Below are 287,225 nucleotides of genomic sequence, written 5' to 3'. Positions count from 1 at the left end.
GACAGATGCTATTGGGAACTTAATCTTAAGAAATGAGATAAATCTAATAAACAAAGCTTACTTACCGCTAGATTGTTCTCCAAAAGTGAAGGTCATATCTGTGCACAGCCACCATGGAGAGACAAATGCATCACTGAAGTCTATATAAACCCTCCAAACAGGGGAATTTCACCCCAAATATTTTCCTCTGAAGAGCCACAAGCATGAGTCTTGTGGCAGGGTATGTCTGGGGATCTGCATAGGCCATATCATGTAGAAGTTGAGGAGCATTGGGGATACGGTGACCACAGTATTATGGGATTTTTAGAAGATGACAAGTGCCAGAGAAAGCAAAATGAGTGTTTCTGACTTGCGGAAAGTTGGCTTGGAGAGAATATGAAATACCCTAAGGAAATAGGGAATTCTATAATGTCTGGGAAATCTGCTTTAGAAAGTTGGAAAATATTTGAGAAAGAAATTAGAGAGGCTGCAACTGAAATTCCTCCAGTTAAGACTAAAGCAAGGAACCACAGAGTCCAAAGTGTATTGAAAGGGTAGGACAGAGAGAAGACATTTACGGCCACTTAACTGACACTGCATTTAAAATCTCATAAATTACAGGAAGAGTTTAAAGGCTTTTGGCTAATTGGAAAAGACCAATCTTTGAGATGATGTAACAGAACGTTTCAAAAATCTGAGGTCAGGACTTTGCCCAAGGAATAAGTGCTAAAATTCAGGGCCATCCTTAGGCATACGCAGCATAGGCAGCTGCATAGGGCACTGGAAATTTGGGGCACCACTGGGTCTTAGTGTCCACCCTCACGCCTCTTCCTATCCCGCCTGTTCTGACCCTTCTGGCAGGCTCCCTCCACAGCTGGCTGCTGCAGCCTGGTGAGTCTTCCTCTGGAGGGGATCTAGTACTTAAAAGTGAAAAAGCCTCCAGCCTGCCAGCCCTACTAGCACAACACTGAAACTGTTAAAGAGCCATTCAGGTGATAATGAAGCCATTTAGCAGGCATTTAACAGGTATCTACTGTCAATTTCTGAATTTACTGACAAAAATAGTTGTGCATGACTGTAATATTTACCCAGAACATGTTAGTCTACAGGACCTTAGTTTAAAATTTGCTTTAAAAAGATTTCATTAGTGAGTTGCTGAAGATTATAAAATCACATCTCTATAAACCCTTGCATAGATTTTAAGATGCACAAGCTGAGTCTTCATCTTTAGCCTTAAATGCTTGGATCTTCAGACATACAGTTTTTTAAATAAATCCTTCAAAAGACCATCCTTATACACATGCGAGCCCAGGCTGCTGTCGGGCATAGGGACACCAGTTTAGTAATACTGCACAGGGCCCCATAAATCCTAAGGACAGCCCTGCTAAAATTTTCAAATGTGGCTACAGGTGCCTCTACTTTTGGGTGCCCGGCTTAAGACACCTTAGAGGGAGGGGCCTGATTCTCAGGAGAAGACACTCAGTACTTTCTGAATATCAGGCTTCATTATAATGTCTTGAGTTGAGCACCTACAGATCAGGATAGCAAAAAATCACTAGACACTTTGGAAAGTCTGAGGCAAGGAAATGCTGGCAGAACAACTTACTACAAAGGAACATACGGACACAGCACATAACTGGTTACCAGGGGAGTTCACAGTAGCTAAAAGTCAGCATGTCCATGGATTTATTTCTGGGTCAGGAGGGGAGTCCGGCATCTGGTGCCACAGCAAGAAGGTGGGAGGACAATAAACTGAGAAAGGGCAGGCACGTTAGGCTAGACAGCCTTTTCTGGTTCTAAGATGCCATGTTCTTAAAAGGAAGCTGCTGTCTCCAACAGACTCAGCCCTGAAGCTCCAAGATACAAATAAAGGGGAGGAATCTTATTTTTAGTCTGCATGAGACCAAAGTCCTGGTGCAAAAGGTCATCAAGAACAAGTACTTCCTGTTTTCTGTTATGAAGGGAGAACCTGCCAAGATGCAGAGGTTATGGGATGGGATCCTGCCACAGATTAGAGCTCTGGGACCCTGCACGGGGAACAGTGAGGGGCTCACACGCTACAAACTATCTCCATAGTCTAGAGCAGCGTTTCTCAACTTTTTGATACCAGGGATATCAAAGGCTTGCTGCCTTCCTAAACTGCATCAAGGAGATCTCATGGACTGGTCATTGAGAAACACTGGTCTAGAGAACCAAAAACATTGGTAGCACTGTCTGGGTTTATCTGTGCTGTTGCCACTGAGAAGGAAACCACTGGAGGACTCACGTAGAGCCAGAAATTCTGATTGGGAGAAGAGCAGAATTTTGAAGTCAGAATTTTCAAAGCAATCTAAGTGACTTAGACACACAACTCCCATTGGATTTCAGTGAGATTTGGGTGCCTAACTGCTTTCATCTTCTTTGAAAATCCAGACCTAAATTAATAACTCTGAGCTTTCAAAAATGAATTGCATTACAGAGGTAGGCAATGACAACAGAAGCAATGAGCAATAGGAAGGCATCCACAAGCCATCGCATGGGAAGACGTGTCCACAGTAACTTGAACAGGTTGAATAAATAGAACGAGATGGGGTGATTTTCTGTTCATGCTCAGTTTCTTGTCATAGTCTTAATAATAAGCATAAAAATGCGTTGATAGCACTTAGCTCTGTTCTGATATTTCATCAGGGTCACGTGGTTAAAGTGAATAAAATACCTTACAAAGCTACCATTAAGTGACACATATAGCACTGCATCCAGTGGTTCAGGCACTAGCCTAGGACTTCAGAGATCTGGGTTTAATTCCCTGCTCTGCTCCAGACTCCCTGTATGACCTTGGGCATGTCACTTAGGCCCAGATTCCCAAAGGTGTTGAGGCTCCTAACTCCCATTACTTTCAAGGTTCGGTGCTCAAATACCTTTGAGAATCTGTGCCTAAGTTTCCCATCTGTAACACAGGGATAATAGCACTTCTCTGCCACACCAGGTGTTTTGAGGATAGACACATAAAAGATTGTGAGGTGCCAGATAACATGGTAATGAGGAACTGATAAATACTCCATGTCTAATGACAAGGTGCTGTAAAGAAAGCTGTCCATACAAACCTTGCTCACCCCCACTAATAACCAGGATGTTCACTGCAAGTTAGTGAATCTTGTAAATTAGCAGGTATGCAAGAAATACATGCATCACCTAAAGCGTTTTGCTCATTTATTTGATGTGTTGAATTTTAATCATGTGTGATAAAGCTCCAAAGCCTCCCAGCAAATGCTCCATAGTGCACTTTGTAGAAGTACTATGCTGAAGGATTAGTACTGGGAGACCTCGCTACAGTACTCACTATTAAAGCTTTCCGGAGAAGCGTGAGAGTACTGCCTTTTCTGTACAAGTTTTAGTGTGTGCTGGTTAGCAAGACTCTATTGTCTTTGTATTTCATTGCATCTGGCAGATGAAACCTTTATCTGGCTAAGACCTTTATGAAACTATGCACTTCATTGTTTTGTTCTTGACAGCGGAGGAAGGTTGCAAGATCTTCTGAGGTTTAAAATTTGACTATTTCCTTTTGTGCCTTATTTCAGACTCCGCCAATTCTTCTGCTCTTCTCTAGCATATAAGGGTGAGATACTCAGTTGCAAACTGGAACAATGGGCCCAGATGTATCCCATTAAAGTCCACGAGAATTTTTCCAGAAACTTCAGTGGGAACAAGATTGTGTTCTAAAGATGTGAGTGGAGTTACTTTATACGCTGGCATAAATCAGGAGTGAAAAGAGTTGCACCAAATATAAAGCTGGAGTAAGATCAGGATCAGCCCCAATGAAATTCACATTTTTCTTAAAAAAAATAGAGTATAAAAATTCAATAAAATATCACAAGGCCAAGTCCAGCCCTCCAACCCCCACACCCATTGCTCAATTTCACCTGACTCCTCTCTTGCTTACACCAGTGTAACTGTTGATGTCTGTGGAATCACTCCAGATTTACATCATTATGGGAAGTGTATCCGGGCTGTTGATTTCAATGGGAGTTGTGCCTGAATTTGGTCCATACTTTTTGTCTGATTCCCGATTTTAATTTAAATGCTTTTATTTTAATTTTATTTGATTTTTGGCAGTTTAAAGGAAAACTTGATGCATTATCAGGTGACTTAAAAGCAAATATAATGTCATTTTTTCAGATGGGAACCTTGGGAAACATTTTCAAAAGCATCTAAGTGATTTAGGAGCCTCAGCACAATGTTCAAAGTGATTTGAGTGATTTCAAAGTGGTTGGATTTTTAAAAGGTATTTAGGCCTCAAAAAGAGGTAGACAGGAGCCTACTGGGATTGTCAAAAGAACATAGGTGCTTAATACCTATTTAAATAATTGTTTTCAATGAGAGTTTGGTGCCTAACATTCTTAGGTGCTTTTGAAAATCTCACAAGGCACCTCTCAGTGTCTTTAAATGCATAAATGCCGTTGAAAATTGGAAGTCAATGGAAATTAGCTCCTGAGTCACTTAGGACCTTTTGAAAATGTTACCCCTACACTAGTAAAGTGCCTACTATTGTGCATATGATAGCACTCTTCAGCGCTGAAAAGCCTAGTGATCCTCAAGCACCTATAATTAGGGTATCTCACCTATTTAAGCAGGATTATATAGAATTCTAGACAGGGAAGATAGTTTTTTAAAGTCTGGTTACTCGAGTAGATGAACGGTACACATTGGGAAGGTTCCTAGGATTCACAATAATTTGTAAAAACAATGAGGAGTCCTTGTGGCACCTTAGAGACTAACAAATTTATTTGGGCATGAGCTTTTGTGGGATAAATTTGTTAGTCTTTAAGGTGCCACAAGGACTCCTCATTGTTTTTACTGATACAGTCTAACATGGCTACCCCTCTAAAACCTGTCACGATAATTTTTGTTTATCCTGTTGCATGCCTAAAAATACATCAATATCAACACCTAATTACTCTAATTGCCGAGTATTTTTAGTTTTACTTCTGCTTTTTTTCCCACTAGCGAGAAACAAAGGCGAGAGACCCTGCAATTTTAGATTTCTAAAATTACAGGTTGAGATGACAGGAATAATTCCCACTATGGAGTGGTATTTCTCTCAGTGTCAAACAGCACCCTTTCAGATAGTCTCTGCACATTCTATGAATAAGTATAGCCACCAATGGGGTGGGGTGGGGGGAGTCTCCCAACACACAGTCTCACACAGAAAGTGATCATTTAATTCCTATTAGTGCATCCTGTAATACATGAAAATATAACCCCATATTATTAAAACTCTGTAGTGCCACCAAGGAAACCCCTTCCATATATGCTTTCATTAATCAGTGCAGGAGCAGCTTCAGGGCTATATTGGCCTATGTGTACCCCACCAGCCTAAGAGTGTTGGGGAAGGTCTTACGCATCCCCATGCACTTCTCCTGATCAATGAACAGGGAGTTGGCTTTGACAGCCAGGTCATGCTCCAGATTAGATTTGGTGTGGACCAACATCTGCAAGGTGTCTTCTGCATCCCTCAACCTCTGCTGAAGGCTCTGGATGGTGTCATCAATTTCATGGACTTCATTAACCAGGCTAGAAGACAACAACAGAAAAAAAGAGTTAGTAGATTCTAGGATGGAAATAGTCCTATAACTGGGCATGTTCCTGGCAAGGCATTATTTACAGGGCTTTTGGTGCCGTTAAATACCATCTTGGTTACATTCTGAACGTATTACATGCACATGTTTCTGACTTAAGACTGATCCTGGATCCCACTGAAGACAATGGCAGAACTCCTTTTGCCTTCAGTGGGGGTGGGGGGGGGTTAACAAACGAACAAACTGCTCTCAAACTCTAGCGATACATGGAAACAACTCACGCAACAGACAGCGCCATTTAGAAAAGTGATGGAAAGCTGTGGTTTCCTGTTCTCATTTTGTTTTTCTGAGTTTTTCCTTGCTTGCGTGCGTGCACATGCATGCACACACACACACACACACACACACACACACACACACACACACAGTGTAAAGAATGAAAAACAGCAGAATTTAAAAATTAAAGAGCAGAATATGAATGATGGATGAATAAAGACATTCAGGATGCCAAGAGAACAGTCAGGTGAAATAATTTTAGATACAATGACTAAATAGAGTTTACAATTGTCTTGCAGATATTTACATTGACTCACTGCAAAGATGCACTATTGTTAGTTATCTCAGCACACTGGCTGTGTTGTGATGTATTGGGTGACTGGTGTGATGGGTTGGAACGGTCTAGCATTTAGGGTGTCTTAGTCTGTGATTTGGGAGACCCACATTCTATTTGAAAGGGGACTCTTGTCCCCTTACTAAAACTGAGTGGGGGTCTTTTGGTTGGCTAACTCCCCGTGCCAAAAGAAAGTGGAAGGGTCAATGGGAAATCAGGACCCTGAGACTGACAGTCCCCAGGAACAATGGGGAGAGGCCAATGCCCCAGGTCAGCCTGACTGACAGGGCAGGCAGGTTAATCAGGGAGTCAGAAGGCCCAGGGCAGGGGCCGGGAGTCCCATCCTCTGTGTGAGCTGGAATTGCCTGGCTCAGACAGAGTGGGGCTGAGCTAAGGAGAAAGCAGGGGTCTGAGCTGAGCTGGGGAGCAGAGCCCTGCCAGCTCCAGAGGGGCCAGAAAAGCAGACCCTGTGCTGGGAGCAGGGCTGCAGCCACAGAGCCAGAGGGGCCAGCAAAGCAGCCCAGGGGGCTGGAAGCAGAGCAGGAGCATCAGTGCTGAGGCAGAGTGGAGCCAGAGATAGAACAGTGCAGCTGGGGCTGGAGCTGGAGCAGTCTGGAGCCGGGTGCGGTGAGCAACTGGGGCCAACCAAGGGGGGACCCTGAGCAAAGGGCCCAGCGCAGAAAGACACCCCCAGCAAAGGGTCCTTGCAGGCCAGACTGGGAGGGGCATCTTAACCCGACGGGGGGCTGATGCTGGGAAGAAGGGTCCCACTACCCAAAGCCCGGAGGTGTGTGGCCACCACCAGAGCAAGTGTCCAACCCACAGCATCCCTGCAGCACAGCCAGGGCCTGAGAAGGAGGCCTGGGACCTACAAGGAACAGACATCCGACGAAGTGGGTATTCACCCACGAAACCTCATGCTCCAATACGTCTGTTAGTCTATAAGGTGCCACAGGACTCTTTGCTGCTTTTACAGATCCAGACTAACACGGCTACCCCTCTGATAAGGAACAGACTGTGAACTGGCTGACATTCCAGAGACACTGTTTGTAATGTTCCCTGCCACACAGCAGGGTGATGTGTTTTCCTTTAACCTTTCTCATTTTTCCTTATTCTTTTTTTTAAGTAATTGCTGATTAAATAAATTGTATTTGCTTTAAATTGTAAGTAATGATCAGTGGGTCAGGGAAGTGTCCAGTGCAGAGAGAGCACCCCAGAGTGGGGACACCCTAGCCCCTGTCCTAGGTGACCACAGCAAGGTTGGGGGTTGAGCCCCTCAGGAATCCTGGGCCCAGCCTTGTTGGGGTTATGAGGACTCTGCCAGACAGGAGAGTGGAAGGGGAGTCTGTGAGGACAGGGAGGCCTCTGGGTAAAGGAAGTGGGAGCGAGGACTCAGATCCTTCCGCTAGCCCATGTCACTGGGGTAGTGCAGAAGCCAGGAAAGTTCACCACAACAGTGGGACCATTCCCTCGCTTACATATTCCCTGCTCTGTCACAGGCTTACTATGTGAGCTTGAGCAAGTCACTTAGTTTCTCTGGGACTCTGTTTTACATCTGTACAACAGAGATAACAGCATTTCTCTAACTCACATTGTCAGGCATTAGGGAGGCTCTTTGGTTAAGTCTAAGCAGCACTATTACATGAAGGCCCAGATTGTGCATGATCCTTGCACAGATGGACTGAGGAAGGGTGTTTTTGTGCACAGAACTCAGGATGGACTCTGCTCTCCTGTGGTAACTGGCCAGAGCAGACACTCACTGGAGTACAGTTATACGGAATACAATGCAGTCTGGGGAGCCCCCGCTGCAAGGGGGGTGCAGCCCTGCCCGTGTCAGATATCTGATAAAGCCACTGAATCAAGACTGGGGGTGAAATTCTGGGCCTAGTGAAGTCAAATGGCAAAACTCCCATTGACCTCAGTGGGGTCAGCATTTCATCTGAGGTTGATATTAGGAACTGGGCTGTGGAAGCCAAAAAGCTTTAGCTGGAATATCAATGAAAAGAGATAGGTCAGGGAGGAAGTAACAGCCAAACCTCCTGCTGAAAGGACAGATCAGGCCCCAGCAGCACCTTTGGAGACAGACTCCAAAAGGAGGAAGACCCTAGATGCCCTCCCCAGCTCTCTTCTGGGCACTGGACTCCTTTGAAAGAGGAGGTTTAGTTTTGAAAAAGAAACAGCCAAAACACTTCCACGCTTAAAATACTGAGCATTGAAGGCCCTATCCTGTCAAGTACTGAGTGCTTCAGCTATTGCTGAAGTCAATGGGGATTAAGGATGCTCTGCATCTTAAAAATAGCAACATGGCCACTCAAGAATCTTCTTTAGTGTCTCTCTTACAAGGACGGAAACCATTAATGTTCTCCTTTGGAGGTGCAAAGGTTTGCATGAGGTTAGCACCACACCACACCACACAAAGCCTAGGAAATTAGCTCACTTGCAATTGACTTTACTAGTAACATCAGGTTTCAGGTAAGAACATAAAAACTGAGCTCTATTAACTTCTATTTGTCATCTTGCAAAACTGTGAATGCTACAGTGCTCTGACAGCACTGAAATATCGGTGGAATGGCTGGTGGCTTGTAACAACCACTCCATGGAATCATGTTGCCTTAAATATAGCAATAAACCTGAACTCCTGCCTTACCGTAACTGGGTGGAATCCCGGCACAGCTCCACGTTTGGCCGCCGTGTGCGCTCGTCCAGGCGGGTATGGGCCACCTTTAATGGCGGCCCTTTGTCTCTGATGGCTTTTCGAATAGCTGCTATCGTCATCTCTGTTTGGAAGATTTCTTGTAGCGTCTAAGATTAAACCAAACCAGCCCATACACAAATGAACGTTGCTATTTAGAGAATATATTTTTGTGTTTTCTCTTTCCCCCTCAAAATTCCATCACTTAGCAGGAGATCCTAAATTCAACAAGCAGCCAACATTATACCCAATACAACCTCTGTATTTTACACTACAGCTGGCTGACAGGTTTACATTTTGATCCATATTCACAAGCAAGGAGAAAGAGAGGGAAATGGCTTGCCATGAGAATAATATTTACAAAGGTGGCATTGATATTGGGCTCTCTCCAATCCCACTGACCTCACTGGCTCCCCTGCTAATGGCCAGAATGGGAGCAAGATCAGGTGCACGCAAAACTGCCAACAGGGTGAGGATCTTTTTTTTAAGGCTTATCTTTAGAGAAGGTATCCGGTTAACACTGGTGACTGGACACTAAAAATCCGGTTACCACGGGAACCCATGCCAGCTGTGGGTGTAGTTTGAGCTGGCATTGTCCAGCCAGAACTATTGCCCCTCCCATGTACAGATGCTCCCCAACTTATGCAAGGTGTTCCGTAAATCGAATTTTGCGTAAGTTGGGAACGTATCTCCGACAATTACGCCCCCCCCCCCAAAAGCTTACGGAACTTTAAGTGCGGATTTCAGTAAGTCGGGTTTGCATAACCCAGGGAGCGTCTGTATAAGGAACGGATTCTCACATATTTGTAGGAAAAACAAAACAAAAGATCCCATTCTGGATATCAGTACTTTAACTTCTACAGTACCTTCCAGGGGCTTCAGATTTATGATGCACTGCGTTCAATACTGTATTGAACTGGGATGCACAGGCAACCAAGCTCTTTCCTCATGCTCAGCCTAGTTCCACAGGCAAACATATCTTTGTACTTTTAAGGGGTTGCAAAAGCACTAGAAGAAGCTCAACACACAATGTTGTAGGTTTCTCCCTCCCCTCTCCCTCAAGGATTTTAAATCCACTTCTTAGCAGGCTATGATAGAAAGACTGGCTAAATAGGCTAAAGGCAGGTTCTGTCCATTTGCTGGTTCTCTAACAGTTCAATCCACCATCAAAGTACCTCACATTTGATTTCTTTTGAGTTTCATTCCAAAAACTTAAAGCTAAATAAACCTGAAGTTAGTCCTCATTTTTCTGCCCCAACTCAAACTAACTTCTTTCCCAAGTGGAAAATCTTGGGTAAGCGAGGAATGTGATTTGAGAAGGGAATGAGAACACGGGCCAATTCCTGCTGACAGTTACACCTGTGTAGCCTTATTGACAGATTTTCACACAAGAATTGATGTTGGTCCGTTCTGCTTTTTCACACCTGGTATAAGCAGTATTTCAACAACAACAAAAGGCAACAAATAAATACATTCTATCCTATAGTATGATAGGATAACGGGCTTAGTCAATAGGTCAATTAAGTGCCACACTGGTAATTAGTACAATGGGTCAATGATAGGATATTGTTAGCCTTTTTTCAGAGGGTATGGCTGGAGAGTCTTGCCCGCATGCTCGGGGTTCAGCTGACCGCCATATTTGGGGTCGGGAAGGAATTTTCCTCCAGGGTAGATTGGCAGTGGCCCTGGAGGTTTTTTGCCTTCCTCCGAAGCATGGGGCAGTGTCACTGCTTGCATCCAAGGAGTGGGTGGATCGGCTTATGTGGCCTGCATCTTGCAGGAGGTCAGACTAGATTATCATAATGGTCCCTTCTGATCTTGAATTCTATGATTCTACATTCCCTCCTCCCCCCGCCCAATTTTTTGACCAGCTCTATTGTGAAGTTAAAGAATCTAATCTGTGGCTCTGATTTATAAGCAACAACCTCGAGGAAAACCTAGAAAGTTCAGATTTAGGTTAGATATTAGGAAAACAGCACTGACTATATAGCTAGTTAAGCACTGGAACAGGTTACTAGGGAGGTTGTGGAATCCCTGTCATCAAGAGTTTTTAAAGAACAAGTTAGACTAACACCTGTCAGGGATGGTGTAGGTTTACTTAATTCTCCCTCAACACAGAGGGGATGGTTTAGAGGAATTCTTAAAGTCCCTTCCAGCCCTACTGTTCTATGATTACCTTAGCCAGATGTGTCTGGATCTTATTTTTGGCATCCGCTGTCTCAGAGATGCGATTAGTGAACGCAACGTTCACTCTGTTGAACTGGTTCCACATCTCGTTTGCAGTCACAACCAGCAAGTTTTCAATATCATCCCTCAGTTTGGAGGAGGCAGCTCGTTCACTCTGGGAGCGGAGAATATTATCATCTGTAAACTTGGACCAGGACTCTGGCACAGAGATCCTGGGAAAACAAAACCAGAGGCATGCAATAGCATAATGTAGCTAAGGCTGACTACAGGCAACTGCATATTCTATTAGGGAGGAAGTTGGATTAAAATGATCCTTGCTGGAATCTGTGATCCTGACTCTGCCACATAAAAATTAGAATATCCGGATACAGTTCATTCATAATGCTGATCTTTATCATTCAGACAAATATAAAGTCTGCCGTATTCATGAAGACAGCTCCACATACATAGTCTTATGCAGGCTCCACAAACATAGTCTTAAATGGTGACTTTTGGATCATGTTAAAGATTTTAATAAAACCACATATTTCTAAACAGTTTCAGTATGTTCAAGCTCCAGGGGACACAAGTTACAATCAACTCACTTCAGCTGGTAAGATTTATAGCAACTTCACACTGAATAAATAGTACATGTAGTTCTTCCTAGTCATTTCTATTTATTCAGAGTGAAATCCATCCCTGTGCAAAGGGCCAGAACAAGGCCGATGCAACCCTTAAATCCCAGGTAAGCCCCATTTCAGACACGCCAGCCTGCTGCACATCTCATCCACCCTCTGTGAATTTGATCAGCTTTGGGCTTCATTCATTCTGGTTGTTATTCTGCTGCTCATTCAAATTCCTCTGGCCCCAGTAGGGAGGTAATTAATTGACATTTAAAGATTAAAAAAAATCTATTCCAGCCCACGAAGTACACATGTACTAGTGAACATTAATTTACTCCTTTAGCCCTCTGCCAGCTATGGTACAACCATCCATGTACTGATTTATATCCTCATTCATTCTAATAAAGAGCAGAACTGTATCTCAAGATCAATGCTCCTTCTTTCACTTTGTTCCCATTTTGTTTATATTATGCCCATTACCAGGTCTTCTTTAGGAAGCAATCAAACCCAACAGTCTTTGTCTAAGTGAAGATTGCAATTCAGATGTAGTGGGCTGTAGATCAATGCTGACTTATACAGATATAAAATATATATAAAAATATTTGAAAAATAAATGTGAAGTTTAACAACTCCATCACAGACCAATAGCTAATACATGCATGTTAAACCCAACGATGTCACTTTAAATGAAGGCTGAGATTTTTTCAAAGCCACCCAAGGGATGTGGACACAGAATCTCATTAATTTTACTCAGTCGAGTTTCTAAATCACTTAGGCAGCTTTGGAAATCTCAGCCTGAGTGTCTCAAATTAGGCTTTACATGAACTTTACTCTTCCTTTCTTCTTCTGCCTCCTGCCTCTGTTCTACCTCTCCCGTGCTCAAACCCGCAATCTCCCTTTTTTATCATACAGGAAGGCTTATATCCTGCCCACACTGTAATCTTTTGGCTACAGTGCACTCAACAGAGTCATTATATACTTAAGAGACTGTACAGTTTCCACTGATTGTTAAAACATGTGCGCTAAAATGACACGTGGCTGTGGTCTGTGTGTGTTGGGGGAGGGCACGTAGCAGCCCATAATAAAGGGAAAGCTGACCGCTCCTGCAAAAACCATCTCAGTAGTTTCAGCCAAAGGGCTGGATCATGCAGGTAGAACCTTTTCTATCCAGTCCCGTGTCCCAAACAGCTTGAACGTAATTCTCAAGATGTACTTACGTAGCATCAACCCGCTCCACTCCTCTGTAGTAACTGATGCCATCAGAAGTGTTCCTTAGATGGTGACACTTGTCATCGATCCGGTGAGCTGCTTGCTTATCACTGAGGTCTTTCTCCAGCTCGTGCTGGGCTGCCCTGTCAGATCTGTAACATGAGAAAAACCATTATTGCAGAGTAAATCATAATGAGTATAACAGGCCACATCTCCAGCTTTGGGCAGTCCCCTTCTGCACTACCCCAACAAGGCAAAGGAGACTTAAAGCTGCTCTAACGGGTCCGAGAGATGATGAGGGGGCAGAGCTCATGGAACAGACCCTAATGGACAAATCCATGGAGTAACCCTACAAGTACTTAGCACCAGAGGCCAGTTCAATTCCCAGGGAGCCCAAGAACTGGGGGGAAACAGAAGAGCGGTTCAGAGGTACCTTTACTTATCCCATCAGCCCAGCTGACATCAAGCACAAGATTGCTAGTATTTACTTAGCATAGGAATATAATTCAAAAGAAATGGGAAGAGTTTACTATTTCTGAATGACCCAAACAAGAAGAACATGCCTGTGAGAAGGGGATATAATGACACCTTCCACTTTATAGAACCTTTCATCTGCGCATCCCTAAGCACCATACAAACACGGATCAATTCAAGGTGCACGAGACCCCTGTGAGCAAGATAAATGCTATCCCTATCTTCAGATGAGGAAAACGAGGCATAAGATCACATAGCAACTCAATGGTAGAGCAAGGAGTAAGAACCAAGTCTCTTGACTCCTAGTAAAGTTCTTTAGTCATTAGATGATGATACTTCCTGCAACAGAATGTAATATATGAAGGAATGATCTGGTAGCTCCAAAATATCCCTGGCCTGTTTCATGTATCCCTTTAGAAGGGCACTTCAGGCCGGATTGTCTAAAGAGCACAGCTTCTATTTACGCACCAAAACAAACGGCCAGATTTCCAAGAGAGCTCAGCACTTTGGGTGAATGAGCTCTTTTGGCAACCCTGGCCTAGGTCCACAGCAAATATTTCTTACCCATGGTGGAGTATCTCTCTAAGTGAAGCTACTCTTATTAAAAAACAACACTGCATCATATCCTTTGGGTCTACACCAACCTGTTCAACAATTAGATCAAATTTAAACATGGGCTGAGCAACTGTTAAGTGTGCGAGACATTTCTCCCCCATAAGCTGTATTTTTGAGCGGGGAGGGGATTTGCTGAGGTGTTTACATTAGAAATTAGAATATAATGCTACTAAGAAAAGTTGAGGTGAAACTCTTCCTTACGCAAGCTGGGCTATCGCCTTATCCAGGTGGCGTTTCATCCTCTCCTGACACGACTTGATGACATCAACTTCCTGGTCAATTGACAAAAATCAAAATTCCGTCAACGTCCTTGCTTATGAATTCAGGTAACTTTCATTCTGAAACCCACCCTCATGCTCCTATGTGGCCTCCTTGAACTCGGGGTTTAGGCACACAGCAGTAACCCTGTGCTGTGTGCCTGCTACTCCTTATACCCCAAGTGAGCATGCAGGAAGTGTGGAAGGAGTAAGTAAAGCCTTGGCTTCATCCCTCCCATACTCTGGGCAGTGCAGCTGAGCCAGCACAATATGTGCACAGAGATGAGGAAGTAACTTGAGTCCTATTCTTGGCTCTGCCACTGACGTGCGGTGTGAATTTAGGCAGTCACTGCTTGGGCCCAGTAACATGCTGGAGCAAGCTGGGTCCAGGGAGGAACAGTTGCATCCTTGGGCAGCTCCTGGTATGGGGCAGCTATGCACTGCCCCTGATCCAGATCAGGTTGTTGTTTCACAATCAAGCCCTGCATGAAATGTTTTTGTTCACACACAATGAAACACACATTCTGCATGGACATAGCACCTTCCAGGGGATCTTAAAGGACTTTGCAGATGTTCCTAATGTATGTGGATTGTGGCTAGTCCTTATGTCCCCAGTTAGGGGACAATTCACTGAAAAGGGGGTAGATAAGTGCAGAGAGGGGAAGGGAGTAGATGGAACCATGGCTCCATCCCCCACTGTGTACAGGCCAATATGTTGCACTCCTCATGGGGTGTTGCAGTTACCCCCACCAGCATAATTGAGGGGCTCTGACCAGCATTGGTCTCCCGGTGGGCTTGTCTTTGTTACAGTTGTGTTAAAACATGACCGTGAGGAGTCGAACTAGCTAACACGATGCTAAGCGCGGCTTTGCGGTCAGTGTTGACAAGTTACGTTCAGCATCCTGCCAGCTAGTCCTGAGTATACCCTGATGAAGGCAAGGCCTAGACAGAATGTCTCCTAATGCTTCTCCTTTTAATCTACATGAGTTTACTCAGGCTGACCATTTATCTGATTACCCTCTACACACTGAGGTTCGAATTTCACATTAGTCCCATGGATTTCCAACCACTGTACCTTACTTGCTGTCTTTGGCAACTGATCTAATTTTAATCATTGTACTTGGGTGCATGGCATTTATGATGTACCTCCCTGCCATATGGCAGGGATAGCTAATTCTACGATGACAGAAGAAGCACACTCTCATGTTTCCAGCTGAACATGCCACAATGATACATAGCTATTCACAGTCAGAAATCAGGAAGGTATTTTCTTTGAAGTCACACAGTCAGTAGTACAAGAGTTATGGCATTAGCATTAGCTTTCACTGCCTGAAAACTGGATTGCAAAACATTTTTCCCGTGCAGACATCAGTGTGGAGTCCCAAGTATAGAGACAGATTCTTAGCCAGTGTAAATCTAGTTTGCTCCCATGTCAAGCAACTGAGCTACCTCTACATACACCATCTGAGAATCTGGCTTATTAGCTCTCAGAATGCCTTCTCCTCCTATTGTCAGAGGTGAAAGTAAGCCGATACGGCATACCAGCAAGAGCCAGTATGCTGTGCCGGACTGGACCGGCTTCCCCAGGCTGACGATGTAAAGGGCCCAGGGCTCTCTTCAGTGGCTGGAGCCATGGGCCCTTTAAATCACCCCTGAGGCCCAGGGCTCCCAGATGTCTCTGCAGCTGGTAGCTCTGGGAGTGATTTAAAGGGCCCAGGTATTTAAAGGCCTTGCCTCTTCCAGTCGAGGCCATGCCTCTTCCAGTTGAGGCCACACCCCCTGCTCAGAACTCCAGCATACCGGTAAGTCCTTTAAGTTACTTTCACTCCTGCCTATTGTCCAGAGATAAATCACATATTACTTCTGAGTGATTCTGCACCAAAATAATAAAAATTCTGCAAATTTTATTTCTCAAAATAATGCAGTATAGTCACACAAGTTTCAATTGTTTTGGTAAGTTATTTAAACTACAACACAGAAAAAAGTCACAATAACTATTCAGCATTTCCTAAACACATGAAAGTTAAGTTACAAACATTTGGTAACTAATACCCTGCATTCCAGTTATAAGCCTGGATTTTCATTTAAATTACATTACAGAAAACCAAGCAGAAAAAAAAAAGTAGAATGTAATTTTAAATTGCTCAGACTTTCTCACATGAAAGTCATACATTTTGCTAATCATTGTCCTGGATCTGGCTAGATACTTTGGGAAGTGCTTGGTTCTGATTGTCCTGACATTTTATTGACTGCTTAGAAAATGTTTTATTTGACCTCAAAGTCTTTTTTTTGTTAAAATGGGTAAGTAAAATAAATCCTGAGCTGTAATCGAACCCCACTGTGCCACTTTGGCACAGGAAAAAAGTGAGCGAGCACATAGTGCAGAAATCAGCTAGGAAGAGCTATCATTTATAAGGCTTTACATCACTCTGGCAATGTAGGGGCCTTAAAACTTGTACAGGTTTTATGCTCCTGAGGGAATTGACTGAGAATGGAAACAGTTAACTAATCATAGGAACATTAACAACATGACTATGCAGGCAGGCTGCTATATTTCTGCCTCAGGGAATGAGATCAATTAACCATCAACAGCAACATTAACAAAATGTATTATTGTTTTTTTACAAAAGCTATTTTCTTTAATTTAAAAACAAAACTTTCAGTAACATGATACTAATATTTAATTAAGGTTTTTTTCAATTCTCAAGAAGTTATAGACATGTTACTAGGCAGGCAGGCAGCTACATTTCTGCCTCAGAGAATGAGATCAGTTAACTAGTAGGAAGACTGCTACATTTCTGTCTTGGGAACAGAGCCTTCTTTGTGCATAAAAAAAGACCTACCCCCCCATCCCCTCTCCATGAGCCTCAGTAGCAAGTGAGAGGAAAGAGTCTCTCTCGCTTGTTGGCCAGCCCTGGCCCCTGATGGTGATCGTCTCCCCCACAGGAACGCACCCCCAGGCCCTCTCCTCCCCGGCAGTGATTTGCGTCTCTGAGGCTGCTTAGAACAGAAATATACGGGCCATATGAATTGGGAGCGCAGAATTCTGTCAGGAGTAACCCTTTTATTCTGGATCCATAGCACACGGCTGGATTTTTCTAACTTTGATTGATAGAAATCTCATTGTTTCCTTGTACTCCCCATATGTCTCTCTTGGCTTATACGTCGATTGTAAACCCCTTGGGGCAGGGACCATCTTGTTGTTCGATGTTTGTACAGCACCTAGCACAATGGGGTCGTGTACTAGGGCTCCTAGGTGCTAGTGCAATACAAACAATAGAAATTCTTTCTAACTATGCTATTGCCTTTAACTCAGTGAAAGGAGAAGGGCCTGTGTTACCAACTCTTGTGATTTTGCAGAAGACATGTGATATTTGCTATGTTTCTGAAAGCCTCAGCTCCTAGAAGCAGGTGATTAGGTTTGAATCTAAAATTTCATAGTTTTTCAAAACAAGTTCTGAGCCCTCATGGTAGTGGAGGGAAGCTGGAAAACATGCTCCAACTGCTCCGCAAGCCTCAAAACTCAGAAGATAAATGATAAAAAGAACTGAACCTCGATTTTTTTTTTAATACAACCTCATGACTTTTGGTGACTTGACTCATGAGGAAAAAAATTCTCTCAATGAGCAGTTTACTCGCAGTACCTGGGGCTGCAGTTTCAGTTTCATGAGGCCTCTGCAATCACTCCCTATTTCACTGAACTTTGGATTAGGATTCTACCTTCATTCGTAGAGTTGTTTGCTTTTTACATGACAAATATAATATAATGGAACCACACGGGCACAGTGAGGTGCACATAACCATGTTTAATAAACATCCATCAACATACAAAGCCTAGCCGTACACATACATTGCTGCTCTGGCAGGTGCTGATGGCTTCTGAAACCCGAAACACAGAGAGCACTGCTAGAGGACTCAAACTATTTAAAGAGCTACTTCCCAATTCTGATGCACTATAAGGGGACACAGCTATTCAGCAGTTAAATTTTCAATGTGACTCTCTCTGTTAGGAATGTGTTGTTTCCGTATGATGAAAGCATCCCCCAGAAACACTATGGCTGTGTGCTATTTGCCTATATAAGTTGACATTCGCCGAGGAACAAGCGACCAAGTGGTTTGGCCAATATTGCATGGTCTACAACAACATGCCTGGATTGGCTTCAGTGGGGACAGGATTTCACCCTAAAGTTTCAATTCAATTGCCATTATTAACATAAGTGGAAAAACTCCCATTGACATCAGTGTAAGCTGGACCAGGCCTAGTGACAGAGTCCATTTTGTGCTCTTTGTGGATTGGCAGGAGCTGGAAATACCATGAAAATGGACTCTCAGTCACTAGGCCTGGTCCAGCTTACACTGATGTCAATGGGAGTTTTTCCACTTATGTTAATAATGGCAGTTGAACTGAAACTTTAGGGTGAAATCCTGTCCCCACTGAAGCCAATGGCAAAACTTCCACTGATTTCAATGGGGACAAGAGCTCACCCTTAGGTTGGAATTTTCCACAGCACTCATTCATTCATCATTCATGCCCGTCACCCCCCAAGGTATGGGCCCCACACACAGATCTCATAGTCTTCTATATCCTGGCCATTCGCTCTAGCTGGTTCCAGGTATAGCCCATTTTTTGCTATCAACCTGAAGGTCGCCAGGGTATTTCTTGGCGGCTTCTCTTTTTTTTTTTTGCCTGGGGTTTCTCTCATGCTCTCTGCTCTGCTGCGCTTTCTCACTGGCATGCATCATCCTCCTCCATCCATGTGTGGTAATCCTCCTGGCAATCCTCTGCAGTGGCTTGGTTAGGTGCTTCCTTGCTTGCTTTCCAGCCACACCCATCTTCCATTCTTGAATTCTTTCTCCCTCTTTTTTCTCTCTCTAAACTATCTTGTCTATCTTTGTGTTTGTTGATTTTTCAGCACTGGCCTAAATGAAGATAATAGCAAGCCTCCAATTGACTTCAATGGGAGTAAAGTTAGGCCAACTCTAAGCTCTTTCTGAAAATCCTGCCAACAACAGGACATCCTATGGAGAGACAAGGGGGCTGAGGTATTATCTTATATAACTTCTGTTGGTGAGAGAGACAACAGAATTTAGTCCCATACAAGATATTACCTCACCCACCTTGTCTCTCTCTAATATCTTAGAGAGACATGGCTATAACTACACTACACAGGACCTCCTACAGGTATGCCATGGTGCAGCTACCTCAAATGTCTCTCCAGAAGCCAATTACTCACTTTTACTGTGTCAGACAGACCTTCTCTTCATGCTGGGTCCTGGCCTCTTGTGAGCTTCTTTATTTAATGGATGGTGCTGGGGAGGAGGTGTAGAACAAATGCACAAGCTTTCTAAAGAAGTTCCACTTGCAGGTAGAGACCAGCGCTGGAAGATTTCAACCCCAAAGATGAAAGTCTTTGAGTACTGGAGTAAGAGGGTTACAACAGGAACTTATGATGTTGCACTCCATAATGTTTTATGGAAATATGCTTATGAGTGTAAATATGATGTAACTGAAATATGCTTTATGCAAAAGGTCTCTTGTAAATTATCATTACAAAGTTTATAATCTACTGAGTGTGTTCATCCTTCTTGTATAAAGGTATCATTCTTGTATCTGAAACTAGGAATGTGAAGTATAACTCTGAGGTCCTATTGTAATTATGCAAAGTATGGGCCATTGTGGTTTAGAATCTTGATGGCTCCCATTGACTAGGAAAATTGACTGTAAATGGCTCTGTTTACCTGCAAGCCTGCCTGGGTAGGTAATGAAAAATGAGGTCTTACCGTCACATGTGACCATGTCACGTGATACTGGAATCCATCTTAAACCTGGTGCTTTTCCATTTAGAAGGAGGGGTGGGGACCCAGAAATACAAAGGATTCCCACCTTTTGCCAAAGCTACAAAAGGGGGTGGAGTAGGATAAGGGGGGTCCCAGTCACGAGAAAGACCCTGCTTTTCACCTAAGATGCCTGCTGGAACTAACAAGAACTGTACCATGGGAAAGGATTGGGCCCAGACTAGGAAGGAAGCTAGTCTGTGAAAGAAGCTTATTGGAATACCTCTGAGGGTGAGATATTATCTGTAATCAGTTTCTTAATGTATTAGGCTTAGACTTGCATGTTTTGTTTTATTTTGCTTGGTAACTTACTCTGGCTTTATCAATAAACAAAAGTGATTTTATTAAGTATAAAAAGGATTTAAGTGGTTCCAAGCAATAACAGACAGAACAAAGTAAGTGATTAATATCTGGGGGAGCAAACAGCTGTGCATATCTCTCTATCAGTCTTATAGAGGTCGGACAATTTATGAGTTTACCCTGTATAAGTGTTAGAGAGTAAAACAGATTTGGGGTTTGGATCCCATTGGGAACTAGGTGTCTTGGTGCTGGAGATAGGTGACCTGCTGAGCAGTTTTTGGTTAAAGTCTGCAGTTTTGGGGGCGTGGCCCAGACCTGGGTCTGTGTTGCAGCAGGCTAGTGTGTCTGTCTCAACAAGGCAGGGTTCTGGAGTCCCCAGCTGGCAGGGAAAACGGGCTCAGAGGTAATCTCAGCACAGCAGGTGACAGTCTCAAGGGGTTCTCTGTGACCGAACCTGTCACAGAACTAATTTGCAACCTTAAGTACAGCAGTTCTTAGTGGAGTATCTACTACGCTCATTATCGCACTGGTAGTTAGATGTATTTAGTCTCTCTTATGTTGTCTGAAGGAAAATGTCTTGTATAACTGACTTGGTATGTTAACTAAAAACAAGTAATATTATTGGTGGATGGGGGCCAACATAAAGAAGACTTGTCATCCAACCTTATCAGATATCTGTATTCAAATGGTTGGTTAAATGTTCTGGTGACCCAGTGTTAGCACTGAAGGTGCTCAGAAACTGTACAACAGGGTGGACAGATGGACGAACGGACAGAGGGGTGTGTAAAAGGAGAGATAGGATAGAGCATGCCTGATCTAAAGCCTACTGCAGTTGCAGTCAATGAGAGTTTATTGATTTCAGTGGCCTTTAGGCCAGGTCCTTAGTATGTTTTATGCTTTGCTTAACAGGTAGTTATTGCTGCTGGATCAGCCTCTCCCATGATAAAACCTTCAGGAAAGGAGCTGTCCTATTGTCATTCATGCTGGCATGTGCCTTGATGCCTGCCCTGAAACCTGGAAGATCCCCAGCACTCCGCAGGAGGTCAGACTATCCACATAAAGGCTCCATTCCTCTGAGCTGGCACTGCACCGCCAGTACAGCCACATTACCAGAGATTCCCTCTGGAAGTGCCTGGCCCCGGGAGGCCCCTTAAAGGACGATCATCATCAAGGAATGGGACTCAGGCTGAATCCTCTTTCCTTATATCAGCTCTGCACAGAGCTGATGTGTTTCCCGGCCCTGCCCCTTCTCTCTAGCCCAGCCCCTGAGTGGATCTCCTCCGTGGAGTTGGAGGAAAGGGTGGATGGTGCTGCAGAGGCAGCTGAACCCCACTACTGTATATGAGAAGGCTGATGACTGCATGGAGAGGGTCCCCTCCATGAGTGGATCTTGGGGATCTGGACCTTAGTAAGTATAAGGAGAAATGATGAGGACATTTGTTAAAGCTACAACACTGGGTACTGTTGGTCAGCACGGAGCTGTCTTTGCAGTAAAGTGCCCCATTCCCTAGTTAGGCTGTTACGAAAACTTACTGTCAACAGGTGTTTTTCCACATCATCATGGACTAGGTCGATTCCCATCCTCTTCTCTCGATGAAGTAAGCACTCTTGGGCTACCTGTTTGGTAAATAAATATAGCTGTCGACTATAAGGCGACCAATAAAATTACACCAGAGAGCTCTGGAAAAGTTCCAATTGCTTAACGTCAGTGCTGTTCAAAGGTAGATGTTTATCACACTGCAATATTCAGTAATGGCAGTAATCTTTGCACTTAGAAAGGGAATTTTTTCTTTGGAACACATCTTCCCTTGGGTTGAGAAAATCTTTTAAGACCCGCAAGCCATGCCAATACAAAAGTACCCATTTGCCATATGCCGGTGTGTCACTAATAATAAACAACCAAGCTAAAATAGCCAAGGGATCAAAACATAAAGGAGCACATACATCCCTGGTGTAGCACCAGTTGAACTCAGAGAAATGCCTCCAGGCATGAATTTGGCCTGATCTGAGCCTTGCAATAAGACATTGTAAATTGTGACCTTAATTAGGATTTTTGATGTAGCGCATGAGAAAATATTTAGCTAAGTAAATACTGTTCCTAACTGCTCAACAGGCATTGGATAGGAAATGTATCAGATGGCAAGGGCTTTGTTTATCTCCAGCTTGGCTAAGGGCTTCTTAATAAAAGACATTCAGACATAACGAGCTCAAATGAAACTTAATTAGATATTTGAATGGCTGCAGATGGGGAACTGATAGGCTATAACACATCACAGCATTTATCAATGAAACTGATACCTGGAGAGGACCTTCTGTTTCAGCCAAGGCCCTTTCCAATCGTTTCTTCATATCTGTAAGAGCATTGGTCTCCCCAATCATCTCGTCTATCTCATGGTTGAGCTCTGATTTCCAAAATACTATATCGTTGACCCTTTCTCCCAAATTTTTGGTAGTGTCCGTTTGGGTTTTCCTTGTTTGCTGATCTTTGTCCTGGATCATGCGGGATGTGTCCACTCTTAGCCTCTCTGCGCTGTGCCGGGACGTCTCTGACTCTTTATAATTGGTCAGGTTGGATCTGTACCAGTCATCAGGGGTATACCTGGTGAAAAGTGCTGTTCTATTGGAAACAAAGGGAAGCATCTTGCTTTGGGTTAACCCTTGGGAGCTTTTGGAGAAGGGAGCCAAAGTAGGAGTGATGGCTGCTACTTTATAATAAGTGCTGGGTCGCCATGGAAGGCTCAAGCTATGGGTCAAAGAGTAGTGAGGGAACCGGTTCTTATAGCTAGATGCCATGGTGCTGATAGCTGGTAGGAAGTTAGTAGGTGTTGGTCTTGGGTGGGCGTAAGTTGCCGTTAAAGTAGAGCCTACAAGCTCCATGATGGAAAACTGCTATTCACTTTTACTTCCTGCATAAAACAAACACAAAAAGACAACAGAGAATGATCCCATTTAGCAAGGTCCCACTTAGTCGTAACAACACCTCTTCCATAAACACATGCAACTCATAATAAAAACACAATATTTGAGTATCAAAAAGACAGGCCTAAAACTCTCGAAAGCAAAGGTCTATCTCACCGTGCCCCATATATTTGGATACAGGAGGATTGAAGTTTCCTAGCCTGATCTACAGTAAAAAGTAAGCTTCACCCAGCTACGCCACTCAGGGGTGTGAAAAATCCACACCCCTGAGTGATGTAGTTAAGCCAACTTAACCCCCAGTGTAGACAGCGCTAGGTCAGTAGAAGAATTCTTCCATCAGCCAGCCTAGCTATCACCACTTGGGGAAGTGGATTACCTACACTGAGGAAAACTGCTTCCACTGGCGTAGGTAGTGTTTACACTGAAGCACTACAGTAGCACAGCGTTTGAAGTGTAGACAAGCACTTAGGTATTGCTCAGTGTCACTTATTGAACTAAACCAAGGGCCATATTGTGCCATGACTTTTTAAGCAGAACTCCCTACTGAGTAGAATAGGAAGTCCTGCTTACAAACTGATGGCATTACACACTCCCAAACCTTTACTACTGTCCACAATGCAGAGTTAACAGAGGTGCAGAAGCAATGGCTGTATTTTATTCTGCCTCATTTATCATCAATAGATCCTGATTTTGCAAACCCCGCCTTACATATTATTATTATTGCCCTAGTATCTAGGAGCTGCAGTCATGGGACCGGGATCTGTAGTGCTGGGAGCTGTATAAAACACAGAACAAAAAGACAGTCCCTTCCCCAAAGAATTTACAATTTAATTATAAGAGAGGAGACAACTGGAGGATACAGATACAGATTGGGGAGCCAAGGAAACCATGTGTTTTATTTTACTTATCTGAGTAGCCCCATTCAAATCAACAGGGCTACTCAGATATTTTAAATTAAGCATGCACATAAGTGTTTGCAGGATTGAGGCCTCAGGGACAAACCCACAAGTTCCATGGTTTTCAGTAGGCGCAGTCTCTTCTTCATATCTACCCAGGATGTGCAGGACAGAAACTGCACTGAACTCCTAGTTCCAGCATCTGCAATAGTGAGCAACAATTTACCAAGCAGAAAGTGCACAAGCTCGACTTCCAGAACCTAAATGCAGGGTTGCTAAGGTGGAGCAAGGCAAGCAAACATCTTTTTTTGACTTGCAAGGAGAGAAAATTTGATGTCAAAGTCACCGACGTAGAATAAATATATTTGAAAAGAGAAAAAAGAGCAATGACCTGAAGGTCAGCCTTTTCACGTTTAAGCACTGTTACACTTCAAAAGTCATTTGCATAAACGTTCCCCCACTGTCACCCTGGAGTGAATGACCCCACAGGAGGGTTTTCAGGGGGGTAGGGGAAGGAAAAGGGGGAATTTTGTTTCAAGTAACTGCATATTGTACTATGTTTGCTATTGTTCTTTTCACTTTGAAGTCATTAACTAATTGTGAATCAGTAATATAATACTCGTGGCATTCAAAAGGTAAATATTTACTTGTGTACAATACCTATAATCCATTCACAAACACACTGAGGGGTATGTTGTGCTGATGGGGAATTCTCTTATGGTTACAAGAGTTGATTGCTGGTTTAAATAAAAGGGACTTTTGGCTGCCCTAGAGAGAAAGTAAAAGATCCTGTAGTTGGATCAACAATCTGCAGTAAGAGGATGGACAATACTGTCGACAAAGCTACAGTATTTGTAGGAGTTCAAGATAGAAAATGTGTTCATTTGTTCCTTACAGTTTAAATAAAAACCCTTCACATATTAAATCTTTCCAATATTAATATTGTACAAACAACATCAATAATATTTTTTTATGTATTCGTATTGGGTAACTCCTAGGAGCCCTGTAATGGCCCCTTGTGGGAGGTGCTGTATGAACACAAAACAAACGGACAGTCACTGTCCCAAGTAGGGTGACCAGACAGCAAATGTGAAAAATCAGGACAGGGGGTGGGGAGGTAATAGGAGCTTATATAAGAAAAAGACCCAAAAATCGGGATTGTCCCTATAAAATCGGGACATCTGGTCACCCTAGTCCCAAGGGATTTATAATCTAAGGGTACATCTTCACTACAGCTGCTACAGCGGCACAGCTACAGTGCCTATTAGACACATGGATCCTAAACCGCTGTACAAAGTGAATAGCCCTTTGTGCAAGCTACACACCAAACATGCATGCGCACACACACACACACACATATACACATGGATCTACCCACCAATGAAGTGGAGCCATCTCTAGGGAGTGAAGAGTAGTAGCTATTTAACAATGCATCACAATGGAGGGTTTGTCTACACAGAGAAATGACTTTATTCCTTAAAAAGTGGAGTGATACCAGAATAACGTCACTTTTATTTCAGAATAGAGTGTCCAGACAGGGAGTTATACTGACATAGCTATAGCAGTATAATTGTTCCACTACACCTACGCTGGCCAATTTCCCCATGAGAGAGACTGGTTTATATTTAAAGTTCTAAGCCTCTGAGGAGGGAGGGTTTGAGTTTTAGTCACCTCAGCAACAACAGAAGAAAACCTGTTCCTTCCCAGGAGGAAAACCAATAAATCCCGATGATTTATAACTGAAATTCATAAGAGGGAATAGACAGGAGACACACAACATGCTTGAAGCAGCAGACTAAGAAAAAATATCATATCTTAATATATTTAGCAAATGACAATGCACATCAGAAAAAAAATAGAGGAATGACGGGTTCAAAATGGGGTCCACTGAGTGCCACAAAACAGATAGCTTACAGACCTGATTCAGATCCAACATACACTGTTGTACATCAGGAGTAACACCATTGAATTCACTGAACCAGACACTCTGCTAGCCCATTGATTTCAATGGAGCTATGATGATTTTAAACCAGCTGAGGATCTGGCCCAGTGGAATTATGCAGATGTAAAAAGTGTGAGATCAAAATCACGCAACATGGAAGGAAAGCCACATGAAAGTCTAGGATGCTGCTATACTAACCAATAATAAACATCTCTAACTCATCTTTGGGGTGCTCAAATAAATGTTGCTTTAGCAGAGCAAAGTATTATTATTGCTAATGAATGCTTCCTAATATAAATGATATGGAACATAATACTGCAAATAATCATGCAAACCAGTGAAAACTAGTGAGGTCACGGAAGGCGAAAAGGACATTCTCTGAGGCCAGGAAACTATTAAACTTCAGAGTTGGGAACAGAACGTTTGGGCTGGAAGAGGAAGGCAGGAAGCCACACGCAGGTCTGGAAGCTGCTGTTGTCCCAGGTAAATGCTGTATTTGTTTGCAAATGTCTGGAAAGAGCGACTAGATGACCTAATAGGTCGTTTCCATCTCTAGCTTCTATGAGAATGTTTTGATGTGCTCAGTGAACAGTGCTTGAGAAGTGCAAAGTGTTATTAATAGCAATAATAAATAGCAGGTAACTTAGCAAATGCTAATACAAACCACAGAAAAAAAGATGAGTAAGAGGAGGGAAAGTACATTCCCTGCATCTGTGAAATGATTGAACTTACATGCCCACCCCTTTTGGCTGCCTTGGTGTGTGGATGCTCAACCTAAGACACCTACTACGTGATCTCAAGAGGTGCTGTTGAGTTGAGATCAACAGAAGCTGTGGGTGCTCAGCCTCTCTGAAGAATCAGGATCAAAGTGTCTCAAACTGGAAACCCAAAATTAGCAAAAACTTTTCAAAAAGTGGCCCTCTGAGCTGGCTGTTTTGGCAAGGATTAAATTCCATGGCCAACTCCCACTAATCAATTACTGCCACCGCTTTGTCCCCCTATTATGGACTCTCCCTGTCCCCACTGCACATATTTAGACCTTGGAAACAAATAGTTTTGGAGTCTGGGGGACAATTTTCATGACTTTTCCCTCCTAATAAATGCTTGTCCTTCCCCTGTCGACACAGACATTTAGAGAGGGAAAAGATGGTTTGGGGAGTAAAGAGAGCTACGTTGCCCTGGTTCCCCCACTAAAAGTAATTTCCTTCCCACATCCCTGTATGACCCACTCCCCAAAACTACTAACCCATCTACTCCCCTCCCCCACAGGTAAATGGCTGCAACCCCATAGCCCTCCAAACACATACATGGGGTGCAGAGCACTTTCTTGGGTTGGGGGAGATAAGTTTCCCTGGATTCCATTCCCACCACTAGCTTGTCTGTATGAACATTACCAGTATCTCCTTGTCCCCCACTTCACACATGCAGATTTAGTTTTGATGAAGGGAGATTTTTGGGGAGTGGCCAGGCTAAATTCCCCTGACTCCCTCCCCACTACATTATTGCCTCCCCTTCTCTCCCCCCCTTGAAGCTCACACAGGCTGGGCAGTGACAGGGGAGCTGGGTTCCTGTCCCCTGCGCTGCCCTGATGCTTGCTGGGTCCCTTTCAGTTTGTAGGTCCCCAGCAGCCCCTGCCAGGTGCTCCATCCTCACTGTCTCCCCGAGCCTCCTTGCAGCCACTGGCGGAAGGCGGTGGGAGGTGCAGGCACTCACCTGTCTGCTGGCTACTGCTGAGGAGGGAGGGAGCCTCCTGCATGCACAGGCTGCTTGCAGCTCACTCAGTGATCAGCAGCATCCACCCCCGCCCCCCCTTCTATGCCCACCCCCTTCTTTGTGACACACAGAATCCCAACCCCACCCATTGGCCAAGAGGGGATGGAAGGGGAGGGAGCGAGGAGGAGGGAGCGTTGCTAAGGACTCACAAGATGCTTAGTAACCAAATTCTCTTCAGGAGGCCTGGCTGGCCTGGGGATCTCCTTGAACTTGGGGCTGGGAAGATAGTGGGAGCACTGGGCGGCATCACTGTACAGCCCTGGCAAGACACCACGTCCTTCCCTGCTATCAGTGTAGATAGCATTTGAATAAAACATTCCCAGTTCTTAAAAGCACTCATTAAAAATCTGCTGAAACCACTTACAAGCAAAACACAGCCACAGCATAACTCCGGGGCGGGTCCTTGCTAACTTCTGTTTTCCCATCTTACCTCTGGCTTCTGCTCACACCAGCAAGTTCAATTTCCCATACTTCTCTACACTTAAGCTAACTTCTGGTCAAAGCCTAATTTCTATTTAACATAGTCTATAGGCTACAGCAGGCAGGAGGAATTAGATTTATTTTAGTTTATTGCTTCAGGTAAACTATCTGGCACTCTGATAGGGAACGGGGATGAATGTCAGATTAAATGTTTGTTTGCAGTGTTGTTGTAGCCATGTTGGTCCCAGGATATTAGAGAGACAAGGTGGGTGAGGTAATATCTTTTATTGGACCAGAGACAAGCTTTTGAGGTACACAGAGCTCTTCTACAAGTCTGTGTACCTCAAAAGCTTGTCTCTTTCACCAATTCAGGCTGTCACAACTAAGTGCAAAGTGGAACAATAACAGCTATGTGGGTGAAACAGGACAAACACTATGCTCTCAAATTAATTCACACAGAAAAATGATAAAATACAAAAACCATCATATCGCCTGTGGGTGAACACTTTTCACAAAACAGTCATTCCATATCTGTCCTCTCAGTCTTCATCCTGCACAACAGCATCAAAAGACAAGCCTGGGAGCTACTTTTCTAAAACTAAAATCATGGTCTTAATAAAGACACTGGATATATGGCTTATTACAACAATCTACCAACTCCCCTTTTTTGTCTTATGACTGGAGAGGTGTTATCGGGCCACTTCACCTTGAATTGGCTCTGAGAATGTGTGTTGACTAGACTACTTATGCTAAACAATCTGTTCCACCTTGTATTTAGTTGTGACACATCATCTGAGGGTTTTCCCCAGACCTGAAGAAGAGTTCTGGGTAGCTTGAAAACCTCTTTCTCGCCAACAAAAGTTAGGCCAGTAAAACATATTACCCCACCCACCTTGTCTCTGTTTAAATGGTTGATTTATTCAGCTCCTGCCTCCCTAACCCCACCATGCAGCAGCCCTGACCCCAGACCCTGCCAGGTGGGGCCAGACAGCAGGGCAGCACAGCCCTGAGCCCGGACCCTGGGGCAGGGTATCAGGGCAGCCCCGAGCCCAGACCCCGCCACGTAGGGCAGAGCAGCCAGGGCCAGCGGCCTTTAGCACACAGCTGGCCCTTAGCTGTGTGATAATTGGGCCACATGTGGCCTATGGGCCATGGGTTGAGTACCACTGCTCTAAGCCCTAGTTAAGCAAGTACTTATGCACTTGCCTAACTTTGAACACAGAAATAACCCTAGGGCTGACATGCTTGGAGTTAGGCACTTTCTTAATACCTTGCTGGACTGGGGAGTCTGATCGTGGTTTGGGGTAGCAGGGATTGTGCCTAGATTCTCAGTCTTGCTCCACTTCCATCACAGGGCCCTGTCAACTTAAAAATCACTTGAACATGCATCTCACCTGCTTTTTTACAAGCATTATCAAAGGCCTTGATGCTGCAAGCACTGGCACTCTTGTGTAACTAGCTCCGTGAGTCAATGTCCCACTGACTCAAGGATTGCTGGGAGACCAATGGAATTTGTCTCCTCCCCAGCTGAAAGAGCATAGCACCCTGGAAGCTCAGTTCTGCCACTGCTCCTCTGCTTCCAGGTGACAGCTTGTGCCCCATTTTACAGAGGGGGAATCAGAGACCCCCAGAAGGGAAAGGGCTTGCCTGGAGTCATCCAGTGGCATGGTGAGAACAAATAACCACCCCCAAGAATCCTGGCCCTGCCAGAGCCACGGCCTGGTGCAGTCGGCATGTTGTACTCAGCTGTAGCCCTGCTCCAGTGTCACACTGTGTGAAGTGTCTCACAAGTGTTAGTGCCTACTGCAGGGCAGACTGTCAGAAAACAGGGCAGATACCCCAAGCTGGTGGTATGTTCTCTAATTAGATTTCACCAAGCCAGTAACAAATGTGAACCCCTGGATCACTGTACCAGTCTTACCACAGTTATAGACAGTCCCCTTAGACCAGTGGTTCTCAACCTATTTATCATTGTGGGCCACATATGCGGCCCACAATGTGTTATCTGGGCCACAGGTTGAGAACTGGCTCTGAACTCCCATTGGCAGGGAACCGCGGCCAATGGCAGCTCGGGGGCGGTGCCTGCAGGCAAGAGCAGTGCGCAAAGCCTCCTGGACCTGCTGGCCACTTCTGGGGTGCAGCGCGAAGTCAGGACAATCAGGGAGCCTGCCTTACCCATCCCCGCCGCTGCGCCGCTGACCAGGAGCCGCCCAAAGTAAGCCTGCACCCCAAGCCTGACCCCCAGCCCTGAGCCCCCCAAACCCAGGAGCCCCCTCCTGCACCCCAAGTCCCTTATCCCTGGCCCCACCCCAGAGCCTGCACCCCCAGCAAGAGGCCACACCCTCACCACACCCCAACCCTCAGCTCCAGACCTGATCCCCCTCCTGCCCTCCAAACCTCTCGATCCCAGCCCAAAGCACCCTCCTGCACCCTAAAACCCTCATCCCCAGACCCACTCCAGAGCCTGCACCTGAAGCCCTCACCCCCCAGCACTCCAACTCCCTTCGCCAGCCCAGATCCCCATCCTCCACCCTGAACCTCTAACTTCTGGCCCCTCCCCAGAACCCACACCCCACGCCCAGAGCTCGTACCCTCTCCCACACCCCAATCCCCTGCCTCAGCCCAGAGCCCCCTCCCATACTCTGAACCCCTCGTCTCCATTCCCCATCCCCTAGCCCCATCCTGCACCCCACCCCGCTGAGCCAACCCGGTGAAAATGAGCAAGTGAGTGAGGGTGGGGAGAGCAAGCAACAGAGAGAGGGGGGATGGAGTGAGGTGGGGGTGGGGCCCCAGAGAAGGGGTGGGGCATGGGTGGGGCCTTGGAGGAGGGGCGGGGCATGCGTGTCCGGTTTTGTGCAAGTAGAAAGTTGGCAATCCTACGTGCCACGCCAGGCAGCAGAGCAGCCGGGACCCCGGACAGGCAGCCAGGATCCCAGACCCCACTGTGCAGGGTCAGGTAGTCTTTAGCACACAGCTGTGGCCCAGCTGTGTGCTAACTGGGCTGCATGTGGCCCATGGGCCACAGGTTGAGAACGACTGAGTTACTTACATCTGCTGTTGGCAGTCTTGTCAATTTGGAACTGTGAAATTTACAAGAAAGCCGGCTCCCCAGCCGGGCTGCTGCTGAGGCTCCACTCCAAGCCCCATTTATAGTATGGGCCCAAGACACTGACTTTTACAATAGCATTACATTGACTTAGTGTTGTATACCATTCCTGGAGATTACTGTCTCGGCCAAGGAAACAAATTCTGCTGGGTGGGATTAATGTTCTGCTTGACAGACATATTAAAACCCTCTCTCACGGACTGATTTAAGCTCCTCAAATAAGTAACATTTATATAGCACCGTTCTTCAGTAAATCTCCATGCACATCACCAACTTTACCATATTTAGCCTCCCAGTACCCCTGTGAGGTAGACAAGTGCTATTATCCCCATTTTACAGATGGGAACCTAGGCACAGAGAAGCTAAGTGACTTGCCCAAGGTCACACAGCAAGTGTGCGGCTAGCCCTAGGCTAGTGACCTAAACAGACCATCCTTCTTCTCCAAAGCTGATTGTGGGAATTAGTAGAATGAGACTAGGCTTGATCACATGACACCTTACTTAGTAATTAGAGGGAAAAGAAAGTTCATGTAATGAAGTTTTTTTTGGAGAGATTGTGAGAGGCTAAGTGTCATTTTTAACACTGTCCTTTTGTTGTCCTTGCTGCCTTGTCAATTGCCTCTAGTCTCTCTCCTCAGCTGGTTAGAAATGTGTGGCATGTCTCCTGCTGCCAAACAGGAGACCAGAAATCTATAGACACTGTGTGCTGTTCTCTATTCCAGGGCTTCTTTAAAATAAAAACAGGTTTCAGGATTTTATTTATGTTATTTACGGATGAAACCAAGGCTGGCTTTTAGGGGAGAGCTATACGTGCAGCCGCGGTCCAGAGACACAGTCCTGATCAAGAGTCAGGCGCTGTCTGGCTAGATTATCCAGGGTTTTACTAGGTTTCCTGTGCGTGAGTAAAATTTATTAGACAACTGTAAAACTTCTAAGACCTAGGGCACATCAGTATACATCAGCAGAAAAGGGCACTACCTATATTGTTAGATAAAGGCCATCCCAGACCCCCACACCCCAGCTCTGATTGAAAATCTAGTATCTTAAAGCAGACCCTCCTCCCCACTTAAATCTGATCCAATGGACTCCCATTTGTCAACATGCTGCCCTTCTGAGCAAAATCTCATGCAGGGCAACACATCCATGGCAAACTCCAGAGCAGTGTTGCCATTTTCATGATATTAGAAAGAACTTGGTGTTTTTCTTAATGCCCCAGCTCCTGGAGTCATGGGATTAAGTGAGACTCTCAGCTTTCATTTTTTTTTAAAAAGTAAGATAATAGCCCTCAAGGTTTCTGAGAAAAACCTGAGAATGTGAAGTGAGTGCATCTGAAAAGCTCAGAAGCCAGAAGGCAAATAAAATAGCCTAACATTTATTTAAAAAGACTCTCAGGAGTTTTAAGCCAGTCACATGATTTTGGATCTGATTGAGGATTTTTAAATGCTTGGGGTTGGCAATAGAGCTAGGGAAAGTTTTTCAGACAAAACTTCCTTTTGGTGGGGAGACGACGCAGATTCTGCAACACTGAAATGTTTTGCAAATTTGTATCAGTTTTGCTTAAATTTCGTGATGAAAAAATAAAAATCTGAAAAAAAGACAGAAGGTTTCATTTTGTTGTTTTTGAAATGAAACATTTTGGTTTTTATTCCAAAAGGCTTTTCATTTCAATATTTCTTACAATTTTATTTTTAAAACTTTTTTTAAAAAACCCTCTAAAAATCTAAATGTAGGTACTACAAGTACCTCCATGTAGGTACTTATAGATTGCAATCAAGTCACCCTTTAATCTTCTTTGTTAAGCTAAATATATTTGAGCTCCTTGAATCTATCATGGCAAGGCAGGTTTTCTAACCCTTTAACCATTCTCATGGCTCTTTTCTGAACCCTCTCCAACTTATCAACATCCTTCATGAATCGTGGACACCAGAACTGGACACAGTACACGAGCAGCGGTTGCACTGGTGCCAAATACAGAGGTAAAATAACCTCGCTACTCCTACTTGAGATTCCTCTATTCATGCATCCAAGGATTGCATTAGCCCTTTTGGCCACAACATCACACTGGGACTTTATGGTCAGCTGATTATCCACCATGACCCCAAACCTTTTTCACAGTGTCTTCCCCCCAGCACGGCCATCATTCTTCCAAACCATGAAGAAAATGCACTGTCTGCAAATTTGCAATTCCTCAAGGAGTCTCTGAGAATAACACCATAAAATAGGCTCTCTTCACAGCAACAGTCAAGCAACTAACATTTGCACAGCCAGCAAAGATGCTTCCTGTCTGCTATACCATGCAGTGGCCTTTGAAGGTCTTTTTGGGGCTTTGTGTTTAGTAAGCAGGGTGTGAAAAAGCTTCTGAACTACCCTGGTGTGCCCCACTTGTATATTAATGAGTCTGGAGGTCCTCAAAGCCAGCTCCCTGCATGACAGTGGGCCTGGCGGAGACTCAAGGCAACACAGTGACGTAAAAAAAAAAAAGTGAGGGTAATGTATTTGTCCTTGAGTCCCAGCGTGCCTAGTACAAAAATCATTGCACTGACGACTATTGCTATTTTCTTTCAAAAGTTTCCATCTTTACCAAGAAAAAATCAGTTAGAGAGAGGATGGCATTGTTGCTTTGGTTTTATCCAAGCAGGTGTGTAATACTGAGGCTAATGTAATACAGATTGCCTAAATAGGATGAAAGACAGGCAAGGAGCCAAGAGGGGAAAAATTAAAACTGACAAGGGACAAAGATGGAGTGGTGAGGGTGGGAGGCACCACCTCTGGCCAAGGCCACAGGCATTAGCTAAAGAACTAACAAACTAATAGCTGACAGCCAAAGCAGCTCACCTGTGCGGTAGTTTTTTTCAAAACAGGTATTAGTCTTATAAGAATGTTTTTTGTGTTTAGACTCTATGAAATGCTTGTCAATTGCTGCATGCATTAATCTCACTTGTAATGTCTGTATCCCATGCTATAAGATGGTATGTACGTTTTGCTTTATAACTTTAAAAATGCTCTGAGCTTGTGAACCCAGGCAAGGAAATTGACCTTCCCTTGCCCATTCAGTAAGGCTATAAAGATTACACAAGCCACTAAAAAATGTCACAATACAAAGGATTAGGGCAAGGCCCTATCACACCTTGCAAATGCTACATGCAAGGGAGCTCGTGCCACGGACTGGAAGGCCAAACGTAAAAGGAAGCAGGGTCACAAGAAAATGTTTCATCTCTCTGCTGTTTAAACTGCCAGGGCCAGAGACTCTAAAGTGACATGAGAGATTCCCCCAGGGTTATCCCTGGGTTTGCCTTGAATGACTTTTTGAATTCACTGATCACTACAACACTGTCACTCTTAGAATTTACAACTCATGTGCTACATGCTTGCTTGGACCTATAAATAACTCATTTCTTTTTCCTAGATAATAAACCTGGAGTTAGTTTATTATAGAATTGGCTACAGGCGTCGTCTTTGGTGTGAGATCTGGGATATCAATTGATCTGGGGTAAGAGGATAACCAATGAAAGTTTGCCAAAAAAAAGTGAGGAATTTCATGACAATCATCAAAATACCACAAAAGTGATGGTGGCTAAAAAATTTCAGCCAGCTGTAGGGACCCATGTACCCACCCACACCCAAAACAACAGAAAAAAAACCCAGTGTTTCTTGTCCCTCAATAGATACCAGATGTAACCAGCTCAGTAAAATGGTTTGTCCGATTGCCGACTCTACAAATTCAGCCTGGAATCATTCTGCTTCTGCAGGCCAAATTCTGCCCTCTGCTACTCCTATATAAGCCATTGTCTTCCAGTTATGCCCTATGTTACATCTTTCCAACACCAATTCTTTCCATGAGGTATAACAGAGCAGACTCTAGCCTCCAACTGGAACTTAATTAACAATTAATGGATGAGAAAGTTGGCTGCACTGGTAGTCAAGTGGCAAAGACTGATTTCTGCTACTGGCATAAGCAGACCTCACCCAGTACATGTACAAAAACTTGGTGAGAAGGTGCCACTTTTACATATTCAGTATTTAGAATAGAAAAAGACTGAGCCTTGTTATCTATGGCCCTGCAAAATGGTCATAAAATGCTACCAAATCAGGCCGCTAGCACCTGGCCCCCACCTCTCACAGGTGTCAAAGACAACAGAGGGTGAAAGACAGCAGGGCATTAGACTTCAGTCATTTCACTACATCCAGTCCCCATCTGATCTTAGATTCCAAACACAAAAGCCATAAACAGAAATGCTCTATTAGTGAGATGATGTTATGGAACTATCCCCCGCCCACCCCATCCCCTTAAATAGGAGGGAAAAACAACCTTCTATATTCCACTTGCTTGAATGGCACTAGTAGCCCTGCCAAATATTTTGCTCCAGTCTCGTAGCTACTTACTTATGTGGTTGCAGTGTTGTAGGGATTAGAGAGAGAGAGAGAGAGACAAGGTGGGTGAGGTAATCTCTTTGATTGGACTAACTTTTGTTGGTGGAAGAAGTTTGAGCTTACGCAGTGCTCTTCAGGCCTGAGAAACAGGGCCAGCTCTAGCTTTTTTGCTACCCCAAGCAAAAAAAAAAAGACATCCGCAGGGAGCGCGTGGAGGGCGGTCAAGGTGGCTCGCAGGGGGCTGAAGGGCAGCGCTGCAGCCCATTCGCAGCCCGGCGAGAGGGGCTCCCCCCTCCGGCCTTAGGGTGCTTCTCCTGGCCGGGCACGCAGAGCCCCTGGGGGCTGCAGTAGGTGCTGGCTCAGCCGCTCCTTTAAAGGCCACTCGGCCGGGCTGGGCTCAGAGCAGCATGGGAGGCGGAGTCCGGTACAGGTGGCAGGGAGTGGCACATCCTGGGGAGCCTGGCGGCATGGTGAGAAGCGGGGATTGCTAGTTCCTGACCCCCGGGCCGGGGTCCGTGCCCTGGCTGGGCTGGGACTGGCGGAGTGTGGGGAGCCGGCCGGGTGCTCCGGAGCTGCGGACCGGGCTGCCAAAGCACAAAAAAAAATCCACGGCAGAGCGGCTGGAATGTGCTGCCCCAAGGTTGGCCAGAATGCCGCCCCTTACAATGTGCCGCCCCAGGCACGTGCTCTCTCTTCTGGTGCCTGGAGACGGCCCTGCTGAGAAACGTACTCAGCATCACAGCTAGACACGTAGTGGAACAGATTAACTACTTACGCTAAAACAACCTGTTCCACCTGGTATACCTGTTCCACCTGTGACCCTCTGAGTATTTTTCCCAGACTTGAAAAGAGTTTTGAGTAAGCGCAAAAGCATTTTTCTTTCACCAACAAAAGTTAGTCCAATAAAAGATTACCTCACCTGCCTTGTCTCTCTCATTCCCTGTCTAGCCATATGTGTATATGTGAGTTTTTATTTTGCATGAGTGATTGTTTCTCCAGAAATCTGGGTTCCTTGCCAAAGTTCACATTCAAGTGGATTGCTTCATGGCCTCAGATGTCTTTGCAGCTCTGGAATTTTAATCATCTCACTATATGTATATTACCCCTCCTCTCCCCCAACCATCTGTTTTCCTGCACTGACAGGAGTGACTTTCAGCTTCAGATAAATATGACTTTGCGATCACTGTAGACAGAAGAGTGGTTCACAGAGAGCCAAATGCTGTGGTTCTTACTCAGGCAAAAGTCATATTCATTTCAAAGAGGCCTGAATGAATCCGGAGAACCAGATTGTGCCTTAGTCTTTGTCAAGGCTGAATCCCCACTCTGGCACTTCGAGTACAGAAGGTGGGGGCCTGCAAGGATTCTAAAAATTAATACTGGCCACTCCAGGCTTGTATTAAACTCCCAAGGTTACAGCTTTTCTCTGACCTTGGCTTGGTAAATGCTGCCACCACCTAAATGCAAAAAAGAAAAAAAAAACTTTGACCCAGGAAGGAGCACTTGGAAATTCCTCTCTGTGGAGTACTCTCAAGCCCTTTCACACATACTCTCCGGGAAAGAGCTGAGAAGAAAACAAAGGAAATTAGCTGTTGCTACCAGCTAATCAAACAGCATAGGCACAAACCTCCTAGGACACAACAATCCAAATCCTGTTCTTTAAAAAAAGGTAAATTTTATTAAAAACAAAAAGAAAGAAAATACATCTGGATTTTAGGCTTTTGCTATATTTTAAGAGTAATTCTAAAAATTACAAAATAGCTTTCTTGGGGGTTCATCTTAAAGGTTACAAGCAAACAAAAGCATCTGGGGTTAGCACAGAGGAGTCCACAAGCCTTAAAAATAAACAGAAATAAACCTAATCCCGTCTTTCTCTAATAGCTGAGGCCTCATCCACATGGGACAGTTGTACCAATTTAATTCGATGGGTTTAGAAACTGATTTAGTTACATCACTGTGATGCATTGTGTAGGCATTTGGCTTCAGTAGGTAAAGCTTGTCCACACACAAATCAGCACCAGAGAGAAGATCTTCAGCAACTACACAGCAAAGGCAGGTCTACACTACCACTGAAGTCCATCTAACTTACGTTGCTCTGGGGTGTGAGAAGGACATCCCTCTGAGCAATGCAACTTCACCACTGTCCTGTCAGCATAGAGTGTCTTCACCAGATGCTCTACAGCAGCGCAGCTGCAGTGACTCAGCTGCACTGATGTACACGTCTAGTGTAGACCTGCCCTGAGATACCTGGTTTAAGTCCAGCATCCATATAAGCCCAGCACCCATTTACACACCAAAATAAAGTGACCAGCACTGGGTGCTGAACACTTATGGAAAATATGGCTCCAAAGGAGATGCTTCCAAAGGTGCTGTGTTCTTGAAATCTGGTCCCAAGAGGGTATCAATTTCAAAAGGTGCTGAGCATCTGCAGTTTCCATTGAACTCAGATGGAGTTGTGGGCGCAGAGCACTTCTGAAAATGAGGTGATTATTAGATAGATAATTTGGTTTTTAGGAACTTAGTAGTATGCAACTGAGGGGTGGTTTTTTTTTTTTAAACCACACAAGAAATGTGACATGAGTAAATCATTTCAGATCCATCCTCTCATCGTGAGTCACCAAACCACAGCCTCTTATTTCTCTCAAAGACAAGTGTATTGCATTTTCACATAGTTAAAATGCAGTTATCTTGTGTGATCACAACATGTGTCAAGAATTGTACTTTTCTTTAAAAAAAGAATGTCTCCATTGGCCTTCAGTGGGATTTGTGGGACTTGTGCTTCTAAATCCTCTGGACATATTTCAAAATTCTCCTCTGGGACTTTTTTTAAAAGCCACTAAATAAATAATTTGAGTAGAAACTATTGCTCATTGTGATATATTTAATCACAATCTGTTACTATGAGAGACTCTTCCCTGTCTGATGCTATTTTGAGACCACAAGTCAAATCTTACCATCAATAAGCTCTACTCTGGTTAGAGTAGAAAATAGAAACAAATTAGTTGAATCAAAGTCTTCTTATAGCTTCTATAAACTACAACAGGCTCAAAGCAATGGAGTCTAGATCCTGTTCTGGGAATTAGATTATCTGATTGCAGTATCCAGTGTTGCAAGAAAGATGTGCTCAAAGTGCATCAAACTGGCAAATGGGCTGGTCACATGAAGTTGAGAACAGCATACATTGTATTAAGGGCATAAATCTAGAGAAACAAAAATAAATCAGCATTTGGAGTCACATACACCCACAGATTTATAGCCACATAAAAGGTTTATACTTCAGCATAGAAAGACATGAGAATATTAACAGAATAGGTCATTTAAAGCATGAGATTATTATATTGCGTATGTGGCTTCATATGGAACCAGACCATTGCAAAAAGCCATGGCATAAACTATGTTTCGGTTTTATAATAACTGGAATCATATGAGCAGGGATAGGAGGTATCATTTGGCTTAGATTCCCGACCGTAAATATCAGGAATATATATACTAACCCACACCGTATTTATGGCCTGATCTAAAGCCCAATAAAGTCCATAAAAAGCCTCCAGTTGAATTCATCGGCAGCTGGATCAGGCCCTTAGAGATCTGTCATTAGAATCACAAAGGGCATGGAGAGCCAAAGGTCCCAGCTTTCCAGAGCGGGGCACAATACCATTGGATTGCATGTTAGGGGCCCTCTTCACATTAGCTATTTCCTGCGAAGCTATGGTAGTGAAGTCACAACTGAGCCTGCCACTAGCTTTCCCTTGCAACCCCTGCCCTGTGTCAAAGGAGTAAGGTTCCAAGTGCCTTGTCTCCGGGGGTCAGGGCCAGCTCTAGGTTTTTTGCCGCCCCAAGCAAAAAAAAAAAAAAAAATTGCCGCGTCCCCTCCTTTTTTTTTTTTTTTTTGCACTTTGCAATGTTTTGTTTTTGACTGTTTAAAATTTAAAAAAAAATGAAAACAGAGAATTTGTAGTTAGTGAAATAAAACAATTGCCTACTAGTGACTCATTTACTCACTTAGTCGGCCAAGGAGTGAGCTGGGCTGTGTCTGCCTGGCCTTGGCATAGGCAGGACGTCGGCGCCAACCCCAGGGCTCATGTGGTCCGAGCGGGTCGGACCAAGTCACGCTGCTGGTGGGCTACCCAGCCTGGCTGTTGCTGCTGAGTAGCCAGAGGGGCCTGGAGCTGCGTGGGAGACACCTAACAGCTCTGCCTCCTGTCTCTCCTTCCCCGCAAAGCATGCCGGGGGTATGGCGCTGCCCTCTGGAGCTGGGCTTCGCAGCCCCATGCTGGCAGGAGCAAGCAGCGGGCGCTTCGGAGTGGGGGCTGCCCGGTCCCTCCAGCCAGGGCACAATCACCTCCGCTCCCCTGGCGCCAATCCCAGTCTGAAATGGCTGTAGCAGCCCTGCCCATGGTCCCACGTCTTGCTATGCAGCCAGGGGTGGCTCTAGCTTTTTTACCGCCCCAAGCACGACAGTCAGGCAGCCTTCGGCGGCTTGCCTGTGGGAGGTCCACCGGTCCCCCAGCTTCAGCGTACCCGCCACCGAATTGCCACTGAATCCGCAGGACCAGCGGACCTCCTGCAGGCAAGCTGCCAAAGGTGGCCTGACTGCCGCCCTTGCAGGGACTGGCAGGGCGCCCCCCGCGGCTTGCCACCCCAGGAAAGTGCTTGGAGCGCTGGTGCCTGGAGCTGCCGCTGTATGCAGCGCGGGGAGGAGGCTTTGAGAGCTGGGCTGCGGCCTGGCTCCCACACTGGCCTAGGGCCCCCGTGGCTGGAGGGGCAATGGACCCCGGGGAGCCTGGTTTGGGGTAGCCTCAGCAACACCCCAGAGTCCCGGGCGGTCACCCCGCGGCCTGGCCAGGGATAGAGCCAGCCGGGCAGGGGACACCGCCTGTAGCTCTCATGCATAGCGAGCTGGGGCGGCTGTGGGGTTCGGCTGATGGGGCCTAGGGCAGAGCAGCCGGCGGCTTGTGATTGCAGGGCAGCGTGCCCGGGCCTCCTGCTCCCCGGGACCCCTGCGAGCCGGCCGCAGGCTTGGCCTGCGCAGCAGCATGAGTTCGGCTCAGCCCGGGCTGCCGCTCCCCTCCCCGGGCAGTGGGGAGGAGAAGGCGGAGGTGAGGACAAGCTGAGGAGGAGCCCACTGCCGGCGCTGGAGGAGCTGCCCGCCTGGCTGCCATGTTCTGCTGCCACCCCCTGCGCTCCGCGACCAGGGCAGGGCCGCGCTACCAGCTCCTGTCTGAGGGGGATTGGCTGCTGCCCATGGGAGAGCGGCAGGGACACGCTCCCCACTGAGCAGCTCCCCCTGCCCCGACGCACAGCCCCGGCGGCACCCGGTCAGAGAACAACAGGGCGATCAGGATCCAGCCCAGGACACTGCCTCAGGTCAGAGCTGGGGCCCCAGCACTATGCTGCCCCTGGTAATTTGCCGCCCCAAGCACCTGCTTGGTTTGCTGGTGCCTAGAGCCGCCCCTGACGGGGGTGGAGGTCTGCCAAAGGAGGATTCCAGCAGAATGCATTGGTGAAATGCAACAGTTGGGGGGAAGGGAAGTTTCCTGATATTCTCTTGGAAATCTCCCACTTAAAGCATTTAAGCACATGCTTTACCTTCAGAGCACAAACAGCCCCATTTACTCCAGTGAGATTTTAACACAATTGTAGTACCATAGCCACCACCATCCACCTCTAGTTCCCTTTCACCAGGGAGCACCATTTTAGGAGCACACAGCTTCCAGTCCCCTTCTCAGCCCCAAATTCTTTATTTCACTCTTCACCAGGCTGACAACAAAGCATGTCAAAAACAAAGTTCCAAACCAAACATGGAGTCTTTTGGCAGTTCCAGCTCCATACAGCAGCCTGTTTCCTGGGATCCCCTGGCTTGCCAGCAGGCCTTCTACCCCCAGCAGCTTGCTGGCTTTGTCTTTTCCCAGCCACTCCTCCCCACAGCATCCTGCTGTCTTTTATTATATTTGAATTACCTGATTCCTCTCAGTTGGGCTCATCTTGCAAGCAGGGCTGGCTTAGCCCCAGGTTCTCCAAGGACAAGCCACCCTGTGACCATGAGCTTCGAGTTAAGCACATGCTTAAATGCTTTGCTCCACAGACATGGGATTAATCAGTGGATTCGTGTTACGCATGCGCTTGAGTGCTTAGGTGGACTGGGGCCTTGATGGCTTCATCAGGCTGCATCTACTTCTCATCAGTTCTGAGCCACAGGTGGAAGTAATTAGCACACCCTGATGACCATCTTGAAGTCTGCCAGTCTTTTGCTAGGTCAGTGTTTATTTTTGAGTTCACTTGCTTGCAGCGAATTTTGGCAGAGCAGCCAGGAACTGTTATGTTATGACTGGTTATTGTTAAATCTTTATCACCTTGGCAGGAGTTTTGGTTGGGGGGAGGGGATCGGGAACCTATCCCTCTCTCCTCCCTGCCCAACACATTCAGGCTACCGGACAACAAAGGATCATTTTTTCTACATCTCAGCTTTTGTCTCCTCGGCAAACACCCAGAGGTGAGTGGAGTGCCGTCATGGCAAGTACCCACAAAGCACATCTGGAAAAAAACAAAATAATAAAAGACAACCCTCCGTGGAAGTTGTTTTAAAAAAGAAAAGAAAATATCCCTCCTCATTTGTCAGCACTGAGCAGCATACACATGTCCAAGGTGATTTTTCCATAGGAACATAAACAGTATTCTCAATGGTATTAAACATTAATGACAGAGTGATGACTCTCTCGATCCACACACATGCACAGAACCCACCTTGTCTCTTCATTGCTGCCCTGAAAGAACGTGGCTTGCTGGACATTTTGGGAGCATGTTGTTATAAATTCCCTGATATTTTTAGTAGAATGTCTCTGTGCATTTTGTGTCATTATTATTTGTAGCATTTGGAGACCTTACCTGACCTGGGATTGGGACTCCCATTGTGCTGAGTGCTGTATAGACATTTAGTGAGAAATGGTACCTGCCCTACAGAGCTTACAATCTATGTAGACAAGACAGCTGCAGGGCAGGAGAGGAAGGAAAGGGAAACTGATTTGCACCAGGTCACACAGCACCTCGTGGCAAAACCGGGAACAGAACCCAACTATCATTTACATGCCTCTCTATAAACTAGGGAGTACATGATAACCACTCACGAATGCACTGCTGGATGGGTTGGGGGGCCATTAGGATACCCCCAACAATCCCAAAGAAGGTCTTCTCCACCATTAGCTGGATTTGCTCCATGGAGGCCCTGCCCCAGAGGCCTCATCTCTGGGTGTAATCAAGCCCACGAACAATTGAGATATGGTTCTATTTATCTGAACCACCCAGAATTTAGAAGGTCTTAGATAAATGGTCCATGCTGGCCTGTCACTAATACACATGCCTGAAACACATGTAGAGCTTATGACTATTATTTATTTTCAAATAGCAGCCAGTCTCTGCTTGGCACTGAACCCTGCCCCAAGGAGTTTACTAGCTAAAGAGTTATTCATAGAAAAGAGGAGCCAGTCATTCCACGTATTTCTCAAATAACATAGATAAGAGCAAGTTATTGTCTTAACTCCGTGTGTTGCAACATTTAGTAACTGCCTTGGTAAAGGGATGTAATCTGCATACAAATTGCATAAAAACCACCCTAATATGTGATGCTAGTAACAACTCCACTTATTAAGTAAAACCTCTATATGCTTTTGTTTACTTTTTGGATTTCATCCAAACTGGATGATGAAAATGGCCTGGCCAATCCCACCTTTTTTCTAGCATACCTAGGCCTGACCCAAACCCTAATTCTGAAAAGTCTTGACCTTTTGGAAAGTTTGGAGCCCGATCCAAACTTTGTCACTGGCCTTTTTTGTTGTAATGGGGCAACCTAGAAACCCACAAACACGCTTTGGGGAAATCTGGCTCCCAGTCGAACGGCAATCTACTCAGCTCATCTTTAATTCTTAGTCAGTTTCATGTTGGAGTTCTCATGAATGCTCAGCTGTTGTCTGGGTTGTAAAGATTACAGGCGGATGTTTACATTTTTTTAAAAGCCCAAAGTATTTTCATTTAAAATTAAATTAAATACTTAAAATATTTCCATTCTCATTAGATGTGGTAAAGCATATTGTTTTTATTTTTCAAATCTAAATACTAGATCTCAAATGCAGTAGATCCAATCCTCTAATTAAAAATACCTTCTCTTCTATCACTGTTAGTTCACTTCATCATATATACATCCAAGTTGTGATCAGCCAAAAGTCTGTAACATTTCTTTTCAGCATTGCCCTGCCTGCCACATCCCTTCAGCACTATCAGCAAGATTTCATCACAGAACTATTTTGCATAGTACTTAATCTCATATTACATGAAATGTTTATACTCAGTACATTGCGGTCCACTTAACCTCCTAGAATACATGGTGTCCGTAAAAGAAAAATGAAAAACAGAGCTGGATCAGCAGCTTTATTCCCTTGCAAATGACAAGACTTTGTCAAAGAGTTTAGCTGGAAGGTGTGTTCTGACTGGACGCTGAACTGTCTCCAGAGGAAGGTTAGTCCTGGCATGCCGTGGAGAGACGAAAGATTCTACAAAAACTGGCAAGATGACCAAAGTAATTCAGGGTGTTTAGAGCATGTAGCTTGGCAGCAAAGGATCTTTTGGCTCTGAGCACTCAACACCAAACAGGTTTCTCCTCCAAAAAGAGCTTTCAGGGCGAACTGCTGGCTGGAGTTTGAACCTATGATGGATTTTCACAGGAGCACTGTGCCCAACTCCCATTTAAATTCAATGACAGGAGGGTGCCAAACTCCCTTAGGTTCCCTTGCAAATCCCAGCCTACAGTATACTAGAGAAGCACCAACCAGAGTGCCAGGCATAAATGCTTCACTCTGGGTCCAGTTCTGGCACAAGGACAGGCCGTTCTGCAGATGCCTAGCAGTGGAGGCAGGGTAGGCTCCAGCAGCATGGTCTGTATGCTTTTACACACACATGCACCATGTCACAATGTACCTTCACCCCTGCAAGTGACTCTGGCTACCACCAGGAATAATCTGTTCAGTGGGGAGGGTGGAAACCATAGCTGACCCAGGTGGACAATTAACCTGGCCTAGCCTAAAGGGACACTATTGCCTCCCAAGCACCCCCTTGCAGTTGAGTGTGGCTCAGCTGGGATCCTGTCTCAGTTTCCCCTCCTTAAGGAGGTACCATTGAAGTCATTTAAGTAGCCCTGTCAAGGAGAAGCCAACACACTCTACTTTATAGCACCATATCGCCTTTAATAAACCCTTCCAAAAGGGGCACTTGGGTCAGACTGTAAAGTCTCTGGGCTCAGAGCCCAGATAACACTTAGAAGTCCCAAAACAAAAGTTTCTAGGTTCCAGCAGCAGCGTTGTCTGGGGCAAGGCCTGAGGATTCCCTGCTGCCCAGCAAGCTCAGCAACCCTTCCCCTCTGTACTACCCGCCCAGAGAGCTTTTCCTCAGTTCAGGCTCCCTAGGAGCTCCTTGTGACGGGTTGGATCACAGAAACCCCCTTTGGGACTTCCATCTGATGTGCTGAGACTACCCCTGAGCTGTTTTCCCTGCCAGCTTGGGACTCCAGAACCCTGCCTGCTTGAGCCAGACCAGCTAGCCTGCTACAAACCCAGACCCAGGTCTGAACAACATCCCCCAAAAGCTGCCGGCTTAACTGAAAACAGCTTAAGAAGTGTTCCTGTCGCCAGCACTCAGACGCCCAGCTCCCAGTGGGGGCCAAACTCCAAATAAATCTGTTTTACGCTGTATAAAGTTTATACCGGATAAACTCATAAATTGTTCACCCTCTATAACACTGAGAGAGAGAGATGCACAGCTGTTTCCCCCCGCCCCCAGTATTAATACTTACTCTGGGTTAATTAATAAGTAAAAAGTGATTTTATTAAATACAAAAAGTAGGATTTAAGTGGTTTTAAGTAATAACAGACAGAACAAAGTGAATTACCAAGCAAAATAAAATAAAACATCCAAGTCTAAACCTAATACAGTAAGAAAGTGATTACCGGTGAAATCTCACCCTCAGAGATGTTCCAGTAAGTTTCTTTTACGGAGTAGCCTCCTTCTAGTCTGGGTCCAGCAATCACTCATACCTCTGTGGTTACTGTCCTTGTTCCAGTTTCTTTCAGGTATCTTTTGGGGGTGGAGAGGCTATCTCTTGAGCCAGCTAAAGACCAAATGGAGGGGTTTCCAGGGGCTTAAATAGACTTTCTCTTGTGGGTGGTCCCTCTCCCTCCCCCTGTGTAGAATCCAAGCTACAAGATGGAGTTTTAGAGTCACATGGGCAAGTCACATTTCCATGCATGACTCAGAATTTACAGGTGGCAGCCATTGTTCACATTGAACATCCTCAGGTAGACTTCTTATGTGGAATGGAATCTTCCAAGATCCATTGTCTGTTAAGTGTTTCTTGATTGGAAACTTAACTTGCAAATTCCTTTCTAAAGAAGCTGACCAAACGCCTTACTAAGGTTACTTAAAATCAAACAAGTACACAGCCAATATTCATAACTTCAAATACAAAAATGATACATGCATACAAATAGGATGAATATATTCAGTAGATCATAACCTTTGCAGAAATATGTTACATGGCATACGTAGCATAAAACATATTCCAGTTATGTCATATTTACATTCATAAGCATATTTCCATAAAGTATTATGGGATGCAATGTCACACTCTCCTCCCCTGGTACTTCCTTTGTCCTCCAGAGCTCCCTCTCAACTGAGCTCTCCTCAGCCTTTTACTAGGCCCAGGTGTGCCTTACTTAACTGCCTTCCAGCTATCCAGGCAGTTACATATCCTCAGGTGGGCCTGGTTGGCTCATTCCCTTCAGTGGAGCCTGTCACAGATAGGCTGGGCATCTGACTCCCTTAAGGGCCAGCTCTGTGACACCTTGGCAGTGTTAATATACCACATGCCTGATTCTATCAGAGACCACAGGGTGCTGGAACCTGCCCAGCATCCCCTGATTATTTTACTGGTCCCCACTGCTCTTTTCTGGGACCACCCAGCAGGGACCTGTGCTCTCTGCCCTGCCTCTTTCCAGGTGTGGCTGCACATGGAGGCGGAGCACCATAATATTCGTTCACTCTTTCGGTGGAAGGCTGACACCTCTGTGTACAGGCCTCAGCCAGACTCAGCTGACTGGGGTTTCTTGGTACACCACTGTAATGAGCTATATAATGACACAAAAGCAGATCAAGCCAGGAAATAACCGAAGTTCCTCCAGGGATAGGAGAAATCATCCCCCGGAGCGCAATTATCAGCTTGTGCTTACTGCACACTCGTGCCTAGCTACTGGCTGAAGGATCAAGTAGTTACTTTAGTCTTGAGCCAGGGGCTCACCTTGCCCACCCTGGTTTATGTGGAAGGCCTGATTCTCAGAACTGGTGTCCTTCCAGTGCCTAGGCCAGGAGCACAGGCAGGCAGCCTGTGTCCCCCGAGCACTATAGAGGACACACACAGCACTCCCTGGATCCTAGCATGGGAGGGGGAGGTTTTGAGGGACAGGGTGGGAGAGGAGCAGTGTGCAGTTATATAACACAGCTGTGTTGCTTTCTAGTGTAAAGGCCAACAAGCACTGCTCATGTGAGTAAGGGCTACTTGTGTGAGTAACAGGGTTTGCAGCATCAAATCCAAAATCCAACACAAATGATTCATCCGTGCAAAGAACACGGCAGCCTTGCACGGCACTGACCCTGACTGCTAGTGTGGTTTTAATGGCAGTGCTTGTTGGCCTTTACACTAGAAAGCAACACAGCTGTGTTATATAAATAAGGGTACTGTAGCTCTTTACACCTTCCACTCACAGAGAGGAGAGAACAGAGGACTGTATCTCAGGTGTGGAGTCCCACCCACCCACAGTGTCATTTGGCTGATCTGTTTAAACACACAAGGGAAGTATCCTTGAAAGGAAGAGGCCCGGGGCAGAGTCATCAGTTCCATTGTCTGCAAGTCCCAGTCAGGAAAGCTCCAGAGAAGGTTTTTCACTCAAGTGTTTTTAGTGGGAACATCTGGGAGGCTACAGTAGCTTGAAGCAATCGGCAGTGATGCCTTATAAAGAGATGGTCAGGCTGGCACAAAGTAAATGTCGATTCAAAGCGAAGCGTCTATAAAAACGCACCACAAAATTCTACAGCCATGAGACAAACCTAGTGCTGAGTCCTTGGTTTCTTCATGTCTGCTTTTCAGGAGCCTGGATGCCTTTGTGAGAGGCACTATGGCAATTAGTAAATAATAGTAATAATATGCTACAGTTTATAATGTTCTTACAAGCAGCAAAGTGTCCTGTGGCACCTTATAGACTAACAGATGTATTGGAGCAGGAGCTTTTGCGGGTGAATACCCACTTTGTCGGATGCATTACAGCTCTGCCAGGTCAATCTGTGCAGGCCTTACACAGACAACACATTGACTTTAATGGGCGTGAACAAAGCCCTTGTCTAATCTAGATATAGATCTGAACCAGAGCCGCAGATCCAAAGGCCCCTATGCTTTGCTAAAGTGTGGCTTTTGTCACCTTTCTGCGATGTATTCCTTCTGCTTTCTTTGCATCAAGTTTTTACATCGCTTCTGTCAGCAGAGAGAAGCAGCCATTTTGAGTTCGGTTCGGTGCAGACAGTCAGCAGAGATACACTTTATGTCCTGTCTCAAAGAGCCTTTATTTTTGATCTTGCTTTATTATTCTCCTAAACTAAACTAAACTAAACTAAACTAAACGTCAATCAGATTATCCCCGGAGAGGTCGTTTGCTCTTGGTGTATGGAAAACATAACAGGGTCAGGGAGCATATCTATCTGAAACACAATTGACTATAAAAAAAACAGGAGTACTTGTGGCACCTTAAAGACTAACAAATTTATTGTAGCATGAGCTTTCGTGAGCATCCGAAGAAGTGAGCTTTAGCTCACTCTCTCATGCTAAATAAAATTCTTACTTCTTCAAGCCCTCCATCCTTTTTTTTTTTTAGACTAACACGGCTCTACTACTGCTACTCTGAACAATTGACTATGTTATACTGTACCAGGGAAAATATGTTTCCGGAGTCTATTGAAGCAGGTAAATTACTGATAAGATCCAGTATCATTGCATCAATGACCAAAAACTTAGATTCAGACTGAGAAGAAAATAATGAGGGATTTATTCGTTATTGTGTCAGGCACTCTGAGGTACCACCTGGCATTGTAACAGCAACCCCAACAGCTTCCTTATTGCACTATACCATTTCTGTTCCTGTTTCCTTTGCATGTGCACTCTGCATTTGGGAGTGTTATTATACCTTCTGGGTGGTCTGAATGCAAACAACGGTAGGTGAAATTACCCTGTCTCCTGGGGATTACTCCAGAAAATCAAAACCATGGAGCTGCTTTTCCAATGCACATTTTGACAGCTGGCTGTGAAAATAATGGAGCGAGTGTTTTATGGATCTTGCTGGCTTAAGAATTTCCTGTGCTGGTTAACAGCCAGAGCATTTTCTGGCTTGATCCTGGCAATGTCACTCTGACCAATGGTGGAAGGATCGTTTATATATCTGAAAATTAGGCCTTTATGCTCCTATATGGGAGAAAGCAGTAGCTGCAATGCATGGAACTTATCTACATGGCTGGACTTTATTTGCTGATACACACAAATCATTAATGTTTTTATGAGTGTTTGAAGTTGTAGATAGGGAAGAGTGTCATTTCCTCTCTTGTCATTAAAAGCTGTTTATTTTTCACCTGTATGCAAACAACCAGGGCAGACAATGGGCCAGATCTGACCTCACATGCCACTCCAGCAGTGCAAGGGAACCATAGAAACAGCTCAGGATCTGGCCCAACTTTTAAAACAAACCTCTGAGTGGTTTGAAGTTTTCAGCTTGATTGATCTTAACCTTTTTACCCATTGATCGGTCCCTCTTTCCAGAGCTTGACTGTCAACTTCTGTGGGTTTTGCAAAGCTGAATGCAAACTATTTTTCACTCTTTGCTTTGTGCGGCGTTGCTATCCCACCTCGAGTTTTACTAGAGTAAGCCTGAAAATATAAAGAGAAACTTGGCCCAAAACAGTGAGTTTTGCCTGGTGGTAGGCCAAAATCCTGCAAACACACCTGACCACAGAAATTGTCGAAGTTGTGCTATAAAAGCAGGAGACTCATTTTTCTTCTAACAAGCATTTAATACTGGCTGTTGCAGCAGGGCAGATAGAACCACTCTGCGAAGTAATTGACAGCTCTCTAGAGTTTTCTACACAACAGGAAGTCATAGTCTTGCCCCTGAGTCCTGCTGTCTGTTCTGCAAGAGTGCACCCATATACCCAGGGAGTCTAAGGGTACATTTACACAGCACAAAACAAACAAACAAAAAAAACCCCACAGCTGTGAGTCTCAGAGCTCAGCTCAACTGACTTGTGCTCATGGGGCTCGTGCTGTGGGGCTAAAAATAGCAGCGTAGCCGTTTGGACTCAGGCTGGCGCTCAAGCTCTGAGACCCTCCCTGCTTGCCAGGTTGGAGAGTTCAGGCTCCAGCCCGAGCCCGAATGCTATTTTTTCACCTTACAATGGAACCTAAGTCATTTGACCCGGGCTCTGAGACTTGCTGCTTGCAGGTCATTTTTGGCTATGAAGACATATGCTCAGCTATCAGAACTAGTGCCAACTCTCGTGATTTTATTGCGACTCTCATGATATTTGATGTTTTTCTTAACCCCCAGCTTCTTGATTCATGCAGTTTGGCTAGAATCTCAGCTTTCATTTGTTAAAAGAGTGCATTTCTTGTGGGGCTGCTGATTAATTGCAGTTAACCCAAAAAAATTAAAAGCAATTAAAAAAAAATCAATCATGATTAATCACACTGTTAAACAATAGAATACCAATTGAAATTTATAAAGTATTTTTGGATATTTTTCTACATTTTCAAATGTACTGATTTCTATTACAACACAGAATACAAAGTGTACAGTGCTGGCTATCATTTTTATTACAAATATTTACACTGTAAAAATGATAAAAGAAATAGTATTTTTCAATTCACCTCATACGAGTACTGTAGTGCAATCTCTTTATCGTGAAAGTGTAACTTACAAATGTAGATTTTTTTTGTTACATAACTGTACTCAAAAACAAAACAATGTAAAACTTTAGAGCCTACAAGTCCACTCAGCCCTACTTCTTGTTCAGCCAATCGCTAAGACAAACAAGTTTGTTCACATTTATGGGAGATAATGCTGACTGCTTCTTTTTTACAATGTCACCTGAAAAAGTGAGAACAAGTGTTCATGTGGCATTTTTGTAGCCGGCGTTGCAAGGTATTTACGTGCCAGATATGCCAAACATTCATATGCCCTGTAGCAGGGTGGCTACCCACTCCTGCCCTTTGGGGCTTTAAAACAGCCCTGGGAAGGGGCTTTTTGGCTGGGCTGATTGGGGAAGTGGCTGCAGCTGGAGGCCACGCCCCAAACTGAACAGGGCTTGTAAGAAGGCAGGGAAGCCAGGAGCAGTCAGTCTCTCTCTGCTTCCAGAGGGAGAGGGGCCTGGCTGCTTAGAGGTTGAAAAGGTACCTATGGTGAAGCAGGGCTGGGGAAGGGCTGAGGAGCTAGGGAAGCTCCAGCCAGGAAAGCCCCAGGCTGCGGCCTAGGAAAGGGCAAGAGGTACTGGGGGTTGCAAGGGACGACCCAGGAGTAGGTAAAGCAGCAGGTCCAAACCCCTTTTGCCTGTGATGAGTGGGCCGATGCTGCAGTCTGCTCCAGGGTGTGGAGCTAGACCATGACTGTCAGTGGCCACTACTGAGGCAAAGTGGGGATAGCAGGGTGGGGGCTCCCCTGGGAGGAGGAGACCCAGTTATAGTTAAAGGGGCACCGGGTCCAGGGAGGGGCACGGGGCTGAGAGCAAAACAGGTGGATCACCAGCCTGCAGGGGGCGCTCTGGACTGGAAGAAGAGCTAATTCCCAGAGTAACCAGTAGGAGGTGCTGCAGGGGTGAGTACCGCCCGGTTACATGCCCCTTCATGCTTCGGCCATTCCAGAGGACATGTTTCCATGCTGATGATGCTTGTAAAAAAAAAAAATAATAATGTGTCAATTAAATTTGTGACTGAAGTCCTTGGGCGAGAATTGTATGTCTCCTGTTCTGTTTTTCCCACATTCAGCCATATATTTCATGTTCTAGCAGTCTCGGATGATGACCCAGCATGTTTGTTTTAAGAACACTTTCACAGCAGATTTGACAAAACGCAAAGAAGGTACCAATGTGAGATTTCTAAGGATAGCAACACACTCGACCCAAAGCTTAAGAACCAGAAGTGCCGTCCAAAATCTGATCGGGATGGGGTGTGGAGCAAGTTTTCAGATGTCTTAAAAGACCAACACTCCGATGCGGAAACTATATAACCCGAACCACCAAAAAAGAAAATCTAGCTTCTGCTGGTGACATCTGACTCTGACGATGAAAATGAACATGCATCGGTCCGCTCTGCTTTGGATCGTCATCAAGCAGAACCCATCATCAGCATGGAGGCATGTCCTCTGGAATGGTGGTTGAAGCATGAAGGGACATGAACAAGGGACACAGCGCATCTGGCACATAAATATCTTGCGATGACGGCTACAACAGTGCCATGTGAATGCCTGTTTACAATGTAACTGGAAAGTGAGAACAAGAAGTGGTCAGCATTATCTCCTGCAGATTATAACCAAACTTGTTTGTCTGAGTGATTGGCTGAACAAGTAGTAGGACTGAGTGGACTTGTAGGCTCTAAAGTTTTGCATTGTTTTATTTCTGAATGCAGTTATTTTTTGTACATAATTTGTACATAAATACATAATGTACATTTGTAAGTTCAACTTTCATGATAAAAAGATTGCACTATAGTACTTGTATTAGGTAAATAGAAATATACTACTTGTTTTTTACAATGCAAATATTTGTAATAAAAATATAAAGTGAGCACTGTACACTTTGTATTCTGTGTTGTAATTGAAATCAATATATTTGAAAATGTAGAAAACATCCAAAAATACTTAAATAAATGGTATTCTATTATTGTTTAACAGAGCAATTAATCACAATTAATTTTTTAAAATCGCACAATTAATCACAATTAATTTTTTTAATCACTTGACAGTGATTCCTATGTTAACCTATGCTTGGGCAGGGCAAGGGTTAATAATGACCTAGTGATGGATTCTGCAAGGTGCCCAGGGCCTCTGAGAGATGTGGAGCTCCCTCAGCAACCTTGGTTTGAGGGAGTGCCTCTCTTTGTAAGAATGAAATTCTTACTGCCATTGTTTCAGAGTGGACTGAAAGAAAGATTAAATTTGCCAGTGGCGCCAGCGCATCACAATATTTGAGGTATTTCTGAAAGCCCCTGCTCCTGGTGTCCTGTGACTGCATGAGAAGAGTAGCTTTCCTTAAAAAGGACATTTCTAGACCTCACGGTTATAAAGAAAATCTTGAAAAAGTGACACACCCCCTACAGCCTCAAGTACTGGAAAGCAAATTACAAGGCCAAAAAAAAGTACTAAAAAAAGAAATCTCATGATTTTTAAACTGATCTCATGCTAGATGGGGAAGGTTCTGAGTTACTACAGATAATTCTTTCCCAGGTGTCTGGCTGGTGGGACTTGCTGACATGTTCAGGGTCTATTTGGGGTTGGGAAGGAATTTTCCCCCAAGTCAGAGCTGCAGAGACCCTGACTTTTTGTTGTTAGGTTTTTTGTTTTGTTTTGTGTTCCTCTGCAGTATGGGGCATGGGTCACTTGCAGGTTTAAACTAGAGTAAATGGTGGATTCTCTGTAACTTGAAGTCTTTAAACCATGATTGGAGGACTTCAGGAACTCAGCCAGAGGTTAGGGATCTATTACAGGAGCAGGTGGGTGAGGTTCTGTGGCCTGAATGTGCAGGTGTTCAGACTAGATGGTTGTGATGGTCCCTTCTAGCTTTTAAGTCTGAGTCTATTCTGGGGTCCGACTCGTGATTTTTGACCACTTGTGCTTAGCAATATTGTAATCTTGGATCCCAAATTCTTTAATACGCCAGCACAGAGGGCAGCAAGCCATGTGATCCCCATTTATGAGGATCCAGTGACCCTCCCACACCATGCAAGGGGTGATGAGGGATTGCAGCTGTGGAGCACTGGGCTCTGACCCCCCGCCCCAGCTCTTGGGGGGGGGGGGGAGTGATTTCACCCAGCAGTGAATATTTCTTGCTCAAGTGAGTTGAGCGAGCACCTCTGTGAATTTAGTCTTGTGACTATAGCACCTGATTAGGTTTACGCAGGGCTCATTAAACAGTCAAAACGTGTGTCCGACTCCTGGCCACCCCGTCGTGTTGACAGAAGTTACCATGGAAGCAGGAACACTTGGCTCTGACACAAAATGTGCTCTTGGACCAATTCTGGATAAAAACAATAAAAACCCTCTGTATTTTCAAGGGCACATGAGATCAATCTGTACCCTTGTCCCACTGGCTTCAGTAGGCATTTGGGGTGCTCCAGGAATGCAATTCATATACAGTAAAGGAAAGGATATGAATATCTCACAGTTATTGCAATGGACACACTTGATTAGGGGGCTGGAGCGTATGATTTATGAGGAGAGGCTGAGGGAATTAGGATTGTTTAGTCTGCCGAAGAGAAGAATGAGGGGGGATTTGATAGCTGCTTTCAACTACCTGAAAGGGGGTTCCAAAGAGGATGGATCTAGACTGTTTTCCATGGTACCAGATGACAGGACAAGGAGTAACGGTCTCAAGTTGCAGTGGGGGAAGTTTAGGTTAAATAATAGGAAAAACTTTCACTCAGAGAGTGGTGAAGCACTGGAATGGGTTACCTAGGGAGGTGGTGGAATCTCCTTCCTTAGAGGTTTTTAAGGTCAGGCTTGACAAAGCCCTAGCTGGGATGATTTGGGGATTGGTCCAGCTTTGAGCAGGGGGTTGGACTAAATGACCTCCTGAGGTCCCTTCTAAACCGGATATTCTATGATCTCCTCCTAAAAGAGGAAAATTGAGTTTGTAAAATTACATTCACTCTAGTCTAATGTATAAAGTTAAACCAGACTTCAGTGATGTAACTAGCAGAGGGAATAAAGTCTACAGTGGATTCTTCTATATACAGTATTTAAACTTTTCTGCCTGGTTTGAATGACTAGTAAATATTTCCCTTTTCATGCCTTAGCTCTGGGGTACAGATCAAATTAAGGATAGATCTTGTCATAGAGGTGCTGATCACTGACTGCCATAGGCTGGGACCCTGATACAGTTACGTAGTTAAAGTTGCTGGGTGGGAACCAGAATTTTAGTCTTTCAGGAAATTCCACAGTTTTCAACTTTTTTTGCCCCACTCAGAAATCAACTGAAAACAAAAAATTCTAAAAATTCCTGCAAAACAAAATTGGGGGGGGGGGGCGGGAAAAAAGGTCTTTGATCAAAACATTTCATTTCAACAAAGACAAAACAGTTTGCTCCAATTGAGACCTTTTAAAACTACATAAAAAACATATGCCATTTCAAAAAGTTGTTTCAAACTGGAAAATTGAAACATCTCATTCCAAAAACATCAAAAATATTTTTTAATACAATAAAAGTTAATTCTGACAAATATTTATTGGAAAAAACCCCAATTTTGGTAATGTTGAAACGTCTGGTTTCAATACTTTCAGAATGCAGTGTTTTGACCTTATTAAAACACTTGATTTCTTTTTTCCAAAATGAAAAATATTTTGATGAAAATGACATTTGTTGAAAAACTGTTTCAGTGAAAAATTTCTAACTAGCTCTAGTAACATGCTAAATGATAAACCCGTGAGAAGGCAAAGTGAATGGAATGGCTCACAGACTCGTCTCTCTCACCAACAGAAGTTGGTCCAATAAAAGATATTACCTCGCCCCTCCCACCTTGTCTCTCAGGCTTAAATTTAGGCACGTTCTTAATTATCTTCCTGACTCAGGGTCTGAGGTGGCCTCATCTCTGACTGACCCACCTAGTTACTCTAACGAAGCTTGAGTATGGTAGCCACAAACCACAAGGACACAGGGATGACTCACCATGTGTGTGGAGGTAAATATTTGCAGTTCCAAGAGGTGATCACACAATATTATCCCTGAGATCCAAGAAACCGCAGCCCTTCATCTAAGGCTTCATCATTTCCTCTGGCTGCAATCCAAAGGGAACCTTAGATAAGCCCGGTGCTACATTCCTGACCTGGGCCAGTCTGTTTACATCTGCTAAGGCAGGGGTGGCCAAAACGTGACCCATGATGGAGATGCAGCAGGGGAGGGGAACAGCTGCACCACCTACAGCATTGGATTGAGACCAGGGTCTGTATTCTCTTTGCACTGCCCTTTTGTAACAAAGGCAGGACATCGGACATATGCTCTGGGTTAGGCTAATTCATTACAGTTTAAGGGATTGTGGCAAGTTGCCAAAGAAGAATGTTTGGGCATCCCAGGAGAAGTACATTTCTGTGGGAGACCTCAGTTGAAGTGGGATCTCTTCCTGGTAAGGGTGTGTTTATATGCACTGGCTGGCAATGCATTGTGGCAGTATACTCACTCATCTAGGAAGACTCAGTGTCACAGGACATGGAAATACAGCTCTCCTGTATCCCTGCCTTAGAACAAAGAGAATGACTTTCATCCGGTCCCAAGGCCTGACCACTTCCACTCTCTGTGGAAAGTGTCCAATGGTCAGATTAGGAGCCAACACCCAGCAGAAGTATTGTTTGGGGTGTGCTTTCCTAGTAAGAGGGTGGGGCTCATAGTGAAAGTGGGGGGGAATTGATCCAGACTGGAGTCGTGGCTCACCCCAGCTCCCCTGTGCAGGAAGTTCTCCCCACTCCCTGGACTACCAGAACCACTCACCAAAGCCCTCAAAACCACCAGTTTTCAGGTATCATCCTGCTGGCACCTGGCCATTTTCTCACGGGTTAACTCTCCTCTTTCTGCCTGGCAGCACAGACAGTTTGTCTGGGACATTCCCAGGTACTTCTCAGCCTGCATATTTGTGCATGGATTATAATTACAGTTCTGCTACCCCAGCCCTTCCCTGTAATCAAATTAAGATGAACTGTGTGTCGAATGGGAGCCTGGCAGGCTACCTGAAATCTTTGCAATCAGTCTGGCTGATTTTTGCAGCTGATTTTTAATGAATAACATCTTAAATCCTAGACTTCAGGAAGGAACTTTGGTCACAGGTCAAACAGAGATGGTTTGGCAGCTTCGAGTGTGCAAAGGTCCAGATAACAAAGCAGCCACACCCATGTTCGCACAATAGCCTCCCTTGGCAAAGAGTCAGAATTGATTTGGATGCTTAGGGCGTGATCACCTGGGGTCAGAATTGAAACCCATTTCTTAACAATTAAACCTGGGCTATTTATGGAAAATACTTGCGGTTTCTCCAAACTCATTTTCCTCATGGCAATATCCTGAGCTGGGATATGGAAGGGCTATGTTTAGCAACAGATATTTAGGGGATTTGGTCGGAATGCTGGAATACTTTCCTTCCTTTAAAGGATGACGAAGAATGTTGAGAAACCCTCACCTTAGAGACCCCAGTTTGAAGGGCTTTTATGCTGACCATTGGATAAACCAAATTAATTTGTTAGCTCCATGTTTAGTAGATGGTTATGACATGCCTGGCATATTCTAGGACCCAACAGCAGGACAAGGTAATTAAACTCCGCTGCTAGGAATGACTGAAGTCGAGTAATATTTATGTTATTTGTTTTGATTAGCTGCCATAGGTTTTATTCATTCCCTCCCATTGGCAGCTTTGAAGGGAGCTAGTCGGAAATTTTCCATCAAAGCATTTTTTCAGTGGAAAGTGGCTTTTCAACTAAATCGATACTTTTTTCAGAAAAAAAATCTGTTTTCAGCTACATTTGGGGGAAAAGGTCATTGAGAAAACCAAAGCCCTCAAAAAAGATTTGGGAGGAGGCTTGGTTTATTTGATGAAAATTTTCAGAGAAAAAAATTGGTGAAAATTATTTTTGTTTTAATTTTTGTCAAGAAAAGTTGTTTCTGGACCAGTTCCAGTTTTGAAACTCTTGGAGCCTTGGATAGCCTCTGATGTTTAACTCACAACATTCCCTACATCGTGCAGCCATTCCTGGGTGACCCCCACTACCCCACTCACATTAGGAGGAGTCCAACCTTTCCAACGTGCAGGCTGAACAGATTATTTCAAAGGAGGTCAAGGATCCCCACAGCCATTAAAGCTCCCCCAGCCCAGCTGGCCATGGACGGGAGCAGCCAAATCTGCTCTACCCCCTCCCTTACACTATAGCAAGGGAACTACATAGCAGTTACAGTGGGAGGGGGCCAGCAGCTGGAGAGAATGATGGTCCAGTGGTGAGGGTGCAAGTCTGAAATTCTGGCAAACTGTGGTTCAATTCATTGCTTTACTGCATATGTTCTCTGGGACCTTAATAAAGTCACGTAGGGCTTGTCTTCACCATGCATTTAGCCATGATTCACTGAGGGCCTTTCCCACACCTGAAGCAGAGCTCTGTGTAGCTTGCAAACTTGTCTCTTGGACCAACAAAAGATATAACCTCACCCAGCTCCTCTCTCTAATAGTGGGTCAGGGATGGTGCCCAGAATAGAACCCATGTTTGCTTCCTTCCAGCCCAGCGCCCCCCAGACACTGCCCCATGCTGCTTCTGTACAGCACCTGGGTGTTTGCTGGCTTCATTAAATCATGTTTGTAAACCTTACATGAAAGATGCTGTAAGAATACCACTGTTCATCCAGTTGTGCGTACGCTACACTAGATCAAACAAACAATGAACTTCCAGCAGGTTTCAGAGGCAAATGCTCGACTCCCCTATGCCAGTGAATCTGTAATGGCCCATCTTATGCTCCCTGCTGAGCATGAGATGGAAAGGATGAGATGGTTTCTATGGAAAGGATGAGATGGTTTCTAATAATAACCTGCATATGTGCTACTGTATACATGGGGAACTATGTCATTTTCATCTTCTGTTCTACTGGGAGCCAAGAAACAACCAAATGCAGAAAGGTCATGACTAGTGAGAGATTTGGGCTTTTCGGTGCATCAGGAGGGTGATACTGTGTATGTGAACTGATGTACAATAATGAAGGGAACCGATGATTGGGACTACACTATGGATTTATTACTCCCAAGAATCCAGAATGGCTGTGTGCATTTCATTCATTCCTAAGGCAACAAGTGATTAGCAGTTATAGGTTCAAAAGTTTTTCCTTTGCTAACATCTTACCCAGAAACGCCCCAGCGATGAGAGGGATGGTTAGAGTCAGGCAGCTGAGCCTTTAGAGACAAAACCAGACACCGATTCTGGAATTCTAGCTTCCTCGGAACAGGGAGTTATTCACTGGAATTTGGGCATCTGGCAAATCTCACTTCGGCTCTAGCTGTCAGGCTGCATTGTTAATGGGTGGTAGAGTTATTTGCTGACTTGACTATAGCACCAAAACAGCATCTCCCCAATACAACTTGTCCTGTATGAGGGTAATGAGGTTGATATTTTATCTCCACGTCCACTCTGGACCTACATAGCCTAGATACTCAGGTGTAAATCAGCACAGCTCCAGTAAAGTCATCGGCGCTGGACTGATGGGCACCAGCTGACAGCATGGCCCATAATCAGCATGTCTAGGCTTTTTGCAACAGATGAGTGAACCATTTTGGATAAAGCCTGAGAAAGTTCCATTCTGGCTCTTTTATTGAGATGCCTAAAAAAAAAAAAATCTGATTAACTTTATTCTCTTCATTTTAAAAATCAATTATCTGGCCCCATCACCGTGGTAGCCATGCACCTCACAGGTTTTAATGTATTTCTCTTCCCAGCATCCTGTAAAATAGGGAAGTGCTATTATCAACAAGTTAGAGACGGGGAATGGAGACACTAATCAATTCAATGCCTCACCTGAGGTCAAAGGTAGGGCAGGGACTAGAACCAAGGTCTCTCGATCACAGGTGAGCCCCCCCGCCGCCAACCACTGGGCCATTCTCCCCTCCCTACTTGTTTTGTGCTGCCTCTACGCATACCTGGGGTGACCAGATGTCCCATTTTTAAATGGACAATCCCATATTTAAGCCGCCCTGCAGGTGTCCCGACTTTTTCTTAAAAATGGGCAAATTGTCCCATATCGTCTAACTCCCCCACATCACTACTGGTGGGTCCTGCTGCTGGCCAGATCCCTGCTTGCCGGCCAGATCCCTGCTTGCCGGCCGCCTGCCCACCAGCAGTGATTGGGGGGTCCAGTGGCCAACGATGGGGGTGGGTATGCAAGGCTGGGGGTGGGGTGAAGATGCAGCGCACGGGGCCAGCTGCTCCCCCTGCTGGTCCATCACTACAGTCCCCATTGCGTGCCGACTCTTGGCCAGTAGGGCCTTGCCCCCCCGTCCCATTTCTGGCCATCACTGGCTGCAGACTGCGAGTTGCAGTGGCTGGTGAGTGCACCAAGTCGCCAGGCAGAGGACAATTACGTGTCACCTCTGTTGCCCACCCATCAACCCTATATGTGCTCCCCATCTCGCTGTCCTCTCCCTGCTTTGCCCTTTTGCTCCTCCAGCCTACTGCTCCTCAAAATCCTCCCCCACCAGGCGCATCCCGCTCACACTCCTTTGAGCAGAACCAGCCTGAGGTCAGAGCAGTGAGCTCGCCAGCAGGCTCCTTCCTTCCCTGACTGCCTCTGGCTGGGCTGATGCCGTGGGGAAAGCCCAAGACTCTCCGGCCTGGGGCACTGGCCAGGAGATGCTGAGCCCTGCGTGTGCCAAATCCCTGCACAGCGCTGGCAGGGGGAAGACTCTCCATCCCTCAGCTAAGCTCTGGAGTGGCTGGTTGGGGTAGGGAGAGGGAAGATGGGGATGAAATTTCAAGTCTGTTCATGCCCCAAACCTGCAGGCTCAACAACAGCCGCCAGGGCAGGGGCTTAGCACCCTCTTCACCCCCCAACCGCCCCCCACCAGGTCCTTCCACCCATGAAGCATGGGGCTGCTCCATCCCATTGGCACCCTCCCCTACTGAGCCACCTCTCTGGCCGGGTTCACTGAAGCCCCTGCAGTCAGGTTCCCTGGGCCCTGGTGCACAATGCAGCCTTAGGGCTTAACCCCTTCCTGCCTGCACGGTAGCTGGGGGACAGGAGGTGGCTAGGTTATGTCGGTGGCCAGCAGCAGCCTGGAGGTGTTAGCTGCCTTTTGACACAGTGTGGGCAGGAAGGAACAAGCTGCTTCCAGCCACCTGGTGGTGGGGGCATGCAGAAGAGATGAGCTCTGCAAAGGTACACGCCAGGTCATCCCTTCCCACACGCTTCTCCCCGGAGGCTGGAAGCAGCTCCCATCCCTTCCTTCCTGCACAGTGCCGAAAGGCTGCTGCTGGCCAAATTCTGGTGTGAACCCTGGCAGAAATCTGGGGGGGGGGGGGGGGAAGGAGTATGTGGAGGGTGGAGAGTGCGAGGCAGAGAGGGTCAGGTCAGTTGGTCTGTCACCACCCCAGTGTGAGAGAGGTGTACAGGCGTGTGTGGGTCATCTCTCCCTATGTGTGTAAGGGGGGAAGGTAGGGGTGTGTGTCACCCCTCACTGTGTGAATCCGAAAGGCTTAAAGATAAGATTCTTATAAAGGTCACCTTAATAACAGGAGATGCTACCAGCCCCCTTTATAATAAAATGGGTAATCTCACTATTAAAGACTGCTTCATCCTATGGCTCAGAAAAGTACTTTGGAAGGACTAATTTTTCCCTCTGGAATGAATCAAGTGTCAGGTATTTAAAAAAAGCGGGGGGAGTAGAGGTGGCTGCTTCTGGACTTCTGTCAACAAGGTCTTCAGAGAGATTTAAGAGATGCAAGATGAACACCCTGCTGTCCGATTAGTATAAACTTTTCCATGCAGCGCACTTCATAGACACTTTGTTTGCCTCTTTGCTGGTTATGTTTTTGTTTAACCATGGAACCATACCAATAAATCATCTAGTTCCTCACTCCCCCACTCACAGAGAATACACACCCTGGGAGATAAGCTCAAGGGGAGATATTTATGCAAAATCCCCTTGTTAAAGTATTGGCAGCACATCATGTGGCAGAGGCAACTATTTTATTGCAATAGTGCCTCAGAGTCACGCTGTTAGATCAGGAGCCCATTGTGCAAGGGGCTGTACAAACACAAAACAAAAACATAGTCCCTGCCTCAAAGAGAGTACAGTCTAAGGGCAAGTCTACACTACAAAATTAAGTCCACCTAAGTTACGTTGATGTATAGCCACTGCAATAATTAAACTGCTTTTGCATGTCTGCACTACGCTTAGTGCTTAATTTGTGCCAAGGCTAAGCCCTGGCACCTCTAGGAGTGGCTCCTCTGGGCTTGTTGCCTCAGTTATGAATATAAAATAATTAATTATTTGTGCCCTGGTAATTTGAACTCAAGAGCATAATTTCCAGGGTGGGTTCTCCCACCCAACCACCACCCAACCACAGTCCATCCAGCCAGGACATGAAATGCTGTGGTTTTCCTGCTCTCTTTCTATGGGACATGGCCATTGTTTTGTCCCCATCTGCTCTTCAGCATACATAACCCTGTACAAGTAGCAGGTACAATGCTCCCTATTGTCCAGCTGGAAAAAGTGTTACATCACTGCCTACTCAAGAAGCAGCTAACCCCCAATGTCGAAGTGCTCTGAGTCCTTAGGTACAATTACATCTTCGGGAGTGATGCGTGTGTAAAGAGAAACCAGAATGTGCAGGGCGATCTCTTGATAATCCCACTGCTTACTGAAGGTGGAAAGAGGTCAGCAGAGACCATCCTGCTGATGTCATTGCTTGCAATACCAGAGAGAATGCCGCAGGAAAAAAATGCCTACAGTTTCAGAGTGGCAAGATAAGGTAAGAGAAATAATGACCAAGCATAAATAGCAAGAGCTAGTGCACACAGTAGTTTGGAAAACTTATGACGACACGTTAGCTGGATAGTTAGATCCTGAAGCTATATGAAAGAATAGGGTACCCAGCTTACATAAGATTGTTACAATAGATAGACAGAGAAGGTACATTAGCGCAGAACTGGTGGGAAATGGATTTCCCATCCCACGAAGCTATTGGAGATTTCCAATGTGCTCCCTTTCTGCATTGTGATGAAACCAAGTAAGACCTTCTGACGTTTTTCTGGGAGAGGGAAGGGGGGGGGAGGAAGAAGAAAGAGAGACACCCCAGAATAGCCAACAGATTGGTGACAAAGTGTGACAAAGCTCTGTCCTTGTCTCCATGGGTCCTGCATTTCCTGAGGGATTTCACTAGCCTCAGAGGCTCACTGTGACACTCCACTTAACCCTTCTCTCTCTAGAGATAAGGGTCACAGTCCACTGAGCCATTTTCATCATAAGCCAGCAAGGGAGGTGAGGAGAAACTACCCTCCCTTGCAAGTCTCTTGTCTCCCAGTCTCAGTGATTAATCAGGGGGGGGCAAAAAGGGGGGGAGCCTGAGCCCAGGCCCACCCTCTACTCCAGGCTCCAGCCCAGGTACCCTAATAGTATCAGCTATGGTAGCTGACTTTTTAGAAACAGGACACGTGCAATTCCCTGGGCTACTTCCCCACAGCAGCCCCCACTTCCTCAAGCTCCACTTCACTCTTACCTCAGGGCCTCCTTCCTTGTGCCTGATATGATGTATACAGCTCACTCTCTCCAACAGCACAACTTCTCACAGCTCCTGACGTGCACCCACCTGACTAACTGGGAAGCTTTTAACTAGTTTCCACCAGCCCCTGATGTGCTTAAGGTGTCCCAATCAACCTAGCATCCTCCCTGCCTTCTGGAAAGCTCTTAATTGGCCCCAGGTGTCTTAATTGACCTGGAGCAGCTGCCATTTTCTTATCCTGGTACCAGGGATTTGTTTAACCTGGGACTAATATATCTATCTCCCACTAATTTTCTATAGCCACCTGGCCTTGCCCCATCAGACTAAGGTATTCACCTAGCATGTGGGAGAATGGCAAATCAGGGACCTAAAAGTAGGCCTCCCATATCCCATCACTACCAGGCTCCTGGCTGTTCTAGAGTAGCCCACTCTTTCTCTCTCTGGTTTTGACCAGAAATTCCATCCTGGACCCGAGAAAACTTTCTCCTCAAACATTCCAGTGAAAAGCTTCAGTTTCAACCAAAAAAAAAAAAAAAAAGCTTCATCGGCAAATTCTCCACCAGCTCTACATTGAAGTGGCAGCAAATATTTCAGCTAGCTTCCCATTATAAATCCTGTTTTCAACCCACCTCCTGAATCTCCCCCAACAGAAATTAGTGCCCTTGAAATCTCACATGCTGTATTTCATGCCTGGATATGGGGAACTCCCTTTGAAGTCAACGGGAATTCACGTATTGAGGGCTTGCAGAATCAGTTGCTAATAGAATGTTACAAAATATAGATCTAGAGGCAGATCTTCAGCTGAGGATCTATTCCATAGCCATAGGGACAGGATCCACATTGGAAAGCTATCTATGCTTGAAGACAAGGGGAAAAAAACAGGGGATGGGAGGCTTCCCTTGACAGGTCCCTCTGCATCTATGCATGCCAAACAAACTGCCTTATAAACAGAGCAGAGCAAGAAAGGATAAGCCTAAGTCCTTTCCCAGCAAAAGTACATTACAAATGTGTGCAGAACACATGGTGGGAAACAATGGGAGTTTTCAGACAGTGGCTGTGAAGAATCAGCGCAGAAGAGCCATGTGGTCCGAAAGAAGCATAAGTAGCTTTTGTTCCAGGAGCAATTAGTGCATTCCATCAGAGCCATCAGCCAAGCTCAGAAGCCAAGAGGGCTCCCTTGTAACAGCCTCTGTCAGAAAGCTCCAGCAGAGAATTTCAGCCCAGTGGGAGTTTCTACAGACAGAGTCTAGAAAGCAGGCTGCTACAATGCGGCGTTCTGGATAGTTTCTATGCTGGCAAAAGGATGCTGAGATTATTGTTTATGGCTCAGATCCAGAAAAGCACTTACGCACTTGCTTAGCTGCAAGCAAGGGAGGAGACCATTGATTTCAGCAGGAGAACTCGCATTCTTAAAGTTAAGCCCATGTTGAAGGGTTTTGTTGGTTCAGAGCTTATCTGTACAGATTCCTTCAACTCCACAGCTCTGGGTTTTCTCTGGGCAAAATGGGGATAGTCATGAGGGGAGCACTGGGAGAATGAATGTTTGCAAAGCACATTGGGGTCTCAGCTTTGTAGAAATATACTGTGTTATTCCCATCGGAGTGGAAAATTGTATAATGCCTGAACTGTACATAGAAGTGAGTGGGCTCTGTTAAAGACACATATTTGGCTTCTGTTGTATCTAGACCACCTGGGAGAAAACATTTTTCTTTTCCAGGGAACTACAAACACTTTCTAACACTTCATCTGCCCCGTCAAATGGGGGTGAGATTTTCAGAAGTGCCCAGCATTGGCCTAACTCAGCTTCCTCTAAAATCAGCAATTACATCTAGTTCTTACACATTGCCTTTCACCCGTAGATTGCAAAGCACTTTGCAAAACAGGCCTGTACGGTTATCCCCATTGCGCATGTGGGGAAACAGAGGCACAGAGCATCTGAGGCGATATCTTCACAATGAGAAAAGCTGCGTTTTACCTGGAGATAGTTAATGTAAGACAGCTGTCTTGATGTAAAATCCTCGTGGAGACGAGGCACTGGTAGTATTTAACCTTGATGTAACTAACCCAGGAAATATCCAGGTGAGGGATATAGAGTTGACCTCTATACGCTGGGGTAAAAATATCCAGGTGAGGGATATAGAGTTGACCTGGCTACGCTGAGGTAAAAATTTCTTGTGCCTTGTCTCCTCCAGGATTTTACATCAAAACAGCTAATGCAAGGTGAAAAAAGCACAGCTCTTCTTGCAGTGAACGCAAAGTCTCACATGAAGAGCCTGTGGCTGTCTCCTGAGTATGGTGCTAGGACTGTCACCTCTAGACCACTCTGCTTCATCCGTTTGTTGCCTTGGGGCACCAGTGCAGGGCTCTAATTCGGCCACCTCGTCCGCTCCCCTGCCACTTGTGGGTTAGAGCTGAGCTGCTGCCCCTACCCCAGCTTATCTCATCTCTCCTTTGGTTTCCCAGCACATTTAATGTGCTGTTTGCCTGTGCTGGTAAGAAGGCAACAACTGAGAAAACAGAGACCATGCCAACACATTATGGTGACCGCTATGAAGCAAGAAAAACAATGGCTACTTTGCAGCCAAGATAAATACACCTGTGTGTTTGAGTCTCCGTACAAATCAGTCAGACCTTTATGGATACATTCCCTTCGATAATCTGCTAACGGTGCCTGGGAGCATGGAAATAATGGGTTAGCCCAATATTTCATGTGTCACAGACATATTATTTCAACACCTTCTAGGTCACTGGCTCATTTCAGACTCTGTGGGGTCCCATACACACTCATCCCCATGCTTGTATCTTATTGGGATAACGATTACAGCTGGGCGGAGAATGGTAATTCTGCATTGTGGAGGGTTTCAATATTTTGAAATTTTGTTTTCATTCCCCAAAGTTTTGAAGCTCTCCGTGAAACAGAAATCTGGGGAGAAAAAGCCATTCAGAAAAATCGCAACTTTTCCTTTTGATCATTTCAAAAAGTCATCCTGCCAGGAGGAGCCTGGAGGTGCTGGGGACCTTGGAGTTCCGTGGAGGTGAGCAAGCTGCCAGGAAATCAGGCAGGTTTCTGAGGTTCCATCAGAAGATTTCCAACTGGCTCCGGTAACAATATAGAATAATTAATTAATTAATTAATTGAATATAGTAATGCTAGCACCTCATGTCTCAATAGCACCTTCCATCAGAGGATCTCAAAACAACTTACAAATAGGAGGATGAAATACACCCCCACACAGAGGACAAAATATGCCCCCACATGCAGGACCAGCACAAGGCTCAGGCAACCTTTAAACCCATAAGGTGTCATTCTGGCCCTGTTGAAGTCAGTAGCAACACTGCCACTGGCTTCATAAGGCCTGAACTTAACCTATAAGGCTTAAGAGGTGGATAGCCCTTAAACTGGCACTCTGCACAGGGGTAAATATTTCCTGTTCATGAATTAGAAGCCTCAGACCAACTGTGCGAGGCTGCTAAGTATTCTTATCCCCAGCTGCAATTTGCATATGTGGGAATCTCAGTAACACACCCACAGCCTGCTTTTGGATGGTCGAATCAGCACGTGGGTGATTTATATGAGTAAGTGTGAGTTTGAGTATCCAAATATAGAATTGGACCTTCCCGTTAAGACATTTGAAAAGTGGATTTCCTACTTAAAATTATGGGGTGGGGAGGGGGGGAATCAAAACAGAACTACTTCTATAGAATGTAATAGAAATGATTACCCTTCTGTAGGTTTTCTGAATTAATTCAGAAATCTCTCTCTACCATGGGATTCTATACAGCGATTAAAAAAAATTCTATGGAAAGATGATTCTTCTATTTGAAATTCCATAGGTTTGTAGAGTAAGTTCTATAGAACACTCTTAAATCTCCATTAAAATAGTGCCTACAGATTTCATTCCTATAAAATTCTCTAGGAGAATCTGCCCCATAAGGGCAGAGCTGGACCCAAAAGCAAACCCTGGACCCAAACTGATTCGGGAGGACATTCAGATCCAAACTTTGTGTCTCTGGCCTAGTTCTAAAACAGACCAACTTGTGTGTATTTTACAGGAGAGTAGAAATTAGTGGCATGTTCCCAATTCAATGCCCTTTGAAGTCAATGGGAGCATTTCCACTTACTTCAATCGGAGTCAGATCAGGCCCTCACTCTTTTCAATTGCTTTTGCTGACCTAGAACAGATTACAGATTTACTCATCTGTGAGCTAGGTAGTTCCAAGCCTGTAAAGATGAAACTCCACTAATAAGCATAGCCTCAGAGCTGTAGGCTTTCATCCAAAACTGCATTCATGCAAAGCAGATCTAATTGTGTCATCTATTTTATTTAATTACATAACTGCCTTTCCTAATTCACTTACATTTCACTTTGCAATCCATCATGAGCCCACTGCAACTGGCACTGCCCTGGCAAGCAGTAACTTGAGTGCAGTTAGCATCTGAATTGATGCTGCATCAGGGTGGTTGTAGACAAAGGGAGATGGGTTTGTGTAGCTAATTAGCAGAGATTTGTGTTCTGAACCAAAAGCCCTCACCAGCTGCATCTGACTGAAACACAATCTGGGACACAGACAACTTTCAAGAGAGAGAGCCTGTGTGTCTGACATGTGTCTGAGTGGATAGCCGGCAAAGAACGGTCCATTTCAATCTGATCTGTTTGGTCCTCTCTGGAAAATCCAAGGGCTGAGATTTGCTCGCTAATTCTGCCGTCCCCACAAAAAACAGGGGAGTTGGATTAATGCTGTCAGGGCTTGATCCAAAGTCCATGGAAGTAAACATGTGTCATTCCATTTCAGATCAGGCCCCAAATGGCAATCTAAGTCACCTTGTTTTCTGGCCAGTGGAATGTTGTTCTAAAGGGAGATGGGATCAGTAGAACATTCTCAGTCCATTTCCAAAGCGACAGCTAAAATACCCCAGTACTAGTCTCAGTGCAGCCCAGAATCCCACCTTCCAGCACAGAAGATGACCTTTGCTCTCGTAGCCACACCCCACATTCGTACACAATGAGAGCTACTCTTCCTCTCCACACTCTCATGTTTCGGCCTACATTAAAGAGATGCTGGATGGCACGCAAGCGGACAAGGCTGCAATAACACTAGGTCAGAGTAGGCACAATTCTGCATCACTGAAATTAATTGGAGCTTGGCGTTAATTTCAATGGGTGTATGTACCACAGCGAAACACCTTAGAAAAACCTTGATAGACAGACAGAGAGAAAGAGGGATAATTTAGTAGGGCCAGTGTGACGTGTTTGGTCATAGAGACCCCCCTTGGGACTGTCACCTGATGTGCTGAATTTACTTCTGAGCCCATTTTCCCTGCCGGCTTGGGACTCCAGAACCCTGTCTTCTTGAGCCAGACACACTAGCCTGCTGCAACACAGACCCAGGTCTGGGCCACGCTCCCAAAGCTACAGATTTTAACCAAAAACTGCTCAACAGGTCACCTATCTCCAGCACCCAGATGCCCAGTTCCCAATGGGATCCAAACCCCAGATACATCCCTTTTACTCTCTATAAAGCTTATACAGGGTAAACTCATAAATTGTCCGCCCTCTATAACACTGATAGAGAGATATGCACAGTTGTTTGCTCCCCCAGGTATTAATCACTTACTCTGGGTTTATCAGTAAACAAACGTGATTTTATTAAGCATAAAAAGTAGGATTTAAGTGGTTCCAAGTAATAACAGAACAAAGTAAGTTACCAAGCAAAATAAAACAAAACACGCAAGTCTAAGCCGAATACATTTAGAAACTGAGTTCAGGTAAATCTCACCCTCAGAGATGTTCCAATAAGCTTCTTTCACAGACTAGACTCCTTCCTAGCCTGGGCCCAATCCTTTCCCTGGTACAATCCTTGTTCATTCCAGCAGGGATTTTAGGTGAAAACTAGGGGTTTTCTCATGACTGGAAGCTCCCTTTGTTCTGTTCCACCCCCTTTTATATTTTTGGCACAAGGCGGGGATCTTTTGTCTTTCTGGGTCCCCACTCCTCCTTCTAAATGGAAAAGCCAGGTTCAAGATGGATTCCAGTATCAGGTGACATGGTCACATGTCACTGTGAGACCCCCTCCATTCTTCCAGGGCTGGCTGGCACATATACAGGAAAGCTTGCGGGTAAATAAACCATTTACAACCAATTGTCCTAGTCAATGGGACCCATCAAGATTCCAAACCACCATTAATGGCCCATACTTTGCATACTTACAATAGGACCTCAGATTTATACTTCATATTTCTAGCTTCAGATACAAGGATGATACATGCATACAAATGAGAGGAATATATTCAGTAGGTTATAACCTTTGTAAAGAGACCTTTTGCATGAAGCATATTCCAGTTACATCATATTTATATTCATAAGCATATTTCCAGAAAATATGATGGAGTGCAATGTCATAGCCAGTTTTCAATTTTCCATTCAAGGGGGTTTTCAACTAACAAAATTTTCCATGCATAGTGTCCGATTTCCGCAGAAATGTTTGACTTTTCATTGAAAAACCAAAACAGCCGAAAACCAAAATATTTCAAATTTGGGGATCCCACCACAGTGCCTTATGGGAGATGTAGTTTGGTTTCTTTGTCTCCTCATTCTCCTCTATGAGCTTGGCTCCCCTAGCTGGAATACATTTCCCATGATGCACCATGGACAGAGCTTCCCATGATGCAACTCCCCTCACCATAAGAGGAGACTGTGGTGCATCACAGGAGATGTAGTCTGACCAAGGAGCCAAAGCCATACTCAACCTGGATTCACCCTAATCTCTACCAGCATAAACCTGAAGACAGGAGTTCCAGGAAGAAAGTCTAGCAGGCAAAGGGAAGGGCTGCAGTAGAGGAAACCAACCTTTCCACACATCTGGTGGGCTTCATGAAGCCCCAACAATATCTTAAAGCTACTCTCACTGCTTAGCCTCCTGTGGGGTGAGTTTCCCCTCTACATGGGGGTCAGGGTGGGTGCAGGGAACTGTAATATAGAGATCCTTGCACCAGCTGCAGTGAATTTGACCCATAGCTGAACGAGGTTAATACTTTTCGAGAGCTGGTTGAAATTTTTCCTATCAAAACTTTGTTCCAGAAGAAAATTAGCTTTTGACTCCAAGAAAATGTTTGTGGATGGTATTTTTAAGGCAAACAAGGTTAGAAAACTGAAACCCCAAAAATGAACGATTTTATGATAAAAAAAATAAAAAATATTTGTTTTTGGCAGTTTCATCTCCACCCCCCGAAAAAAACAAAACAAAAATAAAACCAAACAGGTTTTGATGAAAAGCTGGAATTTTTAGGAAAAAAATACCCATTTTACAACTAGCTGTAATTTTTTCCTTGTTAAAAACAAAGCTCACCATCCAATTTATACCCCAGATACTGTCCTGCAATGCCAGCATGAGGGTCATTTAAGGGGTCAATAAGCATGAAAGATGGAAAGTTCCAGGGTGGGAGCATGTTTGCCCAACCTCTCCACGTTGTCATGATAAACACTGGTTTATTGGGATAACTGAACCTGAGACCAAATTCCAGTCCCACATGTGTGTCATGCTGCATAAGGAAGCTGGCAATGGCCTAATGACTGGAGTTTGAGTCACATTGAGATGGAAAGTGGTAACCAAGGTGTGACTGTGAAAGGAAGGTCACATATTGACCTGCAATCATTCAGTATCTCTCAAGCTGCTGGTTTATTACCTGTGACATTAAGCGAAGACCCACCCAGATGCAACGGTTATAGGCACTGACGTGGTGATAATTCCGTTTACAGGCCTCAGTTCACCAGAAAAATGCCTAGTTGCCTGAGGCATTGTTTTGCCGTGAGCTAATCCACTAGATGGGTGGAAGTGAATAATGCACCTGTATTTTATCCCTGATTCAAAAAGAAATGAAAACGGCAGTGCTTAAAATATTGTACTGAGACATCAGTGAGGCAAGGAAAGTCATCTTAGTCATAGGGGCTTTGAGAGAGATTCTCACCTACAGACCAGTTTATAAGGAATCCACTTTGAGAATAGACATTCGCTTGTTCCAACAGGAGAGTTGTCTTCTTTACTTCCATGTCCTAAAGTGAAGTGTAGAGATGCAGTGGGCTGCTAAACAGTTGCTGCATTTACCCCAGAAGTGGTTGCATTTCAGAGGTGAGCAAAGTGAGCCTCCATGTCTTTGAGTCCCCACATGATGAAAGGTTCTGTATTAATGCGAGGTATTATTTTAATGTATTTTATTATTGCGTATAGGTGGACCAAAGTCCCAAGGGATGTGGCAAAAGCTGAACAAAAGACTTTTTTCTTTTATAGAACACAAAAAAATGCACATTTCAGAGTAGACTAGGTTTCTTTCTACCAGATACTGCTGTCCCTTTTAAGACAGCATATGCTTTGGGAAACACTAGTTCACACTAGTAGCAGAACCATGCTATCTGCAAACAAGTTTAAATGCAGGACTCTAAGACAAGAGTGAGGTGGACTTTTCTCTGAGAACCATGTTCTAAGCCCATTCAATTGGCCCTCTTCTGCCCTGCATATTAAGAGACAATAGTGACAGCAGATTAAAACCAGACTCCATGGGCTTTAGCAGATGACTAGAGAGTACCCTACTACCCAGAAGTCCCTCATTTTATTAAGTTCCTTCTACAACATCCTATGGTCCACTCTGGTAGGCAGAAGACCCATAATTCTATGTGTTCAACCCTACCCCACATCTCCCTTTATTTATATTTTTAAACCTTTTCCTACCTAAGAATATAAACCAATAAACAGCTTGTTATAAAACAAATCTTTTCAAATTATTTACATTCATCTCCTTAAATCTCTTTGTGACTTGCACTCAACTCTGCTAATACTTTTGTTTTGTGATCAACACTGAACTTTTATTTTTACTGAGTTTTTATTTCAGTGTCTTTCTTTTATTTGACTTTAATCTTTCCCTCTTCCTTGGTTTCAGGCTTAGTCTCTCTCTTTTCTTTGAGTTTTTGTTTATTTTTCTTTCTTTGGCTTTGTGCTTAACCTTGGCTGATATCCTAGGGACATGTATGGTTGTAACCTCCTAAAACAAATTCAGATGTAATCTTCTGTACATTCAAAAGCATGCCAAGCAGCTGCACTCCCAATGAGCTCTGGAGATTCACCTATGATGATGTTAGTCTGTTTAGACAACTGCCACTTACTTGGCGGACATTTCTCCTCTGTTTGGCTAGAACACTATAGGTCTTTTCTTCTCCCTCATACTCTGTTGGGCATGGGACGCCATGCTGTAACACAAGAATGCTGCATTATAACAAGAGCCAGGCTAAATTTTTCAGCTGAAACGTCTTTTGGACCCAAAATACCCAGATTTGGGTATTAACAAATTCATGTCAATTTCGTTGAATTTTTTTCAACTTGGGGGGGGAGGAACCTTAAAAATAAAATTCCACCAAAATTGAAATGCTTTGATTTTTTTTATTCTAAACAAGTTTTTTATTCCAAATTTACTTCAATCTTATTCATAAAAATATTTTTAAAAGCTCAAAAATATTTTTCCCTTTTTCTGTCAAATGAAACTAATTATTCTCCCTCCCCCCCTCCCCCCCGCTAATTTCGGTTTGGCAAACATTTTGAATTTTTTTAAAATTTTGGAACAAAAATGATGTGTTGGGATTAATTTTTCAGAAATGCCAATGAACTGAAAAATCAGCTCTAGTTGGGATACCATGTTGTTACACAACAGTGCTGTGTCTTATAACATCATACATTCTTGACAGCATGGATGGGACCACATTACAGATCCACTACATGGTAGCTGGATATTGAGCACTATAAAAAACAACAACCATGTACAATAATAATAATACTGAAGATGAATACTAATAAAAATTAGTAATTTTAACTCTAATACATAGAGAGGCCACATAGGCCAAGCAGGTTCTAAATTGGCCTTGGGCTTTAGAATGTCGTCTGCTGCTGCTTCTTTCTTGTCACTTCCCTGTTCAGGGTCAGTGACTTTTATAGCCTTTTGGAACTCATGATTGTAGGCTGTCATGCAAATTGATCTCTCTAAGGTCCCCTAATATTTGTTCCATGTACCAAGTCTTTGGTCTCCCCCAGGGCTTAAATTACCATAGAGTATTTCCTGGAGCCCCCCATATCCCCTCTCAACATGTTATAAAAAATCCAGGGGGGTTGAAAGTATTTTCTGGAGCTCTGCTCCAGACAGCTCCATCTGAATTTAAGCCCTGGTCTCTCCCTTGGTCCTCTTCCATCCATAATCAGTGCAAAGGCCATGCTATCTATATAACTCTCAGTTCTCCACTGGACATGTTCACATGAGCATATCAATTAGACAAGCTTTACAGGTCAGCTGTTCACATCCACATCCTGAGTTTGAAATTAGTGTTTCCCTTCTCTGAGGTGAGCTGCCTACTGAAGCTACTGAACTCCACCTGTCCCAAGGCAGCCTGTTTTCACCTCAGCTTTCTCATCATAAGGCCTACATAACATTTTATAGAGGCAGCCTTGCCATCAGCTATCCCACTATGCCCTGCTGAGAGATGCCACCAGTTGGCCCATGACTGCTTATTGGATATTCATAGCAGTCCCACAGCGGCAGGACGTTCCCCTATCTGCCACCTGGGGGCGCACCTGGTGGGAGTTAGTTATTCCTTCACAGGGCCCCAGGGCTTAGAAAATCTGTAAAATTGTTAGAAAAGGGTTTAATCCCATTCACACTGGCACCACCCAAACTTTGTCATATAATGGGTGTTATAATGTAGTGCCACCATATTGTAATATATGTGATGTCAAGGGAGCCGTAGGCTAATTAGCATGGTAAAAGCTATGCCACAGTTTGGCTAGTACATTTCATAGGAAAGAATTCCCTGCCTGCACTGGTAAGGGGAAATCAAACCAGAGCAGAAGTATCCATGCGATCATGGCTAGGAGAGGAGGTGGGCCACTCAGTCAGGTATGAGACAGGGGTGGTCTGTACAATCAAGAATGGTAGGGGATGTGTCCAACACAAGTTTTTGGGCTCAGTACCATGGTAACTGGGTGAAATTCTCTGGCCTCTCACACAGGAAGTCAGACTAGACAATGGTCTCTTCTGGCCTTAAATGCTATAAATCAATGGCTGAGCACAGAAGGGGAGATATTTTATGTGATGGAGAATGGGTGGGGAGGTGTTTCGTGAGCAGAGCTGGTCAGAAAATGATTAAACTTTTTCACACACAGAAAAAAAGAAAGAATACAATTTACCAGGGTTTGGATTTTTTTTCTTTTTGGAAACTTTGAGATTTTTGACCAGCCTAAAAGATGATTGAAAAGCAGCAAAACATTTTTTCCACAGCCTTTTTCAAAATAATGCCAAACTGTTCGCAGTTTGAAGATTTCCAACCAGTGCTGTTTATGAGACTCTCTGTTAAGATGTGGTCCATGCTATGAACAGTTTTGATAGCTCCTGCATTAATTACATTCTCTTCCTGACAACAGAGAGATGCTGTGTTTCTCACCAGAGAAGTGCTGAGAAATCGTGAGGTTTTCCTCATTCTCTACCATGAAAACATCCTATTAAAGCCTCCCCTGGGAGTGGAGATGTGGACACACCAAAAGAGCAGAGCCTGGTGCTTTGCTTGTTCTTAGCCTGCCCCTGTAACCACTATACCAGGAGAAAGGGTGTTCTTGTGGTTGAAGAGGTCTGAGTTCTGGTCTAGGCGCTGCCACAGACTTGCTTGGGTCAGTGATGTCAGGACAAGATCTGAGCAAACCACACATTCAGATTTTTGACCCACAGCTTTGGTTTCTCCATATGAAATACCTCATGGTATGTTGTGAAGCTGGATTTACAACATCCTGTGGGGTATTCAGCTCTGTAAGCTGTTTGAGAACTCAGGTATGGCCACGTCACAGTGTTATTTTTCAAACCCATTGGGGAAAGACAAAAAAAGAAAGTCCAAATCTTTTCACCAAATTTTGTTTCCATTTTTTCACTAAAATTTTGTTTCCATTGAAATTTTCCAACGAGATCTGATGATCCATCTCGATGTGTAGAATAGTAAATATGGCAGGCGACCAGCTTGGCTTAACAGTGAAATCCTTGCTGATCTTAAACACAAAAAGGAAGCTTACAAGAAGTGGAAGATTGGACAAATGACCAGGGAGGAGTATAAAAATATTGCTCAGGCATGCAGGAGTGAAATCAGGAAGGCCAAATTACACTTGGAGTTGCAACTAGCAAGGGATGTTAAGAGCAACAAGAAGGGTTTAGGGTTTCTACAGGTATGTTAGCAACAAGGTCAGGGAAAGCGTGGGCCCCTTACTGAATGAGGGAGGCAACCCTGTGAGAGAGGATGTAGAAAAAGCTAATGTACAATGCTTTTTTTGCCTTGGTCTTCATGAACAAGGTCAGCTCCCAGACTGCTGCACTGGGCAGCACAGTATGGGGAGGAGGTAACCAGCCCTCTGTGGAGAAAGAAGTGGTTCAGGAATATTTAGAAAAGCTGGACAAGCCCAAGTCCATGGGGCCGGATGCGCTGCATCCGAGGGTGGTAAAGGAGTTGGCGGATGTGATTGCAGAGCCATTGGCCATTATCTTTGAAAACTCATGGCGATTCGGGGAGGTCCCGGATGACTAGAAAAAGGCTAATGTAGTGCCCCTCTTTAAAAAAGGGAAGGAGGAGGATCTGGGGAACTACAGGCCAGTCAGCTCATCTCAGTCCCTGGAAAAATCATGGAACAGGTCCTCAAGGAATCAATTTTGAAGCACTTCAAGGGGCTGAAAGTGATCAGGAACACTCAGCATGGATTCACCAAGGGCAAGTCATGCCTGACTAACCTAATTGCCTTCTATGTTGAGATAACCAGCTCTGTGGATGAGGGGAAAGCAGTGGACATGTTATTCCTTGACTTTAGCAAAGCATTTGACACGGTCTCCCACAGTATTCTTGCCAGCAAGTTAAAGTAGTATGGGCTGGATGAATGGACTATAAGGTAGACTGAAAGCTGGCTAGATCATCTGGCTCAATGGGTAGTGATCAATGGCTCCAGTCTAGTTGGCAGCCGGCATCAAGTGGAATGCCCCAAGGGTTGGTCCTGGGGCCAGTTTTGTTCAATATCTTCATTAATGATCTGGAGGATGGCGTGGGTTGCACCCTCAGCAAGTTTGCAGATGACACTAAACTGGGAGGTGTGGTAAATACACTGGAGGGTAGGGATAGGACACAGAGGGACCTAGACAAATTAGAGGATTGGGCCAAAAGAAATCTGATGAGGTTCAACAAGGACAAGTGCAGAGTCCTGAACTTAGGATGGAAGAATCCAGTGCACTGCTACAGACTAGGGACTGAATGGCTGGGCAGCAGTTCTGCAGAAAAGGACCTAGGGGTTACAATGGATGAGAAGATGGATATGAGTGAACAGTGTGCCCTTTTGCCAAGGCAGCTAACAACATTTTGGGCTGTATAAGTAGGAGCATTGCCAGCAGATCGAGGGATGTGATCATTCCCCTCTATTCAGCATTGGTGAGGCCTCATCTGGAGTACTGTGTCCAATTTTGGGCCCCACACTACAAGAAGGACGTGGAAAAACTGGAAAGAGTCTAGCGGAGGGCAACAAAAATGATTAGGAGGTTGGAGCACATGACTTATGAGGAGAGGCTGAGGGAACTGGGCTTATTTAATCTGCAGAAGAGAAGAATGAGGGGGGATTTGATAGCTGCTTTCAATTACCTGAAAGGGGTTTCCAAGAGGATGAATCTAGGCTGTTCTCAGTGGTAGCAGATGACAGAACAAGGAGTAATGGTCTCAAGTTGCAGTGGGGAAGGTCTAGGTTGGATATTAGGAAAAACTATATCACTAGGAGGGTGGTGAAGCACTGGAATGGGTTACCTAGGGAGGTGGTGGAATCTTCTTCCTTAGAGGTTTTAAGGTCAGGCTTGACAAAGCCCTGGCTGGGATGATTTAGTTGGGGATTGGTCCTGCTTTGAGCAGGGGGTTGGACCAGATGACCCCCTGAGGTCGCTTCCAACCCTGATATTCTATGATTCTATGATCTGGTTTCACCTGAAACACAAAAAGCTCTTAAACCAACCTTGTTAATGGACAGCTGGACAAAGCCCCCCATGGTCTCTTAAATGATACATGCCCTGCCCTTGCTGTTTGCTGAATTTGTGCTGCAGTGAATCCCAGATTAGGAGTCAAAGTCTTGATTTGGCCTGAGAGATGTTTAAGAATCAGCTACTCCCAAATGCACTGATTACAGCCAGCCTCCCTGCTCCATGATCTTTACACTCGTTATACTTCTTGGCAGTGTGAAGGAATATTCTCCTGGCTTGGCATGGTTGCAGAGCACCAAAGAGCTGTTTCATTTGGTTGTTATTGTTCTGATGGGTGCTAACAACCTATTTGCTTTGCTCAGGTTAACGATCAGGGCCCTGTTGCCTCTTTGGATTGAGAAGTTCAACTTTTAGTACATCTGTGGAAAGGCTTAAATTACAAACAAGAGCCCACACCCACAAGTGACGGCCAAAACAAATGATTGTCTTAGTTAAACGGGCTCCCCACAGGAGACATGATTTGTGAAAGAAAATCAAAGCGAAGAAGCCTTGAGCATGGTGTTCTAGTCGTATGGTAAAAGGGAATCTCAAAGTAAACCCAAATAAAGGGATAAAAGCATCTTTAACCACACATGTACACCAAGAAAAATGTCCAAAGACACACGCACTCCCCAAATGAGGTCTCCTTGTATTTCCTCAAGAGTTTTATTAGGACAGCTGTAATACATTTGATTCTACAATGGACTCTACCGTGGAATTAGAGAGACAGGGTGGGGGTGGTGATATCTTTTATTGGACCAGCTTTGGTTGGTGAGAGAGAGAAGCTTTCGAATTTACATGGCGCTCTTCTTCAGGTCTCCCACGGAAGGTCATTTTTGTGTAAGTTAAAATGGAGCTGATCCAACCTCCACTGAAGTTCAATGGGAGCCTTTCCATTGACTTTAGTGGGCATTGTGTCACGTTGCACTGGGCATCAAGCATATCATGATTTTAATGGGAAAAAAATCCAGGACTGTTGACATTTGTGCTGCCAAGTTGAAGCACGGGCTAAGGAAACGTTACAGCGGCTGCAAATCTCCAGTTAAGAGACATTTCAGTTTTCAGCAGCTTGAGGAGCTGCCTGCATTTCACACATATAAGGGCCGGTTCTTTTATGTTTCGTACTGACATTTCATGGGCAGTTTGTGTTCATTGTTTTCCCCTCTTGCCCTCCTTTCACTGCAGCTGCTGTTGGTGGTGCTGTCTGTGTGGCTGTGACTAGCAGGGCACTGTGACGCGAAAGGGACAGATCTTACAATCCTAGGGCAAGAGGCGTGCTGTGCCATGGAATGCTCAGCCCAGGCAATCTAACCTACCCTTGCACCCTCCTGAGGCTGGACCACTTTGGAGAACCAGGGACCCACTGTTACTTAGACTGCCTTGAGGGCACTGTCTAAATTATCGCAGCCAGTCCTCACCTGCTTATGGGCAAAAGTGTGGCCTGGATTCTCCACGGCACCACAATCTACTTCTCTCCCCTAGACATAACTCTGCCATAACCAGCCAGGCCCCCGGCTATCTTCCTCAGTTCCTGCTGCGTGGATTCTCCCCAGACAGATTTTAGAACCCCTTTATGTCGTGCTGGCTCCTTTATTCAGCATAAAGGGGCCTACGCAGGAGAGAGAATCACACATATAGAATGTAGAGAGGGGAAATCCCCCGTTAATCATTCAGCCTGCCTCTTTGCAAACACAGGATTGCTCCCTGCAGTTCATTTCCCAGAGTTTGTGCCTTTCCTCCAAAAAAATGGCTTTGCAAACTACAGCTGTGCTACACAGCAATCACATGCCCCAGAAATAAAATGCAGACACCTCTGGGATGGAATGCAGCAGCTGTTTAACCATACACAGCAACCTTAGTTTGGAGCCAGAGGAGAGGACAGCAGAAAGTTAGCCAGTACAAAAAGGGAAAGTTAGCATTGGAATTTGGTCAGAAAACTGGGCTTAACAACTCTACTCTTCCAAAAAAGTGTGCTGGAATCTTTAATGTCCTCAAGTGGGCAGGACCCAGATTCTTTATCTCCTCTGAAAGATATACCTTTAATAGAATAGCACCCCCTAGCTCCTTGCTGAGGAATTGGTTCAATAAGGAGACAGAAAAACTGGTTTCAGAGTAGCAGCCGTGTTAATCTGTATCTGCAAAAAAGAACAGGAGTACTTGTGGCACCTTAGAGACTAACAAATTTATTTCAGCATGAGCTTTCGTGAGCTACAGCTCACTTCTTCAGGTGCCACAAGTACTCCTGTTCTTTTTTCAGAAAAACTGCTGGCTACAGCACTTCCGGAAGCATCCCAGGTTCTCTTTGGAAATGTCCCATGCAAGTATTAACCAGGCTCAGCCCTGCCTTGTGTAGGCAGCCGAGATCTGCTGAGATCCCACAGCCCAAGGCATTTTTAAAAATAAGATAAAAACCATGAGTGGGACACAATGGAACTCGTTCCACTGACAACAAAAGGGAAAAACTGGGAATTAAAAAATCTCTCTCTCTCTGCAGGTAGCCTAGTCAGGGGAAGCCAAAGCCAAGTCCCTTGAGCGCTAGAGCGCTTGTGGTTCAATTTCACAACCCTTTGGCTCTCCTTTCACCAACACGTCATATGACTATAAGCCTGTTGCTCAGTCAAGACCCAAACGGGAACAGCGTTTGGGGCTGAAACCCAGCGTGATGGACAGGAGGAGAATGCCTGAGACAGGAAGTATGAAATGGAGGTGGGATTTCTTTAGCATCAGTGATGGTTTACATGGCCTCAGAATCATGACTCTTCATTTCTGATGTTTTGACTGACAACTATCAAATATGAAACCAGACTGGTGGTCTCGATTCTCCCCTGCCCTGCACTTTGGGTCATCGTTTACACCACCGAGGGCAGAGTGGGTGCAAAATGCTGCCAAGTCAGAACCTTCCACTCACTTATTTGCATTCTACATGCTACCATTGCTCACCAGAGTATACCAGATGTTCCATGTGCTACATAGTATTCCAGATGTTACTATGTTACCAAGATAATCAGGTTACCAACGTATTCCAGGAGCTATCATTGCTATCAGGATATGCTAGACGTTACTATTGTTACTAAGGTATTCCAGGTGCTACCAGTACTTCCTGACAATTTAAAAAGATTCTGTCTGTAAGTATTGCACATGCTTAAGTTGCCTGAATATCTAGATACCATCTGCGTTATGTGAATATTTTCAGATGTATGGACTCTGTGCAGGAGCGCCGCCAGCTTTTTTGGCGCCCTAGGTGGCGGAAGGTCCCGCCCCTGAAATGGCGTCCCCAACAGATGCAGCGGTGGAAGATCCTGCCCCCGAAATACCGACGACGACCAGGGCGGCCAAAGATCCGGCCGCCACGTCGCCGCCCCCCTAAATGTTAGTGTCCTAGGCGACTGCCTAGGTCACCTAATGGGTTGCGCCGGCCCTGACTCTGTGCAGGTTCCTCTGTGCTGGAAGACATGATTCAAGAGTCGCCAGGTCAGTAATTCCCAGGCAGAGGGAGGTATTCACATGTCATGGGAAACACACAAGTATGTGTAGGTTAACAGGATGGTGAAAAACAAGGTCCATTTTAAGGCTTGCTTCCAGTCAGGGCACCCATAAGTGGCAGGGTCCATGCATATCCAGGGCCCGACTGGAGGGTAAATTACTGCCACAAAATATATAGTGTGGATTTCGTAATATTACCCAGGGCCGGCTTTATGAACTGCAGGGCCCGATTTGAATACCCGGCGGCGAGGGGAGGGGAGTTCTGTATGTGTCACCGGCCTTTACAGCAAGACTCAAGATATGCAGAGCTGGATTTCCCAGATGCAAGCTGGGGCGAAAGATTACAAAGCAGCGTGTCATTTGTCCTACTCACGGCAGGCAGATAAATCCTAGGCTGCCAGTCATGTGGTTTCACTTCATAGTGCAGTGACATAAACAGAGATGCCACAGGCAGGAACAGCCATCGAAAGTGCCAGGGAGGTTAAAGACAGTAAGCACTGTGTGTATCAAAACAGGCCTGTGTCCCCAGTTGTTCTCTACATGGCGAGCTCCCAGATCTTGGCCATGCTCCCGACCCCACTCCGGAAGGTCACATCTCTAGTGGCCCAAGTGGATGACAGTTACGTTCAAACCACACGATTAGCGGGCTGGTATTTTGTGAGGTTCTGACTGAGTGACCGTACTGGCAGGATGCAGCTGCAACAACAGCTGCCAGCAAAGTACAAATTGTGCTCCATGGCCATCCCCAGTAGATTACACTGTGACCACGGAGGGAGCAAAGAGGGCTTGCAATGGCGAAATGAGAAAATCTGATGCCCCAGCACTTCCATTTTCTGCCAGCCCAGGAAGGAGCGAGGGACAGGACCTTGGAATGATGCCGGGGTCTCCCTTCTGGCAGGGCACTAACCACAGGGCCACAAGGGGAGTTTCAGACTCAGGGAATCCCCTCCCACCTCTAGCACAATAGAAGACAGTATTGTGCAGTGGATAGATCACTGCATGGGGACTCGGAAGATCAGGACTCTACTCCTATCTGGGCCACTCATGTGCTGTGCAACCTTAAGCAACTTCTTTCACCTCCCCGTGCCTGTTTCCCCTCCCGCATTTCATCCATTTAGACCACAGGCTCTTTGAGACAGGGGCTCCCTCTTATCAAGCCAAGGTACAGCGCCAACACAATGGGGGCCCAAACTTGACCGGGCCTCTAGCTGTTCCTGTAATGCCAATATGCAGGAATTAATGATACTACAGTGTGGCACTTTCATTGCTCTTTGGAAGCCATAACTCAGGTTCCTGTATTCTCCGTCAGCAGCTGTAATACACAGAGACACCTCTCCCACTGGAGGGCATGCTTCCTTCTTAGGTGCCACCACCATCGCTGCTCCTGTATAGGCAGCAGATCATTGCCTCTAATCAAATGAACTCTAAAGCCCACTGGGGATTGCAGAATGCTGTTGGGACCAATGGGAGTTTGCAGGATGGTGTGATTCGAAGGGCTTCACGCTGTCCTCTCCTCCCTCACTGATTCCTTCCTTTAAATCTGCACATGCTCCCCAGGCTAGGCAAATATCAGCTGACAGTAGGAGGGAAAGACTTTAAAAGTTGTTTGGAAGCTGGTGGAAGAAAACATCTCCTGTAGGCACAGACCTCTTCTGCACAAGGCCAGGCCTCAAGCAGAGCTGCCAGGGGGGTACTGCGGGAAATGGCCACAGAGAAAGGTTGAGGGCCACGAATATATTGTACTTGAAGATTAGTTTTTAAAATGGTGCATACACAGTCACTCTCAAACACCCCCCCACACACACATCCTACCCTAGTCATTCCCTTTGACCCCCACACTTTGTCACCCTCCTGCAGCTCAAACCCACCCCAACATGTACATCAAACCCCCTACTTCTCCGCCCTGCATTTGTCAATTACATGAAACTTCCTTTTAATGAACTCCGAGAACTAAGCTGTGGTTTTAGTTGGTGTCAGGCTTTTTATAGTTTCCAGTGAGAACAGAATGGTGCCGGGGTGATGCAACCACAACGTCACAGGTTCAACTCAGCTTCAGTCAGCGGAAAAAAACATGTATATTTGCTGTGGTCAATCCTACAAGTGCAAACCTGCCATAGACAGGGGTTGGGTTAAGTATTTCCCTGTGGATGGGCCACAAAGACACACCCCGCATGACACAGAAGCCAAGCTTTGTGCTGTAACAGTGGAGCACTGATGGCATGTCGTGTTGCAGACGAGTGCACTCACCAGACATGTCCCCGATGGCTGGGCATGGCGTAACAGCTCTTTCCTCTCTAGTGCCTCCTGCTGACAGTCACTCTGGCCCTGCAGTGAACTCTCTCTTCCTGCGACTTGGCCCTCCAGCCAAGTCACATTTTAATTTCACCCCTTTTGGAGTAACACAGTTCAACACAATAATAGTCTCAATCCTTACGTCTGGTCTTCTGTCTTCAGCTCAAGGCCCTGTGGTCCTTATATCCCTCCACTAAGGGAGTTTCAGCTGTCCATATCCTTTTCTCAGGGGCGTCATGCCACCTTCCCAGCAGCTGGGAGGGGAACCCAGGCCCTTCCTCTGCACAGGGTTCCAGTCCAGAGACTCTGTAATGAGCAACCAAGATCTGCTCCCTCAGACTCCTTGCAACGGCCTCCCTGGACTTCCACCTACCAACCACAAGCCATCCCCCAGGGCTTTTGAAAGTGGCTCCCTGCACTGGTCCACTCCCTGAGGCCCCCTGCATGAGAGTCCTACCCTTGCAGAGCACCTCCAAAATCACCTTCCACTCTTAGGTTCAGCCTTCCCTGGTGGAGCTGTTTCTTCTCCTGGTCTCGGGGCCACCACAAAAGCCTTCTTTCTACCTGGCCAGTTCTGCCACAGCCTCTCTACATCCTGAGAGGGGTTGCAATGTTCCTTTCCCTCTCTTCCTGCTGCCCCCTTCTGCTTCAGACTTCCTGCCTTTATAGCACCACCCAGCTCCTGCCCAGCTGGACTTCTTCTTTAATTAGTCCTGGCCCGCCTTCCAGGTGCCATCGAGTGGCCTAACTGGGCTCTCTTGCTCCAATTCACTTTTTCCAAGTGAGGATGGGGTTACACTCCATCATCCATCTTTTATTTTAAGGTAATTTAAACCAACCTGTGGACACCATACTCCCATTGGTAAGCAATTGCTCACTCAGGTAGTTCCCCGTGGTCTACTCCAACCTTGAGTCGATATTTACCAGCCACTGGGATGACTGTGAGAATAACTCCTCACCAGTGCAAGTAATGGGCTCACAATAGGGCCCCTCACAGTAATACTGTATATTTTTAAGTAGTTGTTCTCTGCGTCATTCTTTATATTGGATTAATAGAGCATGTTCATGTTTGCTAAATCAACATGCATCAATTATTAAGAAAAATCAAGACAGACCTAATTCAGAACATAGGATCCAAACTCTGGTCCCTTCATTCTGGGGAACTTTGGATTTGAAACCAAATTTCCCAGCTTGGGTCCATCTCTGCTTTATCGGGGTTTGCAGTGGAAATCCTGGAGGCCTCAGGTCCAGTCCTGCCTGAGTGAAAAAACAAACTTGGTGGATCTTTATTTGCACACATCATAAAATGACCACACATCTGGCAATCTCTATTCATGAGCAAACCAGGACAGGAATAGCAGGATATGCTGTAGGTCAGGACCTTTTAAGATATGGTTCCTGGGTGGCAAGTTGGGTGTTTTAATTTGACTGAAAGACTAAACTGAGATATTTATTTTGAGTAAGATTTTTCAAAAAATACTTAAGTCACTTGGGAGGCTAGGTCCCATTTTCAAAAGTGATTTGGGCTCTCAGAAGCTTAAATCATATTGACTTTTCTGTGTTTAGAGTGAGTGGATGGGAGGTGCAAGTGATCACGGACCTGGCAAAAATATATAGGTTTTTAAAATTGAGCCAGGTCACCAAGGTGTGCACTTTAACGACTATTTTAGCAAAACTGCTACTCCCAGATTCTGATAGACCCCCACCCCCCCCCAGTACCGCCACTTTTTTCAGACTGCGTTAAGCACTGTGACTAACAATGACACTTAGGCTCCTAAGTGCCTATATCACTTTTGAAAATAGGATGCAAGTTCCTAAATCACATAGGCACTTTTGAAAATGGCATCCCTAGTGTACTATAGAAACATGTAATAGCTCCTCCTCTCTTTCTTCCATAAAGATCCCTCTAATTCCCTAGTATATATTGACCTGGTGTCAAAACCACATAGGCTTACGGGCTGAGATTTTCAAAGCTACCTAAGAGATTTAGACACACACTTCCATGTCTATATCCCAGCAACAAGGACCCCTATACCAGGCAAGGTCTGCTACTTTAGAGCTCCAGCTTCTTCCTTGGGCTTCCTTCCTCTTGTGGCCTGCTTCTAGGCTGTCTTCAGGCCTCAGAGGAACAGTAACTAAGGCCTGGTCTACACTAGGACCTTAAATCGAATTTAGCAGCGTTAATTCGAACTAATCGCTCAACCGTCCACACCAGGAAGCCATTTAATTCGAACTAGGGGGCTCCTTAGTTCGAATTTGGTACTCCACCCCGACAGGTGGAGTAACGCTAAATTCGCACTTGCTAGCTCGAATTAGGCTAGGTGTGGATGCAAATCGAACTTAGTAGCTCCGGGAGCTATCCCACACTGCACCACTCTGTTGACGCTCTGGACAGCAGTCCGAGCTTGGATTTTCTGAGCAGCCACACAGGAAATGACCCGGGAAAATTTGAATTCCTTTTCCTGTCTGGACAGTTAGAATCTCATTTCTTGCTTTGACATCGGGGCGAGCTCCGCGGCACCTGCAACGATGCAGAGCTCTCCAGCAGAGGAGTCAGCCCAATTGAAGAATAGAAAGAGATCCCCAGCATGGACAGACCGGGAAGTCCAGGATCTGATCGCTGTGTGGGGCGAGGAGTCTGTGCTGTCGGAGCTGCGCTCCAACAAGCGTAATGCAAAGACCTTCGAGAAGGTCTCCCAAGCCATGACACAGAAAGGATACAGCCGGGATGCGATGCAGTGCCGCGTGAAAGTCAAGGACCTGAGGCAAGGGTATCAAAAAGTCAGAGCGGCAAACGGACGCTCCGGAGCACAGCCCCAGACATGCCGCTTCTACGAGGCACTGCATGCCATTCTCGGTGGGTCTGCCACCACTGTCCCACCAGTGACCGTGGACTCAGTGGATGGCATAGTGAACCAGGACAGTTCCTCCTCGATGTTCGCTGATGGTGAAGATGACGAAGGGTCCGTGGAGGAAGGCGCAGGCGACAGCGAACACAATGCCGCTTTCCCTGACAGCCAGGATCTCTTCCTCACCCTCACAGAGATCCCCTACCAACCCTCCCCGGCCGTGAACCCGGACTCAGAGTCAGGGGAAGGATCAGGCGGTAAGTCGTATAAACAAGAAAACATTTATTTGTACGAAAACATGTATACAAAAAATAGAAATTCTATATCTAAATACTATATCTAAAAGTTTTTAATGGGAAACTATACGAACAGTAGGTCCACACAGATTGGGATGGAACAATAGTCCTCCATGGACAATTCCACAAATTCGTTAAAAAGTTCCTCAAATACCCTCCGCAGGAGGTTTCTAGGAAGAGGTGCCTTATTTGGTCCTCCGGTGAAGCACACTCTTCCACGCCACGACATCCGTAGATACAGGGGAACCATCGCCTCAACCAGCATGGCCGCGTAGGGTCCCGGTCGGTGAAGTGCTTCCCTTAACATCCTGTCTTTCTGTACTTGAGAGACCCGCCTCAGGGTAATCTCGTTCATGAAGTGCTGCATCTAATTAGGGCAATTAGCGAATAGTTACTGTTCTTAATGGTTTACTTATACTTTGCATAACAAAGCCCCTCGCTTAGCAGCCACGTGCTGTAGGCCACAGAGGAAAACCATACATTGATCTTTCCCCTGCAGTGTCGGGAGTGGCTGGAAAAGGGTCATAGTATCTGATTTCCAGATTGCCTTTAGCAGGAGGGCACAGCTATCCGTTAACTGATAAGCATAATGTACTGTAAGGCTTACCAGGACTGTCTGCTAGACGGATTCAGCTATCTCTCCCGACTTCTCCGCTCTCCTGTGCAATGCCGCAGCCAATCAGAGCGTAGCCCAAAATGTCGTGCTTCTCTTGAGACCATGTGAGACTTGTTGCCCGGTACGGTCTTGTTCATAGAAATTGACTAGACGGTGTTCACTGTTCGCAAAAATGTATCTGTTCAAGGAAATCACTAACTTTCCCCATCACACAGCTTCGGCTCTTTCCCGGACTGCCCCGGCATCCCCCTCGCAGAGACTGGCAATGATTAGACGGCGAAAGAAGAAGACTAGGGACGAGATGTTTGCTGAACTGATGGCCTGCTCCCGAGCAGAGGCTGCAGAGCAGAAACACTGGAGGGAGACCCTATGTGAGCAGCATCGCACACTCATGGAACGTGAGGATAGGTGGCGGCAGGAAGACCAGCAGACCACCCAAACGCTGCTTGGTCTCATGAAGGAACAAACGGACACGCTTCGTCGCCTTGTTGATGTCCTGCAGGACCGCAGGCTGGAGGACAGGGCCCCCCTGCAGTGTCTCTGCAATCGCCCTCTCCCGCCAAGAAGTCCTGGCCCCCGCTCACCCAAAAGTACAAGACGGAGGGGCGGTAGGGGCCGTGAGAACTGTCACTGAACCAGAGCAGAGCGACCGTGTACCCCGCACTTCTCATGTTAGAAATTTGTAGAAGTGCTTCCCTTATAGGCTCAGCCAGTCCCAAATCCAAGGTTCATCCCCCTACTGTTTATTAGATTAATAAAAGATGTTTGCTGTTAATCACTGTTTCGGTCATGTCTTTCCTGTGAGAGGATTTTTCGGTGTATGGGGTGGACAGGGGTTTCATACTTGCACGGTATAGCCTACAGTACCAGGGTACAGACTTGGGGAAAGGATCAACTGCGGGGCACACACACACTGCAGTCAGTAGGCACCAGGGTCATTCTGTGTTGTGTATGCTGCCCCTGGTTATTCCGTAATGTGTATGCTTGTCCCGGGTCCTAGCGCCTGCCACGCCATTAATGTAAAGGCAGGCTGCCCTTACCATGCACTTCCAACGGATCAACGAGCCTATCCGCTGCCCTGGGCCCCAACAAGAGCCTTCATCCACGGACAGATACTCACCCTTCTCCCACACCCATCACCCCTTCCTACGCACAAACCCGCAGCCCACTGCCGTCATCCAAACCCCTATGCAAAGAAGGCACCACTCGCCCCTTCCTGCAAACCCTCCCCTTCATGCAGAACCACTTTCAGCCGTCCCCCACCCCAGAGACCTATGTAGGAGCAGGAGGATGTCAGTCCTCTATGGAGAAAGCGGTCTGTACGTCAGTGCACACCGTGCCCAGCACAGTATGCGTCCATGTTTCAACACCAGAACAGAAATGCAAAGTAAAACAAAGATTTATTAATAATGAGTGTAACAATTACTTTGCTTTAAAACGTGCTTTGGAAGTGGGGGAAACTTGAAGAACGCGGCATGTAGCCGCAGATCGAAATCGACACAAACAGACACAGGCCCAGGGTCAGTTTCTCTTGAAAGCAAGTGGAGAGTCATAGGTTACCCTGCTCTCCGAGGAAACTTGCTTTCAAAGCCTCCCGGATACACAGCGCTTCCCGCTGGGATATTCTCTCGGCACGGGTGTCTGGCTGAGCATAAACTGCAGCCAGGCAATTTGCCTCAACCTCCCATCCGGACAAAAAGGCCTCGCCCTTGCTCTCACACAGATTGTGCAGCATACAGCAAGCAGCAATAACTACGGGGATATTCTTTTCGCTGATGTCCGAGCGAGTCAGTAAGGTCCGCCATCTCCCCTTGAGACGTCCGAAAGCACACTCCACCACCATTCTGCACTTGCTCAGCCGGTAGTTGAAGAGTTCCTTCTCTCTGTCCAGGGCGCCTGTATAGGGCTTCATGAGCCAGGGCATTAGCGGGTAGGCTGGGTCCCCGAGGATCACTGTAGGCATCTGCACATCCCCAACCGTTATTTTGTGGTCCGGGAAGAAAGTACCTGCCCGGAGGAGTCTAAAGAGACCAGAGCTCCTGAACACACGCGCGTCATGAACCTTGCCCGCCCACCCGACGTTGATGTTGGTAAAACGTCCCCTATGGTCCACCAGTCCTTGCAGCACCATGGAAAAGTAGCCCTTTCGGTTAATGTACTCGCTGGCCTGGTGGGCTGGTGCCAGGATAGGGATGTGAGTCCCATCTATAGCCCCACCGCAGTTTGGGAATCCCATCGCGGCGAAGCCGTCTATGATGACCTGAACGTTTCCCAGGTTCACTACCTTTGAGAGCAGTTGCTCAACGATTGTGTGGGCTACTTGAATCACAGCAACCCCCACGGTAGATTTGCCCACGCCAAAGTGGTTCGCTACTGACCGGTAGCTGTCTGGCGTGGCAAGTTTCCAGAGGGCTATGGCCACTCGCTTCTGCACACTCAGGGCTGCTCGCATCCGGGTGTCCTGGCACTTCAGGGCAGGGGCCAGCAAGTCACAGAGTTCAAGGAAAGTGCCCTTACGCATCCTGAAGTTTCGCAGCTACTCTGTTTCATCCCAGACCTGCAGCACTATGCGGTCCCACCAGTCCGTGCTTGTTTCCCAGGCCCAGAATCGCTGTTCCACACCATGAACGTGACCCATTGCCACCATGATCTCCACTGCCCGGCGTACCCTGGTTTCTGAGAGGTCTGTGCCACTCTCCTCACCGCGCTGCCGGAGCCTCCTCGCCCGGTTTCTCAGCATCTGACTGTGGAAGAGGTGGACGATAAGGTGCGAGGAGTTGACAACGGCCATAAGTGCAGCGATGATCGCAGCGGGCTCCATGCTCGCAGTGCTGTGGCGTCCGCGCTGTAACCGACCAGACAAGGGCGTGAACAGATTTCCCGCCGGCGCTTTCAAGGAAGAGAGGGAGGGCGTGATTGACGGTTCAATGACGACACTAACCCAAAACCACCCTCGACACATTTTTTCCCCCAGCAGGCATTGCGAGCTCTACCCAGCATTCCAATGGGCAGCGGGGACTGCGGGAACTGTGGGATAGCTTCCCACAGTGCACCGCTTCCAAAGTCGACGCTGGCCCCGTGAATGTGGACTCAGAAGTTCGAATTTGTGTATTTAGTATGGATACACAAATTCGACTTCATAAGGTCGAATCCACAAATTCGACTTAAGTAGATTTGAAATAGTCCTGTAGTGTAGACAAGGCCTAAGGAAAGGCACAACACAACACAAAAATAGTCCAAACACATCTCTGGGCTCCCTCCCTTCAGGGACTCCTGACAAGCCATAGTGGGCTCAGTGTCCTGACATGCAGGGTTCCCAGGAGCAATCTGTCAGCATCTTCCTCCACAATGCTCCTCCCTGGAAGCTAGTCTGGAGAGGTCTGACCCCCTCCCAGGTCTCACCCTTGTAAATTTGGCTTCTCCTTAGTCAGTATCCTTCTACAAGACCAGTATGCCTCGTAGATGCAGCGGGACAGGGCTGCCTGAGCCCAACACTGCTCTAAAACCCCTTCCTGCCTGGTGTGGGGTACGTATACCTCATCACAATGGTGCTTACATTCTATTCAAACCAGAATAAAGTAAGAAGATTTCTTAGGAAGAAAACAGAATAATAGGGGAAGGGTGGAGAGTAAATTATACACATTGCCTAGGTATTATGGGGATAGCAGCACGAGAGAACTAAAACAAGATTCAGTCCCACAAAAGACACAGTTGGATTTCATCTGCCAACAGCTGGATTGCTCCATTTCCAGCTTTTGCAACTAGGAACCCTAGTCAGGTTAACTTCACCCTGGTAAATTCCTCTTCCACTTCTAATGTTTCCACATTGCTCTGTTGTGCTATGAAAACAGGAAAATCCTCCCCTTATCTGATTCCTGCTTGGCTGCTGTTCTAAACCCACACAGAGGGGATCGGTTTCTCTCCGATGAGGCTATGGGATTTCTCTCGCTGAGCCTTCCCTCTCTGTGTGCTCTCTAATCTCCTCAAAGTTGCTTTTGGCTTGTTAGACACATTTTTCCTCTCACTGATTTTTAACCCTACATTTTGCATTTCCACCAGATTCTCCCTACTCCGCCTTCTTCAGTGAAGCAAAATCCCTTTACTGCTTGAAAGCAAGCAGCAGATCCAACCTACAGGGGGAGGGGAGGCTTATAAATAATTAAGTCTGCATCCCCAGCATGTCCCTTAACCCTTTGCCCCATCACCCACTGCAGCTCCAACCTAAATTCCCTGAACATTTACTTCTCCCACTCTTGTACCTGTGACTCCAAGACAGGATCAGAGCAGGATGAAGCCATTTTCATTGGCTTGAACGCAAGCCTGCTGCATTGCCTGTGTCCCCAAGGAAGTCCCTTTGCAGTAAAACAAATGCCGCCAGTTACAGGGTCAAAATAGCCATTGTAATCAAGGAGCTTAAACATCACTCCTGCAATCCAATCCACTGAGCAGATCTCTGCACCGCTGCAGAGCCTGACTGACTTCAGTGGGACGCCAGGAAGTCACCAGGGCCAGGCTGCAGTAGGAGCAAGGCCTTAATGTTCTAGCACATTTCCCTCAGAGGAGCAAGTCGTCCCTTAGGGACTATCAGACAGACTGCTGGGTGAAGCAAAAGGGGGCAGGACTTAAAGCCAAACTAAAAGAGGCAGCTGCTCATCCCCTGTTGTACCCTCCTGTAGAGACATTGAGTTTGCTCATTCATTAATGCTACTGCTGGAGTCCAAGGGCGAAGGGCCCAATTCTGATCACATTTATACTAGTAAGGGTCAGGAAACGCCACTGAAACCTACAAAATTACCCTGATGTCAATGAAAAAGGCTCCTGTTTCAGAGTAGCTTCATCTCCTGTGTTATTGTGGGTGTTGGCTGCAGAGGACAGGGCACACTGAGTTATAAATGAAAACTCCCCTCCTGCCTTGTTTGAATCCTGATGAACAATCCCTGCCACCCTGTTTGCTTCAATGGAAGCTGCCTAACCAACACCGTCTACTCAAACCATCTCCTGCCATCTGCCTGCTTATCCAAACCGCACGCATGCATCTGGTTGGGAGGTGTTTGCAAACAAGGAGAGATGGAAAGACTGATTCATCAATAAGGGGGAATAATATAATGAGGATGGGTTATTGATACCAGGGCAGATACAGGTATACTCCATCATTAATATAGCACTTCTCATCCCTACATCTCAAAACTCATAAGAACAGCCATATTGGGTCAGACCAAAGGTCCATCGCCTAGTATCCTGTCTTCCAACAGTGGCCAATGCCAGGTGTCCCCAAGGGAATGAACAGAACAGGTAATCATCAAGTGATCCATCCCCTGCTGCCCACTCCCAGCTTCTGCCAAACAGAGGCTAGGGACACCATCCCTGCCCATCCTGGCTAATAGCCATTAATGGACCTATCCTCCATGAACTTATCTAGTTCTTTTTCAAATGCTGTTATAGTCTTGGCCTTCACAATATCCTCTGACAAAGAGTTCCACAGGTTGACTATGCACAGTATAAAGAAATTCTATTTGTGACCCCTAGTTCTTGTGTTATGAGAAGGAGTAAACAACACTTCCTTATTTACTTTCTCCACACCAGGCATGATTTTATAGACCTCAATCATATTCCCCCTTAGTCGTCTCTTTTCAAGCCAAAAAGTCCCAGTCTGATTAATCTCTCCTCATACGGAAGCCATGCCATACCGCTAATCACTTTTGTTGCCCTTTTCTGAACCTTTTCCAATTCCAATATATCTTTTTTGAGATAGGGCGATGTAGACGAGTGGACTCACCCCTGTGGCACCTCCTGCTGGTGACTTCCGGGAATTAGCTCGTTCCAGCTCCGGAGCGCCCTCTGCAGGCCGGTGATCCACCTGTCCTCTGGCCCCGTGTCCCTCCCAGGACCCCGGTGCCCCTTTGTGACAAACTGGGATTGTTCTTACTGTGGTTTGTGAATGCTGAGTGGGGAGTGTTGGCCTGAGAGGACGATCTGCATTGAGGGATGGGAGACTGGCTGGAGGGAAGATGCCTGAGCATGTAACGTGAGAACCCAGGAGGGGGTTAGAGGCCAGGTGACACCTCTGCCCAGGAAGCTGAACAAAGGCTGGGGGAGAGGAGATGCTGGAGAGAGAGTTTCAGGAGCTGGCTGGGGATTAGAGAGAAAGACAGACAGGGCTCTGACCCCCCAAGGGGACTGTGGTGCTCCTGGGACCCCAAGATGGACCTAATTGGGAAGGATCCTGTTGTCTGTGCCTGCAAAACCTGTTTTGGACTGGGTTCCTGTCATCTAAATAAACCTTCTGCTTTACTGGCTGGCTGAGAGTCATGGTGAATCGCAGGAAACCGGAGGTGCAGGGCCCTGACTCCCCCACACTCCATGACACCCTTTCTCTGGGTGCTGCCCCCTGGCAGGAACCTCTCAGTCTTAGGGTCACCCCTCCCTGGGGAACCCCCACCCACTATTCCCACCTCGCCTCAGTTTAAGGCTACTGCCGGTCATCGTCTAGTCCCACGCCCTGGGGCAGACTGCAGTATCAGCCGACTCATCACTGGCAAGGGTGGATTTGGACCTGCTGCCTTGGCCTACTCCTGGGCTGCCCTCTGCAACCCCCAGTACCTGTTGGCCTTACGCTAGGCAGCAGCCTGGGGCTTTTCAGGCTAGAGCTCCCCAGCTCCTCAGCCTGTCCCCAGCCCTGCTCCACTCAGGTACCCTGTCTCTAGCTTCCTAGAGGGAGACTCTTGAGCTCCTGGCTCCCAGCCTCTTTATACAGGCCAGCTGTGGCCTGATTGGGGCATGGCCCAGCTGCAGCCATCTCCCAATCAGCCCAGCTTAGCTGCTCCCAGCCACAACCTTCCCCCAGGGCTGTTTTACGCCCTTCAGGGCAGGAGCAGGGTAACCATGCTACAGGTGACCATGTCTGCATGCAGTATTCATGTACATGTACCATGGATTTATATAGAGGCAATATGATATCTTCTATCTTATTATCGGTCCCTTTCTTAATGATTCTCAACATTCTGTTCACTTTTTTGACAGTCACTGCACATTGAGTGGATGTTTTCAGAGAACTATCCACAATGACTCCAAGATCTCTTTCTTGAGTGGTAACAGCTAATTTAGACTCTATCATATTATATGTATAGTTGGGATTATGTTTTCCAACGTGCATTACTTTGCATTTATCAACATTAAATTTCATCTGCCATTTTGTTGCCCAGTCACCCAGTTTTGTGAGATCCTTTTGTAGCTCTTCGCAGTTTGCCTGGGACTTAACTGTCTTGAGTAGTTTTGTATCATCTTCAAATTTTGCCACCTCACTGTTTACCCCTTTTTCCAGATCATTTATGAACATGTTGAATAGGACTGGGCCCAGGACAGACCCCTGGGGGACATCACTATTTACCTCTCTCCATTCTGAAAACTGAGCATTTATTCCTACCCTTTGTTTCCTATCTTTTAACCAGTTACCAATCCAAAAAAAGACCTTCCCTCTTATCCCATGACTGCTTATTTTGCTTAAGAGCCTTTGGTGAGGGAACTTGTCAAAGACTTTCTGAAAATCTAAGTACACTATATCCACTGGATCCCCCTTGTCCACATGCTTGTTGACCCCCTCAAAGAATTCTAGGAGATTGGTGAGGTATGCATCCGAAGAAGTGAGCTGTAGCTCACGAAAGCTCATGCTTAAATAAATTTGTTAGTCTTTAAGGTGCCACAAGTACTCCTGTGTTTTTTTGAAAACATTTAGGTTCTCATCGAAAGAAAGAAATTCGCAAATTAAAACATTTTCCATGACAAAAGCTAAACTAAACCAAACCTATTTGGGTTTTCTAATAAAAACTGAAATGTTTCTAAAGGGAAAAAAATCATTTCCTGACCAGCTCTACCCCTAAGTGAACGTTTCAACCTCTCCTGCGGAGCAGCAGATGGGGAAACCACAGGCTCATGTCTATATCCCAGCAACAAGGACAAAACCTTCTGTGATCCTATTGATAAAAGACTGGGACCCAGCAGCGGTGACTTGTGTGTGACCATGGCCAAGCCAGTGAACCTCTCTGCACCTCTGTTTTCCTCCCTTCCTCACAGGAGGTTGTGAAGATATGTGGATTACTATCTGCAAAAGACTTTCAGATACTTGCCTGTGATAAAGGCAGTGTGAGCTTAAAGGGGTCCCCCATCCCTGGGTCAGATGAGGTTTGGAGACTCAGTTCAGACTGAGAATCAAGCATCCAACAGAATATCTGATCCTATAAACATGTAGGCACTTGCTTAACTTCACCCAGGTAAGTTGTCCCATTGACTTCAATGGAAGCTTCATGCACGTAAAGTTAAACACATGGAGGGATTAAGGCCTTAGCCCCTTTTTATATCCCTGCCTAGAAATTGCAAGCACTAGATTTGTCTGAGTGGTGTTTACTTTGGTCAGAAGCCCAAGTCTCCAAAGCAAGAAAACATGAAAGAAGAATTAAATTTTGAGAAATTTGAAGTCTTTGAAAAACATTTTCATCATTTTCCAAAATGGTTGAAATGTATGTAAAACCTGCAAGATGTTATGGGTCTCCACTCAAAATTGTCCTACCATTAGCAATAAAACAAAACAAAAAAGACTCAGTTTTTAAAAATGCTTTTGGGATGTACATTAATTTGCACTGAAAACCTGGAACATCTGGATTTCGCTCCTTGGCATGCAAATGGATGTTTGATGAGAAACTAAATTTCTATATCCACACATGGCGCAGAACGAAGTGATGGCAATTGTTCACATGAAATGTACTGCACACTGTTTTTCATCCCCTTTGTGCAGCATATCATATCCCCGCAATGAATGGCATGAAACTGCAACAGTCTATGTACAGAGTGGCATTGGCGGAGTGGCTTTCTAGTGGAAGAGAAGTGTTTTCATTGCCTTTTTTCCCCTCACTCTCGTGTAGGGCTGAGATGATAGACTGGATGTAATGCTCCTGTTCTCTAGGGCCCAGATTCAATAAAGCACTTAAGAACATGCTTAATATTAAGCACATGCCTAAATACTGTAGACTTCAAAGAAACTACACACATGCCTAAAGCTAAGTATGCGCTTCAGTGCTTTGCTGAATTGGGGCTATTATAGTCATAAACACGGATGTTCAATATCGATCTAACCTTTCTCTCTCTTCCATGCTCAGCACCGTGACGTCGGAGTTTAGAGAAAAATCCGAACCACGGCCCTGAATTTGAACTCTCGCAAACTTGGGGAAAGTTCACATCAGGTCCTAGATCCAAACTTTGTGGCTTGGGCCTCTCTTTCACTTAGGGCCCCATCCTGCCCAGCGCTGAGTGCCTCTCGGGAGGTGCTGAAATCCATGGGAGTGAAGGTCACTCCAATGGCTGCCAGGCGGCCATCAACACCTCGGGAGGATCAAACTCTTATCCCGGAAGGGGGCTTTTTCCATACTGCACACAGGATAGCTGTTTGGCGAGGGACAGGATGGGGATGCATTTAGCTGATCTGTGGTGGAGTCTATTCAGAGCTGGCGTTGATCAGTGTGACGTTCATCTGACTTTTACACTATATAAACAAAACCAGAGTGAAATTTGCCCCTGTGCGGGAGGATGGTGGGGGGGTAGGCAACATTTAACCCTGTTCTGAGAGCTTGAATAGGATTGAAGTATTGTTGGCCTAACTGCACAAGGGAGAGTTTCACTCCCAGGGAATTCTTCTCTCTATAGGAAAATGTAAATCAAAGAGTAAATGAAACCAAACCTCTGCCTCCAATGCTGCTCAGGAACCTGGGATCAGCTCCTGGCTGGCAAAATTCCCATTGACATCAATGGGGCCAGAATTGTTGCCCAGGTGCAAATGGACAAATTGAGTCGATGACAGAGCCAGGACTAGAACCTAAGTGTTCAAGTTCCTCTGTAGCAGATGCTTTAACCACAGGGCCATAGTGTCTCTTTGGGGGACAAGGAAAGGGGTTCAGATAAAACCCAGAACTTACTCAGCATTTGAAATGCTGAGCTGAAACTGCAAAAATACCTTTGCAGAGAAGTTGAATTCAGGAAGGAAGCCAGTAGGTTTCTAAGGAAAAATGACTCTCAAAGCCTATAGAACTGAATAATATATGAGATCCTCTCAATGGGTTTTTGGGACCCTCCTGGAGAAGTCCACAGTAGGGATATATTTCTCCATTGTATTCTACAGCAACATTAAAAAAAAATCAACCTATAGAAAGGTGACCATCTTGTATTAAATCCTATAGGCCTTTTCCATAAGGGGTGGGCATCATATCCCAGTTCCCAAGGACAACTGTGGGGCTTTTCTCACTTATATTTGGAAAGCACTTTGAGATCTTCAGATTTAAGACGTGCAGAATGTTAGAATCACAATTATCCATAGAGTCAGGGCTTTTTAAGGCTGGAAGGGGCCACTACGATGCTTTAGGCTGACTTCCTGCACCACCCAGGCCATGGCCCCTCGCCCAGTCATTTCTGCACCGTTATATTGGACATCATTATAGTATCAGCTCCCCAAGCCAGGGGGCTTTCTAGTGGAAATGCTGCCAAACTTCTCCAGTGCAAGTCACCTGGCCTTTCCCAGCAACACCTCTCTACGCACGCCCTGCTCCGTCTAGATGCTTGAGTGTGGAGAGTGCTCCTATTTATCCATTAGGGTCTGAATCAGCAGTCGGTCGCTCTGCTCGCTATGGATTAGCTCTCCATTAGAAGTGAGAGCCCTCATTCTGCTCATTGTACTTTGCCATTAATCCATCCTAAGGAGGTTGGCTGGCAGCCCAGAATAGCTCCTGAGGCCACAGACAGAGTTTACGTGCTGGGGGCGTATTTCAGCCCAGCTGCTACATGCTCCCAGTGGCCCTAATAAGAGCATCGGCTAAGAGGAAGAGGCCACATCCATATGTAAGAGATCAATAGCAATTTGATACAAGACAGCTAGACTTTTCCAGGAACCAAGCTTGCAGAACCCTTTAACAGTCAGAAGCAAGACAGAAAGGACGGACCCAGTGAGGTGAGCATCGGAGATGGCCCTGGGCTCCGTAATTCACACCCAGGACCCCATTGAAACAGCTTCCCACTCAGGATGGCTGGAACTGAGGTTTGAGAGAAAGATTTTTGATTCGGGCCTAGGTTCTCAGCCACCAGCACCCCCAGAAGTCGGGGTCTTCAGAGCACAGCTTTTGGCTCAGACCTATGTCTAGATCCATTAAAATCAAGCATTAACCAAGTCCCCCCAAAATATAGAGCTCAGACACTGCAGCAGAGTAGCTGAGAGCAGCCCAGTACCCAGCTGGTTTGCCACTGACCCATTCTCCAACCCCTCTGCAGGGTGATGCAAAGATGCCCCTGCGTAGCTGGGCTGTGCAATAGGCAAGGTGCCTGTAACCCGATCCATACACTGGAAACCTGCATGGGTCAATTTCCCTGCACAGCTGACATCTGCTTGCATCCAGACAAATAACCCCCTGGGTTTCATTAACTAGGCTGATAGGAAATAAACAACAGTAGAAATAAGGCATTGAGCTTGCTGCTGCCATGTGTTGAGCACCCTCCTCTTCCCCTGCCTTCAGTGAGAGTGGCCAGCACCTTCTAGGAAGTGCCAGGTACCACTCAGGATAGCCCCTCTCCTTCATTTCCAAGAAGAATCATCTGTTTATTCTTTTAATAAATACACATTTTGGCGCTAGGGTGTAGTCTAAAGTGCGTGAAAGAAAAGAAAAAGAAAAGAAAACTGCCTCAGTTGCCAGCCTACTGGACCGGGAAGAAACAAAGCATCTTGCACAAATGTAATGTATTATGTTCCCTTTTCTGCTTTGCAGCAGCAAGTGTAGGATGCAGCAGCAGCCAGACACACAGCTCATTTACACACTACCCAGTCCTCCGGCTGTTTTTAGCTGACAGATCATTTCTGTGGGTGGCTGGAATGCCATCCATCTCCTGAGGTTGCAAAAGCAGGGCCCGGGGTGCCAATATGGAGGGTGGAATTCTTTTGATAGCTGCAGCAGCGTGGCATTCCATTCACTCTGCTAAAGGGCCAGTATGTGCCGATGGTAGGACTGGGTGACAAAGCCCAACATGGAGTTGGAGTCCCTAGAGAATCGTGATTGCAATTCAAAGGCGATTTTACTCTATGGCTCTGTTCAGTGCCATCACAGGTCACCCTGGACACCTGCTGATGTCAGGGGGTTGTTTATAGAAACCAATCTATGGGTATCAATAGCCACTTATGGAGCAATCCTAGCCCAGCAGAAAGAGCCATTGGGCCAGATGATCTAGTGGTTTTCTAGGCAGAAGGGCAGCTTCATGGTTTCCCTTCCTTTCTTGCATGGGGTTAATGTCCTTGATGGCATGACTGCCCTCCCCATCCCAGACCACATACAGCTAGAGAGGGGCCTGGCCAGATGCAGGACAAATATAGCCAAGACTGGGGGGAAAGTGAGGAGAGGGCATGTATCATACTGCTTCTATGATCAATAAGGAACAGGTCCACCATCTCTGTTGATAATGACTGAGAGGTCTGCTGGCATGTTCCTTCTCTCCCCTACTGTTTTAAACTCCAGATCTTGCTGGCACTTAGAGGTCCCAATAACACCTCCCCGTTTCTGATTCTGCAGGGAGCACAGGAATTCCTCCCCCGATGTAAATCAACCTGATGTCAATGGACCCGGGCTGTAGATCTAGGCCCGGGTAATATATCTCCGTCCCTTGCCCAGATTCCAGGCTTGGGCAAGGAACAGGGTATGGATGAAGGACAGAACAGCACGTGCATCTCCTACAACTTCCTCCGTTCAGGAGGCCAAAGAATGCCGAGCATCTGACAGCCTGTTCCCCTGCATGCTGCTGTGCCCGCTGTAATAGAAACCTTGACATTAGGGCTGTAATCTGCTTCCCTGAGGAATGCCAGGACTGCCTCTGGAGAGGTGCAGCTTGCTTTATTTGGATGTACAGTGCTGTGGGTGGCAGCGGTTTGACCTGGCAGCTGCCCCGAGAAGTTACACATCTTTTTACCAAATGAGTCTCATCTTCTCTCGCTTTGCTATGATCCTCCTTCCCCTCGTTCTGGGGGATCAGATGTTACAAGCATAGTAAACAGAAGGGATGCATCAGACAGGCAAGCCCTTTTTTAGCTCTGCCTTGGAAAGCAGCATTCCTCCAAACAAGGAAAGGCTTGCCTCAGCTCCTCGCCTGGGCTGTCTTGGCCATCGCACTCTGCTTCCCAAATACACATAGGTGCTGGAACTAGGTGTGGGAGGTACTGTCACACCCCCTGGCTTGAAGTGGTTTCCTTTATATCCAGGGTTTACATTTTGGTTCAATGGCTCTCAGCAACCTCACTGTACAATTTTTCCAGCACCCCTGCAAATACACTCCTTCTGCACTTTGCCTGCATGAGTCAGGGATTACAGCAACTTCAAAGACTGATTTCGCTCTACGAACCCTGACGACAACTGGACTCCTCTGGGACAATGAAGATCAGAGCACCCAGGACAAAGCACGGGAGAGCTGGAGACAAAGCCTTGTGTGTTGAGAGAACCCAGTAATGGGGCAAGCTTCCAGAGGAGATCAGGCCAGTCCAGAGTCTGACTGGTGTCAGGAAACATTGCAAAGTCTTCCTCTTTAAGAAAACCTTTCCACATACACGATGCTCATAATTCAAACACCCCTTTCATTCCCAATCTCCCCTCTTAAAAAATAAACACAAAAAAAACCCTCACACACCATCTACCCCAAGCAGAATTCTGAACCCATAAAGGGAGAAGTGCCAGAGACTCCATGAAATCCACCAGGGAGTTTGCTAATGAATTTACATGGCAGGCACTGAGACACTATAGTGATGTAGGTGGGTAGATCACAGTTCTTCATTTACCGATTAATATAAAATAATTGGCCATATTCCAATTCATACCAGCTGAAGCTCTGGTCGCATATGTACAGGCACTGAAGGATTTGAGATACATGGACGTGAGAAGAAGAAAGCTTTCACCACTGGGGCCTGAGCTGTCCTGGTCCTGTGCATGCAAAGAAAATGTCAGTCTGCAGAGATATCTGTTCATCCTCTTTCATCAGCACTGAATCCACATTAGGGTTCATCGTCCCCGCATAACCTCTGCAGCACTGAGATGAGGCATGACAGCTTCTGTATGGTTATTCGGCTTAGTGACCAAGAGTCACAAGTCACATCTTGTGGTCGCAATTAAAAAATCAACCCAAAGTATGTGGCTTTCCATTCAGATTGTTCTTCCTAATTAGATTGGGGTCACAGGGGCTGCATCTGCTTGTTTGGTACCATGTGCTCTCCAGAGATTGTCAAGATTCACAAAAGTGCCTCGTCACTTTTGGTACCTCCATATTTGGATGCCTCAAAAAGGGAAATGCAGGGCTGGTGCTCGGGACCTCATAGGGTCCAGCCCATAATGAAGCCGCTGATGTGATGTTTTTAAAAATGGAGTTTTATGGGTACTCAGAGCTCCAAAGAAGAAGCACCCTTTGCAAAGCAGTGCTGCCCAGTCTGCTTTGGGAAAAAGGACCTGCAAAGATTCCTACTCCCGGTGAGGAAAAATGGGCTCAAAGTAGGCCTTAGATGAGAAGTCAAGTATGTGATGGGATCACAGGATAATGTTCTGGCTGAGTGCTGTTCTGGAAAGACATGCACAATGCCATTGGTAGCGAACGCACAAAGAGAGCTTGTGTTTATGCACAGAACTATAAATATTCCCTTTCAAGCAGGCAGAGCTGGAAAAATGTCTGAACGTCTATTTTTGCCTCCTCTGCTTCACCCACTCGAAACATTGACATCATACCAAGCTCCTACTGAGGCAGACGCGGAACGGCATAGCAACACTCTGGCACAGTCTCAGGGGCTGGGAAAAAAGATGGCCACTGAGCATGAAAAGAGCCACCAACTCTTGTGTGGGAAGAATTCACGTGTGAAAATGGTGGGTTTGTTCCTGTGAAAAATGCCAGGTGAACCTGAAGAACAGGCATGGCGTGGCTTTTCGCAATCTCCCCATTCCTCTCCCAAAGCTGGAATTTTCACTGCCTTGGTCTGCACCGAAAGGTGTCCATGCAACACTAGGTTTAGGCTTCCCAATTAGAGAGCTGGGCATAAAGGGAAGACAACGCTTTTCAACCTTTCCCTCCATTTCATACCCAGGCAGGACCAGCTACACTCTTGCCCTTAAAGATAAAGACCTGGATTAGCTACAGAGACTAATTCAAAATCCCATGGCCTAGTTTGCTGGTGGAATTAGTTATTTTCAGTCTACCATGAGCCCATCACCAGCACAGAAATTCTCCTACTTCCTTATCCTCGTTCAGAGACCTCTTTCCTCAGAATTTCTCTAACCCAGAGTATGCTGAGCTACTCCCTTTGGGGACCGGTAATTCTTGGAGAAAATACTTATGCAGGCTATCACACCAGATACAACCAAATAGCAACAGTGCTTGCCTAGCTCAGTGTCTCCAGTTGCGTCAGTCAACATATATGGATTTCTAAGAGATGAGTCCGACTAACCATGGGTCATCTGGCTGAACTCCAGGCTGCTTAAAAGGTTTGTAGTTACATTGCCTGGTTTCAGCTAAGTGCAAGTCTTGGATCCATTCTCATCTCTTTTTCCATCTTGAATGACTCTGATTTCCACCTAGATGGTGAGAAAGCACCTTACTCAGTCTTCTCCAATGAACCCTGCTTCATGCCAAAATTAAGGTTCTTATCACTTGTAGTTAGCATAAAATGCACCTGATTTAACTAAATTAATAATGGTGAATCTATTCCTCCTTCACGTTGTAAGCTGAAACCTTAGACCTTCAAAGATGGCATAATCTCCCTTTATCTCTATGTGGCTGCATTTATTAACTCAAGATAAATATCCTAGTAAGGGTTTCATGCTTCTAGTCTCACCAGTAATTTCTCCAGTCTGGTATAGGAAAAATTGCACTGTACGTCATTTATCAGACAAGGCACAAGGACGCAGGCTTAGTCTATTTAGTTCTTTGGCTTCTTATACGGCCAATGAGGGAGTCACCTTTCCCAGCTGGAAATTTTACAGTTGTGCAGCTAAACTGAGATTCGTCTGGGAATGGCTACGCTTCAGAGATGCCCAAGATACCACCCCCACATGGCAAGACATTGAAGCATCTTATTGCTAACCCTTCAATCTTTCCAAGCTAATTAAAGAGCTGGCCCTTCCCTACCCACTGAAGGAGGCGCTCGAGGAGACATACTCATGCTAACTCTGACCGAGCTAGCGCTCTAAAAATAGCATAGCCATGGCAGCATGAGCAGCAGGGCTGGCTGCCCCAAGTACCACTGTGGTCTCAGACTAGTCTATACCTGGGGCAGCGAGCCCCTCCCGCCGCTCAGGCTGCTGTGGCTACACTCTGTATTATGCACAATCTAGATCACAGCGTGTGCAGGGACATCTCGGGGAGCTGGGAATCGCACCCCCAGCTCCAAGTGTAGACACATCCTAGGTCTTGCACCATCCAGTCATGATAACTATCTTCAAAATCTGGAAGCAAAGCACTGCATGCACAGCTCCAAAGCCCTCCCCTACACCGTCTCTTAAGCGATCTCCAGGATTTTCTCTGGGTCAGGACAACCACAGCTGAAAACATGAGGGGTTACAACACATGGCATGAGAAAACAACGGGGAACGTTCAGCATCTTAAATGATCAGTTCAGATTTCTCTCTAGAGATTTCTATTGGCAAGCGAGATATTTTCTGAGGTCTTTTTCCTAAGGTCTATTCAGAAACCTTTCGGCAAGCCAGTGAACCTGGGCTGAGTGTAATCTCTCCCCTGGTAGAGAAGAGACAAGACTCACTTGTAACGAATACAAATTGGGATTCTTTATGGGACTGATGGCCACAGACGGACCCTGGGGCTCCCTCTAGTCTTGTCCACACTAGGGACATTTGGCAGAAATATCCTTCCATGGTGACACGTATTCAGTTCTATTATTATTATTTGCATTATGGTAGGACCTAAGAGTCCCAATCATGGCCCAGGACCCCACTGTGCTAGGTGCTGTACAAACACAGAACAAAAAGACCATCCCTGCCCCCAAAGAGCTGGCAATCTACTGGTATGAGAAACACTGGGAGGCCTGGTGCAAGTGGGCTGTCACCATTGTACCAGTTAGATCATTCTCTGCACATAGATGACACAACCAGTTCTGGTGGGGAATCTTTCAGCAAAACTCCTCCCCACCCTCCAAAAAATGGCTTTTTCACAAAATGGGCATTTTTACAAGAAATGGTTTTCACCAAGCAAACTGAAAACCAAAGGTCTGTTGCCGTTTGCTTTTGGAGAGGAGGTTTTGGGGTTTTTTTCAGTGAAGCCCCCTCCCAAGTCAATTAAAACAAAAAAAAGTAGTATATTTTCTGCAGAATCATTTGAAAACATTTCCTGACCAGCTGTAGATGTGGTGTTTGAATCTGCCAGTGACCCAGGGACCCTAGGCTCCCAGGATTCACCAAGTGAATCAGGATTAGCCTAGAAGGAAATTTCCCTACTGTAGACAAGGCTGGGTTGTCATCTGTGACCTCACAGATTTCCTGTGCCGTTATGGTATGGATTGCTGACTACACTGCAGGCTGCTTTGTAGTTGAAGCCAGAAACCATGCCAAATTCAGAGATTCCACCTGACTTGTACCCCAAGCTAGTCTAAATGTGGCTTTTCTGACTGGCTGACGTTGAAATTTTGGATGGGTTGGAATAAAAACAAAGTGAAACCCAGGCCTACAAATCCCACCTGAACCCAAACTGACAATGCACTCTCCATATTCCCTGAGCACCACAACCACAGCACTCTAATAGTTTCCCTCATTAGACAGAGCTGCCGTCCATGGCTCCGCTATCCAGTTTGTGGGCAGCCCCGGAGAGTCTGCATGCACACAAGTGGGTCCCTTGTTTTTGCAAGGGCCTAACAAAGAAAGTGCAAGAGGTATGCTCAGTATCACAGTGTAATTACTTTTAGCTGAGAGCACAGCAAAGCTCCTGCCTCAGCTACTGCAGCCTAGAACCAGGAAGCTATAAACTGCTTTTCATCTGTGTCCAGCCCTCAGTGCCAACCAGCTCTCAAAGTAACATTAACAACCCACATTGAGTCCTAAATAAAAGCCAGTGGCCATCATTCCAAATCCCTGCTGTTTGCCTCTGGGGGTGCATAAGTGTCAATTTGATCACGCTCACCTTTCTGTGAAATCAGCCAATATTTCACTGAAACAAGGCAGGCGGCACCTGGCTTACATCTGTTTAATGAGATGAATGTCTGCTTTCAATATACCAGAGCCAGGAGCAGTCACAACATAATGAGGGTCATTTAGAGCAGCAATTAGCTTTGGGGCCCCTGATTTTATATTACAATAACTGACTGGTGCTGCCACATATATCAACAGCTTCAGGGACTTTTGATTTTTTTTTCATTAAACAGTAACTTTTCTTTTAAATTGCATATTCTGTCCACTCCCCATCCGGCACAGATGGAAAAGCTGGTAGATTGGTATGTCTCCTCTTCCTTTTGTCTAAGTCCAGATTTTCATTTGGCCTATATTTTATGTTATGCCCCAGGTTTTCACTTCAATTTCATCTTTCACCTGGGGATATCTAAGCACTTTACACACATGAATGAATTCGGATTTAATTCAGCACATGCTTAGCACGTGCCAAAGTCCCGTTGACTGCAGTGGGACTTAAGCCTATGAGTGAAGTGAGGCACATACTTAAGTGCTTTGATGAAGTGGGGCCTTCTTGAGATGCAGGTTAATTATTAATTATTGTTAGCACTCTTTCAAAGTTGGGGAAACTGAGGCACAGAGAGGCAAAATGATTTGCCTCTTTTCACCCAGAGAGGCTGTGGAAGAGCCAGGAATAAAACCCCTGAGTCCTGATTCTTAAGCCCCTGTGCTAACCAGTGGACTACACTTTACTATATACACACAGGCATATAGAATGAGTGAATTATAGACTGTGTGGATTAACATGGTGGCCTGGCTGGAACAGAGGAATGGTAACAGGAATATGGGACTTTTCACCTCTACATCATTAATTCAAAGCCAGCTCAGGCGGGTAGGAACTGGAAGTTGTTATCCGACAGCTGGTCTGTGGCCTTTGTGAAATAAGACTGAGATGTTCAAAGGAGCCTAAGGCATTTGGTTGCCCAACTCCAGGAGGATTTGGATACCGATGAAAAGCCTGGCCTACGTTCTCTGTTCGGTAGTTTTCTGTCAGTTCCTGGTGAACTGGTGTCCGCCCCACACAGACTGCCATGATAACTGGCTCCAATCAGCACTCTTACTTGCAATCTCAGCAGAGGTGCCAAGAAGTAAGGTAGTGAATTCCTCTCTCCTCTGGGAAAGGTGCCATCTGTCCAGGTCCAAATCTGAGGCAGGTTGGTGGTGGGGAGTGAGGAAGCTTTGCTTCTGTCAGGACTGAGTCTGGTCTGTAGAGCAAGAGTGAACTACAGCCTGCAGGCCTGTCCGTTTGGAGGTTTTCACCAGAACTAAAGTGTAACAGAGGAGCAGGCTGGCTCAGAGAATTGGTAGCTGAATCCAGAGCTCGTACCCAGCTTAGGATATGGCTGTAAGTTAACGGAAAGTTGTCACTATCTGATGGCAGTTCAGTGGCCTACATGAAAAATCATTAATAGGTCTCAGTCCAGTTGCCAGAGAGTAAGCGTCCACAGCACAAAACACACTAACTTAACGGGCCCTAATTGGCATCCTGGTTAACAATCACAACTGTAACCTATCCCCTGTCCACACTGATGATGGGGCAGCATGGAGGAACTTACACTGCTACTGCAGAGCCCTACCAACTCTGGATAACAAATAATACCTAGCCTTCTTGTAGCATGTTTAATTAAAAGATGGAAGGCCCCAATATAAAATCATTGCCATCAACGGGAGTCCTTCCATTGACTTCAAAAGGCTTTGGATCAGGCCTTCAAAGTATTTTAGCAATGCTAATGGATAGAGCTGGCTGAAACTCAGAAACTTCGTTCGATGAGACATTCCAACGTTTCCAAATTTCCCTTCGTCCCAACTCAGAATGAAAAGTCCAAGTTTCCAAATTTCCCGTGACATGAAGTTTCTGAAAAACTGAATTTAGGAAATAATGAAATAGCCTTATTGAAACGTTTCACTCCAACAAGGTTGAAGCACTTTGGTTCATATTTATCATTTTGACTTTAATATTATATTATATTTAGTTATTTATTTAGGGCTTCTGATTTTAGGTTTTAGCCAATAAACACAGATAAATCACCCTGGGCGCACACGCACACACATGCACACACACAAAGAAAGCAGTGTTGATCCAATAAACACTAGAAAAACCCCACAAACGGCTATTTTTATCTTGTCTGCACAGAGCAGTAATGCAGACTACAGGGGTGTCATTTCTAACGTGCCCTAATGTGCTGCACGTTAATTGGTCTGTGCAGACTCTGCTGGTGCGCACTGAACGTTCCCCAGTGTGGTTTAACGTAGTGCTGTTTGAAACGGTACCTTGTTAAAGCGCACTAGGGAACATTATTCATTGCACACAGCATATGCAAACAGAAAGCCCCAACACACACCGATTATTGGACAGCTACATAAAACTGAAAAATTGCTAAAAATAGCCCCCCCAAATGAAATTGATAAACCCAGAAAAACAAAAGCCCTATTATATTATAAAAACAAAATGCTTCCACCTTATCAAAACAAAAGTTTCAATAGATTTTTGTTGAAAATTTTCAACAAAGCCAATACATCCCATGAAACATTTTGATTTAAATGACTTAGTATTTTCCAATAGAAAACTTCTGTCCAAAAGTTTTCCATCAGTTCCACAACTTCCCAGTCAGGCAGTTAAATATTGTGATCCCCATTTTATAGACAGGGAAACTGAGGCATGGATAATTTAAGTGACCTGCAAATATAACAGAATCAACAGCAAAGCAGAGAACAGGTCCCAGACAATCCAGCACTCTAACTGCTAGACCATACTTCCTGTCTGAAGAGAACTCAATTGCCATGGATGCCTTGTTATGTCCATTCACCAGCACTAAATTCACACATACACATGTGTGTATGCACATGCACAAACGCACACTCATGCAAAAGGAAAACAAAAGTGTTTTTCAGTCACCTCAGCCACTATTTCTGGGATTTAGGGATGATTTTAGCCTTCTACTGTATTTTTTCTGCTTGCTGAGCTGATTATAAATAGCTCTGGTTTCCTGCATTTGCAGAATTAGCAGCCCATTCCTCCAGGGAAGAAAGATGATGGAGAAAGTGGTTTAAGTCAGTAGTTACAATGAGTCCCAGGCTGCAGGAAGAACTGGGAGGTAGATCTTTCATTTCCGCTACCACCACCCCAAAATAGGATTCAGTGCAAAATAACAAACTAGAACTGCGGGGGAGCATTTCAGAGATGTGTGATGGGTTGGATCATAGAAACCCCCTTGGGAACTGCCACCTGATGTTCTGAGACTACCTCTGAGCCCATTTTCCCTGGCAGCTTGGGACTTCAGTGCCCTGTCTGGCTGTGCCAGACACGTTAGCCTGCTACAAACACAGACCCAGGTCTGAACCATGTCCCCCAAAAGCTCCAGGCTTAACTGAAAACAGCTTAAGAAGTGCTCCTGCCTCCAACACTCAGATACCCAACTCCCAATAGGGTCCAAACCCCAAATAAATCCGTTTTACCCTGTATAAAGCTTATGCAGGGTAAACTCATAAATTGTTCGCCCTCCATAACACTGACAGAGAGATATGCACAACTGTTTGCCCCCCCCAGGTATTAATACATACTCTGGGTTAATTAATAAGTAAAAAGTAATTTTATTAAATATAACAAGTAAGATTTAAGTGGTTCCAAGTAATAACAGACAGAACAAAGTGATTTACCAAGCAAAATAATATAAAACACGCAAGTCTAAGCCTAATACAGTAAGAAAGTGATTACAGATGAAATCGCACCCTCGGAGATGTTCCAATAAGCTTCTTTTACAAACTAGCCTCCTTCTAGTCTGGGTCCAGCAATCAGTCACACCCCTCTGGTTATTGTCCTTTGTTCCAGTTTCTTTCAGGAATCCTTTGTGGGTGGAGAGGCTACCTCTTGAGACAGCTGAAGACAAAATGGAGGGGTCTCCCAAGACTTTATATATTTTTTCTCTTGTGGGCGGAAACCCCTCCCTCCCTCTGTGTAAAATCCCCTCTACAAGATGGAGTTTTGGAGTCACCTGGGCAAGTCACAGGAATGTTCCCAGGAAAGCTCAGATGTGGGTTGGCGTCTATCAAAGTCTATTGTCAGATTAAGTGTTTCTTGATTGGGCACTTACTGAGAATAGTCTTTTCTCAAGAAGCTGACCAAATGCTTCACGTACACAGCCAATATTCATAACTTCGAAAGCAAAAATGATACATGCATACAAATCGGATGAATATATTCAGTAGATCATAACCTTTTCAGAGATCTGTTACATGGCATATGTAGCATAAAACATATTCCAGTTATGGCATATTTACATTCATAAGCATATTTCTATAAAGCATTATGGGGTGCAACATCACAAGATGAACATCTGTTCTCGTGACACGGAATGTATACGGGCCTGATCAGCCATTGCCCTGCCCTGTGATAGTGATTTTCACCAGTGCAAAGGGACTGGGTTTGATTCTCGTTTGCACTAAGGCCACTCAACACCATTTGGGCAGTGTAACCAACCATCATGTTACGCTGCCCGAGTGATGTAAAGTGGCCTTAATGTAAATAAGAGTCAGGCTGTTCTGGTTAAGTAGCATCTTATATCCACTTTACTCTGGCATAAATGACCACACAAGCTACAGGGCAATGGAGAATCTTTGATTCTTTATAGGATGATATTCACATAAATATATAAATGGGCTGCTGGACTCACTCCATTTTGATGTGCTTTAATGGAGGCTTGCTGTATTTGCCTAAAGTCAATACTCTAAGAGCCAGTTTATTACCCTATTCATTATTCATTATTATGATCATTATAGTCTGATTCACTGTTACTTTGCCTAGTCGTGTCTACCAGTGAAAAGTCAGTTCCACCAGTCCACTGAGTGTAAAACATTGCTAAATTGGAATGGTAGCATCTTACGCTCACTTTGTGGGGATGCAAATGAAGACACGTGGTGCAAGGGAGCAAAGAATTAGGTCCAGAACGTGTAGATCTGTGTGCGCCCGTGTAAACATTTGTATGCTGTGTTCTACATTATACCCCGTTGTAGGGCGTTTCCTAAGACAGCATTCCGTATGCTGTGTAAGCATCATTCTACCCTTCATGCCATCATCCAAACGAGTTCAAGTGGGGCTTTTAAGGATATGATTAAAAACCAACCCAACCCCTGAACAGTCAGTTGCAGATGAACTTTAATGCAGTCCAGAGTGGTGAAGCAGAACACTTGAGATCTATTTTTCTAACTGCAGGCAGTTGATTTCTGCTTGGTGGGAGACATCTGGGAGCCATATGGTAGCACACGGAAGGGGGGTTTACTGGAGAATATAACCTTATTGCCTTTAATTGGGGGGCCCGCTGAGGATGAACTACTCTGGAAAACCAAGCCCTTGGTGTTTGCTGGAGAGCCCCTGGCAATCCGAAGGGGGCTGCTATCTTCATTTGGCCTTGACGACTCTTGGGTTGTCCCAGTAAAACCTGCTTCCTGAGACCCATCACTTGGCTTTCGTCCTGGCGTGTGGCCCCCGCTGCTCCTGCTGCTGCCCATTCCCTGTCTGCATTCCTCAGATGTTCCCTGGGACCCAGCCTTCCTCAGCTTGTCTTGCTCCACTAGCATTGTGACCATCGGAGACGTGAAAGTGGTGTAGGTTGGCCACTGGCGGCAGCGGCGGATCAAAAGGCTGGGGAGGCCGATATTCGCCGAGAACAAACTGTGTTCTGGAACCCAAGAGATAAGGACAAGTTTAGAATGCAGCACACACGGCCAGTTACGTTCTGCTTTGCTTTGACTGCCTTGGAGGCAGCAGAGAAAGGCCTGCATTCGCCACAGCACTCACAGAGGTGCAAGGAGGAAAGGCTTGGTTTCCAATATGGAAAGAAATCAGTGCGCTCATCTGCAGCACCCACACCTGCCAGAGCAAAGAGCCCACCGCTCCGACAAAACCAATCAGAGTGGGCAGAGCTTGGCGGGCAAACAGTGCAATGCCCAGCAGCTACTCTGCTGCAAGATTCCCATTGCTGGTGCTGCCATTGGCACCTGAGTTGCAGCAGGGTTGACCCTCGCCAGATAACAGGTCCCATGTAGGGTATGGAAGGTTTTTCCTTTGCACCTTTACAGAGGCAGATTCCTGTCTCAGTGGGAGCAGCAAAAGGCACACGATTTGCCAGAGCTGCCCAACATGAAGGGAGAGTGCTCCTGCCTGCAGCACCCCTTGGGGGGGGGTGTGAAAATTCCCCTTCATCATGGCCAGTTAACTCTGCCAAGGCCCTACCTCTTCCCCACTCTCTTTGGTTTGTCCAGCAACCTACCAGGCAGTATCAGAGAGCCGGGCGTGCACTCAGGAGAACCTAGGGACTATAGCTGTGCCCTAGGAAACAATTGAGCGGCTGGGGCCTATCACCTCTTGCTTAATTATGTTAAAAATAAGCTACCTATCTAAGGCACTTATCACTCTACCATCTAAGCAGCATGACCTAATGGCTAGAGCACTGGACTGGGTCTCAGAAGACCTGGATTCTATTCCTGGCTCTGCCACTGCCTTTCTAGATGACCTTGGGCAAGTCACTGCTCAGCTCTGTGCCTCAGTTTCCCCTTCTGTAAAAAGGGGATAATGACACTGACCTCCTTTGTAATGCTCTTTAAGATCTACTGATGACAAGTGTTACTGTGCACTGAAGGCATGGGTTGTTCTCACTGTTCCAAACAGCATTCTCTTGGGGGCAATATGGAACTGAGGTCAAGTTGGAACCCTCACATATCAATTAACAAAAAGAAGAAAGGCAAAGGAAACAAAATCGTAACAATACTTAGCTTTTCCCAGAGCTGTCCCATGACCGAGGTCAAACGGAGCATCAGTAGCAGGGCCCATCCCTGCATTAAAATCTCCCAACTCCCAAGTTTTCTGTTCTAACCATTAGACACAGTTTCTCCCCTGGTATCTCAACAAACGAAACAAAAAGCTTTAGAAGCTAGAGATATGGCTAGAGAGATGAGAGTCAGAGTGTATGTCTATTCTGCAGCTGGAATAGACAGACCGGTGCTAACTTTACCTACACTAGCATGGGGGCATGCACAGGAATAAAAATTTGGCTGCTTTTGGAGGGGCACTTTCTGTGCCCCCCGTGTCCAGAGGAGCTGCCTCTTCCCCCCACCCCCACCTCCACCTCTGTCCCCTGCACCTGGAGGAGCTGTCTCCCCCCGCGCCTAGTGGAGCTGACTCTCCCTCCCTCCCTCCCCCAACAGCCCCAGGGCTGGTGGAGCTCACGCTCCCCACCCGGGCCCCAGAGGAGTTCTGTGCCCCTGCCGACTGGGAGGGCTCATGCCCCTGCTTGCCCCACCCCCTGCACACGCCCCAAACATAGCTAAAGATAGCTGTGTAAATGCAGTGGCATGGGCTGTACCAGCACGCTGGGGACCCTTGGTACCTATTTGTGTTGCTGCAGCCCACAGTTCTTCATCTACTCTGCTGTTTTTAGCCATGGGTCAAGCCAGCCCAGGTATGCCTACCTATGCTGCAATCACAGCTCGGAGTGCAGAGGAGACAGATCTAGACTCTCCGGTGCACATGCAGCTTCATATAGGAGAGAAAATCCAAAGAAGAAAGAAAGTTGCTGAAAAGACCTGATGGCCCCATCAAACATGCCTTGAGAAATCAGACTTTTTGTTTCCTTTCCAGTGTTGAATTTAAAGCCTGTCACAAAAGCAACTCGTTCTTGCCTGGCAGCAATTATTCCTTTAAGAATTGCACAGCCCACGAGCAGCCATAGAATTTCCTGTAATTGCTTTTATCTTTACTAGCACTGCATAATAAATCACAACAATTATGTAATTAGCGATTAAATATTTACAGGCTAAAGCCTGCTCTTGGTTAAACAAGCAGGTCATTGAGGATGGAGAGCAGGGGAAAGGTCCCATTGACCAGGCCCACCTTGTGGTATAAACACTCTGCTGAAATGGGGGATGCTTCCACAGTAGCGATATTTAAAACTAGATTTGGCCTAAGCATTGGAGAACAGACTGTTGGCAAAATGAGTGCAGTGGGCAGGGGGACGGGCGAGGCAACCCAGACTAATGGGATTCTTTCCCCATCACTCCAGGATTGTATGATGCTCTTTTGGGGCCAGATTCAGCTCCCATTAAAGTCAATGCAGAGACTCCCGGTGTCTTCAAAAGAGCAAGGGAGAAATCAGCTGTAGTTCAATTTGCAGATGCAGGAAGCCCAGCCCATCAAGTGTCTGTCATTTCTACCCCGAGACACCTTATGAAATATTTTATACAGGAAGAATTAGCACCAGTAAATATCTGCTCCTCTATAGCTCCATCCATCTGAGAGGCTGAAAATGCTTCGCAGTCATTTGATCAACCTCTCAATGCCCCAAATGGCAGTGAGGCACAAAGAGGAAATATGGTTATGCAAGTGAGGAAGTGCACTGGAACTCAGCCGTTCTAGGCTTAGTTCCTCGTTCTGACACAGACTCTCTGCATGACCTCAGGCCTGTCACTTAGGGTGGAATTTTCAAAAGCACCTAAGTCCTTTAGGAGTGCAAGTCAATGGGACTTGTGCTCTTAAATCCCTTAGGTGTGCTCCTAAATCATATCCCATCTCTCTGTGTCTTGGTTTCCCATCTGTTAAGTGGGGATACCACTTCTTTTCTCCCGCTCTATTCAGCTAAAGAGTTCGTTGAGGCTAAGCTTTTACTATATATTTGTACAGTGCCATACTCAAAGGGCCCTTTGATCTCCGTTAGGGCCTTTACGCGCTACTGTAGTAGACACAATCCCTGCATCGGGTAGGGAGATATTCTTATCTCCATTTTAGAGACAGAGACTCTGAGAAATGTTACATGAATTTCCCATGGTCACTCAGCAAGTCATTAGCAGAAACAGGAACAGAACCCAGGAGACCTGACTCTCAGTCATCTATTCTAACCACTAAGCAACATTGCTATGCCTAATTATTAATGGAAACCATGCTCTGTTCAAGTTTATCTTCTGTTCACTTTGCTGGTGGAATAGCACTGTGCCAGAAAAAAACCACGTGTTTGTTTTCAGTGCTCTGCACCTACCCACGTTCTGTGCATTCCCAGCTCCAAGAATGTTAGAGAATCCAGCAGCAGTTGTACTGTATAATTATTCCTGCAGCCTGCTTGGCTCTGTTGCTCTGCAGCTCCTGGTGACATACTGTCTCATGCAGGGTGCACACAGTCTGGAATTTGCTCTTATGTATGTGGTACTCCTGCCCACCCTGGAGAGCATGGAAGTCACTGAGATAACTGGCTGCTGTTCTCTTTTATTTTCTGCTTCCCGCTGCTCCCTTCGGCTCTCTACACGCTTGTCAGCAATCCCATTCTGACCGGGATAATGCTGGCACTCATTTCAGTCACCTGATTAGAATCAGAAGAATCTTTCATTACATCCCAAGGGCACGTGTTGTAGGTTTTCTTCACTCCCCTGCATTACTAAGCTGTCCAAGGTCTGCTGCAGGCATTTTCCTTAATGCTTCTGCGTGGAATTCCCATGTAGTTACTGCACGAGCTGAGTTTACCTCTGATGTACAGATGTGGCTCTCGGTAGCACTAGTGAGGCTAATGTGAGTAGATCAACTAGAGGTGGGCAAAACAAAACACACACAAAAAAAGAGGAGCAAATAGCAAAGTAGCAGAAGAATACATTTTGCAGGCCACAGAAACTATTCACAAATTCAGATTGAATTTGGCACTGAGTTTTGGCTGAAAAAAAGATGGAATTTTTTCCTGAAAAGTCAAAACATTTCATTTCGACCATTTTGAAATGAAATGTTTTGACTTTTCATTTTAAAAAAACAGCATTTTGTTACAAAATTTAGCTAATTTAAAATAAGGGCAGGTATTCAAAAATGGCCCAAAACTAAATGACCCCCCCTCAAAAAATCACTTGGGGGTCAAACAAACTTTTCTGTTCATCCTGAAACAAAGGGGTTTTTTCAATTGTTTTGGTTTTGGTGAAAAAAAATCAGTTTTGGTTTGAACTGAACCACTTTTTCTTTCCAGTTTGGCCCTGAACCGAAAAATCAATTATTCGCTCAGCTCTGAGCTCGAGTAGTCTATACTTTATGCAATAGGAGGACTTGTAGAATAAATGTTGAGGTTGCTTTGGTCTCCCCAATTGCTCTCTTATTGTTCAGATGCCACAGTGATGGGCTACTAAATAGACAGACGGTGTGGAGACAGGCAAGCTCCTCCACCAATAAATAAGTAGAGGTGATGAAAATTTTTCTCACAACAAAATTCCTGTCAGAAAATGTGGTTTTTTGGAAATCAAAATTTTCCACAGCACAGTGTCAATTTTGATGAAAATGTTCAATTTTCTGATCAGGTGAATCAAAACAAAACCTGTTGTTTGAAATCACCTTTTTGAAACAAAGCGACATTTTCTATTCCAAAATAAATTTAAAAAAAAGTCAGGGTGATATATCACATTGTTTTCTATTGATGAAAAATATCAAAATTTTCCATTCTGATATTTGTGATTTGAAACTTTTCAGTTTGACATTTTGACTTTTTGTTCCTTTTCTGAGCAGAAAGTAATTTCAAAATGTTGAAATTTCCCATAAAAGGACAATCCCATTTCCCCCCTCCCCCCCCCCCAACAGCTCTATTTATGAGAGTTTTGGCCTGGTACGTAGCCAGGAAAACAACACCAAGCAACTCCATTCAGCCTTCATTTTGCAAACCAAAAGGCATCTGCTAGCAAGGAGCCTGGCTACTAATCAGTGGTTGCATGTGATACATTTGCACAACAGAAAATGTGTTTAAACTGTGTTTGTGTGCAAATATAGTGTTGCATTGACAGCCCTGCAGACTGAGGTCCACTGTGTAACAGAAGGATTGGCACCAAAGGCAACAACGATGATTCTGTGTTTGAAGGCTCAAGGAGTAAGGACCTGATCCAAAACACTTTGGAGTCCTTCCACTGACTTCAATAGGCTAGGGATCAGGTCTTGAAAAAGAAGAACTAACTCTCTAGCTGAAAGCCGTGCAACCAGCCACTTAGCAACACTGAGCTGTAAATTAAATACAATAATAACAAAGGCCATGGAAAAGAACTCCGTGCACCACACAGGCACATCCAAAACTTACAGTCTGTTCCCATACTGCAGGCTCTGCTATGAAACAGCTGTGAGCTGCATTCCGAGCATCTTGGAGAGAGAGCCACAAACGGTCAGCGCTATGTACAGTAGTACCAAAGCAAATCAAAACGTAACACTGTAGGTGTTGTCAAGAGACAGCTGACGGGCCCTTCGTTCAAAGCTCTCCGTGGGAGGGTGAAGTAAGGAGAGCAGATTATTTTTAATTTATATGTAGAGCCCCCTGAAAATGTGATAAAGGATTTGTAGAGTGAACAAAGAGACATGGTTTAGTTCCTGCCTCAGGGAATTTACAATGCAACAAATGAAGCAACGAGCCATAACAGGGGATGGAATAAGGAAGGATGAGAATTACAGCAACGAGACTTGGCTTTGGCATGTGCACATCTCAATTACATTTATATTGTTTTTTAAAGGAGTACTTATCTGAGCTGCACTAAACCAAAAACTGTATTGAGCCACATTCTCTTTTAATGTAAAGGGGATAGATAACTTTATGGTCATGGGTAAGAGTTAGGGATAGGAAGATATGTGCATTTACTAGTTTGGGATCTCATGACATTTAATTAGGGTTGCATGGAATTATTTTGATCAGAGGGAAAGCATTGCTGTTTGTATGATATTCATGTTGGCTGAGGTTTTCAAAAGAGCCTAGTGGTTGAATTGCTAAAATACCTTTTTGTGGAATTGCATATGCTTTGGATAGTTGCATAGACTTCACTCTGTGTGATGAACGAGCAAGGCATTTGCATTTTTGTGCACAGTTAGGAAAGAAAGTTATGTGATGGATGGATAGCGTTGGTTTAGATTTTTGTAGGTATTGGGAATGTTTTGCTACAAAGCAAAGTTAAGGCTATTTGGTGTTGGCCTCAGGGTCTGATTTCCAAACCTCCCCTCTGTCCTCTGTTATATCATTGGTGTTTCTCCCAGGTGTTTCTCCTCCGACCTTCACCTCCAGTCCTCGCTGCACTGGAACCCACCAAAATGATGCACAAGCTACATTCCAAGACTGGACAGCAGTGAGAACAAAACTGACTGCTTGGAACACCACACCCATTCCCAGTCTGACTCCTCAAGGCTTCCATAACTTTTCCTGGCAGTTGGTCTATGGTGACCACAGGGGCAGCATTGGCCAGGGAGGCTTGTGCGGGCGATAGCCACCCCAAAATTTGCCTTAGCCCCCACCCCTCCCAGCACAAAGGTCAAACATTACACAGAAGTAAGGGTGGTATGGTATGACATCACCACCCTTACTTCTGTGCTGCTGCTGGCGGCAGCGCTACCTTCAGAACTGGCTGCCTGGCCAGCAGCCGCTGCTGTCTGCTCTGCCTTCAGAGCTGGGCAGCTCATACCCTCCCAGAGTACATTCCACACCCCCTATTGTTAAAAAAAAGTATGTGTGCCCACAATCTGTATAACACAGCTCTCTCAATTTTCTGTCTAGCCCACCTCAGCACCCCACCGGGAAAAGGCTGAGTGACCCTGGGTGACCACATAGCAAGTGTGAAATATCAGGATACTTTCTTTTTCGAGGTTTGGCGGGGGTAATATTTGCCTATGTAAGACAAAGCCCCTAATATTGAGACATTCCAAATAATATCAGGATGTCTCATCACTCTAAGTTGGTCCCTCCATACATTTCCACCAGAGACACGAACCAGGGTGCTAGCTAAGGGATACATTGATGTGGGACACATTGAGGAGAAACAGGGTCATGGAAGGACTGGGGGCTAAGTAGGGGGGTTATGCTCAGGGTGGAGGGATTGCACCTAAGTGAGAAGTGAAGGAGGGTTCTGAAGAACTATCAGTTGGTAAGATCTTGGACTTGGCTACTAGCCTGGGCTGGATTTGAACCCCCAGCCTACAGAGAAAAGGCTCTGTGATCCACTACAAATCTTGAGATTTGTACTGTGCGAGTGGCTGTTACCAAGGGCTGCCTCTGCAGTGCATCTGGTGATGCACCCCAGAGCTCATTTAGGAGAAGAGTCCCTGTCTGCCACTGAAGTTGGAAAGTGGTTAGTAAACCCAGCCTGGGGTTTATCTGTAGCTACTCAAGAATTAAACAGTTCATGAACTACCCAAAGGGGCTGAGCAGCCTAACAGAGCTGTCTCCTGTCTCATGCTAATGCTGGCTAAAGCTGGCAGGAACTCTCCAGGTACATCCCAATGGGAATTTCACATTCCTTCCTCACAGCGGATTCTAGCAACACACCCTTGCCCTGCACGGCACACTCTGCTAATGCAAACTCAGGCTGGTTCAGTGCCGGGGGAATCCCAGTGGCTGCTTCCAGGATATTCATTTGGGTCACCCCCAAGATCCTCGCTGAGTCTCTCTGCCCACTCAGCTGGGGCAGGCTGCCCACAGGCTGGGTTTGGCCTGTGATCCACTGCACCACACCGCTGAAATAAGGCCCATGTTCTCATGTCCTGTCCTCAGAAACATTTCATTCAGCTGCCCGGCAATCGGCAAGAATCAAACCTCTTAAAAGCCTGGCTGTTGGGATAAACCACAGCCACTGAGTTCAGCTGTTCCTCCACAGCTAATGTCTCCATTGCCTCTTTCTCCATCCCACCCTTCTCTTTCTCTCCTCCAAGCCCCATCTTTCTTCCTCTCCTCCTTCCAACTCCATCCTACTTTCTCTGCTTCCAATTCACTTTCTTTGCCGGCAATCCTTGCCTTCAGCCTCCCCTTGCTTATACCATGCACATACTCGAGTATCCTAATCCCTCAGCCCGATGGGTCCCATGGCCACACCCAGTTCCCTCTCCTGGGTGATACCTGCAGTGTGGGAAGGTGAGGTGTGGTTCTGGGAATCTATCTGCAGGTGTCTGGCCAGTTCCTGTAATCAAATCTCACAGGTTAAGTGACATCCCCGAAAGCATTTATCCCATTTCCTATGTGACCCCAGGAAAGCCCCAGATTTAAAGACAGCAGCGGAACCTGGTTGAACCCACCGAGACCATGAAATGGATATACGCAAAGGCAGCAAGGCTTGTTAGCAAGCAGTAGGAGTTAGGCTTCTAAATCCCTTAAGCCCAGATGCTCAAAGGTATCTGGGTGTCTAACTCCCACTAAAATCAATGGGAGTCAGATCTCTAAATATTTTGAGGCTGGGAGCCTGAGGCACTATTGAAAATTTAGTTTGAAAACACAAGCCCTGGAAATCAAACCTGAAAACTCCTCCCCATGGGAAGGTTCCAGGGAAGGCTCAGGAGAATATCGTTCCCCAGTATTCACACAGAACGGGATTTCAGAAGCGCTCAGTGCTGGCCTAACTCTGTGCCCACTGCAGTCAAACTCGCAGGAGGCAAAGCTCTCATTGACTTCAGCGGGAGCAGAGTTAAGTGAAATGCTCTTCAATATCCCACCCAAACAGAGGGATCTATCCCTGAGGTTTATTATTTTCCTAGGAAGCTTCTCTCCCCCCCACTCCCATCCTCCCCTGTATTTAAACTGAATAATTTAAGAAACTGACTGAAAATCTATGAGCCAGAGCTCAGCACAAGGCCCCTCTCCTGCAGCACCCAGCCAATCTGGCAGATGGAGGATCGCCAGGAGTAACCTGTCAAAGAAGAATGTGGCATGGAAGGTTTGTGCCTCGCTCGCACGGAACAGCTCCTGTTAGTAATAGGCCTGGGGAGCATTGGCCTTCAGGGCAGGTAGAAACTCGCCAGACTTTTTAACTGGGGACGTGAAGTCCAGGCTTGCAACAAAAATTCAACCTCTGAGCAACCTAAACCTACCTAATTTCATACACACCCTGAAGGGCTTTAGCCAATCCTGGTCCCGCCAAAGTTTTGTCCCTGACCCAGTGGGAGCAGGACAATGTGTGTGCATGCATTTCGCAAGGATTTAGATTTTATACCCTAGCTGGTTTTCCTGGAAACACATCTCCTTATGGGCGCTGAAGATCCGTTCTCTGTTTAGAAAACAGTTTGCCTGAAGGGTTCCTCTTGCCCCATGAGTCCATTTTACACAGGCACTCAAATCCCAATCTTCTGATCTTTATTCTAGGGATGAGTCAGAGTTTGAAGGCAGGTTGGGGGATCTGCCGGGATTTGCCACTGCTCACAGACACTTGATTTTCAATTTGGAACTCTCACTTATTTGCTCCAACAAACAGAAACAGACGCTGTGTTCGAGTGTGCGACGTAAGGACAGCTCTTCCTGGTGCTTCATGGCACTCAAGGGGAGTGCACCTCCGGGAGGGCAGGGTAGGTGCTCCCCTCCTCAGCAGTGAGCTCTGCTGGCCAGGACAGAGGGGACCATGGAGCATCTTCCACACCCCTCGTGGGATGGCTTGTGTCACAGAGGGCGCTGGCAGAGAGCAGCCTCCGAACTTAGCATAGTGCAGGGATTGCAATTTGTCTCTAGCCTTGAATGTGGTGTGCAAAAGGAGGAAGGTTCCTTACGCAGTACACACCCACACACTACACACCCACAACTTGACCCTGAGTGTGCAACAGGCACAGACATAGCAGAGGAGCTTGTTGGAAGCATCCATACTTCTGCAGTCTTATCCAATGCAGATTCAAATTAGGAACCGCCTGTCACTCAACTACTCCTAGGAAGTTTGGATACAGTGTTACTAGGTTGGCCATTATTAGGCCAGTTTCACTGGTAAACCCCAATTGTTTTGCACTGCTTTAGTGATGCAAAACAACAAGCAGTCCAGTTGAATCCACTACCAAACCAGGTTTACAGCTGTTTTGTGTCACCTGAGAACCCAACATATGTCGGTGAATCTGGCCCATCATGATCATCTCCACAAAGATCCTCATCAAACCAGTGGCTCCATGAGCTAGCAAGAATAGAGGCTCTTTAGGAAGTTTAAAATCAAAGGCACTAAAAGCGAGGAGAAATATTCCCACCCCTTGGAATCTGAGCAGTCAATTTCAAGTCCAGATCAAACGCTTCCAGAGCTCACGGGTGCTCTGATTCAAGGCGTGAGATTCAGCGCTCCCTCTAATTTTGACAAAAAGAGATGAAAACAGTGGTAAAACCTTGTAAAACCAGCAATTGTTGCAGACAAACAGGGAGCCCCTTTTCACAAACAGCTGGAGAAATCTGCCAGCATCATTGGTGGAGAAATGTCTCTCAGTGGACAACGCTTTTCACTGCTAAAATTGTGCAGTTTCCATCCCGGACCAAAAAACAACAACTAATTTTTGGCCAATGCTGAAATTTCACTGAATAAAATGCAGCACTTGACTGCCTGTCCATATGTTGCTCTCCATGTTACAGTCCCTGTAGCCAGAAACACCACATTATGTATCATGTCCGTGTTGCTGATTTATTTTACAAGCTGCTTCAGGAGACTATTGGATGGGAATAAAGCCCAAGGAACAAAACTGCAGATAAAAAATCCTGGTCAATAAACATTTCCTCCGTAATCTAAAATCTGCACTGCTGGCAGCAGGAACCAGTGCAGTAACACCCATTGATTTGTTTTCCCAGGACATGTTGAGATAGTCAATGTACGCAAAGTGATAAGAGAAACAATTTCCCCCCAAAAAGAGGATTTTGCGTTTTATGAAAAACACAAAGCTACTGACACTTTTCTGCATGCTGCAACTGCTGCAAGTTATAATTCTAAGAGGAATTCCTGGCAGTGGGACAATTTTCACACTATTATATTTAGAGAGAGCTTGTATGAAAAATAGCCAAAGCTGTCAGTTATAAATCAGGCCGTTCTGACAGTGCCCAGAACATGTAGTAAAAGCAAACGAGGGGGAAATGAAATTACATGTTTCAGAGGGGAACGTTGCAAACTAATCAGCTTTTGTTTAAAAAAAAAACCCTTGGAATAATTAGAACTAGTTTTCTCTCACTCTTTTGTTGAAGTTACAGTTTTTCTCGCCGCTCCCTTCTGACAGACTGCTGGCTCCCAAATGCTGATCTCTTATTTATTTTACTTTTCACCATGTGGTTTCTATATTGACTTGGTTTGGGGCTGCTAATCAGAAAGAGCTCATGTCTCCAGAGACTGGGGCAGAGGAGGGAGAAATAGTTTAGTTTTGCTTTGGAATCAGGAATCAGACTAATGAAAAACATTTGCTTTTTGAGTGGCTTTAATGGATTGCACGAGAGACACACATTTACACTGCAAAAGTGCTCAGATATAGGGCTTGATCCCCTAAAGGCAGTGGGAAAAAATCTCATTGACTTCAGTGGGCTTTGGGTTGGGGACATAATGTCTTGCATTGACATTATATTTTAAATCCAATTGAAATCTATAATTCCTGTGAATTAATCCATATATGGTGCATACAAATACTGAAACATGCTAGGACATCTCCGGTTGCAATCTTTTCAAATCTGGAACATGCAGGTAATCCCCAGGTAATTGCCAGATCAAAGCAGCTCAGATAAGCACCCAACCCCCATCTGAACCCACTCAGGGACCCATTAATTTAATCAGTTTCTTTAGATCAGCCTCTAGGAAAGGAGTTGTTGTCATATCAAATATTGTAGGGAAGGAGAAATCACTGATGAGTCATGGCGGATATCATTCAGATCACAAATGTGATCAAACTTTGTGACAACTGTGGTTTTACTCCAGATCTTTCACGTCACTTCTTTCTTCCTGCCCTAGGTCCAACCGCTTGGTCCTCCTCAGGGATCCTGGAAACATCCCTTGTTTTCCTCAGTGCACCCCTAGGGTGAGAAATTGGGTGAGGCCTTGCAGCAGAACTGACAAAAGAGGCAAGAAAACCTGTGATTCTGTCAACGCTTTCAGTCCTGGAGAAAACCACTCTCAGAAGTGCAGATGCAGCTACCTTGATGATGAACATGGGATAGATAGGTTAGATTTTACAGAGGATATAATGGACTCATCTTCCCAGGAGCATTTCTTCATTCTAGATATGAGATTATATTTATTGGTTCTTAGTTTTTACAGCAATGTTTTAGCAGCTCATTTCCTCCCATCAAGGTTCCTGAACAAAATATATGAAACTCCAAGAACAAGGTGATGCATTTTCTGCCTCTGTAATTCAGCAATGTACAAAGGGATGTCAGTAATATTTTTCAGGAGATGAAGCCAACTTAAAATCTTACTGAGAAGAAATTCCCTATGCAGCTGATCCTGGTCCTATCGAAGTCAATGGTAGTTTGCTATTGACTTTAATGGGATAAGGCTTCCACCCTTAGTGCCAACCCAGATATAGCAGCAACTGTTAAAAGTATTGCTTGAAACTGAATAAAGCTGATGAAGGAATAAGAGCAACAAAAAACCCTTTATTCAAACATCTGATTTCACTGCTAGAAATTCTCCATAAACTGATTCACAGCCAAACTCCTGCCCATGAGTGTGAATTGGGAAGCTGTGTAACAAGGACTGAAAGAGATCTTCACAAAATCCGGTGGAGGAGTAGATGACAGACAAGGCAGCATGGGAGAACCTGTGTGTCTCTGCCCAGCATCACATCCCAGTGAAGAGAAAAATGCTGAACCTGGGGTCCGAGCTCACAGTGAGAAATTAATATAAGAAGAAAACAGCCTGGCAAATATTTTCTTTCTTCACCGGTTTCCTATTGGAAGGGCCTCAACACCCGCTCAATTCAGTGGGAACCCTTCTTCTCGTTGATTCCAGTGTGCTTTAGATCAGACCCATTAATGCAAATCAGCATCTGACTGGTGAAACAGAATCACCAGGCGGGCTTGTGGTGATATGAAACCAATTCGCTGAGATCCAGCATTAACCTGGCAGATGCGAGTCATGTCACTTAATGCACTACTGCAAGGTGTTCAGCTATTACCACGATGAAGGCGGGATAAGAATCGGAATACAATAGAGCCCTTCCACAGCTATGCCTCTTTAATTCCAGCATCTTTAGTGAGCACGACAGACTAGATAATCTGATGGTGGTTTCTGGCCTTAAACTCTATGAAACTATGTATTTCATAGAGTTTAAGGCCAGAAACCACCATCAGAAATATCCCATAGCAAAATATCCCATAGCAAAATATCCCATAGCAAAGTGCCATTAGGTTTACAAAATTAACACTGGAAAACATCAAGAAATGCAAAAGTTCTGACAGCAATGGCAATTTGGATGCACTTTATCCTCTGTGTTTGATGGGACATATTTTACAATCTACCCATTAATACATTAGAAGACAAAAAACATTTAAAAATGCACCTCTGCAATGCACCTGGATGAACAGTTGCCACTTGACTTTTGCATTTCATGACATCCATTAGTTTTGCTTTGCAGCCATGCCACTGCATTAACTTTGTGGGAGGGGGATTGTATCTAATTTCTTTGCTTTAAAAGAAAAGAGGGAGGAAAGAAATGGGGGCAGGCATCATGCATGGAAACCTTCCGGAACATTTCAGAAAGTTCTGAGCGGGTATAAATAGGAGCTACAACGGAAAGGGCAGGCCAGGAACTGGTGGAAATCAGTGTCGCTCCGTTGGCTTCCTACACTGATTTAAACCAGAGGAAGCTCTGACCCAGTTTTGTTTGGGAACCTTAGCTAGGGTGGGCTATCTGATGCCCAATGAATGGTCCAAAGAGATACTGGAGATCGGCAGGCATCAATTAGAGTAGCTCCCTTGACTTCACTGTAGCTGTGCTGATTCATACCAGCTGCATATAAAATGAGCATCAGTCCCTTGAATCAAGAAACAGGTGGTGACTGCAGTTCATGTCCCTTCAAACTGAGCTCCACTCTCACTCCTCCCTGTTTGCTACTAAGCCTTGTTCCCTGGCTGGACCTGTATCTTTCCATCTGAAACGTAGGGCAAAATCCTGGCCCTGCTGAAGTCAATGGGGAGTTTGCCACTGATTCCTATAGGGGCAGGACTTCACTCCTGATGTTTTAAAAACCGAATCAAATAACCCCAAAGGGCATGGCTCCAAAGCCCCCTGGAGCTGACGGGAGCCTTCCCACTGACTGTGATAAAGCGTATCACAGGCTTATCCTACTACTACAGCATGGGCCCTGCCAGCAACAGCTTTCCGATCCCCACTGGTGGTGAGCCAGTGCCCTCTAGGACAGAGTAAAGAGAAAAACTTTGGGGAGTGGCCGGGAGTGGTCAGAAATACCGGGGAAAGAGCTTGTTTATCTGAAAACACAAGGAGACAAATAGTTGACATTAAGATTTCAGGCAGGCTGTGGGATTGGACTATTTCTTTCAGTTCTCACACAAAGAGACCTTTTTTCCCCCTCACACTGTAAAAGAGAAGCAAAATAACAGCCACACACAGAACCCATATTGATGGCCAGGGAAGGGTCTTTGGAATTTCTGTGGATTTTCTCTCTCCCTGAGACACAATGTCCTGCGCTCCAAAGCGACAGACATAGTAGGACGCAAAGGCCAAGATGTTCGTATATGACTCTGTATCTGCCTCTTTTAGCTGCCACCCCCACCAGCCTCCACCCGAGCAAAGCCATTATTGCTCCAAAGCCCTGAGCTTCCTCTGGAGCTCCAGCGAGTTCGGCCGACAGTGGATTTGGGAGTCTAGACTTGTTTCAGGCAGTGGGGTGTGTTTGCTGAGCACTAACCCCGTGGCTAATGTAAAGTCTCAGCAAGGAAGAGAATGAATGCACTGGAGATATTCATTTAGGGGCCAGTCTTGCTCCTGACCCTGGAAGAGGTGCATGTGCAGAGCCCTATTCTCCAGGATCTCTTGCACAGCAGTGCACAAGGCTGGAGCAGGGGTGGGCCAAAGATCCAGTGGTTTATGGAATCACCAGTTGTCCCAGCCACCTGTCTGTTCTAATGGACCATCTAGTGTAAGCCAGACCAGATGGCTTCAGAGTTATAGGGTAGCATTTTTAAAAGCAACTACGTGATTTAGGAACCTACGTCCCATTTTCAAAAGTGAACTAGATGTGTAGGTGCCTAAGTCTCACGGAAAGTCAATGGGACTTTAACTCCTCAGTCAGTATGGCACTTTTGAAATCTTACCCCTCAACATTTTGTCATGTTGCATATGACATGGTCTAGTGGTCAGAACTGGCCTGGGAGCCAGGCCTTCCTGCATTTTCATCACCTCTCTGATTCATCCACTGGCCTTTGCCAAGTCACATGCACTCTTTGCCTCAGATTACTTCTCTATAGAGTGGGGCTTATTTTTCTACTCATTCCTATTGCATGTTGATCTATGCTATCTAGATCCATCTGATTCTATCCCATATCCTATTAGATCCTGCTCCTTAGAGTGCAGCCAGACAATCCCTCTCTTTTTCCCTTTGTTCAGTTGGTCTTCTGGAAGTGACGAAAAGTACACTAGGGTATGTGTGACTCAGGCTATCCCGTTAGGGCACTTACAATGGAGGTATAAAGAACAACACACACATTTGCTCTAAGGTAGTAAATATACAACCATCCATTGGCGTGGAACTGAGAGAACAAATGTGTTAAGCAAGGAAGCGGCACCCAGGAGAGGTGACTATAAATCACTCAGGACCCCCCACTTCACAGATCAGCTCAGATCAGTACGTGGCAGCCCTGTCCCTGGAGACCTGCGTGGTCTGGGGCAGGCAGACTGGAAAACCTGGCCTCTTCACCTTCTGCCCTCCCACCAGCTCTGGCTGAGTAGGCTGCTAGCAGGAAATCCTGCCAGCTCTCCTCCAGGATGCCATTCAAGAAGGAGCTGTGCAGGCTGCAGGAGAGGGCACATGCTAGGGGCCCAGCAGGCTGAGAGCCTGAGCTCTGGGCTGAGGGACAGGCCCAGGGAGCAGCCTGAGGGTGGGAATTCCTGCATGCAGGAATCAGCCACTGCCCAAAGAGAAGATGGTGCCTGAATCCACGGCCCAAAGAGAAGGCGGTGCCCGAATCCACTGCCCAAAGAGAAGGCGGTGCCTGAATCCGCTGCCCAAAGAGAAGGCGGTGCCCGAATCCACTGCCCAAAGAGAAGGAGGTGCCCGAATCCACTGCCCAAAGAGAAGGCGGTGCCCGAATCCGCTGCCCAAAGAGAAGGCGGTGCCCGAATCCACTGCCCAAAGAGAAGGCGGTGCCCGAATCCACTGCCCAAAGAGAAGGCGGTGCCTGAATCCAGGACTAAGAGGCTGAAGCTGGAGAGGCCATCAGGACTATTTGTGGCTGTTGGATTTATGCCGTGCTCCTGTTAACGGCCCTGTGCACCGGCACGGGGGTTCTGTCCACGCTGATAAGGGCACAGAGAGTTCTGTGTACTGGACCAATTCCTGGCTGAGTTCCTGCCTCCCTCAGGGTTGTAAGAGTTTGGAACAAGGTAGCAGCGGGGGGACCCCACCCTGACACTCATCCTGATGTCTCTTGGAGATTGTGATAGGGCGCTCGACTCACCACTGGATGGCACCGCATCCTGGTGGTTCTATTGCTTCCACGCTGGACACTTATAGCAAGGAAAGCTATTAGCAAACGAGGTCAGTTTAGGATAGTGTTTGTACATGAGGCTGGACACACTCAAAATAAATACACCATTCTTACAGTAAGGGCTCACTGTGACCCTAGTGCCAGTGAAAAGTTAGTAATTCAGTTTCAGCACGACACGAACGGGGACTACAGATGCCAAGGACAATGGAATGCATTGTGTTTGTAGCTGAGTGAATCACACGATACTGGAGTGATTGGCGCGTGGCCACACTATGACCTGACGTTTCACTGTCTCAGTTAAGCCTGGTAGAAGGCAGAAGGAATTAGCGGAATAATACTCTCCAGTCTAGCTGTGAGTCTGCATCTCTTTGAAACATGTGGTAATAGCTAGCACTTCTACAGAACTTTCCGTCCAAGGGCCTAGAATCAATTTACAAATATTAATTAAGCTAGTCACAGCCACATGTCAATTTTATAATCCCCATTTTACAGACAGGCAAACTGAGTCACTAGCCCAGGTCAAACAACAAGTCACACGGTCAAAGCTGGGAGGGGAATCTAGGTTTCATAGAATCATAGAAATGAAGGGCTGGAAGGCATCTTGATGGGCCATCTAGTCCATTCCCCTATGCTGAGAAAAGACCAAGTAAATTTAGTCCAAGTACACCTATCTAATCCTAGACTCTGACCGGCAGGCCATGCTGTCTCCTGGTTACTGAAGGGGTGTACCCCCTATGGAAAGCTAATGGCACAGTTTGTCGTAAGGGGACAGTCCAAGCAGCACAACAGAGGGAAATGATCACTGAGAGGTGAAAAGCTCCTTCTTCTCTCAGGAGATCAAGGGGCTCAGGAAGTGAGTCCTCCTTGGCTTATGACTGTTGGCACTCCACTGCCGTTTATATACCTAGGGGCTATTCTGCTGTGTTACAGAGCCACTAACCTCCCCATCCATCAGGCCGTGAGACCACAAAAAATATGCAACTGCACAATTTCTAATCAATCTGAAAGAGTAAATGCTGCTGCAGTCTGAACAATGGGTGCTTTGTAAGCCTGGGGAACAAGCAGGGAAAGTACAACAAGGCATTAAAAATTACATGCTAGGCGAGCATGGTGGTTCAAACCGATCAGCCTGTTCATCCTTCATTTCCCTGAGGCCCCAGTTAGAAATTCTGGCATTGCCACTTCAGATCAGAGCTTCATTTGAAGAAGTTGGGCTCTAAAGCCCTGAGAAAACTCTTATACTGGCTGGACGTGGTTCTTCCTCCTAATTCCCAGTTTGATTAGCTTTAATACATCCCAGATTTCCAAGCCTCTATAATACCGCTCCGATTCAGACTGTGATTAACCCTGTTTGTTCCGAAAGGAGCAGTCAATGTCTCTTATTTTTTTTCATAAATCCATTTTGGTGGTGAATTGCAAACTGGCGACAGGCGCTGGAGGCCATGGGCCTCATTCCCTACGTCCCATCGTTCCAGGTAGCCCCTCCACCACTGTAAAGGGGGTGTAATAAACCAATAGCTGTGCAGTACAGTTGGTTTTGCTCTCATTTGCTCTGGTGTAAATGATCATGGAAACACAGAGCAATGGAGAATTAGGCTGTGGGAGTCCCGGACTCGGGCCTTTGTCTGCTCTAACACCATTCCATAGAACAGCAGGGCTGCCCGGGGGGGGGGGGGGTGGAAAGTGGGGCAATTTGCCCCCACCCTGCAGGCCCCCACCACTTTCTTTGTTTTTCGGGGCCCTTGGGCAGTTCCTCACTGGGCCTCTGGGGCCAACTGCCCGGCATGGCCCGGTCCCCCGGGGTCCCTCCCGCTCTCGGTCCTTCCACTGGGGGTGGGGAGTCCTTCCCCGGAAGGACCCCGCCTCCCCGCCGCGAACCGCGCGGACCCGACTGAAGCTTCGCAGGGGCTGGGAGGCGGTCTGTTCTTCGTCTAGTGTGTCCGGGCTGTCCGGTGCGCGCCCAGCGGGAGCTGAGCGGTGCGGGGTGGCGCCACCGCCGGCGCGCGCCCGCGCGCGCCCCAGCGGTGGTCCCGCTCCCCGGTCCCCGGCGGTGGTGGGGGCTTGTCGCGGTTGGGGGGGTCGCGCGGCGGTGGGGTTGCACGCTGGCGAATTACCGCCAAAGCGCAAGCGGGGGCCGCCTGGCCCCCCCGCCCCCCAGGCCCCCCCCACTTGGGCGGCCCTGTAGAACAGGGGTCAGCAACGTTTCAGAAGTGGTGTGCTGAGTCTTCATTTAGTCCTTTGCGTTTTTAAAATTGAAGTTAAGTCTCTTCTTTTCTAAAAACAAATTAACCATTCTTAAAAGTCATACTAACTAAAAAAAAATAAATAATATGTAAATTAAGTAAGGTATATAATATAAAAAAATTATTGTTTTTATGTTTAGTAATCAGTTTTTTATAAAAATCTTGTGGCCCCAAACATTACATGCCATTAAAGTGCAGTGGCCCCACACGTGTGCTGACGTGAGTGCACTCTGCCATCGAATACTGGACCTTACTAACCAGAAAGTGGAGCCCGGAGAAATTTGTCATACAAAAATCACTTGGTCAAAAAATGGGCTTTTTTCGAAACCAAAACTATTTGTGAAAAATTATCCACATTATAAAAGTTTTCCTTTAAATTATTTTTCAAAAGTTTTGTTCTCATTACTATTGAAATTTTTCACCTTCTGAAAACTGCATCTTTTTACAGAAAACTAGGGGTTTTTTAAGGAAAGGAACTTTCTGGTAAAAGATATGGCAGAAATAGTTGTGAAAACACAGAAGATTGGTTAGTTTCAAACCTTGCAACCTAGGAACACCAGTGAAATTTCAGAAAGTTTTTTTTTTTTTTTTTTTTTTTGTTGTGCTACCTCTGTCTATGTTGTTCACACATTTTTATTCCTCTCTTGGATTCTCCCAGTGAGTTCTCAGGGGGGGGGTCAGAACTGTCTTGCCATCCCCCCAGTCCCCAGTTTCCCTTATGGGAAATCAACTGTGGGGGAGAGAAGTGGACGGGAGACAGCCACTCACTCACCGTGCAACAAGTGACATTTGACTCTATGAATCCCCCCCATCCCCCCATTCCATGCTTCTTCTTTCTTCAGATGGTTTCAGATGAGACAACCCAGATACAACAGAGAGATTGATGACCAATTGCTTGCTTGAGATCCTGTTGTTGTGTGTGTCATGTGTGTTTGTCTCTGGGCATCTTCTCACCCTCACTTATTATCTGGGGGGGACACTCTGGGGGATCTCTTCTCTTCTTCTCTCAGAGGAGGGGGCATAAATGGCCATATGTGCATCTCTGCAGGCAGAGAAAACTTCTCCCTTTCCTTCTCTCTCTCTCTTTCAATCTTAACCACAATTTATTTTTTACTTGGACTTCTTTTGGGCTGACTTACCTGGCCACTCAGACCACTCAGCAGAAGCAGAATGTGCCTCAGAAGCCTAACCTGCCACCCCCATGCGCCAGAATCTGCTGAAAACTCCTGGGCAAGGCAACACAACAAAACTTTAAATCAAAAAAAACAAAACTTCCTCATTAGACCTGAGAGAAGACTTAGCATGGCAGCATGGCCAAATTGCAGCAATGTAGCTGGAACTAGTCACATTACAGACTGGCTTCTTCTGCTAATCAGAGCCTCGAGTTCAGCAATATTTCTTCAAGAAGAATGTTTTAACTGCATGTGACAGCAGCAGCAAGCATAGTAAAGCAAAATGAGAATTATAAAAAGTATAATAAGAATAATCATTTCCACAGTAAAAAAAGCTGTATGACAAAGCAAGCCTCCACACAGCTCCACCTTCTCCACAGTAAGAACAGACATACTTCATAAGAACAGACAGACTACCACAGAATCCAAAGGTCCATCTACACAAATATCCTGTCTTGGCCAAATGGCCAATGCAGGGTGCAACAGACAGGAAAAGGAACAGATTCAGGTGATCCATCCCCGCTTCCCCATTCCCCCCAGACTAGGGCCATCTCTGCCCATCCTGGCTAATAGCCATTGATGGACCTATCCTCCACAAATGTATCTAGTTCTTTTTTGATCCCTGTTAGTGTCTTGGCCTTCACAACATCCTCTGGCGAAGAGTCCATAGGGTGACTGTGTGTTGTGTGAAGAAATACTTCCTTTTGTTTGTTTTAAACCTGCTGCCTATTAATTTCATTTGGTGACCTCGAGTTCTTGTGTTATGAGAAGGAGTAAATAACACTTCCTTATTTACTTTCTCCACACCAGGCATGATTTTATGGACCTCTATCATATCCCTCCTTAGTTGTCTCTTTTCTAAGCTGAAAAGCCCCAGTCTTATTAGAACCTCAGAGTTATGAACACCTTGGGAGTGGAGGTTGTTTGTAACTCTGAAATGTTTAACTCTGAACAACATTATGGTTTCAAGTATCAGAGGGGTAGCCATGTTAGTCTGGATCTGTAAAAGCAGCAAAGAGTCCTGTGGCACCTTATAGACTAACAGACGTATTGGAGCATGAGCTTTCATGGGTGAATACCCACTTCGTCGGATGCATGGACTACAAAAGTTTACAACTGAACATTGATTTAATACAGCTTTGAAACCTTACTATGCAGAAGAAAAATGCTGCTTTCCCTTTTTTTTAGTCATTTACGTTTAACACAGTACCATACTGTATTTATTTATGTATTCATTTATTTTTTTATTGTCTCTGCTGCTGCCTGATTGTGTACTTCCGGTTCCAAATAAGCTGTGCGGTTGACCGGTCAGTTCAGAAAAGAACAACCCGAATATTTTGTTCAGTATTACAAACATTTCAGAGTTACGAACAACTCCATTCCCGAGATGTTTGTAACCCTGAGGGTCTACTGTAACTGTGGCTGTGAGAAATTACCAAATCATTGTAAGTTCTTTGGGTTGTGAGTCACCATCTTTTTATGGTGTGTTTGTACAGTGCCTGGCGCAGTCAGCCACCGATCTCTGACTGAGGCCTCAGGTACTACCACAAACCAAATAATGAACACAAATACAAATCAGATAATCCATGTTACCTTTTCCTATGAACATAATTTTGCTCAGAAGCTGGCCCGTTTGTCCTTGAAATCAGGCTCATTTTTCACTGAAAATTGTCTTGTTTTAATACAATGTTTTCCACCTCCTCCAAAATAAAGACTCTTTAAAGTAAGTGTGAGGCGAATCTTGCCCACCAAGGCCATGTGGTATCCAGACTGAGAACTGAGTTTTTCCTGATTAATTAAAAGGATTATGCCTACTGAAGCGACTGCTCTTATATGGGGATGGATGCTACAGGAAAACCTCAAACAGATGGCTGTGCAATTACAAGGGACTGCAGCCATAACACAAGCAAGATCAAAGGAGAGCCTTATTGTGCACACAGTGAGACACATTCCTTACTTCCAGCAAGCTCCTGTTCTCAACGATGGACAAGTCAGACGGGAAGCATTATGATGCCCATTGTACAGACCAGTAACTAAGGCACAGACAGAGTAAATGACTCTTAGGAGAATCTAAGGTCACACCTGAAGCCTGTAGCAGAGCCAGAAATTGATCCCTGCTCTCTCCTATCCAAACAGGGCTGTGTAAACCATCAGTTTAGCAGTGTGGGTTTCTTCCAGTGCTCAGTGGCAGCAGAATGCCACAAAGCAGAATGTGAACATACAGCCCAGCCGCTGAGGTCTCCTACCTGCTGCCACAACATGTCGATGGGTGCTTCGGCATGTTCTGTGTGGAAATGATCCTACTGTGAGGCCCGGTACTGGGAACGAGGGTAAATCCCAAGGAAGGAGCAGAATTGTTTCAGGAATAATCAACAATCTTGTGAAACTTTGGAAGAAACGAGGCCAAGACACTTTGGGCTGAATATCATGAAGAACCTGAATGAGGTGGGAGGTTGTAATAGCCTCCTGGGGAAATCCTTTTGCAAGTGTCTTTTAACCAGGCTGGTTGATTACCTAAAAATATGGTCCTGCATTTGCAGGAAGGTAGCTAAGTCCTAAGAGGGGTTTTCCATTCAGATGTCTACGGGCTATATCACCCACTCCTTCTCCACGAGGGAGATACGTGCAGCTTTGCTTCTCCTTTCCCAGGGGTTCATGAAAGGACATTCATGGGAACATCTTTTGGTTCAGGCTGCAGGATACAGAAAGGGGAAGGGCTGTGGGATGTGTGGGGGATACCCAGAGTTGTTTTAATTATTATTTATTATTTGTATTGCAATAGCACCCAGGAGTAGTTCTGGTTGAGAATTTTCTGACGGTATTTTTTTTACAGGAAAATGCCGATTCTTTGGAAGTGAAACTGTTCACAGGAAAGGTTCGGTTTTGAAAATTTTCCCAATTTGGGGGAAAAGATAAAAATAACTTTTGGAATTGTCAAAATATCCCATTTCAATATTTTCAGAATGAAAACTTTCATTTTTCCTTGGAAATGACTTTCCTTTTTGAAATTTTAGTTAATTTATACCAACAAAAACCAAAACAAAATATGTATTTTTAAAGTTGCAATTGAAATGAAACGTTTTGGTTGACTCAACCCGAAATTCTTTTCGGATTAGCAGTTCATGCAAATTTGATTTTGGCATTTTGCCCTAATTCAAGACGGAAATTTTTTTAAAATCTCAAAAATTCTCTTAAGATAGGAGAATCTTTTCCGACTCTGCTCCACCTAGGAGCCCCAGTCCTGGAACAGGACCCAATTGTGTTCTGCACTGTACAAACACAAAACAAGAAGATATTCCCTGCCCCAAAGGGCTAAAAATCTAAGTACTAATCACAGTTTGCAGCATCGTCTGTGCCCCCAAAACCATCCTTCAGCAGCTTACCTCACTTACCAGCTTTCCCCTTCCCGATGGTGGAGCCCCACCCCCTATTTAAAAGGAGCATGGGCAGAGGTCACTGGGGAGTCCTGCCAGAAACCATAGTGCCAGGAGGCTGGATGGCGGGGTGGGGGATGAGAGAAGATAGGAACCAGTGCAGAAGCACAGGGCTTCCATACAGATGGCCCTATGCCTTCATGGATCCCCAGGAGCAGGAAGCAGTGAATTTCTCCTGGGGTGAGGGAGTAGGCCCTTGTGTTTCTATGGGGGCCCTGACACTGCTCTAGGTAGCTGCTAATGACCAGGTTACCTATGAGGCAGTGGCTAGAAGGCTGGTGGTTAGAAAGCACTACAATCATCATGCCATTGTCTCCCATTTGGTAAGGATCATACTTATTATCAGATGAGATCATGAAAATGAAGGAAAAAACAAACCAAGCTGGCAGTACAGACTGGGAGGGATAAGGCTTAAGTATTAGTCAGAAAGAGTCGAAAGTTCACTCTATTCCCACAGCCAAAAAGCTTTGTAAGTGCCGAGCTCAGGTTGAGAAGCACGAAAGAGACAGGAAATTCTCAGCGAGGGTTTCTCCATCACAATCTCCCCCTTGCTGGTCAGCATCACTTGGGGGCGATGGAAGCCCCAGTGCTCAAGAGATTTAAACTGGACAAAGTTAGACCCAAGCATATCTTGGCTCATCCCTTGAGTAGCACATGTTCCTTAACCTGTGGTTTGGTTAATTCCTCTCCTTTACCTTTTGGTGCTGGGATCCCAGTCAATTGCGGCCACCAAAGCACCGTACCAGGGCTTCTTTGGCTTTTGACATCCAGCAATATACACACAGGGCCAGATTCTGATAAATTAAGATACTCCAGATTTACACCAGTGTAAATGAGTCAGAGTCCATCCCAATGGGCTTGGGAAAGCGAAATACCACAGGTCCTAAGGCTTCTGCATTCTGGAGCCTGAGCACAAGACTGATACTGGGGTTGAAGGTCATGGAAAGTCCCCAAAGACTCCACTCCTATAAGGAGAGAACACAGAGAGCCTACTCCAGAAAGATGCTTGTGGGCATCAGACTTAATAAGATTCCCTTGAAGAGTGACGCTACAAAGGCAGGGAGGAGATACCCAGTAATAAAAGCAGGCACACGAAGTAGAGTCTTGCAACCTGACCCAACCCCAACTACAAGTATTGGCCTCAGGTCGGATCATCTCTGGTCACCTCCTCCTGCCAGGCAGTCAGCGCAGCGGCAGCCATGTGCCCTGCTCCTGCCGGCCATCACCACTTCACTGCGCTGCATGAGCTACCAACAAGTTGCTGTGTCTCTCACTCTGCAGCCCACACAGGGCAGCAAGGTGGCAGCAGCCAGCAGGAGTGGGATACGGAACCATCACTGCTCTGACCCCACGGGCAGGAGGCAGCCAGAGGTGGATCACAGGCATGAGAAGCAGGAAGCCCCCGCCAGGCTGAACCCTAAGGACGAGGCAGCGGCAGTGCTGACACAGGTAGGAGAGGAAGCATTGGGTCGGTTCTGAAAATGACTCAGCACTCTTGGGTTGGGTTCAGGTTGGTTGTGCTCAGCTCCAGCTTGGGCTTTTCAATTAGAGCTGAGCAGATCTCTAACCCAAGGGGCCCATGGAAGATCATATCATACCCTCGAGCTCTGATGGCTCCACAAGTCAGGAATACTGCATATGAACAAGGACACTGAGCGCCACGGGGGAGGGAGGGAGCCAGGCCGGAGATAGTAGTGCCCATGGGAGATATGCACCCCCCAGCTCTTCTGAAGGCACTTTCCTAGCCTCTGCCACAATGCTTCCTCCTCTGGGAGCTGCAACTATGGCAATGTCACAACCTTCATGTCCCACTGCAGGCTGCGTCTCCAAAGCCACTGAGCAGCCTGCTATGGGAATCCCCCTCCATTGCAATGATTGTGACATCGGGCCACTTCTGCATGTTAGAAATGGATTGGTCTGACGTGCTTTCTCCCCAGTCCAACATAGAGAAGGGCCCAGATCTAATCCCCTGGTGTGACTTGCTGGAACGCAGAGAAAGTCCAGCTCCAGATGTAGCTCTGAACGCAACAGCTCAGACCTGTCTGTAATATACTCACAGTAAAATACCATTTATGGGGTAGGCACCAGGATAAATAGAAAACACATTTCCTTGCTCCCTACAAAGAGGAAAAGAGAACCACATATCCCTGCTACAGGCCTCCCCTTGGCATGTTTACTATTTGGTTTCCATCAGACAGTATCTTTAGTGGATCCTTGAACAGTCTGATTACCATAACATGACCTGGAAATATGGGCCAGACCCTCAGCTGCTATAAATCAGCACCATTCTAATGGGGCAATGCTGATACACACTAGCTGGGGATCTGGCTCACACTTTGTGCATGTAAACAGTCACCATCAGGTTCATAGAGTCCAAGGGCAGAAGGGACCACTGTGATCAGCTAGTCTGACCTCCTGTGTGGCACATGTCAGAGAAGAGCTGTAGAATGTAGAATTTGGTCCTATCTGTCCAATTAAATGAGCAGCATCTTTCCTCTGAAAAGGCTCATACGTGTGATGCCTGTGAAATCTGCAGTGGCTGACAGAAAAGTTCTTTGTTGAGTTATTTCAAACCAATGGATGGTGGGGAAATGGGGTAGCGTCCGTTTGATTTTTGGTTGTGTCAAATATTTAACCAAAGAGGGGAAATCTGTGTGTACCTCACTGACTAAAGTGAAGGTGTGAATGAAAAACACCTGAAATTTGTAAAAAAAAAAAATATGTGGTTAAAGTATTCAGGGCCAGATCCACAATCAGTCTAAATCAACATTGCTTTGCTAGTTTCATTAGGGGAAGCCTGTTTACACCAGCTGAGGCTCTGGCCCTGTGGTTTTCCAACTGTACTGATGGTTTGTTATTCCTGATGCTCAAGTTCCAGTCATGTCAGAAGGCCACATTCTGCTCTCAGTTATACCATTGTCACCTGCAATCTTTTGGTCCTGTTGTTATTTTAGAGCCTAGTCTTGCCATTTTTACTCAGTTCTGATCCAGTTGATATTACGGCAAAATTCGCACTGAGATAGGGTGACCAGACAGGAAGTGTGAAAAAACGGGACGGGGGGGCAGGGGGGCGGTAATAGGCGCCTGTATAAGACACAGCCCCAAATATCAGGACTGTCCCTATAAAATCAGGACATCTGGTCACCCTACACTGAGATCAATGACTCTGAAGGGGACAGGCTGTCATTTGGGGAAGGGGAGACATGGGGCATAACCCTGCTCTTTTCCTCCCTGTGGGTGGGCAGCAGGGTTCCAGTGCGCTCCCCATTCTCTCAATTGGCAGAAGGAATGGTTGCGCCCTAGGAAACAATGTGGAAAATTGTGGAACAATATGGAATTCCAACAAAATTAATTAACATTATGAAGGCATTCTATGCCAAATCAAAATGCTGCATTGAAATGGAAAATGGATTGAGTAAGCCATTCACCATCAAGACAGGTGTAAGGCAGGGTTACATCCTGTCTCCTTTTTTGTTTATGCTAGTCATCAACTATGGATTAAAACAATGTGACAGTGATACATATGGCCTAAAATGGAACAATTCAAGGCTACTTGATCTAGACTTTGCTGACAACATTGCTCTTATCCGTAAAAGTAATGGAGAAGATAAGTTTGAGATACAATGCAAAGAAATGTAAAGTCCTGTTAATGGGGACTGCAGGGACAGAAATAAAAATTGAAGAAGAGAACTGGAGAAGGTGGACAATTTTACATATCTTGGAAGTACCATCAGCCAAGATGGTACTAGTTCCGAGGAAATAAGAAGAAGAATCAGGAAAGTAAATGCTGCATTTGGAAGACTCAAAAACATCTCCCTCAAGACAAAGCTGAATGTGTACAAAGCAATTGTTATCACCATCACAACATATAGCAGTGAGACATGGCAACTTACCAAGAAATGCAAAAGCTGGGTGCATTTCATCACAAATGTCTGAGAAGAATATTGGGAATAACATATATAGAGAGGAAGACGAATGAAGTCAGAAAAATTACTGGGCAAGGTACCCTCTCACAAATAATCTACAAACGAAGACATCAGTGGCTGGGATATGTGCTGAGAATGGAAAAAGAATGCTTGCCAAATACCGCCCTTGAATGGAAGCCAGAAAACACAAGAAGAAAGAGAGGAAGACCACGAATAACATGGAAACGAACATCAAACACCTCAACGTGAAATGGGAAGATTTGGAGAGAAGGGCAGTTGACAGGCAAGGATGGCAAATGTGGGTAGCCCAATGTGCAGCAATGCACGGGCTGGACTAAGGTCTATGGTAAGGAAAGAATAACGGTATTGGGTTCCTTCTGCAGAAAGGATAATGGGACTGATTCTCCTCCTAGTTATACCATAATGAATCAGCAATCACTGTGTCAATCTGGAATAACTTCACCAAAATCAGTGGAGTAACAGCAGTGTAAATCTGGTGTAAGGGAGAGAACTGGATTCTATGGCTAAGATTTAAAAAGCAGTCATGGGGATTTAGACACATAGCTCCCATTAATATTAATTTAGAGATATGTCTAAATGCCTCAGAGTGCTTTGAAAACCTCAACCCACAGTCCTAAATTCTTGACATGCCCATATAGGTAGGGCCACTTTGAGACAGTCTAGTCCAGTGGTTCTCAACTAGGGGTACACGTACCCCCTGGGGGTACGCAAAAGTCTTCCAGGGGGTACAGCAACTCATCTAGATATTTGCCCACTTTTACAACAGGCTACATAAAAAAGCACTAGCAAAGTCAGGACAAACTACAATTTCATACAGACAATGACTCATTTATACTGCTCTTTACACGATACACTGAAATGTAAGTACAATATTTATATCCCAATCTATGTACTTAATAATGATATGATAAAAATGAGAAAGAAAGCAATTTTTCAGTAATAGTGTGCTGTGACACTTCTGCTGCATGCTGTGACACTTTTCATTTCAACTCTCTCATATTGTTTCAGTAATGTCCAAATATTTCATTTTAATAAGGTGATGTTTGGACTTTCTCATTTAAATTCATTGGATATATTATATTTAATATTCTATATATTACATTCAATATTTATATAATATTATAATGTTTAGACATTAGTGAAGTGAAATATTTGTATCTTATGGAAACTAAATGATTCAACATTATCACAATGAAACATTTCAGTGGTCCTGAGTCAAAAATGTGGGGGAATTGTCATTTCATGGGAAACAGCAACATTTTGGCTTTCCATTCTGATTTAGAACAAAGTTTTCTCCCCAAAATATCAGAATTTCTTGTGAATGAAAATTCTGTTTTCCAGCCACTCTGACGAGGTACATAAGTTGGTGGATAAGCCTATGGAAGGACAGATCTATGGAAGGGCATTTTGGGTGACCCAGGGTGAATAAAATAATTAGTCTGCCCTTGCAAAATCATTTTACTGGGCGCTGATAAATGTTTAAATCACTTCAGAAGCACCCCCCACAGCTCTAGTTCCAGCACCTATGTGCCACTTACAAAACTACCCTGATATCTTTGACACTGTATTTTTTTTCATGGTATAATAGAACAATAATCTTGTTTTTAGTTGGCGGCTTTCTGACATGCTGAGGTTTTGTGTCGATGTGTTATCTATCATGGAGAAAACCAGATAAACAAATACTACTGCTTTTCCTTCCTGCCTAGGCTCCCCACAAGAACTAAGAGGATGTTTTGGAGTCTCTTTCTCTGGTTTGATGGCTCCAAACACCAATAATCACAGCACAACTCCCCACCCAAGTAAGTGCGTTATTCAGGAAAATGGCAAATTCTTTCTCAGATGAAGACAAACTACAACCTACCCCACCCATGCACTAGTAAAAATAAAGACAGCATGGGAGTTAGTCGCAGTCAGTGAATGAGCTTCAGACAGGATGATGTAGAATTCCCAGTGTTAATATGCAGTGGCTGGGACTCAAACTCAGCTTGATAACACTGTCTAAGCTTCCTGTTCTGGCTGAGTTCATTCAAATAGAACTTGCTTAGATGAGCTCAAATCTAGACATGTGCTGAATGGGTTGAGTGATAATTCAGACATTGCATCAGGAAACCTGAGCTAGCTGTCGCCTGCTTAGCAGCTGGAGAAATCCTTCCTAGCCTTCATTTTGTCTGATGTTCCCCTTTTCTGACCTTTCACGTTTTCTTGTTTCGCGTGCAAAGCTGGGAAGCCCGGGGCAGGAGTTCATACGCAGCGTGCCCAGCAATTCCCTTGCAAGTTTGGTCTGACCCAAACTTGATGGTGATGCCACAGCAACATGCGCATTGGGTATTTATATATTGATTAGACAGAGAAAGTGAAGTGGATGTGATTGGCAGGGCTAATTAGCAGCTTGCACTGGTTAGACTAGCACTGCAGACCACAACAGTGTGTGTGATTGTCCTTAACTTGGCCTCAGTCCCCAGCCTAAAGGGAATGTAGTTGCTGAGTTTCTTATTCTAGCTGGGAATCTTTTGATTTTTAGAGTCCCTGACTGTGCTAGGAGACTCTTCTCCTCTGCTTTGTCCTCCAGTCTCTGATAGTCCAACACAATGTACCCAGTGCACAGAGAAAGGGTTTTCCCAGAGTGGGAGCTAATGGCTCAGTCTCAGGATGGGCTGTCAGGTTGTGGCAGGGGTGTGTGGGGGGGAAATGTCCTTTAAATAACCCCGCCCGGCACATTGGGGTCAGCGATACAGTAGCTGGTGGGTGGTGGCTGTTTTGGATTTGTTGTCGGCCAATCAGAAGATGGCACAGAATGTTGCAGGAGAGCCCGTCAGCAACAGAGAGCCAACGGAGCTATGCAGAGTGCCCTGGGGCAAGGCGGGCAGCTGTTCCCAGAGACGCGCTGAGTACGTGCAATGTTCTGTTCTGGCACTTGGCTTGGGGTTGGATTCTGACCAGGCCTTACACTGATGCACTATGGGGCATGGGGGTGTGGGAGGGAGAGCCCAGGGTGCTGGCCGAATTGCAGACCCTGCACTCGGGGTCCAGCAAGGGCAGCACTCTGGTTGCCTGCGGGGTGCAAGAGATGGAGAACAGGCAGAGCTGGCTAGTCAAGCAGGCGGGAGCGTGCTGCCACCTCTCACATGAGGGCAGTTTGTGCCCTCCCCCATCCATCAGACAGCCCAGTGGAAGGCATTCTAAATATGTGTAATCCTGCCTCAGCACTTGGGATGGACGAGCTGACTGCTTGAGGTCCCTTCCAGCCTGACATTTCTGTGGTTCTCTCATTCTCCCCTGGCTGCGTGCCTCTCTTGTTCCTCCCCAACAGGGCTGTGCCCTCAGGGCACCACCTAGCCCTCAGAGAATGGTCTTGCTGCAAAGGATGGATCCAGAGCTGAGTGTCCCCACTGTTCTTGGCCCATCTCAAATTACACTATATTGTAGAGAAGGAGAATGGTCTGGTGGTTCAGGACTGGAGCTCCAGAGACCTGGGATAAAACCCTTGCTTTGCCAGGGACTTCCTGTGTGACACGGGCCAAGTCACCTAATCTCTCCCTGCCTCTGCTCCTACAATGGGGTTAATGAGACTTTCTTTCTCCCACTCTTTGACTGTCTCATCTCTACAGACTGAGGTCTTTGGGGGAGAGACTGTCTGTGCAACACCCAGCAAAATGGGCCCCTGATCTCAGAGAGACCCCTGTGTCCTGCCAGAAGACCAATTTTAATAAACGTATTACTGTTTTGCAAGTATGGTGGATGACATGTTTACAAGTCACTTTATCTCCCTTGATAGGCCAGGAGGATTTTCACTAAGGAAACAAGTTCCACTTTATCCTACAACTAATTCAAACCCTTGTATTCCCAGATATTCCACTTTAAATGTAGCTCTCTTCTTAGGTCAGACCCTAATCTTAAAAAATATGGCCTTATCTGTACTAAGTCTCTTGCTCTCTGAAAAGGAAAGACGTACACAGACCAAGTCGTGTCAAACTGTGATGCAGTTCATTACTCATCTAGTCATCAGCATTCAGTCATGTAATTCAGAATAGCAACTCCAGCCCCCATTTTCCCTTCCCTGCTCCAGAAAAAGGCTTGTCCAATCTTCAAATAGTTTTTTACTCTTCGCATGGACTAAGAATATCAGGATGAGGATGTGACACACCCAAACACTTCAATTTCCCTTGAAGCGCAATGGCTAGTGAAATACACACACGCACAGACACACTTGATCATGAGGATGTGCCTTGTGCTTCCAAAGTAGAGCGACAACTCTGAGTGAAATGAATACTTAACCAAAGAGACATCTCTTAGCCACTATTCATGACTTCAGTTGGAATGAACATTCCCCAGCAGCTCATGGAATGCACTCAGTATCAGGACCTATCCTAGGTGAATAATGCCAATGTGTAGGGCTGGTTAAAAATTTGTATTTGAAGGAAAACTTCAGGGTTTTGACTAAAGAAACATTTTCATGGAAAGTGTCTGGATTCCATGGAAACCGTCATCTTTTCATCAAAGAAATAACCCCCAACCTCCAAACTGGAAAAATTCAATTTTTCATCAGCAAAACAAAACCCCAAACCAAGAAATGTGAACTTTCCATTTTCATTTAATGTTTTCATTTTTTTGAAGGAAAAGTCAAAATTTTCCATGGAAAAAAGAAACCTTTTTCCAACTAGTTCTGCTGACGAGCAGTCCAAGCGTGCCGTGTCGGTTTCCATAGCCGGGGGCATGACACCACATGTGGCTTTTGTCACAAGTTGCTCCTGTTTGTGCCATGTCTGCCTGCATGAGTTCTAATGCTGTGAGAAATGCTAGCAACTAAATCAGAAAAAGAACATTTGTGGGTGTTTACATTTCTTTGTGACTGAACGTCAATGGTCTGAATTAAAAAATTCCTTGCAAAATGTGTCAGAGAGGAAAGATCGGCTTGGGGTTAAGTCACAGTGTGGGTCTCACGGGGCAGTGACTCTCAACCTTTCCAGAGTACTGTACCCCTTTCAGGAGTTGGATTCGTCTTGCGTACCCCAAGTTTCACCTCACCTACAACTACTTGCTTATAAAATCAGACATAAAAATGCAAAAGTGTCACAGCCCAGTATCATTGAACAATTGCTGATTTTCTCATTTTTACCATATCATTCTAAAATAAATCAATTGGAGTGTAAATATTGTACTTACATTTCAGTGTATAGTATAGAGAGCAGTATAAACAAGTCATTATGAAATTTTAGTTTGTACTGACTTAGCTAGTGCTTTTTATGTAGCCTGTTCTAAAACTAGGCAAATATCTAGATGAGTTGATGTACCCCCTGGGAGACCCCTGCACACCCCCAGAACTACTGTCACAGCGTATGTCTACAATGCAATACAACACTTGGGGCTAGCCTATATCAGCTGACTCCAGCTTGCGGGGCTCAGGCTGCAGAGCTATAAAATTGCAGTGTAGACATTTGGGCTCAAGCTGGAGTCCAGGTTCTGGGACCCTCGGCCATTGTGGAGTCTCAGAGCCCGGGCTCCAACCTGAGCACAAACATCTACACTGCAGTGTTAGAGCCCCGCAGCCCGAGTCCGCTGACATGTGCTAGCCATGGGTGTTTTACCGCACTGTAGGCCCACCCATAGAGTCTGAGGGCAGAAGGGACCAGCGGACCATCTAGTCTGCCTGCCTATCATAGACCACCAACATTGCTCAGTAGATCTTGGTTCTATTCCTGGCTCTTCTTGTATGACTTTGGGCACTGCCCCTAATTTCTCTGCATCTGGGTTCCCATTGAAGGCCAGATTGTGGTGCATCACTGTGCAGCGGTGAGAGGCCATGTTATGGGGCAGGTACTGGCCATCCTGCTCAATAGTGAGAACCAGGCAGAGGAGGCCAGGAACCAGAACTGGGGGACAAGGGTCAGAGCCAAAGTCGGAAACCAGAAACCACAGCCAAGGTTCAGAGCTGGAGTCAGGAGCCTGGAAGGGAATGCAGGGCTGATGCAGGAGAGGAACAAGGAGGGGTCAGGGCGGGAGAGAAAAGGTCACAGCTGTGGGCAGAAGCATTGACCAGCCAGCAACCAACTGCTGATGCTGAGCTTGAAAGCCACTGGCTCCCTCCAGCAAACCAGGTGATCCCACCACGACCACACTCAACTCAGTCAGGCCGCAGGCTGGCTTAGATAGCCCTCAGGCTCAGCTGAAGTTGCTCAAACCTGGCAGGCCACTGCTGCTCTGGCTAGCCGTGTAGAAGGGAAGTGGGCCAAAAGGGACAGGAAACAAGTGGAGCAGGAAACTTTCACTTCATTTATGTCTACACAGCAAAAGCTGTGCATGGATTAGCCTACCCAAGCTAGCTTGATCCAGCCGGCGCTGGTAACAATAGAGTGACAACAATGTAGCACTAGTGTCAGAGCAGGCTAGCAAGCTGAGCACGTACCCAGGGTCTGTGCAGGGCTTGTACAGCTATTCCACCCGTATTAGCTGGATTCAGACTCGCTTTACTGTGTAGACCTACCCTTAAGGCGTGTACACAATGTGGCTAGCACAATGAGGCCTTGATCTGCCTAGGGCGGTAATATGAATAATCATCATTTTTGCTCAGAAATAGGGGAATTTTGGATAAAACTCACGCTTCCTAAATCTGGACTTCCTAATTGTTGTTTAGGCAGAGATAAGTCTTCACCCTGTCCGTGAAATCTTGGCCCCATGAAAGCCAATGGCAAAGCTCGCATTGACATCAATGGAGCCAGGATTTCACCCTATGTTTCTAGGTGAAAACCCCAGTGTGTAAAGTTTCATGACAAAGCTTCATCCTGCAAGCCTGAAATCCCCGGCAATCGACATACAGAATGTCTTGTAAACATGTTGGCACAGTTTAAGGAGAGAGTCGATGGTGGAAATCACTGTATGCAGTGTAGTTGTAGCTATGTCGGTCCCAGGATATTAAACAGACAAGGTGGGGGAGGTAATATCTTTTATTGGACCATCTGTTGGTGAGTGAGAGACAAGTTTTGGAGTCGCACAGAGCTCTGCTTCAAGTCTCTAAAGGTTTCAGAAGAAATCATTGTCCATCAGGGGAGGTTTAGGTTGGATATTAGGAAAAACTTTTTCACTAGGAGGGTGGTGAAGCACTGGAATGGGTTACCTAGGGAGGTGGTGGAATCTCCTTCCTTAGAGGTGTTTAAGGTCAGGCTTGACAAAGCCCTGGCTGGGATGATCTAGTTGGAGATTGGTCTTGCTTTAAGCAGGAGGTTTGACTAGATGACCTCCTGAGGTCCCTTCCAACCCTGATATGATTCTATGATTCTGTGATAGGACAGCTGGGTAAGATCCCTGCCAGAGATTCCTGCTCTTTAAAGAGAGATGTACTTACAATGCCACCTCTTTCATTCTGCCTCTGCTCAGGCCCGGGAGCAGCATTCACTGGTGTTCTGACTCAGCTTTCCCAGCAGGAAGGGATTTTTACGGTGCCTCGCCCAGGCCGTTGGGCGAAGCAGGTGCACACCATACTGCAGTTTGAGCGCCAGAAATAGTTTTGCACAGGAAGTGAATTTTTTTCTGATTAGTTCCCAACCAAGACAAAAATCCCTCTTGCCAGCACTGTTTTGCTTGTTTTTTTCACCTGCTGCAACAGGGCTGCTTTTTAAACTACAGCTGTGCCCAGGAGACTGCTGGCAACGTTAACCTGTTAACATCTCGGGTGGATCATCAAAGGTAGGAATCAACCCCCAACTTCAACCTCTATATGTGCCCCCATAACCCCTTAGAGGCAGACAAACCACTGCACTCAGTGGTGCAGGTATCACACCCACCGGTCATTCACCACTGGGCCTTGAAGGTGGTTTTTTCATCTCCTGCTGTATCAGTGGAGGAAGAGCTGTGGTGAGGTCCTTCTGGTGAGATATTACAACGAAGCACCAAGAATGTCAGGATGTGGGTGTAACATTACCAAACACATCAATTTCTATTTCACTGAGGCAGCATCGCCAACTCTCTTAAACCCTTGTGTTAGTCTATAAAGTGCCACAGGATTCTTTGCTGTGTGAACACTCTCGTTCAGAATTAAAGTGGCCTTAATTTGATATTCACTTCCCAAATGAACTAAGATAAAATCAAATTAAAAACCACTTTAATGCTAAATACCAGCCTCTACTCAGGGATTTCATGAAGTTTAACTAATGCACTTCAAATTCGCATCTTTAGTTAATTCAGATTCATTTTCTTGGATGTTCCAATATGCAGACAAGCCCTCAGAGGCACCTTGCTTATGGAAAGCACTATTCTAGTTTTCACCCTTGGTTCTGCAATCATCATCTAATTTCCAAAAGAGCATGCATTATTCTAGCCTCCACCCTGCCTGGTGGCCATCAAGGTAATTTCAGAGGGCCCCAGATTCTGTTCCCTTACTCACACTGGGCAGTATCCATCTCTGAGAACTTGAAGTCAACAGGACTTTTTACAGACCAAGTTGCTATTCAGTAGGTGAAATCCTGGTGCCACTGAAGCCAGTGGAAATTTTGCCATTGACTTCACTGGATCCAGGATTTCACCCAATATGCACAAGAGTATCAGAAGTTGGCCCAGAGTTAGCAATGGAGGTTTCTGCCAGCTCATTGAAATGACCCACTGGTTAGCGGTTACATCGTTCCTTAGCTGCCCTTCTGATCACCGTCAACATACACCTAGGGAAAGTCCACCATACGTCACTGACATATTCCTCGTGAGCCCGAGAGGCGCATTTTTTAAAATCCGTGTGCGCGTGTTACTGTGTAAAACACTATAGCTGGACTGTAGTATGAAATGTGAGCCGTAGGGTTGCGTGTGAGTCTGTTTTTAGTAGGAAGATACTGGGAGGCCATGACACAGGCAAGCCATGCTAAACATGTGAAGCAGGAATGTTCAGTAGCCAGAAGAATTAGCCTTGAGAACAGGAATGTCAACTTCATACAATTAATCTTCCCAAGGGGAAAAGAACATTCCCCTGATCTCGCCTCTGGGAAACACGGTACAACCCAACAAGGAGCTCTCTCAGCTTCGTCGCTCTTCAGCAACAAACAAGAATAGAAAACAACAGCAAGGGCATAAAGGGAAACCATACATGCGCATGACCCCAAATATAGCTCGGGAAGGGATCTGTGCTGTCTACGTGTCACACATTTCAGGGCTGAGACACCTCCCTTAGGCTGAACGATTCCGTTCAGTTTATCCAGACGGATTGTCACATTTATTGACTCAAGGGGCTTTTGAAGCGGTTTAAGCTGCAAGGAATTCTTGCCTTTGTTTCCATTTTCCCATTTGCCTCTGCAGGTCCCTCCTTTTTCTCTCCATGCCATGCCATGACTCCAGTCAAGGAGCCAGTCTGTACAAGAGGATAAATGCTGTTTTAGATTCAGAAAAAGCCCCACAGTAGCTGCAGTTGTTGAGTTAGGCTGATGTTATTTTTTTTCAGGAGCCCAGCGATTGACCTGTGTGAAGGTGATTAGTTAAGGTAGCCTCTTAATTACCTTATTTTCCAGGGCTTTAGAGGCCCCTGGCCTAAACAGAGCATATGGAAGCAGCAGTGCATTTTGAAGTGGTGTGCAGGAAGCACAGGCTCCAATAACACGAGAGAGGTGCACCAAAAAAGAACTCTCCGCTATTATGTTTTAACAGCTGGTCCATAGCTAAATCCTTCCTTTGTATCCCAGGCTTGGGAGTTTGGTTTTGATGCCTTTGGGCATGAACAGCTTGGGTTGATGGGGGGAAGGGTCAGACCACAAAAACTAACTACTGCTTGGTCCCCTTAATAATTGCTGTCCCAGATTATCCTTGGTCAGACAATAATTTTGGCCCAAGCAGATAATTCTCTCCAACTCTGTGCCTGTCCATGTGAAGATAGGGCTAAGAAAGTTTTTCTTATTATTCCAGGAGATGACACTGAAGACTCAACAGTGCTTTTTCTCATATGCCCTGTGCTCTTCTTGACCTCAGCTGACTGATGATAAAATTTGGTAACTGAGCACCAAAAGCATTGATGGATTTACCATAAATTCATACAGAAACCACATGTTGTGAAATGGATCCAATATTCCCTTAGACACCAGAAGCTATGAATTGCTTTATTCCTATTTAGAGACTGGTCCAAACCAACAACCCAGAACTTTGGGTAAATTTGAATTCAGGACTCAGATTTGTGCATCAAGCCAATGGCTATTTCAAAGCTTTGATCATGACAGACAAATTCAGCAAAGCGCTTAGGGCCTGATCCTGGTGAAACTTCCATCAGCTTCGATGAATCAAGATCAAGCCTTTCAGTGGATGGTTAACTTCAAGCATGTGGGTAATCCCATCCCTACTCTGCACAGCCTTTAAACACAAACTGAACTTTAAGCACATACCCCACAGATCACTGAAGCATATTTAATGTTAAGCACATGCTTCAATGTTTTGCTGAATCAGGGCCCAAAATACCAGATTCAGGCTATCCCATTGTCCTCCCATCTGGATGGCTATGTGGAATTTAATAAGTGAAAGGAGAGTTAATCAGCTTTGCTCTTGGGAGTCACCAAACTTCCTAACTGGGGCCAGGAGGGACTTTTTCACTGATGGTGCATTTTCTCCAGGTTAGATTTTTGTGCATGTGCACTAAAAGTTTAAACATTTTAAAGACTGTAGAATGCTGATGGCAGAGATGCCACTGAACCACTACCAATATAAAGGGCCCATGGCCTGGTCTGGTGTATGAAACTTACAAAAGAAAAGTTTTTTACAGAATGCAAACTGAGCCTGTGGAACTCCCTGCCACAGTATATCACAGAGGACAAGAAATTAGAAAGGTTCAAAAATGGATAAGACATTTATATAAATAACAAGAACATCCACAGCTATGCTGACAAGAAAACATTTGATAAGGGGTATAAACCCTCCTAGATTGGGTCATGAGCCAATTACCAACTGCCAGGAAATAGAAAGAAACTTCCTCTATTCACAGGTTTCCCCTTAGTTATCCATGAAGTGGGAATTTCTTGCACCTTCCTCTGAAACAACTGTTAGACACAGGGTACTGAATTAGACAGAACCCTGGTCTGACCCAGGCTGGCAAACTCCTTTATGGGAATGCTATGTGAGAGTTGTGGTTTCATTTCCAAATATCATCTCTCAAGGCTGCACCTGAGCCCATCACTGATTTGATTGCAAATGGTTTGCAAGAGGCAACTTGTCTGATAAATTATGAGTTGTCGCTGGTTCACTGAAGTGAATCCAAAGATTTCTCTTGAAGAAAATGGGCTTTGGATCAGCCCTGGGTCTCTGAGGTAAAAGGATAGTCTCATACCACTCATCAGTGTCCCCTTCCGACTGTGCCACAGAGCTGTGCTGATGGGTTTTGAAAGATATGGTGTCGATTTCTTGCAGAGAAAGGCAGCGGCTAGGGCACAAGGATCTATCTACAGGCTTGGGGGAGTAAAGTGGGGAAGATGGGAGCATTCTTGTGACTCTGCAGAGTATCAGATCAGAAGGGAGGGAGGCTGGCTTTGTGGTTAAGACATGGAGCTGAGAGCAGTAACATTGGAAAAATGTGTATAGTGGGGGTGCTGAGAGCTACTGAACAAAATTGTAAACCCTGTATATGATGGAAACCACTTCAAGCCAGGGGCTGCTGTCACGCCCCCAGCACCCCTCATTCCAGCACCCTTAGCTGAGAGGTAGCCCCAGCTCTGCCACATATTTGCTGCAGGACCATGGGCTCTGTGCCTCAGTGTTCCCAACCAGTAAATTGGGGCTAATGTTACTTTCCTAGCGCACAATCAGATAGTGAGACTCCATTCATTAATGTCAGTGTACCCTCAGAAGGGAGTAACTCGAAAAGAAAAGAAAAGAAAAGAAAAGAAAAGAAGCCTCCAGAAAGGTGGAGCTTCTTTGGCTCTTTGCCAATGTCTGCCTTGCTGCCCACTTATGAGAAACCAATTTTATTGGGAAAGGGAGAGAGACAGAGAGAGAGAGAGAGAGGAAGATGGCTCATGAAAGAACCTAGCTTCCTAGAGAAGCTATTGAGAGCCACATTTCTACCCATCATCCTGTCTACTGGCCCCTGCCCACCTTCCATAATGCTTCAGGAAAAGCCCAGCTTTAAAGCAGCAGCCCTTGTCCAGGAAGTTACCAGGCAGCTGCCTGCACGCTTCTGTTACTGTATTTTTTCTAGCCTATAGGTGGCAGCAACTCTCTGAAACTTTCTGAATATGTGGATTGAACAAAAGATTTGCTTATACCGTGTAATCCCATGAAGGACCCAAGGCATCAAAAGTAGGTGACAAGGACACAAATCCCAGTGGAGAAAGGAGGGGACAGGAAGAAGCAAAGCACATACATAATGTACACACATGCACGCACGCGCACACACACACACACCTGGAAGGGCTATGGCTATAGTTTAGGACTACTCATAATAATTTATCAGGCAAATGTTGCCTCTTACAAACCATCTGCAATCAGATCAGTGATGGGCTCAGGTGCATTTGCCCTGTGGATACATACTCATTTCCTCAGATGATTCTAGGTCCATAGATTGTCCTGCAGCAATTTGTTGTGAGTATTCAATATTCTGAGTCATTCCGGCCAGACACAGAGGTCATATTTGAGCGGTTTTGATTGGACGTATAGATCACTTGCTATGTTTCTGTTGCATGACTGAATAAATGTGACTCTCAGATGGAAGCTTCCAGAGTGAATACTTCCCATTACAAATGCTAAATTAGCTTTCTGCAAATATCCTAAGACAGTCACTTAAAAATTTGCTGGGTCCACCAAACATTTCTGCTGGGAAACTTATTTGCCAGAACATTTGTGGGAAATGAACACAAAAGAGGCAGAGAGAGAGGTGAATTGAATTTGTTTACAAATTTGAACTGTTTTTATTATTATTATTATTTATTTATTTTCCCCCCAGTATTTGCCATTTTCCTGGCTGGACCAACAAAGTACCACTTTGCACTTCCCAGGGCCTTTCCTTAGAGATCTTCAGAGTCTTTTACATACATTTAATCCAGCCTCACATCATCCTCCATTGGGTACAGAAGTGTTACTATAATTATTCCCATTTTACAAATGGGGAAACTGAGGCCAAGCATGTTATGTGGTTTGCCCAAAGTCACACAGCAAGTCGAAGGAGAGCCAGAATCAGAATGCAGGAGTTTTTTCTGCAAGGGCCTTCCTCTAAGCACTAGCCTACACTTTCTCCCCTGTCGCTGGATGATAGGGTGTTTGGAATTAATATAAGTTCAGCACAATACAATACATTTTACAACAGCATTTTTATACACAGCACACAGATTGCTTCAGAAAAGAGGTGCTGACAAATGAAAATACTGGCTGACATTTCCAAAAGCGACGGGTGATTTTGGGTTGCTCAACTTGAGAGAGAGTGAGGGCTCAACACTCACTGAAAATGAGGTCCCTTTAAGGTGTCTGAAGTTGGGCTTCCAAAATCATTGATCACTTCTGGAAATCTTTGTTGATTCCCTCGCAAGGACCCAAACCTATGAAACATGGACTCAAGTCACAATATTTGCCTCTGGATTTCAGACCCCAAAAGTCTAGGGGCCACATTGAGGGGTTGGTTCCAGTGTATTTTCCTCTCCTCTGGAAAAGACAGATGTGGCTGAATGTAAAACGGAAGACATTAGAAACCACCTCCCAAATACTGCCTTTCGCTACACAAGAACAATCATTGTGAGCACCTCTGAGCTTTCTCTATCAATGAACTCTGCAATAGTGCTTTCTCTACAGGGATTTCTCCATCCTGTTTTCAGCTATGCACTTCCAATACTCCTTACAAATGTAATGGTAAATGGAGCCTGTGCACATAACAGAATTAAATGAATCCCTTCTCGATTGTGTTCCACTCAAAGAACCATCAGGGTGCAGTCAGCTGAGTAGCTCAAACAGAGACCTCCCTATTCTGCAGCAGAACGGTTTCCTTGCCACATCTGAGTTGCAGCACAGAGCCAGAAATCTGGAAGAATTTAACACCCGGTGGATTCAGACACAGGGAACAGTGTTCAAAGTAAACACTGGAACCCCTCACTCATCATCCAGGAATGCAGAGCCAGCACTACCCTGAGCTCAGCAACTTTTGCTGAGAGGGATCCAAGCTGTAATGCAATGGTGCCAGAGCCAATGTGAAGGAAATGGGGTCCCGGTGTGTTCCAGGATAACTTAACTTTAGTTACATTTTTAGGGGGAAAAGCTAGCTCACCGAAGTTTGTCTATGTGTCCTTCTGGCCATAGCCGGTGAAGTATATGGGCCCGTGGTGCCTGTGCACCACCAATACTTAGAAACATGGGCCCGGCTCCACCAATGTTTGGGCTTACCGCGCTTTGTGGGGGGCCCGTGCTTCAGGGGGATGCAGGATCCAGGGTGGCCCTGGAGGTTAGCGGGGGGCCTGGTGCTGGCATCAGCGAGTGACCTGGCCCCAGCCTACTCCGCCGGCTCCTGGTGTCGCTCAGGGGAGGGAGTGGAAGCTGGAAAGAGACGGGGTGGGTGCTTGGGGGAAGAGGTAGAATGGGGGTGAGGAGAGGGTGGAGCAGGGGCAGACTGGGGTGGGTCGCTCACTGCTGCTGGCGCCAGGTCCCCCGCTAATCCCCCAGTGTCTAGAAACCACCTCCAAAATACTGCCTTTCGCTACACAAGAACAATCATTGTGAGCACCTCTCACAATGAACACCTGGACCCTGTGTCCCCCTGAAACATGGGGCCCCCAAAGCACGGAGTCTGGGGTGGTTGCCCCAGTCCATCCTATGGACTGAATGGCTCTGCCTGGACCCTGAGTCCCCCTAAACCATGGGCCCCCCCAAAGCACAGGGTGGTTGTCCCAGTCTGTCCTATGGACAGGACGGCTCTGCTTTGGACCCATTCTGGGCACCAGCAAAAATTATACAAACCTGGCACCCATGCCTCTGGCCACTGACTGCAGTCTGTCCTGACCCTAAGTCTGGGTCTCTTTTAGCTTGTGGGACACTAGCTAGTATGTTTACAGAGTTCAGTGACTACTAGCAGCTCTTATTTTCATTTGCATGGGCTGATACGAAACAGCCTGTGAACTTTCAGGGCATCACGAAGAGCAAAAACAAGGGACTATTGTCACGTACGTGAGAATGCACACGTAGTATGACATGACCAAGAATGCTTTGTTAATATGAAACAAAGGGGAAGGAACTATATTGTGTCTTATGGAGAGCGATGTCTTCTACACCTCCTGAATGGCCCTTCATTAGGGCCCAGTTGTGCCATCCTTACCAGTCCCTTAGTGCACACAGTCCAAAGGTACGACTCAGCACGAGTAAAGGCAGGACAATGAGACCCTAACAATGAATAATAGATAGGCATTTGTGTTTGCAGAGTATGCATGTGTGTGTTCTGTGCCCCCTCTGGGCCAGGTTCTCCTCTCGGTAAAGCAGCACAGCTCTATTGACTGCAGCTGAGGCTCTGGCCTCTTTGTGTTTGACTTTGAGCCTGCGGTGCAAATGAACCTAAAAACTCAGCTCGAAGCACCAGTTTTGGTTTCCTGTCAAGGTGGAATCAGGAAAAACTGAAGAGGGGTTGAAAATGAAACTTGGATGAAACTGGTCAGAGTGTCCTGTTTTCTGATTCCAATGTAGATGTGCCTGGAAATAAGAGTTCTCACACGATTTTCACCCAAGATGGTGAGATTTTGTGAGACCAGCTGGTTTGGTGAAGTTTCTGCTTCTTGGGGCCAAAATCTCATGAGACTAGCTCCTAAGGTTTCAGCAGCATCAAATCCAGACACTGGACTAAACCTAACTCACCTACAACCAGCAGCTTCTCAGTCCATATCCCTTTGCAAAACACGGAATGTAAACGGTTTCCAGGCAGGACCACATGTGCTAAAATAAGCCTAAGGTTAACTCAAACTTCAGGCCAGGATCACCAAAAGTTTATGAAATTCATCAGTGAACCTGCTTCAAGTTCCCAGGCCTGGTTTTGTTACAAATCTTTTGTACATCTCCGATACACATACATTATTCATGTCTTCAAATGCACTTGTAATACAACACATTAATCAGAGACATTCATCAGACGTATTCTACGCTTACTGAAGATAATTTTGGGGAAGGGCTCATGAGATTTTTCTATATTGAACAGAAAGAAACCCAAGAGACAGTGGGGAAAGGTTAATTTGTTATTTGCGGGCAGTGTTGTTCCTCTTAACAAACCTGCCTGCCGTGCCATACGCACACAAACAAAGGATCAGCAGTCAGGACGTTACTTTACATTGATCTAGTGAACGTATTCTGGGCTACATGAGCCATTTGCTTTACAACTGTCATGAGGATAGGATAGTGGTGATGAAACACCAGTTCCGTGGGGCTTAATAGGTCATGACCATAATGGGCCTGGCTGGAAAGGAGACTGGGAAGACCAGTGAGATTGAGAAGACATGACCATTTTTGAGTTCTCGCGAACTATCTGAGGACATACCGCCCCACCCGTATCTGCTTAGCAACATTCCCACGCATGGAGAAGTTATGCATGAAGCCAGATCCTTCTGTACCTTGAGTGTCTTTGGCTAGTTGAGCTACCTGGCATGAAAGACTGAACATGAAAAGCAAGGGCAAAGTGTTTCCTGCACAGTCTTGAAATGGAATCATTGCTTAATGACTTTGTCAAATGTTCTGCCTTTGTAATGTACCAGGAAGACCATTTAAAAAAATAAAGTTTGGCTGCATCCTATTCCAGGGGCATCATTGGATATAGAGCAGGGGTAGGCAACCTATGGCACGTGTGCCGAAGGCGGCACGCGAGCTGATTTTCAGTGGCACTCACACTGCCCGGGTCCTGGCCACCGGTCTGGGGGGCTCTGCATTTTAATGTAATTTTAAATGAAGTTTCTTAAACATTTTAAAAATCTTATTTACTTTACATACAACCATAGTTTAGTTCTATATTATAGACTTATAGAAAGAGACCTTCTAAAAATGTTAAAATTTATTACTGGCACATGAAACCTTAAATTAGAGTGAATAAATGAAGACTTGGCACAGCACTTCTGAAAGGTTGCTGACCCCTGATATAGAGCAAGGGGGACAATTACCCCCCCAAGACTTTACATGGGTTTTGTGCCCCACTATGTCTTCCATTCCCATCACCTGACTTTGCAGGATAGAACATAACATATTACGTTGCATATACTGACACAACTGCCCTCCACAGAACTTTTCTGAAATGTGGCCAGTCCTACCCTTGATTTTGTGTTTCCCTGCTCCCCCATGCCTTATCTCCAAAGGGCTACTCTAAAGCTTTCTGAAGATGTGTTGCAAAGGATGACGTGTGTGGTCTGATGAAGCTGAAACACGCATGCTCACATCGCTACCGACATGTAATCAGTGGCTCTCAGCAATTACGAGGCAACTCTCCAATCTACCAAGTCTCCCCTCTCTGGCTCTTCCTCAGAAGACATGCAGCACTTCCCCAGGAAAGGCTTTTGAAGGGTGCAGCGTGGGTTCTGGTAATGGGACATAAAACCTTTGCCTGAATCCCATCCAGGTAAGTCGTGACTAAAAGTTCCTACTAAAACTGATCAAAATCTTTTGTCTCCCAAAAGAATGTTCTGCCGAAAAATGCAATTTTATCCTATAGATATATAATATATTTGCCAAAAAGGGCCATTTTTGACTAATATTTTCTATAGGAAATTTCTAAACAAAATCTTTGGTTTGGTTTCTAACTGCATTTTTCATTTCAGTTTGGTACTCAAAAAACAACAAGAAACAAAAATTTAAATTTGAATCAAAATGGAACAACAATTTTAGTTTTGTTTAGTTTCAAAAGATCCCCTGAAGAATCTCAAATGAAAATGTTTCATTCAACATGTTTCGCTGGGAAATAAAAGACATTTTTCCAGCCAGCTCTGTTTGCAACTGTCCGTTTGATGGCCCATGTGGAATAACGAATACAAGGGCCTGGTCCATTTTCAAACAGACAGATGTCCACCTTGCCAAACCCACCCTCCCATCTAGGTAGTCTCAGCAGTGAGACCAATGACTGAACAGTCATGAAGACTGAACTTTTCTCCTTGAGCGTCTTTCTCCAGTTCAGGGTTGAGGCAGATGGGCAGTAGTGTGTGGAGAACCTTGTACTGCTGTTGCCTCAAGCTTTACTTATTCTGTTGATAGAGAAATTCTGTCTCCAAGCTCCTCAATATATCACTTTCCAGCACCCACTTAGGATACATCTATGGAAGTGCGTAGAGTTCAGACACTGCACACCCAGCTAGCCCTGGTATAAATAGCTGTGTAGACGGAAGCATGGCTTAGGTGAGTTCAGTAGAAACTTTCCCCATTTAATCCAGCTCAGAGAAATCTTGACCCAATCCCAACAGGAAAACTTGATGAAATATCTATTCCACTGGGTGGTTCCAGCACCTTGCATTTTTGCAGAGTGTGTGCTTCAGACACTTAACAAGCACATTGTATGTTGGCCAGTGTTAGAGTCCCAAGGAAAATGTCAGTCATTTGTAATTGAATTCATGTACTCCGCTCCGCCCACTGAAGATAGATACTCAAGAAGCCAGTCGTGATCATATGAGTGACAATCATCCAGGCATTGTCACATTTCTGGCATCTGCACCACTTCCTGTAACAAATAAAATGTGAGTTCAAAGACCAGAAAAGATGCTACTGAACTCACAATGGACAGATGCCATTTCTATCTCTCTTTATGCTATTGTAGATGGTTGGAAATTGTGTGCTTAAATTGGGGCGAGGGGGTTGTATTTGTGTTTGTGGGGGGGAGGTTGATGAAAACTGGTTTGTCAACAAAATGGAAATGTACACAACTTTTTTAAATGGCTAAAATCTAACATTTTGGGGTTTTCTTTCAAACACCAACCCCTGAAAAAATGTCAGTTGCCAAAAAACTAGAAACTTTTCAGTTTTTCAAATAAACCTCCAAAAATGGAGATGGAAACATTTAGAAGAAAACGTAAAGGTTTCATTTTTGTCAGGATTTGGGGTTGGGGGGGATGCAGGGGGAAAATACAAGTCCCAGCCACCTGTAGGCAATATACCAAAGACATCATTCATTAATACAACACAAAATGGACACTCAACTAAAGGAACCAACAGCCTCCTCCCAAACAGCCATCTTTCCTAGACACACCTTTTGAAAAGGCCTGATTAGATAGGCCAACAAACTCAGAGTTTGGCTACCCCATGTCTTAGTGCAGACCAGCTGGGCTGTGAGTTCTAATGTACAGTTGCGTGCCGTGATCTAATTGCTGGTGCAGTAAATGTTCCCTAGTGTGCAGTGATATAGTACTGTGAAACGGGACTACGTCAGCACACGCTAGGGAACTTTTAGTGCACACCAGCAGGGTTTATACAGACAGTGGGCAACCTAGAACCTGCACCCCAGCTGGTGCACACTCATGCACCTCAGACTCTGCTCAAGCAGCTGTGGAAGCGAGTTCAAGAACGGAGGGTCCTTCACTGAGCATACTTCCTCATTGCAGCTCCTAACACAGGTGGGACAGGTGCAGAGAAGGGTTACTAGGATGGCCCGAGGAATGGAAAACCTCCCTTATGAGAGGAGACTCAAAGAGCTTGGCTTGTTTAGCCTAACAAAACAAAGACTATGGGGAAATATGACTGCTTTCTATAAATACATCAGGTGGATAAATTCCAGGGTGGGAGGGGGTTTATTTAAGTTAAGCACCAGTGTGGACACAAGAACGAATGGATATAAACTGGCCATCAACACATTTAGGCTTGAAATTAGATGAAGGTTTCTAACCATCAGAGGAGTGAAGTCCTGGAACAGCCTTCCAAGGGAGGCAGTGGGGGCAAAAAACCTAACTGGCTTCAGGACTGAGCTTGATAAGTTTCTGGAGGGGAGGTATGATGAGATTTCCTATAATGGCATGTGGCCCATTTGCGACTGCCAGCAGCAAATATCTCCAGTGGCTGGTGATGGGACACTAGAGGGGAAGGGCTCTGAGTTACTACAGAGAATTCTTTCCCAGGTGTCTGGCTGGTGGGTCTCACCCACATGCTCAGGGTCTAACTGATCGCCATATTTGGGGTCAGGAAGAAATTTTCCCCCGAGTCAGATTGGCAGAGCTACCCTGGGGTTTTTCGCCTTCCTCTGCAGCATGGGGCATGGGTCACCTACAGATTTAAATTAGTGTAAATGGTGGATTCTCTGTAACTTGAAGTCTTTAAACCATGATTTGAGGACTTCAGTAACACAGCCAGTGATTAGGGGTCTATTACAGGAGTGGATGAGTGAGGTTCTGTGGCCGGCAATATGCAGGAGGTCACACTAGATGATCATGATGGTCCCATGGTGTGTTGCGGTGGAATGTATGGAAGGTGACCAGAAGAGCACACTGCACTCCAACTGGTGTATGGTCCCCAGCTGGTATAATAGAGCAGCCCCCAGGCTATTGTGGCCTGCGGCAGGGCAGGGCAGAGAATGAGGGAGTATTAACCAGTTCCTTGATAGCACCTGGCTCTGCATGCAGCAGAGAACCTGGCCCAACAGTTCTGCTAGATGAGGCATAAACCTTTAGCTGAACCAACCGGAGCTGTGGTAAACGTGCCTCAATTTACTAGCTACAGCCTTGTGGCCTCTGTAACAGGCCGAGAGCCAGACTGCTTAGGCCCTCCCATGTAAGAAGGAAACTGATGTCAGGGGGCTGGCAGTGAAGGCCTATAGCTTAGCCGCAGGTCACAATACTAGCACCATCTGTTTTCTGTGTCCCCCTGGGCAGGACTCCAAGCTTATAACAACATATGCATATATCTGTCTACAGACAGTACACGTTATTTGCCTCCTACCAGCACTCTGACGGCCAGTGGTTGTCAGCAAGGCTTTGGAGATGGCCTCTCTGTTGTGTCCTGGCAACTATGCGCACCTCGCCTCTGGGGAGAAATTGCAAGCCGCATGGCAAGCAGACCCGCCAATGTTTTTGCCTGTCAAACGAAGCCATAAAGTTTGGCCGTGCTAAGTGAATGCCAATGGCTTTGCTGGCTTTATAAGCGCATCCTTTTCTCTAAGGCGGTGTTCCGCAGCCCACGGTCGCTGAGCCTGAGGGTTCAGACAGTGTTATTATAACCCCAACCACGTGGGTGGCAACAGAAACATCTGCAGGCTGATGGATGCATACAGTACGACGTGAGCTAAGAAAAATAGGTCAAAAAGAAACTTGCCCCACCCACCTCAAGATGTCCGGCGCGTGACTGCTCTGCTGCCAGCTGTTTGGAATTTGGAGACAGCCTGTCTTTCATGAGGGAAGAGGGCTGGGTTCTGTCTTCCTCGGCCAGCTGGTCCCACAGTTGTAAAGAGCCCAACTCCTGCTCCCTTCTGCAGCAGGAGAGGGGGAGCAAACCCTGCAGCTCTGCTGTGTCTGTGTGCGGCTAGATTGCAGGAACCGCCAGGGAAGCATGCTTCCTGTGTGCCACAGAGCCCAGCTCCAGGGAGCTCCTGGGGTGGCCATGCACAGTGGTTCTTTGGGGGCAGGAGTGGAGAACAGGCTATTATGTGGATTCCCCCCTCTTCTTTCTCCATGCTACGGAAAGGGGCTGCAGCAACTACTCCAGTTCTTTGGCCGAAGTACTTGCTGTAAAGTGGTGTGATGGCTGCTAGCTTGACCCACACACCAGGATTGAACCAGGAACCTCCATGGCTACACGCATGAGCTGCTACAGCTAATGAGCCAAGGCTCCACAGCTAGACTTGTACCCCCTGCAGATCGTGGACAGAGGGAGACATGTCACACATTCACCTCTGGGCTACTGCAGTGTGGCTTCCTGGGAGGAAAGATTCCTCCCCCCTGCAGTCCGCGAGCGTGCGGCCAAGGGACTTGGCCTTTGGGGAGAGGATTTAGACCAGGGTTTCTCAAACAGGGGTCACCTCTTGTATAGGGAAAGCCCCTGGCGGGCCAGGCTGGTGTATTTACCTGCCCCGTCCACAGGTCTGGCCAATCGCAGCTCCCACTGGCCGCGGGTCACTGCTCCAGGCCAATGGGAGCTGCTGGAAGTGATGACCAGTACGTCCCTTGGCCAGCAGCTCCCATTGGCCCGGAGCAGTGACCCGCGGCCAGTGGGAGCCACGATCAGCCGGACCAGCGGACGCGACAGGTAAGCACACTGGCCTGGCCCGCCTGGGGCTTTCCCTACACAAGCGGCGACCCCTGTTTGAGAAACCCTGATTTAGAGCAAAGTGCCTATGGGCAGTACAATGGCTGCGACCCTCTTTCTGGGTGTGACTACTAGATATACCTCTAGTAGTCGCTGAAGCTGGAGTTAATTGCTGCAGGGTGCACGCACACACGCACAACATCCAGGCACTGTTGCAATGTGCACTTGCTAAAAGAAAAGGCCACAGGTGGGGCTGCTTTAAATCATGTATGGAAATTAATGGGAAAGGGAACTGATTGGTACTGAAGCGAATCGCCTTGAGCAGCAGCCCCTGTTAGCCTGATGGCTCAGAATCACGTCTTGTGCTGTTAGTGGTCTCTGGAGTGAGAGTTCCTCCTTCTGTTTCAATTGTCCCTTCCTAGGGACCTCACGGGGCTCCCGACCTATCTATCCAATTTCTAAGGAGCATCTCTTGGAGAAAGTACTACACTCCTTCTCACCCTTCTTCCCTTTGCTCTTTGTTTCCCTCATCTCAGCTGCCCTCCTCGGAGTTTTCCTTGCATTCTAATTCCACCGACACAAACTGCACTAGGCTCTCCATTTTTTGAAGCTGTTGGTGAATCTAGGCTGGGCTTTGCCATGTAGCTAAATCTCATTAAAGGTCAGTGGGAGCTGGGCGCCAAACAGCCTTTGAAAAATCGCAGCCCCAGCACAGGAGACAGGTGTCATGCTAACAGTTCTGCAGGGTGCCCTTCTCCATCTGTCCACAGCACAGGTATTAGCAACCCCCACCTTACTGCCCGGTCTCCATTGGCACCAGGGCTGGCCAGTCACCACCAGCCCTTGCCCTCTGTGCTGAAACTAAGGGTATTAGTTAGTGCCAGTCATGGAAGTGAGCTCGATGATGCAGATACCCACACACCATGCAGGTCAAGTTCATCCCTGGTGTAACCCACACCCACTCTGCGTGGCGCTCGGGTCACAGAGAACAGCTGAGCTGGCTACAGCCTGGGCTAATGCAGCTGGCTCTTTCATTTGTGGCCATAGTGCCTCGTGCATTTAGATCTACAAATCCTGGGTTCAGTCCCCCCAGCTGACAGCCTGCTCTGGAGCATGCAGTAACGTTAGCAAGCGGGTGTAACTCCTGCTGATGATGACTTAGGTGAGGGTTGAATTTGTTGCACAGACTCATTTCACACTGAACAGAAACTACTTTTAGTCCCCAACAAGTAAGTGCATTCACCCTAGTGACCGAGAGCCTGACGGGTCTGCAGACCATTACTCAGCCCCCAGGCCATTTGGTCTCCTTCTAAGCCTCTCACAAGGGACTATTTTACACAGCATCTCTGCAGCACCCAGAGGCTGTCCCACCACGGGAGGAATTCTCAAGGGACCGTTACATTGGCTTTAGAGCTGCTATGAGCTTCCAGGGCTGACGTTCTGACCCTCTATCAGTCATTGACAGTATACTACCACCCACGCTCCATTTTGGATATCTAAGGGCCTGATACAGCCTCCATTCCTGTAGTGTCCGAGTGCCTCAGAATCTTTGATGAATTTGTCTTCCCAACACACAGGTGGAGAAATACTATGATCCCCATTTGAGAGATGGGAAACTGAGGCACAGAGAGGCTAAGGGCCATGCTCAGCCACCTCCCAAGTGTGTGGGGCAGCATGGGAGAAAGCAGAAAGGTGCTTGACTGAACACTGAACAAGCGGGCAGGGGAGGCTGGCATCATGACCGGGTGAGCAGAGGAGCCGACCTTGCAGTAACCAATGAGAGATGATAGGTAGGTGGAGATAGGTCTGATGCAATAGAGAAAAAGGAACCCGTTGAGGGACGCTAAGAGAGGGATGACATGGTCCAAGCGATGGGCAAGGAAAATGACTGTTGGAGCAGCCTTCTAAATGGATATGAGCAGCACACAACAGCCTTTGTCAAGGCCAAAAGAGAACGATGCTGCAATAATGAAAAAGCGAACTGAGAACTAGGAGGAGAGAGCGTTGGCTGTGTGGATGGACAGGAAAGGCCAGATCTTAGCTGTTCTGCTGAAAGAAGCTCCCACACACCTCACAGACAGCCTGGCTGTGAGGACCTAAAGAGAAGTCCGAGTCGAAGATGATACCCAGGTTACAAGCCTGAGTGACAAGTGGAATGGCAGTGTTATCCACAGTAGCAGGTAGTGGGGCGGCTTGGGGTAGGGAGAGAGAGCGCAGTCTTAGCCATTCTGAGCTCCAGCTGACAGCTAGACATCCACAAGGAGATGCCAGAGAGACAGGCTGAGGCTGTAGTTTGGACAGAAAACAGATCTGGAGTAGAGATGTCCAATCACCACCTAGATTGTATGGCTGTATTTGCACACATTTAAATTAAAACAAGAAGTCACAAACCCATATTTTGCTATATTGTGCTCTTCCACTTCTGGAATACCAGTACTCTCTGTGAAATATTACCTCTCTTTAGAGCTGATGACATTAATGGCCAAATACAACAGATTTCCCCTCTCCCCCCCCCACCCCCCCCCAGCCATTCCTCTAAAAGCTGCTATCAACAGCTGACTTCAAAATCCTGTGCCCAGCAGACTGTGCAGAGATGCTGCTGCTGTTTCTGAAGCGCAGGGCGACTTGGCAGCTCTGCAGAATAGTTTTGTCCACATTCGCAGAGGTATGTAACCACATAATGGCCGTACAAGGCCTTCGGTGGGAATGGAAGCCAGGCTGCATCTGTCCTTCCATGAAATCAATCCTAGCACATGGCAGTCATATAGTGGGTGACTTGCCAGCTCAATGCTTTGCTTTGAGATTCTGGCACCATCCCTACTTCCAATTTCATTGAGAGGCAACAGAGCAGATTCCCAGTAAAGAACAATTGCACCTCTTCTTACAGCATGCACTAAACAGATAACGTGTTGATATTTGACTCCCTGGACTGAATCAACTACAAAACAATGCACTTAGCTAGGGAGACAGTAACCCTGCCTAGTGAAAATAAGTTTAACCACTACTGTGTTCATACAAAACTTGCTTAGAGAGAGGACTAATCAATGTTAGACAACTTTGGGCTAGGTTCTCATTTAGCCATACTGATTTACACTGAGAATCATCTTCATGCCATCTGCTGGAAGTTACACACCTTGGATCCTAACTGGCAAGACCCTGTAGAATAAGCTAAATTCCTGGGCCCACTTTTCTCCACTCAGGTACAGTCACTCAGTGGGGACGTCAGATGGCAGAATTTACAGGTGGGCAAATGATTTGTGACAAGCAACTTATCTGATCAATTTCACCTCTTTCTGTTTAATTGTCCATGAACAAAATCCAATATTCTCCAGTATATTGGAAATGACTCACAAAGTTAATCAGTGAATAATGATAGGTCTGCGGATAATTTCCAAACAGCTTTTAGTGCATATTCAAACTTCCCGCTGAGTTCCATAAGTCAGATGGCATTGATTTAATTCCCTGATTGATTGAATGAACTAATCAACAAGAGCACAACTTTCAAATGGCATAGTCAAGGGAAAAGTTCACAGTCAACAATTCTCACTGTCCCTGGTTGGCTCTATATTTTGCAATTTGTTTTTGGTGAATATTTGAGCAGTTGATCTTAAGGGCTGCTCCGCCCCAGGACTTAACCCCCCTCCCCCCAAGCATAAACAGCACTAGGTCAACGGACGAATTCATCTCTTCACCGAGCTACCCTCAGGCCCTTGATCCTGTTATCTCAGATCTGCTTAAGCTTCATCAGGGGAAGTTTGAGTCACAAGACTGAGGTCTCCAGTTTCATTCTGGATAGCCTGGATATTGGACATTGGACTATGGATATATCCTATGGAACTGATTCTAGAACAGACTCTTTACAACTCTAAAGCTCACCATCTCTACTGTGAAACTGACCTAAGAACTCTATTCATATCTGTATGTAGAATGATCTTTTAACCAATACACTCTCTTTTCTTTTTAAATAAATTTTATAGTTAATAAGAATTAGTTGTAAGCATGTATTTGGGTAAGATCTGAAATATTCATTGACCTGGTGGGTCCTTTGGGATTGGTAGAACTTTTTATATGATGAACAAGATTTTCAGTAATCTTCATCATCTTTTACTTGGCTGCCTAGGTGGGAGCTCAACACTGGGATGCTTTAAGGGAACTGTATTTCTGGCTTCTGGGTAACCAGTAAGGTATTGTAGAAGCTGTTTTTTTGCTGGCTTGGTGAATCTGAGTATTAGAATAACCACCAGTTTGGGGGATTGTCTGCCCCATTCTTTGCAGTTTGAGTTAATTGAGCGATCTCAGCGTGTCCGCTCCCCCCACCCCCCGACCCCGATCATTGCTTAACATTCACATTCAGTGAGTATTCACACTAGTAAACTGTGAGCAGTAGAGTATCTGTGGAAAGCAAGCACACAAGGGGAGTGAGCACAGTCAGAGTGACTTTATTCAAGTTTGATTGCATTTTAGAGGCCTTGGTTTTTTCAATATTTGCCCAGCTGTAGATGAATTTAACCTTTGAGCTTGCATGGCCACTCCTGTTCCAACAGACCTCAAAGGGAGCTTTGCCATTGACTTCCATGGCAGCAGAATTGAACCGGGGAAGGTACAAGCTACATCACCCACAGTGCAGTCATCTTACCTTTCAATGAGTTCTTAAAGTTGCAAGCAGTGGCTGTTTCCATCTGTGTCAGGTGGTTGAACACATCCCTTTGAGAAGGCTCCAAGATTTCCTTTAAAAAAACATCCATTTCTGTCTCTCACTAAGCAGGAGGGGTGCAAAACATTGATCACAGACGGCTACCCAACCAAAAACATTTTCAGCTATTTTCCTCTCTCAGAGGCCTGCTAGCCGAGAGCAGATTGAAGGAAGTTGTACAAGCGCCAGTAAACAATTTGTGTTACTATAGGGACGTCACATTACTCCCATTCACAGGGAATTGTGGTAGTTACTTAGTACACCACCAGGCACAAAGCCTTAACAAACGCTCATAAGAGTCATTCCCCTTGGATCAGACCTTAAACACACACTATAAAAAGAGGGGGGGATCCACCATACCAACCCACCCCATTATTAATGTTGCAAAGTCAAGCACTCAAAAATTAGTAAATGCCAGAATGAAGATTGCCTGTGCAACTTTAATTCAGACCCCTTGTGTGTATGCATGATAGCCTTTAATTACATGATCACATCATATTTCTGCCACAGGACCCTGGCTTCATTCAGTGCTCTTCCATTGACCTAGCTACCACCTCTCGGGGAGGTGGTTCTACACAGCAACTGGAGAACCGCCCCCTTCGCAGCCATGTCTACACTGCAGCACTGCAGCTGTGCCGCTGTTGCATTTTAAATGTCGACCCGGCCTATGACTCATCACTATAGTATTCAAGTGCTTCACAAATATTGATTTTTTTCTGACAGCCTCCTGTGAGCTGTGGGGAGGGTATTGTTCCCATTTTACAGATGGAGAACTAAGGCACAGAAAGATTAAAGTCAAAACTATCCATAATGTTGGGTGCCTGGCTTGAGACAATTAGTATAGGATTTTTTCAGAGTACCTGGGAGAAGGTTTGGGGCTCCGGCAGATGGGGGGGCGGGTAGGAGCTGTAGGAGCAGGGCTGCATGGGGCTAACCTCCGCAAAGGGGGAACTCATGCACCGCCCATGATGTGAATGGTCATGCTTGGTGCTTAGAGCAGGAGTCATGAGTCAGGAATTGGAGCCCCGGGTCAGAGCCACATTCAGGGTATGGACCCTCTAATTAGACACCCACAGCTGGCCCATGTCAGCTGACTCAGGCTCCCGGGCTCAGGCTAAGGGGCTGATCAATTGCAGTGTAGACATTTGGGCTTGGGCTGCAGCCTGAGCTCTGAGGACCCTCCCACATCTCAGGACCTACTGCAGGCCTGCTGTGCTCGTTAGGCAGCCCAGAGACAGGCTCTGCTGCAGGCCCTGGTTCCTGGGAGCTTGGCACTTTTCCGATGCCGTTGCCTTGGATCCTCGCAGCTCCTGTGTGCACTTTGGTGACAGGGTGGGCACTGCTCTCCCTTTCCCAGACTCCCACGCGTGTGGCCAAACGCCCTCACAGCTGACGCTGGCGTTCCACGGAATCAGGCAGCGGTTACGCCCACTTGGAAGCGCTGTGCAGTGCATGTCAATGTTAGGGCCGCCAAGGCCCAGCCTTGCGAACAGTCCCACCGACCCATGAGCCGAAGGACCCGGTCCCAAGCAGTTCAGCAGAGACACAAATCCTACATGCTGTGAGTGACTCATTGCGAAGTCCTTGGGTAAGTCACACAAACTTCCCTGTGCCTGTTTCTCCATCTATAAAGTAGATATACTATGCGGTGTGTCTCAGTGGCTAGGGCACCGGATTAGAAGTCAGAGCAGGGGTTCCCAGCTATGCCACTGACTGGCTCTATGATGGTGTCCAAGACACGTCACCCGCTGCTCCTTTGTCTGTTTAGATTTCAAGCTTCTTGGGACAGAGGCTGTCTTTTCACTCACCTCGCACAGTGTGGCCTTCATATTGGTTGGGGCTGCTAGGTTCTACCCTAATACAAATAATTAGCAACCTACTTCACTGACAAGTTGTGAAACAATCCAGATTGGTAAAGGGCTTTAAGCTCCTCCAATCAGAGGAATCGTGTAATTCACACATTCAATTAAAAATATTTGGGGGGCGGGGAAGTGTGATCTTTCAGCCGAGTGTGCTTTGCACAAAGCCAGCAGTGTTGCTGAATTGCCTTGGCACTCAGGTCTCCCAGGACGCTGGCTGAACTTTTCCAAACATATTCAGCCCAAGACAGACACCCGGCATGGAAGATTTCAGCCCAGTGAGGCTGAAATCTTTGTTTGCCTCACATGGGGCTGTCACATGCATTTCTAAGGGATTTCCATTACAACCCAGCACTGATTCGTGTTTGCTTATTAGACACCAGAAGGGGGTGGGGGGAAATGGCTTAGATCCCTCAAGAATCCCAAGATGACGCAGTCAGGCTGGCTTGAGATTTTATGGCCTTTAATAAGAATAGAAAGGAAGAAAGAGTACAGATTTGTGGTTTTTTAAATCTTTGTTTGGCAGGGGATTAAAATCGCTGTTTGGCAGGGGAAGATGAGGAGACACTACTCTTAAATGGTGCTACAGTATCTAAAGACTCCCCATTTCTCTGGTCTGTTCTGTGCTGTGTGTAGGCTGGGATTCCCAGGGCAACACCACTTCCTGGCCAGCTGATCTAGGTTGGCAGGTTCTGCGCCCCGCAGCCTGTGTAGAATCCTAATGAGATTGCTACTCCATGGCTGCCCCACCAGTGCAAAATGGCCCTAGAATCACAGTTACCAGCCATGGGAGAATCCGACCAGCACGGGGGCAACCTGTGATGGTGAAGATCACCATATTGGCTCCTACTGCACCTCCTGCCCTGCTGCTGACAAACAGAGTGTGACCAGGTGTAGCCAGGGCTCCCTAATGGTCCAGTGAGCCCCAGCTCCTGTATCCCCTAGGTCAGCTGGCATAATTTAGAGCAGCCCTCAGGCTTCTCTAACTTTTTTTTTTTTTAAATAATTGGAGATATACCAATCTCCTAGAACTGGAAGGGACCTCGAAAGGTCATTGAGTCCAGCCCCTTGCCTTTGCTAGCAGGACCAATTTTTGCCCCAGATCCCTAAGTGGCCTCCTCAAGGACTGAACTCACAACCCTGGGGCCAATGCTTAAATGCTCAAACCACTGAGCTATCCCTGCCCCCCCACGGGACCCGAGTGGTGCACAGATGGCCCAAGATTGGGGGGAGGGAGTGCAAAAGGCACCTTTTTCCTGCCTCCTCCATGTGATCTGTGCTGAATGGTCTTTGAATGCAGCTGAAGATCTGGGCCCATGTTGCCAGATTGTGTCAACAGAGGTAAACAGAAGGGGAGGTGATCTTGCCTTTCTTTGGATGATTAGATTTCACTTCAGTGGACCCAGTTTTCAAACATGGGGACATTAATGGGAAGTCCAAGTCCTGGATGCTCAGGTGGAGCATAAGTGTCCATCCTACAGGCATAAGGGCCAGTTTGTGGCCCGAGAAGCAGGTTCCAGACATCCTGTTTTGGTGCCTGCATGTGAAAATTGGGCTGGTTTGTTTGACCGCCAAACAGAACGTGCTCCCCAAGAGGAGTTTTATGTGCATCAGCAGAAGGTTTCTGCACCAAGGCCAGTCAGATAGCGCTGGAGCAAGCTCATCCCTTAGCAACAGCCATCCCAGAATCAGTCTAGTGACAACCAGCCCCATGGTCTTAAAGGGACAGCAACTTCCAGTGCCAGTGCACAGCAAGCGGAACTACTGCCCCAACAAGGATGCTCTGTTATTTTCTCACATCCCTTTTTGCGGTCATTGACGGCTGTGTGCCAGATTATCTACTGGTGTCAATCAGCAGAGGTCCCCTAATGTCAGTGGCCTTAGTCCAGGACTAGGGCTCCGAGGCGATACAGGAAAACAAATAATAAAAATATGCCAGTTTCGAACAGCAGAGGCCATTGGGTCTAAAATAAAGTGAGCCTGTTTACCTTACCAATGGGTGGGTCTAAGTCAAAAACCATATTCAGCAGTGGCCTTGGGGGCTATGATATGCCATGCAGCATGATACACTGGTACATGCACTTATTCCTTTAACTCACTCCTATAGAGGGGTGGGCATGGTACCTTTGCTACTGTTGTAACCATCCACTTCTTTGCCCTGGCATTGGACAGAAGGCTAGTCCTATTCGAGTCCTAAATTCCTCCTTGCAAAATCTCTCCCAGGTGTTAGTCCCCTAGCTGGTATCGAATCCCAGGGTTTGGCATGGCTGGTGCTCTTCTGAAAGAAGTCCCAGCCTTGTCTATTCCATGCAGCACCTGCTGTTGTTCCTTCTACCCCGCTGCTTCACCCCAGGTGCCCTCCTGGACCACAGCTCCTGCCTCTGTCTGGATATTTCTCAAGAGGGGCAGCAGGTCACTGCTGGGAGCAGGCATTGTGACATAAGAGGTCACTTAGCCTGTTATGACATACTGCAGCAGCCTTTAATATATTTGCATTATGCCATCCTGCAAGCTAAACAACCTTAACAGTTTTAATGTATTAGTAACATGCGCTGAATGATCAGCAATGAAACAGTTAACAGAGTAAATTCTGGAGCTACAGGGGACACAGACAAGGGAATAATTTTGCTCTGGCAGTAGGGTGGAGTAGCTGACCTAACAGGTCTTTTCTAGATCTTAAATCTATTCACTTATGAGTCCTCCTGGAACTTCCATTTAGCAGCTCATGGTCAACTTCAGGTGAGGGCAAGGTATTTGTTAGGATCAGTGTCTGCCTGGGAGCAGCTTGGCCGGGAAACATGCTTTTACACTAAAATGGAGAGCGATTCTATCTGCAAAGAAATAATATTTCACCTGCAGTGAAATGCCCGAGGCTGGGTGTGGTTCAGTATATGACTACACATGGGAAAGATTCAACCACATGGTATGCCTGGATTAAGTAATAAATTTGGCAGGATCCCCCCCCAGCCCAGCTCAGGAACTGTGTGTGTAATGCTGCATCTGATGCCGCAAAAGGGCTGACAGCACATGAAGGGGGAGCGGTAGATTAAGAAACCACAATGGCACAGCTGTGTGCTCAATTCCCCAGCCCCCTCCCAGGCTGGGTTATGTTCCCTTGAAGTCCAACAGAGGCGCTGAATAAGCTTGATCATCACTAGGGTGGAACCTATCAGTGAACTCCTGCTTCCTGTTCTAGCACACAGGGCTATTTTCTCTCTTCCTGCGAGCCCCCTCCCTCAGCGAGTGACCCAATGTCCTCTGCTTTTTGAGGAAACTAAAAGGAAGGATAAACAAAAATAGATTTGAAAGTAGGATCCTTGATTTCAAACGGGCAACTTTAAAATATCAAGGGAATTAGACTAGACTGAAGAACTCACTGATCTGAATGTGGATGAGGCTTGGAATTACTTGAAGTCAAAGCTGCAGAATCTCTCTGAAGCCTGCATTCCAAGCAAAGGGAAGAAATTCATAGGGAAGGGTTACAGACCAAGCTGGATGAACAAGCATCTCAAAGAGGTTATTCAGAGAAAGCAAAACGCTTACAAGGAACGGAAGATGGGATGGATCAGCAAGGAAAGCTACCTCTGGGAGATCAGAGCGGGTAGGGCAAAAGTGAGACATGCCAAAAGCCAAACAGAGCTGGACCTTGCAGAGGAAATTAAAACCAATAGTGAAAGGTCCATTTGTTTGACCTCAGTTATATGCATGGTCTTAGAACAAGTTTTGAAAGAGAGAGTAGTTAACTTAAGGACATAGAGGTAACCAGTAATTGGGATAAAATACAACATGGTTTTACAAAAGGTAGATCGTGCCAGACCCTCCTGATTCCTTGCTTTGTGAAGATAACTGATTTTCTAGACAAAGGGACTGCTGGAGATCTAATCTACCTGGATTTCAGTAAGGAAGCAGTTCCACATGGTAAATTATTAAATTGGAGAAGATGGGGATTAATATGAGAATTGAAAGGTGAGTAAGTATAGCAGGGCCCACTCACTCCTGCCTCTGCTCAAGTCCACAAACTGCTCAGAGACTTCTGTGCTGGTAAAACACCCAGTGCAGTTTATTTACAATGTGGATTTCCATCACCCTTCTGCGGTCTACAGTCTTACTCCTACATGCCCGCCTCTCAGGCCTTTCTCAAGTGGGTCTTGCGGAAGGATGCTCCCTGCTCCCCCTTGCCCTTCAGACATTGCCATCAAGCCTCCGCCCCACAAACGTCCCCCTTCCCTCCCCAGCTACTTACTTTACAACACCTAAGTCGTCTGTGTGACTTGCAGCTGGGCCATCTCCAAACCACGCCTGGGTAACAACTGTACACACTCGTGCTGCATACCCTTCACTTCCTCACCCTTGTGTCCTGTCCTGACACCGAGTGAGGAGCCCCAGTGGGTCAGTTTGTATTCCACCCTAGTCCTGTGGCCTACCAGGGATATTAGTTGGCGCTCCTTCACTGAGTTGTGAGCATGGCCATGTACTCAGTGCAGTTCACCCCTCTCCCTGATATTCGCCCCTTTTGTGGCATGAGGGAAACCCTGGTGTACATCTATCTTGAGTACACCAGACTGCAGCCCCTTTATGCAAAGCTCTTTACAATACTTAGCTAATGGTACAAACAACATTTAAAAAGATCATTAAGTGGGCCACCGAGACCCTCACCAATTTTCAAGTGGTCTGCGAAAAAAAAGTTTGAGAACCACTGATCTAGTCCAACCCCCTGCTCAGAGCAGGACCAACCCAGCTAAATCATCCCAGCCAGGGCTTTGTTAAAAACCTCTATGGATGTAGATTCCACCACCTCCCTAGGTAACCCATTCTCCACCTAGGTAACACCATCCTCCTAGTGAAATCGTTTTTCCTAATATCCAACCTAGACCTCTCCCTCTGCAACTTGAGACCATTGCTCCTTGTTCTGTCATGTGCCACCACTGAGAACAGCCTAGCTCCATCCTCTTTGGAACCCCACTCAGGAAGTTGGTAAGGGTAGGGCAGAAGTAGGGGTGTGCGGTTGGGGGGCTTATGTTTCCATATTAAAGCAGGTTCTCTTGGGGTATTTGGGTGGCCCGTTCCATGATGCGATCTGCTTCTCTGGTGGAGTGTCCTTGTTTGGTGAAGGCAGTTTTAAGTGTGTTAAGGTGTATATCCCAGACATTCTCCTCGGAGCGTATCCTGTGGTAGCTGAGTGCCTGACTGTAGTTAGCAGATTTCCTGGTGTATTTGGGGTGGTTACTGCATCTGTGAAGCTAAGTGTGGTGATCCATAGTCTCAGGGAAACTCATTGTCACCAGAAACTACTGAGCTGCCAAGAGCTCTCTAGAGTTCAAATATTCCTGGGAGTGAGTCATCTCTTCCTCTCCCAGTTTCCCAGAATCTTAGAGAGACATTCCCTGCTTTGTTCAGGATTGACAAAAAGAAATGACAGGACAACACGTTGCCATTAAGCACCGGCCTTCAGTTAGGCAAGAAGTCAAGTATGTTTGTGAGCCGGGAGAGGTGAATGTTGCTGAGTGCTAGGCTCTTTGGCACAGATGTTGTATTCTTCTGATACACGATTGAATCATTTGTTCTGAGAACACCCCCTAAAGAGTCACTTTAACCTTTCAAGCAGACGTCAGACTTTGGCCAGTCTCTGAGCCTCCCATCCTGGGCAGGGTTCCCTTTCCGAATGTCTGTGTGATGTGTATGTTAGCAGTGACAGTTGCCTTCAGTAATTGTCATTAGTCAGTGACACTGATTATTTGCACAGTGACTGGGTTCCGTGTTCCTCCTGGGGAACGTCCTAGATATGGAGCATGGAGAGCGGGGGAGGGGAGAATGTTTCATGCACTTGTTACTCAGGCTAATTCCATGCCCTGAAATGATTTGCACTTGCCCATGTGATAAAATGCCAAGTGTTAAGGTGTAAAACATATTCCCAGCATTGCACAAACATTATCCCTTGAACACCCATGTGAGGCAGGTCACTTATTATCCCCATCTGATAATAGGGAAACTGAGGCAGACAGCTGAAGTGACTTGCTCAGGGCCACAGAAGGAGTCAGTATCAGAGCCAGAATTAGACTGCAGAACTTCCTAACTCTCCCAGATTACACTGTTTCCAATCAGACTAAACCCATGGCATTTATAGTTGCTGTCACTTTAAGAACCAGGGTGAAGGGTGAGCAATTTTGCAGCTATTAGAAAGCCCTGGGCCAAATTCTATGCTGGTGTAAACTGGTCCGGCTCCATTCAGCAGCGAATTTGGCTCCATGTTGAAAAGGATGGTGGCATTACATTTCATTTATATTGCAGCTGTACCCAGCATGTGTCAGGCGCTGTACAGACATGAGAAAACACGGTCCCTGCTCCCACAGCCTTACGGCTGAATTCCCAACTCGCCCATTGACTGGGACTGTGTGCAGTTCTTTAATCCAGTTGTGAGTAACCACAGTCCCAGGCCACTGTAACTGGAGATTGCCAAATAATATCTTGGTCTCTCTCTGCCAGTGCAGAGCCAGAGGTCTATTTTGGGGAACAATTTCTGTGCCCCCACCCAGTGCTGGGCTCCGCTCACCCCGCTACTGCGGGGCAAGCAAGAGATACCACAGAGAGAAGCCAGAAGGGACCATCATGATCAACTAGTCTCACCTCCTGCATGGCCCAGGCCAGAGAATTTTGCTCAGTTCTCTGCCTCCCATCCTCATGGAGCTGGGAATGCAGAGCAGGAGCTATTCACTGCCTCCTCCTATTCCTTTGCTTTGCACCTTGTCAGAATCAGGCAAGTTTCATTTCATGATTATACAAGGTTATTTGCTAACCAACCCATGCCAGTTTAAGGCAAGCTGTGTGCCCAAGAGCTATCACATCCTGGGCCTCCGGTGGTTGCCCACCCGGCATTCACACTCAGTATTTACCAAGATCCTTAGAACGGGAAGCATTTGAAAAATGTAAATAAGTCATAAATTAAAACACCAGTGGCAGCCAACCAAAAGCAACTAGTGGGGCGGCGGGGAAGGTGCATCTAATCAGCCCCGTGTTAGAGGTTCTGCAGAACCAGGAAAGAACCAGGTTCCCCGGAACATGCTTGTAGTGAGGTGGCCTGGCTCCCGACGGCCCCTGAGAGAGAGGAACCAGAACAGCCACCTCAGTGGGCGGAGCCACCGCCGCCTGTTCCCGCCCCCTGGAAGTCAAGGGGCGGGACAGGAAGTATAAAAGCCCGGCCTCAACACTCAGTTGGAGCCCAGTGGCCGGAGAGGACGGACACTCCTGTTCAGGCTCCTGCCGGACCGAGCCTGCCCAGAGCCAGGTACCCTGACGCGGACGGACCAAGCCTCCCTCGAGCCAGGTACCCTGACGCGGACGGACCGAGCCTCCCTCGAGCAAGGTACCCGGACGTGGACCGACCAAGCCTCCCTCGAGCCAGGTACCCCGAGGTGGACTGGCCGAGCCTGCCCCGAGCCCGGTACCCCGAGGAGCTGCCCGAGCGTTCCCGTGACCCGAGTCCGGAGGAGCAGCCCGACCTAGAGAGCCCTCAGCACGACGAGGAGCCCATGGTGTGGGACCCCGCTGCAGAGCCCAGCGAGGAGCAGGTACCCATGGAGGGGGAGATGGAGTGTAGCCCGGGGGTAGCCGACCCCTGTCCGGCTGAGGGCACTGACGTGCCCATGTCAGTGTGTTGCGGCCAGGATCCCCACTGACTGCAGCGGATCCACGCCGCTGTTAGGGCCCCGGGCTGGGACACAGTGGAGTGGGTGGGTCTGTGTCCCCCCTGCCACCCCACTCACGGGTGGCAGACTCCCCCTCCTACTAGCGGTCAGGCAGAGAAGCCTGCACTTACCTGCTGTGGCTCAGTGCCTAACACAAGGACCTGAGCCCCGGTATTGTTGTGACTGCTCGGCTCCTGCTACAAGGACCTGAGCCTTGAACTATAGTTTATTGCCCCACCCTGGGGCTTACTGACTATTGTTGCTCAGCTCCTGCTACAAGGACCTGAGCCTTGGACTATTGTTTATTGCCCCACCCTGGGGCTTACTGACTATTGTTGCTCAGCTCCTGAGACAAGGACCTGAGCCCCTGGGACTATTGTTTGTTGCCCCACCCTGACCTAGGGCTGGGGATTACTGACTATTGTTGCTAAGGACCTGAGCCCCTGGGACTATTGTTTGTTGCCCCACCCTGACCTAGGGCTGGGGCTTACTGACCATTATTGCTCAGCTCCTGATGCAAGGACCTGAGCCCTGAACTGTTATTGCTACTCAGCTCCTGATGCAAGGACCTGAGCCCTGAACTGTTGTTGCTACTCAGCTCCTGATGCAAGGACCTGAGCCTAGAACTGCTGTGTTTGGTGCCCCGCCCTGATTGAGGGCCTGGGCTTAGCTTGTTAACTTTCTTGCTGCTCAGCCTGCAGTGGGATCTGAGCTCCCTGGATTCTTGTGTGCTGCCCCGCCCTGAGCTAGGGCTTGGGGCTTACTGACTTTGTAACTGCTCAGCTCCGGCTGCCAGGACCGGAGCTTAGAACTGGTTCGCTGGCCCGCCCTGAATGAGGGTCGTGGCTTATTGACTTTGTGGGTGCTCAGCCTGCGGAAAGGGTCTGAGCCTAGACCTAGTGTCTGCTGTCCCGCCCTGACTGAGGGCTGGGACTCATTGCATTAACCGTGTGCCTTCTGTTCCGCCCCTGCTTGAGGGGCAGAACCCCAAAACCTTCAGAACCCGGAGACTGATTGGGACCGTGTAGTGAGGCGGCCTGGCTCCCGACGGCCCCTGAGAGGGCACGGCCCCAACCTCAGACTATTACAATGCTATTTGGGGTGGGGTTAGTATACTAATTAATAGGGCTCTTTGTAACAATGCCAGCTTGTGCTGTGAGATTACTCAAACATCTTCACTCTGAATTTCTGATCCACCATCTCCTAGGATTAAACCAACCTCCTCCCAGTTCTGGCTCCTACTTTCCTCCTCCTAGCTTCCTGCATCTGATCACCTGGTGAGTTCTTGGTGCCTGGACCTTCCAGACTCTTAACCCTTTCCTGCCTGGTCCCTGAATCCTGCCAAAAAGCATAGGAGAGAATGGAGTTTACGGGTAGAACTCTACACAGGCATCCCCCAGTCTAGCATCTGAAGTCCTTCCGAGATCCAGATGGATCACACATACCCTGTTGCAAATGGTAACAAAGATTCTGCAGTCGCAGACCATTTCTGTACTTAACAACACCTCCCCTCCCCGGCCCCAATCAGTAACGTCTGCCCTCCATGGGGATGCACAGGAATCACTGAGGGTGGAGTTTGATCCTGCTGTTGGAAAGTACATTTACTCCGATGTAACGCTGGAGTAGCTGATGCCAATGGATTCCTCTGTTTTATAGTGAGAGCAGAATTTAGGCCCTTTTAAATATTTCTGTTGAAGATGCATGAATCAGAACAGCATCCAGCTGTGTTGGCTTCATAGAGCTACCAGTAGTACAGAGTAGTCAAAGCTTATTTTTATCCCTAACAGGTCAGTCTATAAGGCTGAATACATATGAAGAGCCAATGTGTTATGCAAGCCTTTGGGGCAGGGACAGTCAATTATTATGTTTGTACAGCACCTAGCACAATGGGGCCTAATAGGGTTGTGGCCTTTACTATTTAACATGTACACTGTGGTAAAGCCTAATCATAATAAAAGAAGGTGCTGTTTTTACACAGTAACATCTCAGAGTAGAGCTGCATATTAAATGTCTTGGGCATGATACAAATGTCCTTTGTTTTTCTGAAAATAAAACTTCTGGGTAAGTTTCACAAGTCATTAAACAAACCAAGAACAATAAACGCCCGTCCAAACGCAAACCAGCTGTACAGAAAAGAGATGTGCAGTTAATACAGGCAAGGAGACATATTCAACAACTCTGATCTCTCCTATCATATTACTTCTTCCCTTGCCACAAAATTAAAGGAATCTTTTGGATCTAATAAATGGCCTTTTACATGTTTGCACTGTAGAATTTAATCACATATATTGCACTGCATGGCTAATGCTACTTTTGCTATTATTAATGGTTCAAACCATACTTACGGATAATGGGATTTCCTCTAATTCAGTGGTTCCCAAAGTTGGGATGCCGCTTGTGTAGGGAAAACCCCTAGTGGGCCTGGCCGGTTTGTTTACCTGCTGCATCCGCAGGTCCGGCCGATCGCAGTTCCCAGTGGCCATGGTTCGCCGCTCCAGGCCAATGGGGGCTGCTGGAAGCGGTGCAGGCCGAGGGACATACTGTCCACCACTTCCCGCAGCCTCCATTGGCCTGGAGCGGTGAACCACGGACAGTGGGAGCTGCGATCGGCCGGACCTGCGGACACGGCAGGTAAACAAACCGGCCAGGCCCACCAAGGGCTTTCCCTACACAAGCGGCGTCCCAAGTTTGGGAAACACTGCTCTAATGCATAGATATTAGCTTGAAGAGCACGGCAGATATTTTCTTGGGGTCTTTCTAGCTCACGTTCCTGAGTGTGGTAAGGAAGAAGCATCATCCCTTCTCAAATGAGGAATGTACAATATTCAAAGAATGAGAAAGTTGTGGCAGGATTCCAGATGGCAGGGAAAGCTGATGACTGATTGTACTAATAACCCAAATGTCACACTGGTCACATTACAAAGCAAGGAGAGAAACGAACAGGCCAGAAATAAAAGGCCACAAGGAGGAATGTGAAGTTCTGCCAGTTTTTGTTTTTTTTAAATATGGTGAGTGAATTTGATGTTTAGGAAAGTAGGGGAATAAGAGCCCTGGATGGTGCTCATGCACATCATGCCGGCAAGAGCTCTGTAAGCTTCCCGCACAGTCATCTGTCCATGAACCTCTCAGCTATGTCAATGCCCTCCAATCCTGACTTGCAGTAACCATTTCTGCTCCAGTTCTGAATTCATGCAGTTCTACCAATGCACCTCAAACCTGACCTGCAACACCACCTGCTGCACTGGTTCTTGATTATATACAGAGTTCTGCCATGGTACCTAAATCCTGACTTGCAACACTCCCTGCTGTTTCAACCTGGGGCCTCCACCTAGCTCTGCCAATACACCTCATTCTTGACTCCTATGTCAAATTATATACCCTATGACAGGGAAGCATTGTCTCCCATGTCGAAGTCAACTGAGAAGAACAACGATGGAGCAACACACCTGAAACTGCAAACGTTTTAAAATCAAGTCAGAGATGTTGGCAGTCAAATGACCAGTGTTAGGAGTTAGCCACAGTTAACATGGCAAATCATGCAATTTCACACAAGATGGGGAATTCCACCAGCTGCCTCCCATTCTGTGGTCATCAGAAAGTGATCATTAATAGTGGGATTAAATACTAAGTGCCTCTCTGGCATTTGGTGCCAATAGCTCAGTCCTGACCCCCCTAGTGGTTAGAAGTTTTGTCAGAAGGGGAATGTAAGGTGATGAATCACTCCTGTGCTAGACTCTAGCCAATCCACAAGCCCGGAACTGGTCACGTGACTACCAGGCCAGTTATATAAGATCCACAGGCAGAACAGCACTTCAGTCTGCTCAACATCACTCCAGGCCTTGTAACTCTCTCCTGCCTGATGGTCAGGGCTGTCCTTAGCCATTTTGGTGCCCTACGCAGCCCTAGGCCTCTGCAGGGGGCAGGAGGGAAACTGCCCCCCAGCACGAGCCGGCAGAGTGGAGCGGGTTGGGGCTGGGTCACTCCACTTCTTGCCGCCCTGTGACTGCAGGGCAGCCAGGCTTACCCTGTACTTACAGGGCGGTGGGAAGTGGAGTGACCCGGCCTCAGCCCGCTTGCTTGGCTCCCAGCCTTGGGGTTTGGGAGGGCAGGGGGGAACCGCCCCACAGCACTCACCGGTGATGTGGCTAGGAGCCAGGGGAGCAGAGCAGGCTAGGGCTGGGTCGCTGCACTTACCGCCGCTGGTGACTGCAGGGACCCAACCCCTGCTGCAGTCCTCAGGGGAGTAGAGGCAGGGCTGGGGCAGGGCGGGGACTTTGGGGAACGGGTGGAGTGGGGGTGGGGCTGGGGTGGAGCAGGGGCGGTATGGGCCATGAGGAAGAGGCGGAGCAGTGGCTGGAGCAGCATGTAGCTGCGTAGGGCACCAGGAAATTTGGTGCCCTATGCAGCTGCATACTTTGTGTATGGGTAGGGACGGCCCTGCTGATGGTGGCAACAGATGTCCCAAGCCTTAGCTTACTCCAGCCTTGCTCTTGCTCCAGCCCTGTTCCTAGGCCTGCTCCAGCCCTGCTCTTGCTGATGCCCTGCTCCTAGTCTGCTCCAGCCTCACTCCTCCCCTACCCTGGGTGCCTGATTCCGGCTCTGACTACTAGGCCTGACTGCTCCCGCTCCAACCACTAGGCATGACCATCTCCATCCCAGTTGTTGATAGGGAAGACTGTAACATTGCAATAGCAGCAAAGAGTCCTTGTGGCACCTTATAGGCTAACAGACGTATTGGAGCATGAGCTTTCATGGGTGCATGCATCCGACGAAGTGGGTATTCACCCACGAAAGCTCATGCACCAATATGTCTGTTAGTCTATAAGGTGCCACAGGACTGTTTGCTGCTTTTACAGATCCAGAGTAACATGGCTACCCCTCTGATACTTAACATTGCAATGCCGCACAAGAGGCAGGAGGCAGCAGGAGTGTGACAAGAAAGTGACAAGAAAGGCCTACCTAGGAGGATGTGACAGAGTGAGAGTAGCTTAAAACGGGCTCATCACTCCCTGCACTTTGCAAGTGTCCCCTTGTGGGCCAAACTGAGGAGATAATTGGATAAGCATCAGATGATTAACCAATTAGGAAAGAGATTCAGCTCCTCAGCTGAGGACAGTTAAAAGAGGCCGGAGGGGACGGCTGGAAGGAAGGGCTGGGGGAACTCAGGAAGGTCCTTTGGTGATGGGTAAAGACTTGGGGCGGGGGAACCTTGTGCTGTGGGGAACAAGCTTTTAGAATGCCCTTGTTACACTTGCCACTGGTGTGCATAAGGACTGTTTCCAGAGAGGGAACCCCTGCCCCATGACAGAGGACTACACAAGAGGCAGTGGTTTTTGGTAATTGTTCTACTTTGAGAGCAACTGAGGGGCAGCAAGTAGGGTGAATTTCATTTATCGCTCCACCTCTGCAACCACCAGAGACGGAAACTCACTAAGTTATGCTTGTATGCACAGGGAAGGCATATCCTTATCTTGGTTGCAAGGAAATTGCATTGGAATCCTGATTCCAATATTACCCAAATCAATTCTAGCTCAGATTTTGGTGACTGATTTATATAAAATTGATGTAATGTAGTATCAGTGAAAGATATCTGATTCAGTCTGTCTCTCTTTCTACAGAGCTAGTCATCACAGTGCCTGCCTCTAAAGACTGGAGGCCTGGGCCTGTCTCCTGACTAGGTACAGCATGGGCAGTAGCCGTGAAATGCCCTCGTCCCTCCAGCAGGAGAAGATGATAACCCCTGAGCTGGGAAGCTCACCTGTGGAGGCAAGAGGGCTGTTCACTCTCCAGTGCTCATTCCATCTTTTCTCTCTCTTCGGAGAACACCCATGAATGAGTTAACAGGCTAAGCAGTGGGTCTAGTGGAGAGAGCATTAGACGGGGGCTCAGGAGAGGTGTGTTCTCATTCTGGTTTTGCCACTGTCCTGCTGAGTGACCTGGGGCATATCACACTGTGTTGTGCCTCAGTTTCCACACCTGTCAAATGGGGATAATGACACTGTCCTCCTTTGTAAGGTGCTTTGAGATCTACTGACAGAAAAGCGCTATGTACGGTAAAAGCTAGATAGTAGAGTAGCAGTAGTAGGGTGAACATGGGAGCTAGGTTTAGTGCCTGGGGGGTCTAATCCTGGCTCTGCCCTTGGCTTGCTGCATGAACTCAGGCACGTTCCTTCACCCCTCCATGCCGTATTTTCCATCATTGACATGCAAAGACTTCTTTACCGAGTTATTATAAGAGCATCAGAAACCCTGCAGGCTTCAGAATCTGAGGGTGTGAGGCAATGAAAGACCAGGGAGCTAGAGCTCTCAGGAGAGATGGCAGGATAGTGTTGGTGGTGGTGGTCTCAATGTCAGCAGGAAAGAGCCAGTCAGCCCACAGCGCTTTTCCATATTAAAGTATTCGGGATCCAGATGAAATTTATTTGCTCCACACTTATGATGGATTCTCTGCTTTGAAACAAGAGGCAGCAGGCACTTTGAGAGATGCTCTGGCAAGGTGCCTGGCTTTATTGTAGTTTCTGTTATTGCCTGAGTATCCGCCCCTGAAATGCTCTTTTGTAACCTCTTACAGCAGCAAATCTCAGCAGAAAGCACTAGGCCTCCTAAATCAACAGCATGTGAGGAGACCAGGAGGCTGTCAACAACCCATGCTTCAGCCGGACATTTTGTATTGATCCCAACCCACCCTTCACTTTAAATGCAGGCCTAAATATAGCCCCCAGCACCACAGATTTCAAAGAGTAGCTGGGAAACGAGAAACCTGAGTTGCGCTAGCAAGATCTTGCCGCAACATGCATGCCATGAATGAAATTAGTGGGAGAGTCGGTTGGCCACAATGCATTTGCATCCCTTCCCAGACCAGCAGCGAGTCTTAGCCGCCAGCAAAATAACTTAAATCCCAGTACGACTATACAGGGCCTTTCAAGAGCAATAGCAGTCATGGCTGTGCAGAGTGCCAAGTGTAGCTAGCTCGAAAGCAAATAAGAGCCACCAGGTGAGCAGACGTTATTAGTCAAACGCATGTGCATCCATCAAAATCACTCTGCCGTAAAAGACAGCCCTAGAGCCCCACAGGAAGAGGCGTTTGCTTTGGTTGGATCCGTGTTCCAGAGGCACTAGACAGTGTCTGTTTACCTGATATATTTTACTGTCCTCCTCCCGCCCCCCAAAAGAGACCGTTAGAGATTGCTAGCCTGGTTAGCTCTCTGCATGGAATCAGAGGATTTAGACAGTAACATAACACACCACAGAGATGGAAAAATGACCTTCAGAACAATGCTCAGCTTGCATCCCTTACACCCCATCGTGCTCTGAAAAGTGACTGCCAAAAGGGCACCATCTAACTCAACGGACTGGGCCCTTTGCGGAGCCAGAGTCCTGCGAGCCAACCCTAGTGCCAAAATGACTCCAGTTAGCCCTGCAGAACCAATGCCGTTAAGGGTTAGGTAGCTGGGTTCCGTTCTATTCTGATCCACTGAGTCAAAAGAACAGGAGGAGAAGAACATTTTTGTGGCTCTCTTTCAAGTGGCTTCTTTGGGGCAAGGCCCATTCATTCTCACTGCACCGCTGCACTGCATGTTGTGGCTACAGCCCCTCCATCTCCAAGTCACATGCAGGACTTAAAGCCATCTGAATGCCAAGTATTTTGTAAATAATCATAGAAATATAGGACTGGAAGGGACCTCAAGGTGTCGTCTAATCCACCTACCATCCCTCTGACTCTCCAGCTCTAAATATATCTAACGGCTTATCTGGTCCTCATCAGTCCTATTTTCTCAACATGTCCAGATTTTTAAGCCTGTCCTCACAGGTCAGGTTTTCTAAACATTTTATCATTTTTATTGCTGTCCTGTGGACTCTCTCCAATTTGTCCACATCTTTCTTCAAGTGTGGCACCCAAAACTGGGCACAGTACTCCAGCTGAGGCCTCACCAGTGCCTAGTAGAATGGAACAGTTACCTCCCATGTCTTAAATACGACACTCCTGATAATACATCCCAGAATGATATTTGCCTTTTTTACAACGGCATCACCTTGACGATCAGCGCCGGTGCAAGGATGTTTCGTGCCCTAGGCGAAACTTCCACCTTGCACACCCCCTCCACCCTGAGGCGCTCCCCTTTGCGGCAGCTCTCCACCCTGAAGCACCCCCACCCGCTCCAGCTCACCCTTGCTCCGCGCACGAGCACGAGCACCCCGAGCATGCCATCGCTGCTTCACTTCTCCCGCCTCCCAGGCTTGTGGCGCCAATTAGCTTAGGCGCCACAAGACTGGGAGGCGGGAGAAGTGAAGCAGCCACGGGGTGCTCGGGGAGGAGGGTGGGCAGGGGTGAGCTGGGGCGGGGAGTTCCCCTGTGTGCCACCTCCTCCCCTTACTTGCTGCAGGCGGCCCTCCCTGCACCCCCCTGCCCCAGCTCCCTCCGCCTAAATGCTGGTGGCGGCCGAAGATCCGGCCGCTGCAGTCACTGCCGAAGAAAATTGCATCCCCCCAAATGCCAGGTCGCCTAGGTCACCTAAATGGTTGCACCGGCTCTGTTGACGATTCACGCAGTTGGTGATTCACTATAACCCCCAAATCCTTTTCTGCAGTACTACCACCTCGCCAGTTATTCCCCAGTTTGTATTTGTGCATTTAATATTTCCTCCCTCAGTAAAGTACTTTGCACTCATCTCGACTGAATTTCATCTTGCTGAATTCAGACCAATTTTCTAATTTGTCAATATCATTTTGAATTCTAATCCTCCCCTCTGAAGTGCTTGCAACCCCTCCCAGCTTGGTGGCATCCACCCCTTTTATAAGCCTGCTCTCCACCCCATTATCCAAGTCCCTAGTGAAAATATTAACTACTCCGGGACCCATCACAATGACGTGTTTTTGACAACACTCTTTGATGTGTTCTAGGAAAGTATCGTCACCATTTATTGCCATTTTATCAACGGGGAAACAAACAGAGGAATTAAAGCCACAAGAGTGAGAGTATGGCAGAACTAGGCCTAGGACCCAGGACTTATGATTCCCCGGCTCATGGTCTAACTGTTAGATCCTGCTCTCTCTCTCCAAAGGATGAGCGGCACCTCCTGGAATGTTCAGTGCCTCAAGCACCATAAATGTGTGTTCAGCACTCAATACTCCTTCAGACAAATATTGCACCCATCCGTCTATGTTCCCTCTCCCCAGAGCTTCCTACTACAGGCATTCATTCCAGTAAGGAAATGCACATACCCTGTGGGTCAATCATGAGACCAAGGGACTAAGCGAAGAGAATGGGTCTTCCCTTTGCCCATGGTTCACAGCTTCAGTCCTCTAAACTCTGTGGTGAATCATGAGAGATCTTATGACAGTTTCCTTCATGCATCATTGGGGCAACTTAACTACTTCCTACATGTGATGCAAGAGGCCGGCAAGTCAATTCAGATAAAATTAAAAAAAACAATATATAAACCTCAGCCCCAAACTCAGTCTGAACCCCACCGTGGTTTCTGAGAGTTTTTTTCTGGGCCACCTAGTACCAAAAAGTTCTGGGAAACTCATGGAAGTGCCTATTCCCTTGAACTTAAATCCAAATGGTTCAGCTAAGCCACAGAACATGTGGATGCTAATCTGAGTCAACATATTGATGCCGAGCTAGTGCCATATTTTGCCCTAAACCCATGCTTAGAATTCTCATTGCCATGACTGGCATTTGCACACATGGCCCACGAACTGTATCTAGCCTTAACTGCTTATGGCACTGATTTGTTTTGGAAAAGAATTTATTTTATAGCGTTATGTTTTCCCGTTCACAAAGAGCAACCTTATGCTTTCAGACCAAATGGCTCTCAGGTTAGATTTAGGGAGGGAAACAAAAACAAGAAAGAATGAAAAGAGTACAGAGTGTATGTCTCTTCTGTACTCTGCTGCTTCATCTCTGTTTCACAAAATAACAGCTTTCCTAGCACACACATCTACAAGACAAAATCCTAACAGTTACCTAATTACCAGCATCATGTGGGACTGACCTGCTCACCTGCCCTAAAAATCAAACAGGCCTGAACTTTCTGTTAAAAACTAGAAATGCTGCAGGATCTGGATGTTTTTAGTGCATTTGTGCTGTTTAAAGCAACAGGTGGGTGCACTTAGGCCCTAATTAAGCTTAGGTTTAGTCCCAGTGGAGTCAAAGCTAGGTACCTGCTTAAGTACCTTGCTGAACCAGGGCCTTATTTCTTATTTAAAACTGAAAAAGGACATTAAACAACAAACAAATCCCAGATCCAAAACTACCCCCGGACTTTGAGCTTGTCTGAACACCAAACCCAGTCTGAATTTTGCAAATAGCCCTTATCTTTACACTGCACCAAACCAAATATTAAAGACATACAGCTTGAGATGGTCAAAATCTGGATGTGAAATCTGCAACATGCGCCTTATTAAAAATGTACATTTTGGAAAGGATAGGTGCAGATGTGGTAGACTCTTCATTTAAATTTTCCTCAATCTATCAAAAATTTGATGCATTCATCACCTTCGTCCCAAAGTCCCTTGAAACAAATTCTGTCATTAGGTGAAGCTGACAGTCTTCACTCTGTGGCGAAAACATTTTGTAAATCAGTTTGAGATCTATGGATGAAGAGCACTAGATAATTGCTACACATTGCGGTTATGGGACCTCCTTTTTATAGGAAGACCTACTTTTTGTTTAGCACGTAGTTTTTCATGACCAGTTCTGGTGCCCAGGGATACTGGCAAATTAGAAAGGAAGCGGAAGAGAGTTGCAAAAATGATTTTAAGGCTGGAATAAATGCCTTACAATGAGAGATTTAGGAGATCAATCTGTTTAGCTTATTAAAAAGAAGAGTGAGAGGAGACTTGATTGTGGTGGATGAGTACCTTTACAGGGACTGAAAGTTAAATACAGGCCAGGTTATGGGACCTCCTTTTATAGGAAGACCTACTTTTGTTTAGCACGTAGTTTTTCATGACCAGTTCTGGTGCCCAGGGATACTGGTAAATTAGAAAGGAAGCAGAAGAGAGTTGCAAAAATGATTTTAAGGCTGGAATAAATGCCTTACAATGAGAGATTTAGGAGATCAATCTGTTTAGCTTATTAAAAAGAAGAGTGAGAGGAGACTTGATTGTGGTGGATGAGTACCTTTACAGGGACTGAAAGTTAAATACAGGCAAATTGGGCTTCCCCTCCAGTGAGGGTGATTAACTCCAGGAACAAACTCCCAAGGGAAATGATGGATTCTCCATCTTTTGAAGTCTTCAAAGCAGCACTGGATGCATTTCTGGAAGATGTGCTTTAGTTAAACAAGTTGTTGGGCTCACTCAGTACAGGAGTTACTTGATGAAGTTCCTTGGCCTGTGTCAGGCAAGAGATCAGATTAGATCATCAAATGACACCTTCTGGCCTTAAAATCTATGAATCAATTAGGATAAAAAAACCCACAAAGGTAAAATTAAAAAAATACTTGCTAGGGTGGTCAGAGTAAGACATAAGACCTTGGTATGATTCACTCATCTCTCTACCTGGCATTGTTTGGATTTACTTGGCAACTAAGTTGTTTGTAGTTACAAAGTGCAATTACATTCATTTTTCTGGAAATGATGTTGGAACTGCCCAAAATGAGGGATTGTGGTTTAGTTTTGCAAGAGTATGTTTGGGAAAAAGAAAAAAGAAATTTCTTCATGTATCCACACATCCATCCATGTATTAATTAGAGCTGGCTGGCTAGTGATACATTGATTTGTGAACATCACAGAGTTCACTTTGCCATGCTGCCTGCTGTTTATTATCCACGAGTATATTGATGGCCGGCATGTTCCCGAATTCCAAAAGTGTGACCAATTTTAGCACAAAATTATTAATCCTCCAAAAATTAATACCCAAAATAATGTGATTGATTTGCTCTCCATTATTCTTTTTCATGTGTTGCAGGCATCCAATCAGACCAGTTAATGCCGTGTGGCTTAGGGGACTAATCACACTCCACAAATAGACAATATTTGAACCAGGTCTCAAACAGTGTAAAATTTATTTGTCTGAATGAACTACATGGCAAACATGAATCACAAACACATTCAACGAATATCCTAGTCAGTTTGGGAATGATTTGCACACCTGACTGATTTGCACCCATAGAATACACTGAATACCCATAGAATACATAGAATACACTGAATTATAAAACTGTGGAATAGCTGGTCCTTATTTTAAAAGCAAGAAATGGCTTGAAAATATTCCTGTAACGTACAGTTCCCGGCTGTGTTTGCAAAGCAAAGGATGATATTTTGGACAGATGCAGCACAATCTCTCCCTCTCTCTGACGTTAATGGCATGGCAAGGCTCAGCAATAGCACAAGTGCACTGCGCTGGATCAGGTGAGATTCTGGGATTCCTCTGGCACAAGTCTGCAATCTAGATTCTACCCCACACTCCGCCGCCCTGAACTCACTCTGCAAGCCTTCTCGCATCCCCTGTCACTAAAATAGCAAGCAATCCATATGTGGGGGGGTGGGGTGCTTCCAGTGATTGACGCTGAAGAGTGGATTGGTCAGGGAGTTGTCCTGCCCTGTTAATGTGATGGCTTGGAAAAGTGAGACGGTCAACTGGCCTTTAGTGGGGGCCCTGAATGGTTCCATTTCCAGCTAGTGGGGTTTGCTGCTTAATTCTGAACAAACCACCCCCATGAAAAGACTTCCTGCAATTCAACTGGATCTGTGAAACCATACCCCAAACTGGGAAATGGAGTCTCCCAACCACCCAGTGGGATGAGAGCTTGTATGGAGATGCGACTGGAGAGCATAGAAAGGGATGGAACCCCTCAGATTAGCATAGTGCATATCAAGGAACAGGCAGAAATGGAGCAGGCTTCCTCCCCTTGTTCTTCATTTGAGCTCTAGGTTTCATTTGGAGATCCCAGTCTAGCTGGCTCAGAAGAAGAGCTACCTTTATCCCCGGGCAGGAAGAAAACACAAGGGCTCAGATCAATGAAAGTATTCAGCCTTCTAATTTCCACTAAGTTCAGTGGGAATAAGAAGTCTAAGTACCTCTGAGGATCTGGGATGAGGTCATTATTTTTTGCAATCACAAAACTCAATAATGGCCAAATGTTTGCATCCATCAAAAATGTTGACTCCCTGGCTGAGCTCTCGTACAGAGCCAGGATTTACAGTTGAGTTTACAACCTCAAGAAAATAGGGGCTTATGGAGCAGAAGCAGCTATATCCCTTAATTCCTTTTGAAAACCTCACACTTCAGCCTTATTATGAAGTGCTACACCCTAAGCATCCACGGGACACTGCAAATGCATAACCCACACTGGGGCAGGAGCAGCACTGCTATGTTCTCATTCAGAAAGATCCAAATGATACCCAGAGGGTGTGAGGATGACTTGGTGAGGAGACGAACACTGGAAAATTGCGGGAAGGAAGGGGATTGCCTGAGAGAAAGCAAAGAGAGGGGGAACAAGGAAGAAGATGCGACGGTGAGAGTGAGGGAGGAGACGGCAGCGTAGTGAGCTATGTAACTGCTAAGGCTCTGTTTGGGTGTGTGCATCTTTACCTTTCTAAGGACCTCTCTCTGCAGAGAGGGGTAGTCATGTTGTGGTCAGTTCAGTGCAGACAGCTCCAGAGGAGGCACACTAGGGTTTTCCACCTGTCTGGTTTTTACCCAGACAGTCCAGTTTTTGGCTTCTGTGTCCAGATGCCATTCAGGGTTGCCAGGTGCCCTGTTTTCAGGGTCCTGGCACCCCTAAATGGCACACAAAGCAAAAGCCCAGTTCCCACGGGGCAGGGGGAGGCACCAGGGCATTAATCCACGCCAGCCCCTGCTCAGCTAGGACAAACCAGCAAGGGGGGGCGGGAGGAGAGGGGGAGTGAGCAACAGGGGCGGTGCCTTGGGGGGGAAGAGGCGGGGCCTCGGGGGTCCAGTTACCAGGAATTAGAAAGGTGGCAACCCTAAGGTACATGCACTGGGTTTGCTCACTTTTATTTCTGTTCCCGCACTTGGATGCTCTCTCGATTTGAAACAGAGGTCACTCAGACTGAACCCATCTGCTTGCTCTTTGTGTACGGAGAAACAAAACAGAGGCTAGGTGAGCAGTAAGAAGAGAGGTTTAGGAGGGAACAAGACCGGAGACATAGGAGCAGACAAAGTTTTCAGAGCTTTGCATGTGAGGATGAGAAATTTCAATGAGTTGCAATAAAGGGCAGACATCGATTAGCTTTGTGATGTGGATAGTTGTCTGCTAGAGACTACGGTAAGATCGCCAACTCATTTCACATAAGGAGCTACCCAAAAATAACAGCGTTTGATTGCTACCAAACCAGGCTGCGGATTTGAATCAGCCGTCAAGCAGTAAAAGCAGGCAATGGCCTGTTACCCACTTCGTAAACCATCCAGTTCTCCTTTAGGGCTCATTAAACAGTAAGAACTGGCTGGAAAAATTCTCACTGCTGATAAGACAGCTAGAGAAAAAATCATATTTCTACAGAAAAGACAAGCAAAAAAAGTGATATTTTTCCCCCTCACTGGCTCTCTCTTGCTTTGCAAAGAAGTGACTATTTCCTCTACCCCCACACACATACATATGATACCAGCCAAGTGGAAACTGGCCATTTTGCATAGTTCTTGGATGTGACGTGATGTAGGTCTGGATGGTTCGGGCTTGGAAATGGGATATTTACTGTTTAGACAGTAAAACACAAATGCGTAAAAAAATGGCTTTAGGAGTGGGGAAGAGTCATTACAGATCCAAAGAGCATTTCTGAAGGGAAGATTGTCAGCCCTTTGAGACGGGGATTGTCTTTTCATTCTGTGTTCGTACAGTGCCTAGCGCAATGGGGACCTGGCCCATGAGTGGGGCTACCACAGTGCAAACTGATAGTAATTAAACTGCATAGATCCTACCAGAACACTGAAGGGGAGTGAAACTGATGCACGTTACCTGGCTCACACCCTCCACAACTATTTCTTTCAGCCCAAGTTCAGCCGACATTTAACTCTAGAAAAGATGGTCGGTTTCACCTTTCATCTCTACCATCCCTATGTCCTTCTATGGATGAAAGCGGAAGAGATGCCAAACAATGAGGCTCAGTGAGTTACACCAGGACAACATCTTGAAGTGTACAGAGGCAAACACCAAAGGGCCCAATACAGCTCTCAAAGTCAGGCACGAGATAGTGTAGCAGCCCTTAGAGTGTACCTGGAACCCACATTAACGCAGACCCATCTGCTCCACAGCCAACCTGAGCTTGGGGATGTCAATCTGATCTGAACCCCCACATCTTTTGAGGTTTGTCCACTGCTGATTATAAGCACTTTCTTCCTGGGTTCCAGGGCAGGCCCTTGCTATGTTGCCTGCCCAAGTGAGACACAGAATAGTCATGCACTCCTCTAACTGCACCTTCCACTCCTCTGGTCCATTCAGCAGAATTCATCCCTATCTGGGATCACCTGATTACACCCTGCAACCTGGCCAGTGTCGCCTGCCAGCCACATGCCACCTCCCCAGTTTCTTCCTTAAAGCTAGTCTCACAGTTGAGGCTAAGGCAGCTGAGAATGAGGCACTGATTCCTGGACTGCACTGTGGTGCTGCTAAATGGGGAGGTGCAGAACCAGGAAACACATCGGGAAACAAACAAGAATACTAGAAGGGCCAGTGTGCACTCGGTCACCCTGCGAAAGAGCAAAGGCCGCACTTTCCAGGGTCTATTACTTTATCTCTTCTGATGGGTGAGCACTGGGCAGGACGAGATAAGCTCATCCCCAGGAAGCATGAATCACCTCTGGCCACGAGGTAGAGTGGGAGCACTCGACAAGCATTCATCTCAATGAACAATAACCCTCCTTAAACATATGAAAACAAGTCCATGGTTTGCCAAGGGCCTGGGCGAGTTAAGAGCTTTCTTTCCTGCCTGGATCCAAGGTCAGGCGGCCATCCCAGGGTGATTTCCTCTACTTCTTCCCAGACTGCCTCAGGAAACCGGACAGCGTGTCATCAGCCCATTACTGCAGGTTATTGTTCAGTTAGGTGGTTTCCAGGCTGGAGGGAAAAGTGAGCAATAGCCCCCCAGAACAAACAGCCCAACCCATCAGGTGAGGGAGGAGCCCGGAGCTCAGGGGTCTGCTAAGTACTGCTGATGACACAACAGGAACAAGGGTGAATGTAATAGGTGCAAAATAAGAGACCTGGAAAGGGACACTGAGCAGAGAACCTCGGACAACACCTGCTGCCTTCAGAGAGGAAGGTGTCAGCTTGACAGTCATGAAGTGAATTCCTCTGTTCGCAGGATGGGCACATCATGGGCAGAGGCAGCGCAAGCATTCCTGACCCCACACGAGTCACAGCACCTCGCAGGCTGTTCTTGAGGTATCCTCTCTCAAGTGAAGGAGGCATCATTCATCCTCCATGGCCTGTGAGACTAAAGCCAGGTCTGAAAACAGCATCATGGAGTCTCTCTTAGAGTCAGCCAGCAAAACTATGCTAAGCCAGACTCCAGTTGGAACTGCTGATCAGTGGAGAGCAGTCATCTGGAGGCACAGACATGTCAAATTAATTGCCACATAGCTTCATAAACTTAAACTAGTCCCATAAATTTGATGAGGAGGTGCCTGGCGTGCTGAGACCACTGCCTTTCAGGCTGGTCAATTTTGTCTTATTGTTTCCTTGTGCATCCCGTCCATCCGTCATCTCTTTCTTATATTTAGATTGGAAGATTTTTGTTCTGTGTTTGTGTAACGCCAACAGACCCCAGTCGTCAGCGGGCAGGATCGAAATGGAGACCTTTGGAGCTTAGTGCATCAGCCTCTACAGCATGAGCTAAAAGTCAACTGCCTCTTACCTAAGGCTGTAGAGCAGATTCATTTTCTCTCTCTCTCTCTAAGTGGTCTTGGTGCCACTAGATGGGACACAACACCACACCCAGAAGGTGTGTGGGTTAAATTTGTACAGCACCTAGCACAATGAGGTCTGGTCCATTACTGGGCCTCCTCAGTCCTACCACAACTACAATAAAATAATAATAATTAACCTTCCACATGGTGGAGTTACACCCCCACCTCCGAGCTGGTTACAAAAATGGGACTCTGTCTGGCCGCACATGATTCAGGAATGTAGTATAGCGAGGGGGCGTGGGCTCCCTCCCTGAGAGACGGGGAGAGACCCACGAGCGCCCCCAGTGGGCAGAGCTGGGACACCCATGGCTGCCCTGCCGGAAGCAGAGGGGCGGGACAGGAACTATAAAAGACCAGCCCTCTAGCTCAGTTGGGGGAGAGCTGCCAGAGGACTAGGACATCTCTCCTCTACTGGTGGAGTTTGGAGCTGACAGAGGCTGTCTCCATGCCGAAGACCCAGAAGGGCTGACAGAGCTACCAGACACTGGGGACACTGACAAGCTGGTGGGACTGCCGCTTGCTGTTTACCTGAGCGAGACCGAGGACAACCCTGGCACTCGTGTACCCCAGGACCAGGAGGGTAAGAAGAGTCCCACGGAAGCCAAATAGGGTTGAGCAGTGGGACTGATTGTAAGCCAGCCAGCGGGTTGCAGGGGACCACTCCACCACTGATAGGGCCCTGGGCTGGGACGCAGTGGAGTGGGAGGCCCTGTGTCCCCCTACCCCAGCCACTCCATCGCTGGAAGGTGGCAGTCTGCCCCCTATTAGGCCATCATCATTCATTCATTCATGCCCGTCACCCCAACCGGGGTATGGGCCGCCAACAACAGATCTCCATAGTCTTCTATCCTGGGCCATTCGCTCTAGCTGGTTCCAGGTATAGCCCATTTTTTGCTATCAACCTGAAGCCAGGTATTTCTTGTATTTTCCTTTCCTCTTTTCTTTTGGGGGGGCCTTGGGGCCTGCCTGCAGTGTGTGGTTGGTTGCTTTGGTTGTGTGTAGTTGTATCAGCCCCACCTTCTCCTTCTAATTTCTTCCTCTGCTGGGAGTTGGGGGGTCCTCTCCAGGTGGATGGTCTTGATGGTACTGGGTGGTGGATCTGGCTGGAGAATCCTTCTGAAGCCTTCTGAGGCAGCTATCTTGAGGTGGGTTGGTTTGGTTTGGTGGTTTTTTTTGGTTGTCCTCCAGCTTTCCAGCTTCACACGCTGAGATTGGAGTTGGAGTTGTTTAACAGCAAGTCAAGCTTTCTATTGCCAGAGACAGCTCTGCTGTCTTGTTCTGCTGCTGCCTTTGCCTTACTTTTCTTTTGCACTTTTGCGTCTGCCTGTCTGTGCTGTCTGTGCCGATGCTGCTAGGTAGGTAGGCAGGTGCAGGTAGGTGAAGGGCCAGCCAGTCTTCAGGGGGGTGTTGTGTGATGGAATTGATCCGTTGGGATCTTCTTCTTGTTGGATGTGCTTGTGTCTGTGTGGATGGTGATGCCGTGGCTGCCACTGTCTTGGCTTTCTCTTTGTTCTGCTGTTCTTGCTGCTGCAAGGTCGCAAAAGAAGTCAAGGTCATCAGTCTCAAGCCACAATCACCAAAGATTCCATTCCTGACCATTAATTCCATGTGTGGATTTTGTTCCAATCGATGTCTGAAGAGAAGAAGTGAAGAAAGAGAGACAAGTGCATCCTTGTCGCACTGGTTGTTTGCTGGAAGCTGTTTGTGAGCTGCCCTCCATGGATGCCCTCCATGGTGTATGCTCGTATGAATTCTTGATCAGGTTGCTTGATCAGGCTGGCCAGCTTTTGCTGGGATGAGAGGGCTTCTCAAGCTTCGCTCGATCCACGCTTCTCGAATGCTTTCATCATAGCTTTCATAGTCAACAACAACGAGCCACTCACAGACTATGACTCTGCTATGTTGCGATCGAGATGATGCATCTCTGGTCCGCATGCCTGCCTGCCTGCCGGTTCATCATCTCGTTCATCCTTCATTCTCCTCTCGAGGACATTCATTCTCTCTCCTTCTACTCGCACCAAGACCTTCCTGTGATTCCTCTATAGTGTTGAGTTTTGCAGTGTCTTCTTTCTTTGATGAGATATCCTCTTTTCCCTCTTGAGAGTCTCTTTTCCAGTTTTCCGGAATCATCTTCTTCTTCCCATATTTTCTTCAAGAGGGGGTACAGCATTTCCACTGAGGCATCCCTGCTGCTTTCAGGGCCTCCCTCCCAGCGCCTCATCAGTCCAGTGGCCTTCCTGTTCTTCATCATGGTGATGGCTTTTTGGTTTATAGGTCTCTGGTGGGGTGGTGCTTGATTGGGGGGTGGTCTGGGTCTGGTGGTGGGTCTGGTGGTCATGGTGGTGCTTCTCTGTGTCATCTGTAGTCCTATTCTGTGTTGTTCCATTCCTCTGTAGTTCTGTTCCTGTTTTTTTATTTGCTTTCCCTGTTTGTCTTTAACGTTGCTGACTGTTCTGTGTAGTCGCTGCACTGCTTGCTGCCTGCTGCTCATTCTGCTGCCAGTCCATCCACATAATCTGTCCTCTGCTCTTCCTCTCTCTCCACCTTCTCCTAATCTCCTCTTTCTTTTTCTGCTTTTCCTCTTCTTGCTTTGAGCTTTGCTGCTGCTGCTGGCTTGCCTTTTCTCTTCTTTGCTATCTTCTTCTTTCTTGGCTGCTTCTCTGTTCTTCTCTCTCTTCTGTCTTCTTTCTTCTTCCAAGCACTTCCCACATCTTTGTCACTTCCTGGCATGCTGTGTCTCTCTCACTCTTCTGCTCTTCCTCAGACTACTCTCTCACTTTCTGCTCCTCAGACTGTATCCTGTAGTTCTGAAACTTCCTTCTTCAGCATCAATCCATTCTTAAACTTATTCTTCAGCATCAATCCAAAATCTTCCTTTCTTCTATGGTCTCTCTGTCAGTCTTTCTTGTACTTCTTCTTCCTGCTGACGATTCCTATCCAGTTCTTCTTGAGCTTCAGCTTCAATCCCTGCTCCTAACTTCTTGCATGGTTCTTGCCACTGCTTGCTTCTTCTTCTTGCTACCGCAGACAGGTGTCTTCTGGTCTTCCTGCTATGCTACTTGCTGTACTCTGGTGTCTTGTGGATCCCGCTGTAGATGCATGGTACTCTTGTGGATCTCCTTGTGAAACAAGAAACTCTCCAATTCTCTCATCTCTCCTCTCTCCTCCCTCTCCCCATGACATGTTCTCCATTCATCTTCCTGTGTTCATAGGTTATCAGGGGTCCTTTGGCATTGTGTGTCTCCCCATTCTCTGGGAGATCTCTAAATTCTTCTCTAGTCTGTCTAAATTGTCTCTCTTGTCCTCCTGTCTGTTGTTCATTGTCTCATGTGTAGCAACATATTGTATCTTCACTAGTCCTTTTTCATTTCTGCACTCATTTGAGATGATCCTGGGCCCATGTGCCTCCTGAATCCAATGCTCTCTCTGTCTGTGCCTGGTGCTCTGTGCTCTCTTGACAACATGTGTGTGTGTGTGTGTGTGGTGTGTCTCTCTGTGTGTCCTGTGCAAAGCTCTGTCTCTGCTGCTGTCAACAGTCATCTCCTCCAGCTTCAGTCTCTGTCTCTCGCTAATGCCTAGTGTCGTCTTGTTGCTCCTCATCTCATGCTGCTGCTCTGCGCCCTGTTCTGACTCCTGCATGGCCTCTCCGTACCTCTCATGTGCGATTCCCTCCTCCTGGCTGCCTGAAGTCCTCGCGGCTTGAAGTTCTTTTCCTTTCTTTTTCCAGGCTCCCCCATCTCAGCTTGATCTTCTCTTTTTCTCCTCAGTTCTTTTTTACTTCTACTTGTTGCTGGTGTTTCCTTGTTGCAAGCGTTTTTGTAGTGTGATTTTTACTCTGTTAGGCCAGGGGGCCTGTATTGGTCTGGAGCTGCAGGCGTTAGGGTGCCAGACAGGTTTGGCTGTACCTTCCGCTGAGAGCGGATTCCGAATTGCTGCATTTCTTTGCGTGCACACCACCCAGATTGAGGGACCCAGGCAGATAGACTAATTGCTGCCCTGACTGATTACCAGCCATGACTACTGACAGTTGGATAACCAGCCCTGCTTGAGGGCCCTGGGCTTATAGACTCCCTGCTGCCCATGATGAAGGGGTCCCTATTGACCAGGACAAAGGACAGTCACCATTGTGCCAGCTAACTGTGACCCTACCCTGGTCTCAGCATGGTGCAGATAGCTGTTAGCCCTGGCCTACATGGAGGAGTCAGTTGCATGTCCAGCATAATGGCAGCTAACTCCATTCTTCAATTATGTTGCATTTTGTCCCGTGGACAAACCCAACGGGTGATCACCATCAGAGCCAGCGTGAGAAGGAACAATCCCCTGGCTTCAAAGAAACTGACTGGGTTGGAAATGGGACATGTGGCCTGGCAATGCCAAGTGACTGGTTTTAACTGAATGCGGCTCAGGTTTGCAGTGACTGAAGGTCGTTACTCTGGTAAATTGTGAAATCAGTTTCACAGCTTAGTCCAGTTCCTGGTGGACAGATGCTCACACTGCATGGTAGGTAACTTAAAACTTCCTCTCTTTGTTTTCAGTGTTCTGTACTTTAAATTTCCAGGCACTCCCTCAGTGTATAGAGACAGCAGCTATTCTTGCTGTAACCTATAGAGAGGAGAGACACACGCTGAGCTTTCGCATGGCAGACTTCGCTTTTGTTCTTTCTTGTTCTGGCTTTTGTTGAGGGAAACATGACACACATCCTTGGCTCATGTGTTGGCAGGGCCCAAGGACAGTCGAATGGACACCATTGGGGACCACTAAAGTCAGTTACAGAATCCCTCCCTCTCTCCCTTTCACACACAGGCCTCGGAGCAGGGACCAGACAATTATTTTTTTTATTTGGGAGGACACTGGAAAATGGAATGTCTCCCCTCTGACCCTGCAGAGGATCATACAGATGGCTCCCAGCCCCAGCCAGAGGACAGGAGCAGGGATAATTCCCATCTGTCTTAGATATGCTGCTTGCTCTTGTGTAACTACTAGAGCTGCACAGCTGTAAGTCAGAGGGCTGGTGTCCTCATAAACCACAAGAGTGGAAGTGGAAGGCTTTGCCAGAGGACGAATTTACTTAGAATGTGTATTTAGAGAAGGACAGACCTGAGCCACCCATTTCCCACCAGATCCCAGCTCACTCAAAGCCTTGAGTATCCACAAACTAGGCCGCAGAAAACAGGCTAGAGCGGGAGTGCTGTTGTAGAGGATGACCTGCCACCCGTGAGTGAGTGAAGCACAGAAGAGTTCCAGCCCTGCTGCATAGCCCATCCACAGGCCCCCAGAAGGAGCCTTGCCAGCCCCACGTGTGCACCACTCACGAGTCAGACAAACACCAACCATGGCTGGTTTAAAATAGCAGCAGCAATCATTGGGCTGTTCTTTTGACTTGCTTTCTGGTCCGAGCTTGACTCTAGCTAGCGCAGATAACAATAGCAGTGAAGACGAGGAGGCACAGACCTGAGTGTGGGCTACGCGACGTACCCACAGGCCCCACTGGGCGTGTACTCGGGTAGCTAGTCCGTGCTGATGCCCATACTGCCGCATCTTCACTACTCTTCTTACCAGCACTAGCTAGATTAAAGCGAGCACAGGTAGGCCTACCCACGCTGCAGGCACCAGTGTGGTAGAGGTACCTTTGGGGAGAGACAGTCTGCAGTGGGGCATGGCAGAAGCCTATCCATTGTTACCCAGAGACGGGTGGAATGCGTCACTAAAGAGGGATCTCTTTTGAGTACCTTGGGCCTAGAGTTAGTCCTGAACACCACGGTGACTTGCGCCACTTTAGGACGGATGCCTTGCATGCCCTCGATTGAATCACTTAGCCCCTTGCTGCCTCAACTTATTCTGGCGGTAAAACAGAGGCTCTGCATCCCTCCCATTGAGATCTAGAGTGCTTTTCAGCTGTAGAAGTGCCAAGTATTGTTATGCACACCTGTGCCCACTAAAGATCCTGCACCACTCTTTGTGAGAGCAGGGAGGTTAGTGCTGGCATCCTGGCCAAATTCTAACTCCTGAAGTTGCAATTTGCCTCCTACAATCCCCCTGTAGTGTGTTCTTCCTTTCCCCTCCCCAACAAACTGTTGCAAGGGACGGCTGTGCTTCCATTCTCCATGAGTGACACTGATCTGTACAGCCTGAAGGCACTTCCCTCCAGGCACCAAGAGTAGTGATTGCTTGGTCAGCATGCCTCAGAGAGGGGCTACTATTCAGGTAGGACAAGAACATAGGGGCCTTCATCTGGGTTTGCCCATGCAGTGATCCTGCATTCCTGACCTTCGTTGGCAGGGAACCCGAGAGCAGAGGAGCTGCAAAAGCCCCCAAAAGCCTTGTAATGCCTCTGAGCGATCCAGAGAAAGAGCAGCATGTCCGAGGGGACTGCACAGTAGGGATGACCCGAGCAGTAAATGCCGCTCGGTGTTAATGGGAAATCAAACCATGGCTGGGAGTTGCTGAGTGGTTTTGATGTGCCTGTGAAACCTGGCTCTTGAGCAGCCGCTGACTCCATTTCCAGGAAGATTCACGCAGCTGCCGTACAAACCAGCCACAACCCTGGCTGCTTACAGAACACACAATACCGTGCTCATCAGAGCAGGCACGCTGCAGAAAAACACATTGATCCTTTGCACCGACTGATGTTTCATCAGGGAAAGCCCAGAAAGAGCTAGCCCAACAAAGAAAGATACACAGAACATGGCTGTACAACCCTTCCAACCTGGCAAAATCTAGAGGCTGGACAGGCAGGGATCTGGATCAAGACCGTTGGCTTTTAGGATTAAAAGTGACGGAGCTAGGGAAAAGAAAGCATGAAATCCTCGGTGCAGGTTTGCAGGGCTTGTAGGAGACGGAGGCTCTCAGGATCTGACTTGTGTCAAGCTCACTCGCCGCAGCTGCAGGCTATCAAGTCTCCCAGAGGACCTGCTGACAGACCACAGTTAAGACCTTGCCTTTGGTTCAAAAATTCAGTGCAGTGATTCCAGAGTTAGCTCATACGCAAGCCTAAAATAACAGCTCTGCCATCGAGAACAGCTGTTCGCATGTGTGCGCGTGCGTGCAGGCCTGTGCTGTGTGACTGTAGTGTCTTGTTTGTGCCTGTTGTGTAGTGAGTGTTTCACATCTCTGGGTGTGTCTGTAACATGGTTTGCGTGTATTTCTCTGTGCATGTGTCTATAGTGCTAGGCATTGGCCTGTTTCACTGTGTGTATCCAGTGCATCTATATGGATGTTTATAGCTCCGGTTTTTGCAGGGTGTACATGCTTTCTCATTTGGTGTTGATGTCTCAGTTGTTGTAGGTCTTGCTCTGGGTTTATGTATGCGTGTCTGTGCGTGCCCCCATAGATGGCTGGATGATATACTTTGGTCAGACTCAGGAATCACTGTTGGACATGATGGGGGTGGTACGTGAGCTGTAGGGATTATTGCAGGTATCCAGGCAACACTGGCTAAACTCCAGAAGTCCTGTCCCAGCATGCACTGGGCCAAGTGTGAAACCTGGCATGGATTTTCTGGAAGTGGTCTCAGCTTTGGTTGGCCAGAACTCTGCAGATCTTCCCTGGACATGCACACACACTGGCTTAGGCTTTACCCCCACCATTTTGGCTACTAAGAGATAGAGCTGGGCCTGTGACTGACTGAATTTTTTTTTTTTACAAGTTTATTTAAAAATAAGCTCCACTGAAAAGAGATGGCGAGCCACAGCCTTACAGAGACAGAAGAGAAAGGCAGTGCTGAGTCATGGGCTCTCTACCAGAGAGCGGGCACATAAAGCAGCGGATGTCCGGCCCAGCCTGGCAGTCCTGGCTCTTCTCTCCAAGCCACCTGATGCTTTGCTATACGTGTGCCACTGCCAGCACCCACTCAGCAATTATTTCTCATAGGCATGTTTGCCAGCCAGTGGCACCGCTGTCTCTCTCAACCATTAGCAGAAGCCCCAACTGGCAGCTGACCTCACAGTATGTGCGCCCTACTCATAAATACATCCCGGAGCTTGTGGCCGAGGAAGACAGCAGCTCTGCTGGCAGAATCAATAGGAGCGGTGTTATGCCCGGACGGAAGCCTCTCTTTGCTTTCCTTGCCAAAGGAGCACTGGCAAGGATCAGAGGCCTAGAAATCAGATCTACACCCTTTGGTTTGATTTGCAGGCAAACATGTGCCATGTAGGATGACCAGGTGTCTGGAATACCCGGTCAAAAAGGGATCCTGGCAGCTCCGGTCAGCACTGCTGACGGGGCCATTGATTGTCCGGTTCACACTGCCATGCAGTAGGGCTAAGGCAGGCTCCCTACAAGCCTCCGCAGCTCCCAGGAAGCAGCCGGCATGTCCCACCTCCGGCTCCTACGTGTAGGGGCAACCAGGGGGCTCCACACGCTGTCTCCACCCCAACCGCCACCCCTGCAGCTCCCATTGGCTGGGAACCATGGCCGACAATGGGAGTGCGGAGGTGGCACCTGTGGATGGGGCAGTGCGCAGAGCCGCCTGGCCATGCCTCCGCATAGGAGCCACAGGAAGACATGCCACTGCTTCCGGGAGCAGCCTGAGGTAAGCACCGCCAGGAGCCTGAACCCCAACCCCCTCCTCAGCTCTGACCCCCTTCCCCAGCCCCAATCCCCCTCCCACCCTCCAAACCCCACACTCCCAGCCCAGAACACCCTCCTACACCCCAAACTCCTTATCCCCAGCCCCACCCCAGAGTCTGCATCCCCAACTGGAGCCCTCACCCCAACCATCTGCCCCAGCGCAGAGCCCCCCCACACTCTGAACCCCTCAGCCCCAGACCAGAGCCCCCTCCTGCACCCCAAATCACTCATCCCTGGCCCTACATCAGAGCCCACACCTCCAGCCAGAGCCCCCCCCACATCCCAACCCACTGCCTCAGCCTGGATCCCCCTCCTGAACTCTGAACTCCTCATTTCTGGCCCCACCCTGGAGGCTGCACCCCCAGCCAGAGCCCTCACCCCCTCCGGCATCCCAGCCCCATGAGCCAGTCTGGTGAAAATGAGCAAGTGAGTGAGGGTGGGGAGAGTGAGCGACAGAGGGAGTGGAGGATAGAGTGAGCAGGGGGTGGGACCTTGTAGGAGGGGTGGGGCATGAGCAGGGTCTTGGAGGGGCAGGGCAAGGGTGTTCGGTTTTGTGCAAGTAGAAAGTTGGCAACCCTAGTGCCATGTGCTGCTGTAACCCACTGGGGAGCGTGGTTATGAGTCCCCCTTTGAGCCAAACCACAGCAGATGAGTCTGTCACAGCCCCAGCTAGAGCTCAGTGACTCAATCTCAACCTATAACAATTTGTGCTTTTAGCTCTGGAGGTCCCTGCTTCAGTTGCTGGGCATCAGCCAACGGGGCAGCTGTCCCCTTGCCACTCTATTCAGCCTGCTCGCTAGTGCCTCAGGAACTGGCCAGGTACTGGGATAGACAAGATTCCCACTCCTCCAATGCTGCAGAAAGCAACTTCTCTGCATCCCAATATCCTGCCAGAGAGTACAGAGCCATGATTTTCACCCTGGACCATGCTGGGAGTTACATCCCCCCCGTGCAGCCTTCACTTTTACAAGGACTTTCCGATTAGGAAAATTATATACATATATTATATTAGTATTTTAAACATGGGTAAAAATCTGGGCACAGACACACACCCCCCCTTGACAGCATCCCCTCTATTTCCAAACCAAAAGGTAAATAAGTACGCAGTCCCGTGAGCGGAGTGGCACTTGTTTAGATGTGTCTCAGCACAGCGTTATGCAGCTGGGTGTGTCTCTAAGTGCTGCTGGAATTCCAGAGGAAATGACAGAAATGCTGCTCTTAGCCAGGAAGATGCAGAGCAGCCTACGGAGCATTTCCTGTGCGCTGGACACAGGATTCTGGAGCGCCTGCCACGCACAGCACTAAGCGGTGACTCACAAGTTACATGTTGTGGAAACAGAGCATGTCAGTGTCACTGTGTTACTTGCAGATTTAGCCACTTAAGGCTGAAGTTCCAATGGCGAGGAGCCAGTGGACGGCACTACAAGCTGCCTCTCTCAAGTTAACCCACTTTAAACCGCTGTGTGCCAGGCCACGGGTCAAGGGTGGAGACAGACGGATACTGCAACACAGTGATTGCAAACATTCATTTTAAGTACTGAACTGAGCAGCTGTCCAGTCACGTTCATGCCCTTTTAAAAATTATTATTAGCCATTCATGGACTGCTTTTTCGCTGCCCAAGGATTTGGGGAATGGCTGTTCTAACATAGCACTTGGCTTTTTGTCATTTTGACTTTTATATTAATGTTAGGGTATTAAACGTTAATATATTAAGCAGAAATGTTTTGTTTCATTCCATTTTAACACTGTCAAAATGAAGCACTGTGATGGCCCCGAATCAAAGTGTCAGGATTTTAGTTTTGCAGGAAAATGTAGCTTTTCATTCCCATTCTTTTTTCTCCTAAAGTGTAAGAATTTCCCAGGGAGCAGAAATTCCAGTTTCTCACCAGCTGTTCTAAAAATTCATCTATATGCAACATATAGTATCATTTCTTAAAGCAGAACACAATCAAACTCCAAAGTGTACCGCATAAAACACTGTATAGAACTGCACTGGGGTGAAGTTGTAATTTATGTAAATCAATCCTGCCAGAGGATTTCCCTATAGGGGGAGCAGTAAAGCCTCTTTTCCCTGTAAACCTCCTCGCACTGGGGCTTAATGAATGCTGGATGCTCTTGTTGCACAAGGATCTGCTCTGGTTTTTTCCATTAACACACACATCCCATGCAAAGTGAACAGTTCACAAGCTGCCTGCCCCAAAGACTGTAATATGCTCACAAAACTGTCCAGCGACCAATTCCAAACAGATATATCTGTAAAAATAAATTTAAAAAAATGAAGATTTGTCTGAACGGAACAAAGGCTAAAATCGTGACGCGAGCTATTTACTAGGACTGGCTCCACCAGCTCTAGGGATGAGGGTCCTACTGCTGCAGTGAGCTGACACTCAAGAGTTGGACACTGTTTCCTAGATTCACAGATTCCAAGGCCAGAAGGAACCATTATGATCATCTAGTCGGACCTCCTGAATAACACAGGCCAAAACAACTGCATTCAATTTCTGCAGCAGGCCTATAACTTCTGTTGGAGCCAGAGCACCTCCTTTGTGAAGATATTCAGTCTTGACTTAAACTACAAGTGATGGAGAATCCGCCATGTCCCTAGGTAAGTGGTTCCAACAGTTAGTCATCCTCACTGTTACAGATGTGCACCTTATTTCTAGTCTGAATTTGTTTAGCTTCAGCTTCCAACCACAGGATTTTATGTCTTTGTTGTCTCTATTACGTAAATTTAAGGCTTATTACAACAATCTATAACCGACTTAAACACCTCCCTCCCAGTGCTTTCCCCCCCCCCATTCCTCCCCTATGACTATAGAGGTGTTAATGGTCCACTTCACCTTGAAAGGTCCCTTGAAATATGTATTAATTACTTATGCTAAACAATCTGTTCCACCTTGTATTTAGCTGTGACACTGAGTACCATCCCCAGAGCTGAATGATAAAAGACAAAAAAAGGGCACGTTATCACCTGTGGATGAACACTTTTCACAGAGTGATCACTCTATATCTGACCTCTCAGTCCTCAGCCTCAAAGGAAACCTGCACACCTTGAAAAGGCAAACCTGGGAGCTTAAATTCATAACTTTGCTAGACACTAAAAATCGTGGTTTTCCAACACCCAGGCAACAGTTCCAGCAATCCTTGAGCAGGAACAGCACAGAGGAAAGGAGCATGCTAATTCAAGACATCTCCACGAGTTGTCCTGTATGAAGTATAAACATAAATCTCATATCATAGGGATAACTCTTGAGGTACCAGGAAGAGCATAATGGTTCTCTCTCCATGCCTGATGTAGCAGAGGTAACTGGCAGCAATGCTTGAGCTCAGCCTGAAGATGATGCAATGAGCTTAATTTCCTGTGGTATGGGTTGTGCATCCTGAAGGCACACTCATAAGATAGATAGATCTCAGCTGGCTGAGCAGAGGGACATTATTGGCTTTGAGTGCTTGGATGAGTTTGCCCTTGGGTACTGCCCTCCACGACACCTCTGGAACTAGGTTAAATACTATCTAGGAATTATCAGCAACGCTCATGTGAACACAAGACCCTCTGAATATTAATCCCACCTTGCAGAACGGTCCTGAACATTCACTAGCCCATCCACAACATTGACTTGGTTTTTTAATCCATCCTTCACAATGAATGGTGATACTTTACCTCACTGAGGTAATATTTTTTACTGGACCAACTTCTGCTGGTGGGAGACTGTAGAGTTGCCAACTCTGACTGAAGCTATTCCAGGAGATTTCCCCCCCCCCCAACTAAATGTAATGTCATTTTCTTAAAATATCCTATTAAAATCTCCCGGATTGGTTGAAGAACCTAAGAACATAAGAATAGCCATATTGGGTCAGACCAAAAGTCCATCCAGCCCAGTATCCTGTCTGCCAACAGTGACCAATGCCAGGTGCCCCAGAGGGAGTGAACCTAACAGGTAATGATCAAGTGATCTCTCTCCTGCCGCCCATCTCCCACCCTCTGACAAACAGAAGCTAAGGACACCATTCCTTACCCATCCTGGCTAATATCCATTAATGGACTTAACCTCCATGAATTTATCTAGTTCTCTTTAAACCCTATTATAGTCCTAGCCTTCACAACCTCCTCAGGCAAGGAGTTCCACAGGTTGACTGTGCGCTGTGTGAAGAAGAACTTCCTTTTATTTGTTTTAAACCTGCTGCCCATTGATTTCATTTGGTGGCCCTTAGTTCTTATATTATGGGAACAAGTAAATAACTTTTCCTTATTCACTTTCTCCACACCACTTGTGATTTTATATACCTCTATCATAACCCCCCTTAGTCTCCTCTTTTCCAAGCTCAAAAGTCCTAGTCTCTTTAATAGTCTTTCAATAGTCACTGGGAGATCGATGCCAATCCCGGGAGACTCCAGGTCAATCCTAGAGGATTGGCGACCCTATGAGAGACAAGCTTTCCAGCTACACAGAGCTGTTTTTCAGGTCAGTCCCAACATTATTACTTACTGTGAACGTGGGAGTGAGTAGAATTTAGCAATGCTGTACTCATCCTAATTCTTTAGACTGTGGCAGGTCTGCCTTTGCTCTCCCTCAGCAAACTGACCTTAGAGTTTTCCTGACCACATCTACTTTTAGGTGAGCGTCCAATTGGCCTTGAACATCAACATTGGAAAGGCGCATGGGAGACAAAACGATTAACTGCATCTCCAAGAGTTTAGCTCGCCGAGCTTTTCGCTTTAGACTTAGCTGCCCCCGTTGAAGCGGACGGTGAATTTCCCACTGGCTTCAAGGACAGCAGAATTCGGCCGAGCACTTTTTGAAAATCCTGCCTTTTGTGTGGCGTGCGAGACAGAGTCAGCACCTCGCCGCTGGACTGACACGTGGGCCAAAAACACACTGCGCTGGAACAGGGCTCAGAGATGCAGGGTCAAGTTGCCTTTGCTTGCAGTGAGGGGGTGGGGGTAGATGTAATTGCTTTTCCTGCTGTAGCTGGAGGCCTAGGCAGATCATACAAACAGGCCAAGTACAGACCTTAGGTGGAGAGTCCTTGGTAGCTCAAGTGACAGAGCAGCTGCAGTCAGCTTCACAGGAGCCCAATTCAAATCCCAACCAACATGGAGGCCTCACCCCACAAGGCGCTGAGTGTTTTGTTTGTAAAGTAGCTGGAGGCTTCGCTGCAAGGCCTTCGGCCCCTTGCAGGAGAGAGCCCCAGGGGCCTGATCTTGTAAAGATGTGTGCACATGCTTAACTGCGTCAGCCTCTGCAGGATCAGGGCCAGCATCTGTAAACGTGAGGGCTGCCGTCTCGGTCGACAGCAGCTTGTGCCTTCAGCTCTGGTGTGTTAGATGTTGCTGTAACCAATTCACATCTTCTGTGGACCGGGTTAGAGGGGGAGGTTCTAATAAACTAGCCGGTGGAATACACAGACAGCAAATGGAAACGATAAAAGTCTGCGCTTTGGGAATGTAGTGCTGGAAAGGGCAACTGAATAAGGTGGGTATTTAGCCCACCTCCGCGATGTGGAGGAACCCTAGCTGTTTATTTCATAAAACAGCCTGTTTCCATCTGCTTCTGCTGGCCCAGCCCCTTTTCATGGTGCTGCTCATGGAAAATAACCAGCCAGTCCTCCAAAGTGAGAGATTACCGAGGAATTTAGGTGGATGGGGCCTCCAGACTTGCAACCTGATTAGAGTGACCAGATGTCCCAATTTCATAGGGACAGTCCCAATAATTGGGGCTGTGTCTTATATAGGCGCCTATTACCCCCCACCCTCTGTCCTGATTTTTCACACTTGCTGTCTGGTCACCCTAAACTTGATCTATGACAAACAGGAGCAGTGAAGCTGCTTTGGTTCCACGAAGCAGCAGCAATGCAGGGCACAGAATGAAATCTCGCAATAAGCAGCATTTACACAAACCCGGGCTTCGTCCTGAAACTTCCACCAGAAACCCAGTTCAAAAAAGTCTTCTCAACAAGCCAAATGCTGCGAGTCTCTCTCTCTCACACACACACACCTGGCATCTGCTTCTGCCCATTAACTAGTCACTCATACCACTCAGTAACATCACTGCGGTGAAATCACGTTCCTGTTATAGCTCCCTTCTCTCATAGCAGGCACAGAGAGGGAACTTTAAAGGAAGGAGAGATGGTTCCGGTTGTTGTTTCTCCATGTGTCATCCCCTCTGCAATGTGCGGACAGGCAGAAGGGGAATGAGATGGCATGGCCAAAGATGACACAAAGCAAGGTTACGCCCTCTCCCCCTCCCCACCACATTCTTCCCCACTTATAGGTCCAATTGTATTCTCTTCCCCAAGACAAACAAGGCGCAGACTGGCAGGTTGTTTTTAATGCTTTCCACATTTCATAACTGCTTCTTGGAACCATTCCCAGGAAAAGCAGAGTCCTTCCAGAAAACTTTGTTCCACAAGTCGCCATTTTCACCACCTCCCTCCCTCTCGCTAACTAGCGTAACAGCTCCCTCTGCTGTTGGGAACCTTTCAGGCAACCAGAAATCTAGTCTCACACCACAGCCAAAATGGAAGTGTCCTACGTGCAAAATCGCACCTGGCCACTGACACGCTCAGTGGATGTGTCACTGCAAAGAGTGGGTTAAATGACATCACCTCTCCCCAAGTGCTGCCCCTGAGTTGCCTGAGCAGCAGTGGACACTGTGCTCCTGCTCCACTGCTTCTCCGACCGGCAGAAGTTTAGAAGCTATGGCTTTGCTGTTCTGCTCCGGTTCTCCTGGGGTCTTTGCTCTTGTGGCTTTAAGGAGCCTGCTGCGGCTGCTGGAAATTAGCAGTGGTCCCCGCAGGCCTACGGCGTATCATTCCATTTGTGACAGCCTCACCCGGCTGTCAGAGGGGGCGGTTTGTGAGGCTTTTCCAGCCACGTGTTTAAGATGTGAACTGAAAAGGTTTGATTAAAAGAGATAAACAAACCAAAAAACTAGTCACCTGTGCATCATCCCAACCAGACTTAAATTAGGGCATGAGCCGACTGCTGCGCCCACCTGCAACCCTGCAAGAATCCCCACGCAGATCAGATTTCAGGGCCTAGAGACTGGCCCAAGGCAAAGCCCCAGATCACTGCACTTTTGGTTCTAGCTCCAAACTTCTTGCCTGAATTAAACCAAACTTCTGAATTTGACCCTGTTGACCCATAGCACCTGCACCCCAATATTAGACTATTCTAACAGCGCCATGTGGCGGTCACGTCTCTTCTGTCTCTGTCAAAGTGTATTCGGCACACTGATCTTTATACGGGACAGCCTTTGGGGCCTTCACGTGTGTGTACAGTACCCAGCACAGTGGGGTACCTGGTCCTGATTGGAGCCTCTGGGCATTGCTGCAGCATAAACAGAACAGAAAATGGAGCCCAGATGTGAACAACTGTGAAGACAGCCTGGGATGCTTTACAAGAATGCCAGTAAGCATTATTAGAACAGTGCATGAGCCAGGCTCCAGATGTGCGGCATAGCCTCCCCTCCCTTCACAGGGCAGAGAGAGGAGAAAGTACCACCCATCTAGCTTGCTGACTAAAGGTGTCAAGTAAAGTGATAAAGCTCCAGTATCAGAGGTTTCAGAATTCAGTGATGTGTGGCATGAAGACCTGCTGCATTCTCATAGCATGTACTTTTGAAGCTTGCCTGGTACAATTGAGTCTGGGCGTCTATTTCCAATATTTTAATTACACTTAAGCCTAGTTGGTCAACACTTAAAAATGACATTGCCCTAGCTACATCGCTTGGGGTTGTGAAAAACCTTGCACCCTGAGTGGGGTAGCTAGGTCAACCTAACCCCCAGTGTAGACATGGCTAAGTCGACAGAAAGACTCTTCCACCAACCTAGCTACCACCTCTTAAGACTAGTCTACACTTACCAGCCGGGTCGACGTGGTGAGTTCGACTTCTCGGAGTTCGAACTATCGCGTCTAATCTGGACGCGATAGTTCGAACTCCGGAAGCGCCGCGGTCGACTCCAGTACTCCACCACTGCAAACGGCGGTGGCGGAGTCGACCTTGGAGCCGCGGACTTCGATTCCGCGGCGTCTGGACGGGTGAGTAGTTCGAACTAGGGTACTTCGAATTCAGCTACGCTATTCACGTAGCTGAATTTGCGTACCCTAGTTCGACACCGCTTCTTAGTGTGGACCAGCCCTTAGAAAGGTGCATTAACTACAATTAAGATTGTGAGTGAGTCTGTCATGGAGGTCACGGATTCTGTGTCTTTCCGTGACTTCTGCAGCAGCTGGTTCTGGCTCAGGGGCCTGAGCCGGGCAGTCCCTGGGCCAGCAGCGGTAGCTTGGGTGTGTGGGAGGGGGCTAGAGGCAGGGGGTTGGCGGCTGTGGGTTGGGGACTCCCTAGCTCCCACTAGCATGGCCCCCCTGCAGCTCCTAGATGATGGGGGGGGTCTCTGCACCACAGGCCACCTGTGCCCACAGGCCCCATCCCCGCTGCTCCCATTGACTGTGGTTCCTCGCCAATGGGAGCTGCAGCAGCCAGCGCTTGTGGTGGGAGCAGCGGAGCCCCTGCCCCCACTGCCTAGGAGCTGCAGGGACACAGAGCTGGATAGGAAGCCCCTGCCAGCCCCTCCAACCCTCCCCCAACACCAGCAGGGGTCCCAGGCCACACACCACAGCCCAGCCCCCCCAACCCCAATGGTCACCCCTCCTCCAGCACCAGTGGGGGGTCCCAGACCACCTCCCCCACCACCTGCAGCACCACTGGACCACCCCTCCCCAGAGCACCCACGCCCCCCTGCCCAATATTTAATCACAACGGGTATTTTTAGTAAGAATCATGGACAGGTCATGGGCCCATGAATTTTTGTTTACGGCCCATGACCTGTTCATGACTTTTACTAAAAATACCCATGACTAAAATGTAGCCTTAACTACAATCAACACAAAAACCCCTTCTGTTGATGTAGGAAGTGTCTACTCTGCAGTGACACAGCTGCAGCCCCTTAGCTGTGCCACTGTAGTGTACACATACCCAGAAGTTTGAAGGTAATTTCTGTATCTAGAAAAATAATCTCTCTCTGACGCCACACACTCTAGTTTATAGTATACCCGTTGGAAGGTTGAATCTGAAATCTGATCCCTTACCAGCATTTGATTTCCTTCCAGGCCATGCACACATCACTTTTGTTACTATAAAGGTTAGAAATAACTGGCTTCTTGTTATCGAGTGAGAACTGAGCTGCGCCTATTGGTTTGCTATTCCAGGATTGCTCACGAGTTCTGAGCTGCTAACTTTGAAAGGTTTTTAATTCCTTTAAAGAATAAGTAGGTCACATTTGGGAGATTTTTTTTTTTTGGAAGTTCAGAAGATCCCACTTAACAGTCAGCACTTGTGTGGTGTTTTAGCTTAAAGGGAATTTGACAGTAAGGGAAATCTCAATTAGTCATAGAAATATAGGCGTGGAAGGGACTTACTGGGTCATTGAGTCCAGTCCCCGACTACTGTGAGCAACTCTGTCATAGCATCCCATTCATAAATTCATAAGCTACACATCGCTCTTGAATTTGGCCTACCATCTTCAGTGATGCCAACTGAATTTCTGAAGTCAGTGGCATGGCGCCAGGCATGAATTGGGCCCACTGAATGGCAGAATCACATTTGATATAGGCAGCTGCCTATAGTACCCATGTTCATGCTCTGTCTAAGCTGAGGTGTCCAGCTAGTGATGAAATAGCTGTTCTTGAGGTTCTCGTTTCTTTTCTCTGCCGGGTCTTTTTCCGATGGAAGGTTTCCGACCTAATTCCTTCACCGAGCTCCTAGGCCAGAATCAGTACAGCAGCCTGATATTCTAATCTGCTGGGAGAGATAGTTTTGTCTTTTCATTAGCAGATCACTTTTGGGGGAGGGGGGGAGCCCTTAACCCAACCTCGGTGACTTGTGATATGTGGCCTTAGATGTGTGTCTTTTGGTGTCTGAAAAGCAGCCAACATCACCATCTGTCCAGCAGAAAGGAAACAAGTCTGAAGCATACAGGATTTTCTACTGACCTCAATCTCATGAATTATCTTTAAACAAAATCACAACGAATTTGCACTTGAGTGAGAGTTGTAAATCCATCAAGCTCACAGGGCTTTATAAAGACGGGAAAGGATCGTTATCCCTATTTTACAGATGGGGAAACTAAGGCACAGCAACGTTAACTGTCCAAGATCACTGTCTGTGGCAGAGCCAGGAGAGAACCCATGTCTCCAGGTACCTTTCCCTGCCCTTTTGCCCCTTGACAGCATTTCCTCTTAATAACCATTTTCATAGGAGGGAGCAGCAGAATCTCCACTGCAGGACTCGCTGCATGAAATTCTCTAGCCTACATCATGCCACAGGGCAGCCTAATTGCAATGGTCCCTTGTGGCAGGATCTGACCAGACTCAGCTGGGCAGGGCCGTTGCAAGATGGGGGGTTGGTGTTAAACCGATTCCATTGCACACACGCTACAGACTGGAGTCAGAGCATCCTGTAACATGGCCCTGGTTTATACCAGCAAACCCACAGACTTGCCCCAAACGGCTGGGATCTTACTTAATGCTGTTGAGAAACCCAGCTGTTGCTACATGGCTCAGTGAACAACCAGCTCCTTGGTTCGTGTCTGTTGCCCCCCACGCTACTCTGAAATGACTGTCCACTTGGATTTTTTCTTTATTATTTTCAAGGGTTGTAAAACTCATTTCAGTTTGGGACATAAAAATATCGCAGTCCATCAGTCCCATCGGTCCAGCCAAAGGCAGAAACCTGGGCAGCTCCCCTCTGTTGCTGGGAGTTGCAGCATATGAATTCCACACGCTGCGCTCTTCTTCCCGACTGTGGTATAAAGCTCATTCTTCACATGGCTGTGGCTTCTCGTCTGCTGGCTCAAAGCTCCACAAATTCTTCTGTGGCTAAACAGCAGGTTGGGGGTGGGGAGCACGTAGGGTTCCTTGGATTTGCTGGGAGAAACTGCAGTAGACTTGCCAGCCCCCTTTGCACAGCCAGGACCAGGGTCTTTCTACAAAGGTCTTATTAGGTGCCAATGGGCTATTTCACAAACACAGAATGTCTGTGCTTGAGCACAGCACTGCTCTGGGTTTTCTTTTTAGAACAGCCGTCCTCCAAAGTGGACCCACTGTGGGAATGCTGGAAAATGCAAAATTACAATAAAAATTGCCTCCAAAGAAGGAGGCTCTAACCGAGGAAGCAAAGAGAGGCCATTTCAGGGATGACCAAATGCTAGTCCCCAGAGATCAGGGATGTGTAGGGCTAGCGAGGCATCTAGGACTTCTACAGAGAGACAAATGTGATGCTCAGCAAGGATTCAAACAAACAGCAGGTTGAGCAAGTGTAGATATTTCCAAACCAAACACTAGTGCATTCACCAAAGCCCTTCTTGAAATGGCAGATGCCACCTGTGCCTCCTCTGATCCCACTTGGAGCTGGGGAGAAGGCTCTCCTCGTAACAGCATTTAAGGGCTACACAAGAGAAACATGAGTGAAATTCACCTAGTGGACTGCTGCATTCTGCCTTCCAGCAGATCACATGCTGAGATGGCTGCAGAGACTAGACACCATAGCTCCAAGGATTGGACAGGCCAGGAGCTCAACAGGTCAGCAGGATGCTGGGGTTTAAAGGAGCATGAAGGAAGCTGTGATGGCATCCCGTGCGATGAGATTGCAGAGGGGTGGATACTGATAGGCCTTTGTTCTTCTCACCCCTGTTATGAGCATGCTGGCATCTACTGACACACTGCTTCCTTTCTCCCACACTCTGCCTGTCTTGTCTGTGCAGATGGTGAGCTGTTGAGGGCAAGGACTGTCGCTTCTTATGTGTCTGTGTACAGCCCCTAGCACCATGGGCCCCAATCTCACTAGGCATGATTGTTCTGTCCTAACCAGCACTGGTTCCTATTGGGGAACTCATTCCCTGCCAGCAGGTCAGAGATCAGAACACCCCCGAGTACTCAGAGATGAGGTCTGGCTCAAACCCCACCTCACTGGTCTTTTTAAAGAGTCCAACCATAGATCTGTGACTCAGCGGTCATTAATGCTGGGTTTGCAGCGGGGGTGTGGCCAGGAAGGATCACAGCCAAGTTGCTATTGCCAGGAGGGCTGTCCTAACATCAAGCGCTTTGCGTGAGGAGAGGGGCTGGAAATCCACTCCTGCTTGGAGTCCCGGAACCCAGCCCTGTGACTCAGCCTGCATTCTCACTTATCTCCCATTTCCCTGCACACACTGCTCTCACACAAGGTCACTCCCCCAATTACTCACGCTGGCGTTTTGTTTAGGAAATACCACCTAGGATGTCCTGTCCCTGTAAGGGGGGGTGACAGGGGCCTCTGCCAAGACAGCATAATCCAGCCTTCCTTGCAGTGCTCTGAGATGGGAAAGTCTGCGACACCACAGACGCCGGGGGAGAGGGACATGTACTGCAAATTAGCAGTGCCCAAAAAAATGGGAAGTCAGTCAGTGTGGGTGAGAGTCCAATGGGGCTGCCAGGCCCGATGCTGGAGAGTCAGCGCCACAGGGGTGCGCCAGGGGAACTACTAGCTGAGCTGGGTGCTTCTCCAGTCTGCTGACTTCTTGCTTGTGCAGTCTGAGCAAGTGTCCTGAAGGCAGGGCCCCCACCCCTTCCGGACAGGCACAGATTGTGTGCACTCAGGGCATTTCCCACCGTACTGCGTCCATCCTTCACCATTCACTGTGCTTCTCCTTTGCCTCCGAGGACAAAGGGACACACACACACACACACACCAGCATTGCTTCCCAACCATCTGCAGTCTCAGGCTACCCAGAGCTCACCATTAGTGACTTAACACTGAACTTTCAGCCCAGATGACCCCAGAGGAATCGTTTCTCCTACCACTGAAATGCAGCCATCTCTGTGGTGGAGCACAGCAGCCACCTAATAGCACAGAGCAACACCACATTTTAGAACAAAGAGGAAGGATGGGCTTGTGGTTGAGGCACTGAGTCAGGCTATTGAGGTTCAATTCCTAGCTCCACCACTCACACCTAGTGTGACCCTGGTGTTTAATATACCTGTGCCTCAGTTAGCTATCTGTTTAGGAACCTACAAGGTATGGGGGCAGCTAAGCAGGAGTTTTGAGAGTCTCAGTGAGGCCTGATTCTGGGATTTAGGCACCCAGAGTAGCAGATGCCTAAGTCCCTTGGGAAATTCAGCTCAGTGTCTTTAGCGGTTAGGGTGTAGGAATGAAAATCAGAAGAGGTGGGTTCTGTTCCCAGCTCACTGTGGCACCTTGTCCAGACTGCCCAGTGCCTCAGTTTCCCAGCTGTAAAATGGGGGTGATTCCCTCCCTTTGTAAAGTGCTTTGGGATTCTCAGGTGAAGTGTGCTATTAATATTATCACTGGTGCTGGAATAGTCGCCTGGTTATTCCTCTTCACCTTTGGAACGTAATCACCGCCTACCCCTTCAGTTCTTTGCTTTCGATACCCTTAAAGCGTTACTGCCCTTAAGTAACTGGCTTAGTGAGAATCCTCCCAACGTCTCTGGAAAGCACAGAACCTGTTCAGGGAAATTCTCTGTGCTGCTGCAGCAACTCCCATTTCCCAGGAAACAGTCGCAGGCTCAAAAAATAAAATCAAAACAGCCATCGCACCGAGGTGGAAGAGAGATAAGAGACTTGGTTCTGACCCACACTGCAGTGCAAAGCAATAACATGCCAGCTTCCGAAAAGCTACCAGCTTGGATGTTTGTCAAGAGGCTAAATATAATCCAAAGAGGGCTACATTTAGAGGTATTATTAATAAACTTTCCTGGCCTTCCTGATGCAGTTAAGTGCACTTTCCATAAGAGACTGGGTGTGTCTCATCTTTTCCAGGTTAGCATTATGATTACGCTATGACAGATGCCAGAATTAAAACAAAAAACATTCCGATCATTCAAGTCCAGCAGGAGCTAGAGGGCCAGATCCACAGCTGGGATACAGCCTCATAGGTCTACTGAGCTCAGTGGGATGCCACCAATTTACACCAGTTCAGGATCTCACACTCTGGGTTTAATGGATGCTGTATGGGCCAGCTTCAATGGAAATTTATACCCTACGTGGCTGCACTGGGAGCCCTGATTTCAGTAATGCGCGAGTCTGGCAGTTCACTTGTATTATTGCTATTATTTGTGTTTCAGTAGCACCTAGATTTCCGAACCAAGATCAGAGCCAAATTGTACTGTACATGCATAAAGCTAGAGATTGTAAACTCTCTGGGGCAAAGACTAACCAGACAAGACAGTGCACGTCTTATTCTCCTTGTTTTACAGGATGGGAATTGAGGCACAAAGAGATTAAGGGGGGAGATTTTAAGGCTAACTTGGGAGTGGCGTGCCTAACTGCCTTGGTTAGTCTCCCCTTAAAGTGATTTAGCCACAGTCACACAGGAGAATCTGACACCTAATCAGGAGTTGAACTCTGGTGGCCTATGGCCCTGTCTCATGCCTTAAACACAAGATCCTCTTTCCTCCACTCACAACTTGAAAACTAACATTGACATCCATATTAAATCCTGAGCAAGGTTTCCTCCCCCCCCCCACCCCATCTCCATTGGGGGGGGGGCATCAATCCATGAATCCCTTACCCAATTCACTTCAAATTTGGTATAAACATTCATTTTCAGCTCCATAGCTAGCCTACCAATTTTGAGGTTAACATGACCTGCACTTCCCTCCCCCAGAGGCATGGGCCCCAAACACAGACATGTAATAGAAACACAGCTGACAGCTTAGCTATGGAGCATTCACCCATCTGCCACTCAGCAACTGAAGTACAACCTAAAGTTGGTGGATTTAAAGGGGCTCAAAATTCAGGACATGAAAGAGTCCAGGTTCTCCCATTAACGAAGCCCAAATGTATATTTCATAATCCACATTTACCTACATCAACATTAAACACACCACCAGTTAACTCACATTCAAAAAGATGACACAGAAAGGAAACACAAATTATGCCCAGCATGGAAAAGTTAACATCGCTACAAAAATGTGGAATTTCTCTCCTTAAATTCACCAGATTTGTTATTGACATACCAAGCTGTCTGGTGTCGCAGGGGGGTGTCACATCTGGCCAGCTGGCATGCCAGGCTGCCTCCAAAAATTGAATTCAGAAATGGCCATTTTGGGGGCACACAAAGGTGTTTATTTCACCCAAATCCAAAAAAAGTTGACTTTCAAAGAGAGAACGCCACCGTGCATTCAAGGAAGGAACACAACCAACAGGAGGACAACACTACCTCACCCACCTTGTCTCTCCAATGTCCTGGGACTACCATAGCCACAACAACAGTGCAAACAACAGAAGAGGACAATACTCATTTTGAACAGTTTATAGCTCCATTAAAGCATACAGCTGCTTCTAACAGTTAAAGGTGAATGGAATGTGTTCAGGTAGAGAAAAGGCACTTCACCAGCCGGAGGAATTGTCTCCTGCTGAATTTCAAAGGCCTGCTGCAAACATAGAAGGTGTTGAGGCATCTCAAAAAAAGCCTGCGAGAATCTTTTATAATGGAAAGTGTTTGACAGACTAAATTATAGGAGGTGCTACTCACTCCTCCCATAACATGTACAAAGAAATTATTCACAAACTGGAGATTGAGGGGGAAGAGAGAAGCCTGCAGCAGGGGGTTTTCAAGCAACTCCATGGTCTTTAGAGGCACTGGCGCTAAAAAATCCCACCTCTTTGGGCTCTTACTTGGTATAGAAAGAAAGCTATTTATATAGTAGAGACTCCACTCCTAATCCCATCCTGCATTGTAGGTTAGGCACACAAAGATGGTTAAAATGGTGGACCACATTTCCCATGATGCCTTGTAATGGGCAGGCCTACAAAGATGGCTACCCTAGGCCCAGCTTTTCAACCCTTATGTCACTCAAAGAACTGGAGAGCTCCAGCTTCTGGTCCTCAAACCAGGGCCAAGAGGAGGGGCTACTGTCCCATATTATATTCCCTAGGCTACTTCCTCTTCATCAAGCATCCATTTGCAACAGAAAACCATGGAATGTGTGTTTTTAAAGAGAATCTTTAGTTTTTACATTTTATGAAAAAATAAAAACATATAGTGTGGAACCCCCATTATCCTATCTACTTGGGACTGGGGAGAGATCAGGTCATCAAAAATTTGGATAATCAGGAGAATGGGTAGTGCTCAGGCTGTCAGCCCTGGGTGGCAGGGCCCTGGCTGTCAGCTTAAAAATTGTAAATATATCAATAAAACATTGTGTTCAACTGATACCTATATATATTGTGACTAGGGAAACTAAAGTTCCATGTTTCATTTTAATTGTGGAAAAACAGATTTTATGTTCTTTTTAAATCAGAGAATTTTGTTTATTTTATCATGGAAAAGTAGGAGCCCTGCTTGCTTATCATAAGATTTTGTATTTTAATTTCCCTGTTTCTTCAAGAAAAACAAAAGAAAGAAAAATCTAGAGCAACCAGGCTGGAATATAATTTACAAGGTCCACAATTTGTCTCCATGCTCACAGAAACTATAAAAATCAGCAGGATACAGGCTCCCTCTTGTGGAGGTGATAAACTGTGTAGAAGCATGAAGATTTCAGCAGTCACTGCTCTGAGCTCTGCCTATGGACAAAGTTTTCTTTGTTCTAAACTTTCTTCATAGATATTATCTACAGTATTTGGTGGCACTGTTAGTATCCCAGCTCCCAGCATTAGCAAGGATTACACAGCTGGGCTCAATGACGCTCAGTTTTTAAATGTTTATAATGAAGCATAGGTGCTGGAACTAGGGGTGCTGCCACACCCCCGGGCTTGAAGTGGTTTCCCTTATATACAATTTGGTTAAATGGCTCTCAGCAACCCCACTATACAAACTGTTGAAGTACTGCTGTAACTAAGCTTGTTTGCAGTGGTGTTGTAGCCATGTCGGCCCCAGGATATTAGAAAGACATGGTGGGGGAGGTAATATCTTTTAGGGGGTTCAAATAATTCCAGTATAACCCAGCCCCATCAAGGACCCAATAGTGTGTTTTTGTTTAGGTTTTTTTGGGGGGGGGGGCTTGTTTTGTTTTGACTTTTTGCTCTTTTCTTCCCATGCAGTGCCCTAGACTTCTCCTTTTAGTGCCCTGAATGGGGTGATCATGCCCCCTTTAATGCTTTGTAGCTGCTGTTGATGATATCCACAGCAAAACTGGCTGTGTAGTGAGATTCACTAGAGTTGGGGGACTCTCTGGGAGTGGCAGTGCAGTGAGTAGGAGAAGGATACGGAGTCTCTCTGGAGCTGGGGGTGCAATGACAGTGAGAATGAAGGACTCAGTCTCCAGGGCCCATGTTGGAGCTGCTGCTAACAGGAGCTAAAAAACACACCTATTCTCCTTGCAGAGACAAGGCTGCAGAAAACCCCATTGCTGCCTAGAGCCGTGATCCTGCAAACACTCAGATGTGAATTTAACTTTTAGTATTGTGTTTGCAGAGTTAGAGATACGTAAATCTAGATGCCCAAGTCTCAAACAGAAGGTCTTGCTCACAGGCAGGGATCCTGGAGCATTTCAGTTTTAGCAATCAGCTGTTCAAAAAAAAAATCCTCCCCTAAATCATGTAATAATATTGCCTGCTACACAGCTATGTTTGACCATGTTTGCAGGCGCACATTGCCAGTTAGGGGCAATGGAGCGAGGGACACTGAGAGGGATAGGAAGCCAAAAATTGGCTTTCCTTGGTTAGAAAATAGGTATTTGGAAAAGGAAAAGGCAGTGCAGGAACAGCATCAGAGCAGGGGCTACTAATGGAACAAGGGCGGGAAGGGGTCACTATAACTTGCAAGTCACCTATTTTTAGCGTAAGGTATTTGCTTGGGCCCTTGGCAACCTTGTGTTTGAGTTGCTAAAATTCCCAAACACTTATTTTTAAAACCTTAACCCTTGTTCTACTTAAGTTTCCTGTCTCCCTTACCCCCACTGCATGCCCCTGGTCTGTCATTATAGATAGTGTACTCCTTGGACCTGGGTTTGGGGGTAGGTCTCCTCTTCCAAAGTGCTCAAAACTCATGAGTCAGCTCCCAAAATAGCATCAGATTCTAAAAGCAATAGGTTTGGGATCTTTTTATTTGCCTGCTGCTGGTGGAACTTTTAGAGGTCACATTTGCAAACTTTTCTCTGCAGCTACAAGGGCAAAAAAGGGGGGCATTTTTTTTCAAAATGGAAGCTGAGATTCTCACATATCACATGACTCCAGGAGCTGGGGCTTTAATAAATCAGCATGAGACAGGAACAACTCTAAGGGAAAGAATGTTGCTGTCTCATACCTATGTAAATCACTGATGTTACATTCATGTAAAACTGTCAACAGCAAAGACAGCCTCTTTTACTTAATTATCTGAGAAGTGATATGCATAGTAAGGATCAAATTCAGCCCTGATGAACTCCATCAACTCTGAGGCCTGGTTTTCCATCTCCTTACTCCACTGATTAAGCTGCACCAGTTTAAGACGAGAGTGATGCAGCAGGGAATCAGGTTCTAGCAGCCCTAGCAGGTGCAAGGAGCATTCAACACCCCCCACAACCTGGCACCTTTGAACAGGCATCTCCATGGGAATTCAGGATATAGATGTCATTGCTCTCCCACCCCCAAACCATGGGCAGGGCACAGAGCTCTAGTGCCACCTGTCTGTCCAGTCCAGCCAATAGGCTTGTTTAACAGCTCCTGCTGTCCCACTACCCTCCACAGCAGTGATACTCAGACCCCAGAGCTGCAAGTGACTCTTCATGGTGTCCTGCATCTCATGATATTAAAACACTGACTTAATTATTAACCCATTTATGTTATTAACCAATCAGAAGGCCTTTGTTATGTTATTAACCAATTGTAGAGTACTTGTTCAGTCATTTTGCTGTGATAAATATATTTTTGCAGGGGAGGGATAGCTCAGTGGTTTGAGCATTGGCCTGCTAAACCCAGGGTTGTGAGCTCCATCCTTGAGGGGGCCAGTTAGGGAACTGGGGTAAAAATATGATGGGAGATGGGTCCCACTTTGAGCAAGGGGTTGGACTAGAGGACCTACTGAGGTCCCTTCCAACTCTGATATTCAATGATTTATAAAAATAGTAACTAAAACAATGAATTCACACTCCTGTGGCTCTTTTCACTAATGCTGATGGCTAACTGGGCTCCTGAATCACAGGATCAACCCCACCCCACAATTAAACATCTGTGGATGCCTGTGGTCATCCTGGTATGACCCCTGGTGGCCAAGGTATGGACCCCCCCACTACTTCACCAGGATCACACCCCAGCATCCCTTAATAATTACTGCATAGGCACTTTTGTATGAGACAAGTAGCTCTTTGGCTGGGGAGTGATTTAGTTTTCTCAGTCAAACCTACTACACCAGGTTCTTCAGCCTTTGCCCTTTCTTGGAATAAACAGGTTTTTTTTCTGCCCCCCCCCTCAGGGTTTGTGGTTAGCTTACATGCATGTCTCTGCCCTCCCCAAGCCTACTTCCATGCAGAGGTTTTATGCTGCTTATTGCAGCTAGTCACATTCTTCCCTTCCTAGGCCTACCTTCTTCCTGATGGGTTTGCTACTTCTCACAGCTAGGCAGTTTATTCCTGCTCACCCTGGGCCTGCCCTCTTCCTGAAGGACTAGCAGGCAGTTTTTTCTCTTCTCATCCCCTCCAAGCTGACTTAGGCCTCCTGTCTCCTCCCTAATTATACTCCCAAGCAGGTGGCACTTCCACCCCATCAGGCCCCAAACTGGGTGCACCTGGTTAGTCATCAGGGTGGCTGAACTCACTTCATTTAAGGCTGTGATACCACCCTCTTCAGGGCCAGTGTAGAGAGCTCTTCCGCAGTCCACAAGGTGTAGTGCTCTTCCCCAGAGCAGCTCTGTACAGCAGTCACCTCACCTGCCCTAGCTACTGACTGGATAATTTAATTGTATAGCCTGTGTTATTGTGTGGTAGAAACTGGGCCTCAGAGAGTGATTTCTGTATTCGTTTTCATTACTCCACAGACTGTAGAACCATTCAGATCAAATAAAGGGTACTGGCTCATATGGGTGAAAAAGCTGTGCTGGTACATTCAGTTGCATATCCTGTCTATGTTCTTGTTTGACTGTATTATATGCAATAAAACAATTGATTTCATATCACTATTTTTGTTTAAAAAAAAACAAACCCCACCCCAAACCAAAACAGGGCAGCATTGTCTCTTTAGTGCAATGATGTGCCTTGTGAAAGTACAATCCAGCCAACCTACAGTGTCTTAATGCATCTCTCTCTCTCTATGGACTCACGGTAGACCCAACTCCACTAAAGAGAGGCTATATTTTGTATTTATTTACCACTAGACTATTTATTCCTTCCACTCAGCATGGCTCATGGTAGAATGGCTGCAGCTAAGGGGAGGGGACTTACAAGTGATTCAGTGGACAAACTGGTTTTTCTCTTCAACTTCACCCCCCACACTGAACACTATTACCCACTCTATAGTGGGATTTTTCTCTTATTGTTACCCACTGCTTTGCAAAGATCAGTTTCATCACTGTTATTCTTTCCTGTGTCCATCCATCGGTTTCTTTGCACTCAAATATATTTTAGAGTGGTGTGGTGGACGAAGCATAGAGCTAGAAACACCCAAACGCTAACCTCTGCTCTGCCATGATTTGCTGAGTTGCCAAGGGGCACATCAGTTTCCTCATCTGTACCATGGGAACAGGGGGCTGTGGTGTGCACTAATGTAAGCAAAGCAATTGGAGTTCCTCACATGGAAGGAACTATAGCTGTCCTTGTTAATAACATGTGTGACTCAACAAGCAATCCTTGTTAAGCTGTGTTATTATTCCGTTGCCTGTCGATCCAGTGTCATCAATTTCTAGTAAGGGCACCCAATCTGGTAGACAAAGCATTATTTAATTTCAAGACTTTATAAATATGTATTTACAAAAAGATATTAGTCCAAAGAGTTTAACAAATGTACAGCGCCGGAGTTTGAAGAGATTTTACAATTTCAATATATTGCTTTAGTATAGGAAGAAAAACATTGTTAATGCAATCCCACAATTTAGAGCCAAAAAAAGACTATGCTTTTAAATTAAAAATACCCATCCAGGGTTATATTCTCCCCTCTGATGTAAAAGACCAATCCTGCTTCAACTGAGTTACAGGACAAGGGAGAAGTGGTCCCCTCTCGACGTCGCTTTTCCAGCAAAACATGTCACCTTCCTCCGTTTAACTGAACAACATAACCCGAAAGTCCATTAGCACACAGCAGATGCAGATTTCTTACCAACCCCAGTGAATTTGTTGGCGGGCACAACTTGAGGAGCAGTTATAGCATGAATTAATGTAACATAAACCTTTCTGCCAAATTGGCATTCAAGCGTTAGGTTTTTAGACAGCTCCAGAATATGAATTATTCAGATTGCATGAATCCACCCTGCCAGCAACACAGTGAGTGAGAGGAAAGTGGCCAGTTGAAAGTTTGGAATCATACCTGAATTTTTAGTGAGGGCTGTTTTCAACTACTAATAATGTTGAGCTGCACTTTACTAGCAAGTGAGCCTGAGCATTTCTCTATGTGTGTGGAACACAGGGGTCACATAAGCACACACATATACAGAGAGAGAGAGAGAGAGAACCAGTGGGGGAGGATCAGCTGTCAGTTATCTCCACTAACAGCAGTGCCATCCTTTGCAGACAGACTGGCAGTCAATGCAGGTCTGCAATACACCATTTCCTGCACTGGCAAACTTACTGATGCATTTATCAGGCATCACCACCCCCATCTATCCCAGGGAGCCTCAGATACATCTACACTGTGTCCAAGGCGGTATTGTGGTCTGTTAAGACAGCATGAAGCACTTTGTTTTATTAGTGATGGCCAGGCAACAACCACTCACAGCTTCACTTTGCTGCTAGTATTTTGCACAGCTTCCCCTGAAACCCACTGCCCGCTCTCATGCTCTCTGTTCAGACACACACCACAGGGTAAGGGGGAATTCTACCCCACACTAAGGGTTTAGTTCCATGCCATCCTAGCTCCTGCCTTATTTGGGAAGCAAAACTTATATAAATTGAGCAAGGTGGAATCAAAGCTGCAGCATAACCTCTCAATCAGGTGGTAATCGGGCTGTCCAGAATATCAAAGTATCGTTCATAAGTAAAGTAACTGAGCTGCTTAGATGTCACTTTAAGATCCCACCCAAGTCAATGACAGAAGTCCCATGGAATTCAATGGGAACAGGTTCAGGACCAACATCTGCTAACAGGTCATCTTCTAGCTACATTCAATGTACAGAATAAGAGTGGGATTTAGACAGCAATTATCTCCAACAGCAGAATTACTTCTGCAGGTAGTAATTCTGCAGGGTGAATTGCTATTTGATGCAATTGCTGGAAGGACGGGGGAGTTCTTGAATGATATAAAACCTGCCTCATTTACATTTTTCACATTGACAAATTATGAGGAAGGATGCCCAGTAGTTTTATCTCTTACTTCACCCCAGACTGTTTAGTTCACATTTAGGCTCCAGATCTATGATTTTCTTTTAATTAAAAGATTAGGTGAATTACCTCAAGTGCCTTAACCAAACAAATTATTAAAAGAGCTCTGAAATGCAAATGGTTGCAGAAAAACTGAGAGTAATTTGCTATGAGAGTTGACCTGAAGTCTTGCAAGATTTAATTTAAAAAAAAAAATCCACACAGTTTATGTAGCTCCTAAACTCATGGTCAGAAAACATTTACTGTTGTTCACCAGTATAAATCCAATCCAATTTTGGATCAGTCTTCAGGATTCGGCTTGGTCATCTTTAACCACTGTCTGTGGAAGAAAGAAAAGGGGTATTACTTCAGAACTACGCTAGTCACAGCTGGACTCCTAGGGCAAATGCTTCAGAAAGATGGCCTGTGCCTTCTTGGATAGGAAACCCTTGACAAATCAAAGAGGTTGACTAAATTTGAGCCTAAAAACTGAGTTAGGCCATGTCTTCACTGCAAAATGAGGTGTGTTTTTATACTGAGTCAGCTATTTCAGTGTAAAATCCTAGTGAAGATAAGGCATGGGTAGTTTTTACCTTGATGCAACTAGTCAACCCCAGGTGAGGGGGTAGATTGTTGACAATGGTGTGCTACAGATGGAACTTAGACCCAAGTATACCACAGAGAATCACGCTAATTCATCAGGACGTCAGGCTGCCACGAGGGCAAAGTACCAATACCCATGCTGGGAACTCCTAATTAGGAGTTCTTCCACCCCTCACCCCATACCCTCTTTAGGCCCAGGCAGGGGAGGAAGTTTGTGGACAGAAACACAGATATGGCATGTGAGAAACAGCTTTCCTCCACTCCTGCAGCAATAGATTTGCAATGAAACCACCACTTTTTACACTGTTCACAAGCCCAGCAAATTGTAAAACCAACATACATTTACTGAACGGTACAAGTTTTTCTACATGCAGCAATAAAGACAATAAAACTCAGCCCAGTTACCTTTTTCTTGCTATGGCACTGCCAGCTGAAAGCTACTGGGCTAAAGAAGACTGCTCCAAAGTAACTTGGTTAATGAGCCAAGTCTCAGTGTCCCATGTGCCCTATTTAAACACATGATGAGAAGAGACATTTAGGCTTCACTCAGTAACCTTTGGGATCCTCACCTGCCGCAAGAACTGTCTTCCAAGATAGGAGGTAGCCATGCTGGTTAAATTTGTTCTTCTGCCCACTTTACACTTGATATAACCATACAGGTTGGCCCCCTGTAGAACCACTCCCATTGTAACCACTGCCTGTGACAGAGGAGAAAAGACACAAGGAACAGGAGTTTATTGTCCAGTTCTCTAAAGTCAGAGGCGACAAATCTGTCCAAGTATTTAATGCACCCAGTCACTATAGGATTGAGTTGCTAAACTCACCAGCCATTTCACTTTGAATGAGAACAGGGCACTGAAGGCAAATATCACCCAGATGACAGGACAGGTAACTAGTCCTAACCAGAAGATTCGGGACTCAGCTTCAGATGAAACTTTTTTCCCTTGAGCCGATGCCTGGAAATGGAAGGAAGCAAAAACTGAGCAGTCTGTTTCCTTGTACAGCTCACGTTATCATTAAAAACAACCCAGAACCAACATCCCACAAGTGTTTACATCCATACTGCAGCGCACAAGTGACTGCTAAGATGCACTCCTAAGGCACGTGGGGAGCTTTCTAGCCTTCTTGGTGCTGTGGAAACATGGCTTTTTTTTTTTAAAAGGACTTTTCCTGTCAGTTTTCTGGCTGAAATGAAAAGTGGAATACGCCCCTTGATATTTTTACAGACCGAATAAGGGACATTTTTGAACTATTAATGTAACACCCCAAGTTCCGGATAACATCAGCCACCAGAAGAGCGTACCAGCGGCCCATCATCACATGCCCTAGTGTACAGTGTCTCTATCACAAACCAAGGGGGTGGGAGGGAACAAGTGATACATCTTATTACTGTTAGGAAGCTGGTGTTGCCATAGCCAGCAAAACTTCCCCTCAAAACAATCATCAGCTAACTGGACTGGCGCATCTTTATTAACACTTAGCACGTGCTTATTAAAAAGTCCCTTGTAGTGTATTGCACTGTATAATTATCCAGCACGAGACAGGCCAAGACATACCGCAGAGCCTTTGGTATATTTCAAAGCACTGTATAAGCAACTCTGTCTAGCTGCTCCCAATAGATGCAAAATTAAATCCTTACGCCCTTGGTAAGTAGGCCAATGGAGAGTAGTACAAACAAAGGGGACAGTGCTGATTCATACAGACTTACTATGTTTATATGTTTTCATACTAGTTCCCTAGTATTACTGAGCCTGAGGTCATGTCCACTAGATGTGGAAAGAATCGAGCCTGTGAGCACAAGCTCTCAAGCAAGCATCCATTCCCTATTTATATATTTCCCCCCAAGACAATATTAACCCAATATAGCTTAGGAGGTTCAGACAACTCAACTGAACTGCAAGTATTCTATTTATTTCCTCTGCTCTAGTTTCTCTAAACTAGTTTGATCTGGAGAAAGGGTGGTCCAGTGGTTAAGGTGTTAGTCTAGGATTTAAAAGACCTGGGTTCAAATTCCTGCTCAACCACAGAATTCCTGTGTGCCCTTGGGCAAATCATTTAGTCTCTCTGGGCCTCAGTTCCCCATCTGTACAATGGAGATAACAGCCTTCCCTGCCCCACCAGGGAGTTGTGACAATAAATACATTGAAGATGGTGAGGTGCTCAGACACTACGGTGATTGGGGCCATATAAACATTTAAGATTAACAGACAGATCGTTTAAGAACGTAAGAATGGCCACACTGGGTCAGATAAAAAGGTCCATCTAGCCCAGTGTCCTGTCTTCTGACAGTGACCAATGCCAGGTGCCCCAGAGGGAATGACCAGATCAGGTAATCATCAAGTGATCCATCCCCTGTCACCCATTCCCAGCTTCTGGAAAACAAAGGCTAGGGACTGATGAAACGTTATGAGAGTTAAAACATTTAATATCAGAAGTCTTACATTGACTTCACACAGTGAAATGGTCTCTGCTCTTGGGATCCCACAAATGAAAGCTGGGGGCATGGCTGGACTCTAGCTCTCCACAATGACCTGTTTCACTTTTACACCAAAGGAGATACAGAGCCTCTAGGTCACTGGCTCCATATCAGATCAGGATAGTGACTGAGAACCATTCAGAGTGGCTGAGGGTTAACAACATTTGATGGCCATGCACTATCCTGTATGAAACAAGCTGGTGCTTTCAGCCCGTGACTAGTGCCAAATGTCCACCTCACAAAATCCATCTCTCACAAATGTTATTCCTCGGTACATGGAGATTTTACCAAACTGCAGCAGTTAAAACACAAACATTAAACATTTACCTTCCTGGCTTCAAACACCCAGTGGCTCTTGCCATCATCATCCACCTGGTTCCACCAGCGAAGGCCGACCATCAGCCGGCCCGTAACATTCTGGAGAGGGTAAAATATAGGAGGAAATGGGGTTCAGAGAGATTTTAGCCCTATACCACCAACCAAAGAAATACTTCCTGTACCTTGCCCATGAAATACCAGAATGAACATTCAAAACCAATTCTTCCCATGTCTTCTAAACTCCTAATGTCTTCAATTGCTACGGCAACCTCAACAACCAATGCCACCACTTATTATATCAATTGCTACCAGACCATATTCCTTAAACTGTATTATAGGTGATGCTGGTAGTTACCGGCATGGCTTATATTTAAGGCTGCCTAACAGTTCCCATTATAAGACGACGAGGAGGACATACACTGGAATTTGTAAGACTTTGTGATATGGGCCTCACCTGTCAAAAAAGTCACCAGCTGTCACTGTTTGAACTGAAATTTTCCAAGTCAGTAGTCTGCCTCAGGGTGGGAAGACTGGGGCTTGCTGGGTATCAGTGGAATGAGTGGGGAAGTTTGGGACAAGTAGCCTCGGAAGTGGACTGGGGATGGGAAAGACTGGGACAAAGAGCCTGGAATGAGGATTTAGGATCACAAATTCTTGTAATTTAAGACTGTATCATAATTCACACATACTGTACAAGGGGATAAACTAAGATTGCACAGGCAACCTTAACTCTAGCATCTCCTAACTTCTGAGAGTGCTTGAGACTGTCATCTTAACGTTCTTTTAATGTAGAGTTTATGTGTAATGCCACGTGCTGTAGGCTTGCACTACGGATTCTAACTGGACTCCAAAGGTAGCTTCTCGGTATCCTTATTCTGTCCAAGGCATTAGCAGAGCTCCATTGGGGCATGCTGTTGGGGAACATCCTGTTGTTTCAATATTAACACTTCCACTAATAAGGTAACTCATCAGTCTGACGGGCGAGGCTACAAAGTCACTGTATACATAACTCTGCTAAGAGTGACGAGCAGAAGCAGCTTTAAAGAGAAAGCAGTTTATTAGTACCACCAGGCAGCAGAACTGTGCACTCCTGTTTTAAAGCCCAATAATGAATTTGTATGAGGTGTGTGTCAGTAATAATAATTAACATGCCAGGGCAAGCCACAGCAACAGCCTGGTAGCTTCTCTTGAGGTGGGAACTGAGAATGCCTTTGTCAAATGCTAGTGCAGTAAAGCAAGGCAACTTCATTAGAGGGTAATGGAGTGGAAAGCCAAGTTCCTAACAGTATTGGGGTAGTACTTTATTCCTGAATTTGGTGATCTCAATAAGCAGAGCCAAGTATAATGCAAATAGGCATTGTTTAGGCTCTCTCGTGGCCATGCCAATGTATTTTCTAGCATCTACAGCCCAACAATTAATTTCAATAATATTAACAAAAAAACTGTGGGTTGGGGTTTTCTGGCAAGTCTTGAATCTGAAGGAGACATAATTTCTGTTTATGAAGCCTATAGTGCATTACGTGAATCAAATGAAAGTCTGAGATTAACCCTATCCCTTTCCACCCCTCCAAAATAAATGAGACACAGAATTTGAGATTAAGAGATTCCCAGAATTTCTAAAGTTCTGAAAGAAATTGTAATGTTTCATATCTTGCAGGATCTAAAAGAGCTGACTTTATTTTTGAACAAAGCCAAACATATTCAGACAGTTTGACCTGGCCTGTTGCTCTCTTGAAAGAATATTTTAAAGTGATAAAAGGGGACTTACCTTTACTGCCCAAAAGTCACACGACAGGAGCAGGATAATTGACACCATGCACGCAATAAAGCTGCTGCTGATCAGTTCACAGAGAAGATAGACAACTATTGCACTGACTCGGAAGAACAAGTGGAAAAATGATGCCACTGGGTGCCTGTAAATGATACATCAGAAATACAATTCAGTCATAGGTCTCCGAAACAAGAAAGAAGCCACTTGGTAAAGAGCTGACGTGGTCTCTCAAGGCAGAATAGGATTTTTTTCCATCTGCACAGCCTAGGAGGGCAAATGCCTTTAAATGAGACCGGTTTGCAGAGCATGCTGACAATAGTGGGAAAGATGAGTGTCGCAGCGCTAGTACGCATCATTCTATATAGCATAACAAAGTCCTCTAGGACAGGGGTTCTCAACCTTTTTCTTTCTGAGACCCCTCCCAACATGCTATCAAAACTCCATGGCCCAGCTGTGCCACAACTGTTTTTCTGCATATAAAAGCCAGGGCCGGCATTAAGGGGTAGCAAGCAAGGCAACTGCCCGGGGCCCCACACCACAGGGGAGACCACAAAGCTAAGTTGCTCAGACTTTGGCTTCAGCCCTGGGTGATGGGGCTCGGAGCCCCTGGCTGCAGACCTGCACAGCAGGGCTTTGGCTTTCTGCCCTGGACCCTAGCAAGTCTAACACTGGCCATGCTTGGAAGACCCCCTGAAACCTATCCGCAGCGCCCTCAGGGGGCCCGGGCCCCTGGTTGAGAACCACTGCTCTAGGAGATAACTACACAGACTTGTCCTGCCTGTGGCCATTTTCAAAGTGCTTGCAGGATTTGAGGTGGGAGAGAAGAAGGGAGCAGGGAAGCCCTTCAGAAGTTCTCAGTATGTGGCAGTTTTTGAACAGTAACATTAAGACAGACACTTATTGAGATGAATGGAAGCAGATCGCATCTCTCTATAGGGAAATGCTGCTCTTTTCTCAGTCTGCTCTGATGCATTTTCACTTCAAAGAGGCTTTACTCTACAGGAGCTCCCTGCGTATGGCTGTACAGCGCATTTGGGGGTAAAGCAGGAGTGAGGCTGCTGGATCAGCCACTATGATATGGCATGCAAGGGGAAGAAGGGAAACAGAACAGAGGCTATTCCAGACATGAGACTGGAGAAATGCTCATGGAGTGGCCTAGAAAGAAGGATTCCTCCCTCTATGTCCTGAAAAACTCCCTATTACACAAGACGCAGTGCACTGGAGCCAGGATTTTGACCAGTTCACACCTCTTATTGTTTCAGACTGTCTTCCTGAGTCCACACACAGACAACACAACATAGGGACCATCGCGACTATAAAGACATGGACTTTTTTTAATGGAAGATTAAATTATTCAGCAATTCGTGAGTAAACCTCCTACCCTCCCCGTTTGCCAGGAAACATTTCTTTAAAACATGACATTCACTTCTAAGAGAGAAACTCATTGCTCTTGCACCAAAAAGTAGACACGAAACAAACAAGAACAAACACGCCAGTCCTGCTTCTGCCACAGTTCTGGGTGGAACCCACGAAGGAACAATTTCTACTGACCACAGACCTTATCTTTGACTTTTTTGATCTCGTGGATACTTCTTCATCTGCGTCAAACAGTGACACATCTTCAGTGTCATCATTACTGTCCTAAAGTGGCAGACAGATACAAAATGTTACAAGAGAAGTAACTGATACAGTATTTTCAGATGCAAAAGGGGGATGGTTTTGATTATCCAGGTCAAAGAACTTGGAAATGAACCAAATGCAACAGAAATTACACACACACCCCAAACTGTTTTAAACACTGTCTCCTTCATCTTGCATCACATGAAGACCATCTTAAACACATGCTTTGAGTCCAAAGGGCCCTTTTGCAAACAGTAGGGTAATCTCAGGTCTTAATATAAGTCCTTTATGCACACAGCCTCAGTCCTTTTGAGCATTTCTGGACTTCTTGTTTATTTTCAGAGGCATAAACGTCGGCTTGTCCATGTTATATTAGGGTTCCACAGAGGACATAAATAGTGAAATTAGGGGCTGTCTATTTCTCAGAAGTTGGAAGTTACTTGTCTAAAGTCTGATTTACACATACTTTTTGCATTGGTATAACTATTTCAGTTAAGAGTGTGATTTTTTTTACCAAAATAGTTATAAGGGTACAACCCCTAGTCTGGACAGTTCTGCCAGTATAAAGGCCTTCACTGATATAGCTTATTCTCCTTTCCATGTAAGGATAAGCTATACTGATGTAAACACCTTTATACCAGTATAACTGCATCCACATTAAGTGGGTTGTATCACTTAAACTACATAGAGATAGTTAAAGCAGTACAATTTTTATTTGTAGACAAGCCCTCAGATATCTCCAGTGAGGTACATTTTCCTATCAATGGGCACACTTAACTGCCATTAACACTAAATCAGGTGTTTGCGACAGGGTAGCATTTTAAAAAAAAATCTGGCACATCTTTATCACAGAGTTTACAAAACTAAGATAGAGGATCTTCTCCTGCCTTCACTGTACAGCAGATCCTTTCTGTAAGGCCTGCCCAAGTCCAAGCTCTTTGGAGTCACTCGCATGCAGAATGCTGCAGCGTTGCTATGCAGACAAAGAAAATCACATCATGCATTCTTCAAAATCCTGGCTTCCCATTCAATTCAGGAATCTGCTCAAATTTGCCCTAACTGTTTTTATGACTCTTACCATGCCACACAATGGACCTACCCCAGCCCAATACACAGGCCATGTAAGTTCACCTCCCTGAATGTCTGATCCCAGATGTTTGGGTTTTTTAAAATTATTTGATGAACACTACACAATACAATGGCACACGTCTGCCCTGATTTTGCAAACAATCAAACAACTGATTAAGTATATGAGTAGTCCCAGGGACTACTCACACGCTTAAAGTTAAGCATGAGATTAAGCATTTGCAGGATAAAAAAACAATAATCTGGTAATTTTTTATGTGCGTCATTTTCAAAATTTGGCATAATTTCTTGGCATCTACAAATATATCACATCACTGTTAAGACACCATTCCTATAGGAGTTTCTATAGTTCTGCAAGAGGTTTAATAATGAAAAGCATTCATGTCTTTGTTCTTTGCATTTACTTAACTCAATGAAATCCAGATCCCTGACTAGGGCCTACTGATGCTACCACAATATAAATCCTAATTAAGCAGTAATTGGCAAATGGTTTAGTTAAGACAGGGATCAGCAACCTTTGGCCCGCGGCCCGCCAAGGTAAGCTCCCTGGCGGGCCGGTTTGTTTACCTACCACGTCCGCAGGTTCGGCCAATCGCAGTGCCCACTGGCTACGGTTCGCCTCTCCAGGCCAGTGGGGGCTGTGGGAAGCAGTGGCCAGCACATCCCTTGGTCCGCACTGCTTCCCGCAGCCCCCATTGGCCTGGAACAGGGAACCACGGCCACTGGGAGCTGCGATCATCCAAACCTGCAGACGCAGCAGGTAAACAAAACGGCCCGACCCACCAGGGAGCTTATCCTGGCAGGCCACAGACCAAAGCCTGCCGATCCGTGAGTTAAGATTTCCAGTTACTAGTGTTTATCCATGTGCATTTATTTTCAGGTCAATAATTGCTTATTTTTAGCAAAAATATTTTGATGTTTTAAATTGTTTCACCTAAAGTATTGTTGTAAGAAAAGGGCTCCTCACAAGCCCCCTACCTCCAAGCAGCAGTAGATCCCTGGTATTCATATCTTAACCTGCCCTTCCCCCAGTCTCCTAGTAATTCTTTTGCTATGCTCCCATGCCCTGAAATAACTGCTCTGACCCCATCACCGTCTGTCCAGAACCCCTTCCATCCTGATCCCTGCCCTCCGACCCCAGCTCGCCACCTGCCCTGAACCCCCTTCCACCCTGCCCTCCGACCCCAGCTCGCTGCCTGTCTTGAACCCCCTTCCACCCTGACCCCTGCCCTCCGACCCCAGCTCACCGCCTGTCCTGAACCCCCTTCCACCCTGACCTCCGACCCCAGCTCGCCACTTGCCCTGAACCCCCTTCCACCCTGCCCTCCGACCCCAGCTCGCTGCCTGTCTTGAACCCCCTTCCACCCTGACCCCTGCCCTCTGACCCCAGCTCACCGCCTGTCCTGAACCCCCTTCCACCCTGACCCCTGCCCTCCGACCCCAGCTCACCGCCTACCCTGAACCTCCTTCCACCCTGACCCCTGCAATCCGACCCCAGCTCACCGCCTGTCCTGAACCCCCTTCCACCCTGACCCCTGCCCTCCGACCCCAGCTCGCCGCCTGCCCTGAACCCCCTTCCACCCGCCGGCTCTGCTCATCCTCCCGTGGTGGCCTCTGAGCCAGGAACCCTCCCCCTACCTCTTCAATCACCGACCCCTGACCCTTGGCCTCTGACCCTTTGCCCCTCCCCGCGCCAGGCCGCTGCCAGCGAAGACCGCGGGGCAACCCCACTAACCCCGGGCTCCTCGAGACCCTCCTCACCTGCCGTAGCATCGTTGGAGCCGCCTCACTTCCGCCTCCCGCCACGTCACCGCCCGGGGCCAATCCCTCACGTGAGCCCCGCCCGTCGCGTGTCGTCATCACACCGCGCCAGGTGGGCGCACGAACAACGCGTAAGCGACAGGCCCTGGCCGCGGAGATGAGAGCGGCTGGTTGCTCCGGCGGCGCGAGCTCTCGGCCGGACCCCGTGTAGGCCCCAGCGACCGGGGCGGCTCCTCAGGGCCTCCCCTGGCGCTGGGGCACTGCAAGGCCGCCCCCAGCGTGGCGTGGCCGGGCCGGCGCCTGTCAGCTGGAAGGTCCCCAGAGCAGCCCCCACCCCCGCGTTAGGGGATCGGAGCCGGGCGGTTTTCCCCACGGCGCGTCGCCCCGGGTAACTGCATGGCTGGGGGGGCCTCGTGCACCAGCCCAAAGCGGGGCTGGCGAGATGCCATGTGCTAGGGAGCTGTAGTGCTGCCAGCCCAGCACCACACGTCTCCACTGCAACCCTGCGGCGCCCAGTGTAGACACTTGCTACAGCCGGCTAATAAATCCTCTCCGAAAGGCAGCAGCTAGGTCAAGGGGAGAATTCTTCCATTGGCCTGTCTGCGTTACAGGGGGTGGTTAGGTTGACTTAACTATGCCTCCACAGGACGTGAAACTTTTAACAGATCTGAGCAATGGATCCAGGGTGACCTAAGTTTTAGGTGCAGACCAGTCCTGAGGTAGGGATTTGTAGCAATGTAGTGACACTACTGTGAATTCCCTTTACATGTGTTGCTTTCTCTTTACTGTTAAGAAAGATGTATTCTTTAACTCAAGGTAACTAATGCACGAGAGCTATCTTGACTTAAAAACACAGTCATGATGAGACAAGGCACTTTAGATTGATCATGGGTACACTAGGTGAGGCCAACCCCAGATGGACCTGTCTAGTTGACTAAAATGCCTTGACTTCACCTGCCCCTGGAAATTTCCACTGCTTGCATCCGAAGAAGTGGGTGTTCACCCACGAAAGCTCATGCTACAAAACATCTGTTAGTCTATAAGGTGCCACAGGATTCTTTGCTGCTTCTTGACTTCACTGTATTCTTTTCCCTTGGGATTGTTCATGTGCATTAGTAAACCTGAGGTAAAAATCACACCTTTTTCAGCAGCAAAGACAAGACCTTAGAAAGGGCTCTGCAGTTACAACTACTGCTAAGTCAGTCCTGTTCCTAGTTTTGGCACACCAAGATCCAAATTGTGATGTTTGGTCCTCAATGTTTCCAGCTGCTCAACAGCATTAAAAGATACTAAAAGTATGTTCAGCATTTTCCAGCTCTTTCCTTTCCACATGAGCAATTGCTTTAGTTGTCAGAATATGTTTTTCAGTCACTACCTGAAGCAGAGTGGCATATGCAGTTGCTGAAGGGAGGGGAGCAGGCATCTCTGTTAAGATGCAGTCCAAGCAATGAAAAAGTAGGAAACTCCTGGCTTAGCAAGCTGCTGGGTATATACAGCTTCAGGTTTCTATGCCAAGTATCCTTAGAGATGTCTTCAAGATTTATCTTGGGTTGTGTTTAATCTTCTCTAACTCTTAAGACCAGATTCTCTTCTCCCATCAGTTTTACACCCAAATAACTCGACTTCAGTTGAGAGATACATGAGCCTGAATCAGGAATGTGAGGGAGAATCAAGCCTGTAAGCCTTGTGTGTGCCAAGGAATGTAAGGGAAAACTTCCTATTGGTGCTATTACTGATGGCTCCTACTGTTCCAGATACAGATATCTCTCTATCTTATTAATTGTTTGGTTTGTTTGGGAATTGCAAAAGATTGTGGAAAGAAAACAAAATTATAAAGTTACTTTAGAAAGCAGAAACTACTTTTTTTCCATCCTGTAAGTCATCATAATTTTAGTATAGCACAATGCCTATTACAGACCTTACCTGGTACAGAAGGTTTATGAAGACAGTCAATTTTTAAAATCACCAGTTTTAAAAACATTTTTTCTGCTTTTCATTGTTTGTGAATCTTTGCAGAATAACTGTAGGTGACATCTTTATTCTGCATATGTGAAGTCAAAGTTAGTTTTACTGCAGCGGGAGTAGTATGGGGGCTTAACTATTTTGTCAAGTATAAGAAAAAACACTTAAGGCTTATTCCTCACCATCTCTCCAACCTGGAGGTCTGTGTAGAATGAGTTTGCTCAGCTCTTGTATAATGTGTAGAATCAGTAATGATTTAATTTTTTTAAAATGAGTAGTTCAAAACCAGTGAAAGAATCAAGAAGTATTTTTATCTTGCAAAGTTTTACCCTCGTTTATTCCCAACAGTGTCAGCTTTCTACTAATTTGTACTTGCCCCATAGTGACTGGAACTTCTGGGAATGAGTCTGAACATCTATAGCAATATTTCCTATTATCTCTATAAATAAATACTTAAAGCACGTAACTGCTTGGCTCAAGCATCCAAATGCTAGTGAAAATGCAGACAATGAGTGGAGAAGAGGCCTGGGAGGAGATGAGAACCCACATTCCCTTTGACATGACTCAGAGTTATGGGTGGGCAGCACCTGTCTGGATCAGGCCAAACGTGTGGTAATAAAGCGCACTTCACAAACAAGGACCTTGATCCTGCAGACTTGTACGCTCCAGAGCAATAATGGAGACCCAAACTACAGCACTGTGCTAGTGTATGAAAACCAGAATGTGAAAGTGACTACCAAACAACTTAATTACCACATCCAAAATAAGTGAAATGCAAACAAAAATGAAATGTAGATCTTAAATTTTTAAAAATTAATTCAAATTAATAATCTCAGGTCACATGACCAACAAGGAATTTAACATGATTTTGAGGTTAATGGTGTGCATTTAAGTTCTGATTAAAACCAAAAGTGATTTAATTTTGTAAACTACAGGTGGAGGAAAATATTGCAGCTGAAAGAGGGAGCTGAGCACAGTTGAACACACTGAAATTGTATAATCTATGTTCTATGTCCTGATGCTATATAAGAACCCTGAGTTGACTGATTAATCCACTTACTGTGGTTGTGCCTTGCAGATACCAAATATAAAGCCATGGTCTAAGTAATTTGACACATTCCTATAGTCAATCCACTGGGTCCAATCCTTTCAATGGGAAGAGGGTCTCATGCACTCTAAGGGCTTGTCTTCACTAGGAAATGTAATCATGTCTAAACATGATTTTAATCTTGAGTTAGGTGACAACGCTGACAACAACTGACTGGTCATCATCTGCAAGGATAAATCGTGTTCCACATTGTGTCAGATACTGATGGGTAAACCCTAGTACATCTGCACTGACTGTCAGCATTGTGTTAACTAACTCAACTATTAAAAATCAAGTCTAAATGCAATTAAATTTCTAGGGAAGATAAGGATGAAATCCACCCCATGCAGAGACCCAGCACTAGGCCTATGCACTATTTTCATCCCTCTTAAGCCCTCAAAGTAAGATTTAAGCAAGACAAGACCTTGTGCTGACCCTTTATTCAGAGTGGACTTGACACTAATAAAATTGGTCTCAGAGAAAAATCTATGTAAATTTTTCAGTACAGAAGCAATCTATGCTAGAGTAGCGATGTGCAAGGCTCCTTGATGCTGTCTGTTTGTATTTACAGTTCTCTGTCAGAGAACAAGCAGTTTCAATTACAGTCCAACAAGGAAGATACAAGTACAAAGAAATGTTATGGTTGGGTACCTTTATTTTGTATAATAAATATGCACATTTGATGTGGCTCAGACACCTGGTGAATTGCCCCCAGGATTGCAAGGGTCAGGCACCCCTTGCTCAAAACATAGATCAGATGATCAGCCTCTTGGAGCTTGTCTGAGGCCTCACGAGGAAAACTTGCAAGCATAGCACTATGTGGTGATCACAAGAGGAGATGCTGATGATCACATTTAAATCAGTCTACTGTAACACTAGGCCCAGCTGAATAATAATCTCATAGGCTGCTGTGAGGACTATTTAACTAAGTCAATAATATTTTCTTGAAGAGTCATGCAGTGTTCCTTATATAATCCCTCCCACAACAGAACATTGAAGGCCATGAGATGGTATCCTCAAGTAGGGACCACAGCTGAATCAAACAATTTGAGCAACCCAAGAAGCCCCAAATCCCATCTATTTGTTTGCATTTATTTCTTTAAAAGAGCTGGTAGTGTGCCTTAAGGAGCTACGCTCAGACATACACATTAAGCCCAAGTTCGGGGGCAGCTATTTTTCCCTCCTTGGTGAAATTGTCGATGGGGAGGCCTTTAATTTTCTTTAACCAGGCCTTCCTGCACTCTTTTTGTTGGTCTGCTATACGTTTTGTTTGGTGAGCTTGATACTCAACAGCTGTAGCTTCTTCATACATTTTCATCTGCTTCACTGTCAGAAGCCTGAACCCGCTGTTGATCCGGTAAGGATTTGCGGTTTGTAAGAAGAGGGGACTTTCTCTCCGGGGTCCTCCTTCAATTTTAGTTTGTGCGATCATCATGCGTGTCAATTTGATGGATTCAGATGAGCTCGTTAAGTGGCCAATCAACTGAGCCCCACCCTCAGATAGGGAAGTGGCTCTGCCATGGCCAGTATGAACCTTCTTCTCTTCTGGCAAGCTGCAGCATGACTTGGAGCGTACAATCACGGGAGCAGGAATGAAAGAGTGCACTGCAGACCCATGCAAAGAATTCTTCAAGTTGAGCTGCAGTCTTTTGGTTTCAAAGGGTGTGGAAATTCTTTTCATACTCAGAGAGCCACTGGCAGATTTAATGTGTCTGAGTTGGGTTGACTGATCCTTTTTCTCTTGCTTAGGGATTTTGTATGACAACATCTTTTTGGGGCGTTCCTGGGGGCGCAGCCGAGGTCCCCAGACATCTCTGATTTTGGCATGGTGTATCATATTGGAGCTGACTTGGTCTGACTTGTAGGCGTGCTGCAGCGTGCTAACAGTCAGGAGAATCTGGTCAGGAGAAATGGGACAGTGCGGGCTTCGTTTCTTTATACGCTGTAAAGCGGCCTCTGCGTTTTCAGCAAGTGAAGATGCATGGACCGGAGAGTCGTAGCCAGATTCACTATCTGTTTCCAAAGATAAACATGAAGAAAAGAAAAAAAAATCTGACTCTCTCTATATACTGTGGCAAAGTCCCGTCTCAGTCTCCCCAGCCTCTGCTGTTTTTAGCGCTGGTGAGACCGGCTTAATAATCCCCCCCCAGAACTCAGGGAAAGTCTGTCTGTCCCTGTCCATCAGTCTTAGTTAAGTAAGTTTTTTTTAACCTGCCTTGTAGGAGGCGTCCTGCCCTCTCTCCTGGCTTGCTGCTTCACCACTCACCTCCCTGGGCCTTCCTCTCTCTCTTTTTTTTTTTTCCCTTTTCCCCTCCCAGGAAGTTTTAAAAGGCAGCTCAGAGTCAGGGTAGAATCAGCTGGTTCTAATACTGTCTGTCCTGAGTTTATCACAATACGTATATATAGAAGTGATTTTACAGTGAGGCTGGTGGTGGTAGTAGCCTGTTTGATCCTTCTTGGAGAGATGGAGTCCCCAAAGGGGGCTGATAATGGGCACTAAAGTGACAGTCCTGGAGACTGAGTTTCCATTTTTACCCTCTCCTTACCCCACTTCATCCTAACCTACCTTTCTCTGTATTTCCATAGTCTAGGTAGTTTACCAACATGTCCACTGCTTCTCTTCTCTGTCCTCAGACTCTTTGGGATTCGGTTATAATCCCCAACCAGTTCTGAATATAAACTCATCTGCCAGTACATAAAATGCCATTGGCTTCTCTAATCCACTGTGTTAGCCAATGAAGTGCTCATTGGAGTGGGAAGAGTTACTGCAAGGTTTCTCTTTATCACAGTTCATTTCTCCAGTGAGAAAACCATTAAGAGCCATATTCTCTCTCAGCTACAGCCGCCATTGAGGACAGAATTTGATCCAGTACAAGCCATAGGAAATATGAAAGCTGTGGGAACATCATGAAGGACTGTATCCAGCCTAGATCTAGTCTAAAAAATAATAAAGCCCCAACCAGCACTCAGGGCTGCCCAGACAAAATTAAAACATGCTAATACAAACAATACAACAGAGAAGAAAAATGATTTCCATCAGATCATCAAGGAGCACACCTGTGATCTCTGGATTATCTTGTCAAATTTTAATTTAAAACCACCTTGCTGGCTGGCTCAGCCATGTTGGAACAAAATGTATTTACAGAGTGATTTCTTGAGCAAACTAATGGCATTTAAATAGTAACTAACCATTTCTTCTATGAACTTGTGTGTGGAAACCCTCTCCTTCCCTCCCTAGAGGAAGTTACTTTTTTAGTAGATCAAAGTGACTTTGATGTTTAAAAGGAAATCTAAAGTGTAGCAATAATTGCATAGGGGAAGAAATGGGTCCAAACATTACATAACTTTTCTAGGCTTCACAGTTAGAAAAGGTCACTTGTTTTAATGACTGTTCATCTGCCTGACCTAAAACAGTCTCATAACCATTGCAGGCCCCAAAGAGATCCACTTACCCAGTGCAGACTCCAGCTCAAACTTCTCATTTACTGCAGGCCTCTTACCCAGAGCATATTTCCCCTTACCATATAATCTATCTATCTTCGATATTTCTAATTTAACCATCATCATAGCATCTAGCCACCAAGATCTCTTACCAGACTCTGACAAGCTTTGTGGTGTTGTTGCACCGTATGTTCGACCTGAGTCATCTGAATCACTGCTATAGACCTGTCGTCTCCCAGGAAGAGCAAACTTTTTCTTCTGGTCCGGCTTTATATCAAGGCAACCCATGCTCCTTTGCAAAGTCTGATTTGACCGGTGAGCAGGTGCCTTCACAAATTCATAACGGAGACCTGCAAGAGAGGGACATGGATTAATCCTGTAGCATTAAGATTTTAAAGCTAATTGTCTTTTATCTACCAAGGTCGTCATTATCTATGTATTTTTTTAATCTTCTGGCTTTCGATTACTGTTTTGTTTCTAGTTCCAGCTTCTAAAGCTAGCGAGCCCATGGTTGACTGAAAAATATCTAAAAATGTTTGAGAAGCTAAAAGTGTCAGAGAAGCTTGGAAGATAATGATACCTTCATGCCTCCTTGTTGGGACAGATTCAAATCTGGATTATGCTGGTGTAAATCCATAGATTCTACAAACACTGACTCTGAGGATTTACACTGGTTGTAACAGAGGTTGAAATCTGGTTCATTCCTTCTCTATTGCCTGTCTCCTTGCAACGCTTGGGTCTTCAGACAGGTGAATGGCTGTGTTGGGTGTTACTGCCACACAACTGTTTTAACAATCCTAAGTAGCTGAGATGGCCCTGCATTTTTGACATTAAGACATTTATTGGTCTTGCACTAAAGGACTGAAATGGAATCTAAGCTGTGAATTTCTTCGCAATGTTTTTGTTCTAATGAATATTTTAGGACAAAGACAAAAGCTTCTTAGTGTCCCAGACTTGTGGTGTCTGCGATATAGAGCACAAGCTCAGAGTTGCAGATTTCTGCATCACAATTTGGATTCAGTAGCCACCCATAGACTGAAACTGCATCGGAATGGTACAGTTTGAAGAGTGTAAGCCTGTGTGGATTTAGTCTTCATCTTGGTTGTGAAGTCTAATCACAGATGCAGCTAAGATTTATTTTAAAATTTCCCCCCACAGTATAAGTAATAATTGGTGCACCACTCAGCAGGTACTTAAGCATATGCCTAACTTTAAGCACATGAGTAATCCCACTGACTTCATGAGACTACTCACATACTTAAACTTAGACACTTGAATAGCTTGCTGAATTAGGACCTCAAGTATCTAATGCACCCTGCTTCTCACAGGATCCTAAAGGGCCTTACAAAATATATAGCATTGCTGAAATGCAGCAGCCGTCTAGCACACATCCCTGGACAATGGTGGGGCTAGGGCAGCGGGTACCTGAAAATATTTCCTAACTCATTTTTTTAAACTGACTAGATTTCAGGTTGAGGCTGCCCCTTTAACACAGTGCCCTGCAAGAGGTGTATATGGTACCTGAAGGTGTCCCGGAACCCCTCGCTGACCCACGGCGAATCAGGTATGCCAACATTATCTGGTCCTCATCTGGTTTCTCCTCGGAATAATATATCTTCTTGGGGCTGGCTACATCCCTTTTCATGTGCTGAGCACGAACATATGGATAAGGCTGCATGCTGACCCTGATTTCTTTGTGCTTTTCCTTATCCTTTGTTACTTCCTCTCGGTCAGCCTGTAGCGTGTAGTCCCATTCTACATCCTCAAACTGGAACATCAGTACGCTGCTCAGAGCATTGATCACCATCCTAGGAAGGGAAGAGGAACAGTGCTAAGAAACACACATTGTAATAATGGTTTAGCAGTTACCTGTTGTGTGAGGTAGCTTGTGTGCACTGTTACAGATGCTGAGGCGCATAACTAGAATTGAAGTTGCAATTGCTTGGCTGGGGGAACGAAGATGAGCAGTGTTTAGATTGTTACCAGCCCTGGTGATCAGACCCAGCACATTGCAATTAATGTAACCTGAATGTAAAGAACACCGTTGAGTTCATTCATTGCTAGGTACAACTGGGAATAACGAGATGAAATCATGAAAAGGAAAAATTTTCTGACTGTTAGGCTGTGTAATAGTTCCTGAGAGAAATGGTGGTTGTCCTGTCGCTAGGGACCCTTGAATCGGGGTGAAAAAACACTGGGAACAGACTGTAGGGAACAAGCCAACTCTTGTCTAGAAGGATGGATGTGATGAGTAGGCCTTTTTGATCTCTTGCATTTATGAAAATGCAGTAGAACACTGGCATGTTAAGAGCACACGTGGGCCTGATCCTGAACCCACCCAAACTCTGAGGAAATTCAGATCGTAATCTTGATCCCACTTTATAGCTTTCCCCATCTCTAAAATGGGCAGAATCTAAACATCAGAATGAATATCCCATGTTTTGGGGAAGTTTGGATTGAAATCCAAACCAAAACACCACACCTACTTAATAGAATAACATATTGCAGTGATCCGTAAGCAGAATCCTCTTAAAAAAAACCCACCTGTTAGGGCTGTAAAAAGGACATGATTTCTTGAGCAACACGATCTGTCTAACTGGCTCAGAGTCTGAGTGCGACTGCTATTACCCACCTATTTTCTACAATGCAGAAGGACACCACAGGGTCACCTCTGCTATTGGCCCTCATCACCTTCAGGCAGGTCCCAGTCAGGAAGTTAAATATACGTATTTTTCCATCAGCGCAGGCACTGATGACTCGGAGATACAGAAATGCCAGATTCAGGACTTCCCTGAAAACAAAACACCGGAGCATAAGCACATTCCTTATTCCTACATGAGAAGATTGAAGTAACAAGGTTCTTGGATGGTGAGTGAAGCAGGTCCATCTCTGCCTATAGGGTAGATGAGAGAACTAGTCAGGTTTAAAGGAGGCTGGGGAGGATGAAAGTCACCCAGCAAATACCTTCCTAATCATTACTGCCTTCGGAATGGAGAGATGGCCAAAATTATGAAGTCCAGACAATTTATTGGACATATGCATGCTCAAAAAATGAACAAAGCAGTCATTCGTAGCAACCACTGTGTTTAAGACCAGTCACAGCTTATTAACTTTGCCAGTAGGCATTTTCAATTACATCTCTTCCTTTAAATAACCTCTGAAAGTAAATGCAAACAGTATGGTGATGGAGTCTTAGCACAGCACAGTTAAAATCACAAAATGTCATGATATGCAAAGGGAATGGTTTCCACAACAAAAGTAATGCCTCCATGTTTCACATATGTACTATCTTCTGTTTGTCTTTTCTGCCAAAATATGTAGCTTAACATGCTGTTGAATATATTAGAGGTTCCTGAAATTTTGGTGTATCTGGATCCCATTTTATCTTAAATCATCCCTGCTTCTTTGTCAATAACAAAGAGGTGGGAATTATCTTGTTTTCCTGAACTCCTTGACTCACAGTGGGTCATTTGGTCCTGGACTGGGTCAAGGGCACCCCACATTTAGGTGGATTGAGTCCTAGATGTTAGCATTCGTCATGGCTGGGAGCATTTGCATCTAAGTCTTTACAGTTCACGTCCAGAAGGCATAAGATCTGCATTAGTTTTCTGCCAAAGAATTGCGTTTTGGTTATTCTGTTTTTTCACCTGCACTCACATCATACTAATTATAGGCCGGAGTAGTATCGCCACTTATTTTTAAGGTTGCCTGACACTTCCTGTTAAAGACCCACATTCCAGTGGCTTATAACTCTCTCTAACTGTAACTGCGCTGAAATTTACCACGTTGGGCGTCTGCCTCATGTTGAATGTTTTTGGAAATTTCAGTCAAACTGATTTAGCTGTTTTGATAACAAGGCAAAGGAAAAACATGTTGTTTTTCTCCTTATTAAAAATGCTGGGACCTTTTATTGAACAACTCTAGTATCCCCATGCTTTGGAGCAGGGACTTGAAATTTGGCAGCATATGAGCATGTACTAAAATACTGTATCATAATGCATTCACGTAATAGGACTGATTTTAAGGTTGCACAGGCAACCTTAATGTTGGCATACTCTAACTTTGGAGTTTTTGACTTTGCAACCTTAATGTTTCTTGAAGGTCTATTATCATCATGGGTGAAATCCTGGCCATATTGGAAGTCAATGGCAAAACACCCATTCACTTCAGTAGGGCCAGGATTTCACCTCTTGTATTTAGTCGATCAGTGCTTTTCTGTACACTTGGGGACCTCTTCATCACCATATATAATATCATACATAATAGTTTTCCCAAATGTCTAGCTTTATTGTGTCACGGGACAATATCGAATGCTGCTATTCCCTTGTGAAGGTAAGAGTCATGCAAGATTCACAGTCCTAGGACTTTGATTCCATCTGTTCTGCAGGGGATTCCTTACTCAGGAGTCACTGTTCCATTGAATAACAGTGAGTTCCTGTAAAACAAAAAAACCCTCCCTGCAGGACAGGGAAAATTTTAAAGTGTTAGGGCTGTGAATTAACACATTCTATGTAGACATATTCCTAAGCAGGTAACAGAGTTCACTTTATTGAGTCAGAGCTATAGGAAACATTTGTTAAATGTGGATTCCAACATGTGAATGATACTTACTGTGGATGCCTGAAAGCCATTAGACATCGCTTATGTTTTCCCACCATGCTCCATCCCAAGACAAATCCATCAGAGCTTCCTGTCACTAGATGCCATTGATCAAAGGCCAGGCATTTTACTGGGCCTTGGTGCCCTTCTAAGGTCTGGAACATGAAAAAGCCACATGTCACATAGTGTAACATACTATAAGAATTCTAGGCATACACATAGCCCTAATCATTCTCATATTACAATCACAGTACTGCCCTCCTATGCTTTATAATGGATTCTATAAAGGATTACAATATGCCCTTTGGTAATAGTTTTGATTCAGTACTCACTGTGAGTGAAACATGCCAGGCTCACTCTTGGTGGCCAGACACTAATGTGGACTTATTCATTCACTGGCCAGGATCACTGTGTGTACTGTGTGTAGGGCCCTATCAAATTCACAGCTATGAAAAACGTGTCACGGACTGTGAAATCTGGTATTTTGTGTACTTTTACCCTATACTATACAGATTTCACAGGGAGATCAGCGTTTCTCAGGCTGGGGGTCCTGACCCAAAAGGGCGTTGCAGTGGGGTCACAAGGTTATTTTAGGGACATTTCAGTATTGCCACCTTTACTTCTGCGCTGACTTCAGAGCTGGGTGGTTGGAAAGCGGCGGCTGTTGGCTGGGTGCAGCCACTGCTCTCCAGCTGCCCAGCTCTGAAGGCAGCGCCACCGCCAGCAGCAGCAGAGAAGACAGGGTAGCAGTACCACAACACCCCCCCCACACACACACACTCAATAACCTCATGATCCCCCCACTCCTTTTTCGGGTCAGGACTCTTACAGTTACAACACCATGAAATTTCAGATTTAAATAGCTGAAATAATGAAATGTATTATTTTTAAAACTCTATGTGCATATTATTGCAGCTGATAATTAAACTGAGACCTTTAGGGTCTGTTAAGCGAATAATCAACCAGAGAAGACAATATGAAACTGCCCCTAACCAAGCTAGTAGGAGCCGTATGTAAACTTGGGTCATCTAGAAATGGAATATCTTACCCTTGATACACATTCGTACATGCAATTCCATCAGACTCTTTTCCATCAAGAGAAACTGCTTTTCACCTCTCAAAGAACACTTACTCTGGGCATACACTGGTATAACTGAAATCAAATTGACTCTGAGCTTAATTACAGTGCAGCTGTCTGGATATCCCTAATCTTTATAAACTGTTTCTGTTTCTGCTAGAAACAAATTTTATTTCTTGGTGTAACTATGCGTCATCCCCAGCCCTGAAATATGGCTATCATTCAGAAAATCCCTGCTTGTGAACATTCACCCAAACAAAAGCTCAATCATACAAATATCTGCAAACAGCAAAAAATTAAAGACCAGATCAAATGTCAATTTTTAATTTGGTGAATTGTTTGCCAATAGGCTCTTACACAGGTCAGCCATCACTAATTCCGTTGATCATCAGTTACCAGTTTCATACCTTTTTCTTTCTTTCTTTTTAAAAAACACCTTTGGTGTAAACAAAAAGCCATGACTAGATGGGGTGAACAGATATGTAAAAGGTTGTTATAAAGAGGACAGTGATCAATTGTTCTCCATGTCCACCAACAGAATCAGAGACTCATAGGGGTTAGAAGGGACCACAAGGCTCATCTAGTCCAACCCTCCCCCCCGCCCCCCGAGCTAGCTGCTCAGAGCTGGGACAGAGAGAAAGCCCCCAAATACATTTCCAGAACACACTATGATTAGGAAGAAACGTACCTTGATCAACATGCATGTATCAACGTGCCACACTTTCACCAACCCTTTTTCGCAACCACTCACAATGTGGGTGTTGTTGATTTTAACTGTCCAAATGGCATCTTTGTGTTTTAAAGTTTTGATGCATCGCCCGGTGCTTAAATCCCACACTGTTAGGAGTGGGAGGGAGAAACATGAATAATGTCCACATTTATTTGTCTGTATCACTCTTGAAAATGTGAATACAAATTATTATTTGAGTCACAGTTGCACCTAGAGGCCCCAGCTGAGTTCAGAGCCTGCTTGTGCTAGGTGCCCTGAAGTGTTCACAATCTAAATAGAGAAGGCAACGGTGTATCATTATAAGCCCAGTTTCACAGGTGAGAATGTAAGATCACCACAGGAAGTCTGTAGCAGAGCTGAGGACTGAATCCAGGTCTCTCAAGTCCCATTGCCATAACCACAACACCATTCATATTGTATAAAACCACTCTAATAGGAGTTGCATGCGTGGCCATTGCTTGCGGAGCAGACTAAGCTCCATTGTGAGTTTGAAATCCACCCGCTGGTTTCCATGCTGGTTGTCAGGGTCTCACACTGTCTGTGCTATAAATATACATATTGGGCCACTTTCCCTGCTGGTCTAAACCAATCCAAACTCCTTTGCTGTTACCGCTGGGATTTGGAATGTGGCTGGCGGTGGCCCCCATCAAAGCCTTGGGGCTATTTCGGTGATTGCTTGCTCACCTTTGACCATGCAGTCTCTTGCTCCTGACACAACCCTGTTTTTATACACGTCCAGGCAGGTGATGGTCCCTGAGTGACCGTTAAGGATCTTCACACAAACCCCAGTGAATATATTCCAGCATCTGCAGAGTAAGGGCCAAGAAGGGGAGAATCCTGTGATTCATTAATTGTTAATTAATGACTTATTTATTATTATTGCCTAGTTCACCTCGCACATACACTGGCGTAAGTCCACTGAGGTCAATGAAGTGACACTGAGAAAAGCCCAATGGAAGGGCAGTAGAATCAGGCCCTAATATTTAGATACTCGATCTTATATTTTATTCTGGTGGCACCAGGGCTGTCATGGTCACATACATCTGGATTCCTTCTCTGGCTACCCAGCAATGGCTACCTCTGGCCTCCAAATGTAACAATCCTTCAGACAGCCCCATTTCCGTCTAGCAGCTGCCAAGAAGACTTACAGCTGCTTCACTGAGAAAACCCAAGCACATGGATACAGCAAAGACCATCCCACGTTGAATCAGGTGGGAGACAAAGACTCCATATCTATGTAGACTCTTTCCCCTCCTATTAGACTGATGTGGCCTTTGAAACACGCCTTGCCATTGTCATCCCAGAGCAGGAGAACCTGACTTGGCTTCCCGCTTGTGGGCTTAATGCAGGGCTATTGTGGCAGCAGATTATTAGTATCCTAAGAATTAGTGACAGAGATGACATAATAAGACTTCCCCTTCCCTAACTTCAATGAGGACAAGTATCCTGACCTACACCAGTGTATGCCTCTGCATAGTGTAAAGCCGCCTCTTTTTGTTTTCTTCCAAGTGCACTGGAAGTAGTCAGATACCATGGCAATGAGTTGGTATCAAAATGATGGGCAGATAAAAAAAAAGACTCCCAACTTCAGGGGTGAACTCCTGGCCCTATTGAACTGAATGGGAGTTTTGGCATGGACTTCCACAGGGCCAGGATTTCACCACAGAGGCTAATCAGAAACAATGTCTCTGGTTTAGAAATATCACAACAATCGGTTTTCCTGGTGTACTTTGCTGCTACTTCTTCCAGTACTGGATGAAACAGGAAAGCACAGAGGGCAAGGGAGTACACTAGGATATCTATGATGTGTTTTTCTTCTCCCATTATTACAGTCAGAAAATGGGGGGAAGGGAGGATTATGGAAAAAATGCCCAATGTTGGGTTTGGTTTTGGGTTTTATGCTTAAAATTTCCTTTCAATAGATCATTTCAAACTGGATCGCTCTGCCCGGTGACCCTTATCAGCACTGCTCACCGGATGCTGAGATCAAAGCTGGCGCTCAGCACGAACCCTTTCTTCTCATTGAGGAACACTGCCTTGATGCTCCCAGCATGGCCACTGATCACAGGCGGCACTTCCTTCAGCTCCAACACATCAAGGAACCTGACTTTGCGGTCCACTGAGCCAATGGCAAGCAAGTTCCCACCACTGTAGTGGATTACCCTGTGTGGATCTGACCTGGGTAAGCAAGCAGAGACTGAGGAGAACATCTGCCAAAGCATTACTGGGCTAGCCAGGGAAGCACTGTAGGCTGTTATTTACAGGCACCTCTGTTGTGCTCAATGCTGCAGTATCTCAGCTCAGTGAACAGAATTGATGGGCCATCCTGGAAAGATACATGGAACCCCTCAAGGTGCCAGTGGGAGGGCTGCTGACAGGGCCGCCCTTACCCATACGCAAAGTACCCAGCTGCGTAGGGCACCAAGAAATTAGGGGCACCAAATTTCCTGGTGCCCTACACAGCTGCGTGCTGCTCCAGCCCCTGCTCCACCTCTTCCCCATGGCCCCTCCTCAGCCCCGCCCCCACTCCACCCCTGCTCCTCCCCCACCCTGCCTCTTCCCACCCATGCTCTGACCCAGCCCCAGCCCCACCCCCACTTCACCCCTTCCCCAAAACCCCTACTACGGCCCCGCCCCCACTCTACCCCTTCCTCTAAGGACTGCAGCAGGGGTCAGGCGCCCTGCACTCACCGGGCGATGGTAAGTGGAGCGAGACGGCCCCAGCCCGCTCTGCACCGCCGGCTCCCATCCACACCACTGGTGAGTGCTGGGGGCAGTTCCCCACTGCCCCCCAAGCTCCAAGGCTGGGAGCCAGGGGAGCAGAGCAGAGCAGACTCTGGCCGGGTCACTCCACTTCCCGCCGCCCCATGAGTGCGGGGTCGGGCCTGCCCTGCACTCACGAGGTGGCAGGAAGTGGAGCGACCCAGCCCCAACCTGCTCCTGCCCCTCCCGCCCCACAGAGGCCTGGCGCCAGCCTCCCTTCTTCCTCCCCTCTCCCCCTTCTCCTCCCTCCCGCGAGGAGGCTGCGTAGGGCACTAAAATGGCTAGGGACAGCCCAGGTTGCTGAGACCCAAGGTTTCAGCTGATGTTTGTAGAGAATAAATCATAGAGGGGAAGGGGATGAGACCCGCTGGGGACTGCTGACCCCACTGTTCTTGAAACTGAGTCACTATAATGCCTTTATACAAGGGCATGTTTGGTGGTCAGGGTTCCCCAGACATTGTTTTTTTAAATGCCAATTCTTGCAGCAACAATGTATCAAAATATACATATCTCAGGTTTTGCTTATACACATGTCCACACATACTGAGACACATATCCTGTGATACACCCTTACACACACACACACACACACACACACAGCTGAGACACAGCCTCACACACACACCAAGACTCACACAGGCTGATACAATCACCCCCCTGCCCACCTCTACACACACACTCACACTCACAAACTGACTTGCACACACACTGAGCTGGATCCTCATATAAACACACCGACTCATCATGTGGCAGGAGCATAAGTGATTGGAGCAGAAGATTCTGGGTTCTAATCCTGCTTTGCATATGTAATGGGCAGCAGAAAGTGCTGCTTAGGGTCTAGAATTTGCTACCTTTGGTCACATTGGGTAGTACCTTACTATAGAAATACTTCCTCTGATTCCAGAAAATTAATTAAGGAGGAAGGGATGCGTAAGAGGGGCAGAATCAAACCCTGAAATTTGGACACAAATCATGAGTAAGTTACCCTGTAAATAATGTGATCCTTATTTTTCATGCAGGGACTTGTACACTAGTTCCATCAAATCTTTGAATAAATAACAGCAACAGTCACCCTTTGAAAAATTAATAGGCATAGGAAACTGTAGCCTTGTCCACACTTGTGCACTAATAATACTCAGCACTTACTGGGCCTGATTCGCCCCTGGCTTGTACCTCTTGTCTTCATTTTCACTAGTGCAGAGTGGGTATAAAACACTATCTTTCTGATCTGGTGGTGTTTCACAGCCCTGCTGCACCGATGAGAATGACAAAAGAGTGCAAAGTTGTTATAGCTGTGTCTCATAGACTTTAAGGCCAGAAGGGATCATCATGATCAGCTAGTCTGACCTCCTGCACATCGCAGGCCACAGAACCTCACCCACCCACTCCTATAATAGATCCTGAACTTCTGGCTGAATTATTGAAATCCTCAAATCATGGTTTAAAAATTTCAAGTTACAGAGAATCCACCATTTACACTAGTTTAAACCTGTAAGTGACCCATGCCCTATGCTGCAGAGGAAGGCAAAACACCCCCATAGTCACTGCCAATCTGACCTGGGGGGAAATTCCTTCCTGACCCTAAATATGGTGAGGGGTTAGACCCTGAGCATGTGAGCGAGACCCAGCAGCCAGACACCTGGGAAAGAATTCTCTGTAGTAACTCAGAGCCCACCCCATCTAGTGTCCCATCAGCAGCCATTTGCTGCTAGCAGTGGCAGATCAGCTACATCCTGTTTGTCCCAGGGTATTAGCGAGATATGCTTGTCTCTCTCACCAGCTGAAGTTGGTCCAATTACAAGATATTACCTCACCTGCCTAGTCTCTCTAACAGAATGAAGGCAGGCAAAAATTAGGCCCCGTATCTTGAAAGCATTTCCCAGACATTCTCTGATTGCTCCTGTCAAACACTACCCCCATTTTACTGCTAGGGAAACTGTAGTGACTCACTTCAGAAGTAGTCGCATCAGAGCCAGAAAGAGAATGCCAGGGTTCTGGGCTCCCATTCTGGTGCCCAACCATTAGGCAAAGCTCTTTCCAAGCCTCGCTAATTTTGAAAGCTGATTTTGCGATGTGGTTCCTATGCAGTTAACTGAAAGTGTTTTCAGAGCCAGCTTACAGTGTCCAGGGAACTCTCCCTGAACAGCCTGATGGCAGAGGCACAGTCAAGGCTAGTCCTTTTAGCAGGATTTGGATATAGTTCTGCAACACCGTTATAGCCCACTTGACCAATAGTGTAGCGTGGATGCAAACTGTGCTACCCACTGGTGAAAACAGGATTTAAGGGGAGGCAAAGCACCTGCAGGAATCCCTGGGTGACATGACTGGCCTGGTGAAGTCACCAGTTGGCCCTATAGGTTTATAAAGAGCTTTGAGATCCCCAGAGTTGGAGAGGGGTTGCCAGTGCTAAGTGTGGTGACTGAAGCAAGGGTGTGTGGCATTTACATACTGGTCTGTAAGGACACGAACGTTGTAGGAGCCGCAGAAGATGTTTCTCTCCTCCAGCTGGACAGTTTCAGTCATCTGGCCATGATAAGCCGCCTGTAGGTTGTTCTCCTCCTAGGGACAGAGAGAAAGGAAATAGGAATAAATAACTCTGTTGGGAAGAGATTGCCTATTGCTCTTGCCCCTCCGTTACACTAAAGGGTCTTAAAGGTGATGAGGGACTGACCCCAGAGAACATGCCCTGTGCAGGCCCTTCCCCAGCCAACATAGAGGGCATGTTGGGGGCAGGACAGGGGCGTTCCTTGGCATACACTGTAGTAGAGCTACTCTCAGAATGTGTTATGGACAAGTCTTTGAAGGCAGAAAAAGTAAGGGGGTGGCTATTTTAGATTTGATTCTGACTAACCAGGAGGAACTGGTTGAGCATCTCAAAGGGGAAGGCGACAGAGTCCATGATTATAAGGAAAAAAAGGAGCAAGAGCAGCAGAATAAAAACAACTTCAAAAAAACAGACTTCAACAAACAGGGAATTGGTAGATATGGGCTCATGGGAAAGAAATCTAAGAGAAAAAGGAGTTCAGGAGACCTGGCACTTTCTAAAAGACACAAACTTTACAGCAAAACAGCAACCTATCCCAATGCAGAGGAGAGACAGGAAGAACAAGAGACTGATATGACTCCATGTGGAGCTCTTTAATGACCTGAAAATCAGAAAGGAGTCGTACAAAAAGTAAAAACTAGGACAGATTGCTATGGATGACTATAAAAGAATAGCGCAAGCTTGTAGGGACAAAATCAGAGAGGCTAAAGAACAAAATGAATTGCAACTAGCAAGAGACATAAAAGTCAATAGAAGCGATTCTGTAAATGCATTAGAAATAAGAGAAGGCTGAAGGAAGGTTTAGGTCCATAACGGGGAAAGAGGGTGAATAATGGATGAAACAGAGAAGGCTGACATGTTTAATGCTTTTTTTGCCTCAGTCTTCACTAAAAAGGTTAATTGTGACCAGATGCTTAACAAAATTAATATTAACAACCAGGGAGAAGGAACACAGGACAGAATAGAGAAAGAACAGGTTAAAGAATTATTTAGATAAGTTAGATGTATTCAAATCAACAGGGCCTGATGGATTTCCCTTAGAGTTCTTAAGAAATTAGCTGAAGCAATCTCTGAAGAGGATCATGGAAGAGGTGTGGGGTCCCAGAGGACTGGAAAAGGGCAAATATAGTATCTATCTTTAAAAAAGGGGAGGAGAGGAACAGCCGGGGAATTTATAGACCAGTTACCCTAACTTTGATATCTAGAAAGATACTGGAACAAATTGTTTAACAACAAATATTTAAGCATCTAGAGAACAATAAGGTGATAAGTAATAGACAACATGGATTTGTCAAGAACAAATCATCCCAAAACAATCTAGTTTCCTTCTTTGACAGGATGACAGGCCTAGTGATGGGGGGAAGCAGTAGATGTGATATATCTTGATTTTAATAAGGCATTTGACACAGCCCAACATGACATTCTCGTAAGCAAACTAGGGAAATGTGGGATAGATGAAATTGGTATAATGTGGGTGCACAACAGATTGAAATACTGTTCTCAAAGAGTAGTTATCAATGGTTCACTCTCAGACTGGGAGGACATATCAATAGGAGTATTGCAGGGGGTGTCTTGGATCTGCCTCTATTCAATATTTTTATTACCAACTTGAATGACGGAATATAGAGTCAACATAAAATTTGTGGATGAAACCAAGCTGAGAGGGGTTGCAAGCACTTTGGAGGATAGGATTAGAATTCAAAATGATCCTGATAAATTGGAGAATTGGTCTGAAAACAATAAGATGAAAATCAATAAAGGCAAGTGCAAAATATTACACTTAGGAAGGAAAAATCAAATACACAACTACCAGATGATAACAGTCTTCAGATATGTTAAGGGTCATTAGAAAGAGGATGATGGTCAATTGTTTTCCATGTCCACTGAAGGTAGGACAAGAAGTAATGGGCTTAATCTGTAGCAAGGGAGATTTAGGTTAGATATTAGGAAATCTTTCTAACTCTCAGGGTAGCTAAACTGTGGAACAGGCTCCCAAGGGAGATTGTGGAATCCCCATCACTGAAGATTTTTAAGAATGAGTTAGACAAAAATCTGTCAGGGATGCTCTGGGTATACTTAATCCTGCTTCAGTGTGGGGGAAGGACTAGATGACCTCCCAAGATCCCTTCCAGCCACTTCTTTTCTATGATTCTGCTTCCCAAGATCCATAAGGGGCTGCTCTCTCTTACCCCGAAAGGCCCTTTGGATATACCTGCAACATACCTTTCCTCTGCGTTTCCATCTGCGACCTCTTGCTGGGATGATGTCCCCTTCTTTAGTTATCCTTGGAATTACAACGTTGGTCATTTTAGCATAGCTGGGAATGACTCCCCTAGGACATGACCCCTGGAATAAACATCAAAGGACATTGGTGTCATTACTTCACAGGCCAAATGTACAGCAAGAGAGGGAATAGAAAGCAGCACTTATTTTCTTCAGTTCAGAACTACATACACTTCTGTGGGCTCGTGTACAGGAAGGCTGAGCTGCATGCACTGGTTTGTTACTGATGAGTTTCGTAAGCACATTGGGCTGCACACACTGATTTGTTCTTGTAGGGTTGCTCTTCGGAGCTGGTACTCACACACCGGTTTGTTATTGTAGTGTTGGGCCTCAGACCTGCTGTGATCATGTTTATTTATAGGTTCTCAGGAGATATAAATGGGGTAGACAGCAAGATACGCAGCCTGAGTTTTCACTGAGATGTTTTTACTTCGAGCTGAGTGTGATGCCTTTATCACCAGGGGCTGTGACTAGTGATCAAGGTCATTTTTTCCAAATCAATTCTGATGAAATTTCATTGCTAAATAATGACTGACACGTCTTCATTTGAGAGCAGTTGTCTCACAGCCCTGCCTCCTATTTAAAGGTACAGCTGTCCAGTGATGGAATTGTAGGTGCATACTACACAATACGCAGGAACATGACCTTACCAGAGAGGAAGAAGCATTGCAAAACAGCTGAATTGTTTGTAACCCAAATATTTGTGACTCAACCTGAATCCTCAGCAAGGAAGGGGATTGTATAGATCTTGGCTCCTGGTTAAAGGGTCCCTGGACTGGAACCCAGTGTAGAGGGTGGGCCTGGGTCCTCCTCCCGGTCCCTAGGAAGAGGTGCAGGACTGTTGCAGATGCCAGCTGGTCCACTGAGACTTTGATACCATATAGTGACCTAGATGGAGGGCTGAGTCATGAAGGTGGAGCACTGTGAATTAAGAGAGGAGAAACCACTGCAGCAACAGAATGCCCATTGGCAGAGGGCACCATATGGGAAGAAAGCTGCTATGCCATGCCTGGCCAGGAGGAGGTGCTCTTGCAGTGGGTGAAGGCTGTTACAGGGCCAATTACATTAACAAAACTAAAGTCAGCTCACACGAGGACAGTCGCTATTGCAACTTGGCAAGATGTTCGCTGGAGACTTTAATAAAGCATTGGCCAGTCAGTGATCAAATAATGTCATATAGTTAGCTGCTCGGGGCCAAAATGTATTCCAGATATCCCACACAGTGCTTAATTTGTACCAGGACTGAGCTCTGGCACCTCTGGGCTTGGCAGTTCACAGCCCCGGCACCTCTGGCCTTGCTGCATCAGTTATGAATGTAAAAAAATTGCTTGAACCCTGGCACCTCTTTCATTAAAAATTAAGCACTGATCCCACATCATCATGAAGGTCTATTGATAATGGCTTGTAGGCTGACGTCAACTCCCCAGAGAATAAGTTGGTCAGCAGGCTAGGATACTCACAGGTGTTCTGGCCTAGGGAGGAGCAAGGTGAAAACTACCATCATCAGCCGCCAAGCAGAGGTCTGAGACTGAGAGAGGAGAGGAGGGGATTCGGGGAAAGTATGCCTAGCATCACAGAACACCGTCTTCTCCAGATTGTTAGGCAGTGGCGCTGAAGTCTGCTGTTCAGTCCTTCTAGACTAAGAGGATAGAGACCCACCCCACACCAGGCCCTGGTGGCGGGAGCGTATGTGATGTGTGGGACAGCAGTATGTTTCCGAACCCATGTAGAAGGGGCTGCCAGCCTGTCTGGTTCCTGCCCTGATTCCCTCTGATTGGTGCAGATGGTGGGGGGGTTATCACAGCCAGGATTCTTTGTTCCTGGAATTCATGCATATATTTTCAGTTCCCTCCTCCTTGCTTTGGGGGTCAAACAAATCCTGCATCCCGAAGTAAATCTCATCCCAAGCTGCCCTGTTCAGCCAAGATTTGGGGTCAAACCCATAAAGATATGTAGGGCTCCCAACCAAACCTGCTAAGGGGGCAGAGCCCCAAACTGTATCTGTATCAGCTTGGGCTCACCTAATACTCACCTTAGGTTTGCTGAACATATAAATGAACTTTTCATCAAGCCTAGCTTGGGTGTCAGTGTGAAGGGAGTGGGTTTCCATGCTAATCTCCCTCACACAACATGCACCATGGAGTATAATCCTAAAGTTTATCCTTTCCTGCGATTTGCCTCTATTCTTAACTTAAGCCCTGTGGCAGGACTGCACTTACAGATATAAGCCTTTGGCCCATATTTCTGTTTTTTAGGGCTTTCCCCTTCAGGACCTTCTGTACATGCCTCTAGCTTTCTCTTTCCACAAAGAGGCTCTCAGCACTCTTATGCTCCTGAGTGGATCTAATTAGACCCACCTGGTCTGGGTTGCCTCAGGGAGTCAGAAGAACAGCTCTGCATCCCCTTACAGGGCCCTAAAATCCAGCACATGTTTATGCTCTCATCTGTAACCAAAATCTTTGGTACCAATCTTGCTGATAAGTCCCTGCTCAGAAGTAGCAGACTCTGAAAGGATGCATAAAGGCTTTTCTAACCTTGTCTGGCTCTGGAGAGTGAGGAAGAAGGAAGAATACAACAGGGTGAAACTGGGAGGAACATCCTGAGGGCTCTAAGGCCCGTTGGACCCTCCCATCTATTGGCTAGGGGCTTGAGGGGAAAAGGAGCTATAGTGTAAGAGCCAGGCTGGCAGAATGAGAGGCAAAAGCCAAAGCACAGTACCTGCAAGTACACAATCTCTTCCAGGACTAGGCTATGCGACAGATGTTCCTGCTTGACCTCTCTGGCCAGGAAAGCCCAGTGCTGGCTCACAGAAATGCACCTGTTCAGGCTCTTTGTATCCAGAAACCCTGAGGAATTACAAGGACAAGCTGGTTAACCCCAAGCTATGGCCATATAGCATTGATGTGCCCATGGACAGCTGTGCTTGGGAAGGAAGAGGGGCCATACCCAGGATATACTTGGACAGATGGGTCGGCAGGCAGCGGATGAAGTCCTTGTACTTGTTCAGGCTGGAGGCTGACTGGAAAGCTGCAGGGACAACAGTGGGGGCTGGGTCGATTGAAGACATGGAGGATATATCATCATCCGCCGATGCAGCTCTCTCACTATACATGTGCGCCAGGTCTCTGGGCCAGAAGCACGGTATCTGTCCTTGGACACCTATGCCTGGGGCAGCAGAATCAATAGCATGTTAAGGACTCCCAGGAGTGCCTGAGCCTTGTGGTATATTCATAATATCAGTTATTAACTACCAAACCTGCTCCCCCTAATTTCTCGTTACCCCACAGTTCCCCGGGATATTTTCAGCACTCTGAGTTCTATGGTAGCTGAAGGTACATCACGAAGAACAACCCACCCCGTCCACTCTTGGGCTTTGAAGTATCTTAGATAACACCACAGATTGGCTCCTTTTGTTACAGTACCTATTTCACTAAACTGGCTGGTTCCTTCTGATGAGACCCCACTTTCTAGGGCTGTGGAAGAAGTCAGGAAGGATTGAGACGTGGGTTGCAATTGCACCTGGGATTTCGTGCGTTCCTGTAGCTTGAAGCTGCTTTGGGTCTCAGTGAAGGCCACTGTGATTTTGTCTTCCTCGTCCTCTGAAAGAATTGCGCAAACATAGGAGCAATCAAATCAAACAGAGCTAAATCATGGGTCACAGAGGTAGAGATGAAAGGGACCTGACAGGTTTTCTGCCTCATTCCCCTTGGCTAGTGTAGGATTGGTTCCTTCAGGGTTTTGTCTAGGGTGATTTTAAGGACTTGAGCATTTATGTCTCCACCATTTCGCTTGGAAGTCTTTTGCACAGTAGACCTCATATTAGAAAATTATTTCACCCCATTAATGCCAGTTGTACTCATCCCAGACCACCCTGTACAATTCCTCTCTTCCCTGGGTGTTCATCTCTTGCAGACAATTACCGTGTTCCTACACATATATATCCCATCCAGTTCTACGGGCTGGCTATGTGAGGGAGTCCTAGTTGCTTGGAGGTAAACCTGGGTCAGGACTCCTGCCAGGACTGAATCCCATCTGGCTCTGTCTGCCCACTGCCAGCGTTGCCTTTCTCCTCCTTCAGCTTGTGCTCTGCTACCGCCCATCACCAATCGCTCCCTGTGCTTGGAGACAGGAAGGATCAGGGAGGGGAAAGTTCTTAGGGGATATAAGTGTTAACCAGAAGGTTTGTGATATAAATACAGCTATGAACAATATCTACAATCAGTTGTGCTTTGCTCTTCAGCAATTGTGCCTTGCATTGCTGGCCCAGTCACTTCACCACCTAAGATGACAAGCATGCCTAAGGGGAGGATAGTCAGAGCTTAAGCGTCAGGGGACTAGCTGATCACTGCAGGGGGATAGGAAGGAATCCGACCCCCATGTACCGCACATCACAAATGGCAAGGTGCATTATGGGTTTCTTTCCTCCTCCCTCTGAAGCATCAGTATTGCCCACTCCTAGCTGCAAGATTCCATATTTGAAGCCACGGAACCAGACCCTCAGCTTCTATATGCTGGTGTTACTCACACCCACTTCATCTGACCTGACGTAACAAATCCTGTGCTTGGAGTGAGTGTGTGGAGAGAGCATTATCAGGAGAAACACAGGCTTTTGGTATTGGGACAAGAAAATAATTCACAGTCAAACTGCAACAATCCAAGCTCCCCAGAGTCTCTGGTGGTTTCACCTGATGCAGGTGCATATATTGCCAAGCGGCCTGGTACCTCTGTCCCTGCATCTGCTTGTTTCCTGGAGAGGAAGGATCACAAACAAGTCCCAGGGCTAAGCTGTCATAGCCTGGATGAAATGCACAGAGCCTGGGCTCCAGCCCAAGTGGGAACTCCTACACTGCTGGTTTTAGTCCAGTAGCATGATCCCAAGTCAGTTGACCTGGGCTCTGAGACTTGCTGCCATGGTATTTTTATTTTATTTTTATTTTTTTGCTGTGTAGACGTACCCTAAGTCTCTTAATAATCAGATTCAACGAAATGTTAATAATTGCAAAAGCAGTGATGTGCCAGAGAAAAGCTCATCTCTCTGTTCATGGGGCTTGGAGAATAGGAAAGCAAAGGAAGGGATTCAAACATTGGGGGGAATCCTGGAAAACTCCATTGCCTTCCAGTCCCAAATAAAGTGATAATAAGTGAAAGCAATTGTCCTTTCAATATCACTAATGTGAACTAGAAAAGGCAGCAGAAAGGAAACAAACAAACACAACACCAGTAAAACTCAAGAGTAGATCTGATTTCACTGGATGTAGCAAAGTTTGCTGCTAGAGCTCCTGTTCTATCTAAATTAAAGTTCATGGACCAGATAACCAGCTGGTGTAAATCCAGGGAGCTCCACTGGAGTTAATGCAGCTGCACCAATTTACACCAGATGAGGGAGGATCTGGCCAGGTATTTGTGGATATTGTACATTATTTTTATGGTTCTCATATCCTTTACTTTCTTCCTTCTTGACTATGTTCATTGAAAAGTAAAATAAAACCCTATTTGAAAATCTGTCCTACGGTCATTATGTTTCCAAACTTGTACTTATCTCTAGTAAGAGCATTTGCACCCATAGGTACTACTTATAACTGGTTTTTAAAAACACAGGTAAGCGAATAGCAGCTTTAGGACAGGTTTTGCCACCATTACTCATAGTGAGTTAGTACCATACTCTGCAAGTGGCCTCTGGATCATATCCTCAGGTGGTGTAAAGTGGCAGACAATGGAATTACACTGATTTACTCCTGCTGAAGATCTGGCCCGATGCGGCTATTTGTACAGTAAAGTATCACGCAGTGGTAGGGAATCAGAATCTGGCCCTTTGACTTTATCCTCTCTCCTTGGTTAATCCTGAAAGCCAGGGATCAATCTCTCCCGCCACCCAGCATGTCACTCTGTTTACCTGTTTCTCTTTTTGAGCTGGCACTCTGCTCTCTGACCAGGAGGACTCTGACTAGGTTAGCAGCTATAAACAGTAACTTAGGGTTACACATCTGAAGCAAGAGCAGAGTGTAGTTTGCTTTAGTCCAGTAGGAACTGTTTTTGAACCACTTCCAGGTCTCCGACATGGCTTTCTCTAGAGTTACGATATTCAAAGCCCGGTCAGAAGCGGACGTGGTCATGTCTTCTTTGAGGCTGGGGGTGACTCGGGACCGGCTGAAAGTGAAATCCTTCCCGTGGGAGGTCTGCAGGACTTTCTCAGCATAGTTTAGCAAATCCAGGCTGTTGAATCGCTTCACGATCCCCACCAGGAACTTCCTTTGGGTGACATTGCTGGCCCGCAGGAACCACTCTTTGGTATAGAAGACCCTCCAAGACAAGACACACGTCTCACAAATTTGGCAAACAGGCACTAAACCTGTTTTCTTCTCACACCGCAGATCAGGAGCACAGTCCAGCCTGTATTCCAGGCTCTCCTGGTCCTTGGAGATCTCTTTCATCATTTCAGATCCAATTCAGCAAACAGGGCACTGAGCTGGGCAGTGGGAAAAGCAGAGAAACATAACCTGCTTTCTAATTGTCTGCTTCCATCCTGTGACATTATAAAAATAACACTAAGAAACTGGCTGAACCCTGCGATGGATGAAGTAGCCACATCACACACTGCTGTTTGTAGAACTCTTGTCTTTTATTGTACAGAACTCCTAGGAGACGCAGTTGTTACCGTAAACCTCCTAGAATTTGCATGAACAAAATATCCTAGCAACTACTATACCGTATAGATTGTAATATCCATGATGCACCAGTATCAAGACATTCATGGGATGATTTGAAAAATTAGACACTATCCTTAGCTTGGATTTGTACCAAAGGGGTCTAGTTTTCATGTCTTTATTATTATTATTATTATTATGTCAATATTTATGTCTAAGGAAATTCTGCCTCATTATGAGTTTTAAAAATCTGGTTTTATTAGAATTGTTTTAAATACTGGTCCCCACAAAAGTCCCATAATCCTGGCAATTTGATCCAAAAAAAGGAAGATGAGGGGGATTTTTTTCTGCATAGGTTTGATTACTGCAAAAAGTGAAGATACAGGTTTTGGGAGGAGGGCATATAGCTCATATCATATTCTTGAAGTTTTGTTTTGATGGCTTTTTATTGGGATTGATGAGTTTTAGCCTAAAACTGGCAGTCCAAAGCATTGTGCACAGGTGACTGTTGTGCCCTCAGTTTAAAAAGAAAAAAAGTAAAGTTTTGCAATAAAAAGTTTCCTTACTAATAAAAAAAAAGAATAATCATTTGAAAACTGTAAATGCATGAAATAGGAATGAGCCTCCTGCCTCCAGAATGCATACATGCATAAAGCAGTGCTCTCAAATAGTTGGGAAACATGTGTGATGGCTCCAAATCAGAAAGCACCTAAACATGTGCTTAAGTTTAAATCATGTGAGTAGCCCCACTGAAGTCAATTTGATCTTGTGTTGGTAAAGGACGTGTCTTGAGCTCAACAAGGGGTAAGATGTTAACAAAAGCCGTGTTCATTGTTCCAACATTAAACAGTTCAGTGTGGTCCAGGATTTTGTGTCAAGTTATTGCTGGCAAGGCAGCTCCCAGTGTAATGACCACCATTTAAAATATTTGAAACCTTTTATTAAAGACCCAGACAAAGAAGGAAAATCCGTTAAAGCGTTTGAAAGATAAAGTCTTAAGTAAGATTTTCATTGTAACAATACCCCCTTTTCCCTTTCCCTTTAATTATATAGAGTTGTTATTGGGAGAAACCCATGCTTGGCAGCCTTTTCAGTGTGATTAAAGCTTGTATTAACTGTCCTTTTGGCAGGGAAAGAAAAAAAACTAGTTTAGACGGGCTAGAGCTGTTGTTGGAGTTCAATCCTGTCTCCTTTTAAGATGAAGCACAAAAGGCAGAGGTGAAAGTAAGCCGGTACACCCTGGTATGGCAAGAGCCGGTGCACCGTACCGGGGCAGATTAGCTTCCCCTGGCAGCAATTTAAAGGGTCTGGGGCTCCCAGCTGCGGCTGGAGCCCTGGGCCCTTTAAATTGCCACCAGAGCCCTACTGCCGGAGCCCTGGGGAAGCGGTGGTGAGGCTCAGATGGTGATTTAAAGGACCAGGGGCGCCTGCCGCATTTACCACCCCGGGCCCTTTAAATTGTCCCTGGAGCCCTGGGGTAGCGGCGGCAGGTCTCCGGTGGCTATTTAAAGGATCCAGGGCTGTGGCAGCCGCTACAGCCCCAACCCTTAAAATAGCCACTGGAGCCCCGCGGCTGCCTCCGGGGACGATTTAAAAGGTCCGGGGCTCCAGTAGCCGCTACCACCCCAGGCCCTTTAAATTGTCCCCAGAGCCTGCCGGAGCCCTGGGGTGGTGGCGGCGGGGCTCCGGCGGCGATTTAAAGGGCCAGGGGCTTGGCCACTGCTACAGCCCTGGGCCCTTTAACTTGCCGGTGGAGCAGCACTGCTGCTATGCCAGGGCTCCAGCAGCAGGGCTCCGGGGATGATTTAAAGGGCCCAGGGTGGTAGCAGCAGCCGGAGCCCCGGGCCCTTTAAATCACCTCTCAAGCCCCTGGCTGCCGCTGCTACCCCGGGGCTCCAGCAGTGCAGCTAGGGTGGCGATTTAAAGGGCTTGGGGCTCCCACTGTTGCTGCCCTCTGGGGCCCTTTAAATCGCCACCCGAGCCCCGCTGCTGGAGCCCTGGGGTAGCGGTGGTGGGGCTCTGGCAGTGATTTAAAGGGCCAGGGGCTTCTGGCTGCCACTACAGCAGCAGAGCCCTGAGCCCTTTCAAACTCCGCCAGGGGCTGGGGCCCCCTCCAATGGTGATTTAAAGTGTCCGGGGCTCTGCTGCGGTAGCAGCAGCTGGAGCCCTGAGCGCTTTAAATCACCCCCTGGCTCCCAGCCACCTCTGCAGCTGGTAGTTCCGGGCGTGATTTAAAGGGCCTCTGCAGCTGGTTGCTCCAGGGGTGATTTAAAGGGCCTCTGCAGCTGGTAGCTCTGGGGATGATTTAAAGGGCTCAGGGCTCCCAGCTGCTGTCACCACAGCCTCAGGCCCTTTAAATCCTGATTTAAAGCACCTAGGGATGTAAAGGCCCTGCCTCTTCTGGTAGAGGCCACACCTCTTCTGGCTGAGGCCCCACCCCCTCCTAAGGACTCCGGAGTACCAGTAAGTCCTTTAAGTTACTTTCACCCCTGACAAAAGGGGAGAGGAAAGAACAGCGATGAGAGAAAAGGCAGCTTCTGTGTCTGGTGCTGACTTTCACTTGCAGCCTTGCTGCTGGAGAAACACAGGCTCAGCACATGGTCTCATTGGCAGCTCCAAGGCCTGGCAAACTTGTACCAGAGTCAGGCTGTTTAAAGCCTTGCTTTTAGCTGTCTTTATGCCCACAGGATTACAGCGGTGTTGCAAAAGTTGGAGTTGTCTTGGCTCACTCAGCTGAAGTCTTATTAGACAAAGGCAGAAGGAGAAAGATAAGGAAGAGGAGAAAGACAATGACACAGTAGGGAGCAGGAGACAGCAGGAACCGAAGGCTCACATTCCAGGTGTGGTTCTGGATTTAGTCAAAACTGGTGTAGGTGGTGATGTCATTTGGATCCCTCTCTCTGGCCTAGTCTGGTCAAGAGGCCTTTTAGGACCTGGATAGTGAAGGCCTAATGGTGGGTCTTGGGGTCCCAGGAGATGGATGGGCTTGCAGCCATGATGGTAAAGTTTGCTCCTTCCAGTCCACCCATCCTCCTGTTCCCATTTTAGGGACCCCAAGACCAACAATATCCAAGATGAGGCAGCACCCTCATTCCATTAGAATTAATCAACACATATTTCTGTTATTTCAACTACAAACTTTCTCTCCCATTTTTATAGTTGTTTAGATCATTATCATTCCAACCCCTGACTTCCGTAGATTCCAAGGCCAGAAAGGACCATTGTGATCATCTAGTCTGACCTCCTGTGTAACGCAGGCCTAGAACTTCCCCAAAGTAATTCCCAGAGCAGAGCTTTCAGAAAAAAATCCAGTCTTGATTTAAAAATGGTCAGTGATGGAGAATCCACGACAGTAAATTGTTCTAGTGATTAATTACTGTCAGTATATATCCCTTATTTCCAGACTGAATGTGTTTAGCTTCAATTTTACCAGGAGCCTTGGAAGACCCATTATTACTGCTCTTTTAACTGAGTTCAGTTTGTACTAGCCTGTTGGTCTCTAGTTGTTGCTTAATTTCACAAACATTTGCATGTAACAGGCTATGTTATGAAACCTGTTACCTTGAACAACTTAAAGCAGCGTTTCTTAAATGATGGGTCACGACCCCAGGGAGGAGGGTGTCACAAAATGCAACCAGTGGGGTCACAAGGCATTGAACACTGTATTATAAAGCAAAGAGAATCTTGCTCCTCCTCCGCGGGCCTAGGGTTGTCAACTTTCTGACCTAACAAAACCGAACACCCTTGCCCCACTCCTGCCCCGTCCCTTCTCCGAGGCCCCACCCTGCTCACTCCATCACCCCCCCCCTTGTTCGCTCACCCCTATCCTCACTCACTCATTTTCACCAGGCTGGGGAAGGTCCCTTTTCAACCAGGTGTTCGGTTGAAAACTGCACACCTGGCAACCCACGAGTCCCCACATATCCTTATCCTACACGATCAAGTCATCTTTACCATAAACATAAGGAAGTTGTGAACATTTTTAACTTCAGATAAGGGCTTGCCAACCTGGAAAGGCTGAGAAACACTGACTTAGAATACAGGTTTCTGCACAATAGGCACAACTCGTGTGTTTAAAGTTAAGCACATGCTTAAATGCTTTGCTGAATTGGGACTTAAGAGAGTAAATGTATTTGTGACATTTACTGATTTAAGTTATGTTTCAGAAAGTGGAGTCTCTCAAGGGGCCCCTACTAACTGCTCTGTGGCATGGTAAAGCTAGCCAGGTGTCTTCTAAAGATCAGCTCTGTCCAGTCACTGGGGGTGCTGCTGCCTTTCCTACCTGTGCTACCAGACTTCATCCCCTCTACTGCTCTCTAAAGTACTCCCCTAGGTGCAGCCAACAACATCTCATTGTGGCTCACGCCACTCTATCACTGCTGCTATCTCAATGGCCGCCCCAGCACACCTAGCCCTGGCCCATTGTCCTGCATGGATTTTCTCCCCTGGGTTAGATTTCACTCTCCTTCCAGCCTTAGGGTACGTCTACACTTGGAGGTGGGGGTGTAATTCCCAGCACAAGATAAGGAGACCCACCCGTGCTAGCTCTGATCCAGCTATTGCGCTAAAACAGAGTTGCCACAGCGGCACAAGCCATGGGAGAGGCTAGCTGCCCCAGGTACGTGCCATGGGGATGTTACAGTACTCAGGGTGGCTAGCCCCTCCTACCGCTCACATCACCCTGAGTACACTGTTGTTAGCACACTAGCCTGATCTGAGCTCATGCAGGTATGGCTCCTTGAGCTAGACTTTCCCTCGTGGCTGGGAGCCTGAGACTTTCCATCCCAGGCAGTGGTGAGTCATGAGGAGAATAGGGTTTGGTACACTGTCAAGCTACGTCAGATTTGGGAGCTGAGATCCATATCGGCCTGGGGATCCAGTAAGTATGACGTATTGCATGCAACTTGTGTCAGTTGCAGGGCCGGCTCCAGACCCCAGCGCGCCAAGCGCGTGCTTGGGGCGGCGTCCCGCGGGAGGGCGGCAGGCAGCTCCGGTGGACCTCCCGCAGACGTGCCTGCGGAGGGTCCGCTGGTCCTGCGGCTCTGGTGGAGCATCCGCAGGTATCCCTGTGGGAGGTCCACCGGAGCTGCAGGACCCGCGACCGCCAGAGCGCCCCCCGCGGCGTGCCGCCCTGCTTGGGGCGCCGCAAACCCTAGAGCTGCCCCTGGTCAGTTGCAATTTGTTTCACATGTACTTCACTTTTAAATGGAGGGAAGTCCCCCTTCTTGCTGCAGAGACAGCTGCTATTTTGTTCTCAGTGATGCAGATTGTTACAAGAGACACATGCACACAGTGTGCTCACGCTCTCATTGAGACTTTATTTTTGTTCTTTCTTTCTTACTGCATTGTTCCTTAAAGTAAAATAAAGGGTCATTCTGGCTCAAGTGCTGGGCATGCTTTTAGTCGAGGGCATCCGGGGCCTGAGTGGGCTACCTTCTGAGTCCCCAGCCTCTGCTGCCCAGGAGATCCTGTCTCCCCTAACTGGTGGGGGAAGCAAGTGTCCTAAACTGGTGGAGATGGGGAGAAGTGTGTCTCCCCTGGGTGACTGTGGGGATTCACATGGAGAACTGATCTTCAAGCTCCCTCCCAGTAAAGGCTCTTCAACTTCCAAGCTGGAGCTGAGGAGGCAGGGACTGCTGCGGTGTCTCAGTGCATCAGCAGCTTGGCCTCACCTCCCTGCACTGCTGGAGCAGCTGGACGGTTGGCATGTGTGAAGCAACTGTGTGCTGCATCCCCCATGTGCTCCTACCAAGGCAGGAGTTCTCTTTGCAGGAGCAGCCCCAAGGAGAGCACCTGTTACACGGCCTGCACCAGCAGCAGCCAGTTCATTCTCACCCACCAAGAGGCCAGAACATTACAACTAGCAGGGCCACCCTTTGCATTCTGGGGCTCCCCCATCGCTCCCTCCCTCCTGACCGCAGTGATCTACCTGCCACAGAGCACAGGGCCGTTGTGAGGATCGCATGGAGGCTCAGCGCAGCGATCCAGTGGGGCACACCTCACACTTAACGGAGTCATTTAACAGTGTGTGGATCAGAGAAAAAGCCCTCAGATCCTGCTGCAGAAGCAGAAGGGGGACCCCAGCCACTTGTTCCTTTCAGCAACAGTGACTAGTTTACGGTAGGGACGGTCCCAGGGTTCTTCAGGATAAAGCCCTTGAGATTCTCCTTCTTGGGGCCAAATATTGGCTCTGCTCCCAAGGGACATGTGTGAACTCCCTCCCCTGCCATCTAGGTCTGCTCCTGGGAGCTGATGAGTGTGTCCTGTTGTAACCCACATGTGATGGGAGCATAAACCCTGCACTGGTACTCAAAGGGTTAAGAGGAGCTGGAGGGCCCAATTAGTTTGCCAGGTGACACCTGGAGGGTGTGTGGATTCTATTCATTATCAGACCCAACTAGGGAGGAGCTGAGGGGAGAGCGCAGGAGAGAAATGGTCTAGTGTTCCTCACTCTCTGGAAAGAGAACCACAGAGAAGCTACATGAGTGGAGTTGTCTCTTGTGATAGGCCCTGAATTAGGGGCAAAACGCCAGGCAGGTAACCCTGGGATTCAGTGTTCTGCAGAGAGCTGGGGAGGATCCAAGAAAGATTAAAAGGGAAGGGGCAGAAGTTGCTTTTGTGTTTTGATTCAGGTTTGAGTTTGGTTGCGAGACTTCAGGGAGAAGCCCTGTGGCCACAGCTCTGAGGGAAAAGTGGGATGCAAAGGGAGCCCTCGAGGGGCAGAAGACAACGTATTGATGACCAGTGTCTGAGGCACTGTTTGTTTGGGCTGCTGATACCCTGGAAGGGATGGGACATAAAGTGACCTGGCTGGAGGGCCAAAACACAAGAAGTGGTGGATCACCAGCGGACCTGAATGGTGTTTAGCTGTGGCACCAGAGGAGGGAAGCCTGGTATGCCGTGCCCAGCCACTAGGTGGTTCACCAGCCAGTGAATCACTCTAGGACTGTGGTTTTCAAACTTTTTTTTCTGGGGACCTAGTTGAAGAAAATTGTTGATGCCTGTGATCCAACAGAGCTGGGGATGAGGGGTTTGGGGTGTGGGAGGGGCTCAGGGTTGGGGTGAAGGCTGTAGGGTGGGGCTGGGAATGAGGGGTTCAGGGTCTGGGAGGGGGCTCTGGGCTGGGGCAGGAGGTTGGGGTGCAGGAGGGGGTCAGAGCTGTGGGCTGGGGGTGCAGGCTCTGGGGTGTGGCTGGGGATGAGGGGTTTGGGGGATTCTGGGCTGGGGCAGGGGATTGGGACATGGACATACCTCCAGCGGCTCGCAGTCATCAGTTTAGCCGGGGTGCAGAGGCTGGCTTCCCACCTGTCCTGGCACCTGGCACTATCCTAAAAGAGCCTCTTTCAATGTGTTGTAACTCCACAGAGACCCATGGCTGGCCTCCAGCCAAAGTAAATGGTATTTCCATACTTCTCCCCTAGCTGAAAGCGAGAGGGAGGAATCAAGCGAGCAGAGGAGACATGGTAGGAATCCAGTAAAGAGACCTTACTTTAAAACCCAGGGGGATCAGGTTCAAGTCCATGGGAAATGCAGGAACACACCAGCAGTTCTGTAGTGTCTGTTTCCTGCTCCATGTACTGGTGGTTTGGAGCCACCCACTGCACAGCATAGGATTCCTTGGGATTCTGTTTTACCTTCTTTCCTCAGGAACTGCTTTTCCTTGCAGTGGCTGCTGGAAAATACTCCAGCAGGGAATACAATACTTGGGGAAGCTGTGGGGCACTTCTCCGGTGGTTGGACTTCAGCCTAGGGGCTCTTATGCTATCGGAGGCACACCTCAGGGTCTCTCCACTGTACACCTTGCAGCAATTTATTGCTTCATTGGCAAGGCCACAGCTGCCCACTTAGCACAACTGCAGCAACTTGCACCGTACGCAAGAGACACTTTAACATGTAGGATTCTGCCAGCTTCACACCAATCCAAAGTCCCTGGTTTCAAGCAATAGAAAGATTCCCATTGGTTTCAGCTGTTTGTGGATCAGGCTCATTGTTAATGGTTTCACTTTGTCCCCATCCAGAAACACTGTTCAGTTACAAATTACAGACACATTTCCCAAGGGGCCATGTTCACGTATGGATCTTCCAACCCCACCCATCAGAACTAACCCTCTCCCCCTTCACCCACTCATGGCTCCTTCATCTGATACCCCCGCCCCTTCCCCAGGTAGGACAAGCCTGTGCAACAAGCCTTGAAGGTCAACCAGTCTGGGCTCTATGGTGGGCTACACAACCCAGCACTAGGAAACTTGGGGTTCTATGAGCTATCGTGGGCTCAACCAGCCTGGCCACGCCTGTGAGAGATGTCGGGGTAACCACGGTACAGCTGGGGGCAGAGGAGAGAGAGCAGCAGGCCTCCAGCCCTCAGCTCCTGGAGAAAGTAGGCGCTTCTTGAGTGACCCTGAAGGGTGGGAGGGCCCAACTCTGACCCAGTAATTCTAGACTAGCCTGAGAACCAGACTGGGGCCACGGCTCACCAAGGGCTCTCTGTGCCCATGTCACAGCATGTTTGTGTCCCTTTCCTTTTGTTGGGAGGGGTGGGCTCTCCTGGACCCAGCCGGAGGGCTGAGCCCCTGAGCAGACCTGCATGGCGGACTGCCTGGACGTTGCACACCAGAGGCTGGATGAGTGCAGAGGCCCCGTCCCAGGCCTGAGGAGTGCCCTGGGAGAGGAACACAGTGGCAGCCCTGGTGGACCGAGGGGTGGTAACTAGTTCCTGAGTTGAAGGATTCTACTTAAAAACATCTTTCCGGGAGAGGCCATAACAAACAGCAGGCCCCCTGGAATGGTCACATATCGCGAGCTCAGCCTATCGTTACACTCTTAGCTGTCATTCTATGCTTTTTGCAGCGGGAGCTTCCAGGCCATGGGCAGGACTCCCAGTCCTCATTAAGGGCCAATTTGTGCTGCTTCAGCAGGCTTTGTACAAGTGAAAAGGTCATTCCAAGCGGCCCTAGGCAGGCAGCCAAGGATTTCCCCATGTAGGGGAATCCTTATATAGTATACAGCCGGCATCAGCAGGTTTTTGCATCACCTTTTACCTCATAGACTCACTGACTTTAAGGTCAGAAGGGACCATCACAATCATTTAGTCTGACCTCCTGCACCTTGCAAGCCCAGAACCTCACCCACCCACTCCTGTAATAGACCCCTAACCTCTGGCTGAATTACTGAAGTCCTCAAATCATGGTTTAAAGACTCCAAGTTACAGAGAATCCACCATTTACACTAATTTAAACCTGCAAGTGACCCGTGCCCCATGCTGCAGAGGAAGGCGAACCCTCCTCCCACCCCAGGGTCTCTGCCAATCTGACCTGGGGGGAAATTTCTTCCCAACCCCAAATATGGTGATCACCCGGACAAGACCCACCAGGCAGATATCTGGGAAAGAATTCTCTGTAGTAACTCAGAGCCCACCCCATCTAGTGTCCCATTTCCAGCAGTTGGGGATTTTTGCTACGCCATAGTAGGCAGTCCTGTCATACCATCCCCTCCATAAACTTATCAAGCTCAGTCCTGAAGCCAGTTATGTTTTTTGCCCCCACTTTGTAGGAGTTGGGGCTTGTCAGGGTTAGGCCAGAGGTGGGAGAAATGAGACTCCACCCAATCTTCCAATGGTGAAACTGTCCCTGTGAGAATCACAGCAGTCAGCACAACTTAGAGCAGCCCTGAGACTGCTCTGAGTTACACCAAAGGTCATTTTAGCCCCCAGTTGGGCCAAGAATCAGGGAGGCATAAAGTTGGCTGTGAGGAACAGTAGCCAGGTTGGGGCAGAAGCCTCCACGAAATGCTGGTGATGGGGGAGAGTGGTGCATGAGGAGGGTTTGAAAGGATTAATAGATTTGGCGTGGTGTGACAGGACTGTGGGACTGATGATGTCTGGACAGGTGCAGAAGGGGATTGGAAGCGTATGAATCTGATTAAACTTGTGGGGCTGAGCCCATGGAATGGAATCACAGAACATTAAGGGGGAGTCATTACAACCTTAGATGTGCCAATAACACACAAAAATGTGACTGAAAGGACTGTCACCTCTGGATTCCTGCTAGGCAAGCTCTGCCTTGGGCTTTGCAGTGGGTGACAGCACCAGTTGGTAGATTCCTATACGTCACACTCAGCTATGTTAGGAAACAAACCATTGTGTGTTATATTAGCTGACGCTTTGTGAGCTGACACAATTCGACATGATGGATTTTATCACACTTGGGCCACCAGTGTGTCATACTAGGCTTATGAAACAGTGACCTGCAGGGACAGGCCGAGAGACAGGGGATTAACTCCCTGCTCAAGTTGCCAGCTTCACTCGCAGACATTGGCAATAACAGCATCCCCTGAGTCTGCAAGGTTCAGGCTTATGAAACGATACTGTCCTACAGGACTCCAGGAGACAGGCCAGAGTGAGCAAGCCACCCCCTCCTAGGAGTCACGCAGACAAAAGAGCTTATAAACCTACTTGAGAGAAAAGTTCCACTTCCAGGTGCAACTGAGCTCAGCGATTTCTCCTGCTGTATTTGGCTTGATTCTTTGTGCCATGGCTGACCTCAGCTATTGCTGTCTCACTCACAGAGAAGGCTCCAGGAAATTTGCTGGGCAAACAGAGCAATGCACTTTCTGGAATAAATTGCAACATTCCCCCCTCTGTCCGCCAAAAGCTTGTGCATAAAGAAGCTGTAACAGGCAAGGTCAGGATCTCGCCTACCTCCATGGAGGTTTTGTAGGGAGGTGCTCAGTATGGCAGGTGCAGATTGCTTATCAGAGGCCAGGGTGTGGGGCCTGGAGGCAGATCTCACTTCTTCTTCCATGGAGACAGGAGCTTTAGCCCCACAAGACCGGCGAGAGCCCCTGTGAGCAGCAGGGAGATCGTTGCATTGCCTGGCACCACTCGGACTGCAGATCCTCAGGCGTTGGCTTTTCACATTCTGGGAAACAGCAGCCCAGCCTCTACTCCCCACCCCAACCAATCCCACTGCTGCAGCTCGACCGAGCTCTCCCCTGCACAGAACATTTGACACCCTTCGTGGAGAGAGCTCTCCAGTGCTGTACAAACAACTTCTCTCTGGCTCCTCCCCCATCTCGGGAGTGAAAGTTTAGCTTTGAATAGAGTCACCCCAGGGTGCTAACAGGAGGGTGCTGTGGCACTGCGGCAATTGACCACTTTTGCCTTTCTAGCAGTTTCCATCCATGCGCCAGAATCAGCAGTGCTGGACTCCAACAGCTCTTCTCCAGCCAACGGCCAATGGAATTCGGACTAAGTGCATTGCTTTGCTTTGCTGGTGGTGAATGGTGACAGAGAATCACTGATCGCGGTGTAGAAAGAAAGGAGGCGAAAGCCTCAGGCCACTGGTTCCTCTTCTTCCACTTCAGTCTCCAGGCTGCCCCCATTGGACTTTGCTGCTCACCCTTCGCTCCGGGTGGATCCTGGTGCATCTAGACCAAACCAAGGATGAGGCCACCTGGCTCCTTCTCTCTTCCCGGAGATGGAAGATGTGATGTTGCACTCCATAATGCTTTATAAAATATGTTTATAAATGTGAATATGATGTAACTGGAATATGCTTTAGGCAAAAGATCTCTTGTAAGGAATCATTACAAAGCTTATAATCTACTGAGTGTGTTCATCCTATTTGTATGAATGTATCGTTCTCGTACCTGAAACTAGGAATGTGTAGCACAACTCTGAGGTCCTATTGTAATTATGCAAAGTGTGGGCCATGAATGGTGGTTTAGAATCTTGATGGCTCCCATTGTCTAGGACAATTGACTGTACATGGCTCTGTTTACCTGCATACCTGCAGGCCAGTCATGAAGAAATCCCCTAGTTACCACCTGAGCTGGACTAACAAGGATTGTACCAGGGGAAAGGATTGGACCCAGATGAGAAAGGAGTCCAGTCTGTGAAAGAAGCTTATTGGAACATCTCTGAGGGTGAGATATTACCTGTAATCAGGTTCTTAATGTATTAGGCTTAGACTTGCGTGTTTTGTTTTACTTTGCTTTGTGACTTACTTTATTCTGTCTATTATTACTTGAAACCACTTAAATCCTACTTTTTATACTTAATAAAATCACTTTTGTTTATTTATTAACCCAGAGTAAGTAACTAATACCTGGGGGAGCAAACAGCCATGCAGCTCTCTCTATCAGTGTTATAGAGGGCGGACAATTTATGAGTTTACCCTATATAAGCTTTATAGAGAGTAAAACGGATTTATTTGGGGTTTGGATCCCATTGGGAGCTGGGTGTCTGGGTGCTGGAGACAGGAATACTTGCTAAGCTGTTTTCAGTTAAGTCTGCAGCTTTGGGGATGTGGTTCAGACCCTGGGTCTGTGTTGCAGCAGGTTAGCATATCTGGCTCAATAAGACAGGGTTCTGAAGTCCCAAGCTGGCAGGGAAAACGGGCTCAGAGGTAATCTCAGCACATCAGGTGACAGTCCCAAGGGGGTCTCTGTGATCGAACCCATCACAGAAGGGTTGGGTTAATCTTTCCAAACACAGTGTGTTTCTTAGTAGAAAAGGGTTTGCTTGAAGATTAAAAGCATGGAGGAAAAAAATCAGATAAACTTTAACAGTTTCCTCCTCCACTCGATTGTGGTAGCACCAAGATGCCCCAGTTGAGATTGGGCTAATTCCTGGACAAACACATAGCAGAAGGCAGTCTCTGCCCCAAAGAGCTCGCAGTCTAAATGTGAGCGCATGTGTGGGGGAGAAGGAAGCTTTACTATCCCCATTGCATGGGTGGGGAACTGAGGCTTGCTGAGAGGTGAAGTGACTTGCCCAAGGAGGCTGTGGACAGTCAGGCCTGCTGGGTGGAGCAGGAGCCAGGGGAGCGGATCCAAACCAAAGGTCAGGGCTGGAGTCAGGAACCAGCAGCCATGTTAGGAGTAAGAGCTGGAACCAGGAACCAAGTCAAGGGCCAGAGCTGGGATCAGGATCCCCGGTCAGAGTGAGGAAGCTGGAACCAGGAGCAAGACAGGGGAACAAAGTAAGAACAGGACTAGGAGCAGGGCTGGAGCAAGGTAGGAGCAGGGGAAGAGCAGCAGACGCTGGGAAGATCGCAGTGCAGATGTGAACACACTGAGCAGCCAGAGAGCAGTTGCTGCGGCTGTGCTTAGCCAGTCAGCCAGCTGCCTTTCCTGACCACTCAGGTGGTACAGTCAATCAGGCAGCCGGCTGCAGGCCTGCTGTTGGGCTTGCCTGGAGACTGCCTCTGCTGCAGGCCCTGATCCCTGGTGCACAGAGATTGAAGCCAGCTCTCCAGAGTTCCAGTCCATGCTTTAACTTCCAAAGCACCTTCTTCCAAATTCACTGGGAGCTGGCGATTTTCTCCTCTCTGATGAAAGTGGAAACACCAACCATGCTGGCAGGAAGCAGCGGGATACCAGATCAGTCCCTCATTGACTTCAGCTGGAGCTGTGGGTGCTCAGCATTTCTGAGCATCTGGCCCATGGTGCCTCAGACAGACCAGGGCCACCCAGAGGATTCAGGGGGTCTGGGGCAAAGCAGTTTCGGGGGCCCCTTCCATAAAAAAAAAGTTGCAATATCAGAGAATACTATATTCTGGTGGGGGCCCCTGGGGCCCCAGGCAAATTGCCCCACTTGCCCCCCAGCCCCCCCGGGCGGCCCTGAGACAGACACCCAAAATCACAAGCCACTTTTGAAAACTGTAGTTTTTATCCCTTTCTCTGGTTGTTCTAGACTCCCCTTTGCCAGAGAAATTCCATTAATGCAGCTTTGGGTATAATTATGGGTGAAAAAATGACTGACGTCTCTCATTCTGAGACTTTCTTGTTGTTGTTGCAGAGAGATCAGTGATGTGTCCCCACCTGGCACACTGGTGACCCCACCTCCGCCAAGGGCCCAGCATCGCAAACCTCCATCCCTCCTCACAGGTAGGTCCAGTCGACCCTCCCGGTACAAAGGAGCAGAGCTGGTGGCACAGCAAATCTGAGGGACAAAGGGGGGTTAAGGGGGCAGTCACAAATGTGTGTCTGCAATGGAGCCAGCAGCCCCTTTCATGACAACCCAGGCCAGGACTTACGGGAACCTGGTCCTGGTCCTCCTCTCCCTTACACTGGTGAGCTGGGCTCCCAAAATCAGAGGCTGCTTTTGAAAATGTCCCGTGTCTTCATTATGGATGAACTTCAGCTCAGCGCCAAGGGAACATGCAAGACCCCCAGGGCTTCGAGGGGGCTTGGAAGGCCTCACAGGAGCCCTCAGTACTGGGGAGAATCTTACATGAATACCAGTATGTTCTCCTGTGGGAAAATCCCTGCCTATTGACAAATTATTGTACTGACAAGTAAGTGGGTGTGTGTGAATATTTACCAGGGGTGTTTTTATTAAGAATTCTGCCTGCTAGTTACATGGCCTCAAGCATGTCTCTAAAGATGTGGAGTAAAAAGTTCAAAAATGCCTAAATGACCCAGGTGTCTAATTCCCATAGACTTTCAATGGAAGTGAGGCACCTAACTAGGCACTTTTGGAAATCTCACCCTTAGGAGCCTAGGTCTTTAGGCTCCTTAGTATCTAAATCACTTTTGAAAATGGGACTTAGGAGCCTAAGTCACTGACTGACTTAAAAAATTGCACCCCTTGAAACTAAAACCCCAGCCTGCTAGTGCAGTTTTAAAGCTTGTATTTTACTTTTAAATCCTCTTTTTTTCTGTACAATCATCCACCTCCCCCAAGGGCTGTTTGCAGTAGACAGGGGCAGTGAAGGGAATTCGTTTTGCATTGTTCTTGATTTGAAACAATGAACAGGGCACACCGATGTGACAATCCAGGGGTGGCTGGTATTATTTCTGTTACAGCAGGGTGTAAAGGCCCCAGCCAAAATTAGGTTCCCATTGCGCTAGATGCTGTACAAACATTTAGCAAGAGAGACAGTCGTCGTTATGTCTAAGTAGGAAAGACAGACACAGGGTGGGAGAACAGAAGTATTATTGTCATCTGCATTTTATAAATGGGCCATTGAGGAACAGAGAGATTAAGTGACATGCCCGAGGTCACCCAGAGAATCTGTGTCAGAGCTGGGAACTGAACCCCAATTTTCTGAGCCCCAGTCCAACACTTTAAACACCCTTGTTCTCAGCAGTCAGTTGTTAGCGCACGGTGGATGTTTCCTCTGCATTCTCATTTCTCCAGCCCAGTTCATCCCAGTTGCTTTGGATATTCTAAGTTGCTCCCTTCCTGCTCGCACTCTCAGGCAGACGCTTAGCGCCTGATGACTTGGAATTTGCTGTATGGCCCCTTGTTCTGGTAGTCCACCCACAGAGATAATATGTCCATCTCTTTGGGATCGGTCACTATCTTGAAGGTGAAGTTCTGTAGCAGTGTGCTGAAGAAGAGAAACAGCACCATCCGGGCCAGCCCCTCCCCTGGGCACATCCGCTTTCCTGGGAAAGAAAAGGAAGTGAGACAGACCCACAGAAACAGGCTAAAGGCCTGATCCAACACCCACTGAAGTCAATCCGAGGCTTTCTCTTGAGTTCAATAGGCATGGGTTCAGAGACCCACCAACCTACCCTCTACCCAAACAAAGCACAACCACACGTTACTTTAATGGCCAAAGGCCCTTCCTCCTCTGCTGTGTAAGCAATAATTCAGGGCCCTCACAGCTGTTCTTTATCAAAAGATCATTGAAGCCTCATGGACAGACATGAAAACCAGGACTCTGGGGTTCCACACACAGTTCTCCCACTGGTTTGCTGTTTGACTGGGCAATGGGAGTATTTATTTATCTGTCTTTTGCCACGATCAATGAGAGATTTCTGTGAGATCTGAGCAGAATGGAATCCTGTTACAAGGACCGACTTGGGCAAATCCCCACTTCGGCCAACCTGATCATGCCACCCAAATAATCCCTCCAAAGGAGCGTCCCAAATCTGACATTCCCAGAAACAGGGGGAGAGATTTTCAAAACCGTCTGAGTGAGGTGCCTAACTCCCATTGACTTTCAGTGGGGCTTGTGCCTCTAACTCCCTCAGGCACTTCTGAAAATCCCACCCAAAATATCTAATTTGCAAAGACAGAACGAGTTCTGCTTGGCATGTAATGCCAAAACATTTACAAAACTGCGCCCCCCCCTCTCCATTGGATCACTGGGAGATGGAATTGAATTTGCAACCTCAGGGTCTAAAAGCATATTCTGCTAATATCTGAGCTAAGTATCAGAGGGGTATATATATATATCTGTCCCTGGAAATTTCCACTACTTGCATCCGATGAAGTGAGTATTCACCCACGAAAGCTCATGCTGCAAAACGTCTGTTAGTCTATAAGGTGCCACAGGATTCTTTGCTGCTTTTATCTGAGCTAAATGAGTCAGCTCCGTTAGGTAACGTTGTAGTAGCCCCATCAACCTACCTAGAGGGTTCTGCCACCACTTGAGGGGAACAGAGCATTCCCCTGAGTGCGTGTAGTTTACACATGGTATAATCAGCCCTGCCCAAGCATTGCTTATCTGCAGACAAGCAGCATCCAGACAGGTGTGAAATTCTTTCCTCTGAACCACCACATGCAGTCATTTGCCATCGGATCCCTTACTGAACATCTCAGCACCAGCTGGAAGTGGCTTTGGGAACATAATTGTCCTACTCTACAGTGGAATGCTTATTGCAAGCCGTGATCATGGTGAAATTCAGCCCTCTGCAAAGGCGCCAGCATAAGACCCATGCGCCATTTTAGTGCCATTTAATCCTTCAGAACTGGTGCAGAGGCCAGGGTTGAAATGCACTTCCCAGGTATGTCTGCACTGCAGGGTAAGCCTAGGGTTAGTAGAACTTGAGTTAGCAGACCCTGGGTTTGTTAACCTACGGCTTGAGCATATACACACATTTGTAACCCAAGGTTAGGAATTGCTGAACCCTGGGTCCCAAGCTGGGGCTCCACCATCTCCACTGCATTATGCAGGCCCAAGTCCAACCACCCAGGTCCGAGACTTCCTAGCACCCTCTCAAAATGTGGCCAAAATGTAGCCCTTTGTTTGAGGTCCAGTGTGGGAAAATTTGTCCACCAAACTTAACTGTCCAGAGGACAAAGGACGTTGGTCATGGGATACTTATGGTGGACTCCCAAAGCATGAATCCAGAGGGGCTGTGTCTATACTGCAGAGCTTGGACCCTGACTCTCGGCTTGACTCAGGCTCAAACCGTGCACCCCGTGGGGTCCAAGCCATGGGTTCACGAGTTGTGCGTAGACAAAAAGGGGGGTAGGCTTGAGCCTGTGTTTGAACCCTGGGCATATATTGCAGTGTAGAAATACCCTAAGAACTCCCATCCTACTCTCCTTAGCATATGACTTCACTGCAGAGTTAGCATGGGTGATCGGCACCCGGGTTAGCCTTGTCTGGGTGTGAAAATCCCTACCCGAGTTGCTCTGTCCTCACTGGTGCTATACTCCCCTGTGTGAGTTGCTAGGATTTTGGGGGGCACATCCCATGGTGCTGCAGTGAGCTGAACTGCTCTGTGATTCTTTCCCAGTGACTTGTGGGTGAGCTTGTCTGTTCTTCCAAACACACAGGGGAACTGTGGGAAGGCACTGGGGGACCACCAGCACTCTAGTGATTTAACCTGCCTCCTCATTGCAAAGTGGGCAGGTTACCAGGCCGAGTGAAAGCAGCACCCTAGTTCTAGCCTGTAAACCGAGCTGGGCCAGCTATCTGGGGTTGAAAGCATCTTTATACTCAAGTGAGCGAGGGTTGTGTGTGGACAGGAGCGGGGTTACGGACAATGCCTGGGGAAGAGTCTGAGTTAACTTTGCAGTGAAGACAGACTCAGACGGGCATTTTGCTGTTGACTTTGTTGGGAGCAGGAGCCAGGTCATTGACACATTCTCATTGTACAGCAAAAAGCAGCCAGAGACCTTTGTAAATCCCAGCCTTTACCTGCAGAGAAAGGCATAAAGGCCTCGTTTGGCCTAAATTCCCCCTTCTCGTCCAAGAAATGACCTGGGTCAAACTCTTCTGGAGTCTCCCAGTGCTTTGGGTCTGAATGCACAGACTTGAACATTGGAATAACAGTTGTGCCCTGTGATAAAGGACAGAAGGAGACAGGAAAAGCAGACATTAAATACGGTAATGGATCAGCTTGATCAGCAGCAGAGAAGCAGCCTGCAGTGGAGACAGCTGGGAAGTCTGGTTGTGCACAGAAGGTAAATAATCAGTCTGCAAAGGGGCCAAAGCAAGTAACCACTGACGTCCCATTCAGGGAAGGCTTAAGTGGATCTTCGCTGTTGTGCAGCCCCCCTGCACAGGGCTGGCTTGGAGCCAAGCTGTGTCGCAGGAAATTGAGACCAGGCTAGGAATTATTTATTTTAGATTTATAAAAACCCCAAGAGGTGCCCGTGCTAAGCTCAGGATCTGACCCCTTAGAGATTAACAGACAGGGCTGCCCCGCCCACCTGGACACAGGAAAGTCACATGAGCCCAGGCCTGCAGCCCCCCTGCACTCCACATGCTTGGGAAACAGATGGGCTTTATGGCATGGCCAGAGGCTCCAGGAGATCAAGGAGGGAGCACATTCCAGCATCACACAGGCTGTCAGTCTAGCAGCTCCCTGCCATGGGGAGAAAGGCAGGCCTGGCTGGAGCACCTGTGCTGCTCTGGCTTGCAGCAGCATGGCTCATGGGGAGAGGTGAGTTCAGATCATCAGAACCCAAAGCAGGTGGAGTCACACTCGCCACAAACTAGGAGCGGCATCAGTTGCAAGAGTCACAAGCCTTTGCCCACTGTGCTGAAAAGTGTGGTGCTGCCAGAGACTGAGAAAGAGCCAGGACCTTTTCAAACAAGCAAACAATTTGGAGGCGTGGGGGGGATGAAGCTCCAGTCCAGGGCTCGCCCTCCACCCCTTCCCTGAGAGCGTCCCGAGGAGTTACTGCACCTGGGGGATGGTGTAGCCCCGGAACTCTGTGCGCCGAGTCACTGCCCGGGGGAAGTTCTCAGTCTGCCCTTTCTGGCTGCGCTGCAGCTCATGGATCACTGCGTTGGTGTACGGCATCCTCATCCGGTCCTCTATGCCAGGGGCACGGGTCGCCCCCACCACCTTCTCAATCTCCTGCTGGACCTTGGCTGCAAAGGATTAGAAGTTGCTGCACTGACCCCCCCTTGCCTTCGCTGTGAGGGAGCTTGGAGATTAAACACAGAGCAGCCTAACTGGAGTGAAAGGCCTGGTTTTACGTCTACACGGCAGCCGGAGGTGAGATGGCAGCTGTGTAGGCCTACCCACACTAGCTAAAAATGGCAAAGAAGATGCAGCAGCATGGGCTGTCCAAACACCCCTGGGTCCGTGCTCATGTTGCTAGCCCATGCTGCTGTGTCTTCACTGCTATTTTTAGCCGCACTAATGAGGTTAAAACTAGTGTGGGTATGCCAGCCTGGGCTGCAAGCACCTCCGATTGCAGTGCAGAGACTTCCCGAACAGGCACCAGGAAACGCAGAGCTCTGGTTCAGCCTCTGTCTGGTTAGCCTGGCACCTGGTAGCCACATATTGCGGAGCATGCCATGGGCACCCACCCCGGCTCAGTCAGTGTATCCTGCTCAGGCAGGGTGCGAAGAGAGAAGGGTGAACTGCGACCACTAGACCCTGTACAGTACCCTGACCGTCCGTCCGTGTGTGTGTGTGTGTGTGTGATGGGCCTAATCCAGCAAAGATCTCTGCACAAGCCCCTCACAGCACAGGGGCAGTGCTGAAGAGGACCTACTAGTCTGTTCTTATAGGGCACTTCAGCTGAGCACACTCAGAGGGAGAGAATCTGAATCAGTCCCCTTGCTGCATCATGGCTTAAAGCCACTGAAAAGAACCCGCCCCCTCCCCACCTCCGTTCTTTGTACCTTGAATTTGTGGGAACTTTGCCATCACCAAGAGGAAGAACAACAGGCTATTGGCAGTGCTCACTGTCCCAGCACCAAAGAGGTCAAACACTGCCATGAGCAGGTTTTCATCGCTGAATACATCCCCTGACGTGCTCTTTCCCTGGAAATGGATAGAGGGGTGGGTTGGTGGATTTAAGGAAAGTGACAGCTGTAAAATCATCCCCAGGCTGCACAGCCTGCTTGCGATGGGCGTTTGGTTCCCATCCAGAGCTCTAGGGGGTTCATCTGATTGTGAACAGCAGCTTTGCTGGATTCTGGCATGCCTTGGGATTCGCCTCGCGTTTCATAGCCCTGAGCAGCATCCACCTCCCCAGATAGTTCTATAAAATACACGGGTCACTCAGCTCGCGAGTAGCAACTTCTGTCTTAGGATCACAAAGTGCTTTGGGAATGGCAGCTAAGCCTCACCATGAGCCTGGGGGTAGGAATTATTACTGACATTTTACAGAATAACAAGCAGCAGGAGAGTGAATTTCCCAAGGTCTCACAGGCAGTCAGTGTCAGAGAGAGGAAGAGAACCCAGGTTCATCTAAGTCCCAGATTTAGCTGCTAGGCCAAGATGCCGCTTAGCTAAGACTTAGCCAGTCTCATAGCAAAGCCCTTGATTGGGAGTCTGCTATTACTCTAGCACCCAGCCTCAGTTTACCAGCTGAGCTGGAGATATGGGGCCAGGCTGGGATTATGATGTCCCTGTCATCTATTAATCGGTAACATGCTGATCAGTCAGTACCTAGCTCTGAATGCAATTTAATACACGCTCATTGAATGGGGTCCCTTCTTGCTACTGTCATTAGAGTTAGAAATAGCCCCAAGGCATTCAGGCCCTGCTGTACCTTCTCTGCCTTGATAAGGAAACAGTCAATGTAGTCCCGGGGACAGCTTGGCTCCAGGGTCTGCTTGTGAGAGTCAATCCTTTTTCGGATGAAGTTCTTCAACTTCTCACTTTCATTGAAGACCTTGTTGTGTGGTCCCGGCAGGTAACGCATGATGCCAGGAAAGGTGTTGTACACCTGGGAACAGGAGATGGGATAGGACTGTTCTGAGATTGTGGGTGCACCTCTCTCATCCCCCCGGCCCCCACCATGTGGTGGCAGGGCTTGATCATTTCTCTCACATGTGTAGTCACATGTGGTTCCAGCCCTGATCCATGGGTGACAACACCTCACTCCAATCAGCCACACCTTTGACAGCTGCGTTTCCAGAAGTGGCCAGTAAAAATGGAGGCCCCATAAAACTCAATGGCCACTTTGGAAGATTTTGGCCTGGGACTGCACAGGGCCAGCTGATGCACAGCAGGGCTGGAAGTGGGAAAATGCTCTTCATGGCCTCATTCAGGGCACCACTGAAGCACGTGCATTGAAGAGGGTTGCTTCCCTGTATCAGGGGTCAGGGGTCTGCAGGAGCGCCGCCAGCTCTTTTGGCGCCCTAGGCAGCGGAAGGTCCCGCCCCCGAAATACCGTCAACGACCAGGGCGGCCAAAGAGCCAACCACCGCGGTTGCCACCCCCTAAATGTTAGTGCCCTAGGCGACCGCCTAGGTCACCTAATGGGTTGCGCTGGCCCTGGGGGTCTGATCCAAAGCTCTTGAAGTCAGTGAGTTTCTCCATTAACTGCAGAAGGCTTTGGATCCGTCCAGCTGCCACTGATGTTAAGGAGAGTTTTTCCACTGCCTTCCCTTTGAACTGAATGGGGAGATGTATCAGAATGGAGAGGCGCCCCACGGGCTCAGAGGAGAAATACCCCATGTGCTCAGATGAGAAGTACCAAATGGGCTCAGAGGGGAGGCGCTGGTACATACCTGTGCAAAGCGAGAGAGGAAATAATGGCTGTAGTTCCCCATCATGCCCAACAGCTCCAGAAAGGCCTCATCTTTGTAGCTGAAACGACTCCCAAAGACAACGGCGCAAACCACGTTAGAAACAGCGTGCCTGACGCTGGTTATGGGATCGAACACCTCACCTGCGGCATCCAGGGAGGTAAGGGAGAGCACAACAAATGGAGTCAAATGCAACATGCATCTCTGGTTTGTTCGCAGTCAAGTTCCTCCCTGCCCCTGTAAACATAATGCCCGTCTTGCCCATCACTGCAATTAACCCCAGGATGGAATCCTTTTAATCTAAAAACCACCGAGATAAAGAGTCCCGCCCAGTCACCGTCCAGAGAAAGGTTCAATGATTCACTCAGCTCCCTGACCCCATCCACTCCTACCTGCATGGGGAGACTGAGAAGGGGCACACAGATCTCCTACCCTTTCTGTAGGAATGCCCAATAAATACCCCACCCATAATCTTCTGAGCTTGGGGTCCAGAAGGCTTCCTCTCCTTTGCTAGCGTCTAGGAGACCCATTTCTCACCTCTGGATCTTCACAGAAAACCTGCTTTGTCTTTGTGCTTCTTGTAGTGGGGAGGAAGGATGGAACCCATTTGTCCACCAAACTTAACTGTCCAGAGGACAAAGGACGTTGGTCATGGGATACTTATGGTGGACTCATTTGTCCTTGTGCTGTACATTTCTACGCTCTTTCCCTCTGTGGAGAGCTCTGCCACCATTTTTGTTCTCAAAGCTCAGTGCAGATTGTCAAAGGAGATGCATATACTGTGCGCTCTCGCTCGCTCTCTCTCTCTCTCTCTCTCTCTCAGGGAGACACTACATTTTTGTTCTCTCTCATTTTAGATTACGGGAGCACCCAAACTAAAGATCGTTCTGGATAAAAGTATCAGTTTGCTCTTTGGATGTGGAAAAACACATCATCCAATGGAGCCTAGGAACACTGTGTGGGATCCTCACCGTTCCTAGCCCTTTAGGTGAAAGTGCAATCAGGGGCTGGGACTCAGAGTTAAATGTGTTATTCTAACCGCTGTCACCTTGTGAAATTTAGCTTCAGATTTTTTTTCCCTTTTGCAGTGAACCTTTCTATGAGAGTTACCCAATATCAACCCGATTTGTGGCAAAAGCTATAGGGTCCATCCCCAGTCTCTCCCTCAATAACTGTGCTGTGTGCATTTGTGCTACTCTGTCTGCATCCAGGCTCAGTGATGCACTGACTATTTTACAGAAGCAGGTCGTCAGGAAGGAAGGGAGGGATGCTAAGGCTCAGGTCCTCAAAGGTATTTAGGAGTTTAAATAGGAGTTAGTCTCCTCAGTAGCTTGGAGGGGCTGGGCCCAAAAGCTTGGATCAGAGCACTGGAGTCTTTCCATTGATTCCAAAGGGCTTTCCAGCAGGCCCTTAATCATTTAAGATAAGGGCGAGGTCCCTGTTCCTATAAAGATCTCTCCCATTTACTTATATGAGTTGCTTCTTGAGACAACAAGGCTATTCTGTATCTTCTATTTGTATCAGCACATTGAAATGAATAGGGTTCAAATTACCTTCCATGTCTGCCACCGCCTCCACCAAATACTGAGCCTCCTCCTGCACCCGCTGTGCCATTGTCTTCTTCCCCATCCCAAAATCCCGCAGTGTAGCGATTGTGAACCTGCGGAGCTCTCTCCATTTCTTCTCAGTGCCAGTGACGAGCCCTGAAAGATGCAGTTAAAAATCTATCGTTTGACTGTCAAAACCCACAGCAGGTTACTAAAGACAAAGAGTCCAGAACTTCTGGAAAATTAACTATGGGAACCATATCATTCAGCCAGTGATGTCTGTAGGGTGTGCTGTACAAAATTCCAGACAGGATGTTGTCCCTGGTAAACTAGGGTGACAAAGCTGGAACTCAACCTGTGTGGAAGTCTGTTTGGGTCTATAGTTCGTAGCTGTTTTATGTAATAAATGCCTCTGATTTAAGATGGCCTGTGATTCTATGTAACATGCCAGAATCCGCATATAGTGAAAGCAGCTTCCTTTGTGAAAAATTGTTGAGGTTAACAAAATTGTTCACATTTTTTATTAAAAATAGTTATGGAAATTTTTCATTTACAGAAAACCTGGTGGAAAAAAATGCTATGAAAACCTGTGAAAAAGACCATTTCAAGCTGAACAGAATGAAATCAACTCCTGAAAACTTTCTTAGCATGGTATTTTTTGACTAGCTCTTCTTTGGCCATTGCATAAGGGGTGGGGAAATGCCACACCCTTGGGGACTGCTGTTTTCTGTAGGTATGCATTTGGTCCCCATTACCCTGTTAGCTGAACATTTCACAATCTTCAATGTATTTATCCTCCTAACACCCCTGTGAGGCAGGGCAGTGCTATTATCCCGATTGTACAGATGGGGAACTGAGGCACAGAGAGACTAAGTGACTCGCCCAAGAATGCATAAGAAGTCTGTGTCAGAGCAACAAATTGACCGCACATCTTCCAAGGCGCAGGCAAGTCCCCTAACCACTAGAACATCCTTTCTTGTCTAGGGCTTTCATCCATTCTCTTCTCAGACCTCTCCAGTCAGGGACTTCACCATAAATCCCAGGCGCAATAAAATAACCTAGAAGAGGAGAGACCCAAACACCCACCGTATCCGTCCGTCACTCTCTCATGAATGGCAATGGCACCACGTCCACCAAATTCTTCAGCCTGACCCACCAAAGCGTCTCTCACCGCCTCATACCCGCAGAGCACCACAGCCGGTTTTGGGCCAAGCCAGATGGTGAACACTGGACCATACTTCTTGCTGAGCTAGGGGCAGAGGTACAGAGAGGGCTCCATTAATCAGCTAAAGAAATCACTGACAGTCTCTCCAAGAGCCATAAAGCTGAGATAAGGGTGGGATTTTGAATGCTGGGGAAGATCTGTGACAAACAACGAATGTTGTAACCAACTGAGCACAGATAGGTGGAGAACTAAGGCCTACGTTTGAGAGTGTACCTAGCCTTTGGAACAACTTACCAAGGGCATCCCAAGGCCAGCAATGTGAGACTAGCCTGCAAGGAAGTCCCTTACCTTCTGGTAGGATTGAGTCAGGGGCAGAACGTCCTTCTGCCACAGGTTGCCCAGAAGGAACCACGGGGCTGGTCCTGGAGGGAGCTGGCCTCGTTTCCAGTTGTTTTTCCAAAGCATGAAGCACATGGTGGAGAGGATTAAAAAGAGACTCAGGATCCCAGCCACTCCAGCATCCATCCTTGTCTGTTACCTCCCTCACAGAAGGGCAGCAAAGGAACTGTTTTCGCTTGCCAGAAAGGCTGGGTGAAATGCTGCACTCCACTGATGAGTGGAGAGGTGCCCAGATCTGCTCTCTGGCTTCTCTATATATAGCACCCTCTTCCCGGGCGTCTCTGTCCCCTCCAGTGACACACTGACCTGTGTCTACATGAGGTTACTTAATGTCATTTCTTATCGCATCTTGGTCTCTGACCCTTTATCTCCCCTTCTAAGGGTCAGTGACACAGAGATGATGTTGTCTCATGTGTGTGACTAATTGAACACATCCGCACTGGGGCAGACATCAACAGGAACTGTTTGTTTGAAAAGGTTTCCCTATTGCTGCTATGCAGAACAAGATGTCTATAACCGAGAGAGCATGGAGATAAACATGCCCTCCACCCCTGCCCCCATCTCTTGGTTTGTTGGTTTTTCCATTTGCTCTGCTTTGTGTATTGTCGGTTTCAACACGTCCCTTGTATACTCAGCAAGACCCTGATCCTGCAAAAAGGGGAGGGCCGCCCAGAGGATTCAGGGGGGCCTGAGGTCTTCGGCAGCGGGGGGCACCCACTTCGGCGGTAATTCAGCGGCGGGGGGGTCCTTCCGCTCCGGGACCCGCCGCCAAAGTGCCCCGAAGACCCACGGCAGGGGCCCCCGCTGCCAAATTACCGCCAAAGACCCGGCACTTCGGCGGCGGGTCCCGCTTCGGCGGTAATTCAGGGGCGGAAGGACCCTCTGACGCCGAAGAAGCTCCGGGGGTCCCAGCCCCGTGAGAGTTTTCCGGGCCCCCCGGAGCGAGTGAAGGACCCTGCTCCAGGGGCCCTGGAAAACTCTCGTGGGGGCCTGGGGCAAATTGCCCCACTTGCCCCCCTCCCCGGGCAGCCCTGAAAAAGGGTCCGTGCAGGCTGTCCTGACTAGGAATCTGCACTAGTGCAAGAAAATGCCTATACTTATCCCATTGCAGGATCAGAGCCTTAGTTAGGCATTGCCCCTCTTGTTGTTATGAATCTTTGGCACAGTAACAGGGGAGAGAAAGCCATTGGTCAAAATAGGAAAATGAGATTGCTAAGCCACAGCAGTTGGGAAAGCAGTCAGGGGCTGGGGCCACACCTGAAATGGCTTGGAGCCCATTCCTTGAAATTAGCTAGGTTGCTCCTAGACCTGGTCAGGAGTTTTTCATCACATTGGGAGGTTTTATATATTGTGACAGACCCAAACCAGTGGGGTACAGGAGTCTGGTAGAGGGCAAATATACTGGTCACTGGATGAGTAATTTTCTGTTCCCTGAGTGACCAGAGCAGGGGCTGCACTAGAGTAATCAGGAACCTGCTAGAACCAATTAAGGCAGACAGGCTGATTAGAACCCCTGCAGCCAATCAAGGCAGGCTAATCAGGGCACCTGGGTTTAAAAAGGAGCTCACTCCAGTTGAGGGAGGGGAGGGGGGAGAGCCAGAGGAGAGGAAGTGTGTGTGAGGAGCTGGGAGCAAGAGGTGCAAGGAGCGGAGAGGGAGGGGGAGGGGGTGCTGCTGGAGGACTAAGGAGTACAAGCGTTATCAGACACCAGGAGGAAGGTCTTGTGGTGAGGATAAAGAAGGTGTTGGGAGGAGGCCATGGGGAAGTAGCCCAGGAAGGTGTAGCTGTCATGCAGCTGTTACAGGAGGCACTATAGACAGCTGCAATCCACAGGGCCCTGGGCTGGAACCCGGAGTAGAGGGTGGGCCCGGGTTCCCCCCAAACCTCCCAACTCTTGATCAGACACATGAGGAGTTGACCCACACTGTGGGGAAGGTCACTGAGGTGAGCAAATCTGCCAATAAGAGCAGGACCCACCAAGGTAGAGGAGGAAGTTTGTCACAATATATACAGAAAAAGTTGATTGTGCAAAATCAACATTTTTCCATGGGAAAATTTCAGTGTTGCTGAAATTTTTTTTTTTTAATTTCCCATTGGGAAAATTGAAACTAAATATTTTGTTTTGGGTTAGGTTAACCTTGAATCATACTTGTTATGATAGATAGTTTCCCAGTAGGGGGCTGTATAGTATGGTAGCATGCATATATATGTATAGGGTAATTTCTAGGAACCTAGTGAATTTTACTTTCAGGGAGTGCTTGATGGGACTGGACAGTGCACAGAGAGGAAGAAATAAAGACCGGATGATGCATTGTCTTGGCTCTGACTTTCTTCTTGTGCTTGAACACTGACAAAAATATTCCAGTTTGTCAAAGAGAATTGAAATGTATCACTTTGGGACAGTTCCATATTAATATGTCTGCCTGAGCTCCCATATTGCCTCATGGGAATTGTAGTTTGCTTACCTCATGCCCCGATTTGCCTCTATAGGCTGGACTCCCAGGCTGGACTACATCTCCCATGGTGTAGTGTGGTGTGATGCAATGCATTGTGGGAGTTGTGTGACCACCTTCTGTCATGGGAGGTGTTGTCTTGCTAGGGAATCCATCCAATTGAAGAGAATGGGGGCATGAGGCACTCAAACTACAACTCCCATGAGGCACCATGGCTGCTCAGGGAACACCAATTAATGTTGAACTGAGCCAAAATAAAAAAGTGGAGAATGTGAAAATGTTTTGTTTCAATTGACGGTTTCATGCTCATAGCAGGGTGATTTTGGACCTTTTCAACCACCTGTCCCCTGATTTGGAGGCAGCGCAGTTAGAACTGCTCTGACCCTTCTGCAGAGGCTGCTAGTGTAATTGTGCTTTCTGGGCACAGTCATTTCTGTGACACACAGTAAATGTGAGAATGATCTAGTGGTCCAGGCACTGAGCTAAGGCTCAGGACATCTGGGATCAGTTCCTGGCTCTGCCACAGTCACTGGGGGGAGTTATTCAGTTGCTCTGGGCTTCGCTCCCAATCCTTCCTTTGTCTGTTTAGACTGCAGGTTCCCTGGGGCAGGGACTGCCTCTTACTGTGTGTACGTAGAGCACCTAGCATGATGGGACTTCTGGTTGCTGCTATAGTGTAGATATAATAACAATCCTCTGCA

The 287,225-nt window shown here is 46.7% G+C and overlaps 5 protein-coding genes and 3 long non-coding RNA genes across 15 annotated transcripts; 2 read left to right on the top strand and 6 right to left on the bottom strand.

Moving 5' to 3' along the window:
• Nucleotides 1–5,156: 5,156 nt before the first annotated feature.
• On the bottom strand, nucleotides 5,157–41,719 carry TEKT3 (tektin 3). Of its 2 annotated transcripts, none has more exons than XM_039500479.1 (8): nucleotides 41,699–41,719; nucleotides 22,614–23,221; nucleotides 21,849–21,932; nucleotides 14,125–14,195; nucleotides 12,843–12,986; nucleotides 11,013–11,235; nucleotides 8,792–8,946; nucleotides 5,157–5,529 (listed from the first exon to the last, which is right to left on the bottom strand). In XM_039500479.1, the coding sequence occupies exons 2-8, from the start codon at nucleotides 23,190–23,192 to the stop codon at nucleotides 5,313–5,315; spliced, it is 1,473 nt and encodes a 490-aa protein (XP_039356413.1). In that variant the 5' UTR covers nucleotides 23,193–23,221; nucleotides 41,699–41,719; the 3' UTR covers nucleotides 5,157–5,312. The 2 variants fall into 2 exon arrangements, with proteins under 2 accessions (XP_039356413.1, XP_039356412.1); XM_039500478.1 differs by lacking the exon at nucleotides 41,699–41,719 and adding an exon at nucleotides 27,786–27,896.
• Nucleotides 41,720–71,198: 29,479 nt separating this feature from the next.
• On the bottom strand, nucleotides 71,199–91,254 carry LOC120382841. The gene is made up of 3 exons (XR_005588252.1): nucleotides 91,159–91,254; nucleotides 84,254–84,395; nucleotides 71,199–71,487 (listed from the first exon to the last, which is right to left on the bottom strand). It is a non-coding gene; the product is annotated as an uncharacterized LOC120382841 (long non-coding RNA).
• An 18,994-nt stretch (nucleotides 91,255–110,248) lies between these two features.
• Nucleotides 110,249–219,698, bottom strand: CDRT4 (CMT1A duplicated region transcript 4). 4 transcript variants are annotated; one of them, XM_039500264.1, is made up of 4 exons: nucleotides 169,083–169,358; nucleotides 165,043–165,133; nucleotides 147,547–147,630; nucleotides 146,084–146,164 (listed from the first exon to the last, which is right to left on the bottom strand). In XM_039500264.1, exons 1-4 carry the CDS (start codon nucleotides 169,101–169,103, stop codon nucleotides 146,091–146,093), a joined length of 270 nt encoding a protein of 89 aa, XP_039356198.1. In that variant the 5' UTR covers nucleotides 169,104–169,358; the 3' UTR covers nucleotides 146,084–146,090. The 4 variants fall into 4 exon arrangements, with proteins under 4 accessions (XP_039356196.1, XP_039356195.1, XP_039356197.1 ...); XM_039500262.1 differs by lacking the exons at nucleotides 146,084–146,164; nucleotides 147,547–147,630; nucleotides 169,083–169,358 and adding exons at nucleotides 110,249–110,789; nucleotides 219,590–219,698; XM_039500261.1 differs by lacking the exons at nucleotides 146,084–146,164; nucleotides 147,547–147,630 and adding an exon at nucleotides 110,249–110,789.
• Nucleotides 219,699–220,917: 1,219 nt separating this feature from the next.
• Nucleotides 220,918–232,268, bottom strand: LOC120383385 (Golgi apparatus membrane protein TVP23 homolog B-like). Of its 2 annotated transcripts, none has more exons than XM_039501473.1 (7): nucleotides 232,146–232,268; nucleotides 229,237–229,319; nucleotides 227,676–227,820; nucleotides 225,917–226,006; nucleotides 223,938–224,069; nucleotides 223,683–223,811; nucleotides 220,918–222,850 (listed from the first exon to the last, which is right to left on the bottom strand). In XM_039501473.1, exons 1-7 carry the CDS (start codon nucleotides 232,242–232,244, stop codon nucleotides 222,818–222,820), a joined length of 711 nt encoding a protein of 236 aa, XP_039357407.1. In that variant the 5' UTR covers nucleotides 232,245–232,268; the 3' UTR covers nucleotides 220,918–222,817. The 2 variants fall into 2 exon arrangements, with proteins under 2 accessions (XP_039357407.1, XP_039357408.1); XM_039501474.1 differs by lacking the exon at nucleotides 232,146–232,268 and adding an exon at nucleotides 231,363–231,477.
• Nucleotides 232,140–247,097, top strand: LOC120383386. Its single transcript, XR_005588437.1, has 4 exons — nucleotides 232,140–232,276; nucleotides 240,100–240,199; nucleotides 241,377–241,503; nucleotides 246,965–247,097. It is a non-coding gene; the product is annotated as an uncharacterized LOC120383386 (long non-coding RNA).
• On the bottom strand, nucleotides 235,842–259,255 carry CDRT1 (CMT1A duplicated region transcript 1). 3 transcript variants are annotated; one of them, XM_039501469.1, is made up of 14 exons: nucleotides 258,527–259,255; nucleotides 256,056–256,232; nucleotides 255,580–255,798; nucleotides 255,352–255,479; nucleotides 252,574–252,696; nucleotides 250,255–250,364; nucleotides 247,017–247,220; nucleotides 245,727–245,848; nucleotides 245,001–245,149; nucleotides 243,247–243,389; nucleotides 241,268–241,528; nucleotides 240,157–240,443; nucleotides 238,788–238,985; nucleotides 235,842–237,207 (listed from the first exon to the last, which is right to left on the bottom strand). In XM_039501469.1, the coding sequence occupies exons 1-14, from the start codon at nucleotides 259,065–259,067 to the stop codon at nucleotides 236,330–236,332; spliced, it is 3,540 nt and encodes a 1,179-aa protein (XP_039357403.1). In that variant the 5' UTR covers nucleotides 259,068–259,255; the 3' UTR covers nucleotides 235,842–236,329. The 3 variants fall into 3 exon arrangements, with proteins under 3 accessions (XP_039357403.1, XP_039357404.1, XP_039357405.1); XM_039501470.1 differs by having other exon boundaries at nucleotides 241,268–241,426; XM_039501471.1 differs by lacking the exon at nucleotides 258,527–259,255 and adding an exon at nucleotides 256,554–256,700.
• An 11,597-nt stretch (nucleotides 259,256–270,852) lies between these two features.
• On the top strand, nucleotides 270,853–278,124 carry LOC120382957. Its single transcript, XR_005588293.1, has 3 exons — nucleotides 270,853–271,199; nucleotides 273,076–273,164; nucleotides 277,313–278,124. It is a non-coding gene; the product is annotated as an uncharacterized LOC120382957 (long non-coding RNA).
• On the bottom strand, nucleotides 274,155–284,197 carry LOC120382954 (cytochrome P450 2C5-like). The gene is made up of 9 exons (XM_039500444.1): nucleotides 284,021–284,197; nucleotides 283,594–283,756; nucleotides 282,514–282,663; nucleotides 280,943–281,103; nucleotides 279,979–280,155; nucleotides 279,104–279,245; nucleotides 278,154–278,341; nucleotides 277,160–277,301; nucleotides 274,155–274,670 (listed from the first exon to the last, which is right to left on the bottom strand). Exons 1-9 carry the CDS (start codon nucleotides 284,195–284,197, stop codon nucleotides 274,489–274,491), a joined length of 1,482 nt encoding a protein of 493 aa, XP_039356378.1. The 3' UTR covers nucleotides 274,155–274,488.
• Between the last annotated feature and the right edge of the window lie 3,028 nt (nucleotides 284,198–287,225).

This window comes from Mauremys reevesii, linkage group 15 (genome assembly GCF_016161935.1).
Source record: "Mauremys reevesii isolate NIE-2019 linkage group 15, ASM1616193v1, whole genome shotgun sequence".
NCBI lineage: Eukaryota > Metazoa > Chordata > Testudines > Geoemydidae > Mauremys > Mauremys reevesii.
This window is presented reverse-complemented; position numbering and strand designations above follow the sequence as displayed.

What these genes read in the sequence shown, in the direction of transcription:
- TEKT3 (XM_039500479.1), bottom strand. Translation starts at nt 23,192, where the DNA reads ATGGAGCTTGTAGGCTCTACTTTAACGGCAACTTACGCCCACCCAAGA. An exon ending in TGGAAAAACACCTGTTGACA is followed by an intron (nt 14,196 to 21,848) that starts GTAAGTTTTCGT and finishes TCAATTGACCAG; the next exon opens with GAAGTTGATGTCATCAAGTC. An exon ending in GTGGAGCGGGTTGATGCTAC is followed by an intron (nt 11,236 to 12,842) that starts GTAAGTACATCT and finishes TTGTTTTCCCAG; the next exon opens with GATCTCTGTGCCAGAGTCCT.
- CDRT4 (XM_039500261.1), bottom strand. Translation starts at nt 169,103, where the DNA reads ATGGTTACAACAGTAGCAAAG. An exon ending in TGGTTACAACAGTAGCAAAG is followed by an intron (nt 165,134 to 169,082) that starts GTACCATGCCCA and finishes GTTTTTTTAAAG; the next exon opens with GAAATCTTGGAGCCTTCTCA. An exon ending in CTTTAAGAACTCATTGAAAG is followed by an intron (nt 110,790 to 165,042) that starts GTAAGATGACTG and finishes CTTGGGTTCCAG; the next exon opens with AACACAGTTTGTTCTCGGCG.
- LOC120383385 (XM_039501473.1), bottom strand. Translation starts at nt 232,244, where the DNA reads ATGACGACACGCGACGGGCGGGGCTCACGTGAGGGATTGGCCCCGGGC. An exon ending in GTGACTTTTGGGCAGTAAAG is followed by an intron (nt 226,007 to 227,675) that starts GTAAGTCCCCTT and finishes TACCCTCTCCAG; the next exon opens with AATGTTACGGGCCGGCTGAT. An exon ending in GGGTGTTTGAAGCCAGGAAG is followed by an intron (nt 224,070 to 225,916) that starts GTAAATGTTTAA and finishes TTCCATTTCCAG; the next exon opens with GCATCGGCTCAAGGGAAAAA.
- CDRT1 (XM_039501469.1), bottom strand. Translation starts at nt 259,067, where the DNA reads ATGATGAAAGAGATCTCCAAGGACCAGGAGAGCCTGGAATACAGGCTG. An exon ending in ATACATGCATGTTGATCAAG is followed by an intron (nt 243,390 to 245,000) that starts GTACGTTTCTTC and finishes TTCATGTTCCAG; the next exon opens with ACCTTAGAAGGGCACCAAGG. An exon ending in ATGGCTTTCAGGCATCCACA is followed by an intron (nt 241,529 to 243,246) that starts GTAAGTATCATT and finishes TCTACCCTATAG; the next exon opens with GCAGAGATGGACCTGCTTCA.
- LOC120382954 (XM_039500444.1), bottom strand. Translation starts at nt 284,197, where the DNA reads ATGGATGCTGGAGTGGCTGGGATCCTGAGTCTCTTTTTAATCCTCTCC. An exon ending in GAGAGTGACGGACGGATACG is followed by an intron (nt 282,664 to 283,593) that starts GTGGGTGTTTGG and finishes TGCATCTTTCAG; the next exon opens with GGCTCGTCACTGGCACTGAG. An exon ending in AAAGTTCCCACAAATTCAAG is followed by an intron (nt 278,342 to 279,103) that starts GTACAAAGAACG and finishes AATCCTTTGCAG; the next exon opens with CCAAGGTCCAGCAGGAGATT.